We start from the raw sequence: 288,358 nt of genomic DNA, 5'->3' as shown, positions 1-288,358 counted from the left end.
GGAATGACATCAATAATACCAGACACGAAGAAGCAAAATGACACATTGTATTGGGGAAATCTGTGGCTCAAGACTTCTTTAGAGCGTTAAAGAGCAAAGATGCCATTTTGAGGACTAAGGTGTGTTTGACCTGAGTCATGGTATTTTCAATGACCTCGCGTGCGTGTGACAGTTGGACACTGAATATGGAAGACTGAAGAACGATCCATGCATTTGCAGGATGGTGCTGGTGAAGAAGGTTGAAAGCATCATGGATGGTCAACAGAACAAACACTTCCGTCTCAGAAGTACAGACAGAACCCTCCTTGGAATTGAGGATAGCAAGACTTTGTCTCGTATACGTTAGTCATGTTATCAGGGGAGACCATCCTTGGAGAAGGGCCTTATGCTTGGTAAACTGGAAGGGCAATGAAAAAGGAGATGGGTTGACACAGTGGCTGCAGCTGTGGGCTCAAACATGACGGCAGTTGTAAGCATAGCTCAGGACCAGGCAATGTTCTACTCTGGTGTCACCAGGGGCGATACGAGTCAGAACCCACTCAATAGCACCTAACAACAACGATAAGCACAACTAGAAGAAGATATGGGTGGAATCCTGTTTCACCTCGGGGTGAAACAAAAGACTTTCTCACTGTAACATCCAGATACAATAAGACCAAAGATCATCAAGCATGAATATATGTGTGTGTGTGTGTGTACACATATATATATAATGCTTGTATGTCAGGAAACACCAAAGACAGAAGAAAGAGAAAACCGACAGACTAATTGCAGAGTAACTTATATATGACCAAATCTTTTGATAATAACCACTATTAACTCTGCTCAATTTTATAAAAATATATAACAGAAGACAATATATAATTCAATATATAATTGAATGCCCCTAAAAGAAGGGGGCCCAAAGCAAGCGGGAACTGGCCGGAAGTCTACCCTTGATAGACGTGACCTGCCCTGGATGATTTTCCTTTTCATACAGTTTCACATCTAAGAGTGAACCCCAGTAGGCACCTCCCAGAGCAGTGAGAACGGAGACAGAAGCCTTCTTCATTATGGGCTTGGGAAATCAAAGGAGGAAGCTCAGTACCCTTGCTATTGGCTAAAACGTATGGAGAGAAATCACGGCGAGGAGAGGATCACAGAGGAAAAGCCCCATCGTTAGAACACAAACTCACAGATCTTGCTAACCCTGAAGGATTCACAGGAGGCGACCTCCAAGCAGCCTAGGCAGAAGGGAAATAGTTAGAAATTGCATCTCTTGCTCATCACTGGTTAAATAGATTTCAGAAGCTTGCATTCAACCGAGTGAGTGAATAGTTGGCTAAAAGAGAAGAGTTAAATCTCTTCAGAGCAACCCTAGCAGAATGCATAGGCTAGGCAACACATGGTTCCCAACATGTAGGTTACAGTCAAAACCACTAACTTCACAGAGAAACGGAATGGGACCCCTGAGCAAGGGAAGAGAAGATCCATGGACCGGCTCCGCCAGAGCGGTCTCGTTGGAATTCGCGGAGGAGGACTGTGAAAGCAGCCGGGAAAGCTGTGTTCAACGGTGTGCGAGAAAGCAGGCTCAGAAAATATTTTTTTTTAAAAGAAAGAAAACAGGGTCATAATGGAATTGGCAGATAGGAAATCACCACAGAGAGACAGGAACTACTTTATTTTTTAATAGGCGCCAACCTCAAAAATAGAGCATCTGAATTTTTTTTAAATCACCAGATAGGCTTCAATAGCATGTTTGTAATTTTTTTAAATCTGTAGATTTTAGGAAAGGAGTATCTGGCAAGAAGGGAACGCTCATTTCTTGGCACTGCCATGTTCCGACGGGCGAGACACAGTGTTGTTTCACTCATCCTGTAAGACCATCAAGAACACGCTGGACTCGAGAAACAGCACTTTTGACTTGATTTCCTCCTCCCTGTCCTTTGGGACGGAAGGGAAGGCGGAGGGGGAGAGGTGCGAAGCTGTCATCAGTGATTGTAAGAAGCACCTTGCTCACACATCACCTTCCCTGTTACAGAGGGAGCCTCCACCACCTTGGCCTGGTTTCGTTTCCTTATTTAGAAGTCCAAACTCCCAAGGATCCATCTCTCCTACCCAAACCCTGATGTGAGGTGCTTTGGCTTCACGGGACAGGAGCCGGGGTCTTGGGACATCTAAGTCAGCGTAAAGAAATGACAAAAAGTTGTCTTCTGGGGCACGTTCCACCCTCCAGCAGACACTCTGCTAGTTCTGCCACCGTGGATGACTTCATTTGGAAATCCCATGCCGGTGCGAGTGGGACAGCTTGCTCAGGGGCAGCAGCAGAGTGAGACCCGCAGCACACCTGGCCTCCTCGGCGACCCGCAGGGAAAAGACCACCATCCTACCTTCATTCTGCAGTGACATGATGCTGGCGGCAAAGGAAATGGCCTCCTGAGTGTGTGAGTGCGTGCATGTGTGCGTGTGCACACACATGCGGGTTCTCTTGTCCCCATAAATTCAGACAGTCTGCAGACACAAATGGTTACCAGATACAGACATTGGGAAGGGGAGGTTATCTGTTTCAAAGAACTGGAGCACAGGGCGTGGTGCCCCAACACACTTGACTGGAAAACACTCCTAAAGGCCACCAAACAGTCCTTGAACTAACTACAAGCTTTTCTTTCTTGTGTTTTGTTCTTTTTTTGTTGTTGTTGTCATTGGCTTGTTGGTGTTGTTCTGTTTTATATTGTTGCTTGATTTTGCTCTGTCTTGTTTTTGTGAATGTTATTATCTCTGCAGGTCTATCTAAATAAAATAGGCTGGATGAACAATCTGGAGGAGAAAACAACAGGACCGACAGTTCTGGGAGAGGGGAAGGTGGGGGGGGGAAGGTAGTGGTGGTAACAAACCCAGGGACAAGGGAACAAGTGATCCAAATCGGTGGTGAGGAGGGTGTAGGAGGCCTGGTAGGGTGTGATCAACGGTAATGTAACCAAGAGGAATTACTGAAACCCAAATGAAGACTGAGCATGATAGTGGGACAAGAGGGAAGTCAAAGGAAATAGAGGAAAGAGCTAGGAGGCAAAGGGCATTTATAGAGGTCTAAATAAAGACATGTACATATACAAATATATTTATATATGAGGATGTGGAAACAAATCTATGTGCATATATTTATAGGTTTAAGATTAAGGTAGCAGATGGACATTGGGCCTCCACTCAAGTACTCCCTCAACCCAAGAATACTTTGTTCTATTAAACTGGCATTCTATGATGTTCACCTTTCTGATACAATCGCTAAAGACAAAGCGGGTGAATAAGCAAATGTGGTGACGAAAGCTGATGGTGTCCAGCTATCAAAAGATATAGCATCTGGGGTCTTAAAGGCTTGAAGGTAAACAAGCAGCCATCTAGTTCAGAAGCAACAAAGCCCACATGGAAGAAGCACACCAGCCTGCGTGATTACGAGGTGTTAAAGGGATCAGGTATCAGGCATCATCAGAACAAAAAATCATATCATTGTGAATGAGGGTGGTGGTGTGGAGTCGGGACTCAAAACCCATTTGTAGGCCACTGGACATCCCCTTACAGAATGGTCTCAGGGAGGAGACGAGACAGAGTGCAGTGCAGCAATGATGAAACATACAACTTTTCTCTAGTTCATAAATGCTTCCTCTTCCACCCCCTCCACCCCCCACTATCATGATCCCAATTCTACCTTATAAATCTGGCTAGACCAGAGCATGTACACTGGTACAGAAAGGAAATGGAAACACAGGGAATCCAGGGTGGATGATCCCTTCAGGACCAGTGGTGAGAGTGGTGATACAGGGAGGGTAGAGGGATGGTGGGTTGGAAAGGGGGAACCAATTACAAGGATCTACATATATCCTCCTCCCTGCGGGACGGACAACAGAAAAGTGGGTAAAGGGAGACGTTGGACAGTGCAAGATATGACGAAATAATAATTTATAAATTATCACGGGTTCATCAGGAAAGGGGAGCGGGGAGGAAGGGGAAAAATGAGGAGCTGATGCCAGGCGCTTAGGTAGAGAGCAAATGTTTGAGAATGATGAGGGCAACGAATGTACAAATGTGCTTGCCACAATTGATGTATGTATGGATTGTGATAAGAGTTGTATGAGGCCCTAATAAAATGATTTTTTAAAAGAATTGGAGCATTCTTGGGTTCATCATGAGGAAAAGTCTCCAGAAACCTTTTTGAACCGACTTTGCCCAAGTGCAGGGACATGTCACTTAATGTCCATGGCGCAGTCTATGAAGCAGGACTCTGTGCTTGAGAGGCAGTGAGAACACCAATACAACTTTATGGGAGCCATTTCCAGCTGTCTTATTGTGGTGGCTGCTGGAGCTGGAGCTGCTAGCAGAGGCTGGAGGGATGGGCATTGGCCACAGTGACACCAGGAGGAAGGTGAGAGGAAGTGAATGAGCAGGGAGCCAGGCCACTGTCCCATCCTCCTGCCCCATTGGCAAAGTCCTGGGAGCCTGAACCCAGAGCCGAGCCTTCTGCCTCACCCGCACGTAGCCCACCTGTGGCCCAGTGCTGCAAAGAGTCTGCTTTGGGGTCTAAAATAATAAACAAGGGGGAGTTGCTTTCCCTTTTAAAAATAAAAGTAAAAACCTTCTGGACCATGGACCTATATGAAGGCAGACATCATCCAATAGACATTAAGTGACCTATACATGTAAGGATCTTTCTGAACTAAAGCAATCAAACACGAGCCAAACAAAACCAGGCAGATGGGCATAAAAGGTTGATAATAGTAGGAATTTTCTAGCACACAAGGGAGATAGAGGCATGCTTTGCCCATGTTTTCCCAGTACAAAGGCAGAGAGGACACATTTCCTTATCAACAGGAGGAGACAGAGGTAGTGAAAGAGTGCGTGTAGATAAGGACAGGTGGTTCCCAATACCCTCACAATGGTGTAAGTGACTCTTGTTTTCCCGGTCTAGGACAAGAACACACCATGAACTCTGGATTGCAGGAGTGTATATACCTGGAAAGGGGAAGCATGCTAGAGAAAGACACCCAGTAACAGAAGACCCTCCAGGGAGCCAGCCAATGGTGGGAGGTCCACCATTAGCTGGATTAAAAATCTGGCTCTTCACTCTTCAGATTAGCTGGGACCCTTTGGGGATGGACGCGCGCGCGCGCGCACACACACACACACACAAACTCACGTCAAGTCAATGCCAATCATAGTGACCCTACAGGACAGGGTGGAACTGCTCCCTGTGAGCTTCTGAGACACTAACTCTTTACGGGAGTAGAAAACCTCATCTTTTTCCATTGGAGCCGACTGGTGGTTTCAAACTGCAGACTTGGCAGTTAGCAGCCCAGTGTGTAAGCACTGTGCCCCCAGGGCTCCTCTGTTTCACACGGAAGTACCTCCTTAATAAGCTCACTCATGCCGTTCAAATCTCTTCTCTGACTTTCCTCTGAATGCTGCCCCGTGTCTAAAGTCTTTCTTTCAAGCCGGGCAGGGACTGAGTGAGACAGGAGAGGCTTGAAACCTTGAGCCGCCTGATAACAAAAGGATAAAATCCCGTTAAGCGTCAGCATGCTTCCCAGACGTGCAGACCCCACTTCCCTTCTCCTGGGGCAGTGAAGTCAGATCATAAGACAGCTGGCAATTCCTTTATGAATCCTATAAAACTGCAAACTTCTGGCTGATATGTTAGATTCATAAAAGAAATCAACTGCAGAAAGCATCCCCTTTGTACTAGGACCAGATAGAGCCCCACAAAAGAGTGGAGGGTGGCTTGTAAGACACCGTGTAAGACAGAATTTACAAGCCCTGTCAAGACACAAGCTGGCCTCCTTCATCATAAACACATGTGGACATAATTTACAGTCATTATTCCCATATTCTATCAAAGCCCACTGGAGTCAGACAGAGCCAGCAGCAAGCCTCCCTTCCTGTGGTCCACCCCAAGCCGCTCCTATGATGCCGCAGCCGGGGTCTCTGACATGTCTAGCATAATCACACAGCATTTGGTTCAAGGCTAGGCTCCTACCAAATGTGTCCCAAACACAGTGAAGCACAGGGGTGTCATCAAAGATAACCAGGAAGCCCAGCCCTGCCAAAGGGAGCCATGCTAGAGAAACAGGCAGCACAGAGAAGACCAGGGCCCGGAGAGACTAAGAAAAATAGCACCAAAGCCAGAGCCCTGATCAAGCCATGCCTGGAACCCATAGGCTAAGAATGCTTGCACAAATGGAAGACGGTAATCAATCTCCCTGGAATGCAGACGTAGAAACTTGGATTGGTAGATTTTTACTGTGTGTATTTCTAACAACAACCAAAAAAAAGTAAAAGACATTTTTTTTAATCTCATGGAACCGTGTTTCTCAGATCATGTTTGATGGTGTGCTGGACTAGGCCTAAAATGTAATAAATACAATGTAAAAGGAAAAAAACCTGTTCAAGGAGTAAATCTGAGACCAGCTGACATAGGAAGTCCTGGCTTTGAATGTGCCAGATTCAGGGGTGACGCAGGGCAAAACGGCCCACACTGACAGTAGATCATGCAGGGCAGGACATTTCTCAGCTCGCACGCACCATTTTCTACTTGCAAACTGCTTGCTTCTAAGAAATTTGAGTTATCTTACAATAAAGGACTTACAGTCAGGAATAATTAAAAGAAGAAGGAAACACCCAGGGGGTAAGACCGGTATATCAGAGAACATCAGGGCAACACAGTGGTTACACCAGTGCACTTGAGCGCCAACCGTCCAGGCAGCAAAGGAAAATGCTTTGTCGACTCATCACGGACTCACCGACAACCCTACAAGACAGGGTAGAAGTGCCCCCAGGGGGTTCCAAGACGGGAACTTTAGGGGAGTGGAAAGCCCAGTCTTTCTTCTGCCGCGTGGCTGGTGCTTTCCTACTGACCTTGCAGTTAGCAGCCCAGTGCGTAGCCACTGCACCTCCAGGGCCCCTCCTGGTTGTCGCTGTTGACTCTTAGCAACCGTGTAGGACAGGGAAGAGGTTGCCCGGGGTTGGGGGCGTGGTTGTAAACTGTAATCTTTACAGAGGCTGCCCGCCAGGTCTTTCTCCCATGGAGGGTGTGAGTGGCAAGCCTTTTCATTTTAGCAGACAAGGGTTTAAGCCACTGTGCCGCCAGGCCTCTTTACGAGATAAAAAAGAGCAGGCTGATTCCTACACAGATCTGGCCAAGGAAATCATCCGTTTTCCGGGAGAACTTTCTTAGCAGTAAGTTCTACAGTGGTTGCCACCAATTTGGAAAGATGAGGCCCCGGCATGATGGCACCAGCAGGACCCTCTCAGCGTATCTATATTTAAGGTCCCCAAAACATCCACGTTAAACCTAAACCCCAGTGATGTTAGAGTGCTACGGGATTCTGGCAGAGAAATGTTTCTATCATCGCCCACAAGGGAGCGCAGAGGATTGAGGCAAATGTCTGAAGTTAGTACAATATAACACCGGTCCCAGAGAGACTGAAGCCCACAGTATCGGGGCACACAGCAAGAGCATGGGCAGGTTCTCCCCAGCCAGAGGGTGGACAGGGCGGGCAGGAGGAGGCCATGTGGACAGGGAGTTCTCAATGGGCAGCAGGCTGCAAGACCCTGGGTATGCACGGATCAGGAAAGGGAATGTGGTCTGAAGGGCATGCTTGCTCAGGGAGTTGACAGTTCCCTGGAGAGACGTGGCATGGAAGCAGTACAGAGAAGATGTGGACTCCTGAAGGGCAAGACTAGGAAAATGTTGGTTTCCAAAGGTTGCTGTCACAATGACAAGGTGGCTACTGAGAACAAAACTGGACTGTCTACAATTCCGGAAGCTAGTCCGGATCCGGGGCGTAGAAAGCCAGGTCCTCTCTCAAGGCTCTAAGGCAGGACTGGGGAAGCATCAGAGCCAGCGAACACCACACACCTCCCCGAAGAGCAGTTCCAGCCATCCAATGAGGGGCGAGTTCATTATGCTTGACTGGAATGGCTGGTGAATGGTGCTATAAATGTCCAAAAGGCTCCCCAGCCCTGCTGGGGGGAGGTCCTTCGCCGCCTCTCTCAGCTTTCAGTACACCAGGCATGGCTGCGTGGAGGACTTCCTTCCAACTCTGTGGGTCTCTTCTCTTCTCTCGCTCGCTATCTTTTCTTTCTTGGATCTGCTATAGATAATTATTGTTTGTTTTAAACTAGCTTATGGGTCACAAAAGAATGCATGCCGGACCAGTGGTGAGAGTGATGATCCTGGGAGGGTGGGGCAGAAAGGGGGAAGCGATTACAGGGATCTACATATAACCTCCTCCCTGGGGGACAGACATCAGAAAAGTGGGTGAAGGCTGGGAGACGTCGGACAGTGTAAGATATGACAAAATAATAATTTATAAATTATCAAGGGCTCATGAGGAAGGGAGGAACGGGGAGGGAGGTAGAAAAAATGAGGAGCTGATGCCAGGGGCTTATGTGGAGAGCAAATGTTTTGAGAATGATGAGGGTGACGAATGTACAAATGTGCTTTATACAATTGGTGTATGTATGGATTGTGATAAGAGTAGATGCCCCAATAAAATGATTTTTTTAAAAAAATGTATGCCATGTACACTGGTACAGACATGAGCTCTCGACACATGGAATCCAGGACAGATAAACTCCTCAGGATCAATAATGAGAGTAGTGATACCAGGATGATAGGGGAAAGGTAGAGGGAGAAAGGGGAGATCTCAGTGATGGACATATAACCCACACCCTACAAAAAAAAAACCAGAAAGATGGGTGAGGGGAGAGAGTGGATGGTGTAAAATATGAAAATAAAAACAATTTATAAATTACCAAGGGTTCAATTTATAAATTACAAGGGTGGAGGGAAGGTAAAAAGAGGAACTGATACCAAGAGCTCAGGTAGAAAGAAAATGTTTTGGAAATGATAATGGCAACATTTGTGCAAATGTACGTGATATAATTGATATATGGATTATCATAAGAGCTGGAAGAGCTCCCAGTAAGATGATTTATTAGAATCTTTTAAAAGAATGTATACCAGTTTCAGTTGTACGTTTGCTCCTATTGTAAGCATCAGACCAGTGTCCACGCTGGTAGGTAAGGGGCCTGCAGGGTTTATAAGGCTGTGGCCCTTCTCTTCTTCCTCTCTCTTACATTATTTTGGTGTTTATTCATTTCTGTGTGTGTTCCCTTTTATGAGTGGAGTGTAACTCATACAAAGAAAAACAGGCTGGCATCCTGGCTATGGCCATGGCAGCTCCTATCCTTTCCACCCATGTCCGCCACCTGCTCACACTGCAGCCTTGGGCTACCACTCTGGCCTGTCCCAGCCCCTCAGCACCACCGTATTCCCCTCCGGGGTCTGGAGACCCAGGGCTCCACAGTTGGCCTCGAAGCTCATGCAGGCTCCTGGCTATGCCGCCAGTCCAGCAAGGCACCGCCATTGACCTGAGAAGGAATCGAAGACCGTGTTCTATATGTCTTGGAACTCCATGAGAAGATTGACTCCGAACAGCTTTCAGTAAATTCCCATGTTATGAAAGACCTGGCGTGGACAGTTTGGACCAAGTAGAGATTATTATAGCCAGGAAGGACGAGTTTGGGTTTGAAACGCCAGATATAGATGCGGAAAAGTTCACGTGTTCACAAGAAATTGTAGGTTCCATTGCAGATAAAAAGGAGGTATGTGAATAATGTATCAGACCACCTTTCCTCCCTGAGAGAAGATTCAGAGGATGCTGGCGAGTGCTCTAAAAGTGAGGTGGCCTATCAGCATCACTGCTGACTTTGACAGTCATCCTGTTAGACTTGTATTTAACTTGGCTACATGGTTTGCCCTTTGAAAATAAATCTATACAGCTTTTTTCCAAAAAGAAAATATAAACATGCTATACACACACTAAAAACATACCATACACATACTAAAAACATACTATCAGACAGCCCATCTCAGCAAAACAGAAACACCTCCTGTATGTGTTGTTCTTTTTTTCTTAAATTTGATCTATTTTTAAACATTTTATTAGGGGCTCATACAACTCTTATCACAATCCATACATATACATACATCAATTGTATAAAGCATATCCGTGCATTCATTGCCCTCATCATTTTCAAAGCATTTCCTCTCCACTTAAGCCCTTTGCATCAGGTCCTCTTTTTTCCCCTCCCTCCCCACCCCCCCATCCCTCACGAGCTCTCGATAATTTATAAATTATTATTTTGTCCTATCTTGCCCTGTCCGACATCTCCCTTCACCCACTTTCCTGTTGCCCATGCCCCAGAGAGGAAGTTATATGTAGATCCCCGAGATCAGTTCCCCCTTTCTACATCCCCTTCCCTCCCGGCATCACCACTCTCACCATTGGTCCTGAAGGGTTCATCTGTCCTGGATTCCCTACAGCACTTTCTGTACACATACGAGTGCCCTGGATTTGTTTCTCTAGCCCACCTGGACTCACACAGTAAAGATCAGTTGGGCTGCCTTGGATGAATCACGCACAAGCTTTTTTGACCTTGGCAATGCACACTGTACTAGGCGGTAGAACAAAAGCGCCGAGCACATTATTAGGACTATTGCCTGGGATGCCCCTTGAAACCCTGACCCTAACTCCCCACACCAAGAAACCAAGCCTCAGCAGCCACTCCTCCTTCCTTTTTTGTAAGGTAGTCACTCAGGTTTTATTAAGACCCACCTGACTCCTGTGGGACAACGCTCGACCAAGGAAGTACTGCTATTATCCCCAACCAATGAGGAAAGCATGGTTTAGTTATCTGCCCAAGAACTCACCATCAGTCAGAGAGAGGAGTTAGGGGTCTGGGCCCAGGAGGTCTGCCTTGAAAACCAGCTACTCATGCCTGGTGGCCTCTCCTTATGCCTTCCGCCCTCAGATGCAGATACAATTCCAAGCATCTCACAGGTTGCACTGTGGTGTTCTTGGTTCCCATAGAACTCACTCTATCAGCAGTCCAGAATGCAAGATTGTTAATAGCCTCAGGCAGCTTTCAACCCAGGGGTAATAAGAGTTCCAGGGGGAATGCTGCTGTCTCCTGGTCTGCAGCCCCATAGTCCCGAGTGTAGCTCAAAATCAAGTCCATGCAAGCCATGGAGGTAAACCTCCTGAGTACTCATGGTGCCTTGTCCTCCTTCCCTATCAGGGCCCACTCTGAGGGAACTACCTCCTCAACATATCACCTGCGGCAAAGACCTTTGTAAGCCAAGAAAAAGTCTCACGTGACATGGCTTTGTTGTCATCATTGGGTGCTGTTGGTTCCTACCTGTAGCTACCCTCCGGACAGGACAAAACACCACTGGGTCCCATGCCTGCGCCATCCTCCCCATCGCTGCTATGTTTGATCCTTCAGTTTCAGTCACAGTGTCAACCCCATCTTCTTGAGGGCTGAGCTAGTTAGCTTATGGTGCCAAGCTGGCCGATAAACACATGTGGGGTTAATTGAAGGGTGGAGGGATAAATGGCTCAATGATCCTCGCCTTTCTAGTTCTCAGGTCTCTTGCTTTCTGATGGTTCAACCAGGGTGCAGCTGCCTTAGCCAGTCCCCTGCTTCAGCTGTCAAGGTTCACTTCCTGCAAGGCATCCCTGAGGAGAAGCCACATGGACCTACCCCTAGGCAGCCCTGGGTGCTGAAGCAGCCGTGTGGAGACCCCTGCCATCGCTGAGATGTTTGCACATTCACTGACTCAGCTTTCCTCCTGCAGTAGGCATGCATCATTGCGTCTGTTTTGTGAGATGGAGGGGAATTATATAGATTGGTGTTGGACATATGTGTTAATGTTGGACTTGTGGGCTGGGCAGCACGGGGTTGGGATGTTTTCTTGATGTGCACTTAACCTTTATATAAAACTCTCTTATACATGAGTTTCTGTGGATTTGTTTCTCTAAAGTACCCAGATTACCACAAGGGCCTTCCTCTATTTCACTGTCCCTCTACTTTACCAGGCCTCATGTCCTTCTCCAGGGACTGACCCCTCTTGACAACGTATCCAAGGTTCTTGTAACGAAAGTCTCCCCCATCGTCCTTCCTCATGAGCATTCTGACTGTACTTCTTCCAAGACATGCTTGTTTGATCTTCTGACAGTGCGTGGTATAGTCATTATTCTTCACCAGCCCCATAATGCAAAGGCATCGACTCTTGGAGGCCTTCCCTATTTGGTGTCCAGCTCTTGCATGCATTTGAGGTAAGTGGAAACACCAAGGTTTGGGACAGACACATAGCTCAGTTCCCAAGGTGACACCTTTGCTTCTTAACATCTTGAAAGTTGTTTGTAGCAGATATGTCCAATGTTGTTTCATTTCTTTCTTTGGGGCGTTTGATTTCTTGACTGCTGCTTCCATGGGTGTTGATTATAGATCCAAGTAAAACAAAGTCCTTGGCAACTTTGACCATTTTCCAGGTAGCACATGACATTAGAGATCATAAAGGTCAGCTAGTCAAATGCTTTTTAACTTTTATTATTGAAAGTATGACCACTCACCTAACCTGGAGACAGAGCGTGAGAGACAAAACAAATTAAAGAAAGCAGACCCATTTGATCGCAGCTCATATCAGCTCGATGAACAGCGTGGAGCTGCTCTGCTGGTCCCACGGCTGCGATCTTGACTGAAGCACACTGCCACCGCTTGCTCCCATGAAGCTGCTGCTGGTCACCACTGATCCAAATCTGGGTTTGCGCCTAAGCCTTTAACCACTGCGCCACCACTCTGCAGTTGGGCCCGATGTCTCCGTGAGCACAGAGTTTACAGAAGAGGAACCAACAGTTTTTCTCAGAAACAGGAGGATGAGCTGGTCTCAGGGTTCAGCCCCAGGCAAAAGAGTTTGATGACCAAGTGTATCTGAATGAGCTACCTACTTCCTAAAGGGGGACTCATTCAATTCGGAGTGAGCCATGACTCTAAGCACCAGCCCATGAAGTTGTTGGACATCATGCAGATTTCTTAGAGAAACACATTTCTTTCTTTGTCTTGTTTTGTTTTTGAGGTTAAGAGCGGCTTTATTAGGGTAGGGAAAGGGCTTCCGGGAGGGAAGGGAGAGCAGAGAGAGGGACAGGAGCATCTGGAGCTCCAGGGCAGTTCCGAGACCCAAGGAGTTAGGTCAGGGAAATCACTGAGAAACACATTTCAAAGCACCTTTTCTTTCCAGAAGTTGTGTTCAGTGGATGAAAGGGTGAGCTGTGTGTTGCTGCCAACTGCAGTCTACATGGAGCACCTGGCCCTGATTTTATACAGAAAATAAGGCCCTGTTGACTATTTTTGCATCATCTAGTGCTACAGGCATCGATTTTTTAAAAAAACGAGCCTTTGATGCCTAGTTGGGGTGGTGGGGTGTGTGTCTGGCAGTAGGAGCTGACCTTCGAGCTCTCAAAGGTGCAATATTTTGATCCAGGCATGTGAGTCCACGCATGGCTGGAGAAAGAGACCTTGCATGACGGCATTGTTTGTACAACTGCATCCGGTGGTCACTGGAGATCCAGGAATTGGCCTGAGGGCAGCAAAAAGGTCTCCCACAGCTTGACAGATGTGGAGTTGCCCTGAGCCAGGAGATAGTCCAAGGAGAGTTTTATCATTTTTCTACCTCTCACGCTTAGCCCACGGATTCAACTTACGGTCCGAGACAGTAAGGCAGAAATAAAATGCTATTAAAGAAGGCACTTCATGAGGCTGTTCTGCAGCGCAGGAGGTGCGTTTCCTCCAACAGAAGCGGACAAGGGCTTCCACGGTGCTAGCATCTCCAGGAGCGGCAGAATGAAGTGGTCTGTGCCAGCGCTGGAAAAGCTGCAAAGGGTTCCACGTGCCCCGGGGAGAAGCTGCCCTTGGCAGGGGGAAAAGGCGTCATTGGTGTGATGCCCACAGGAAGCCCGAGCCCCTCCATCAACAGACCTGCAGTCGCCCTCTTGTTATTCTGGGGGTCACCACAAAATCCATTGCTGACTCATCTTGACCTCAGGTGACCGGGGTGAGCCACCCCATCGTGTTTCCTTGGCTGTCATCTGTCCAAGAGTAAGCGAGTCAGGACCACTGGGAGAGTGCCAACACCACCATTTCCATTGCCACCTGACTGCTTAAGCATGGCTCTTTAGGCTCCCCTTCTCTCCCCCTGTTGGCACGACCTCGCTGAGCACCAGCTGGAAAAGCAGAAACCAGGGTTTTGCAAAATGCCATTCCCAGCACCACTGCGTGGCGCATACACGGGTGTTTTTTCAGTAGGGGCGGGGGTGGGGGGGACTCAAGCAGTTTGCAATTGACTGCTAAGCTAAAAGTTAGAGGTTCAAACCCACTCAGCAGCTCTTCTCCAAAGAAAGGCCTGATGGACTGCCTCTATCAAGACAACAGCTAAGAGGAGCCAACGAAGCAAGTTCTGTTCTGCAACACGCGTGGTTGCCAGGACTCTGAGCCAATTCATCAAGGCAGGGTTTGTCTTTGTTTATTTGTGGCTGAGAAACAACAGCTTACTAACAGGCACAGCCCTGGACAAGTCTTTGGTTTTCAGAATATGAAAGATGGAGTTTCCAGATGCTCAGTGAGGATAAAAGAAACTGTGGCTTTTAGCAGTTTGGGTGTCGGGAAGGTGACGTCAGCTGAAGAACTGCACTGTGTGAAAGATTCAAAAATAAATAAACAGGCTTCGGAAAGCCATTGGGAGGGGGGGAAAGCAAAGGACACCGTGGAGAAAAAGAAGTGGAGTGTGAAGTACTCCCTCAATGCAAGAATACTTTGTTCTACTGAACAGGCATGCCATGATGCTCACCTTCCCAACACAATCACAGAAGGCAAAGCAGGATCATAAACAAATGTGGTGAAGAAAGCTGATGGTGGCCGGCTAACAAAAGATATAGTGTCTGGGGTCTTAAGGCTTCAAGATAAACAAGCGGCCATCTAGCTCAGAAGCAACAAAGCCCACATGGAAGAAGCACATCAGCCTGTGCAATCACGAGGTGTCCAGGGATCAGGTATCAGGCATCATCAGAACAAAAAATCTTACCATAGTGAATGAGGTGGGGAGTGAGGAGTGGAGACCCAAAGCCCATTTGTAGGCCACTGGACATCCCCTTACAGAAAAGTCTTGGAGAGGAGACTAGCCAGTTAGGGTGTGATGTAGCAATGATGAAACATACAACTTTCCTCTAGTTCCAAAATGCTTCCCCCACCCCCATCATGATCCCAGTTCTACCTTACAAGTCTGATCATAACAGAGGATGTACACTGGTACAGATAGGAACTGGAAACACAGGGAATCCAGGACAGATGATCCCTTCAGGATCAGTGGTGAGAGTGGGGATACCTGGAGGGTGGGGTAGAAAGGGGGAACCGGTTACAAGGATCTACATGTGACCTCTTCCCTGGGGCACGGACAACAGAAAAGTGGGTGAGGGGAGATGTTGGACAGGGCAAGATATGACAAAACAATCAGTTATAAATTATCAAGGATTCATGAGGAAGGGGGGAAGTGGGGAAGGAAGGGAAAAATGAGGAGCTGATGCCAGAGGCTTAGGTGGCGAGCAAATGTTTTGAGAATGATGAGGGCAACGAATGTACAAATGTGCTTTACACAATGGATGTATGTATGGATTGTGATAAGAGTTGTATGAGCCCCCAATAAAATTAGTTTTAAAAATAAATAAATAATATTTTTTAAATTGGAGTGTTTGTGGCATGTGAGAAACTGCATTGTGGGGCATTTTTGGTTGCTTCTGTTTGGAATGCAGTCAAGAAGGTTAAAAAGAGCAGCCACAGGAAAGTACCCACAGCGCTGCGAGAAGCAGACAAGGGAACAGCACGTCATTATTTTTGAGCCCACGTGATCCTTGCCAAGGTTCTACACTTACAGTCACCAGCTCCCCAGCGCAAAACAGACCCTTCAGATTGGCCAGGTGAAAACATGGGCAGCATGGGGCCCTGAACCTCTCTAAAGAATCCCACGCAGAAAATGCAGAACAACATTTAAAATTCTCTGAGATTCCAGACTTCCTAGAGGAAGAGAGGCTGGATGCACCTTTGAAACGATTGCCTGAACCCTAAATCAAAATAGCCTTTAAAAAAGAAAGAAAGCAAAAATCTCCCAAAGCCCCCCTGAACCCCAACAGCAGTTTATCTTAACCAATGACAACTGTCTGCTGTGGGTGCTACGGTCCTTTGAGAGCTGTATCTATGGGTGGAGTGGGGATGAGGCTTTCTGTTCACGGAAAGATTCACAGTCTTAGGGGCAGTTCTACTCTGTCCGATGGGGTCACCTTAAATCGGAATGAGTAAATATATATATATGTATGTGACAGCAACTTGGAAGGTTTGATCGCAAGTGTAGGAGGAAGGGCGTTTATGTCAACAGGGAAAACAAAGCGGGAAAGAGCTGAGCATGGCTGTTCGGCCATCAGAAAGCACAGGTAGAAATCGCTGGATTGGTGTCCATTTGGTTGTGCGCATCTTCAGCAGCAACAAAAGGGTAAACTTTGGGGGAAGTGTCTGTCAGGCGATGTGTGTATGAGGTCATGTAAAGGCGTAAGTTCTCACATAAAGGCTCTGAGACTTATTAATCCAAAAATCAGCAAATCCTAGGCCTCTTTGAAGAGCTTCGGTCATGGTGCATGTGTGAGAATGAGGACCTTTTTGAAGAGCTCACAGTTGCTCAGAGGAGGGCATGGGAGGGGTCCTCACCCCAGCTCCCCAGATCTCTTTTCAGAAGGCTTGGGGTGCTACAAGTCAGCAGAGAGGAGTGGGTACCAAGCAAGGCCTACTCCTATCAAATGATGATAGAGAAGGTTGCTGAATAGGAAATATGACAAAATTACGGAGTGAATGCTTAAGAATGCCCAGAGAGTAAATGCATTATGCATCTTCCAAAAAGTCCCCAGAGCACTGAATGCCTATGATTATAGTTTTGAACTCTTTCTGTTGTTTGTTCTTGTTGCATTTAACTTTGGCCACATGCTTCTGTGTTGTGTGGATGCTTTTCAAGTTCAAAGTGAAAATCATGCCTTTTATCTTTCTTATAAGGTTTTTTTCCCTAGTCTTCACCTGGCATTCATGGGCTTCTGGCCACAGAAGCTTCCATCTCCTGCTTCATTGAACCCGACGAAGTAAATCTCAATGCTTTGTGTGAGCTTTAACTAGCTTTGGGGGGCGGGGGGTGGAGGAAAGGGGAGGAAAGCAATTATAACGTGGTGATAGTCCTTTGAATAGTGCCTTTGAATGATAGTGTTGGCGAAGAATACTGAATATACCATGGGCTGCCAGAAGAACAAACAAATCTGTTTTCAAAGAAGAACAGCCAGAATGCTTTGTGGCATGGAGGATGCCATATAACTTGGACATATTCTCGGGAAAGAGCAGAGACAAGAGAAGGACATCATGCTCGGTAAAACAGAGGGTCAGAGAAAAAGAGGAAGATCCTCAATGACATGGGTGGGCACGGTTGCTGTAACAGCACACAAACACAACAAGCACTTGTCAGGTTGGTGCAGGACAGGGTGGTGGTTCATTCTAGTGTAGTACACAGGGTCCCCATGAGTCTCAGAGGACTAGATAACACCTAACACATACACACACTGTATTAGACAGGGTTCTCTAGAGAGATAAAACCAGATTGCTGATAATTTATATGTATATATATTTAAAGTTAGTTAGATATAGAACACAAGAAATGAACTGCTAAAGTATATACAGATAGATATATAATACAAGAAATGAACAGTTAAATTATAAAGCAGTACAAATGGCTCAGTGAAACTCACTCCCGTGAGAGAGTTGTGAGACACTAGCAGTCCTTCAAGTCTTGAGGTCTGCCAGGTCGTCCTCTGTAGAGAGAGCTAGGCTATCTCAGCACAGGCAGCAAACAGCAAGGCAGGTCACCAACCGTCAGCCAGGTCACCAACCATGAATCCCCAGCTCCAGAGATGTACATTTCAATAGTGTGGTCTTAAAAGGACCTAAACTTCCAACGACACAGTCCACAAGCTAGGCGTCCCACTGGTAGTGTAGCTTGCAAACTGAGGCACAGAACAAGCAAGGCACACTGGTCCGATGATCAAAGAGCGAGAGACAAGAAAGGTGAGGCTCACCGAGCCATTTATCTCTACGCCCTTCAATTAATCCCACTTGTGTTTATCACCCCTTGCCAACCTGGCACCTGTACACAATTTTTTAGCCATATATACTTACATAATTTCCAGACAGTGATAAGATCACACTTATACTTATCATCAATCATCTATCATACATATAAATGAAAACACACTGAGTCCAATTGTATCTGATATATCATACCTGAACAAAGTAAATATATGCAACAACACATAAAAAGAAAATACACTGACAATTACAAACCTTGCTTTTGCAATTGATCACATGGTCGCAAATGATAGGTAGAATTTCCTTCTATTACTGCCCATGCTGTATTACCTTTGCCCTCAGCTGGCTGTGGTTTTTTGCCTAGTGGGGTGACCCAGACCTTCATTCCTGAGGGGTCTGGGTCATTATAAGTCCTGTCAGGATTGGGTTGCTGTAATTTACCATTTACTTTAATAACAGGGCATGGTAGCACTAAGAGTCGGTCTATGGGATCTCCTGGATTCCAGACATATTCTTCTTTACCTCCATTATGTAACACCAGTCAAATTTCTCCTTGGTAATCAGGATACATCACACCACTTAGTACAATGACACCCTTCCTGACCTGTTGATCCAAAAGCGTGAGAAGCCCAAAGTGGCCAGGGGGCATTCTCAGCTGCCAGTTCAGTGGAATCCGTGCTGTGTTTCCAGGTGGGAGAGTTCCTTCCTTCGGGACCAGGACCTCCAGGCCTGAGGAACACAGGGTTGCTGGGACAGGAAGAAAAAATGCTGCAAGGGGATCACTAGGAGTAATAGTGAGTGGTGCCACTCCAGCTTCCAGCCCTTGGTTCCTGGACCCATGAATTCTGGCTATTGGAGATACAGCACCATATATTGGCCGCTGGTTTAGAGCGTATACAGCTTCCTGGAGAACATTGCCCCAGCCCCGAAAGTTGTTGCCACCTAGTTGGCACCGTAATTGTGTCTTTAGGAGCGCATTCCATCATTCTATCAAGCCGGCAGCTTCAGGATGATGAGGAACATGATACGAGCAGTGGATTCAATGGGACCAAACCCATTGCCGCACTGCATTTGCTGTAAAGTGAGTTCCTTGATCTGAAGCAATGCTATGTGAGATGCCATGCCGGTGGATGAGGCATTCTGGAAGTCCACGAATAGTAGTTTTGGCAGAAGCATCACGTGCAGGGAAGGCAAATCCATATCCAGAGTAGGTGTCTATTCCAGTTAGAACAAAACGCTGTCCCCTCCATGATGGAAGTGGTCCTATGTAATCAACCTGCCACCAAGTTGCTTGTTGATCTCCCCGAGGAATGGTCCCATATCTTGGACTTAATGTTGGTTTCTACTGCTGGCAATTGGGGCACTCAGCAGTGGCAGTGGTCAAGTCAGCCTTGGTGAGTGGAAGTCCATGTAGCTGTGCCCATGCATAACCTTTGTCCCTGCCACCATGCCCACTTTGTTCCTATGTCCATTGGGCGATAACAGGAGTGGCAGAGGAAAGAGGAGGGCCAGTCTCCACAGTGCGTGTCATCTTATCCACTTGATTATTAAAATCCTCTTCTTCAGAGGTAACTCTTTAGTGAGCGTTCACGTGAGATACAATTACCTTTACTTTCTTGGCCCATTCAGAGAGGTCTATCCACATACCTCTTCCCCACACCTCCTTGTCACCAATTTTCCAATCATGGTCCTTCCAATTCCCTGACCATCCAGCCAAGCCATTAGCCACAGCCCATGAATCAGTATACAGTCTCACATCTGACCATGTTTCCTTACATGCAAACTGAACGGCCAGGTGCACTGCTCGAAGCTCTGCCCATTGGGAGGATTTCCCTCCACCACTGTCTTTTAGGGAGATCCCAGAAAGGGGCTGTAGTGCTGCTGCTGTCCACTTATGAGTGGCACCTGCATATCGTGCAGAGCCATCCGTAAACCAAGCGTGACTTTTTTAGGTCTTCAGTTAAAGTATGATAAGGCACTCCACAGGAGGCCATAGGTGCAGAGTGGGAGAAAGAAGGTAATGTGACAGGAGTGGAGACTGTGGGCATTTGGGCCACTTCTTCATGCAGCTTACTTGTTCCTTCAGGTCCTTCTTTGGCCCGATCTCATATATACCACTTCCATTTAACAATGGAGTGTTGCTGCGCACGTCCAACTTTATGATTATGTGAGTCAGACAATACCCAGTTCATGATAGGTAGTTCAGGCCTCATGGTGACTTGGTAGCCAATGGTGAGGCGTTCAGTCTCCACCAAGGCCCAGGAACAGGCCAACAGCTGTTTTTCAAAGGGAGAGTAGTTGTCTGCAGAGGATGGCAGGACTATACTCCAAAATCCCAATGGTCTACGCTGTGATTCACCAATAGGGGGCTGCCAAAGACTCCACACTACATCTTTATCTACAACTGACACCTCTAGCACCATTGGATCAGCTGGATCATATGGTCCCAGGGCAAAGCAGCTTGCATGGCAGCCTGAACTTGTTGAAGAGCCTTTTCTTGTTCTGGGTCCCACTCAAAATCAGAGGCTTTTTGTGTCACTTGATAAATAGGTCGAAATAGAACACCCAAGTGAGGAATATGTTGCCTCCAAATCCGAAGAGGCCCACTAGGTGCTGTGCCTCTTTCTCTGAACACAGTATATTCATCTTTGAAAAACCCCTTCCATTTCAGCTGAATCTACAGCAATTATTCTAACAGTATTTTTAGCTCTTTGAACAATTTCAGGAATTGCGTAATTCACTCATACTATCTTGTGGGAATTTGGACGTAACACAAAGCTGAAACTAATGACAATGTGTCACCCTGTGGTCGTTTGGCACCTCTTCTTTTGATGCTCTGTTGTTTTTGTTGTTGTTGTTGTTGTTTTTACTGAAGTAACAAATGCAGGGGGAATAAAAATGTAGTACGTCATCAAAAATATAACAAATTTTATGAAATGAATAAATGGGTATTACAAGCATGGTTCCATCTAATTTTTTCTACCTGTGAAATGAAGGAACATTACTACAGGAGCTTAGACTACACTGTTGCTCAGTTGGACGATAAAAAACAGTCAGGAATATAAATTTGCGATTTCCACATTGGGCAGCTACCTACCTTAGAGAGAATCTTGATTCCAAGTGTCATTTTAACAACCGGTTCCCTGAACTCAACAAAACATTTAGTATTGGTTCTGCAAACCAAAAAAAAAAAAAAAGGTTCTGAATGCCACCACATTCTACCGTTTTATAGGGTCGCTATGAGTCGGCATCAGCTTAATGGCAGTGAGTTTAGTTTTAGGGGTTATTTTGTCTAGCTTTCCCTATAATCCTTCAACCTGTTTTATAGATGAGGAAACTGGCAAAGATACGGGTAAAGCACGTGCAGCCATCGTAGATCATGGCATTCCCTGATCAAGCTCACACACCAGGAAGTGGGAAGCAGGTCTGGGCCCAGTTCTTCCAGAGCTCAAGGGCTTATGCACCGCTTCCCAGGGGTTTCCTTCTCCGCTTCATCCTAGGTCAGAACATTCACTGCGACTCCACAGGAGCTGGGCCGTCCCACGGCAAAATCCTCCCAGCACCACGTCCCTCTGCTGCAGGGCTAACTGGACAAAAGACACACAGCCAACCCAGAACATGGCAATGACCTTTTGCAGTGGCCTGGCTGGGGAGATTCCTAACCCCTCAAACTAACAAACTCAGTGCCATCGAATCTATTTCAACCTATAGCCATTCCATGGGACAGGAGAATTACCCCTGTAGATTTCTAAGACCATAAAGCTTTATAGTAGGAAATCTCGCCTTTCCCCCATGGTGGTCTAAAACTGCTGACCTTGCAGTTAGCAGCCCAGTGGTGTGGCCCACTTTGTCGTCAGGGCTCCTGGCAGAGAAGATCAGCTGATCTCTGATCATACTGGCCCTCTGAGAGCTGGGGCTAGGTCACCTGACAGTAGTGGAAGCCACAACCTCATTGTGGTGGTTAGGTGAGTTTATGTCAACTTGAAGAAGTATAAAAAGCATAGGGGTGGAATCCAGCCTGTCAAACAGGTCACAGCCTGATGCTATCTCCTTGGGGGTGTGGCCTTCTTAAAAGGAGGACCCTGGAATCTGCTCTCTCCTTCTTGAGATAAAGCTCTTTGTTACACATATATGAATGTCACTGGGTTTTTTCATCTACCCAGCCTAACACACTCATAAAATGCAGAGTGGGGACCGTGAGCAGCCTGAGGTCCTGCCAGTACAGAAAGAGTGAGGCGGCAGCAGTGTGGGGCAGACTCCGGGCTCCGATGAGCCGAGTAGGGCTCCCAGAGGACGTGCCCTGAGGTCCCAGAGATCGCTTGTCTGCCCAAGTTCCCACCAGGAGGCTTTGTGGTTGTGGTCAAATGCCTCCTCTCCTCCCCACTCCACAGGCAGTCACCCTACTCCGGGATAACAGACTTCTCCCCTGTCCAGTGTGGCAAAGGACCCAACCAGCCTTACTTCTTGGTCAGCCTGGCATCCTGGAGCAGGGGGTCAATTAAAAGTGTTCCAGGCATAATAAGCCACATCAAAGCCCAGTGTCTTAATGCAGCAGCGACAGAATTCTCACCATTCTGTAAGAAGGCTCAAGGTGGTGTCTCCAGTGCTTTATATGGTGGTGGAGGTAGCTTGACTAGGACCAGGACATCCAAAATGGACATGCACACGGCTGACATCTCACCTGGGATAGCTGAGGCCGAGCTAGACCTCTCTTCACGTGATTGTCACTACACAGTAGTCTCGTCCAAGCTTCTTTATGGGTCAAAATAAATCACCAGCCCCTCATTTAAGGGGAAGAGAAATAAACTGCGCCTCTTGATGGGAAAAGTGACATGCATGCAGGAAGTGCTCACCTCCATCGAGGCAGCCAATCTACTTGTGGAACTTAGTAGGTATTTGCTATCAGATACCCTTCCCTCTATTCCTTCCTAGAATCTAGGTATGATGCCCAGAACTTCAGCAATCATCTTGTGCCCAGAGGCCACCTGGATGACGCAAGCTGTACCCTGAGCCTAGAAAAGCTGAACGAGAGAAGGGGCCTGGGTTCCTGGTGAGACAGAGAAGTCACATCAGTCAGTGCCTTCCAGAGTTTTCTACATGACAATAAAGTGTGGACTGTGGGAAGCAGAAGGATTTCTCCCAAGCTGTCTCCCCCAAATATATGCCAAACTTAGCTGCTTGCAAATGACTATACACTTGGAGGTCATCATCAGATCAGGGTTATTCTCCCTAAGGGTTATCAGCCATCTAGACCAAGCAGACACCACTGTTTATCCCACGACAAGTAGGACCCACTCCCTTCTGATAAGGATAGTGGTTCTCTGTTTCCTTGTAGGAGACCCCGGAGAGGTCAAGCCCGCCCAAAGGTGACCAAGGTTAGGCCACCATCATGAATCTCGGGTCTGCCCTTCTTGTCACGTATATACCTCTAGTTCCTCCCCTTCCTATCAAGTGTACAGCCCTAGCTCATCCCCTTCCTGTTACACCTATGGCCTTTGTACATCCCCTTCCTAAAATGTGTATGCCTATTGTACTTCCCCTTCCTATGACATGTGGTTACCTGCAATCACGCCCCCCGAAGTAGATATAACCCTTGGTTAGCAATAAACGGGGTCCTTGAGCATCCTGCCAGGTCCCTGCCCCACCTTACCTCAGCCCACGCTGTGCTCAGACCTGGCAGGTAAGATCATGGCCATCCAGGAGGTGAGCATGCTACTATGAAATAAGTCTGACTCCATTATTCCAATCTCTCTTCTATCTCTCATGCTCTCGATGACTTTAATATAATATTTGTATATCTCAACCGTACAATTGTGCTTACTGAACCCGTGATTAGTGGTGGGGGGCTGGCACCCTTTCTGTTTTGTTTCAGCCATGGCTATGTGTCTCACCCACTAAACAAAAACACAGTAGCATCAACATATCCCCCCATGCTACATTTCCTCCTTCAAAAAGATATAGCTAATAGTGCATACTCCAATTAAATGAGAAGCTCCTCTAGAGCCATGTAAAATATACCAAAGCAAAATTCAAGATAAAGGCTGGGTGGCTAGTACCCTGCCTCTAAAGTGACCGTGTGTGCAGCCAAGATGAGTAGGGTGATCCACAGACTGAAACGTTTACTGGACGACATCATCCGGCCTTTCTTCCGCTGGAGGGCTTGGTGGATTTGAATCACACATCGTTCAGTTAACAGCCAAGTGCTTAACCTCCGTGTCCCCAGGGCTCACTGCCTCTAAAGGACTATGAGTTCATTTCTGGGGGCTTCGGAGAAAATGGGGCTCTGTAATATGCCTTTATGAGGCTGTCTACTCCTGTAAAGATTCACAATCCCAGAAACCCACAGGGGCAGTTCTACTCAGTCCTACAGGGGCGCTATGAGCCAGCATCGACTGGATGGCAGTGAGTTTACACCGCTGCTCAAGAAGGACTCTTAATACCTTTTAGCCCATCGAAGTTTGAATTCCTGTTCTGAACTCCTCACCATTTAGGAAGAAATAGCACACCGGGGTTAGATAGGGGCCATGATATATGCCCCCACTTCGCCTCTGCCAACCACCCGCTCTGGGCAGCAAGGCTCTGCTGCGACTGATCACAGCTTTTCGTGATGGTGTCTGTCTTAAAGGGCAAGCTTCCCTTTCCTTCTGAAGTCGTTAAACACCACGAGGAACTGGCAAGTTTTAAAAACGCAAGATTTGGATGTTTGCTCACACATGTGTTGAGCAGGCCGCTAGGAACTGCAAGTTTGGGAGTGGGAAGGACAGTGAAGGCTGCAGGCCTGCCTGGGACACATGGCTGTTGTTTGCAAGGACAAACAGCCCTTGAGCGCTCCGTGCAAGGACAGGAGACAGTGGCATCAGCCACTTCTTTCGAAAAGTAACTAAACTTGACTATGCTATGACTGGGAGTTAGAGGCTCTCCTGTCCACCTAAGCAAAGGGGTGGTCTAGGTCTGTCAATTAGGTCATAGCCAATGGTGCCTCTATGGGCATGGCCTTCTCCTGAGGATTCTGGGAACTTCTGTTGACAAGTCACATGTAGCTAAGATGATGGAGCCAGAGGCCTGGAGCTGGAGGAGCAGCGTGGAGACCCCTGCAAGCACTGAGATGCTTCTACCACTAGTTGATCCACAAGACTTCCCACCCACTGGCCTTCCAACGTTCGGTGTCATTGCATACGTTGGTGAGTCTGAAGAGGAATTTATAGATTGGTATTGGACATATTGGCTAAATCGGACTTAAGGACTTGATCTGGGCTGGGATGCTTTCTTAATATACAGTTGCTTTTATATAAAGCTCTTTCTTATACACATATGAGTGTCTATGAATTTGTTTCTCTAGTCAAACAGGACTAACATGATTTCACCAATTTCCATATAGCTTTTGGCCAATGAATGTTCCATTTGACTTTTGCTTATATTTGAAATTACTGGAATAATCTCTCTTCCCTTCGGTCTTAAACGGGCAGCTCTTTAAACCATCAGACACGCTCCTGATCCGTATTTATAGTCTGAGAACTGCCCAGCGATTCTGGTGTGTGAGAGAGCTGTACCACGGTATAACTGAGGTGGAATAAATAAGCATTCGGCTGTTCGGCGGCAGCATAATCCTAAAATCTCACGATTTAACAGTGTTTTGCTGGAGATACCGCTTAGAATGACTGCTCCTGGGGGCTGGGGGATAGGGGTGGGCACAGGAAAAATACCACAGAGAACCTTGAAACTACCCCAGAAATCAAGAAAATGTCTGCATCTTATCATTGGACCATTTTGCAAAAGAAAACTTGTTGACCACACACTGCCCACTTTTCTACTCCAACATAATAACTTTAAAAGATGGATTCTTACCAATGACCTCCTCGGATCCCGACCGTGTGTCTTCAGAGCCAGCCCCGTGGCCCGTATCGACCCAGCCCGGCGCTCCGGTCGCCCCCAGCAGCCCAGCAAGCCCTGGGCCACGCAGCGGGCTGACTCCCAGCGGCTCCCGGTCCTGGCTTCGCGCATCGTTTCCTTTCATCTTTCTGTTCTCTGCTTTCCATTTCCAATCTCTCCAACTCACTGCTTCAGCACCTGACTCGCTCTTAAAACAGCCTTGAAGTGGAGGCAGGTCCTTTACCCGCGTGGCTTAGAAGGCACCTAAGCAGCGGCTAAGGCAAAACTCAGGTGCCGGGTCCCAGGCTCCCGCACCGGCTACGGAAGACGTGGTCGGGAGCGTCCTCTGGGAATTATTGATGCTCGGCTCTCCCCGAGTAGCCACGCCCCCGCCCCGCCCCTGCCGCACGCACCTTCTCATTAGAATGATTTATTTTTGGGGGCTAACCCTGAGAAGTCACTTTGGTGGCAGGTCCTTGCCACCGTCGCCTGACCCAGCCTTTGAAGGCTCCGCTGGTTTCTGGTCCCTCCCCTGGAGCAGGAGCGGGCTCGGCTCTCCGCGTCCTCCCTCCGAGCCCACCGACGGCTGGCAGCCCACACGACCCGACCCCCGCACCGCCATCCCTAGGGTCGCTGGACGCGGCTGACCTGGACCGGGCCCGAAGCCGGGCGTCCGCTCACCTGGATCACTCGGGGCCCCCGGCGCGGCCGCACCTGGGCTCGGCTCCTGCCCGCGCTGCGGCAGCCGCTCTCCGGGAGGCGTTGCGCTCGGGCAGCCCCGGTCCCAGGCGGAGCGGTCAGGGTCCCAGCCGAGTTGCCTTGTGCGCCTCGAAGAGCGGCCTGCCCGGCACGTGTCCGCTCGGTTTCACTGCGTCTTAGCGCTTTGACCGACCCGCTCCAGGTCGGTTTCTCCCCCAGCCCACGGACAGGAGGTCTCCTCTGCGCTTTTCCCTCCTTTCCGTTTGGTGTGGGAATTGGCGGAGCGGGGATGGATCGGAAATAGAAAACTACTTTTCCCCCTGCTGGTGATTAAGAAGAACTGCACGTAGTGGAACAAATCTACAAGGAATATTGCCTGCCTTCAGACAGTAGCTAAGGTTGAGTGTATGTATATATATATATATATATATATATATATATATATATATAAAGTAACTAATGTTTAGGCTTCAGACGACTGTAAAGGAAAAAGCAAGCCATCATAGTAACCATCTTATTGCTTCTTTTCTTTTACTATAGAAAATGTACAAATGTAAATGTAAACAGAGAAGCTAGTTCTCAGTAATGAGTGACTAATCTACCTTCAGATCACCCTTACAAAATAAAATCGTGGCAAAATATTTATAAAACATTATTTGCAGGCATGGAGGCTGGGCAAAAGGAGGTGGAGACTGGAGGAGCCCTCCCCATTGAAATCAAGTGGTGCTAGGGCATGATTTGAATTCCTAAAAAGATATGTTGATGTCCTAATGCCCAGTACGTGTGAATGCTACTTGTTTGGAATTATTGTTTGCAGATGTAATTAGTAATTATGATGTTGTACTGGTGTAGGGTTGGCCCTGACCCAATATAATCCCCAAAACAATGAAACCCACAGATATTGAGTTGATCCCAACTCATCGTGACCCTTTTGGACAGGGTAGAAGTTCCCTGTGAGTTTGTGAGGCAGTAACTTTTTAATGGGAGTAGAAAACCCCATCTGTCTCATGAGGAGGGCTGGTGACATCAAACTGCTGAGGCCCTACACATAACCACGGAGCAACCAAACCCAAACCAATGCATTGCCACCCAGTCAGCTCTGCCTCATAGTGACCCTATAAGACAGGGTAGAATAGCCTCTGTGAATTTCTGAGACAGTATCTCTTTACCTAAGTGGACAGCTGCATCTGTCTTGCCTGGAGTGGCTGGTGGTTTCTAATTGCTGATCTTGAGGATCACAATACGTAACCACTACACCAACAGGGCCCATCTTTGTAGGGATTTGAAGACTGTAAATCTTTATGGGATCAGCTATCCTCATCTCTCTCTGAGAGCAGCTGGTGGGTTTAAACTGATGGCGATTAACCAACAGCACCCCTAGATCTCTTTAACCCACTGGGTCTTTGATGCCTGATACCTGATCCTATACCTGCACCCACTTTGGAAAAACTCAACATTTTAAAGATGTCAGTTCTCTCCAAATTGATCTACAGGTTCCAATCAATCTTAATAGACTTCTTTTAGAAGTTGCTGCATTGTTGTAAAATTTATGTGGAATAATCTGTAATATCTAAATTAAACTTTAAAAGGTAGAAAAACAGTGGCTGAATTATACTATCTGATTTGTAGGCTACCCACAAATGTATAGTAATTAGGACAGTGTGGTTTGCACACTAGTGGTGTATGCTGACAGTCCATTTTCATCTCAGTCACCCATTGGACAGCTGCTCCTCAGGGTTTTCTACATTGTAATCTTTTCAGGAGCAGGCTGCTGGGTTTCTCTCCAACAGAATCACTGATGGATTGGAACCATCAAGTTTTTAATAGAAGGCAAGCATGAAACTTTTGTATAACCAGGACTCTTTGGTCTGTACATAAACATAAAGCCATAAAAATAGTCTAGTAGAACAGAAGCAAGAACTCAGAAATAGACTCACAATTAATTACTCAATTGATTTTTGACAAAACTGTTGCAGAAATTTAATGGAGAAAGGCAAGCATTTTCAACAAACAGTGCTAGAACCAATGATATTCTGCAAAACTTATTTTGAGATGGCTCATAGACCTCAACATAAAAATTTTAGTTATAGTATTTTAGAAGAAAGGATAAGAGGATATCTTATAATATGTAACTAGACAAGCAGTAACCAAAAAATTTTTAAATTCACAAATCAGATAGCATTTAAAAATATTAAGTAACTAGTTAAGCCATAGGCTTGTGCTATGAATATTTTATGAGTTACAACAAACACGGAGACCAATGGAATAGAATTGGAAGTCCATAAATAAGCCTATAGATCTATGGTCAGCTGACTTTGATGGGGTCTGTGTCCATTCTGTAGGAGCCCTGGTGGTGCAGTGGTTCTGAATTGGGCTGCTATCCAGAAGGTCAGCAGTTCAAAATTCCTAGCTACTCCTCGGGAGAAAAATAGTCTTTCTACTCCCATAAAGAGTTACAATCTCAGAAACCCAACTTAGAGGGGCAGGGTCACTATGAGTCAGAATCTACTCTATGGCAATGAGTTTGATTTTTGGAAGCCAGCTCAATGGGGAAAGAAGAGGTTGGTCAACAAATGGTGAGAGGAAAATTGGATTTCCACATGCAGAAAAATGAAACAGAGTCCTTGACTTAAATCATATATAAAAACAAATAAGTGCCCCCAACACAGGGAATCCAGGATAGATTAAACCCCTCAGGTCCAACAATGAGAATAGAGTTATCAGGGGGATAAGGGGAAGGTGGGGGGAGAAAGGGGGAATAGATTACACGGATCAATATATAACCCCCTCCCAGGGGGACGGACAACAGAAAAGTCAGCGAAGGGTGACAGAGGATGATGTAAGATATGAAAATAATAAGTTATAAATTATCAAGAGTTCCTAAGGGAGGGAGGAAAGGAAAAATGAGGAGCTGATATCAAGGGCTCATGTAGAAAGAAAATGCTTTGAAAATGATGATGACAACATATGCACAAATGTGCTTGATTGTGACAAGAGATGTAAGAGGCCCAATCAAAGTATTTAATTTTTAAAAAATCAAAATGGAGTAAGGACCTAAATATGCAAATTATAACAACAAAATTCCCAGGATGAGCAGACAAAACACAATCAAGCCAAGCTTTTAACAATGGATTACCTAGTATAAGAATAATAAAATACAATGACAAAAGATAACAAATAAATGGGGCATCAAAAATAAATAATTTTTTGTTCATCAAAAGACTACCAAAAGTAAAAGGACAAACTAAGTACTGGGAAAATATCTTCAGAAGCCATATAACCAAAAGAATCTGATAACCAAGATACATATAAACCTTTAACAACTTAGCAGGAAAAAGCCAAATAACCCATTCATAAACAGTCGAAGAACTTGAATAGACATTTCATCAAAAAGGACATTTAAATGGCCACCAAATGCATGAAAAGATGCCCAGTACCATTCATGATCAAAGAGATGCAAATCAAAACCACAATGATATCATTGCACTTCTATAAGGATGGTTTAGGAATTAAAAAGAAGGAAATGCCCCAAATGATTAAATATTGGTGAGGATGTGGGCAAATTACAACCCTTTTCTATTGCTAGTAGAGATTCAAAATAGCACAGCCATTATGGAAATCAGCATGGTAGTTCCTAAAAAAGAAAAGGGGAAAAAAAGACCTATTATCAGGTCAATGCAGTTGTGACTCAGGGACTCAGAGTACAACAGAATGAAACATTACCTGGTCCTGCACCATCCTCAGAATTGTAGCTATGTCAGAACCCATTTTTGCATGCACTGTTTTCCTTTTTTTTTAAATTTTTAAAATTTTATTTTGGCTTTTTTTTTTTGGCTCTTCCTCTTTTACACCGATCCTTCACTTTATTGAGCATGATATCCATGATATAGTTAAAGTTTATTGTGTCAACCTGGCCAATAAACACATGTGAGGTTAATTGAGGGATAAATGGTTCCGTGAACCTCACCTTTCTAGTTCTCAGGTCTCTTGTTTCTGATGGTCGGACCAGGATGCAGCTGCCTTAACCAGTTCCCTCCTTCAGCTGGCAAGGCTCACTTTCTGCAAGACATCTCTAAGGAGAAGCTGCATGGACCTACCCTGATGCAGCCCTGCGTGCTGGAGCAGCCATGTGGAGACCCCTGCCTGATTCAGCTTTCCTCGTGCAGTCGGTGTCATAGTGTGTATTTTTGTGAGATGGAGGAGGACTTTGTGGATTGGTGTTGGACATATGGATTAATGGGTTAATGCTGGACTTGTGGACTTGGAAAGCACTGGGTTGTGATGTTTTCTTGATGTGCACTTACCCTTTATATAAAACTCTCTCTTATACACGAGTTTCTGTGGATTTGTTTTTCTAAAGTACCCAGACTAACACATCCTTTTCCAGGAATTGATCTCTCCTAATAACATGCCCCCAAATGCATCAGATTAAATCTTGCCGTCCTGAATTATAAGGAGCAGTACAACTGTACTTCTTTCAAGACAGATTTGTTTGTCTATCTGGCAGTCCATGGTATTTTCAGTATTCTTCACCGAATTGTAATGTAGCAATTATTCTGTGGTCTTCCTTATTCGTTATCCAACTTTCCTACACATATGAGGCAAGTGGAAACACCAAGACTTGACTCAGACCATTCTCAAATGGTCAAAATGACATACTTGCTCGTCAGTACTTTAAAAAGGTTATGTGGAGTAGGTCACTTGATTTCTTGACTGCTGCCTCTATGAACATTGATTATGAATCTAAGCAGGAAGAAAGACAACCTCAATCTTTTCTCCCTTTACCATGATGTTGTCTGTTGGTCCCGTTTTAACGATTTGAGGTTTCTTTACATTGAGTTGCAATTCATACGGAAAGCTGCAGTCTTTGATTTTCACCACCCAGAAAGGGGTGATGCACCTAGGTAGGCAGTATACCTGGATTGGCCCCATCTAGGCCAGGTGAGTTTAATTCAGCCAGTGGGGTCAACCAGTATGGTTGGCCATGCCTCCCTGCAGAGGGCCTGACAAGCCAGAAACGTTGAGACCACCCTTGCTCCCAGAGGTTCCTAAGAGCTCAACGAGGCCAGGCTGCCATCCTGTGCAACTGTGGCACAGACTCCCTCTCTCTGGCTTGTGGTCAGTTTACGGCAATGCCTGAAACTGCTTCTATCCTTAACCAAATAAGCCACTTGGATCACAAACCAGGCTTCGGCATTAATTCTTTCTAGTGCAAAGCCAAGGACTGTGGTATTTCTCACATGAGCAGTATAGTACTGTGACTCGGATATATAAGGTTGAGGAAACATTGGCTTGGCTGGACTTTAAAACTGCATTGCACGCAATTTGGAAAGGTTGCCAGCCTGGACTGTTCCCAACACAGAAGCCACCCAGACATGCACAGGTGCACTATGCCAGAACTCTTACTTAACTGTATCATTTCCATGTGTTCTATGTGTGAGTACATTACTTGTGTGTGTGTGGGGGGGGGAGAATGCAACACTTAAAACAAGAATGACAATATTCATAGTTGACTTGGACAACACAGATTTGAACTACTATACAGCCTCTTTCTGTGTAGTTTTTTCTGTTGCTGCTGCAGTGTGCTCAAGGGTTTTGGGAATCCACTGAAAATGCCATGTGACACTAATCATTTCCACAGGAGCAGTTCATCTCTCCAGTTAGTGCTAGCCCCACACTCTTCCATCCTGCCTCTTGAGAGAAAACCCGCACACGGAAATGAGTAACATGGCAGGATGTTTTCAGGGGAGACTCTCAACACTTGAGCTCTCCACCACAGCAACAGGATGAAATCCATGTATCAGTGGGCCTTTAAATCTCAAGGGTCAACTATAAATGGTATACATAGTTCCTTTAAATACAAAACTAACCAAGGTTTCCCTGTGAATTTGCAATCCCCTCACTGTACCCGCACTCATCCTACCTCCTCCCTGAATTTCCTGCTTCATTCCTCCTTTCCTAACCCGATGACCTTTGTCCTTGGGTAAACGATGCCCTTGTGGTCTTGATTCCTTGATTATTCTAACCCGGAAATGAGTTGGCCTAGGGGTTATGAGCGGTTGGGCTGTGGTCCACCAGTTGGCAGTTCAAAAGCACCAGCCACTCTGGGGGAGAAAGACGGTGCTTTCTACTCCTATGAAGAGTTACAGTCTTGGACACACACAGGAACATTTCTACCGCCAGAATCACTGTGAGTTGGCCTTGATTCTCGATGGCAGTGAGGGAGGGGTTTTTTTGTTTGTTTGTTTGTTTTGAGTGGGAATAGGTTCAGTTACAGATCTGAAGGGTGACTAAGACCTTGGGTCCCAGTCTTTTCTTTTTTGAGAAAAGAGAACTTAAGTCTTAAAGGAGGCAAGGAAGGACAACTACTGAGATTTATCATCCAGAGGAGGGAGAGACCATCAGCACAAGGTCATACTAATTGTGCCCAAGGATTTGCTGCAATGCGTAGCTTTAAAAAGGACATGGAAGGTCAAAGGAAATTGTAACATAAACTTGGTCAGTGGCAAAGCAATTCAACAATAGCTACTGGTTACTGGTAGGACTTTGGCCTGGGATTGGGGCCATGATTGGTACATGTGCATGATGTGAAGCAGAGGAACTTATAATATTGGTCCAGGAGGTTCCCCAAAGCATGGCTATGTGGACTCCAGTATATATGCATATGTTCAACTGTACAGTAGGTCGCCACTCCTAAGCCACATGTTGTTCAAGGGTCAGATGTAGTTGTAAAAGTTTGGTGATGGGTGTATGAAAGTTCATCCTAAGTTCAAAAATGTCAATAAAGAACTTTTTAAAATAAAAAATAAAATATTTGTATTGAAGAAAAATTAAATATAATACAATTATATTTACAACTCATAGCCAATTTCATTCATTTCTATTCCTTTTCTATTTTCTTCCCTTTCAATGTTATTTTTCAGTAAGCTCCAGACTCCCTGTCATTTCGACTACAAATATTCAGTTTGTGTCTCAACAACATTAAAAGATAACTTTTAAAAATGTCACAATAACCCCCCTCCCAAAGTTAAGAATAATTATTTAGCATTGGACTGCTAACCTCAAGGTCAGTGGCTCAAACCCACCAGCCACTCTGCTGCAGAAAGATGAGACTGTCTGCTCCTATAAAGATTAACAAAGCCCCAGAAACCTTACAGGGGGTGATTATGAATTGGAATAAACTCGTCAACTCGATGGCAGTTAATTTTTTTATTGTTGTTGTTAAGTATCAAATCTCCAACTGTCCTCCTGTTGTTAAATATCAAATCTCCAAAGTTCCTCCTTAGAACTAAGGAAGAAAAAGATTCAATACTCAGGTGAAGAGATCAAAGGATTCTATGGGCACAATATTAGATGGCATGAGAAACATCAGAAGAAGATAGAAGGGACCCACAGGGTCACTACACCAAAGAGAAGTAGCTTCAACAATGGGTTCAAACACAGTCACAATTGTGCGGCCAGCCCAGGACTGAGCAATATTTTGTTCTGTTGTACATAGGGTCACTGTGCGACCCAACTCGGCGACTCCTAACAGCCACCACCTCCACGGATACATCAGCAACCTCAGAGTCCACTAGAAAATGGTTTGAGCTAGCAGAGGAAGTCTGCAACGCTGCAGGGCACCAGATTAAAAAAGAAGAAGAAAATAAGTTGGGTTTCTATAAGCCAGCTGTGAGAAATCTGAAAGGGACATTAGGGGACTAAGTCCACTGGCAATCGCATCTGAGAGGATAAAATACCTAGAAATAAGTCTAACCAAAGACGTGAAATACCTACACAAAGAGTCTTTACAAAGTTAGAAAAAATCCATGATCATCTCATTCCATCTTCCCAGAGAAGACTTAATTAAATGAAAAGATGTTCTGTGTTCGTGGATTAGAAAACTTGATATTGTTAAAATGCCAGTATGACTCAAAGTGATCTCTAGATTCAACACAATCCGAGTTAAAATACCAACAGCCTTCTTTACAGAAGTAGCAAAACCAATCTTAAGCAGGACATGGAATGCCAAGGGGCCCCAAGCAGCTAAAGCAATGTTGAGAGAAAAGGACGGAGGACGCACACTTGCTAATTTTAAAACACACTGTAAGTGTGGCAATCGAAACAGCTTGGTACCGGGATAAGATCAATGGAATGCAATTGAGAGTCTAGAAACAAACCCACACATCTAGGCTAAACGGATTTTTTACAAGGATGTTAAGTTTATTCTATGTGGAAAGTGGAGTCTTTTCAATAATGGTGCTGGGGAAAATTAGATTTCTACATGCAAAGAAGCAAAATATAAAATAAATACTTCAAACTAGACACAAAAACAAATTTCAAGTATAAACTAAAATGACAAAAGTGTGGGAAGAAGAAAAAACCCCAACAGGGATAATACTGAGAGGCCTGGCTTTTAACAACAGATTACTGTATATAACAACAAAGTCTTATCTGCACAAGATATGGTGCCTCATTAAAATGAAAAGATGTATTCATCCAAAGAGTATATTCTACATATCAGTTTGGTGAGTACTGACGGGGGCCTTAACAGCTTGTGAAAAATCGTCTAAGGAGAAACCCTGGTCTCCCCATCCCGAGAAAAGAAGAATGACAGAAGCGGAAAGACAGAACAATCGGTCCAATGGGGTGAATAGGGCGTCCATGGCCAGAGGAAGTTTCAACTCGACTGTGCCATCCGGTTGACTTTGACTCAGAGACCCTATAAAAGAGGGAAGAACGGCCCCTAGGACTTCCTGAGACGGTAACTGCACAGGAGGAGGCCCTGTCTGACTCCCGTGAGTGGCTGGTTTAAAGGGCTGATTTTACACCACCAGGGAGCCACAATGGAGTAATAGACCTTGCGGGGATCACTTCCCACAACCGTGAGCCCAGAAGCACTAGCTGATGCCAGGCTACCACTACTAACTACTCCAAAGAGGATCACATCAGAAGGTCCTGGATAGAATGGGAGAATGATGTAGGCCGGAATTCAAAATCCTGAGATCAGACTTAGTGGTGGGAAAAAGACAGGGGAGACCCCTTTCCCCTTTAGGATCTGGAACTGAACTCACCTCTGTGAGTTAGAATAATCTACCATTTAAGATCAAAAGGGCAGCATTTACCAAGGACAAAGTTCAAAGGGTTAGGAGAGAAGGAGGCAGGGAAACAGAGAGCACAGGGAGGAAGTGGGGTCAGTGATGTACATCGAGAGGATTGCAAGGGATGAGTTGAAACAAAATGTGGATGAATTGTTGAATGTGAACCTTTATCTAATTCACATGTTTAAAAATGAGAGATGTTACCAAAGAAATAAAATAAAATAGAGACAAGCTGCTGACTTGGAGAATATCTTCGGAATCTTTATAGCCAATAAGAATCTAATAACACAACTAATCTAATCTAGTAACACAATAGCAAAGCACAAATAACTCAATCCTAAAATGCATAAAGGATTTGAATAGACATTTAACCACAGGGAAGAGTCAGATGACCACCAGCCCTGAAGAGAAGATGGTCAGTAACGTTAAAGTAGACAGAGGCTGGCAAAGGGAGAGAGGTAGTGATGGCAGGCATCTGGCAGAAATTGTAGAGACAAGTTTTCTACACATACCTACCTCTCCAACACAAAGACTGGTGGTGGGCAGGTAAGACTCATTTCCTTATCTGTGGGGGAAAGACGGGCTCCCAACAAATCATCACTGGTCCAGTAGGCACTATTGTATGGTGATAATAAGTAAAGATTAGAGTGAGTCATAGAGAGCATGAGAGATAGAAGAGAGGTTGAAGTAATGGAGTCAGACACAATTCATGGTAGCATGCTCACCACAGCCCTGCTTGGTGATTCTCGTGGGGAGAGCCGAAAGCGAGAGCAGGAGAGCCCCACTTTATTGCTCACCAAGGGTTATAACTACTTAGGGGGGCGTGATTACAGGTAACCACATGTCACAGGAAGGGGAAGTAAAAGAGGCATACACATCATAGGAAGGGGATGTATGATAGGCATAAGTGTGACAGGAAGGGGATGAGCTATGGATGTACACATAGGAAGGGGAGGGACTAGAGGTATACATGTGACAAGATGAGCGGAATCATGATGGCAGCCTAAGCTTGGTCACCCTGGGGTGGGCTTGACCTCTCTGGGGTCTCCTACAAGGAAACAGACAACTACTATCCTTATCAGAAGGGAGTGGGCCCTACTTGTTGTGGAATGAACAGTGGTGACTGCTTGCTCTAGATGGCTGATAGCCCTTAGGGAGAATGACCCTGATCTACTTCTGTTGACTTCCAAGTGTATAGTCATTCGCCATGAGTGTAGGGAGTTTGGCATATATTTGGGGGAGACAACGGGAGAAATCTTTCTGTTTCCCACACTAATCAATGGAAGAGATAGTGGAAAGTTACAGGGAGAAAGACACGATATTCACACTACTATCCCCACAATAACCTAATAGACTCTTGGGTCTCAGAAAAAGGGTACAGAATGAAGTCTGGAGGGCTGGGATGCACATACCTGGAAAAAGGAGGTACACTACAGAGGACCAGCCAATAGCAGAAGACCTACCAGAAAGTCAGCCAATGGTAGGAGGTCTTCCATTAGGGATTATAAAGTTCTACTCTACATTCTAACGGGGCTTTTAAGACTAGCCTAAGGGCCCTTTGTACTTTCCCCCCAACGTGTCCCCGTCAATAAACTCACTCTTTCTGTCTAAATCTTTTCTCTGAGTCTGGTCTGAATTTTGTCCTTTACCTGAAATCTTTCTTGCAAGCTGGACAAAAACAAGGAGTGGAGAGGCTTGAAACTTTGAGTCTCCTTCTGGGAACAGCATCATCAGCCACCAGCGAGCTGCAGATCAAAACCACTCTAAAACTCAAACCCAAGAAGACAGTTCTGCCCTGTCCTGTCAGGTTGCTAAGAGATCAGTAAGGTGAACAATGGCAACTACACAATCTGACTGGGAAGAAGTGCAGCCAGAAAGCTCCTTAGAGTCAAGGAAAGGGAGAGTATGTTATCAGCAAGGATGAGTCTATGGGGGACACCATGCTTGATAAGGCCATTAAAAAGGGGAAGATCCTTAAGGATGGTTGACACAGTGGCTGCAACAATGGGATCAAACATAGCAACAATTCGGACCAGGCAGTGACACTGTAGCAATACTTTTTGACTTACCCTCATGTATTTTCAACAACAAAATAAATAAAAGTAAACAAACTTACACCATAAGCTAAATTAGCACATTGCTTCATCAAGAAAGTATCACTACCAAAAAAGAGGAAAGGAAAAACACCTCTCCCATGAACGAGCGTCCTTAGTCACAAAGCAAAAATTGTTAATTATGTGAAAGCTAATTTGTTCAATTTCAGACTCTTCTCTAGCAACTGATGATAACCATTGCTATTGCATGCTAAAGGGAGACGGCCAAAAGGGGAAAAGTTCTGTGGAGAATGTTTGTGCTACAGGACAAGCTCCTGATGTTTCTGCAAAGCATGACTTACTTTGTTCCCATTCTAAGGATTTTAAACAGGGTTGATTAAAAATGAAAATGTTTACAAGAATAACAATGAGTAATAAAACAAACAGATGGTTTAAAAAAAAAAAGAAAAACAAGGATTGAGGATCCTGAATATATACAGAACTTTTCAACTCCACAACAAAAAGCCTAGTAATCTGTATTATTTGTAAAGTGCTGATTTTTGGTTTCCAGTGATGAAAGAGAGATCACGTCGATTAGAGGAGGGATGCACAGCCCGTGAATATATTTGCTGCCACCTGTATGACGTTGGAGGGGCAAACTTTGCGTCACGGGTATACTTATAACACTGACAACCACAAAGAAGGGTAGCTGCCGAGGGTGCTTGTTCTCTTCCACCTTGCAGTCAGTCTGCTGCTTAGTTTGGGGTTTTTTACAAGCTTGTTGTTGTTGTTGTTGTGTGCTTCAGACCCACGGGCACCTTATGCACAACAGAATGAAATTCTGCCCACTCCCGCTCCCTCCTCACAATTGTTCTGGAGTCGATCTCCCTAAGGGCCTTCCTCTAGTTTACCCAGCATGACGCCCTTCTCCAGGGAACAAGTGTCCCCTGACAATATTTGAAAGTTTGCCAAAAATAATAATTTATAAATTGTCAAGGGGCCTTGAGGGGGCGTGAGGGAAGGAGGGTAAAAATGAGGAGCTGACACCAAGGGCTCCAGTAGAAAGCAAAGGTTTTAAGAATGATGATGGCAACAAATGTACAAATGTGCTTGACACATGGATGGATGGATGGATGGATTGCCATATGAGCTGTATGAGGCCCCAATAAAATGATTTAAAACAAACAAACAAAACCAAATGCTAAAATAAAAAGTTTACAAACAGCCATCCCTGGTATAACAATAGGTCTCTATTCACCTGGAACAATAGACGGTAAGGAGAGTCAGGAACACAAGAAGGAAATGCAATTGCCTCCTCACCTGGCTACCATTACGGAATATTTTGATACATGATTCTATAGAAGAATCCTGGGGGAGGAGGGAGATACAGAACAGAATTTCAAATTTTCATAGAGACCAGTCTTTCTGAACTCTTTAAACAAGTAATTACTCAAGTATAATCTTTGGACCTTAAACCCCAAACACCCTCTGAAGCCTTTTCCAATCAAACAATGGTTCGGTGTGACTACTAAAGAATGTGTTACATGCGGTTGGTTATATGAAACTGAGGATTGATGAACCTACAGGGACAGCAAGTAGAATAAGGGGCTGGGGGTAGAGGGTACAGTGTCGGAGGTGGGGCAAAAGGGAGACGACGTCAAGGAGTCAAAGAATGATTGGACACTGGTAGCAATTGTACAATTCTACTTGACGTGATTGAAATATGGAATGATATATGTATTAAATGCCACTAATTTTTTAAAAAAGAATGGGTGTCTTGAGCATTGTGTTCTTTTCAAATCCACCCCCCCCCCTTTTTTTTAAAGGAGAATAAGGCCCGTTGAACTGTAGGGGGCGGGGGTTCTAGAAAGCAGGGGTGGATTGGAGACTTCCAGAAGGCTCAGAGCAGAGACACGACAGCTCCAGAGCTCCGCCGCACGGCGCGCCCGAGACTCCCTGGGCTCCGCACCCAGCGGGAACAGGGGCCCTGAGGAGAGGACAAGGCGGACAGACGAGAGGACGGAACGGCGCGGCCAGAACTCTCCGCTCCTCACTTTGTCTCTCCTACCAGGTGGAGACCTCTCAGCCCAGGAGATGGTGCGGGTCCGAGGGCGACGGGGCGGGTCCGAGGGCGACGGGGCGGGTCCGAGGGCGTCGGGGCGGGTCCGAGGGCGAAGGGGCGTGTCCGAGGGCGAAGGGGCGGGTCCGAGGGCGAAGGGGCGTGTCCGAGGGCGATGGGCGTGTCCGAGGGCGAAGGGGCGGGTCCGAGGGCGAAGGGGCGTGTCCGAGGGCGAAGGGGCGGGTCCGAGGGCGAAGGGGCGGGTCCGAGGGCGAAGGGGCGGGTCCGAGGGCGACGGGGCGGGTCCGAGGGCGACGGGCGTGTCCGAGGGCGAAGGGGCGGGTCCGAGGGCGAAGGGGCGGGTCCGAGGGCGAAGGGGCGGGTCCGAGGGCGAAGGGGCGGGTCCGAGGGCGACGGGCGTGTCCGAGGGCGAAGGGGCGTGTCCGAGGGCGAAGGGGCGGGTCCGAGGGCGACGGGGCGGGTCCGAGGGCGAAGGGGCGGGTCCGAGCGCCGCCTCCTGGTTGGACCTGCCCGCGCGGGAAGCCGGCCCTTATTTTCACCGGAACCTCTCCGCCGGCGGCGGCTGTTTCCAACGAGAGCTTGGACCTTAAATTAAAGGCCCACTGAGAAACGTGCTTCCGGCGTGTCTTTCTCGCCGACCACGATGAGAGAGAAGCACTACCTGGAGGCCGCGGCGCGGAAACTACAAGCTAGCTGCCCGGGCCAAGCCCGCTACCTTCTGTAAGAGACGGGGGAGGGGGAAGGGGAAGCGGGAGGCCAGCGGGAAGAGGCGACGCTTTGCCGGCTCACGTCTCTCTCTCTCTCTCTCTCTCCAGCTGGGCCTACAGTTCGTCACACGGTAGGGAGAACCACCCCCCTGTTCGCGGCCCGCCTCCTCCAGTCTGGACAGCGATCGGAGTGATCCCAAAGAGAAATGCCATTGATACGATGCATTCATAAACCCATTCAGCGGCTTCTCAGCGATCCCCATCGCTTCTAAAATGCACCCCACATTTCCACTTGACACTACCTCTGTTGCCCGCTTTACAGGACTGCAAAGCCCTATATCAGAGATGTCCCTTAGCCCGCGCTAGTTCACAAGACCTTCCTGGTCTGCTTGAGGCCCTGTGCAGCTGCCCTGACTTCTGCCTGGGAATCTTATCACATTCTCTGCTTGGATTCCTTCTGATGTCGGTGCGAATGTGGAATCACACCTATTTAAAATCAAAGCTTCATCACCTTCCCCCGTTATGGTCTTTTCTTCCTAACTGATACCATTTAATATTACTTGTGTCCCTGAACTTTTGTAGTTAGTACGTTGCTTTATTTCCAGCATCGACAACATAACTTGGAGCCCCGATGGCACAGTGGTTATGCATTTGGCTGCGATCCTCAAGGCTGGCAGTTTGAAACTACTGGCCATTCTGCCAGAGAAAGATGGGTCTTTCCACTCCGGATGAAACCTCGGCAGTTTTATCCTGTCCTGTAGCGTTGCTGAGTTAGCATCAACTAGATGGCAGTTATTTGAGAACATAATGTTGGGTCCTCTGGGTTGAATCCTATCACACCCCTATGATAGCGAATTGCCCATTTGATTATCTTGACCAAAATCTGTGCATAGCTGCTGGCTGGAATAGCCACCCAATAAATGTGACTGGATTTCACACTCAGTAGAGTGACGTTGGAAGCCTGGGTATAGCCCCTCAGCGTTTGGCAGTGCTGTATCTAGCACTTAGCATAGTGCTGGTGCGAAAGCGCTAGACTGTTAAGGCAAGGTCTGAAGTTCAAGCTCACCTGCTGCTTGAAAGGAGAAATGTGAGGCTGTCTGCTCCTTTGAAGACTTACAGCCTTAAATTTTATACAGGCTCCATATCAATTGGAATTGACTAGATGAAGCTCATGGGTTAGTAGATGTTCAGAATTCACCTTGCTCTACAGCCACATCACCTTCAGACCCTCACCTGTCCCTGCATAGCCATGCTCTCTCTCCAGGGTATTTCTACCAGAAAGCCCTTTACCAATGTACCGTATTCATCTGGACCACTTCCCCTTCTAAGTGTTCTTGGCTAGTCCATGCATCGTTTTAAGTGTCCAAGGCATTTTTCCTTTACTCGATTTGAGTTAGCCCTTGCCACATTCATCTTCATGTGGTTGGGGTTTTCCCTAGATTGTGAGCTTTCAATGACAGGAACTCTTTAACATTCATGTGTGTCTCCACAGGCTGCTGTGGTGAATGGTGAGCGAGTGCTTTCTGGTGGCATGAAAGGCCTAGGGGAAATCTGTTGTCATGGCCTATATGCAGGCAGACCCCAGCCCACAAACCACAAGATTGTGCTCGTCCTTCAAAACAGTACAGTCTAATTTGTTCTGTTAATTCTGTGATGAATGTGTGGCTACACTGACAAGGGGGCTCTTGTTGGAAGGAGTGGAGGCAATGACAGTAGTCAAATCGTCACCAGTTCGTTTTGTGAATTTTATTGTGTTTGCTTAAGGAGAATGTTTCTCTGCTCATATTAACTGTTAATGTACACTTGTATTTCTCACACTTAAGTGTTGGTAAAGTTTGAGGTAACAATGTACTGATTTGTTGAATCTTGACTTTCATTTGTACAATTTCAGATGATAACACTTTTGAAGAAACCTGTCCATACTGTTTCCAGTTGCTGGTGTTGGATAACTCCCGAGTGCGCCTCAAGCCAAAGCCCAAACTGACACCCAAAATACAGAAACTTCTGAATCGAGAAGCAAAAAGTTACACTCTCAGTTTTAAAGAAGCAAAAATTTTGAAAAAGTACAAAGATGCCAAAAGTGTATTGGTAAGATTTTGGTTCCAGCACTGTGTATAAACTAGAGTATTAGTTAAGATTTCCCCTGAGGTAACTCAGAGACTTGCAGTAGTCTGAATTCCTACCCTATAATCTTTCTTTGTACTGATAACTCTTCATAATAAAGTTTCTTTTTCTTTTACATGAATACCTAAAACAAAACACCCTGAGCTCACAAAAATCTCACATCTCATGTTGAACACTTTCTTTACACAATCATTATCAAATTTGATAACATTATTTTCATAAATGTCTTAAGCTGACCAGTATGGCTTCACCTGAATTACTTTTTCACTTAGCGGCCCTTCCTTCCAAACAGTATCTTGGGTATGTATATACCAGTGTCATTGTTCATTCTTTTCCCCACCTTTGTCTGAGTGTATTTAAGTTTCTCCAACAAACATGACTGCTTCTGTGTTCTTTCACTAAGATCTGAGAGTTGCCATATGCCCAATAACTAAGGATTAAAAATAGAAAGTGGAATAAAACCAAAATCAAATTGCCTAGAGTCTTATTGTATGGCAGCCATGCTCAGATATGTTTTAAGTCCTGCCTAACATCTGCCAGCTGTCCATCAAATATATGTAAGTGCCTACTTAACTGCTGAGCGCTACACTGGCCATTAGACAGGATGGCAACTTAGGTTGGCCCCAGACTACCCTTACTTATAGCCTGGACTGAAAACCAGGATTACACAAGTCAGTGTATTTTAATTATTGTCATTAAAATGGACTTTAAAGGAGAAAAAATATTGAAGTGAGTAGAAGTTGGGTTTTTTTTTTTAAATCCATGGAGAACAGTATTTAAAAAAAAAAAAGAAAAATGATTCCCACAAATCTAGAGAATCTTTAAACTTTCAGTTATGAATCTTGTCGTGAAGTTCTGGCAATTGTTGGGCAATGCTGCTGCTGTGTTGTCTGTCTTTTACTGACACTTGGTAGGATCTGCCAAGCACGCTTTGCCTAGCTCTCTCCTGGCCGTGGTACAAGCAGAAGCCATTGAAAGAGCCTAAACTGCACTTGATACCTAGACTCTCTGATAGCCTAATGGTTTCTTTCATCCACGTGGCTGCCTCCTTCAAATACGGGAAGCTTCTTTACGTCTGACCTCCAGTAGGCACTTTTGTGCGTGGCGGGGAAGAGCACAAGGGATGTCCTACAGTGGTACATCTGATGGGTCACTGTAGGGAGCAAAGCTGAGCTCCACATTGTCCCCACCCTCATAAGGCAAACACCCGTTAATGTTTTTAAATCAGAGATCAACTAAAAAGGTGGTGGTGTTTGTTTTGTTGACTTATTTGCATCTACATCCAGCTTCTTTCCCCAAAGTATAAGGCAAGTTAGACCTCTGCTATACACAGATTTCCATTTGTGTTTAACCGTTAATTTTTTTCTAGCCATTAATTTTTGTTGAAGATTGTTACACCTTAAAAAATGTGTCTTATCTAATTCCTGTTAGATTCCAGGCCCCCCAAATGCTTGGTGTGTGTGTGTGTGTGTGTGTGTGTGTGTGTGTGTGTACACACACTAGATGGAAGCAAATATATATTTCACCTTTCTAGTGCGTGGGGTGGTCCTGTGTTCTGTAAGAATTCTATGAGCTTGTGTTTCAGTGTTTCATTGGATTAAGTTAGAAATTATAAGCTTGATATTTCTTCTTTTATGGTAGTTGGTTACTTGTAAGACATGCAACAGAACAGTTAAACATCAAGGTAAAAGTAGAAGCTTTCTCTCCTCCCTGAAGAGCAGTCTTGGCACTGCTACGGCTAACCCCGCTCTGAGGACGCCGAAGGGGAAGGCTCTGAGTTCTGCGAGCTGCAATCACGAGCGGTCCAGATCCAAGGACAAAAGCCCTGCCTGGATATTCAGGTACCTGAATTCTTTAATTGTGTTTGCATTTGAATGCTTGAGTGTTTCTTCTGTTTAATGTAAACTCTTTAAATATATCATGTAGTTCAGGGATTGGTCCTCCCAGTACAGAACACCCCATCCCTCCTTTTTAAAAAAAATCATTTAATCGGGGGCTCATACAGCTCTTATCACAACCCATACATCCATCCATTGTGTCAAGCACGTTTGTTGCCATCATCATTCTCAAAACATTTTTTCTACTTGAGCCCTTGGTATCAGCTCATTTTTCCCCTCCATCCCCCACTCTTCCTCCCTGATGAACCCTGGATAGTTTATAAATTATTATTTTTTTCATGTCTTACACTGACCTATGTCTTCCTTCACCAACTTTTCTGTTGTCCATTCCCCTGAGAGGGGGTTATAGGTAGGTCATTGTGATTGGTTCCCCTTTCTCCCCCCACCTTCCTCTTCCCCTCTGGTATGGCTACTCTCCATATTAGTCCTGAGCCCCTCCCGCCCCCCGCTTCCTTTTCATCCATACGCTTTTCTCTAATGTCCTAAACTCCAATTTCAACTTTTAATGCATATGACTTGCAGGTACATTCATTACTTCAAATATTGGGACTTATTCCCAACTGCCTGGTGAATATAATCACTTCAATCCCTTGTACCGCCCCCCCCAAATTTTACTCATCTTGTCCTCATTCAGATCGGCCTGCCCTTCCCTAAAAATCCTTATTTGGAAGAGGGATCAGACAGACAAATCCCAAATACAGGGCCAGGAGAGATGAAATGGAAATACAAATACACACCAGACGGGATCACTTATTCAGCAGGTGTTTATTGGGTACTTCTTTCTGAACTCTACAAGTTACAACTCGCAGTTAGTACAAAGCCTCTTTCCTTACTGGAGCTTACCTTCTACTGCGGAAGATAAAAAGGGACGGTACCTACATGTGTATGCAGGTTGAGATCCTTCACTTCTGAGAAGTGGTCCTGAACTGTGAAGAAAACACAATATTTTAAAAACCTTTGCTTAGGATTGCATGAATCTAGACATCAGATATAAAGAGAATTCAGACCTGATGACACTTCTCCAGCCTCCAGCCTGTCCTCTCAGGGTGCTAGAACCACCCAATACATGTACATGTTGCCGGAGGAGCCCGAGGATGGAATGATTGCTGAGGGAAACGCAGGACAGCCATTCCACCTCTGTGGCAGGGACGGCAATCCTTCTGGTAGCAGTGACCATGGCTGAGCAGGAACAACTCGGTTTCCCTTGTCACCTGTCAGTATAACTAAGAGTGGTTTTATATCTTTGCAGAACACCTACGTCTGCACAGTCAACACCCACTTTCTCTTCCTCAAGAAGTACGAGCAAAACAAAGAAACACTTTTCTCAACTAAAAATGTTGCTCAGTCAGCAAGAATCCCAAAAGAGCCCAAAGATGGACTTCAGAAATTTCTTGTCTTCTCTGTAAAGGATTTATTTGAAAATAAGAAATGTCTAATGTAATTTCTGAAATTAAAATTAATCAGGAAAAACAAGAACTTTTTGCTTACCCCCCCCCCCAAAAAAAAACGAGTATGATGGCATCCATCAATAATTATGGGGAAATACCTTACTGGACCGGCTACCTGAATCCTGCCTACTGCTGAAGGTGGTTGTATCACAAATCACAGGAAGGAGTCAAGAGATATGTGGACCTTAAAACGATTTCGTGATTATGCCGTTTTCTTTCTCAGGGCTAATTCAGAAAGAGAACCAAGCATCTGTGTCTTTGTGTGCCCACAATCACCTGAATAGCTTAATCTGTAAAATCTCAATGTTGTTGCTATTTTGAGAACAAAATAACTTGTTCTGGTGAAGACCTATTTCCAGGTCTGAAAATTACATCAGTGCCAGAAGAGTTACAGCTTCGTTATCTTAAATCTTTTCTGGAATAGATACACCTTTCAAAAACAAGATGAGGTAGGGATATAGTCAATGCACCTTTTTAGAAGCTCTTCAAATAAATGATTTAGATACACTTTGGATTATAATCTGTTTCCAAACCTGTATGCTTCTTCAAAGATTTTAACTGACTTTTTTTTTTTAATTTGGGTGTGGCAAATGGAAAGGTCAAGGTTAACTAGTTGGTTTTATGTTTGTGCCAGTGAAGTGGTGCCAGCACCTCAAGGGATGGTGAGGGTCCCCTGCTCAATCTGAGACTGAGCTACAGGCTGCCGGGGCTGGCCTTAACATAGCCACAGCAGCTTATTCAAGACCAGTGTCATGGACAGACGCTTTCTTTACCTTTTTGGCTAAATTCGCATACACACACGTTTCCCTCAAATACTGCTCTTCAGCTGGCTTACCTCCCTGTCTGATCACTAGCGGTCCGAACGATCCCAGCCCCCTCATATTCTCTTCAGTGTTGGGCCTTTGCACATGCTTTTCGCTTAGGCCTCAGTCTTACAGCTTGCAGTCTTCCCACTCTCACCCCGCCCAGAATGGTTACTCATTGTTTCCTGTTTCTCATTGACTCTCCAACTGCACGTGTCCCTCAGCACCTTGTTCGTGGTCCAGCACACAGCACAGGTTCTGCAAATAATTCCTAAACTATATTTGAGTTCCTTAGCCCACCTGTTCCACTGAGGTTTAACAATATGGCCCGCATTAGCCAGTGTCTGGAAAACAGAAAAGGCACAAGAACAGTATAAACTTTTAGATAGGAAGCTGCTCCTAGTCCCAGTAGTTGCCAAGGAGATACCATGATTCTTGACTGGTTCCACTCTGGCAGAGGATCTTTGGACATCTCTAAGTAAAAGTGTGAAACTCGGAAGGGAGCAGGAGTAAGTCGCCATCACTGTGGATTAGGCACTGATGTCTTAGATAATGACACATTACACATAAGCAATGAGATAGTCCCGGCCTCATCAAAAATGGGAAGTGCGTGCTTCAACAATCATCGTACAGAAGTGCAGACAATTCACAAAATGGGAGAAAATATTTGTAATGCAAATCAAACCCACAATGAAATAACACTTCATACCCACTAGGATTATTAACATAAAGATATATATGAAGTGTTGGTGAGCATGACAACTATCTATCTCACGAGGATCTAAGAACTCAACAAACCTAGAAGAGTGGATGGGCCACTGAAACTGCTTATGCAATCTGGTGTTACCATGAAACCTAAAATACCAACTCTGATGATAAACCACTAGATAACAGTCTTTTGAAAACATGCCACTGGCAACTTGGGTAAATTGTTTTGAGGTAGTTGAAATTTTTTATTGTAATTATTTCAATTCTTTACAGTATATCTTTAGCCCAGGTATTGAGTTCATGTTCAACTCAAGGCAGCTTGGTGTTCAAACAACTGATAGGCTTACTTTGTTGACTGTTTCCCCCCAAGATCCTTCCTTGAGATGATGCATAGGTACTGGGGGTTGATCTGACCTATGAATCCACTTCATAAAATGCAAAAACACCCAACGTCCAATGTTCTATACAAGTGGTGCTTCCAGGCTAGGTTTGGGTCTCCTGTAACAACTCAATGCAAGATTTATATGCAAAACTTCCTGGGAAAGAAATGTAGCCATCGGTTTGTAGTGCTGTGGTGGTTTGCAAAAAAAAAAAAAAAAAAGTCAAAAAAATGCAGCCATCTTTTACTTTTCACAAGGACAGAAATCTTACCACTTGTTTTCGAATTGACTTAAAAAAATAAACAGAATCCTAGAATATTAGTTATAAATCTTGGGGTGCGATGATCAATTGTCATCAAAGTTACCAGACAAAAGAGAATGCAATAGTACTTATACTCAATGCATCTTTCAGTGTTTTAAAACTTATCACAAGAGCTTAACATTTTATCTGTTCCAACCTATCCGCTCTTATAGAGAATATTTTTGCACTAACTCTAATAGCTACAGACACACATCTCAAGTAACACACCAAATATGTGTTTAAAATGATGGCAGTTAGAGCGTTTAAAAAATCCATTATCAAAAGATTAATTCATTAATGATACTCATTTCACATTGGTTATTTCACCACTTCATCCTGGGTTTAGGAAAGAATACTCAAAGCTCTTGGGAGGACTGAAGTCTGGTTTGGTTTGTGTGGTAGTTACATAATTTTATGTCAACTTCAAAAAGTGAAGGGGTGGGTGGCAATCAGGTCACAGCCTGATGATGCCTCCTGGTGGGTGTGGCCTTCTCATGAGGATCCTGGGAACGTCCTCTCTCCTTGGAGGCAGTTTACACACCCTCGCTGCTTCACTTTCTTGCTGTTGAGACACACTCAGAAAGCTGGAGGAGCATCACACCAGCACTGAGATGCTTCCACCTCCAATGGATCCACAAGACTTTTCACCCACCGGCCTGTGATATTCCTGTATCAGCATCATTGCATGTTCTTCATGAGTCTGAAGATGAATGGATGGACTAGTTTTGGAGATGTGGGCTAATATCATATTATGGACTTGATCTGGACTCAGCTGAGATGTTTTCTCAATAAACAATTGCTCTTTGATATAAAGCTCTTTCTTAAACATATATGAGGGTCCCTGGATTTGGTTCTCCAGTCAACCCGGACCCACACTGTTTGATTTTTGAGTTTTGGCCCCCATATTTTGGTGCTTTATTTAAGCACTCACTCTCACTGCCATCAAGTCAACGCTGACTCACAAGGATCCGCAGGGGGAAGTTTTAGTGACTGTTAAATGTTTCCTGAAGTAGTTGGAGCTGCTGGTTTTCAACTGCTGACCATGCAGATCGCAGTCCAACATGGAACCACTACCCCACCAGGGCTATTAGTTACTCTACTCTCAGGGAAACACCAGGGAGGATACCAATACTCATATTAAATGAAAAACTATATGATTAATAAAAAGAACATTTTTGGCTAAGTCTAAAGTTTTAACATTTTATGGGCAAATGCAGGCACATTTTGTTAAGAAGATAGTTTTTATCTCTTGAAGCAATTTTTATGTTGAACATCCTGGTTAGTAGCCTATGCATTCATTGGTTTATTATTAATCCAAAGTTCTAAAATTGTTTAAAAAAACAAATGTGTATTAAAAGCAGTGTTAACATTGCAAATTATCTAAAAGTTAGAACCATCTTAATAGGTCAGTATGATTCAACAATATTTTCTAATTTTTTAAGTAACTATTTTTGTCTATGTGCTGCTGAAGCAAGCACAAGTAACTAAAGCTACATGTTATTTAGAGTATACGAGGGGGTACCCCCCCAAAAAAAAATCCTGAAAAAAGCTCATTTGTTTTTTTGAATGAGGGGGATAGTGCATTTGGAGTGCATTACACCAAGTCAGACTATTAATCAAGCTTTCTATTTAGAGATTCTGAAAATATTGTGTAACTGTGTGACCAAAAAGGCTTATTTTGTGGCAGACGGGGGACTGGTTTTGCCACCATGACAATGCACCTGCTCACGCAGCCATCTCAGTGTGACTGACACTTTTTGGCAAAAAACAGCATGCCTCTCTTGCCCCCACGCACCTGACTCAACTGACCTCACTCCTTGTGACTCCTTTTTGCGAATGCAGAACATGAAAGTGGTTGAACAACTTAGAAGAGGTGAAGTAAAAACGGAGGTGCTGGCAGCCATCCAAACAGATGAGTAGAGAAATGTTTCCAAATGTATTAAATGTAATGGAGAGTACTTTGAAGGTGATAAGGTTATTTTGTCAAAAAATTATATAGCTTTGAAATTCCATTTTGGGAGGGTACCCCCTTGTAATTATAATGAAATTATAATTTCATTCACACAACATTTATGTTACCCCCAATAAGTTTCAGCTAATGAACCTTTAGAGCCCGAACGCCAAAGCACTGCATGGGTGAAACCAAGTCATGTATGCATTGACCATTGTGTTTGTGTAATTATTACACAGTCACCACAGAGCTCAAGAATCTTTAAAGAATGAAATTATACTTCTAAATATTATTAGGAAGCATTTGACTCTACCTAAAGATGCTTGCTTTCATTTTATCTACTAGGAATCGAAAGAAAACTTCTAATCTAACACAAGCTCAATCTACATTTTGGTGAATGCTTTGAAAAATTGCCTTTGAATGAAAAGCCTTTATTGTTTTTAAAATTATTTTACTCAGTTGTAGTAGGTAGCAAAAGCACACTGTACAGAGTTGAACATGTCCAAAAGGACTAGGCAAGCCCTTCCTCCTCCTGCAGCTGGCACCCATCTCGTCCCCTTTGTCCCAAGAAATGCAGTCGTTGGTCCCCTCCTTTTTGGCTCAGACACCAGTTTCTTCTTGGGAACGATACCAAATTCTTTGTCTTTCCCCAAAGGAATCGCTAAATATTCTGTTTTTATTTGAATTTGTAGTATTTGGTATGCTTAAACATTTTAGCCCTGTTAAATATTAAAGAGCAAGTATAAAATTCAATGGAAACCCTCCCAAAAAACATTAGTTAATACAATTGAACTGTTAGAAGCATTTTTAGTTTTTTTAATTAGCTGTTCATTTGGAAACCAATAAAGTTTATTAGAACTTTTAATCATACACAGGCATATTCATACTTTCTGACTAGAACTAACTTTCTATCTAATTCTCAAGATAATTTACTTTACTTCAATTAAGCATTTTCAAGCTACTTGAAAAGTACTTTTCCTAAAAGACAAACCAGTGGGAACCAGGGCACCCCCAGGATATCATTAAGAACATGCAACCATGGCCTGCCAGGATGCCAGCCTGAGAAAAGGATGGAGAGGCGCTTTTTCTCATTTGCTTCATTAAAAAAGAAAAAAAAAAAAGATTAACCATTGAATGAAGCACCATGTAAAATGTGGTACTATAATATTCAAATACGCATGCTGAATATGTTATTAAGAGAGGCCAGTCTCTGGAGAAGGACATTGTGCTTGGGTGAGTAGAGGGTTAGTGAAAAAGAGGAGGAGTGTCAACTAGATGAATCAGCACACAGTGGCTGCAACAATGGGCTTAAAGATAACAAAGGTGAGCATGGTGCAGGACTGGGAAGTGTTTTGTTCTATTGACATATAGGGTCCTTACGATTCAGAACAGACTTGACAGCACCTAACAACACTTTTTTAAAGTTAAAGCTGTCTAGAAGGTACTACTACTATGAACAGTATGGTGTTGTATATACACACAGAAGGTTTTACTTTTGTTTTTACTCATGTTTGAAATCTGACTTGGAAGCACTTCCATGGGGCATCTCTCGGCCTGCTTCACTGTTTTGGAAGGTTGTGGAGTGTTCGTATAATTACCCATCACTTAAAGAATCTGCGAGCTGCAGTTCTCGGATTGTGGGCTTGGTCTCCGGGGAAATCTGGGGAACCCTCAAAGAAACTTCAAGGCCTCAGCTATTCTCATAATAATACTAAGATTCCATTTGCATTTTTCATTGGGTTGGTAGCAAGCTCCTGGCATTTGAACATTAATCTAGGAAGGGGTGCCACTCTTGACTTTATGTTGTTCACTGCTTGCTCACACTCAAGAGGAAGAATGAAAAGTCAACAACAAAACGGTTTCTCTTAAAACAACTAAATATTACCTCAATTACAGTACAATATATGGGGAAAATGCCAGCCCCCCACAACTAATCGTGGGTTCGATAAGCGTAATTGTATGGATGAGAAACATATAAAGATTATAATAAAGTCATAGAGTGTTAGAGAAACAAATCCACAAACTCACGTATAAGAGTTTTATATAAAAGTTAAGTGTGCATCAAGAAAACATCCCAACCCAGTGCTGCCCAAACCCACAAGTCCAACATTAACCCGTATGTCCAACAACAATTCACAAAGTCCACCTCCATTTCACAAAACAGATGTAATGATGCCGACTGCAGGAGGAAAGCCGAGTCAGTGAACGTGTAAGCATCTCAGCATTAGCAAGGGTTTCTACACGGCTGCTCCAGCACCCAGGGCTGCATCGGGGTAGGTCCATGGGGCTTCTCCTCAGGGATGTCTTGCAGGAAGGGAGCCTTGTCAGCTGAAGCAGGGAACTGGCTAAGGCAGCTGCACCCTGGTTGGACCATCAGAAAGCAAGAGACCCGAGAACTAGGAAGGTGAGGTTCACGGAGCCATTTATCTCTCTGCCCTTCAATTAACCCCGTGTTTATCGGCCAGGTTGGCACAATAAACTAGCTACCTCAGAGAGCATGAGAGATAGAAGAGAAATTGAAATAATGGAGTCAGACACATTTCATGGTAGCATGCTCACCTCCTGGATAGCCATGATATTACCAGCCAGGTCAGCGCACAGTGTGGGCCTAGACGAGGTGGGGCGGAGACCCAGTAGGAGGCAAACACCTCGTTTATTGCTAACCAAGGGTTATATCTACTTTGGGGGGGGGCGTGATTACAGGCAGCCAAACGTCACAGGAAGGGGCAGTGCAATCGGATACAAGCAATAGGAAGGGGCTGTACAATGGGCATAGGTGTAATAGGAAGGGGATGAGCTAGGGGTGTGCACATAGCAAGGGGAGGAACTAGAGGCATACATGTGACAAGATGGGCGGACCCTAGATTCATGAAGGTAGCCTAACCTTGTTCACCCTTGGGTGGGCTTGACCTCTCTGGGGTCTCCTACAAGGAAATAGTCAACTACTATCTTTATCAGAAGGGAGTGGGCCCTACTTGTGGGATAAGCAGTGGTGACTGCTTGCTCTAAATGGCTGATAACCCAGCTTAGGGAGAATAACCCCTGACCTACTTCTGTTGACCTCCAAGTGTATAGACATCTGCCACGTGTAGCAAGCAGCTAAATTTGGCATGTATTTTGGGGAGACAACTTGGGAGAAATCTTTGTTTTCCACAACAATATATTCATATGAATTAAAAGTCTACATGTAAAACTCAAATAGCGCAGGTCCCTGTTTGGCAAGGGAAAAAGGATGAGGTTAAAAGGTGTACCACAAGCAAACACAGTAGCACTCGCCATTCCAGAGTCCATAAAACCAACTCCACCTTCGGCTGGCGCTTCATCACGCGTCCTGAGAATGGAGTATAAGGGAGCAGGGGAGTAGCAGCATGGCAATTCTGACTTGGGCCTCTGGGGTGGACTGGGCGGGCCGGGCCGCGCTGCGCATGTGTCCAGGGCGTCGCGACCTGGCTATGGCCCCTAGCATCCGAGAAGGAAGTAGCGCCATTCGTCTGGCACACTTGCTGCAGGTAGCGGCGGTGGGTCCGAGAAGGTGGCATCTGGCAGGACCTTGGAGCCAGGGTGCCCCCACGCCCTGGAGATCGCTGAGTGGCTGGAGCGGGTCAGCTGCCCTTCTGTCTAGCGAAGGATTTTCAGGATTTAGCACTCAGGACTCGGCGCGTGTTGCCACCACTTCCAGGAGTCATAACTTCGCGTCGCTGACAGAGGGCACACTGGATGCCAAGCATCCAGTCGAACCTTAGAACAGCCTTGTACATTTCTGGACCCACAAAGCGGCTGGAATTCCAACTTAGACTGAAGCCCCTCCAACAAGGTAGTGCCACCTTCTGAAGTCTTACCTGGCCGTCTAGGTCAGCCTCGTGGTTACTCTGCACGGTCCAAATGGAGCTTCCTATTTGCTAACACCTAACAGGGAGGACTGCGCAGGACAGGCATTCCTGACTTTGCGCAAGAGGAACTCCTGGCTGGCGGGCTGCAATGGCCCCCGCATGCATCTGGCCCGCGGGGGTCTCTGCTACTGTCTTGTTTCGACTCTGCCATTTGCTCTGCCTGGAGACAGCGGATGGAGCTGGGCCTGTTTTGTTACCATCTGGAGTAACTGCAGACCCAAACTCTTTCCGGTGCTGTGGGGTTTGTGGCTCAGCTGAATGTAGAGCGAGGGGTACAGAGATGTCCCCAGAGCATCAGGCAGCCATTCGACCTGGCACAGTGTAACTTCAACAAGATGCGGCTAGGAGAAATTCTCTTCCGTTTGCACCGGGTGCTTTCCAGCAAGAGGATATCCTGGTGATGATCAATGTCAGTCCCCTGGAGTGGAGTCATGTGCTGGGTGGCCCTGGTACTCGTCTGAGCCTATAGACTGCCTGAAGAGGGTCCCCAAGTGAGCCCCTGGCCTCTAGCGGCCATCTGCACCTGGCTCCAGGCCCTCCAAGCCCCCGACTTCCTTGATCATTCTAGCAGCTCAGGACCTGACTTGGAAGCCTTGGTAAGCAGGGTATGCCGAGCCAGTGGCTCCAACTGATTGACTATGAGACTGCACATTAACTTGTTTGTGACCCAGGGAGCCCCACCTGGGAAGACCACCTTCTCGGCCATCATGGGGGTCCAAGTCATTCTCTGGGCCCGGAAGTCCAGTTTTGGGATAAAGGAAAGCACGGATGTAAGTGTTGGCTCCGTGAGTAGGCGGGGCCCCTCCCTGTCAAAACATCCCAGGGCTTCACCAGTCTGACCCTTATCCAAGACTCTTCTGCCTCCACCCCAGGCAGAGGTGGTCCACATGGCCCTGGTGGCCCAGGAGGAGCAGTAATTATCCCCAAGGTTATTTATTCCCTCACTGATCTTAATCCTTTTCCATAGTCCTACCCATAAGGCCATGGGGCCTTGTGAGGACTGCTTACTCACATGTCTCAGATAAAGAACTGATACGTGGTCTTTAAAAGAGCAAAACCATGCTTGCTTCAGGGGCATATACACTAAATTGGAAGGATACAGAGAAGATCAGCATGGTCATTGCACAAAGAAGACATGCAAATTCGTGAAGCATTTCATATTTTTCAGTAAAACTATTTAATAAACCAGAGAGCAAAACCTTGAAATAAATTTAACAAATTGCCCATAAAAAAATTCTACATCCAACAGTGAAACAACAAGCCCACATGGAAGATGCACACCAGCTGGTGCAATCATGTGGTGTCATTGAGACTGGGCAATGGGTGTCAGAAGACTCACAACGAACAGTAAGCAAACAAAAATGCACTGGTGAGAATGGAGGGGTGTTGGAGTGGAGATCCAAAACCCATCTCTGGACAATGGAACATGCTCCCACAGAGGGGTTGCAGGGAGGGGTTGAGTCAAACAGGGTGCAGTAGAGCACTAATGGGTCAACCAATATACCTCTAATCCCTTGAGACCTCCTCACCCCCTGCTATCACGATCTCAGTGCCGCCTCCCAATCTAGACTAGAGGGAAGTATGCACATAGGTATAGCCAAGAGATAAAACTCACAACACATGGAACTCAGAAAGAGTAATGGAAACAGAGATACCAAAAGGGTAGGGGGAAGTGGGGAGGAGAGGTAGAGAGGGAGGGGTCACTGATCACAATGAATGGCACATAACCACACACCCCCATCCAGGGGGAAGAACAGAAACCAGAGGGGAAGGGAGACAGCGGTCAGTGTGAGATTTGAAAATAATTAATGATCTACAATCTATCAAGGGGCCACAAGGTGTGGGGGACAGGGGGGGAGGGAGGGAAAAAAAGAGGAGCCAATCCCAGGGGTTCAATGGAAAGTAAATGTCTAGAAAAGAAATATGGAATATATATACGGATATGTTGGATACAATTGATGTATGGATTGTAACAAGAGTTGTAAGAGCCCCCAATAAAATTATTTTTAAAAAATTCTGACCTGGACTTTTGGACTAACGGGTAGCATGTTAGAACAGTTCACCTACAACATCCCTGGCATACTAATTATATTTTTAACAATTCATCAATTTTCTAGCTACAGTAATTTATATGTGAAGTATGCAAATATTCTCCCTGGGCACTTCCTTGAAATCCACAGAACGTTCACACAAGGGAAGAAAGCACTCAGGATAGTCAGATTTCATTTTACCCAGGGGTGGGCGTGCCTTCTAACTGGAAGGCTGGCTCCTCAGAAGACAACCTTGGTGATCCATGTCTGAGAAGTCAGCCACTGAAAACTTCCTGATCGCATTCTTTCTTCGACACACAAGGGAGAGCCATGAGTCCTAGTCGGAAAGGCAACTCTTTCCTTCCTCTGATCTGTGATCGGGGGAGCTACGCACTCCAATTAAAGCAGGATGGCAGCACATTCCAGCTAGTCAGTCCTCAAGCCAACCCTTTCCCTGTAAGCAGAACCCTCATTCAGGCTTCCAGGAAAGAAAAAAGCTGGCGGAGGGATGCAGATGAGGTAGTTTTGACGGTTGCCTCAGAGACTATCCAGTCAGAAATGGCATTCCTCAAAGGATGTGGGTGGCCACAAGACTAGATCTAGTGGTTCTAGCCCCAAGGAGAGAGAGTTCCTGGTATGTGGCCCATGACTAACGTTAGGGCAGCTAAAGTTAAGACAAGTCTGAAGTTAAGACAGGCAGGGTAGTCAGCTCCACGGTCAATCCCACTCACAGTCAATGCCACTCACAGCGTCAAAATAGTGAAATAAACCAGACTGCATGTTACATTGCATTTCCTTCCGCTAGGGTCATTGTTTTACTGGCCCATACTCCTAACAAGATGGATTGACACAGAGCTTGCAGGGACGGGCTCAGACATAAGAACAATTGTGAGGATGGCACAGGACCGGGCATGTTTTTATACTGCTGTACACGCGGTCGCTGTGGGTCCGAACTGACTCAACGGCACCTAACAACAACTACTCTTAACTCTCACAAGAGATTTCAGGCCTTGCGTCAGGTTTTAATAAACTGCTCTGTCCGCCACAGCACTCTACTGTCTCAGCGTGGTTCTGTAATTTATTGCAGGGCCAGACAGAACTCACAGACAGTGCTCATGCTATGGAGTCTGTTACGGAAGTGGACAAGTTACAAGCCAGGTGAGAAATGCTCAGGATACATCTATTCGGTCAGGACAGGTTAGCTAATGAATGTCTGAAAAGCATGCCACTTGGCTGTACACCACAACCTGGAGGCATTCAGCACATCCAGGTCCCCGAATTAAATGTCCAGAGGCACCTCACTGCACTAGCCAGCCTCCTGGCCCAAAGCACCGGGCTGTACTTGCTCTGTGGGCCCGGAAGTCCACCACGCGATCTCCTGTCTGATTCCTGGTTCTGCTGCTGCTCCTGTCACACTTCTGAAGTCACAGCTATCTTCTGGATCAAAGAGTTTCCCAGCGCAGGACTGCACGAAGCCCCCTCCTGCTGCTGAGATTGCCCATTTTATACCCAGCAGGAGGCACTCACAATGAATCCCTTTAGCAAGCACTCACAAGAGAACCCTATCAGGACCTCCCCCACCTGTTTACCCAGACCCTACTAAAAGGTCATTGGGTGGGAATTACAGAGCCCAAGGCTAGCAGAGCCAGATTAAATAATTCAACGAAGTCTGCAGGAAACCACGATGTTCTAGCCACCACACATTTTCTACAGCATCAACAGAATAATAGGTTCTATTACTTAGCCACTAAGGGGGAAATAGCTTTTTAGTTTGTTTTTAAAGAAAGCCAGGGCATGCGCTGCACTGTGGCAAATACATTGCTCTTTGAAGTGTCCCCTTCTCACCTGCCAGGCCTTCTCTCAGCTCAGCCACATTGCTCAGCAGGAGCAAGAGTTCACGCCTTCAGACTTCAAACAGCCAAGAGCAGTAGAAGCTCTTATTCTGGTGCCTAATACTTACCAAAAAGTGTGTTTATATGTACGATCTCAGTTTAGTGCTCAGTCAACTCATCAGTGTTGCTGAATCAGAGGTAAAGAACGTAATGTTATCTATATACGGTTTTTGTTTGTTTGTTTTGGAACCCATGTTCGATGAACCTTCCTGGATGAGTTCAAATGTAATTCATCTTTTCTAAGAAACTCTCTGCAGTTATTCCCAGGGGCAGTGACCACTCTTTCCGCAGAGATCTGTGACATTTTAAAAGCCACTGTTATGGAACTCAGAACATTATAATGCTGTCAGGATCTGTCTCCCATATTACATCTGCGTTCTGTTACCTTTCCATTCTCTCCCGCCCTCAGATATATGCCCACCACATATAAAAGCTCAAAACAGCCACTGAACAACCTTTAAACTACATTTGCTGTAGCAAGTGGATATGAAGCATTTATTTGGATGCCAGGTGTCCCTACTAATTAGACTGCTGAAAGACTAGGTTCATGAAATCCTGAAAAGTTAAGGATGAGGTTTTGGATGGGATATTCTTGGGAAACTACCTGTAAACAATTATGGAATGCATTTTTAAATTGTATCCTGTAGAGAACTGAGCTGAAGCATTCCTAGAGGAATTAAAATACAAATTACAATTTCATTAAGTCTCACACAAACATCTCTATTTATTCTAAAACTAATTTAATAACCAAGATTTCTAGAACAGTACAAAGACGTTAATAATGTGTGCTTACAGAATGCTATCTGAATCCATGTGTGGCCGTTACATAATCTGTCAACTTGTGAAGGGGCGGAGTCTAGTCTGTCAATCAGGTTGCAGCTTGATGACCTCATTTTGGAGGCTGAAAGGAGGTAAATAGCTCACTGGAGGCTAGACACACTCTCTTCCTGCAAGACATTTCTATTGAAAAGCTACAAGGAGCCAAGCTGAAGGAGCCTGAGCCCTGGAGCTGGAGGAACCTCGTGGAGACTCACACCAGGGCTGAGCCGTTTCCACCACCACTGGATCAACAAGAGTTTCCACCTACTGGACCATAATATTCCTGCATTTGGCATCGTCGCATGACTGTGTGAGTCTGAAGAGGAATCTACATCTAGTATCGGATATATGGGCTAATATTGGACTTATAGACTTGGACTGGACTGGATGTTTTCTTAATATTCAATTACTTTTTTATATAAAGCTCTTTCATATGCATACATTAGTGTCTATGGATTTGTTTCTCTAGCCTACTTGAACTAACACACTATGTAATCTGATAACAAAGATAAAAACCAAAGTTCAAATATAAAATCAAAAGAGAAAAAATTTAACCAAATGACATTTAATAATGGCACAAGCATTTCGGAATAAAAGTTAACGATTTAGAATTCTAAAATGACAGAACCTCATTAGAATAGCTATTAGTAGCTGTCAAAGCTGTATCTTGTGATATTTTATCTAAAGTGTGACTATGATTAAATAACATCTGAAAATAAAATTACATACCTATTGCCCTGAGGTATCAGAACTAGCAACTGTTGCATTGTAAAACTCCAAGGATTAAAAGAAATTTTTTTTAAATTGTGGATTAGGTGAAGATTTTCAGAGCAGATTTTCAGTTTTATATTCAATTTGTATACATTTTGTTCCATCCCCCTTGTGTTACTCTGGGTAAACTAGAGAAATAAATCCATGGGCAGACATATGCATATAAGAAAGAGATTTATATACAAGAGTAATTGAACATTGAGAAAACATCCCAGCCCAGTCCAATCCAAGGCCATAAATCTGATATTAGCCCATATGCCCAATATCAATCAATAAAGTTCTCTTCAGACTCATAAAACACATGCAATGAAGCCAAATGCAGGAAGATCACAAGCCAGTGGGTAGAAAGTGTTTGGGTCCAGCGGCGCTGGAAGCATCCCAGTTCTGGCAGGATTCTCATCTCTCTGTGGCTTCTCGGCTTCTGAGGTTTGTTTGTGTCCATGTGGCTTGTCTTCTGCAATGTCTCCTAGGGAGTAGCAGAGAGAGAAAGGTGTCTTCTGCCTCCAAGAAGGAAGTACCAGATTTCCCAGAATTCTCAGGAGAAGGCAATGCCCACAAAGAAGTCTCATTGACTATCTGGAAAGATTGACAGCCTAGACTCCACTCCTACACCCTTAATCCTTAAATTGACACCAGATTAGTGACTACCATACCCCTCAATGTTTCCCTCACGTACCACCATGTATCCCTGTGCCTCCTGTCCCCATTCCTCCTCCTTTCTCCACCCTCTGAACTTTGTCCTTGGGTTAAATGCTGCCCTTTGATTTTAAATGGTTGAGTGTTCTTAGGGAGGTGAGTTCATTTCCAGGCAGAGAGAGGGATTAAGAATCAGAATCTTGGGGGTCCCACCAGTCACTACATACCAATAAGCCTAGTCTCCTATGATTTTGAGTTCTGTTACACATTTCCCCCTCATTCTCTCCAAGTCCTTCTCATCTGACCTCCTGAACAAAAACGACAAGGATTTTTATACAAATTTAAACAACATGGATAGAGGTTTGTTTTCCAACATTCATAGTAAAAGCACTTTATGCCTTTAAAAATGTTTTCTGCTTAACTATTATTTCAAAGCGGCATACTTTGGAAGAGAGACAAATCCTTTTAAAAAAACAAGACTTTTTTGTTTAAATACGACTTTTTAAACAAACTAAAAGGTATAAAACTGCTGGTTAAGAGAAAGTGGTATTTCAGTCCACTAATGAGCTCCATAGCTCAGCATTAGCTGTATGCTGTTTATGTAAAGTCTTACTGCGACCCTAACTGCTATCAATGGGTATGAGAGGAAGTTGCAGTTTCCTTCCTCAGTCCAGCACAGACCATGGAGGGCCGGTGATCCCAATGGTAGCATGAGCGTCAATGACATTTGTCTCTAAACAGGGTGCCCACAGAGCTCTGCTAGATCAAGCTACAAGGACCTGGACAGGAAGCTGGATGGCTCTGAAGAATTCAACCACTGGCTTGAAAGAATAGTAAAAAACAAGGCTTAATTTCCCTCAGTGAGGCAGACTGCAGCTCCAATGCGGTCGCTTGAATGTAAAACTACAACGAATGCATAATTGCCTAACTTATGGTCAGATAACTGAATTACACAGAGAGATCTGAAAAAGAATTAGCATCGTGGGCACTCAACTAATAAAAACACTTCAAGATTTAATATCAAGACCTGGGAAAAGGCGGTAACAGAGACTAATATTGGTAAACAGCCATATACTATTAATGCACAATTTGAATCTTTTAAAACCTCTCTTATTCAGCTTGGATTTTCATAAGCAGAGATAAATATTCTTTTTTTCCCAAAGTTAAATATTCTTAACTGAACAAAAAAAACTTTATGAAATGATAGAACAAAGTAAATAATGCCCAGGTAGTTGTATTTTTATAGATATAACAGAATAAGACAATGGCTCTGTATAATAATTTCATTTAAATGAATTAGCATTCTCAATTCAGTATCTTTTCTGTAAGGCAGCAATTCCAATGTCATGTCTGATCTGAAAATTCCCTGCACATTCTAGTTTCTCCAATTAGTCTATCAAAAAGACAGCAAAATCTAGATTTTATCTTTTATATCATAAAACAATTTGGGACAGCATTACATGAAATCTAGCAATTAAACTGGCTTAACCTCTGATGATATAATTATCACTTACTGCCGTTGGGTCAATTTTCACTCATATGGACCCTAAAGGTGTGATAGTTACAAAAGGGGTGGGGTTTATCCTGTCAATCAGGTGATAGCCAATGGGGCCTCTATGTCGGCAGGGCCTTCTCCTGAGGATTCTAGGAACTCTCAAGTATCCCTCATTGGAGGCAGGAGACACACTCTCTCTGCTCCCTCAGAGAGACTCTCTACTGACAAGTCACATGGTGCTACACTGATATAGCCCATGCCCTGGGAGCCAGAGAAGCAACGTGGAGACCCTTGCCAGCGCTGAGATGCTTACAATGCCACTGGATCCCACCCACTGGCCTGTGATCTTCCGGAATTCAGTGCCGTTGCATGTGCTTCCTAAGTCTGAAGAGGACATTTTATAGATTGGTATCGGACATATGGGCTAATATCACACTTATGGACTTGATCTGGACTGGGATGTTTTCTCAATACTCAATTGCTCTTGTATATAAAGTTCTTTCTTATATACCTGAGTGTATAAGATTTGTTTCTCTAGTCTACCCAGACTAACACAACAGGTTAGACCAGATAGACCTGTTGATGTGGGTTTCTAAGACTGTAACTCTTTCCCAGAGTGGAAAGCCTTGTTGTTTTCCTTCCGAGCAGTTGGTGGTTTCAAACTGCTGCTCTTGTGGTTTGCAGGCCAGTGCTTAACCTACTATGCCACCAGGGCTCTGCTAATTAAATACACCAACCTTTTCAGGTAACATAGGTGATGCTTCGACTGCATTTCCACCCATCTTCCATGCTATTTTCGGGAGAACTATGGTAGGTGCATTAGCAAAGAAATTAATTAAGAAAATATAGAGGTACTTCTCACGGTGAAGGGCAAGAGGTTTATATTAGTTGAAAATAAGGCAGATGGCATTTTTTGGCTTGCCAGAGAGGCACATTACAACTGCTTTGGTTTTCATTTCCTCTAGAGATTTCCCATACATGAGAAGACATCAACGGGAGGTAAAGTATGGGTGTCAAAAACAGACCTGAAACTTGCATGTATTACAGTCTGAATCCAGTCTATCCTCGTAGTTTCCTTATCGCAACAGTGTTGTAAATCCTATACCATTGACTTAATTCATGACACTCTATAGATTTACCATATGCCTCAGGGGGGTGGTTTAAAACATTATCATAAAATGATAATGATGTCTCTAGAGAGATATGTATAAGCCATACATATAGGAATGGATTTTGGGCTCACAATTCTAACCCCAATCTAAAAACAATGAGTTCTTATGGCAGGATCTTGCTCGATGCTCACCCCCATGAAGAGATCACTGAAGCTATGGGTGTTATATTAAAGTGTGGTGAAGAAACCAAATGGTGCCCAGCTTTCAGAAAGACTATCCTCTGAGGTCTTAAAGGTTTGTCTTAAAACAAGCACCCATTGAAGTAAGGTGTCACCTACATTCACACGGAAAAAGTACTAGCCTGTGGGATCCAAGGATTATAAATAAAATGCAAATCTGAAGGAGGGAAAAGTATCAGAGCTTAAATTCCAAACACCAGGTTGGCAGGAGGCTATGGATGACAGTGGAAGACCAAAACCCATTTGGCAGGGTCCCCACAAGGATTATGTGAATCCCCTGTAACCACAGTCCAGGAATGTGAATAGCCTTTTCATATGGACAGCATTGCATTGTAGTCAATTATGACAGATGCAGGTTAAATTGGAACACCTTATCACTTGTCTTCCTTTTGACCCATGTTAAAATTATTTGAGTTTTAAATATTTTCTGCTTTTTTTTGAGTGAGGCTTTTCTCTTTTGTCTAGTTGTTTTTTTGTTGTTTGCTTCTTATTTATGTTTTATATGAAATCCAAGATAGGTAAATCTACAGAGATAATAACTGGATTAAGAATGATCTAAGGATATGGCTGGAGAGGTTGGGGGGGGGGGAAGCAATGGGGAGCTGACAATGGGCATAATAAGAAAATTTTCTGAAATTGATCATGGTGATAACTTAATATAATTAAATGTGATTAAATTGTATGATGTGTGAAAAAGAAAAATATATATAATTCAGCAAAATTTCCCCCAAAGCTCTCATCCTTCAATAGTGCTCACTCAGCTAAGATGTGGCTTTTGAATGTCTGCATGCAGGTATTTTCCTGAAAGCTGGCATCGTGCGCCATGTGGCCTTGGTGAGAAGAGGCTTTGCACATTGCATTGATAAAAGTCGCAGCATCCACAAGCGGTTCCTGAGCACAAACTCAGGGGCCAATTGCCTAGGTTTGAGTCCCAGTCGGGCCATTTGACTTGTTCTGAGTTACGCACAGTACTCTTGGTCTCTGTTTCCCCACATGTAGATTTGAAATAATATGTGAACAGTTAGACCTGTCATGGGTGCACAGCAAACCCTATGCTACAGAAAACATTGCTGTAAAACCACGTAAGCTTTTACTAAACAAATATATCAAAATGCAAAGCTCATGTTTCTCAATGTATCTTCCTCACTCAAACTCAGTTCAGAGTCCATTCTGACTCATGACAGCTCAACTCCTAGACAATTGTCAGCACCGCTTCCATCTCTCTAATCCTTCCCTGAATAATTCTGTGCACTTTAAGTTACACCACTTCAAAGTGGCAACTTTGACATCTTCCAGGCACTCAAACTATAACCCTTTTCAATGCTGAGTCTGGGAAGCAAAAAGACACCTGAAGGAGTAAGATCAACGTTGGAAGGTCGATAGGGTAAGGTTTCCCAATGAAATCCTCCTTGCTCCTATCGAAGAACGAACATTTGAACTGTTATGATTTAAAAAACCATAATACAACCCTTGGCACAACTTTTCTGGCCATTTTCTCTTCAATATCGTTTTTGATGTTCTTAAAACTTCTTCCTAATAAGCCTCGAAGATTATTGTGTGTCCCTTGAGATGATCTATCAGGTAGGCCCCTTAAGCCCCCAGACAGTCACCCTAACCTTGAGCTGACCTCTCTGCATTGAATTCATTTGTGAGGTTGTCTCTGCTCCTTCCAACATTTGATCATGCCTCTGATGTAACCGCTTCAGCAGAAAAAGCATCTTTTTTTTTTAAGGTACTCTAGTGAGACTAAGATAATTTTATTATTGAGGAAAAAAATCACCTGCTGATCACAACAACATGCTTAGACATAGTCTGCTTGGAATGAATCCATGGACCTCTGTAGCAATGTGTTTTTAACCTCTTTCACATTAGCTATTAATATGTTACAAATTATAGATCACTACTGTATTATAGATTACAGATAATTTGCTTTGCATTTTACTTTGTTTTTTAAAGAGTAAGTCGTGAATTACTTAGAGCCAGACATCTGCATCACTTTTCTAAAACAGACTTCTGAGCCCATCCCAAATAACCTAAAACAGAATCTCTGGCTCCAGCACTCAGGAATCTGTTTAACAAAAATCCTTGATGATGCTAACTAACCCCGTGTTACAGCTGGTAGTGTGGAGAGAGTAAAGGTGGGCTGGGGATGGAACCACAAGACCAAATGACCAAACGCCACAAGGATTGGAGAAGGATGGGCAATGACCCAAGGGCTTTCCTAGAGGGTAAGAATCGCCTGGTGACTGAAAACTGACTCAACAGATGTGCTCCTTTTGCAAGCATGAGGCTTATCAAAGAAGCTAGGCAAACACTGCCCTAAAGGGTTCTGTGAAGTTCTAGCACCCCCCCTAATTCTGTTTTGAATTCAAGGTATGCTAAGAGGACTTCTCCTCCAGGAAAGAAATCGAAGGATAAAGGAAATCGAGTATTGAATATGCATTCCTGAGCAGCAAGCAGCTCTGGTGGCAGAGGGTCCCATGTGGAGCTGCTAACGGCAAGGTGAGCAGTACAAATGCACCTGCCGTCCTCATGGAGAAAGATGCGGCTTTCTCCTCCGGTAAAGAGCTAGTCTCCGAAAGCCACAGGGGCAGTTCCACCCTGTCCTACAGGGTCACTGTGAGTTGGAATCAGCTCCATAGCAGTGAGTTTGAGGTGTGTTGTTATATTTTACTGAGCAATGGGTCCAAAAGAAGACGTGGTCATGTTCTCTATCCATAAGAAACTGACTATATGAAGAACTATGAAATCCCTATTTAATTACCTTATTTCCTTAAATGTGTTTTATACTGTGAAGCAAATCATGGATGTCAAAATTAGTCTAGAGTAGTACTTGTCAAAACATGGCCCCTAAACCTGGTGGTATCAACTCGTTAGAAAGGTGTTAGCGCAGACCTACTGCATTTGTGTGTGTGTGTCCAGAAATCAGGATTTTAATAACACCAATGCTTGCACATGCTAGAGACACCAGCCCAGCAAAAGGAACCCCCTTCAGCAGTTTCTCTACTGATTTGCTCATTACTGCCAGTCTTCTGCTTCCTTCCCAGCCATTGATCTTTCCCCTCTCCACCCCGTGTCCAATCCATCAGATTCACAAAAATAACCTACACATTTCGAAAAAAACACAAAACTTTATTAAGAACATCGTATACTGTATCAGTACATTCAAAGAAAGGGGGTAACAGACAGGGCTGTTTCGTGTGCACTGCCACTGCAGAACACACGCAGCTGGGATTACCTCAGCTGAAAATGCTCTGCTGCATAAATATATCCCTAACACAATGTATCCTTTCTGTACAAAGAAGAACTAGTTTACACTTTAAAAAACTTTGATATAGTGCAAAGATGATGAAACAATACTGTATCTTTAGGAGCTGTTTCTTAATAGAATACACAAGAGTTCAGTGGTTTGACACTATTTCAGATAATGCTACATTCTGGGTGAAGGAAAATTCAGAAGGAACATTTTAACCTTTTCCATGAATTCAACTGTACCTCTGGGTAGTACTTTCTAGAGATTTCACAGAACCAGCTCACTGACCATCCTTTAACAAGGAAATGCTCCCCTACAGAGATATTGTTCTTTTAATTTCACACTATCAGTCTACCCATGCCAGTTTCCAGCTACTGCCAATTCTGAAGGATCTGTTACAGCTAGGCCTGGTTCAGAGTGAATGTGAGAAGCTGTACTGAAGCAGCTGCCTTGGGCTGGCTCTTCTCAGCCTCCCGCACTTCCGATTGTGCTTCTTCTACTGACTGTAGTGATGGGAGGAGCAGGGAGCACCTGGAGTCTGCTCAGACTGCACTCCACAAAGCTCTCGGCATGGTTGGTAGGGCGCAGCATGAGGGTACCTGTTCATACCACTTACCCTTGCTGTAAGTCTGGAGACAGGTAGGGCCAGGTCAAGCTGTATCCAGAGATGCATGATTTGCCTCAGGTGCACAGGAGAGAAAATGCTCATGATTTAATCCTGTTTCATAAGACGGCTTCATCTTCCTTTTAGAAATGACGACTATTTATCACTAAGGCTGACCATGTGAATGATCATAAGGCTAAGAACATGACTTTTAAACTAGACCACATTGTTTGTATCTATGGTTACTGAGGAAAGCCACAGTTGAGGGTCTATGGAAGGCTGACTGGGGGGTAGGGACATGAGGAGAATGAGGGTGGGTTTCAGGTTCTTGAGTACTGTCACTTATAAAACCCATCACACTTTTTTAAAAAATAATACATTTTTATCATAAATATTTCGAGCAGATAATGGCATTAAATTCAGTATCTATGTCAGAGGTCTGTTTTACACAGTGAAAATATTTCTACTCCTGATAGATTTCAAATCTCCCCAGAAGTATAAACCCTTAAGGAGTATACACTTTACAAACTAGTTTTTTTTTTGGGGGGGGGGGTATATTGATTGGATAAGTAATCCCTTTAGCAGATCATAAATAAGATGTTGAGATGCTGAAAATAAGTTGGCATATTAACCGACTTTGCTTACTTGGTATAACAGGTTACCAAGGGTTTGTAATTGTGCAAGTTACCCTCCCAGGCTCAATCCTTCCCTTCGGTTTCCTACACCTAGGGACAGAGGGGCCTTCTACAGGCAGAGCCAACTTGAGACACCCCAGAGCGTGAATCTGGCCATGGCACCCCTTTGCTTTGTTAGGGTGATGTCACAAATGCCCAGACCAAATCTACGGTAAGTAAATGTCAACCAACAATGCAAGTTAAGCACATTCCTGGTGATGTGGACTTGATCCTCTGTTGAGCTTCCGGTGTTAAGTGTCCCCAGGTCACCCATAAGCTGAACCTGTAAAATACTTGAGACTGGAGCCCACGTCTCTAGCTGGGGACTGCTTCTAGGTGACGCATTTGTGGGGAGAGGCCCAATTGGTAGCAGCAGTGTTGGCCTGTTTCCTCATATGTAAATTTGTTTACAAGGTAGCTTACATCCTCTAATACTGAGAAAGAAACAGAAGGAAGCCACTCAGACCAGTGAGACATCATTGGTTATGGGATTTTAAAATGAAACATTTTATTGACTATTCTAATTTGAATCTGCTTACAACACAAAGAAAAATGTCTAGTATGTGAAGCAATAACTGAAAAAATATTTATACTAAGTCATTATTGGATACAAATCCACCACTATGCGGGGTGTGCCTTAAAAAGAAAGCATGAGCATGCAACTATTCTGATACACAGGGTTAAAAATAAAAAGTGAAGTACATTTGTGTTGGTAATTCTGAATATACAAATATAGAATTTACCAGATTTACCCTGTAGTGTCGCATTGCTTCATTTCCAAATGTACAGGCATTCGAAAACCTCAAGGAAACATTAACCACGTCCCAGGCTACTGTAAGGAGCATCACGAAATATTGTGATCTTGAGCTATTATAGCTAAAAATTACAACTGTTTTTAAAGCTACATGGCTAAGGGAATAATGAAAGTATAGTTCTTTTATGCTTTTTAAAATCCCATAGATAGCTTTATGTTAAAGGGATCATTTATGTTCAAAGGAGGCTGAAGTGACAAACAGGCATCAGTTCCAGAATCAAAGGTGTCCTTTGGGTAGCATGTCAGAACGTTGCACATGTCCAAAGCATTTCCATATTACTCTACCCAAACAATTCTAAGTAGTTCAGTCAAGGACGTCTTTATGGCACACGCTTTTTCCTACTTTAGTAGCTGCAATGGAATCTCTATTGTAGAAAGAGGTTCTTGCTTGGATCTGACTCTCAAGTTGACATCCATGTTTAGTGGTACGTTACTGACCTCTGGGGAATAAGGAATCAAAGGCATTGAGAGGCACAAAACTGATATTTTGGTTGGGGAGAAGGGTGAAGATTAAGTTAGAACATTTAGTCCCTTCTGCAATCAAGTCCTGACTGTACCATAATAAAGTCTGAACTCATTCCTGATTATTCTTCTCCTTTAGAAATTACATAGTACACAGTGATTAGATACTGAAGAAACCAAAGGAAAAACATTCAAAAATACATGAAGAAATAGAAACAGAATTTCTCACAAGGCCCTGGATCAAAAAAATTTACAAAAATTCTTTGAAAATAATCACTATTTGGAGCTTATTAATACACAGATATCATCATGTTGTTTAAACTAAGTCATGTTAATTTACCAATAAAATAGTAAACAAACCAATATCTTAAACAATTGTATAAATTACGCATTCCTTTTGTTAGTGTCACCCTCTCAACAATATACAAAAATAACGCTACAGGACTATTCTTCTAACCTGTCTCCACTTCTTGCAAAGTCCCGATGCTCTGGGAAGGTGTGGCCATCAATCTTCGCTGTAGATATCTCCCGCAAAAGGAAGGCGCATGTGGCTTCCAGTGACATTCGGCAATCGAGATAAGTCTGGCAGGCTCTGGATCCGGGACCTGAGTTCTTTGCGCACCAGGGAAACTCTGGCTAACTTGCGCTTATATTCCTGCAACATTAAACCAGTTCCATTAGCATCCTGGGGGCTCACTGCAGAGGTACCTAGCAAATGTTCTGCATAAGGTCTGGTACTGAAATTGGTTATGTCAAACGAAGAAAAAGATCATTACAATATGCATTTTAGGGTCAAAAGAGGGCTTTAGAAATGTGTAATAGGTAACTTGATATATTTTTAAAACTACGATCTTTAGCAGTTGTTTTGCACCTATAGAAAGAGGGTAAGATAATATACTTAATATGCAAAGTGCATCATATTTTCAGGGATCACTGAGTTTGGATAAGAAAAATCACATTGATTTTCACAAACCTCAACTGAAAGTTCGCCCTGTTTTCCCCTGAGTGCTGGAAGGAAGCCATAGGAGCATGTGTTCCAAAAGAGACGTGCTGTTTTCATACTACATCATGGGTATGCTTTTAGCAATCCTAAAATACTATTTGCATTTATCACTACTTTGCAGTTCTCAGACGCATGTGCATGCTTTGGTAAAGAAATGCTTTAGTACGCGTTATTCTGATCATTGTACATCAACATAACTGTTTTTCTTTGCATATTAAGATGTTAATTTGAGAGAGTTTACAGCTTTATCACACTACTCAGGGACAATGGCACATGAAAAGGTTAAAAACCAAACTTCCCTGCAAGTAGGAGCCCAAGGAGTTGCGTTTGGGTCAGAAGAAAAACAGTCCATGTCTGTAGTGGGACAGGCTCCTTTTAACTGAGGACTCCGGACATGGGCAGAGGTACGGCAGCCTGGGTAGAAGACTGCTACATCCCACCCCACCACCTAGAGAAGGCGGATGGGATGAGGGAGGAAATCTAGAATATGGCTATTCTTCCTCTGGGACTAGATGAGTTTCCTCCCTACCAAGGCCAGGATTTACAAACTAGACAGAGCATGTGAGCAACACATTTTATATCCTATCTCCCAAAGAGCAAGCCCCTCTTAGTCAGTGCTTCTTCTTCTTCTTTTTTTTTTTTTGTCAGTGCTTCTAAACCATGTCTGTACATCACAATTATGTAAGTGGATACAAAGAGAATTTTCTGATCCCCTCTGGAAGTGGGCCCAGAGCATGTGAATTCTGCAAATACCACTGAGAAGCTGATAATAGAGTCAGAGATGGGAACCATTTCTCTCTTCCTTTCTGCCTAAAATGAAGTCAACAAATGAAGCGCACTTCTATTACTACCCTCCTTACAACCAGGGGGGTTTCGGGATGGGCTTGCTAGAATTAGCATTAATTGCTAGAAGCAAAATGCTCCCCCAAATAAGAGAAGCCTAGGAAAGAGCATGCTGGCAAAGTGGAAAGACAGTTCTAGGGACAGAAGACAGCCACTCTTGCCATGTCCGAGTGTCCCTGCATTTCCAATCTATCATCCAAGTGTAAACAAACAAAAACCAAATCCCTTGGAATGGAGTTGATGCTGACTCATAGTGACCCTATTCAACAGGGTAGAACTGCCCTGTGGGTTTCTGAGACTAACTAGGAGAGCAGAAGTCCCAAACTGCCGACCTTTGCAGTTAGCAGCCCAACTCCGAACCAATATGCTACTAGGATGGAGTAAAATTATAGCTTAATAGGGATCTCTACATAATCAAAAGCAGAATTCTCTTCTTCCTTTCCCTCCTTTATCAGTAACACAAGAACAAGTAGCTTTCGACATAGTAGGCTCAGAATAGCACACAGATGGTAGACACCAAGCTATTTCACATTCTGGATGTATACTTCTTAGCTAGGCACTCTTACGTCTCCTTTGAGCTGGCTTTGACTTTTGGTCCACATTTAGCATGCTATTTCTCAGAACAGGCAACTCCTATATTGGTCTGTATCATACCAGCAAGTCCTTGTTCTCAGTAGATTAAGATACTTTGGGGTCAGCAGATCTGTACAAACATGCTTGAAGACAATTTGCCTTCTGCCCCTCTTAGGGCTTTGTGCTTTGAGACATGTCTTAGTGGTCAGTACTGTCCATTTCAGTTTCCAGCATCACACAAACAAGTCCTTGTGCGGTGCTAGTGGTTTAGTGTTTGACTTCCAGCCACAAGGCTGGCAGGTTGGACCCACCCTGGCAATCTACTTTCAAAGGTCTTGAAAACTCTGCACTTAATGGGTCACAATGAGTTGAAATACAATGGTATTAGCAGTTACCTGGGGCAGGCTTATCTTAAACATGTGATTCAAAATGCATGTGGCAATTAAAAGCCTTCAACCAGGCATATACAACTGCAAATAGTAAACAAAGGTTGCCACCTGCTTAATGTCAATTATGTGTTATGCATTTTAACATTAACTCAATCTTCTCAATAGTCCTATGAGAACTGGGATGGTCCTCTATGAACATATGGATCTATAACCACCCCCAACTCACTGTTAAGTCAATGCTGACTCAGAGCGACCCACAGGTCAGAGTAGAATTGCCTCGGTAAGTTTCTGAGACTCTTTCTCCCTTGGAGCAGCGGGTCATTTTGTAGCCCAACGCAAAACCACCAGGGCTCCTGAACCCACTGCAGTGGAGTCTATTCCAACTCAGAGACCTTATAGGACAGAGAACTGTCACTAAAATATGAGGGGTAAGGCAAGTAATTGAAGTAACCTGGAATGGGATTAATTGTGGAATCATTACAGAAAGGTATCAGATTCATCCTGCAATAAGACTCACTGCAGGAATAAACTTCCTGTACTTCCTGGTTCTTATTTTGGGGTTGACCCTGACATCGTTATTTTAATTCCAGTTGCTTTAATCTTAATGATTAACCTATTTTTGAAAAATATATGGTCGCCCCCTTTCTTTCAAATGATAACAATTCGTATTTCTTCTCTCACGCATGACTAAAAAAATACAAAAACCCTTGGGATAGTGTCAATGGCTTTCACATGGGCTCTATGCTAGCCATTTAAAAGCTATGATCAAGAAATCATAAGCATCATGCTTTGATGACACTGGTTCAGCTCAGTGGCTGCCTAAGCACTTCCTGAGACAGCATCTGTGGCGGAAAGAGGGCTAGATGTGCTAGGGTTTCTTCCCCCCTTTGCAAAACCAGCAAGCCTAGTATGATGTTTAAAGAACCCCAATCATGCCTCCCTGTCCCCCTCCACAACAATGGAAATAGTGATGGTAAAACAGTATCTAAAATTCAATTGCTTCAGTTGTGGCTATTTCAAATTAACTTATTTTTATTCTTATCAGTCTTCGTAACAACTAGGTACTTCAAAATTAAAGTCAGTGGGATCTCGGGTCTTAGGAGCACAGTTATCGTTGAAGGTATCAAGTCATCACAATGTATTATAGAGCAGGCCATGGTAATCTTCACAACCCTGCTCCATCTCTTCTCCTTGTTCTTTCATGTGTGGCATTTCATTTTTCTTTAAGAAGAAGCTTCAGTCTTTCCTTTTCTCTCTGGTGCAGAAACCTGGGATCAAAACAAGTCTTTCTAACACTACTGCTTTAACTATTCTGAATGTATGGCTCTCATTTTTTAAACCCCCCAATTTACCTTGCCTTCATTTTGCTTTCCCTAGGAAAGGTGCTCTCTAGGTTAAATGGCAGCCCCAATGGTGTGGTCTTAGGTATCGGGCTAGAATCCTCAAGGTCAGTAGTTCACAGCTATCAGCGCTGCTTCACTGGAGAAATTTGGGGCTTTCTACCCTTGTAAAGAGTCTCAGTTCTTTCTACACTTTCCTATGGGGCCACTATAAGTCGGCATTGACTTGATGGTACCAAAAGATTATGTAAATTGGAAAAATTTGGTCAAAATTTAAAAGAAAAATTGAGGACATGCCATCATGTTAGGCTATTGTGATTTGTCATTTATCATCCTCAGGGGCCACAGCTCAGTGGCTTGCCCTAACTCACTTTCCAAAAATCAAATGCTCAATATTAGCTTTTGATCTAACTTTGAAATCAATAGCTTTTGGGCTTTAAAATAAAAAAATGCAGCAAAACCAAAATCCTTTTCAATCAAATGTTATCCTGCCCCATAATGGAAAGGTCTCGAGCAGGGTTTTCCATGAATCTTACAAGGCACACTGTTCTCCTTCCTGCAGCTTCGTTGGGGCTTTTATTGTTCACTCACAGGAGCCCTGGTGGTGCTGTTGGATAACCACAAGGTCAGCAGATCAAATCCACCAGACACTCCGGAGGAGAAAAATGAAGTCGTCTGCTGCCATAATCATTTACTCCTTGGATCCGTATCACAGTCACTAGGTTTCAGAATCGACTCAACGGCAGTGTTTCTTTGGGGGATTTATCTCAAATAAGCCAGTGTAAAATTAAAGCAGACTTAATTTTACTTCAAAAATACCCTTGCAGTTATTCCAAAGTATTAACAAGCTAGTTTTAAAATAGAATTACTGTAAAGTCTTTTAGATTGTTAACAAGCAAGTGGAAAATAAAATTAATGGATTTCTAAGAACTAGATGTCCTGCAAGGAAACCACTGTCTACCTGGCTCCTGACCAGTTTTGTAAAACTTGCAATGAGGGTCATGTGACCAATAGGCGTTACACACCCTAGCTATCAATCTACCTCACCCAACAGCTACACCTTTTGATGTTACTAAATGCAGAGCACTGTTGAAGGCTTTCAAGTTAATATTTACAGGTAAAGATTATGCCAAGCCTATGTAACAGATGAAGAAACTAAGGTACAATGAGCCAGTAGGGGATTTCCCTGAAAGTCAAATGGTGCACTGAGACGTCTGTGTGAGCTGGTGTCTTGGTGGCCAAACCAGTCCCCTGAATACCAGCAACCAGGCTTTTGTCACACAGTTACATAATCTTTGCAGACCTTCTAAAAGAAAGCTTGGTTAAGTCTGACCTGGTGGAACAAACTCCAAATGCATGGAGTTGACATTTCGTCCATTAGGCAAGTTGACATACATCCAGAATGTTTGTCATCAACATTTCGCCTTTTTAAAAATGAGAAAACCAACTCATACACTTGAGTTTTTCCCATAGAACTGTCCTTGTAAGCTGTGTTCAACATCACAACAGCTTTGGTGGCATTTTTCCTCAGCAGGAAATAAAATTTCACAGTGGCAAGCTGTTCTCTTAAATCGGCCTTCAAAAAAGTTTGAGAAACTGCTTTTACAAAAAAATTCACTGTGACCAGAGAAGCTTACCAGGTGACGCCTGTGGCTGCACTAACTTGGAGCAAGTTACTTGATGCTCACTTAGCAGGGAAAAAAAAATGTGTACTACGAAAGTTCTGCTTCACCCAATACAATTCTGGTTTTTTGGGGGTATTCCCTCGTATATAAGTAAAAAAATATCACTACTAAAAATTCAGCTTAACTATACATAGATTTTAAACTTGTTTAATGGACATCTTCCAAAATTAATGACTTTGTAACAAGTTTCCTGGAATGCTAGCCCATATAAATGAGTAATTTGTATGAAGTAACCTTATAAAGGTTAGAGAGACAAAGATAAATTCATGATAGAGAGGTTCATTCAAGAAGGTTGTGGTGACTCTTCTGGAACTCCAAAAGGGCCATCTTATACATTTTTCTTATAGGACAAAGGATTATCAAGAGGGCTTCTAAGGGAAAAAAAAAAAAAGGAAAACTGCACTGATGAGGAAAATGCCAGGAAAGTTGAGCTGAAGCATTTTTTCCCCATCATAATAATGTAACTTCCCAAAAGGAAGTAAGAGGAAAGAACTAGGAGGCAAAGGGCATTTATAGAGGTCTAAATACAAGCATGTACATATATTTATATGTTAAGTATATTAACATATGTGTTAAGTATATTAACATATGTGTTAAGTATATTAACACATATAACATTTACGTTAAGTATATTAACAGGCATGTGCATATATTTATATGTTAAGTATATTTATATGTTAAGTATTAAGGTAGCAGACAGACATTGGGCCTCTACCCAAGTACTCCCTCAACACAAGAATACTTGGTTCTAATAACCCAGCATTCCATGATGCCCACCTTCCCAACATGATCACTAAAGACAAAATGGGTACATAAGCAAGTGTGGTGAAGAAAGTTGATGGTGTCTGGCTATCAAAGGATAGTGCCTGGGGTCTTAAAGGCTTGAAGATAAATAAGTGGCCATCTAGCTGTCAAGCAACAAAGTCCACATGGAAGAAGCACACCAAGACTCTATGATCAGGAGGCATTGATGGGATCATCAAAGACCCAGAAAAAAAATCTCATCAATGTGAATGGGGGGTGAGGAGTGGAGACCCAAAGCCCATCTGTTGACAATCGGACATCCCTACAGAAGGGTCAGAGGAAAGAGACGAGCCAGTCAGGGTGCAGCAGGGCACCAACTTTCCTCTACTTCTTTAATGCTTCCTCTCCCACCCCACCATCATGACTCCAATTCTACCTTACAAATCCGGCTAGACTAGAACATGTACATGGGTACGGTTGAGAGCCGGAAACAAAGGGAATCCAGGACAGATAAACTCCTCAGGACCAATATTGAGAGTAGCAATACCAGGAGAGTAAGGGAAGGTGGGAGGAGAAAGGGGGACCCATTCACAATAAACTATATACAAACCCCTCCTAGGGGGACAGACAACAGAAAAGTGGGTGAAGGAAGACATTGGTCAATGTAAGACATGAAAAAATAATTTATAACTTATCGAAGGTTCATGAGGGAGGGAAGGGGGAAAAATGAGCTGATACCAAGGGCTGAAGTAGAAAGAAAAGGTTTTGAAAATGATGGCAACAAATGTACAAATGTGCTTGACACAATGGACTGATGTATGGATTATGTTGACCTGTATGAGGCCCCAATAAAATGATTTAAAGAAAATAATGTAGCTTCCTATGCTTTGGGGGCAAAGGCTGTCCTAGAAATATTTTCATGGGGAACTCTTTCCCTTACCCACCCTACAGCCCTGATCTTGTCCCTTCAGATTTCTATTTCACCCAAAAATTCAAAAGAACACTTCAGACTACGGGAATTCCTCAATGATGCCAAAACTGTTACTTTGATGTGGTATAACAGACAATTCTTTGGGGAAGGGTTAGAGATAGAAACATTAAATTTAGAAGTGTACACACCTAGAAGGAAGGGGAGGGAGCTTCATATTTTAATGAATATTTTATGACTTTATGGCCATATTTTAAAAAGTATCGGTGTATTATTTTCAAGAATGAATATTGTCAAGAATGATTAAGAATCACAGTATTTCAGGGCCACAATACACTTAGTGCATTCAATCTGACGTTTCTCATATAGAGGGTCCTATGCAACATTGTTCCAGAAGGTTCTAATAGATAAGCCAGAAAGCAGGATCTGGGCTTTTTGGAACAAAATGTTTGTTTTGTTCCTCAGATGCTCAGCATTCTGGTGTCAGGTTTGCCCCATTACTGAAAAGTATTGAAACACATTTTTGCTGACAGCTAGTACTATTTCCCAGAGCTACTTTATTTATAGAATAGGCCCCATATTTTCCTCATCACATTCCTCTTACACAACCGCTTCTAGAACATCTCCAGTAACAAAAACTCAACTCCTGTTCACTTCTAGATGGATGGTTGCTTCTTTAAAATAGTTCACTATACTCTACTTGCCTTTAAGGTTCTATTCATAGTTATACATTTTATCTTTGTCCATCTGTAGCATAGGAACTCAAATTTATTTTGTCTACCACCTACTTTTCAGAAAAAAAAAACTACTCAGGACCCCCTTGGTAATTAAAAGAATTGTGCTACCATCCATAATCCAGGATAAAGTACAGGCATCTGATTTTACAATTTCAATGTGTCATTCAAGTGCCCCTCTCTAGGGGCAGTATTGCCCACTTGGGGGAAACGACAGGAATGGTGGCCCCACTCCCCCAAATTCTTTCAAGATTTTCTGTCTTTGGCTTTCTGGAACAAAGAAAGACATGCTTTAAGTGAGGTTACCCCCACCCCTGCCAGCTTTATTCTGCCTGGTATTCACTGATCATCCTGGACCTGTGGCTTGATATTAATCATTTAGAAGAATCCTCTATGATCACTGCAATGTTTCATGGTGCTTTTGGGATTCCAATTACATAAGGGAGCTTCAAAAAGTTCATGGAAAAATTCTCATAATTCTACTTTTTCAACAAACTTTTTGAAGCTTCCTTGTACACTGTACCTTCTGAGATTGTGTCAGTTCTTGGACATTTTCCTTTGTCATCCTTTCTTGGCACTGTTCAGTCACCTGAGTAGCCCAACAAAGGCCTTCTTCATTGGTGATCATGTTTAGACCTCCGGTGACTCTTGATTCTTCCTTAGTATTTCCATCTGACAACTCATTTGACTCATTCTTGCAGGTTACCTAATTTCCATAAGGCTTTGTCTTGCTAACCATTTATTTTTGGTGCCATAAAGCCACTCAAGAACTACATGTAACAAAACAGAACACTGCCCAGTCTTGACCCAGGCCCACAATCATTACCTTTGAGACTACTTTTAAAGCCCAATGTCAACCTGTCTCATTGAGGACCACCCTTTTCCTCCAACTTTTTACCAAGCATGGTATCTTCTCAAGGAACTGGTCCTTCCTGATAACGTCTAAAATAGAAGGAATTTCATTTTCTTTGCTTCAAAGGAACATTCTAGCTGTACTTCTAATAGAAATTTGTTCAATCTTTTGGTATTCCATAGTACATTTTGCCAATACCGTAACTCAAAGACATCAATTTCTTTTCTGGCCTTCCATATTCATGGGCTAGCTTTTGCATGCACCTGAAACAAATAAAAAATATAATGGCTTTGAGCAGGTAAAACTTAGTCCTCATAATGACATCTTTGTTAAACATTTTAAAGAGGTCTTTTGTAGATTTGCCTAACAAAATTAATTTGATTTCTCGACTGCTGCGTGCATGGGAGGTGATCACAGATCTAAGTAAAATGAATTCCTGAGAATCTCAACCTGTTGTCTTTAATGATGCTGAGTCAGTTGTACGGATTTCTGTATTATGCTGGGGGTAATGCAAGATGAAGGCTGCACACAGTTCCCCATCTTCAACAGTGCTTACAGGCGTCTTTGCTTTCGTCAGTTGCATCATCTGTACACAGCAAATTGTTGAGTCCTGCTTGATTCCTGATGCCACGTTTCCTTTCAAAGAGTTAAGTTTGTCAGATTTGTTCAACATACTGATTAAATAAACATGGTGAAAGGATACGACCCTGATTCACACCTTTCCTTATTTTAACTCATTCAGCAGCCCCTTGTTCTCTTTAAACTTCAGCTTCCGAGTCTACAGGTTCCCGAAAATGCAATTGTTCTGGAACTCCTATTCTTTCCAAGTCTCCATAATTTGTTATGACCCACAAACATCTTGTTAGGTACCATCAAGTCCGTCCCAACCCACAGAGACCCTATGCGTAACAGAACAACACACTGCTCCTGTTGCAGCCACTGTTAATGCATCATGTTGATGGTCTTCCCCTCTTAAATTGTCCCTCTATTTTACCAACAGTGATGCCCGTCCCCACGACTGATAATATAAACCAAGTATGTAGGATGAAGGCTCAACATCCTTGTCTCCTAGGAGCACTCTGGCCGTACTCCTTCCCAGAGACATCAGTTTGTCCTTTTAGCAGTAAATGGTACTTTGAATATTCTTTTCAAGCACAATTCAAATGTTTAATTTCTTCTTCAAATTTTCCTTATTCAAGGTCTAATTTTCACATTCACATAAGGCAATTAAAAATACTATGGCAAAAAAAAAATACTATGGCTTGGATCAGGCTCACTTAAATCCTCAGCATTCTAAAGAGGGCTTGTGCCGATTTACAAATGTAATTTTTCATTTGATCTTTTGGCCGCTGGTTCCAGGAGCAATGATTGTGGATCCAAGTAACACAAAATCCTTGCTTCAATTTTTTTCTCCATTTATCATGATGTTACCTATTGGTCCCATTGTGAAGATTTTAGGACTCATCTATACTGACGGCTACAATCCTCGATCTTGATCAGAAAATGTCTCAAGTCCTCCTCACTTTCAGCAAGATTGCATAATCTGCATACCACAGATTGTTAATAAACCTCTAATCTCGATGCCATATTCTTCATATAATTCAGCTTCCTCAATTATTTGCTCAGCATATAGATTGAATTAAGTATGGTCAGAAGATATCTTTGTTGCACACTTTTCTTGATGTTGATGGAACCAGGCAGTATTCCTATTCTGCTCACACAACTTAATCCATGTACGAGTTCCTTGTGAGTACAAAGCAGTGTTTTGGAATTCTCAGGTTTCTCAAGCCTACCCATAGTTTGTTGTGATCCATGTAGTTAAATGCTTTTTCTATAGTCAATAAAACATAAGTAAACATCTTTCTGGAATTGTCTGCTTTCAGCCAAGATCCATCGGGCATGAACAATATCCTTTGTTCCACTTCTGAATCCGTCCTGAGCTCCTGGCAGCTCCATCATTGTACTGCTGTTAACTATTGATGTATAATCTTCGACAAAATATTAATTCCATGTGACATCAAGATTTTCTACAACTAAATCATTCTGTTGGGTCACCTTTCTTGGAATGGGTACACATAGAGATCTCCAGTCGGTCGGTCGAACTTTCTTGGCATAGCTGAGTAAGGGCTTCCAGTGCTTCATCAATCTCTTGGAACATTTTTTGGCTGATGATTTCAGTGCAGACTGAACTGCTTTCTTCAGCACTATTGGTTCTTGTTCATACGCTACCTCCTGAAATGCATGGATGTGAAATAGGTCTTTTTGGTAGTGATTCAATGCATTCGATCTTCTTTTGATGCTGCCTGCATCATCTAGTATTTTGTCCACTGTTGTTGCTGTTAGATGCCACTGATTCAGTTGTGACCCAGGGACACCCCATCCTCACAACTGTTCCTATGCCTGTGCCCATTGTTACAGCCATGGTGTCAATCCATCTAATTGAGGGTCTTACTCTTTTTTGCTGCCCCTCCACTTTACCAAGCATGATGTCCGTCTTCTGGGACTGATCTCCGATAATATGTTCAAAGTATTGAAGACAAAGTCTAGCCATCTTTGCCTCTAAGAACATTCGCACGGTACTTCCAAAACCAGATTGGTTTGGCCTTTCACGAGTGCATGGCACTTTCAATATTCTTCACACCCGCCACAATTCAAGTGTATTAATCCTTCCATAGTCCTTATGTGTCCAATTGTCACATGCACGCAACAATTCAAAGTAACATGACTTGGATAAGTTGTACCTACGTTCTCAAAGGAACATCCTTGCTCTTCAATAGTCTACAGAGGTTTGTGCAGATTTGCCTAATATATAATCTCTTGACTGCTGCTTCCATAAGCACGGATTGTAGAATCAAGCAAGATAAAGATCCTTGACATTTCAGTCTTTCCTCCATTTATCATGTTATCTCTTGGCCAAATTGATTATTGCTCAAAGGAACAGCCTTGCTTTTCACTTCTATAAAGAGGTCTTGTGCAGCATTGTATCCCTGCTTAACAGCTAACAAAGACAGTGCTAAGGGAAAAACTCAAGTGTACGATTTTCTCATTTCAAAATAGGTAAAATGTCAATTGATGACAAACCTTTTTCCAGATGTCCATTAACTACCTGAATGGATGAAAAGACCAACAAAATTCGTGTACCTATGCTCAAAGACGGACACTGACCATTGAAGAGATGGGGAAGTTATCTGTACTCTCTTGGAACTTGGCTCAGTGAATTTTCATGGATTTGGGAGAAGAGTCACTGTGAAATATGTGCCTTGGGTTCTGACTGACCATGAAAAATAATCAAGTGGAAACATGCCATGCTTTGAAAGAACAGCTCCTGAGACCCAAACTTTTCCAAGTTCATTACTAGTGACAAGACATGGTGCTATTTTTATGACCCTCACAGCAAACATCAAGTCAGTGGAAGAAGCCATCGCCCAAAATTGAATGGTCTAGTGAATTCAGAGATCAAGACGATTGCTTTTTTTTTTTTTTAATGTGAAGGGGATGATGCATTTGGAACTCATTCCACCAGGTCAGATTGTTAACCAAGTTTTCTATTTTAAGGTTCTGAAAAGATTGGGTTAACAGTATATGACCAAAAAAAAGGCCTGATTTGTGGTAGATGGGAGACTGATTTTGCCAGCATGGCAATGCACCTGCTCAAGCAGCCATCTCAGTGCACCTGTTTGGGGCAAAAAACAGCATGCCTCTCTTGCTCCACGCTCCTTATTCACCTGACCTCACTCCATGTGAACTTTTTTTTTGTTTCTGGGAATCCAGAGGGACATGAATGGACAGTGACTTGACAACACAGAAGTGAAGGGAAAAATGAGGGACGGTCAGTCATTCAAACAGATAAGCTTTCAAAATGTTTCCAAAAACAGAACCACGGATTTGACAAATGTGTTAAGTGTAATGGAGAGAGTACTTTGAAGGTGATAAGGTTGTTTTATAAAAAATTTAAACAGCTTTGAAAAAAGTCCGGGATTTTGGGATACCACCTGCAATTCAAATGCATCATGTCTTCGGTCTTTATTCAGTGTCCAACTTTCACCTGCATAGGTTGCAATGAAAATTGCCATGGCTTGGATCAGGCACACCTTAGTTCTCAAAGTAACACCCTGGCTTCTCAGGCCTCTAAAGGAGTTCTGGAGGTTCCATTCTGAAGGTAACACACTGTTTGCAATGATACACACAGTTGGATATCTTGGGAACAGTCAATAGAACACAAACATATTTCTGGTATTCTCTGCTTTCAGCTAAAATCCATCTGACACCAGTAATGATATCATTTGTTCCATGTCCTCTTCTGAATCAGGCCTGAACCTCTGGCTGCTCTCTGTCAATGTACTGCTGCTATAGCTGTTGTTAGATGATCTTCAGGAAAACTTTACTTGCATGTGGTATTGTTCCATAGTCTAAGCATTGTTTGGGCACTTTCATTTGGAATTGGTACAAATATGAATTTCTCCCAATTAGTTGGGCAACTAGATATCTTCCAAATTTCCTTCAATTGATCAGTAGATGCCTCCAGTGCCTTGTCAGTTTGTTGAAACATTTCAACTGGCATTCCATCAATTCTTTTTGGCTAATGCATTCAATGCCGCGTGAACTCCTTCCTTTAGCATCAGTGGCTCTTGCTCATCTGCTCCCTCCTGAAATGATTGAACATTGACTAGTTCTTTTTGGTACAGTGCTTCTGCATATTTTCTCCATCTTTTCATGGTTCCGTCCTGTATCGTTCAATATTTTGCCCACAGGATCTTTGAGTAGTACAACTTGAGGCTTGAATTTTTTCTTGAGTGCTTTTGGTTTCAGATTTACTGAGCATGTTCTTCCCTGTAAAGTTAGTCTCAGACACCCACAGGGGCGATTCTACTCTGATCTATAGGCTTGCTTCAAGTTGGAATCAACCCCATGGCAGTGAGTGTTTTGTATGTATCAGGTATAAACAGAGAGGGCTACTACCATCCGTAAAATTTTAAAACCCCTGAATCTATAAAGGCAAAGGCAGATTTTACTTCCTTGTACTAACATAAAAGTTACAAGTAAATAGAAAAATGGTCTAAAGCAGTGGTTCTCAACCTGTGGGTCACACCCCTTTGGGGTCGAACGACCCTTTCAAAGGGGTTGCCAAAGTCTTCACAGTAGCAAAAGTACAGTGATGAAGTAGCAACAAAAATAATGCTGTGGTTGGGGGGGGGGGGGCACCACAACATGAGAAACTGTATGAAAGGTTCACAGCATTAGGAAGGTTAAGAACCACAGGTCTAAAGGATATGAACAGGGAATCTGCAATAAAAATAAGTTAATAACTGAAAAGACGGTAAGTAAAAAAAAATTTAAAAATCTGAGTGAACAAAACATTTTACACTATTGATATAAACCATTTTAAAAGATTGCTGACATACAGTGAGTTAAAGTAGTATTCAATGGACTTGGAAGTAATCTATCCAAATATCCATTCTTTTGACTAGCTATTTCAGAGAATCAATACTGTAGACACACTTAACAACTGTGCAAACGTGTATCACCTGAAAGATCTGTAGCAATTCCTATAATGTACACCCGTCAGCAACTTGACACCATCAGAAAGTGGACAGACTTCGGTACCTTTCTTAAATGAAAATGACCAGAGTTTAAAACGCAACTTCCTTATACCAAATGTATCAAGAAAAAAATTCTCAATTCCATTATCTTACTGAATATGGAAGTAATACTGGAGCATATTTTTGCTGCCGTCACGTCACTCTGCCTCAAGGACATCTTACATAAACACTGCGCTTTCCCGCACTGTCCTCACAATTGTGCTCCTGTAACTGAGTCCAGTGTCACAGCCATCCTGCCAATTCATCTCTTTTGACTTCTACAGGGGAGCTGGGAAAATCTCATTTTCTTTTCTTTATTTCACAAACTTTCTGAGGCCCACTTGTAGACTGCTCCTTCTCCCAAAGTATCAAAATCAAAATGTCAAGTCAGTTCCCCCTTTTCATGTACGCCTTCTATAATAAAAAGTTGTATGAGTGAGAGTTTACACAGTAATTTCCTCAACCTCTTGGGAAATGCATCTGCAACCTATGACACTGATTTTATGAATGTAAATTAATTTGTAACCTGTTTTATCATTTAGCCTCTTAGTATCCAATTAAGATTAGGCACTCATTTCAAAAACAATGAAACAGTGACTTCCAAGACTTTTTCAGAACCTCTCATATCTTCATTCATTGCAAATGTTTTAACAGTGGCCTTGAGAAGTGTGAAATATTTAATTCCTGAACTGAGAGTTTAAATGTGCCCCGACACTAAAGAGCAACTAATGATACATCAACACTTGGTCAATCCTCATGGATGTTCAAGGATACCTAACTGAAAATGATTTGATGCCATCGTGGCTGATGTGGAAAATATATGTAAATCAAGACCTCTCGGTTTCTACTTCAAAGTGACACCACCTGGTAGGTATAAAAAATGTCCAATTATCTCACGTAATTTTCATATCTAACAATAGAATCACTTAATTCTAAAGGAAAATTTACAGAGTTCTGTGGAATAACTTTCAAGTTTATGTAGAATCAAAATATGCCTTTACTTATAAAAATGTTTAACAACTTAGGTGGTTTTGTCGTGGCATGACAAAGTCCAGTCATGCTGCACAACACCATCACCAGTGCATTATTTTAAGACAGTGATTACTCCGAGGAGGGAGGGAGGGAGCAGAAAAAGTTGGAGAGGGTGTTAGCTTTTCCTATAAAAAAGCTAAGTAAAAACTGGCTGCGATGTCTTTTGGATTCAGGGTACAGACCCGACTCTGGAAGCAGATTCCCAGGGTTCCAAACAATTCATGAGCACTTTGTGAGCTTAGGCAAGTTATTTAACGTCCTCATCCCTCTGCTTTCTTAGCTCTCAATAGGAACAACATTTCCGGAGTTATGGGACTGGTGTTAAGATGAACCGAGCATCCTATGTGAGGTTGTCAGAACAGTCTCTGGCACTTACTTGGTAAATGCCAAGGATCAGAATAATCAGTCTCACCATCTAGGGCCAGCAGCAATTACAGAACCTGGCTGAAGGCATTAGGGAAGGGGGAGGTGAGGTTGGGGGTATCTGCTCCACTTATATTCTGTATTTGTATACACTGATAAATGACCAAAGTCACAAGTGAGGAAGCACTACATTTTAGAGAAATAAAATTTCAGTCTTCTCTTCAACTTTCAAAAACATGAGACCATACAAGCTTTGGAGTTTGATGTTTATTTTTAGCAGGAAGAAATATGCTAATGGGTGGTGACATCCATTAGAGGATACGCCCATGTCCAATACCTGCAACAGAAGCTCGACAGAAGTTAAAGACACCATACCAAAAGATTAAAGACAGACATTGAGTATGACATTACTTACCCTTAATTCTGGTAACAATAAACCAAGTGATATTAAGATTAAAGTTCCATCACAAGTTCAAAATTGGAAAACTAACAATCAAATTTGTCTTTCAAACAAAACTTCCATCCTTCCCATCCTATCTTATACGTGAGCAGAGGAGAAGCACACTGAGAAGGGGTAGAACTAAACAAAGAGCTAAAAGCTCGGGGAGGAAGACCTTTACTCAAATAGCAATCAACAGCAACCCAATCTAAGGATCATGTTTAGCTCAATTGAGAATTGTTGATCCAAGAACAAATCACTAATGAATAAAAATGTAATAGAGGCACTATCATAGCACATCTACTGTGAACTTTGTCTAAATAAAGAGATAGAAGCAAATCAGATATTTCCCTATACTGCTCCAGTGGTAATCCATTTAAACAAGAACCTCTGATAATGGCTACTGTGCTAAAAGGAGATAGACATGTTTCTCTCTTTTTTTAACGCACTGCATTCACCAAGAGCATCAAATGATTACTCACATGACAAAGCATCCATGACTCGCCACCTGAGTGAGGGTGGTTACCCAGCAGACTCTGGGGTGGAACAGGAGTGTATTCTGAAAACTATTCTCCAAAGCAAAATCAATGAATAGCTAAAGGGACATGGATACCAGGGACTAGGTGTTCAGAACATTCAATGCCCATAACATGTCTGTGGAAAAAAATTCTATTATCTTTTCATTCCATTTTCCCCCACAAACTTTTAAAAAACCTTTTCTTATTCCTAAAAGACTGTGTGTACTTAGAATAAAATGAATAAATCCACCCAACCCACCATTTATTATAGTTAAATCACATTTTATACCAACTGCTATTTTCCCAGTCATTTTTCTTGATACAGGTTTAAATTGATTAAAATAAGTTATCACTTGAGATTTCATACTGAACAACTAAAAAAATATAAAAAACACATAACTCTGCCAATCCAAATTTCTACGTGTAATAAAGCAGGTCAATTTAGTTCAAATAGAAGGAAATTCATTAATGCAGGGAGCAGCTTACCTGGGCCACTGCCTAAAAGGGTCTATGAAAAGAAAAAGGCAAAATATGTAGATATATTAAGATCTCTTGAAATTCTGACTGAAAAATAAAGTGATAAGCACTGAAAAAGGAAAAGGTTACGCACTTCCAGTTTATGCTCTTTCTCTGCAAGGGCTTCCTTTTGACAGCGAAGGAAATCAGTTAACATTCGAGTGAGTTGCTTCCTATCATCTATTTCTGCAGCCAATCTGCCATTGTAATCTGCCAGCAACATACAAGCATCCTCTACCATTTTAGAAAGTCTTTCTCCAGATTCTTTATCTAATGAAAGCACAAAACAATAAAACTGTTACACAATAAAAACAATGCCATATGCTGTTCCCTCATCCCCACACCCAAATAGTCCTGATCACACGTTTTTTTTTTTACCTGTTATTTTATCTAGTAGGGAGACTTCTTGGACTTCCACAGGCAAAGAAGCTATCCTCTGATGAACAGCTGCATCACCGGTAGCGGCATTTTCCAGATCTTGTAGTGCTCTAACGAGATCTAGAGTCTAAAAAGTCACACACTTTCAAAACTAAAATAAGCTTAAAATATTAAACTAAAAAAACCAGAATGTCTCCAGATTAGTTAATCCTTATGGACTATTTACTTCAGAAAGAAACTGTTAAGAGTCCATTTATTGTTTATATTAAGAAACAGAAACGACACGATACTAGGCATTGGAAATCTACATGAATCAAGTTCCCAAGTCTTCAGGGTACCACTTGGCCTCCCCAGACCTCTATGTTTCCCAAAGAAGGGGCACTCTACTGGGGGGTGGGTGGGGGGTGGAGCTGTGGAGGTTGCAAAGGTAGTTTACCTATACTTTATCCTGGATTAAGGGCAAAGATTTTTTGTTTGTAGTTGGGGGAGGGGTAGAAAAGACACACTGAGTAATTTTTTTTTTTGTCTGAAAAGGGGATGGTAGGCCACATACGTTTGGAGACTTAGAATCTACACTATGAGAAACAATCATAGTAAAAGTTCCAGTTATTGGCCATAGTAGCTTAATCCAATGAGTAGCTTGGTTTGGGTATTGGCTGAAAATACATAAGATAAAGCCAAAATACTAGGTAGTAATTGGTTGTATTTTCCCTTCAAGTTCCTTTCATGGGGAAGATTGCTCCACTGCCTTTGGTTCTTTATAATGTTTGGGTCCAGTGCTCTAACTCCTATAGAGAACTTTGAATTCTTGTTATCCTACAGCACAGAAATTCTGACCCTTCACATAGGCTTCTATACCTGAACTCAGAAGAAGTCAGATTCTGGCCAGGAATACCTACTTGGTGTTTCAATGTCATTTCAGCCCACAGAGATATTTGTCTTGTTGCAGAATTATGCCTTCACTTTTCCTTTAAAATTTTAATTGTTCCCCTACATATTTGAAATGAAGACAGTTAAAGACTTAATGTCTACCTAAATGAAAAGTTCAGCATGTCTTTCTGGAATTCATTAGATGGTTAAATAATACTATACTCTATAAACATAGGAGGACATGGGGATTACAATCACGATTCAAAGCTATCTTTGTCCCTAAAACTGCATGGTTCTACATAGTCCTAGGGAACTATATGAATATATTCTTGTTACTCTAAAACGCATTCCAAAGCTCTCCCCATATTTCAAAACAAAAATACTTAGAGGAACAATATTTAAATCTAAAAGTGAAAACGTGAATATATTTAAATCATATAAAAAGTCATTATAAAAATGTTTAACAGAAAACATTATACGGACCAAATCATACTTAGAGATTAGATATGCTCTTTCAATGTAAAATATGATTACATAATCAAAGCATACTACATTAAACATGAGCACAAGATATGATTCAGGCATCTTTCTAATAACCCCAAATAAAATTAATTTACCAAAAATAACGACTTTACCAAATCAATAACCAAAAATAAAAATCACTCTATCACGAGAGCACAAGAGCACCATTCTGAACCGAGTCAGACAGGAGGAGCGGGTAGGAAGAGCACACAGGTTACCCGGACACCGAGGGCAGGGCAGCAAATGTCACAGAACAAAATCTGTACACACTGCTGAATGGCAAACTAAACCGCCATAAAAAATAAAATGTTAAAATCCATAAAGCTCAGAGACGGTATGAAGTTACAAGAACAAAGGAAATCTCTTAATAATGAAAAACACTACCTGTGGGGGCTCACTGGGGGAGCCCAAGGAGGAGCAGTTTTCATTTTCATCCACCTTTATCTGTTCATAAGTTCGCTTCCTGGGTTTCTTATCCCCATCTAAAATACAACCACAGGGAAGTTTTAAATAAAGAAAACATTTTCTTGATGAGATCATGATAAAAATTTTACATACTTACACAAAGCTTGCTTAAGTTGATCCAACACATCATTTTCATAAACACATCTTTCTTCCCAAATAGATAAAACTCTTCCCAGGTGTTTCTTACAACTTTCATCAGTTTCACTAAAAATAAATTAAAATGATACATATCTATTTGTATAGTAACAGGAAAAGAAAATACACCGTGCTACTGAAAATGTGATGACTTTCACATACTGAAAAATGGTGACTTTCAAATATCAGGGGACTTCAAAGAGTTCATGGAAAATGGTATTGAGACAATACTATTTCCCCAGAAACTTTCTGAAGCACTCATGTATAATCAATCAGACATTTATTCTCTTAAAAGAAACTGCCCAAATATTTACTGAGCACCACTAAGTGGTCAGCAGTATAGGTATGTGATGATCAAGAAGGACTTACTCTTGACTTTCCTAAAAGAGCCTACAATACAGAGAAAATTACAATAGCCACAAAAGTGTTAGTACAATCTCCTTGGCATTTACAAAGAAGAGGTATCTAACTTAATAGGGGCTGAACACGAGGCAAGGGAGGCTTTCTAATAGGTGAAGTCTTAACTTACTCAACAAATATTTATGGATCAAAGCACTACCACAGACACTGAAGGTACCAACGGAGCTTTATTTCAGCTGTTATTTAAAAAGGCTACAAAACAGGACAGGTGCTAGAGGACGGTCATAAGAGAGCGCCCTGACTCTGTATAAAAGAGATCACAGTGTATCTGAGGAAGGAACACTTAACCTGAGAACTGACGATTGGATATATGGGAAACTGAGAAACAAGGGCTATTCTCAATGCCCCCTTCCCCTCCATAGTACACTAAGCTGCCAGTATATCCTGCCTGGATTATTCCAATAGTCTTCTCATCGGTCTCCCAGTCTCTACTCTTTCATCTTAGTAATGTTCAGCACATCTTGCTCAAGACCTATCTTACCAAGAATAAACTCCCAAATCCACACTCTCAGGAAGAAGACTGAGATAAGTCGACCTCCTGATACTTTCAGTCCATGCACCCTAACATCTTCTCCAAGAGAAATCGCCTGGCTGACTGCACCCTTGCCTCAACCAGTACACAGCTATCTCACTGTCTCTTCAGAGATTCTAACTGTAACCTCCTTTCTTTAATCTGTTCAAACGGAGTATTCATTCTTTACTGCTCTACATAGCTGAGCATCTTGTATTCTCTAGTTATCTCCTTGCTTTAAATATCATCTTAACACTTGCTATCTGACATTTTAAGTGCACTTGTCTAACTAGTTGAGGAGCCTGGTGGTGTAGTGGTTATGAGCTAGCCACCTCTAAGGTTAGCGGTTCAAAACCACCAGCCACTCCTTTGGGTGAAAGCCAATGCCTTTTACTCTTGGAAAGACAGTCTCAGAAACCCACAAGGGGCAATTCTGCTCTGTCCTACAGAGTGACTATGCGTTGGCCATGACTGGATCGATGGCAGTGAGGAGTTTGGTTGGGTTTTTTGATCCGTCTAGTCATTACATTTGCCATTCACTGAATGCTTGCTCAGTACTAAATCCTCAGGGCCAAGAAAACGAGAAGGTACTCAGTAATTTTTTTCTTTAAACTTTATTTAGAATATACAGCGCAAAATATACACTATTTCAGCAGTATCTGCATGTACGATTTAATAACAGTGATAATGTTTTTGAATTCTGAAAAATTAAGTTTATGGACTTGGGGTGAGAGGTAATACTTATAAAAGCCCAAAGGCAGGAAGCGCTAATAGATGTTCAGGGTGTGAAAAAAAATGTGACATAGGACTCTAGAAAGGCAAACAGGGCCATAAAAGAACACTTGCTTTCTAGAGCAAAAAAGAGTCACTCAAAGGTATTTGATCAGCAATTTAACTCTGACTAGTTTGGATTAAATGCTGCATGCAGAAAGACCAGAAAAGATGCTACAGTTATTGGACTAGAAAGAAATGCAAAGAGCAAAGATAGCATGTCATATATGAGTTACGGAGTAAAAGAGATAGCAGAGTTAAATAACATCTCATTTCTTACATGGGCATCAGGATATACGGTGTTGGCATTTACAGAACAAAACCTAGAAGAGTAAGCCTAACAGGAAAAAGGGACATAATGTGTTCAGCATTAGACAGATTGAGTTTGAGCTGTTTGAGAAACAATCAATTAGAAATGGCAATAGGCAAATAGCCCATTTTAATCTATTTACTCTTAGTCACCTACCAAATATTTGCATTTAACTTTTGGAAATATGCACTTACAAAGACCATTAGCCAACATATAGAGGTTTCTAATCCTCAGAATTTTCTGTGGCCAAGAATGTTAACAGCTTCATGATCATTTAAAGATATATATGTATTTGTCAAAATATATAGAATCTGGGGTCCCATAGGCTGGAAGATGAACAAGAGGCCATCTAACTGAGAAACAACAAAGTCCACATGGAAAATGCACACCAGTCTGTGAGATGACAAGGCGTCGAAAGGATCAGGTACCAGGCATCAAAGACCAAAAAAAAAACCCAAAAATCATAGCATTGTGAATGAGAGGGGGTGCAGAGTGGGGACCCAGGGCCCATCTGGGGAAATTGGACATCCCCTTGCAGAAGGGCTACGGGGAGGTGACGAACCAGTCAGAGTGCAGTGTAGCAACAATAAAACATACAATTTTCCTCTAGTTCTAACATACAATTTTCCTCTAGTTCCCCACTATCATGACCCCAATTCTACCTTACATATCTGGCTGGATCGGAGGATGTACACCGGCACAGATAGGAACTGGAAATACAGGGAATCCAGGGCGGATGATCCCTTCAGGATCAGTGGTGAGAGCGGAGATGTCGAGAGGGTGGAGGGAGGGTGAGGGAGAAAGGGAGAACAGATGACAAGGTCTACATATGACCTCCTCCCTGGAGGACGGACAGCAGAGAACTGGGTGAGGAAGACATCAGATGGTGTAAGATATGATAAAATAATAATTATGTATAAATTATCAAGGGGGACGAGGGAGCGGGAGGGGAGGGGGGAATGGGGAGGGAGGGGGAAAATGAGGAGCTGATACCAAGGGCTCAAGTAGAAAGCAGGAGTTTTGAGAATGATGATGGCAACATATGTACGAATGTGCTATATACAAACGATGTATGCACGGATTGTGAAGAGTTGTATGAACCCCTAATAAAATGATTTTTTATAAATTAAAAATGGATAAAATGGACAAGACATAAGTAGAAAACACACTGGAGAATAAACACAAATAGAATAAACACAAGAAAATATTTAATAGTTTAAGGAAAATACAAACTAAAAACAACATACCATTTTTCGAAGACACAAAATATAACACGTTTGCTAACTTCAAGATAAACCGAGCTGTGTCGCTATAAAAGGCATGGCGCATGGCCATCAAGTTGATTCTGACTCCTAGCCACCCTACATCAAGTTTCTAGAGCTATAAATCTTCACCGGAGCGGATAATAGCCTCATCTTTCTCCCATGGAGTAACTGGTGAATTTGAACTGCCAACCTTGCAGTTAGAAGTCTAACACTTACCTGTAGCACCACCAGGGCTCCTATAAAATGGCATAGTCATGTTTTAATATGCAAAACATATAAAAATGTGTATTTATAAAATACCTATATATTAGAAAAACAATCAGTAAAAGCATTGTAGGGGAGGGGTACTGTTTATTCAGAAATAGTGGCTGGAAGGCAGTTAATTTTTAAAAGCAGAAATTTTCAACACAATGCCTTTATTCGTAATGAAGTTTATTCCAATAAGACTTCTTAAAGGAAAGTTATAATTTCTTCCTTTAGCACATCTACAAATGTGGTTAATTTCAAACAGGTCTTTTCAAACAAAAACTTCAAAGAAATATATTATCTATTTTTTAATGGCATAAAGTAAATTTTATCAAAATGGCCTATTATGCATTTAAAACAGACTAGCTAGTAGTCAAACAATTATCATACCTTGAAACATGCTTAAAAGCCTCCACTATAACTGGTGCAAAATCCTTTGTAAACTCCGGTCCCTTCCTTTTGCTGTTTTGAATGACATCATTGGCTAGGTATAGAAAAGTAAGCTTCCTGTTTGGTTTGGCTGGGGAAAAAACAAACAAAAAATTAATCTACTAAAAAATATTCTCACTTAGACAAACTGAAATAAACAGGATGAGCAGCATCATATATCATTTTCAATACAGGTTCCCATGTTGCCACCCACTTCCTTAAGCTGCCGCAGTAGCACACTCCAGGATCACTACTCTTTGTGGCCCAACCGTGTGGGAAAGAACACACATCAAAGAGGCAAGAGTAGGTCAGCCGGTGATAGATCTTTCAGTCCCCTTGGTAGTTTTACCAAATCAACCATAGTACGTAACTTCCTGGATCCCTAATCTATCACCATTCCCAAATATATATTGGAACCACTTATGCTTGTAAACATGCACTTCTATCATGCTACAGCATAGGTTCCCAAACTGATGTGGGCTACTCACCCCTTTCAGTAAAAAACAAAAAACAGAACTACCTAGTACACTGCTGGCAATTGAAAATGTTTGTATAGAGCATTAGTCAGGATATAAAGTATAGGTATCTGCTTTTGCAGTCGCCCTGGTTCATCCCAGCATCTTCCAGGGAACAATATAGCCCATGTTGGACAACACAGCTCTACATGGACTAAATTTATTTAAGTCATTATAAAGTATATGAAATATTGTCACTTAAAATTAAATGTTGACTGTCCACACTATTAAAAGATAGTGCCCTAAATTCCAAACTAAGTTTTGGATTTACTTTGATATCTATGATAATTAAGTTACTGTGAAAAAACAAGAGGGCAAAAGATATATTTTTATAAGAGAAAAACATCTAAACATTTCCCATTTTTTGTCCATAAGTAACCTTCATTGCACAATAAGGATTTATTGAATAAGCAAAAACATTTTTAAAGTGGTACTTTAATCCATGTGTTACTATTAATCTCTCAAAAATAATTCAAAATTGTTATTGAATGAAGAGTTGGTATTCGGAAATTTAAATATAAATTATATTTGTATAATATAGGGGGGCTCTAATGGCAAAGAGGTTCCTCATTGAGCTACCAACCCCAAGGTTAGCGTGTTCAAAGCTAACGGCTGCTCTGGGGGGAGAAAGGTGAGGCTTTCTCTGCATAGGTGCAGTTCTCCCATTTCCTATGGGATCACTGTGAATGGGAATTGACAGCAATGAGTTTGAGCTTTATATAGCGCAAACTACATTTCTATAAATATCATTCAAAATAGCTTCTAAAACACAATACAGTAAAAACTTGTAAGATTTCAAAATATGTTTCCTAATACATGTCAAAGGATAAACCGTGTACCAGAAAGGGGTCTACCTATCGAGCTTCTCTAGGTTAACTATAAGGAGTCCTAATGGCGCTGTGAGTTGTGTGCTGGGCAGCTCACGGCAAGGTCGGTGGGTCAAACACACCAAGCAGCACTCTGCAGGAGAAAGATGTGGCTGTGTGCCAGCAAACACGTGTGTTGCAGTTCTACTCCCAGTGTGGCTATGGGTTGGGATTTACATGAAGGCATGGGCTGGAGCTCTAGCACCTTATCATGGGACATTGAACAGAAGCAGGTTTACATTCACACGTACAATCTGGCTGGTTAATATGTGAGAATAGAGCATTACTGAAAAGCAAAGTAAGGAAATGGAATTTGTCACGCAAGGAATAATTACAGAATCTCACAAACATTCCAATTACCAGGCTTCAAAAAGAAATCAGGAATCAGTTATTGGACAAACAAATGAAACAAACAGCCATACAGCTTCACAATTTACAGTCTAATTGCACTGGGTCACAATCAGAAGTAGGAGGAGCATTACGATTTCATAATGTAATGAGAGATTATCATCTACTCAACTGAGTGAGCTACAAAGTAATCAAAATCTTAATTAACTGCTCGTGTTTTTATTAAGATTGGTATTTAAAATTACCATGAACAATGGTGATAAATGCAATAAAACCAAAATATCATGCCATTTACAGACATAAAAGCCATGTCCTCCCAAAGGAGATCTTCTACATGGAAAGCAACAGCAAGAAGTTGAACATATAAATATGTCTACACCTAATACACACATGTACATACCCATCAATGCCAGGAATGACCAAGACTGCAGCTCTTACAAGACATAATACAATCGATGTATGGAACGTTATAAGAGCTGTAAGAACCCCCCAAAAAAAAAATTTTTTTTAAACGAGATAGTTTTTGCAGTAGCTACATATAAGTCCTCAGCTTGCAAGCATAATTTAATTGGCTGGAAATATAAATGCATTTAACCAAAGGGTAATTATAAATGACTGTTAGGATTTTGTGCCATCTAATCATTCAACAGATAATTAAAAGTTTAATCATTTTATTGGGGGCTTGTACAACTCTTATCGCAATCCATCCATCCATCCATCCATCCATCCACCCATCTATCCATTATGTCAAGCACATTTGTATATTTGTTGCCACCATCATTCTCAAAACATTTGCTTTCTACTTGAGCCCTTGGTATCAGCTCATTTTTTGCCCCTCTCTGCTCCTCCCGTCCTTATGAACCCTCGATAATTTATAAATTATTATTATTTTGTCTTATCTTACACTGTCCGATGTCTCCCTTCACCCACTTTTCTGCTGTCCACGACCTCAGGAAGGAAGGTATATGTAGATCCATGTAATCTGTTCCCCCTTCTCACCCCACCCTCCCTCTACCGTCCAGATATCGCCACTCTCACCACTGGTCCTGAAGTGATCATCTGTCCTGGATTCCCTGTGCTTCCAGTTCCAATCTGTACCAGTGTACATCCTCTGGTCTAGCCAGATTTATAAGGTAGAGTTGGAATCATGATGGGGGGTGAAGAGAAAGCATTTAGGAACTAGAGTAAAGTGCTATGTTTTATTGTTGCTACACTGCACCCTGACTGGCCCGTGACCCTTCTGTAAGGGGATGTCCAGTTGCCAACAGATGGGTCTTGGGTCCCCAATCTGCATCCCCCCCTTATTCACAATAATTTCATTTTTTTGTTCTTTGATGCCTCATACCTGATCCCTTAAATTCCATTATCTTTTTGCTCATTTTTTCACAAATTATTTGAAGTCCCCTACAGACTGCATTAAGGAATAAAACATAACTCACAGTCAAGCTGATAAAAGCCCTTTTAAACCATAAGTGTAAATATCCAATGAACTATCCATGCAAAGATCATTCCAGGCAGAAGCTCCAGTACATGAAGTACACTGCTGGTTATGTGTCAGCAAGTAATGGAGTATGAAACTAGAAAGAGGGAGGTCCTGAAATACCAAGTTAACACTGTGAAGTTTCATTTAATAAATAAAAAGTACTGAGATTTTCAGAGGCAAAGGAAGGACATCTTCAGGTGAATAAGGAACACTAAAAATAGGAAAAATTTTGCCTTCCTTGCCCACATCTAGTTAACCCTTGGGAGAAAGATGAGGCTTTATACTCCTAGAAAGAGTGACGGTCTCAGAAACCTGCCAGGGCAGTTCTACCCTGTCCTAGAGGGTCACTATGAGTTGGCATGGACTCGATGGCAGTGAGTTTTGACCTTTTGGAGTCACCCCTAACATCATGATAAAGGGAGAAAAGACTGAAGTTGTTAAGGATTTCATTTTACTTAGACCTACAACCTTCATGGAGGCTGCAGTTAAGAAATCAAACAATTGAAAAAAAAGAAAAAATTCAAACAAAACTGCACTGGGCAGATCTATTGCAAAAGACCTCTTTGAAGTTCACTGAGCAAAGACTGAGGTGCCTCTGATCTTTGCCTTACTGCCAATGGTCTCGTTTGCATGTGAAAGCTGGACAATAAATAAGGCAGATCTAAGAGGAAATGGTGAATTTGAATGAAGATGCTGGCAAAGCATACTAAGAGTACCATGGACTGCTAAAAGGACAAACAAATCTGTCTTAGAAGAACAGCTAGAAGGCGCCTTAGAAATGGAGTGTGGCAAGAGCGGTCTGATGTACCTTGGACATGCTATCAGGAGCTACTCAAGCTCACTGCCACTAATTGCCCTGTGACTTTCTGAGACCGGACTTTTTTACAGGAGTAGAAAGCCTGTCTTTCTCCTGAGAAGCAGATGGTAGTTTCAAACTACTGATCTTTTGGGTCCCAGCCTAACGTGCAACCACCATGCCATCAGGGTTTGTGCTCTAATAGGAAGCAAAAAAAAAAAAAAAAAAATTAATGTAGCTTCCTTCTACAGTTACATATACACAGTATATCACTTATATACTATATAGTTATCTAGTCCTGGAAACTTTCTGTCATTGAGAATGAATCTGAGTCAATGTTTGAAGTCAGGAGAAAAACAAAAAAAAATTATTGCTACAAGGCTGGGTGATATTAAATAACTGAAAGTTTTCTACATAATCCTCAATATACCAGAATAGTTCATTAAAAAGAACTCAATGAGAGCTTCCTGGATTATCTCGCAAGTTTTCCCAAGTATCACCTATACTACCTTCATTTGAAGAAAACTTAAATGATAATAGTGAATGTTTCCCATAATAATTCCTTATAAATCACATAGCATTTTTTTTCCGAAGAAAAGCTCTGGTGTTTCTTTTACTTTCTAGACACATATGTCCACATTTTGTGGTTTCGACAAGCTTTCTGAAATTCCTCTACACCAATCACAGCTTGACTGTGAATCACCACAGTGGCACAGTACACAGAGGTTATCCATTAAGCTGCGTTAGATCAGCAGTTTGAAACCACCAGCTACTCCATGTGAGAAAGATAAGACTTTCTACTCCTGTAAGGATTTCTAGTCCCCAAACCCAGGGGTCAGAGCTACTCTGTCTTATAGGGTCACTATGAGTCAGAATCAATCACCCTCCATAGGACCTCTACTTCCAACTTAAAAGGTTTTCTCCCCCCCCCAAAAAAAACAACAACACCCTTATCCTCTTAGGTCAGAAATGCATGGAGGTGGAGGCAGGTAGGATATAAAAAGACTTCCCCAGCTTTGTCTCCCCCAAAGATATTCCAAATATTAGAAGCTATTTGCCAGAACATGGTGGGAGGTCAGATGCATTCAGCCTTCAAACTACTGTCGGGTCCCACCACAGGTGGAGCCCACTCCTGTTGTTAAGGACCATGGATTACTTCTCCCTGAAGCTATTCAGTCATCAGTCTAGTCCACTGTAGGTGAGGTTCACACCTACTGATAATAGTTTCAATGGAGAGCAAGAGAACAGGGCAAGCCTGCTCTGTGACACCCAAAGTTAGGCTGTCATTCTGAATCTAGGATCTGCCCATCTTGTCATATGTGTGGCCCAATCCCTCCCCTTCCAATCACCCCCTCGCATTACTGCATTACCTATAGTACAACCCCTTCCTGTGATGTATGTCTTTACCTGTAATTAGTGGGCTTGCACGCCCCCCAAAGATATATAAGCCTTGGTTAGCAATAAAGCTTGCCCTCTCCTGCCCATAATGTACCACCAAGAGGAGCTGAGGTGAGCATGCTACCATGAAATGTGTCTCACTCCATTATTTCAATCTCGTCTACCTCTCCTTATTATCTATGACTTTACTATAATCTTTACTTATTATCGGTGTAAAATTGTGCCTACCGGACCCGTGATGATTTGTTAAGGGCTGGCTCATCTGACAGAGGGGGGTCCGATTCAGCTCCTTAACCATACAAGATCATTTTATGCCTATGAATCTGACAACAAAATAAAGCACAAGCAATTGAAATGTAAAACATTTTGGGGAATCATCTTCCAAGACCCAAAAGAATGTTCCATATTATGAAAAAGTGCACGTCCCCTGAAAGTGTGTTTCCCCCAAATGGTTGGTTTCCAAAGCTGATGGAATCCAGCAGCCTCATGAATTTTCCTTCTGCCCGTGGCACTGTGGGGAAGAAGAGACAAATTCAAGTGGGTGGGCAGGTAGTTGTAAGGCACAAACTGCTGTGATGTACTAATCTTTTTTTTGGCTAGAGAAAGCATACAATCAACAGCTGATTTTTTAAATGGATTTCAATCTGTCAGTTCAGTCCATACCACTAGCTGCTTCTCAGTAACTGAGACATGGGCGAACATGGACAGAGCAGCTGCATTTCTCTATCATGCGCACGATGCCTCAGACTTTCGACAGCCTTCTCTTTGGAAGAATTCAAGAACTTCCCCGTAAGACTTCCGAGCTGTTACTAACTGACGATCTTCAGGTGAGCAGACGAGCAGACTGTTACCTGGGCTCTTTATCACCGACACTAGGGACTGTTGATATTTATTTATTTTTGCCAACTTTCTAGAGTAAAATGTTTTTATGTGCAATTTCTTTCATACTAATGAGGTTGATTCCTACACACTCATATAGTTTCATCTGTGAACTGCCTGTCCATATCTGGCCGTCCATTTTTCTAGTGAATTCTTTGTATTTTCCTTTCAAGTTCACAAAATCACTTTACATATTATACATTAGCTTTTTCTGTACTAGATGTTGCAAATCTCATCTTCATGTATGTTATTCAGAACTGAAATGTGATGTTAATCTGTACTCACAATTTGTAATACAATGTTTCCAAATCTATTTTCTAAATGAATTGATGTATATCTTATGTAAAAACTCCTTTCATAATCCAGGATTAGAAATAATTAAAAATACATTCCTGTATGCATATTATATTGACTTTTTCCCAATGTTTACATTTTAATTCAATTCACTTTATAAATTGTTCTGCCTAAGAACCTAACAATCACAGATTAAAAGCGCAGAGTGCTTGATTTATATATTCCCATAAAAATGGATCTTTCTAAATCTCTATTCTGTTTCATTTACATGTATTCCTTTTCTTGCGTCAATGTCCTACTTTCATAATCATAATCCTTTTACAGTATATGCCTGGAAACCAAAAAGGCGCACACACTATCTCCGATATTGTTCCTTTTAAAATCATCTTAGCTTTTTCCTCTTTGGATTTCTCTGAAGATACAGATTAATTTGGGAACAACTGACTTCTGCACCAGATTTTCACCTTCCAATTTTATACACAATTATACTGTTGAAATAATACTGCAACATGCCAAGACCAGGACAATATTGGTTGGAAACACTAGTCTAAGATTTCCCAAACAATGTGTCCTGATTCCAAAATAAAAATCCATTTGTAGAGGACTTATGCTTCTGGGAACATGAAACAAACACGCTTTTCTCTAGTCCTCTGCTATGTAAGCTACAATCCTTTGACATCATATAAAACAAACACAAGAATAGAAGGAGCACAGACCTACTGAAGACCTTACAATCCCAACAGCACCAATGGGATGAGTTAATTGGATCTTTTAATTCGTCATAGGAGGGGTTCAAAGAGTCCCAGAAGGTGGAGGGTAAGGAAGGTTTGGGCAGAGAAAGCTTGCTTTTCTAACGAAAAGACCAAGGAAGGAGTAGCCTGAAGCACGCCAGAGCGCTTTCAGACAATGACCACTCTGCTCTAGAAGAGGACATGGCCTCATCTCACTGCACACCTCATCTCAACCCACACATATTTTTAAAAAGATAATATACTCTACAAAGAAAGTTAGTAACCTAAACAAAATTACTTCCTCAAACAAAGCGAAAAACCCACAAACTACAACTCGCCTACTATGTACATCATTTGAATAGGCCTTTAATAACCATGGGAATTTAATTTGCAATTTTAATATTCCCCAAAAAGAAATCTGCAAGTCTAGTTGGTTTTACTGAAGAATTCTACCAGATGTTTAAAGAATTAACATCTTCTATAGTAATATCCAGAAAATAGGCGAGGAAGCATTTTCTGATTCATTTTATAAAGATAGTATTATTGTGATATCAAAATCAAACCAGACAGTATCCAAAAAAAAAGGTGAGAAACCAACAACAGTCACCATGAAGAGATACAAGAATTTTAACAAAGCACGAGTAAAGGAGATTCAGCCATATATAACAATAATACACCATAGACAAGTGAGATTTCAGGAATGTAAAGCCAGTTCAAGATTCAAAGCCAATCACTGTAATCCACCTTAAGTCTGGCTAAAGAAGAAAAACTACATGATTAATTGATAAAGATAATGAAAGCATCCAATCCCTCATGATGAAACTTCTCAGAAACCAAGGATATTAAGGAACTTCCTCAATCTGAGAAGTATCCAACAATGATGAAAAGTTATCAAAGAAAATTTCAATGAAAGAGGGAAGTACTATGTTCATGGATTGGAAAACTCAATGCAGTAAGGACAAAAATTTTCTTTAAGTCACTATACAGGTTTAAAATGATTCCAATCAAAATCCCAGATAATTTGGATACAGAAAAAAAATATCATTCGAAAAGTTGTAAGGAAAAGCAAAGAAACTAGAATAATTAAAACACAGTTGAATAAGGAAAATAAAAATATGAAAAAAGCCTACTTGAAAAAAAATGTCTACCTGATCTCAAGACTTATTATATAGGCACAATAATCAAAAGTACAAGGCACGGGTGAGGCTATAGTTGTATGAATAAAACAGAGAACCCAGAAATAGGCCCACATAAATCTGCCCAAAAAACTCTGGACAAAGGTACAAAAGCAATGCTAAGAAGGAAGGATAGCCTTCTCAACAAATAAGGCCAGAGCAACTCAACATCCATCAGTGGGGAAAAACTTACACAAACATGACCTCAATATGGATCACGTACTTAAAACTATAAACCTTTTAGAACAAAACTCAGGAGAACATCTTTAAAATCTATTATTAGGCAGTCCTAGATTTAGCACCAAAAGTATAATCCATAAAAGAAAAAATTGACAAACTGCTATTAAGAAGGATGTAGAGTAGGAGAAAAGAGAATGTGGTTATAAAAGGGGAAGAGTAGGAAGTGTTCTGCACCTCAATTGTAATTACAAGACTATTCTGGCTGTGATGGAAGAAAATACATAAAGAGTACATGGACTTTTCTTAAAATTTTAACTTAAAAAAATTCTTTCTTTTAAAAAAATCATTTTATTGGGGCTCATACAGCTCTCATCACAATCCATACATACATCCATGTGTCAAGCACAAAAAAGTGTTTTTCGTTAAAAACTTTCACATGAAGACTTCTGCTTTCCCCCTACCCTCAAGGTAAAGCTACTCTCATTATTGGTCCTGAGAGTGTATCTGTCCTGGATTCTGTGTGTCCAGAGTTCTTATTTGTATCAGTGTACATGCTCTAGTCTAGCCAGATTTGTTTAGAACTGGGGTCATGATAGTGGGGGGAAGGAAGCATTAAAGAACTAGAGTAGCGGTTTTGAACCTCTTTGGGGGGTTGCCCGATTCATAACAGTAGCAAAATGACAGTGATGAAGTAGCAACAAAAATCATTTTATGACTGGGAGGTCACCACAAAATGAGGAACTGCATTAAAGGGTTGCAGCACTGAGAACCACAACTAGAGGAATGTTGTGTGTTTCAATGGTGCTGTACTGCACCCAGGCTGGCTCCTCCCTTTCCTATGAGCCTTCCTTCTGTGAGGGGATGTCCAATTTTCTACAGATGGGCTTTGGGTCTCCATTCCTCACCCTTCGTTTGCATTGAAATGGTTGTTTTGGGTCTTCTGATGCCTAATACCTGATCCTGTCAATACCTAATGATCACACTGATTGGTGTGCTTCTTCCATGTGGGCTATGCTCCTTCGCTGCTAGATGGCCATTTATTTAACTTCAAGTCCTTAAAACCCCAGACGCTATATCTTGTAATATCTGGGTACCATCAGCTTTCTTAACCCATTAGCTTATCCACCCATTTTGTCTTCAGCAATGTGTTCGAAAGGTGAGCACCACAGAATTCCAGGTTATTAGAACAAAGTGTTCTTGCGATGAGGGAGGGCTTGAGTAGAGGCCCAATGTCCACTTGCTACCTCAACACTTAACCTATAAACATATGCACATAGCCTATATCCCTATCATTATATATTCATATATTTATAGATATATATGCCTGTCTTTATACCTCTATAAATGTCTTTTGCCTCCTGGTTCTTTCCTCTATTTCCTTTTACTTTCCTCCTGCCCCATTATCATGTTCAACCTTCATTCAGCTTTCAGTAATTTCTCTCAGCTGTACTTCACTTTATCAAACCCCACCAGGCATTCTATTCCCTTCTCACCATCGATCACTTGTTGTTCCCTTGTCCCTGGGTTTGTTGGCTCCGAAAGGGAGGTACATTAATGACAATGAAAATGTTGATATATTGAGACATTGAAACATATAACCAATGTCACTCAATAATATGTACACAAATTGTTAATGGTAAACCTAGGATGCTGAGCACACTTTCACTAAAAACACAGTAGAAGCTATCATGTTCCTGGAGGCACATACAAGTTCTCCAAAATTCTAATTTTTGCTTGGAAACTCGAATTTTATCATGGGTGACAAATACTGGCAATTGTTTTCCTTGAAGTGTCAGGCTCACTCTATTAACTTCTAAGAAACACCTTTCCAAACACTCATACCCATCATCTGTTTGTTGTTCTTTTGAATAAAAAGGGTGTCACATGACAAAGGCTCACAACTCACTCCATCATACAGGTGTTGTTAATCCAGGATGTTCAGCATACAGAAGTGTTTTACGTATCTTTTCATTTTGCCATAGGGATTACCAAAAACCCTGCAAAGAGCCAAGGTGTCCTAATACGAGTAATTTATCCTACTTTACTGACAACATCAAGGGAATCAGGCACATTTCTCTACAATGTGTATGTGGTATAGAAAACAGAGCCAGTCAGGCTCTGCCTGCCTTAATGTTAGTACAGTTTGTACTCCCCTCTACTTCTGCACCATCGGAGGGAGGTGTCTTAATAGCATTGTAAAAATCATGTTGACCTTGTAGATCCCTAAATGTCTCATCACCCACAAGGGTTCCTTAAACACACTTTTTAAAAAGAAGTCAAACAAAACTAGATGAAAAGGGCAGACATTCTGCCCCCCCAACCAGATTGTTCTGAGACCAGGATGTTTACACTCAGGAGTTCATTATTTGACTTAAGATGGCAGCGGTTTCCTAAATCACACACTTTCTTTAAAAGAAAGCTAAAACACCGTACCTCATACAGCTCTAAAAGTCTCAGTTTCAATATACTTTCCAAAATTCATTCAATAATTTACTTACTGTATATACTCAAGAATAAGCCGAGTTTTTTTCAGCACAATGTGCTGAAAAACTGGGGTTCGGCTTATACACGGGTCAGTGGTACCCCAGCGAGGTGAAACATCTCGCTAGCCCCCCCCCCCCCCCCAGGTAACAGGATGAGCGCCCGTTATCTCGCAGGTGATTGCTGTTTCTCCGCTGTTCATTCAAAGCCCCGCTGACACTGCAGGGCTTTGAATGTTTGTTTACTCACATCTAACCAATCAGGGCCATCCTATGACGTGTATCTTTGAATAAGCCTTTTAAACACTGTGTGCGAAGGATATGGCATGAATGGATGTCATCTGGTCAAACCCGACTAACAAAAGGAGGAAATCTCATGAAGCCTGACGTAGAGTTAATAGCAAAGTGAGTTCGAGATGCATTGGAAGACATTCCAGAAGACACAGTGCAACGTGCCTTCCAGAAATGTAGCATTAGTAATGCTATGGATGGCAGTGAAGACTGTGCTTTGTATGAAAATGACAGCAGTGATGGTGATGACGGCGATCTCAGTGAGGACAGCGTCTATGATGACCTCACACCAGCTGAAGTCTGCATTGGGATACGGATGATGATGAGGAATCCAGTTTTGAAGGATTTTAACTCTTTACATTTTAGCTTGGTTGCTGATTGAACTCAAGGAATAGTACTCTTATTGTTTCTGTTGAACCTATTTTCCACGGACTGTTCTGGTTTACTAATGTTAAATGACTTGTCCTTTTATTTATGTTTTTTTATTTAAAATAAATATTTAAATACATTACCCCACTGAGCTTCAATTTTTAGTAATATTTTCATTCGTTTTGATTACTGAAATTCACCAATAGCTTCTGCATTTTCCACCCTAGGCTTATACTCGAGTCAATCAGTTTTTCTGGTTTCCCAGGTAATAATTAGGTACTTCGGCTTGTACTCTGGTCGGCTTATATTCGAGTATATACGGTAAGATATTTACTGTCTATTGTGTGCCTAAGGAATGAAAGAATGGGTGCAGATCTTCAGAACCATGAAACGCAGATGATACACACTTACAGTGACTCTAGGGCAGGTAGAACTGCCCCTCTGGGTTCAGAGACTTTCAGTCTTTCCAGAAGTAGACAGTCTCAATCTTCCCCTCTGACCTTGGCCTGGAAGGTGGTTAGAAACTCAGTGAGCACACCACTACACGCATACCAAACAAAACACAAGACACTCACTGCTATCCAACAGATTCCAACTCATAGTGACCCTAACAGCACTTGTGGGGTTCTGAGATGGTAACTCCTCGCATCTCTCTCTCTCTCAGAAAGTCTCAACTTTCTCTCTGAGGAGCAGCTGGTAGTTTTGAACTACTGACCTTGTGGTTAGAAGCCCAATGTATAGCCACTATACTGCCAGGGCTCTGTAATGGCATGTTAAAAGTACTTAGAAAAGTGGGAGGAGAAAGGAGAAATGGGGAACCAACTACAATGACTGACATATAATTCTCCCAAGGGGGCGAGCAACAGTAACATGGGCGAAGGGAGACTGTGGGTGGTGTAAGATATGGAAATATCAATAATTTATAATTATCACGGGTCTATGAAGGTAGAAGGTGGGGCGGGAAGCTGATACCAAGGGCTCAAACAGAAGGAAAATATTTTGAAAATGATGATGGCATATATTGTTATAAGAGTTGTAAAAGCCCCCAATAAAATGATTTATTGGGGGGAAAACATACTTGGGAGGTAAGACTAAGACTGGAAAAAGACCAAGTAAGGAAGCCCAACAGTCCTTCTATTAAAGCAACCAGATGGCCAAAAATAACAGAATCTACTCTGAAAAAAAAAAAAAAAACCAACTCTGAAATCTACACAAAAAATGTACAGCAGCCATGGCAAGCTCATTGAAAAGAGAAATGGCTAAATTTCAGTGAGAAAGTCTGTGGTCTTTCTACTTGCCCATATGTTGCCCTAGCTCCCACGAGGGCAAAGGCCCACATTCATAAGGCTTACTCGTGCCAGAGGGCTCAATGTAAACAATTATCTGCAAATACTGTAATTGTGCACTTTAGCCTCAGTCACACCCCTTTAGGCTAAAGTAGCTTCTCAGGCAGCATTTAAAGGCATAGGAGAAGCCTTCAAATTATTTGTGGGAAAATTTTCATTATCTTTTCATTTCATTTGCTTACAAACTTTCTGAAGCTGGCTCATAAAATAACCACAGCTGCCTGGGACAATGGGCAATGGACAGGCAATCAGCAGGAAGACCGGAAAGAGAGGAAGATGACTTGAGGGAGTAAAGCTTTAAAGGACTTACAAGAGGGATCTGGAGTGCCAGACACTGGCCTGGAAGACCTGGCAGAAACCTAGACTTTTCTCTCTGGCTGTTCTTTGGGCTTCACACAAACTAGTGGTAAAAAGTAAGATAGAGCTGAAGGCAGTCTGACTAAGAATTGAAGTTGTCCCAATAGACAATAGATGGGGGTAAAAAAATGATTTTTTTTAAACAAAGCTTGATCCACCAATGTCTACCAGTTCAATCAAGGCCTATTCAATTGCCAGCGGAAAAGATAACTAGAATATTTAAGTCACATAAATTAGTAGTTGCAAATTGTAAAACCAAAAAAAGATACATTCTGAACATAATATATCACTAAAGGAAAGGTTACATATTTAAAAACTATAAATATGGATACAGCAAGTCCTTTTTAAAAATGAGGCAGCACCTTTAGTACATGTTATTAACAACATGCAAGGTGTATTAAAAAGAAAAAGCACAGAAAAATTTATAAGGACTTCAAAAAATCCTAGAATAAATTGAAAAATGATATTTTCGCCATTAATCCTTTAAAAACCACTGTTATTGTTGTTAGGTGCTGTCAAATCTATTCTCACTCACAGAGGCCCATCCAAGGGTGGAGAATTGCTCCACAGGGTTTGCCTCTTCTCCCTCCTGAAGAAACTCTGGTGGGGTTTAAACTGCAGAGCACTAGTTAAGCCCACTGATCTATCAGGGCTCCTTCTACAACCATTCCCAAACCACACTCACTGGTTTTGGAGACTGTGACTGATTATGGGAAAAGAGAGTTTCTCCTTAAAAAACAAAACAAAAACTTCCAAGGGTGGAAGTATATGTAGTAGGAAGTTGCCCAAATGCTAAGCGATGTACACTTGCATCTTATTTCGGAGGAGTACATAAAATTTAACAGATGTGACAATGGACAGGAAAATTGGTAGGGAACTGGAGTGGGAGGGAATCTTACGCCTCTTTTTCGACCCCCTCCTAACATTTTTAAATTTAAAATTATGAGCACAACCCATTATTACACACATTACATGTGTATGGAAGCATATGTCTGTCTGTTTGCCTCTCTCTCACTAACAGCAAGTTGATTCCAACTCATAGTGACCTTACAAAACAAGGTAAAACTGCCTCTAAGGGCTTCCAAAGTTATGAATCTTTACAAGAGTGAAAAGCCTCACTTTTCCCCCTGAAAAGAAGCTGGTGGCTTGGGGCTGCTGATGTTTCAGTTAGCAGCCCAACTCTTAACCCACTGTGCCATCAGACTCATAGGGAAAATAAATGCATATATATATATATTAATTAATCTTTTTATACGGATTTTTTTTGTTTGAAAATTTTAAGCATTTAACATAAACATGGTAACTTAAATAAAAGTTCTGTTACAGACTGAAGGGATTGGGGCAATCCTAAAAAAATGAAAGGCAAGAAGGAAAGGCAAAATTAATAGGCACAAAATATCTATCAAGATAGACGGAGAAGATCCTCCCAGACAAGGAAAAACTCAAAGAATACGTTAGAAGAAACCCAGTCCTACAAAAGATCCTTGCTGACCCAGTGTGGGCAGAAGAACACTCACCAAGCACAAATAGGAGACCTCCACATAGAACAACCTAACCCAGAGGGCAACAAAGAGAAAACAGACCAGACCCCAAGATAGCATTGGCTTAAGGATGGATGGAAAGAAGTCCAGGTCCACTGAGGTAAGCTTTAAAAAAAAAAAATGCAAATGGGGCATAGGGAAAAAGCCACTGTATATAAACATTCCTTGGGTGAGGACCCCAGGAATATGGCAGGGACCAGACCAAATACAGGGATACACATGGTAGACAACTCAAAAAGAGGTGGGGAAAGGAAAATAATTATTATTAATAATAATAATAAAGAAATGGGTAGCGGGGACAGAGGGCACTAACCCACCCAAGGGGAGGGTATTGTTTATATCTCCACAGGGAAAAAGGACCAGACTTCATTCAGCCCAGTGCTCCAATATGTGAATGCAACAGGCCAGCCGGTGTGGAATAGGGAACCAGTGGAGAGATGTGGGGGGCTGGCCCCATCCCCAACCACTAAGTAAACACCTGCCCCTCCCCCCAGAAGAATTTATTTCTAAGGACGGCATTGAATCTGAGCACATGGAAGCAGATGAAGGGGGAGGAGGAGAGAGTGGAGCACATCCTGGCCCACCAGGCGTAAGGAGGATGTTCCCAATTAGAGCAGCCAATCCACAGAGAGGACCACATGGCTGGCCCCACTAGGAGACATAACGTCCCTTACTGACCCATAGCCCTACAGGCGACAACACCAGAGACACAGTGTGGGAACTGCACCGGATCTGATCCTACCACACTGAGGCAAAACATGAAGGGGGTGCAACAGAACTGCAAGGGAATGGAGTGGCGAGGTCCCCAGTGAATGCTGAAAGTGGACTTTGGGGCTAGGGCGTGGTGCCCCAACAGATTGACCTAGAAAACACTCCTAGAGGCCAACAAACAATCCTTGAACTACAAGCTTTTCTTTCTTGTTGTGTTTTGTTTTGTGGTCATTGGTTAGTTGTTGTTTTGTTGCATATTATTCCTTGGTTTTGCTCTGTCTTGTTTTTGTGCGTGTCATCTCTGCAGATCTAAGTAAGATAGGCTAGATGAACAAGCTGGAGGAAAAAACGATGGGACCGACAGTTCCAGGGGGACCTGGGAGAGGGGAAAAGGGTAAAGGTAGTGGTGTTAACAAACCCAGGGACAAGGGAACAACAAGTGATCCAAATCGGTGGTGAGGAGGGTTTGGGAGGCCTGGTAGGGCATGATCAAGGATAATGTAACCAAGAGGAATTGTTGAAACCCTAGTAGGGACTGAGCATGATAGTGGGCCATGAGGAAAGTCAAATAGAGAAAAGAGCTGGGAGGCAAAGGGCATTTATAGAGGTCTAGAGACAGACATGTACATATGCAAATATATTTATATATGAGGATGGGGAAGCAAATCTATGTGCCTATATTTATAGGGTTAGTATTAAGGTAGCAGAAGGACATTGGGTCTCAATGCAAGAATACTTTCTTTTTCTTTTTTTTTTTAAGAAGAGGGAAGTTTTATTTTAAAAGGGCATACTCCTTTCAGGAATAAACACCTTGCCCTGGCACATTCCCAGTTGACTTAAAAAAAAATTGGGCTAGGGTCTCAAGAATCAACCCAAGCAACAAGTATTTCTTTTGTTCATTTTGTTTCGCCGTCTGAAGTTTTTAATATCAATGTCATTTCAAAGTTTCTTTCTCTTCCTTGCCTTCAAAAGAGTTGTGCCTTAGATAGGGTCTTGATCAGTGGACATTCACAGGATGGCCATAAACTCAGCGATTTCAATATTATAGAAGGTGGGCGCATCATATCATAATTCTGACTTTACACTGCCTCTCCTTTTCTCGCGCTTTTAAAAAAAACCGTTTTTAGTTTTAGATACTTATACTCAGCTACCCTTTTATAATAGGAGGTACAAATTATTGTTTAACACTGCCTAACTTTCACCTATGGTGTCAGGTCTCATGTTACCCACGATCACCTATGAGGTGACTACCATACTGGATTCAAAGATGGGGGAACCAGAAGCTCAGAGAGGCAGCGCAACGGCTCCCTGTTAATTAGCATCAGAGGCTGGATGCAAACTCAGTCCAACGTCTGAAACACTAGCGAACACTTGGCAAGCTTTCCGAAGTGCCACTATCGAAGGGATTGGCCAGGTGGCCCCACCTTCCTCGACACAGTCACAGAAATGAGCATTTTCCTGGGCGCCCATGGTGTGGCAGAGGTGAAGGCAGAGCTGGAGGGTGGGCGAGGCTGGAGGGTCTTGGGCACAGGGGCTCCGACGGCGTGGGGGGAAGAAGAGCCTCCCGTGCGCAGCGGCCGCTTTCTCAGCGCCTCCTGGTCATAAACAGTATTGCATCTCCCTGGGGACACCCCACCCCCACCCCCCCACCCCCGCCGCCTCCGCGGGGGGGATGGGGGTGAGGCCTGTCTCTGTCCTCCGTGGCCCGGGATGCCTCGGCAGGCGCCCGCCTGGGGCGCTGACTGCCAAGACCGGCCGAGGAGCGCGCACACTTCCTGCGTCCCGGCGCGCTGGGCGATGAGGGGCAGGCTCGCAAGAATACTTTCTTCTATTAAATTGGCATTCTATGATGCTCACCTTCCCGACACAACCGCTGAAGACAAAGCGGGTAAACAAGCAAATGTGGTGAAGAAAGCTGATGGTGCCCAGCTATCAAAAGATATAGCATCTGGGGTCTTAGAAAGGATTGAAGGTAAACAAGGGGCCAACCAGCTCAGAAGCAACAAAGCCCACATGGAAGAAGCAAACCAGCCTGTGTGATCACAAGGTGCCGAAGGGATCAGTTATCAGGCATCAAAGAACAAAAAATCATATCACTGTGTGCTCACCTCCATGATATGATCGCTGAAGACAAATGGGTGCATAAGCAAACAAATGTGGTGAAGAAAGCTGATGGTGCCCGGCTATCAAAAAATATAGTGTCGAGTTCTTAAAGGCTTGAAGATAAACAGCCATCTAGCTCAGAAGCAACAAAGCCCACAAGGAAGAAGTATACCAATCTGTATGACCACGAGGTATCAAAGGGATCAGGTATCAGGCATCATCAGATCAAAAAAATCTTCCCATAATGAATGGGTGGGGGGGAGTACGAAGTGGAGACCCAAAGCCCATTTGTAGGTCACTGGACACCCCCTTAAGAAGGGTCTCGGAAGGAGACGAGTTAGTCAGGGTGCGATGTAGCAATAATAAAAAATACAACTTTCCTCTAGCTCCTAAATGCTTCCCCCCCACCCCCGCCACTATCATGATCCCAATCCTACCTTGCAAGACCAGAGGACGTACACTGGTACAGATAGGAACTAGAAACACAGGGAATCCAGGGCGGATGATCCCTTCAGGACCAGTGGTGTGAGTGGCGATACTGGGAGGATAGAGGGAAGTGGGTTGGAAAGGGGGAACTGATTACAAGGATCTACATGTGACCTCCTCCCTGGAGGACAGACAACAGAAAAGTGGGTGAAGGGAGAGGTTGGACAGGGCAAGATATGACAAAATAATAATTTATAAATTATCAAGGGTTCATGAGGGAGGGGGTAATGGGGAGGGGAAAAAATGAGAACCTGATGTCAGGGGCTTCATTGGAGGGCAAATGTTTTGAGAATGACGAGGGCAATGAATGTACAAATGTGCTTTACACAACTGATGTATGTATGGAATAAAATGATTAAAAAAAGATTAATAGGCACTTGATAGCAGTGAAGATTTTTGCTAGAGAATATAATCCAACACACATACACACACACACAGCCCTCCAAAACTAGATGACAGCAAGGTGACTAATCATTCTCCTCTTGAACCCTAATCCTAACCCGAACTCCTAACTCCAACCCCAACTCTAACTCCAACCGTAAGCCTAACCCTAGGCCTAACCCTAACCTGAACCCTAAGCCTAAACCTTAATATAACCCTAACCCTAGGCCTAACCCTAACAACAAATAATAATAATCATTCTCCTCTTAAACATATTTTAAAACACGAAAGGTTAAAGGATATCTATTGTCATTATCCTGTTTAGCAGCCAAAAGGACTAATGAGCTAAAATTCTGTTTAAATATCAAATAAAGTGGTTTTACCTAACACTATATTCAACAATTACAATAAGAATTATGTTTATATTCATGTCAAACAATAAAAGTCCATTGTCATCAAGTCAATCACGATGTCCCTACAGGACAGAGTAGAACTGGCCCTTTTGGTTTCTGGGATTGTAAATCTTTCTGGAAGCAGAAAGCCCATCATTCTCCCACAGAGCACCTGGTAGATTTGAACTGCTCACCTTGCAGTTCACAGGCCAACTTGTAACCACTACTCCACCAGTACCTGTTGATTTCTACCAATATTTAAAATTCAAATCAAAGAAGTCTTCCAGTTCCCTAAACTGCATAGGTTGGTTTTTATTTCTCCTTTGTATCACTGCATAGCTACTAGTTTAGCAAAAATACATTTCTCTGGTTTATATGGAAACACCATGAAGTCAGCTTTTTATCTGCGGAACCATCCATTACCTACTAACACAAAAGCTCAATAATATTTGCTGAGTAAGTAACATATTCTACTTAAACACTTCAAATGAAAATTTAAGATTACTTAAAAATTACATAATATTATAGACTGTCAAAAGGAAGCAAAATTTTATTAGAAAATTAAAGTCAACTGCAAGACCACCACCAAATTATCATTTTTTTTCAAAAAGCAAATGTGAAGAGAATGGTAACTCTTTTAAAAATCACATTATATGCCAAAGGGAAATTGTTATAAATTTGGGTAAAGTTTTCAGAAGATTTGACAATCTGTTAACTCAAAACCATGTATCCTATCTTCTCACACTACTCTTCAAGTTATAAAAACTGGCCTAGTGCTCAGCACATGGTCCATCATCCCTGGGAGATCAAACTACGTCCATCCAGTCAATTCCAACTCATAGTGACCCTACAGAACAGAGTAGATCTGCTCCTGGGACCTCTGAGACTAAGTCTTTACAGAAAGACGCCATCCCATCTTCAAAGATGAAGTAAAACCATGCTTCCACTCATAAAAGTTATGCAGTTGGACGAGAACTGTTTTAAACATAAGCTCTTAAAAAGTATAAGCTCTTACAAAGTATTCTTAATTGTTCAAATTTAACACTAAGAAAGAAGCAAGTGACAGGACAGGCACAAAAAAAGGCCAATGACCTGTCAGTTCTGAATATAATTTTCTTCATTTTAAGATGAACAATTTTAGATGTTTTTAAAGCAATCAAAATTTCACCTTTCTATTTTCTTAAAACCAAGTAAGTTGGAAGAAAATGCCTGATTTATTTCAAGACCTCGCACAAATTCTAAAGCCATATTGGGAACGTAAATGTTAATTCAAGATCTACTTAAGCACCATCATCAAAGGCAGTATGTTAAAGCCATGGAACAACAGTTGAAAATGGAAACGGGCAGACAATAATCTCAAGGAGCCCAAGGAGCTACTTCATAACCAAAAGATACTTCCCCAAAGCCATAATGCAGTGAGAAGTGGTTACCTGGTTTCCCCGAAAATAAGACAATGTCTTACACTAATTTTTGCTCCCAAAGATGCACTAGGTCTTATTTACAGGGGATGTCTTATTTTTCCATGAAGAAGAATACGGTACACATCTATTGTTTGTTTTATTAAAAGAGACCCCGCACTTCCTGTCTGCTCTGGCTGAGCTGCGGTGCCCTCTGCTATGGTCCAGAGTGACGGTACCTTCAGTGGGCCTTATTTTCAGGGAGGTCTTATTTTCGGGGGGATGCCTTATATTTCAGCAAGAGGCAAAACTGCTACGTAGGTCTTATTTTCAGGGGATATCTTACTTTCCAGGAAACAGGGTAGTTCCCTGAAAGCAGTGGTTCTCAACCTTGCTAATGCCACCACCCTTTAATGCAGTTCCTCATGTTGTGGTGATCCCAACCATAAAATTATTTTCGTTGCTACTTCATAACAATAATTTTGCTAGTGTTTGAATCAGACGACCCCTGCAAAAGGGTCATTCGACCCCCAAAGGGGTTGCACACGACCCACAGGTTGAGAACCGCTACCTTAAAGACATCTGATGGAGTATACTCAGTACAAAATGCTGATTCCCCACCCCCAACAGTTTTTTGGCATATAATTCACGTATCATACAATAGTTCAATTACATCAAGAAGAGTCGGCCAATCATAATCACAATCTGTTTTAGAAAATTTTCTTCATTGTTAGCTCCCCATTTCCCCTCGACCTCCCCTGCTCTATCCCCAAGGAACCATTAATCCAGTTACTGTCTGTATAGATTCTGGGTTTCATGCACAGCAAAACACCGGGGGGGGGGGGGGGGGACGACGACGACAAATAAATAAACCTAACAATAACGAAGCAAAACAGATAAAGACCTCAATTGGAAAAAAAAAGCAGAAAATATTAAAAACTACAACAAATGTAAATGGATCATAAGATGACAGGGTGCTAAATTTTAAACAAACTGCATATGCAACAATCACTTTCCAATGCATTCTTCATCCTGGTCCATAGTCAGAAAGATCTGCCAGGGGTTTAATCCACATATTACCCCTTCATTCTTTCTTTTTTAATAACTGTAACTGCTTTAAAGTAGCTGAAAAGGAAAACCTGCTTATTTTAATGAATGATTACAAACAAGAGAAAGCTGGACTTTAAGCAATCTAATATTTTAGCTGTTACCAATACTGGAAAAGCCAGTACCTGGCATCCCAGGGGGGCCACAATACTTCTCTAGTCAGTGTCTTCACATATTACCACTACCTCCACAGAGTCTTATATTGCATGGCTCCTACTCAGAGATGAATTAGATGGCCAACAGTTTTCCTTTGTCAATAGTCTAACACAAAACATCTACAGTTTTGTATTTCTTGTCTGCCTTCCCCACGAGACAATAAATCTTATCAAGATACCAACTCTTGTTGTAGTTATCATTGGACTACCCAATGTCCAACAAAACACAAACAGTAAGTAAGTGGTTGTGGTAGTTACATCATCTGGTGTCAATTTGGGACTTGAGAGGATTAAGAGTGAAGGGGTGGTGTATAGTCTGTCAATTGGGTCATACATAGCCTATGAAGCCTCTGTGTGGGCGTGGCCTTCTGAGAATTCTGAGAACTCCTTTATTTTTTTTCTTCTTGGAGGCAGAAGAAAGACTCTCTCTCAAGACTCACTTCCGGCAAGAAATCCCTGAGAAGTCACATGGACCTACCCTGATGCAGCCCTAGGAACTGGAGGAGACCCCTGCGAGTGATGAGCTGCTTCTACTGCCAGTGACTTCCCACCCACTGGCCTGTGATCTTCCTGCATTCAGTGTCATTGTGTGTATTTCATGATTCTAAAGAGAACTCTGAAGATTAGTATCGGGCATATGGGCTAATATCGGACTTATGGGCTTAGACTGGGCTGGGTTGGGATGCTTTCTTATTGTACCTTTTATATAAAGCTCTCTTATACACATGTGTCCATGAATTTGTTTCTGTAGTCTACCCAGACTAACACAGTGGTGGATTAAGATATTCCGGTGGCATAGTGATTATGCATTGGGCTGCTAATTGCTAGGTCAGCAGTTTGAAACCACTAGACGCCGTGGGAGAAGGATGAGAGTCCCTACCCCCTTATAGAGTCATAATCTTGGGAACCCACCGGTTGCTCTGAGTTGGAATCGACTCGATGGCAGTGAGTCTGGGTTTTAACAGTTTCTAAAGGGTGAGATGATGGTTAAGTGGTTGTCAGCTAACCAACAAGTGGGTGGTCAGACCCACTCTGCAGCTCCACACAAGGTCTAGCAATCTGCTCCCATATAGATTCTAAAAAACCAAGCTGGTGGCTTCAAACTGCCAACCTTGCAGATTGCAACCCAACACATAACCGCTACGCCATCAGGCCTCCTTGGAAACCTGATGTGACAGTTACACTCTGTCACTTGTCACACGAGGTTGCTGTGGCATAATGGGTTATGTGCTGAGTTGCTAATAACCAATAACATCAGCAGGTCGAAACCATCAACTGAGCTGCCTGAGAAAGAGGAAACTTTCTACACCTGTCGAGAGTTAGTTACAATCTCAGAAACTCACAAGGAGTCTCTATGAGTTGAATTAACTCAATAGTAGTGATTTTGAGTTTATAAAAACTAGTTTGAGGTACTTGGTTTTGCTGAGACACAAAAAGCAGACTAGCGAAGGGCAAGGATTCTAAACGGGATGATTACCACTCTGAGTAGACTAGAGTAGAATTCTGCACAGGGTTCGCAAGGCTGTAATCTTTAGGGACGTACACTGCCTCCGCTTACATAGAGGGGATGGAGGTTTGAAGCAATGACTTTTTGGGTACCAGGGGTGCTTTATTAACCAGTGCACTACCAAGGCTCCTGCAAACACTCTACCCACTCTCCATGAATCCATTCTGATTTATAGCGATGCTAAAAAGGCTTTCCGGGTGGTAAGCCTTCATGGAAGCAGAGAGCCTCCGCTTTCTCCCAGGGAGCAGCTGTTGCATTTGAACTCCTGACCTGTGGCTCACAGTGAAACCTTATGGAACAGGGCTCCCAACAGAGCAACAGGGCTCTTTGCAATGACTCTTGGCATCAACTCTATGGCAGTTGAGTTTGATTTGGTTTGGCTCAACCTAGTAATATTCTACAACTCTTGCAAAAAAGATTTCTTGGTAGTGATTATGTGTGTAAAAGATCTTAAATGTTACTGTTGGTATTGTAAATTCATGAACATTTACAGTCAATATTTCTATAGCAATGAACTAAATATAGGACTTACATAAATATTTTCCATTCATTTTCTGGATTGAACTGTGGCACCCAAAAGTATGTGTTGTAAACCCAAATTTCTACATAAATGTAGATAACCCCATTTGGAAGTGGGGCTTTAATATGTTAGTGAGACTAACTGTACGGGGTGTGTCTTAACCAACCACTTCAGATACAGAAAGCAGGTGGAGCAACAGGCAATGGCAAATGAAGGAGGAGAGATCCCACAAGTACACTGCCAACGAATCCAGCAACAGGAGCTAAGACAAGGCTCTTCCACTGAGGCTAACTGAGAGCCAGCTCCCTGAATTAGGGCTTAGAAATTAGAGAGTAATTTTTGTTCATCAAAGCTACCTACTTGTGCTATTTCTGGTCTGGTAGTCAAGACAGTGCAGTACTAGATAACTAAGACAGCCTAGTACTGACACAGAACCACTGAGGAGTCTGAAACAGTCACCTTCAAAAGACCTTTAAGAAAAAGTCCACAGAATAGCAGAAAAACATTGTGAATCACAGATCTGATATAGAATACGTAAAGAATGTCAGCTAGTCCACCCCAGGGATCAACTTGCAGGCACCCCACTGGCAGAGGTAGATTCCAAATGCTAGTGACACTATCAATGTAAGGTTTCTGTGACTGGAAATCTTTATAGCAGCAGACAGCCTCATCTCCTTTTGGAAATCTGCTCGTGGGTTTGAAGCACTGGCCTTATGGCTAGCCGCTACGAGCACTACCAGACTCCATACCAAAAAATAAATAAATAAATGAAAGCACCTATCAAACCAAATCCCACTGCATCCAGTCACTTCAGACTCATAGCAACCCTATTTGGGTTCCCAAAGCTTTATAAATCTTTATACAAGCAGATTATCTCATTTTTTTCTCCCAGGGAGTAGTTTGTTGGATTTGAAGTACAATTAGGAGTCCAATGCTCAACCAACCACCAGGGCTCCTTAAGAAAGAAAAAAGACAACTAATATTAGGAGAAAAAAAATGACAAATCATGGATCTGCAAGGGGCTTGTATCTGGAACACTTAAGAGGATTCTTGCTGCTCCGTTCCCAGGGGCCAGCATCCATGGAGTAGTCAGTCAGGCCGGGAATATACAATGCTTATAAAGAGCCTGCTCCAGATAACTATCAACCACAAACCCACTGCTGTCAATTCCAACCCATAATGACCTGCAGGACCTAGCAGAACTGCTCTGTGGGGGTCCCAAAGTTGTCCATCTTTCACAGACCTTGCCGACAGCAGCCCAGTTTGTTATGCACTATACCACCAGGGCTCCAAAAGGCCAGCACTTGCCCCGAACCAAGCTCTGAAGCCAGGAAGGGGCAGGAAAGAAGGATAAATGGCTAAGGGGGGTGCAGAGAGGTGGTGGGTGGAGTGCCATTACACTGAAGCCTTTGCACTGTTAGGCAAACACGTACGTAAAACTATTAATGAATGGGAAGCTTACTTGCTCTGGAAACGTCCACCTACACAATTCAGAAAGAAAATCTTTTTATTGTTGCTAGCTGCCCTTGAGTAAGCTCCTAACTCATCCTGACTCCTTATACAACAACTGGGCCATTTCCATAACTGGAATGGACCTTTGCGATCTATAAGGTTTTATTAACTGGCTAATTTTCCAAATGAGACTGCAATAAGACAAATAACCAAATGACCTGAACAGACATTTCTTCAAAGGGAACTTAAAAAAATGCTTACCACAGAATTGCAAATCCAAGCAACACTAATCCCCCTTCTGGGGCCTGCCCTAACGAATCTAAAATACTTTATGGATTTAAACACAATACTGTTCTTTACTAAACCAACCCAAAACTACTACCATGGAGTCAATTCCAACTCAGAGCAGCCCTATAGGGCTGGAAGAACTGCCTCTGTTGGGTTTCTGAGGCTATAACGCTTTATGTGAGCAGAAGCCTCATCTTTCTCTCAGAGATCAGTCAGTGTGTTCAAACTGTTGCCCTTGTGGTTAGAACTCAATACGTCATCTACTATGCCACCAAAGCTCCCTTACTGTTCATTCCAGTATTAAAGCGAGAATCCATCTCATACCCATTAAGAGCCGAAATCAAAGACAGGTAATCAAAAGCAAACGTTTCTAAGGAGGTAGAGAAACTGGAACTCTAATGTCCTGCTGGTGGAAATATAAACGGGTGCAGTCATTGAAAAGGTCTGGCAGTTCTTCCAAGGTCAAGCAGAGTTCTCATGCCAGTTTAAAACAAAAAAAAAACCAGCCATTCACCTCTGACTCATGGCAACCGCTTATAGGTCCGAACCCAACTTTGTTCCATAGGGTTTTTCAATAGCTGGTTTGGGGCTGGAGGAGGGGAAGGAAATCACCAGGCCTTTCTACTGAGGCACATCTGGGTAGAGTCGAATCCGTTATCTTTCAGTTACCAGCAAAATACTGTAGCCATCTGCACTACCCAGGGACTCCAAAGACATCTATTTTTAGCTTCCATAAGGGTGAGAGGACATAAAATGAAATTTTTAAAAATCATGCATGAATTATTAGTCTTTCCAGCTTCCACTCATGTGGAAGGCCTGTCAACAGCACTGTCGTTTTTCTCTATGGGGTTGCTTGTCTCATTGATTCGTGGGAGTTCTAAGACAGAAGGGGTGAGTATAAACATGTTGCTGATTTTGAATTCTAAGGTCCAGAAGCAAAGAGAGTTCCTGGGTTCTCACAATTATGGATACTCCCCACCTTATGTTTCAAAGTTCTGCAAACCTTTTTGGCTGCTCCCCCCAAATTAAGTTCTCACTGAGAACCAATACCTGTATACTTATTTATAAACTGAAAAATAGAGTTCTAACTCAATGTCTTCTGGGGAGTGATGTCTCTTCCTAATCACATGAAAATACACATGTGTATTTTGTGTGAAAAGGGCAACTAAGCCCAGGCCACATTTTCACATATCAACACATGATTCGGTAAAGAAGTACCTATTTTGATTAATAATTGTTAAAACTGTTAATACTTAATAAATAACTCAGATTCATCAAGATACCTGAACCAACTGAGTTCCTAGTTTACCCAGTGGATTAATATAAAAACTGATTTTTTTCAGCCACATTGACACGCAACCAATTGTTTACAGATATGGCAGCTGGGCAGACTCAGCACCCACCTTCAGTGGCAGGTAGCTGCTCAAAAAAGTTGACTTCATTTACAAGAGCACTATCAAACGTGAGTCGCAGAAGCATACCCGCGGGACCTTAGCACGCTTAATCGCAGCCCTTGGTCTTTCAGGTACGGTGCCTGCCATCCCACAAGTTAAGAAACTTTCTCTATCTTGAGCCTCTAAACCCCACAAATCCAGGGTCCTCCTCGCGCGCGGCATGATGCATTTACAGATTGCCCAGTTCTAAAACGCAGGTCCCTCTCTCCATTTTACAGGATCAGGTATACATACGTGTTACAGAACTGGAAGTAGCCCCCCACCCCCACCCCTTACCTCTGCCCTTCCCCGCCCACCAGTCCGATCCACCAGCAGCTCGAGCACCAACCAGCCTGCTGGGAATGTCTTGGCCCTAACTGCACGCGGCGTCCGAACACCTGGCTACAGCTCCGGCGCTCAGTCAATCCAGATTTAAATTTAGGCTCCGTTCGGCACGACGCGTCGGCTCGGACCCCGCGGACAGCCGCGCCGGCGCCCAGCCCGCTCTCGGACGCCGGGGAGCCGCGGGCGCCGGGGGAGCGAGGCGAGCGTGCTCACCTTTGCGCAGCTCCCGCTCCCACACGGTGACGATGGGCCGCGAGTGCTTGCGGTGGTGGATGAGCCACAGAGACAGGGTCTGCACGCTCTGCTGCGAGTTGCTCAGCTCCGACAGCTTCTTCTCCAGCGCCGCCTCGGAGAAGGCGGACATGCCTCCGACACCGCGCTCACGCCGTCCCACGCGCCGGGGCCGCGGGGAGGAGAGTTTCGCCGCCCTCGTCGCGGCCTCGCCCCCTCACCCCACCCTTCCCCACGCCCTCAGGACCGCCGGCGCCACAGCCTGCCGGGCCGCAGACCAGCAAGATGGCGGCCGGCCGGCAGTGACGTCAGAGGCCTGCCCAGGCCCCGCTCCCCAGCTACAAGCTCGGAAGGGGCGTGGCCGCGGCCGCGAGGCGGAAGGGGCGGGGCCTGAGCGCCGCAGGTGTGAGGATGGCGGGCGGGCTGCCCGGGATTGGCCGGGAGCCCGCGCAGGTTTTGCTGGGCCTGCAACTTTGCACGAGGAAAATGGTCATTGCCAAGGACAGGGTGATCCAAGCTCCCGGAACAGCCTGGTGGTATAGTGGACTATGCACTGAGGTACGGTTCGAACCCACCACCCGCTGCTCGGGAGCGGAGGAGGCTGCCTGCTCCAGCCAAGCGTTGCTGTCTATAACGAGCACTTCTACACTGTCACCTGCAGGGTCGCTGTGAGTCAGAATCGACTTGATGGCAATGAGTTTGGTTTGGTTTGGGTTTATTAGAGGCGTGTAAATTGGAAGAGCCTATGTATGACTATTTGGCATGATCAATGAAATTTCCAAATACACCTTTGCTGGAATCTGCAGTACACTATTGATGTTAGAGAAATCAACGGCATATCCTCTACATGTTCCCGAAGTGACAGTAAGAAGTTAGGACATTCTCAGCAGGTGAAGAACTGAATTTGTAATGATACATCCATACTAGGAAATCTATGTGATCGGTTCAGAAATCGATAAAGCCAGTCATTTGAGTGTGTGTTTGTTTTCAATTGCCCAATGAAAAATGTAGTATAACATTGGGTTTTTTAAAAGTTAGTATTCTATAGGAATTCGTGAATGTGAAAAAGCACAGCCCAAGGTCTAGAAGAATGCATGCCACAGTCGGAGGCTTGCCAAGAGAAAAATATTGCACCTATGGCAAGTGCTGAAATTGTGCCCCTGGGGTCCAAGTTCTGACACCCATGTCTTAGATAACGTTTGCCATGATATTAGCTCAAAAATACAAGTCAAATTCTCTTACCTTTTTACTCAACACCCATGACACTGCATGAAAATAACAATCGTGCCTTCCTTGTTTTCCCTGATGAAAATTGTTCTATGATATGCACAGTTTCCCCCACTTTTTTCTCTCTCTATACTCAGCCGCTCCACTGGAGAGAGATAAGACTTTGTACTCCCGTAAAGAGTGACAGCCCCATAAGCCCACAGGGGCAGGTCTACCTATGAGTTGGAATGACTCATTGATAAGTGAGAGGACTCAGCAGAGCAAGACTGCAGTCAGCCTTGACCCACAGAGGCTCACCGCGATGGTCTATGAAGACTGCTCAGTGACACCCCCTCCCAAGTGGTGCTCAGGGCACTTGCCATTCCTGCCATACCTTAGGTTTGCCTGTGACCACAGCCCTATCTTGCCGGACTCATAATGACCTTATATAAGCTTTCTGAGGTTCTGTAATTTGTTGTGAGAACAGGTAGCCTCATCTTTCTACCCCGCGATTAGTGGTTCAGTGCCTACCCAACAACCACCACAGATTGCTGAGACCACCACAGAAGTCGTTTTCTCTGGGAAAGCTAAGGATGATGAGGCCTTCTATTCCTGTCACAAGCTACAGTCTTGGAAACCCTCGGGGGCAGTTGGGCCCTGCCTGTAGGCTCGCTCTGAGAATCAGCTTGAGGGCACTGAGTGGGTTTGGGTTTAGGAGGCAGATCTAGGGAGTCCTGGTGGGTTACGTGTTAGGCTGCTAACCACAAGATCATTTTGGACTCGTCAGTCATCCTGCTGGAGAAAGAGAAGGCTTTCTGCTTCCATGAAGATTTACAGGCTCGGAAGCCCAGAGGCTATTCTCCTCCATCCTAGAGCCACTATGAGTGGAAATCAGCTCCATGTCAGTGAGTTTTAGTAAGGCAGATGTATATTGTTTCCGATTTTAAAAGGAGAAAATGGTAATGCATTTACATAATTCAAAATGAATGCCAGAAATCTCATATTTATGCCGTTAGATTTTGACAGTACTTTTCTTAACTATGATAATTCACACATGCGCACAAAATGGATAATGCCATGTTCTGAATATGAGAAACTTCCAGAGAGATGCACAAAAGACCACAGGAATTCCTAAGTCCCTTTTGAAAAACAATGTTCATGTACTTTGACCATTGTCGTTAGGTGCCGACGAGTCGGACCCTTTGTACAACAGAATGACACACTGCCTGGCCCTGCACTATCCTCACAGTGGTTTTGTATGAGTCAATTTCTGCAGCCACCGTGTCAGTCCATCTCCTGAAGTTCTTCCTCTTCACTGCCCTTCTACTTTGCCAGGAGCCCTGGTGGTGCAGTGGTTATGTATTGGGCCGCAATCCAAATGGCTGGTAGTTTGAATCCCACAGCTCTGCAGGAGAAAGACTGGGATTTCTATTCCCATAAACAGTTACAGCTTTAAAAAGCCCTGGGGGTGGGGGGATCACTATGAGCCAACATTGACTTGATGGCAGTGAGTTTGGTTGGTTTGTTTTTGGTTCTACTTTACCCAGTGTGATGTTCTTTTTTCAAGGACTGATCATTCCTGATAACATGCCCAAAGTAAGAGAAACAAAGTCTCACCGTCCTTGCCACTAAGGAAAGTTCTGGCTGTACTTTTTCCGAGACAGATTTGTTTGTTCTTTTAGCAGTCCATGATACTTTCAAGATTCTTCACCAGTACCAAAATTCAATTCTGTAGTCAATTGCTGTGATAGGTTTATTGTGCCAACCTGGCCAATAAGAACATGTGGGATTAATAAGGTTACAGTGTGATTGGAGGGCAAAGAAATAAATTACTTGGTGAGCCCCACCTCTCTCTCTCTCTTGCTCTCTGGTGATGGGACCAGTGTGAGGCTGCCTTACTTACTTCTCTGCCTCAACTTGCGACCTACACTACTTGTGGAACCCCCAACCCATGGACCCTGTGGCTAGACCTTGAGGTTCCTTCGAGACCTACTTTGCCACACGGCTGGTGTATATACATCGCTTGAGCTGGGGACTCTTGGATCCTGTCATCTGGCTTGACTGTTGGTGACCCACTCTTCTGTTTTCTGCCTGTGGCCAAACTGCCTGTATTGCTCTGTGGAAGACTCAGCTGTCTGCCTCCTTGACCTTGGATGTGAGTTGAAGGACTTCCAGTATATTAACTGTTTCACTCAAGTGAGTTGAACTGAGTCCTCTGTACTGCTGTGTGGACTAATTAGCTGCTATATTCCTTTGTACTACATATATCTATCCATATATTTATTTATAAAATCATTATTGTCCTAGTTTTATTTCTCTAGGGAATCCTAACACAATGGCTCTTCGGTCTACCTTATTTCGCCTCCAACTTTCACATGAATATAATGTGATTGAAAATACCATGGCTTGAGTAAGGTCACATTAGTCCTCAAGGTTATATCATTGCTTGTCAGCACTTTAGAGAGATCTTGTGCCTCAGATTTATCCAATGCAATATGGCCTTTGATTTCTTGACTGCTGTTCCGTGGACATCGATTATGGATCGAAGCAGAATGAAATCCTTGGCAACGTCAGTCTTTGCTCCATTTATCATGATGCCACCCTGCTGCTCTGAGTCAGTATTGAACTCGAAGACAGTGAGATCATGATGTTCCCTATTGCTCCAGGTGTACAGATTTTGGTTTTCTTAATATAGAAGTGCAATCCAAACTGAAGGCTGCAATCCTCGAGCTTCATCAGCAAGCGCCTCAAGTCCTCCTCACTTTCAGCAAACAAGGCTGCATTATCTGCATAAGGCAGGTTAATAAGTCTTCCTCAAATTGCACATTATAAGCACCTGTATTAGGGTTCCCCTGCCTTCTAAGGTAAGTAAAAAGTTGCTATAAAATCATAAGACAACTGAGAGCAATGAATGTACAAAAGTGCTTTACACAATTGATGTATGTATGGATTGTGATGAGAGTTGTATGAGCCCCTCATGAAACAATTAAAAAAATCATAAGGCACCTTTCTTAAACAAAAACTTCAAAATATGATACTGTTGATTCTCAGCATATCCTCCACCTTGGTCGATAGAATTTTGAAGAATCTGTAAACCTTCCCAGAATTCTGTGCTCTTTGATTCATACCATATCAAAGGGAAGTTTTGGCATCCTCAAGGCAATTGGCATCGCGTGTTCCTTTCAAATGGCCTTTCAGTTTTGGGGGGAACAGTCTGAAGGGGCTGAGTTATAGTCAATTAATATGATCCTTCTACCCGTAACTGTGGGCTCTATACACCTGTGGGTGTAGCGGAGTGCATTCTGTACTAGAGAGTAAGATATGCTGGACTATACATTTATGAATACACCTTCTGTACTACACAATAGTCTTACTACCCCTAAGGGCAGGCGTGATCTATGTCCTCCGAACCACCAGATTCCTGCACAGTGAACACCCTTGATCCAGGAACACAACTTTGACACCAGCTGATTGGCAGAGGAACAGCAGCAGCAGAGCCAGGAACTGGAGCTTAAGACAGAATGATCTTTCCAGCCTCCGTGCTTACAATGTGCAATTGGAGGAAGACTTTTTTTTTTAACAACCTGCAATATGCAGATGAACAAGTACAGCTGAGTGGTTTGGGGCAGGAGGCTGGCTCTGGACTTGCCTCAGAGTGTTGTTTGGGGAGCTAGGTTTGCTGACCCACAGAAGTGAAGCTGAGTGCCTTTGGGTTGAGGCTTGCAGTGGAGTTGCATGCCCTGTGGGCATTTATTAGCAGCGCTTAATGACTTTGTAACATGTCCTGATGGAACAACTGTATCCTGAGCATTTCTCACCTGAAGTGCAACCTGTTAGCTTTCATAATAAATGCCTATTTGTGAACATTGTCTGTGAGTTCTGTGTGGTCACTGCACAGAGAACTTGGCTGAAAAATAGAGTGCTCTGGGAGACACAACTGTCTCCAAGAAGATTTTGCTCTCCAAGAAGATTTTGCTCTCCATGAGCCAGCCAGCAGAAGTGATAACTCCTTGTCTTTCTGGGTTCTCAGACTGACTTGGCTGTTCCTACTCTGGTTCTTTGGAGCCCAGGTAGCCCCATGGTCAAATGCTTACCTAACCAAAAGGTCAGAGGTTCAAACCCACAGCCAGTCCCTGGGAGAACGATGTGATGATCACCTCCAGTAAAGCTCTCGCTGCCCGTGGAAACTCTGAGCGTCCTTCTCTGTCTCTGGAGTGACTGCGTCAGTCAGTGACAGTGGGCGGGGCTCTGTGTAAAGTGCACCAGGGCTTTCCAAACCAGGCCATTGGACTGATACTTATTTACATTGTTTTCAAGTTATTTCCTTCAACTATGTATTGCCCTTAGGTATATATGACTTATGTTCATAACTTTTCTGAAAACATTTTTCTTTTAAGTTTTATTGGCACATAATCCACATTTCATACAATCCAATAGTTCAAGCATATCAAGAGGAGTTGTACAATCATTACCACAATCTTAATAACACTTAAAATTTTTGTCTTCCCCATGAAAAAATAATAATTTATAAATTATCAAGGGTTTGGGAGGGAGGGTGGGAGAGGAAGGGGAAAAAAACGAGTAGCTGATACCAAGGGCTCAAGTAGAAAGAAAATGTTTTAACAACGATGAAGGCAACAAATGTACAAATGTGCTTCACACGATGGATGTGTGGATTGTGATGAGATGAGCCCCCAATAAAATGATTTGTAAAAATCTTTTTATCTTCTCAAATTTGGAATAATTCATTTTTTACATAAATTATCTTTGCGTTTCATGGGATGGTCAATAAGTACTGAAAAGAAAGGCTCTTTCAGTTTCTAAAACAAAGGCAATAATAAAAAGAAAAAAGATCAACCAATAATGGATACAAAAATCTTCAACAAAAGACTAGAAAAATTAACCTAGCAGCTTATTAGGAGAACTTTTTATTGCTTTCGCTAATCAGATTAATGGAGCCAAACTGGGATAGATTAGTGTTATTAGGTGCTGATGAGTCAGTTCCATCTCTTAATGACTCTATTTTAAACACACTGAAACACTGCCTCACTCCTTTGCCATCCTCACAATTGTTATGCAACCACGGCGTCAACCCAGTTGTTGAGGGGCTTCCTCCTTTTCGCTGGCCCTCCCTTTACCATGCTCTCCATCCTTCTTCAGAGATGGTCCCCTCGATATGTCCAACGTATGAGATGAAGCTCGCCATCTGCGCTTCTAAGAGGCATTCTGACTTTAGGTCTTCCAAGACAGATTTATTCATTCTTCAGGCTCAAGTGTTTGCCATATAGTATAGGTCCCCAAACTTTTGGCCTACCTGCCCCCTTTTCAGAAAAAATTACTCCAGAGCCCCTCTGGCATCAAAAACTGGTGTGCTGCAGCCCATAATCCAGGCCCCTGGATCATTCTAGAGCCCCCAGTGGATGACGTTGCTCACTTTGGGAAAGTTTAGTTTCCCAGACTGGGATCCAGCAAGCACTAGCATCCCCAGATATGAGTCAAGAGAAGTCGGACTGGATGTGAAGCAAGGTTTGGAACCAGTTCATTCAGGCTAGACGCTCTGCTGAGAATTTGCTTTTCCATTCTACTAACAGGATCCCAAGGTGATTCTTGTATATAACAATCACTTGACAATCTTATTCATCTGTGGATTTGGACTAGCTAGGGCAGAAATGCAAATTCCCTATATGGGTCAAACTGGAATAAACTGGTTTGAACCCTGATGAGAAGAGTAAACAAGGCACTCCTATCAAACTGAAACATTAAATGATGATGGAGGTCACGTTGGGAAAAGTTGTAGAATGCAAGAGATTTGAGATTCGAGTAGAGCGTAGGAAAAAGCTCTAGAACAGAGCCTCCAGAAGCTGCAACATTTAGACTTGGCGGGAGGGTGAAGGAGGCTAGTGGTGCAGTTAAGTGCTCAGCTGCTAGTCAAAAGGTTGACAGTTTGAAACCCGTCAACTCCTCTTGGCTTCCATTAAGATTTACAGCCTTGGAAATTCTGAGGCCGTTCCACGCTGAGCTATACAGGGGCTGAGTAGGAATCAACTGGGAGGCAATGGGTTTGGTTTGATTTGGGGGAAAGGGCCTTGCAAATGTGATATTCTAGAAGCCACAGCAAGAACGTGTTTCCAAGAGGACGGAGTGAATGACTAGATCAGATGCCGCTGCTGAGACCACAAGGAAGTTGACACTGGAAACCCATCTGTTAGATGAAGTCCTCAGAGGATGATGGTGGTCTTGGCAGTGTTGTGGTGAGGGTCTAGGCCTGCTTCCCTTTGGGGAGAGAGAAGTAGGCAGCTAGCTGTGTATGCAGTGTTTACATTTAACACAGGCCCATCCGAGAGCTACATGCAGAAACCTTCAAATGCCACCACTTGTTTACAATGACATGAAAAGAGCAAACCATACGCAACAATAGTTCAGTGGCATAATCTATAAATTGGTCACCATTAAAATGTGCAGAATTTGAAGTTTCATTAAAATTCCACAAGGCGGCAGACTGGTTCCATTACATGGGACCTATTGTGCGCCATCTATTCCGACTCAGAATAGTTTGCTGGCAATGGATTTTGTTTGTGGGGCTTTGTTTTAATAGGACGGAGTAGAACTGCCCCATAGTTTCCTAAACCGTAATCTTTACTGAACAGAGCCCTGGTGGCACAATGGTTAAGCACTTGGTTGGTGGTTCAAACCTACCAGGGACTTCATAGGAGAAAGCTGGGTACACTGAGTTGGGTAGAAATCTAACGAGACATACACAGGATCTGTGTGCTGACCATTGTTACAGCGATGAGAGAAAAATTGTACAGACTTAAATAAATAGATATACCATGTCCATCAATTAGAAGAACCAATATTAAGCTTCTCAATGTTATCTACACATTTAACCTAATCACAAAAATTAGGCAATTTTTAGAAAGATTGACATTTAAAATATACATGGGAAAGCAACAATCTAAAGTAGCCTAAACAATTTTGAAGGAAGTGAATGAAGTTTGAGAGATTATGGTACCAGACTTCAAGAGTTAATTTAAAGTTATAGCCATCAAGACAGACTAGCAACTATAGTAATAGACCCACACAAATATGGTCAATTGATTTTGTCAACCAACTTTGATAAATGATAATTCCATGCAGTTAGACATAATAAACCAACATCTAGCCTTATTCTTCACGTATCACCTTACAAATGGATTGCTGACGATAAAGCTCCAAAGTAAAACCTATCTTCAAATGTTAAGAAGGGAAACAACTAGGGGAAATTTCTGCATCACTTAAATCCCAAATATGTAAAGATCTCTAAAATCCAATAGTTAGAAAACAGCAACAAAATGGATAAGCTACTAGATATCTTATCAAAGACGCTAATAGGTGGCATGATAAATTGTTAGTTGGCTTGTCATATGGCCCAGTCTCTTGGAAAGGTATAGCCTTTTCAGATCAAGTTAAACATAAAGGGATTGCATAGCCCAAGACCACATTACCCAAGAAAAATGAAACCACGGTCACTCATCAATCTGTACATGAATGTCAATATAACTTTATTCATCAACACCAAACACTGGATGCGCACATGACTTTCAATTGATAAAATAAAATATGAAATACAGATATTTACAACATGAATCTAAAACTAAGCACAAGACTACATAGTATTCAAAAAGCTACATAGTATAATAACCATCATAGAGAGCACTACCTCTAGACACAATACTAGTGATCCAACATCAGTTCAAACCCTTTAGTTGCTCCATGTGCGAAGGATGAGGCTGTCTGCACCGGTGAGGATTTAAATCTCAAAATCCAAAGGGCAGCCCTACGTTCATGCCACTATGAGAACTACTGTCAGTGAGTTTTTAAAAAGTTCCTGGAAAATACAACACCACAAAGACGAGAAGTCTGTCAGTTGCTGCCCTGGGCATGCAGCTGTTAAACGCTTAGCATTGTGTGCTAAACAGTGAATCTTACTGTATGTAAATTAAAAACTAACCCAAAATTCACTAAAGCATAAATCACAGTGCTTGTAGTGACAGCAATTTGCTGTCGCATTCTTTTAACTTTTTGTACTTTCTATGTAAGCAGCAAGTTGGGAGTGTGAAACTGCCCTATTTTAGAAATCTGTCTGGCCTGGCACTGCCCCGCCCCCTCCACCTATAGTCCCTCCCTCCCAGCATCACCACCTCTGCTCTCCCTTTCTCGCTTGTCAGGAAACCCTTGACTGCGTCACAGTGAAGTATCCAAGTCAGTTTGTGATAAACTTCCTGGATTCTAGAAACAGTATTTTCTTCTATCTATATTGTTTTGTACTATGATACTAACGAACTAGTTGGCTAGTTACCGTTTCACGGGTGTGGGCAGAAAAGAGCCTCCTGATCAGACACATGACTTTGCTGCTCACAGCACTGCAAGCAGCAAAGCATGACTTACAAGGCCCCTTGGTACCAGCTCCCACCTGGACAATGACAGAGCAGGCAGATGAGGCCACAGGCAGTGTGACTGAGCAGCAGCCCAGGAGCACTGACTGACCTTAGGGACTCTACTCCTCCATACACGGCCGACCTGGCTCAAGGTTGAGAACCATACGGTTCCTTATAGTCAGGGCTTTTTTCTTGATATATCCAGCAAAAAGTGTGTAGGGGGTCTCAGGGGCCAGTGCAGATGGGCTCTTCCAACAAGGATTTGGTATCGAGGTTACTCAACTGTATTGAACATATTGAGCAGTTTTTTTCCCCATCCCAGAAACTATTTGGACAAATTAAGACTTATGTGGTTCTTTGAAGATTTGGTAAAATTCACTATAAACTGGACTTTGTGCCTTAGGGAAAGAAGGGATTTTAATGGGATTAACTTTAAAAAGTTGGTTTTTTTTAATGTGGACCCTTGCATTTTTAGAAATTAATCCAAATTAAATTCTCCATTACATCATTTGCCTTCATGGTTGCTTGACTGTACCGTACCCATCTTTTGCATTCAAGATACTGACAGATCTTCCTGTTTTTAAAAGTTTTATATTTTTGCCTTCCCAAATAGCAGCGTTGGGCCCACATACTGTGTCTTATGCATTTCCCTCTGGCGGCCTTGCTGCATGTTTGTTTTCCCGGGAGTCGTGGGAACTAACCTCAGTTTTCTTCCACATTCTCACTAAGGGTTTGAACTGCACTGGGAACCATGGTTCCTACTTATCCTGTTTTTCCAGCTGCTACAGCACACTTCCCGCCTTCAGAATTTCGGAAAAGGATTAGGCACAGGTCTCTGTGATGGTCAGATTCCTGGAAGAACATGTGTAGGTGTGCCAAGAAGTTCCTCAGCTTGCACTCATCTAGAGCTTACTGGGTCTCTGAAAGCAGAGCATTCATCAGCCAGGGAAGAAATGCCCCTCAGTCTTGCAGACATCCCCAGCTCAAGGAAGCCTCGTGCTCCCTCCTTATGTCCCTTCACTTGATTTGGGGAGCAGAAATGCTGGTTCCGTCGTCTCGTAGGCTGAACACTCGTAAGAAGGTAGGGTGACGTCTAAAGTATTTGTTTCCGTCTCTTTAGAATGTAGTGTACTATTGTTTTCTTCTCCAGCATTAGGCTGTGCTTATAGAAAGTTAGAATCAGTGGGAGCAGTTTGTTAACTGTCTCATCTGATGAGTTTAAAAACTGAGGAAGGTCTCTCAATAGAGTAACACATAAGAATTGACAAGTATATCACAATCTGGTATGTTTACATCAGAAAATCACCCATTTGGCATCAATCTTGACACGGAGGGTGGGGTAGGTGGAGTTACTTATTAGAAAAACGACATCTAGAGACCACAGATATCCCTAGTCTGTCTACAGTATCATGAAATGACAACACAAAAGCTCTGAAAGACACCGAAGTACTTTTTGAATCCAAGAAATCAAATTACACTCACTATTGCTTTGCATGTCCTTGAATAGCCAAAAATTCAAATGCTCTGGAACTGACAAGCCAGAACCACCAATTAATCATATTGCCCAAGTTGTCTAGCGATACAAGGATTTCTTCTTACTGTACTTCTTTGGCTTAGTTAATGTTATGGCCGCACCTCACCTAATGTAGGCCTCGCTCTTTCGCAGTGACATGACAACTCACACATAAAGGGTTCACTGTGTCTCTAGAGGGACAGTAACCCCGACAAAGATGTGAATGCACTCGATACTGGATTAATTTGCCTTTATCCATTTAAATCCAAAGGTTTTCCTCCTTTTAGCATATAGCCAGTCTTGCAATTTTTAAGAAAAATCTATGCTTCTTCAATTCTATCAGTATGGTTCTTCCCCCTTTCTCCTTATTTTCTAGCTTAAATTCAGTAGAAGTTTCTTCGGTATCTTAGGCTTCGGGCAGTCTTACTCTTAAACACCAGTTTTTCAGAGATTTAACGTCCAGCATGGGAATTACTGTGTTAAATTAGTTCAAGGGGAATAAAAAACATTAACGACAATTACCCCTGAACTATACAAGACACACCACGCCAAATCTCTTATTTATACAGTAAACTGGTAATATCGGTGAATTGCACATATAGCTTAATATTCCCCAAATAACTTAAATATTAAAACGTACCTTTGTTACCACCGTAATTGACCTTATAAGCATATCAAATGACACTATTCAACACAAAATCAACACAAGCACACTAAGCTCCAGTGCTGCATGTGACAGCATACAAACCGTGACCTCCCCATGACCTGTTCCAACTACAGATGGCAAGGCTGTGGAAAGCTATGCTACCATTTATACTGTGACTAGAAGTTGATCCGAAACACAATTTTATGCTCAAATACGGAAATAAGCAACATAATCCCAAAACCTAACAGTATGCCAGCATTCTGTAAAAAGAAATATCCCCATCGGCTACATCCATGGTCGCTTGCGTCATTATGCAGCATCTCAGGTACCTAGGAGAAGAAAACACAGAACACTCAAGTTTCCAGAAATGCAGATTTGCAGGAGAACGTATTAGTGCTTAATGTGGAACTAGGTTTGTCATAGTTCAGTTCTTTCAAACATGACCACAATCAGGCTGACTCTAGCTAGTACAGCGACAGTGTCCCCAGAGTGTGCTCACAGAGATTATTAATGGTGGGCTGCACATGTCAAATTTTATACACTGGGCCCAGTTTATTACTACTCGTGTAGCTGAAGACATGAGGCTCATTTGCGGTTCAGTGATACACAACACCTTACACCATGTAAAATACAGTTTGTGATCATAGATTTGGGATTAATGTGTGCACTTTGCTGTGATTCTCTTGTCTATTAATAAGGATTCTCTAGATATTTTAAGTATACATAGCATGTAAATATACGTAGTTACACAGCTTCTAAGTATATACAGCTGTAAGCACACAGCACGCTGGCCATATGTGGTTTGGGGCAGGTTTCCCTGAATTCTCTGGGACTTTATTCTCAGAAGACAAAGGAGAAACAGGCAGATATTTCTGTGTATCTGCTGCTAACACAGCTAGTGAACAGCTGTACTTGTGAACAACTCAAAAAGATACACACTATGTAATCTGTACACTACATTCAACATGAGTGTAGATAAGGAAAAAATACTTCCCATTAATACCATACTTAGTCTACAATATTTAAAGAAAAGGGATTTTACCAAGCATTTTCCCTATTTTGTGGTTAGTGAGGAATACAATTTGACTTTTTAAAACTTACCATATCCACAAGAGCAACATACATGAATAAGCCAGCAGTAAGTGCAAATATCCACATGGAAACATTTTCAGCATAGTGACCGATGAAAATTCCTGTTGCCATTCCAAGATAAGCCAGCATGGCAGACAAAGCATTATAAAGCACAGCCTGCTTCACAGTCATGCCAGCCTTGAGTAAAACAGCAAAGTCACCTTAAGAGAAAAAAGGGGAAGACGGGGGGAGAAAATAAAGTAACTGAAAATAACTTTTAAGACACATACCCCAAGAAACTTCCCAAATTTAAAAAAATTCTCCAGTTTCTTTTCTTTTTTTAATGTGTGTTGGGGGTGAGGTGGGGGAAGAATTACCCAGGTTCCCAACATGATCGCTGAAGAAAAAGCAGGTGAATAAGCAAATGTGGTGAAGAAAGCTGATGGTGCCCGGCTATGAAAAGATAGAGCATCTGGGGTCTTAAAGGCTTGAAGATAAATGGCCATCTAGCTGAGAAGCAACAAAGCCCACATGGAAGTACACCAGCCTGTGTGATCACCAGGTGTCAAAGCGATTAGGTATCAAACATCAAAGAACAAAAAATCTCTCTCATTGTGAATGAGGGGGAGTGCAGAGTGGAGACCCATAGCCCATCTGTAGGCAACTGAACACCGCTTTACAGAAGGGCTGAAGGGAGGAGGCGAGCCAGTCAGGGTAAGATATAACAACAATGAAACATAAAACTTTCCTCTAGGTCTTTAATGCTTCCTCCCCCCAACTATCATGATCCCAATTCTACCTTACATATCCAGCTAGACCAGAGCATGTACATTGGTACACATAAGAGCTGGAAACACAGGGAAGCTAGAGGACAGATAAACTCCTCAGGACCAATGACAGTAGTGATACCAGGAGGCTAAGGGGAAGGTGGGGTAGAAAGTAGGAAACAATCACAAGGATCTACATACAACCCCCTCCCTGGGGTAAGGACCAGAAACATGGGTGAAGGGAGACATCGGACAGTGTAAGACATGACAATAATTTATAAATTATCAGGGGTAAATGAGGGAGGGGGGGAATGAGGAGTTGATATTAAGGGCTCAAGTAAAAGGAAAGTGTTTTGAGAATGATGATGGCAACAGGTGTACAAATGTGCTTGACACAGTGGATGGATGTATGAATTGTAATAAGAGTTGTATGAGCCCCCAATAAAATTATTTTAAATAGCATTACCCAGGTTAAAGCAGTGATTAATTCTCCTCTAACAGCTTGATGAGCTAATGTATCATATACCTAGTTTTCATAAGGCTTCAACTTTGTCAACGAGTGTCAAATATCAAGAACCTAATACTGTGTCCTGCACTGTCTGCAAAGGGGAGAAGGGAGTAGACACACATGAACTTATCACCAAATGATAAAGATAACTTATCATTAAAATGAAGGTGGTAATCATGAAGGAAGTCTTCATGGGGCATGAAGACTGAGAATGTGGAGCACACACCAGAGGTCAAAGGCAGCTAATGGTAAAGCACAGGTTGAGGAACACCAGTAAGAATAGTGTCAGGGTGAGGGAGGGGGGAAAGGGGAGGGAGGGGAAAGAGAAAAAAAAAAAGAAAAGAAAAAAAAAAAGAGGACCTGATGCAAGGGGCTTAAGTGGAGAGCAAATGCTTTGAGAATGATTGGGGCAGGGAATGTATGGATGTGCTTTATACAATTGATGTATGTATATGTATGGATGGTGATAAGAGTTGTATGGGTCCCTAATAAAATATAAAAAAAGAAAAGAGGAGAAAAAAATGATTAGGGCAGGGACTGTACAGATGTGCTTTATACAATTGATGTATGTATATGTATGAACTGTGATAAGAATTGTATGAGCCCCTAATAAATTGTTAAAATTAAAAAAAAAAAAAGAAAGAAAAAAGCAAAAAAAAAAAAAAGATATTCCCCACTTATATAATGCAGGCCCTTTCAGAGCAGACCGAACACATTGTTACTGGCAAAGAGAAGGCAACTATTGAAAGGACTAAAACTGAAGGTCGCTTTGCCTTTCTCATTTTCGAAGACTTCAGAGAAGCAGAGAAAAAAAAAATCTAGGCAGTATTCTTCCGTGTTCTGGATGTGGAAATTAAGTCAGAAAGACACTGCTTTCACCTGTCATTCATATGAATGCATCGTTCTAGGAAGCATATTAATACCATTATAGCTTCTCTTTATTTACTGCAATTATTAATACAGACATTGTCCACTTTGTAGTTTGTCGTGAGTGACTTACAAAAGCAGAGCTCAGTAAACTACAATCTGTGGGTGACTTTAGCCCTCTGCCTGGTGTGTATTCATAGCAAAGAAGGGATTTTTCTATTTTGTGCCGAAAAATAAGTAAATAAAGAAGATTCAAATAAGAAAAAAAGAATAGTGTCAGGGGTATGTGACAAGTGGAACAAGACATGAACAGGGATCCAGAAGCACTCTGGGGAACTGTGAGCGATCAGGCTGAATTGGTAGGGTAAAGGCTACCCAGGGTTTAAGCCCTGGCCATTGGAAGAACTAATCACAGCACAACTCATGAACTTCCCTGTGTTCCTGGAAAATATTCTTTTACAGCCTGCAATCTTATTGTTGGTGTGCGTATGAAGACAGCAGCCGGCAATACCACCAGTATGCTAGTGTAGAAAGCCATCTGGCAGGGGATGAGGAAGGGGCTCTAGATTTCCATGTGGGCAACTGTTTGCTTGTACTCACAGGGAGGAGTTTGACGGGACACAGATCTGTGTTCAGTACACAGTGAATCACGGTAGGACAGTGAGGAGACGACATGGAGTCTGCTGGACCCTGGCACCATCATTGGCAGAAGCCAATGGCACTAAGAGAGACAACCCTGGCAGGCTTGGTTTGTATGGAACTCTTACCTAGTTCATGAGGCAACTCATGACAAAACACAGCAACAGAGGTGCTTAACCCACTCGACAAGCCTTCAGTAAAAGCAGCACCTGAGGAAAAATCAAACAGAGAATTTGGCCCTGTTGGTGTTTTGCCGGTCTGTTTTGTTTCATCTTACCAGCATACAAAATATGGCAAATGAGCTATATCCTTACTGAGAAGAAACAGAACTTCCAGCTCAAACTGTTACCTTTGTTATCAGTATTTGAAAATGGCACTTAATGAGGCTTAGCTTTTCCAAAGGAGCACAGTCATGTATGGTGGCGAAGGGAAGCTTCAGCTAGGCCTTAGAATGCTTAGGCCATCTGCTACAAACCTCCCGTCCAACATTTCAGAGACGAACAGGTTCAAAGTGTCTACACACGCTCGACAGTCAGGAGTGTGACGATGATTCGTGTAATTAGACTCGTGGCTGCTGGACCTTTCACGAACTCAAAAGGGAAGTCTAGACAGCTAGCCCTCGCTCTTCAAAAGGCTCATCAATAGAAAGCCTGACTGTGCATTTGCACATCTGCACTTTATCTTACACCGTTCATGGTACAGCCGGGGGGAAAGCCCAGACTGGGCTCCTCTCAGGCTGACTTCGCAACAGCACTGCGTGCTGGGTAAGCGGCGCCCACCTTTCCGGGCTGCAGTTGCCTCACTGTCACGATTTCCTCGGAGCAGCAAGTGACTAGCCTTTGTAAAGCCTTCTACGGTATCTCCCTAGGATATGACAATTCAATAGCGAAAGCTTTCCAAATCTTCTATGAATCCAAGTCCATACTGAACTCATCCAATCTGAAGGGGCTTCACACTGTTCATGGAAAAATTCCATTGTCTTTCACTTCTATTTTCCACAAACTTTTTGAGGCCCACACATATATGAAAGTCTCTTTAGCATAAAAATAGAATGGAAATAATTCCTTTACCTGGATAGATAGAATTTATATAATAGATATTAGAACTTCAATGCATAGGGGGAAAAATTCACATCCTTCGAGTTAAAGTCTCATCTTAAGACTTGAAAATTATGACACAGTTTTGAAAGTTCAAATATAGCCAGGGTCCCTAAGCCATAATCATTATCTACCTAATTTATTGAATATCAGCAAAGTAGTCCAAGGAAATATTTCTGCCAGTCTTGCAAGTCAATACGAGTCTTATCTGAACCAACTTATTCTTTATTAAAATGTGTTTGGCATTTTAATGTGGCATTTCCAAAGCTAACCAACAAGGAACAGATAGGAGATGAATACCAATTGCTAGGCCATCGCTGAAATTGTGCAGGCCGTCACCCATTATCACCATCCAGGCCAGTGTGGCGATGCCGGCATCTTTCAGTTCCTCCCGAGAGTAACGCTGACTGTGGCTATGTGGGTGGTGGTTTTGGTGGTGGTGATGATGGAGAATATGATGGTAGTCGTGATGGTGGTGAATGAGATCGTCTGATTGGCCGAGTGTGTCGTGAAAATGTGAATGGCACTTATTCTTGCAGCCTCTGGGTACATATTCATTGTAGGCTTCTTGAGGATGAGCATGAGCTATCATGACCTCTTCCTCTTCCAAGCCTGCTTGCTGCTGAGAATCAAAGTGTGAGGACTCTTGAGTGTCTGCTGGTAGATAGCCTTCAGGTCCTAGGAATAAACAGAGAGAACACTGGGACAAAGTTCAGAAGGCATTCAATGTCCTGAGAGACATTTCAAACATTCTTACTGACAAAGTCAAAGAAGTTTCTCTCCTAAATGTGCCCTCAGAACACAACATCACTGCTGATGGAAACATCAGCAAGTTTCAATAAATGTTAGGAATTAAGTGGTCTAACCTATTAACATTAGAAATGGGTTTTTAATTAGTTCAAAGGACTAAGGAACCTGACCCTCCACAATCCTGAAACCAGGAAGCTAGATGGTTCCCTGCCTACTTACTGACTGCTATGAAAGGGACCACAATGGAGTGGGAAGAAAACGTGGAACAAAGCTCAGAATCTTAAGAGAGTAGGCTTATTGGTCTGAGGAGAATAGTGGAACACCTGAGACTGTGGGCCTTCAAGCCTCAACTTTCAGCCAAACGACAGATAGGACTGTATGGGACACAATTCCGCCAGACTCTTAGACAAACCAACCATAAGAGATCAAAGAGATCAAGTGGCAGAATGTGCCCAGGCATGAAGTTTTGAAGGCAGGAAATGATAGATATGGAAAGGGAGTGGAAGCGGGAAACGGGAAGAATGTTGTTACATTGTGGGAATTGCAATCAATATCATGATTCAAATTGTGCATGAACTGCTGAGTGGAAAACCAATTTGCTCTCTAAATTTTTGCCCAAATCACATGAAGTAAAAAATAATTAATTAACCTTCAATAACTCTGCTTCAGATTCTCCCTTTATCTCTTCTGTCCCCAAAATTAAAAAAACAAGCCCCGTTTCTAAAACAAAATGCCTGTGTATTTTAAAAAGTGGAAATAAAAATAAACATGCATAATCCCATATGATGTGCTCTGTTTTGCAGCGCAAAATTCAAGGAAAAACAAAAGAATCTAAAAGGTCATCATCAAGCAGCATTTGCTGTATATACATCTGTACAAAGAAAAGTCGGTTACAATCAATTCTTTGTAATGCTATTTTTGTTGAAAGTATACAAAGCACACTGATGACATCATTACAGTCAAGTTCTACAACCATTCTCACACCCTGTTCCTCTCTCAGCTAGGCTTCCTCCTAACCGTCCCTGAGTTTGTGTGTCAGCCTGATCCCTTAACAACAAGGCAAACCTTGCTCGCGAGTCACACTACTGTTTGGCTCTCCAGTCTGCAGGGGGATGTTTGGCTTAAGGTCCAAAGACTATTTTAGGGCAACTGTTTCAGATTCATCCAGGCTTCCATGGTTCAAGACTGGACTCCATGAGAAACGGATTCTGTTCTGCATTTCCTCCCATATCCCACAAGGTGTTACTGGGTTATGGCTAAGTCGTCTGAGCAGCCACTCTTGCAACAACAAGGTTTTGTCTTTTTCCTGTACGTTGGCACTACATTTTGTGGAAGTATTCATGACATTGTGGTTCAATTCTAGCAGCTATTTCCTCATCATTACACATTTCACTGGAGTCCATTAAACACAGAAGCAAGAATAGATGTAGAAGAAGAGCCAAGTACTACTTGCTCTTTACAGAGCCATGTTGGAAAACATTAAGGTGGACAGGCCTTACAAGCAGGCAGCTGAAACAATATAAGGAGCTTCAACAAAAAATTCCATGGAAAAATTCCATTACCATTTAATTCCATTCCCCACAAACTTTTTGAAGCCTCTTTTTTTTTTTTTTAACTTCATTTATTTATTTATTTATTTATTTATTTTGAAGCCTCTTCATATAGTTTTTCCCTCCTCTCAGTCAGCAACTGTTTACTGAGCAGCTACTTTGTACTGTGACCTTCAAGGTCCTCCTCTGCCCTGTCTCCTCATGGTTCTCTGGGCCCCAGCCACACTGACCTCTTTTGAACCTACAGCCACCAAGTTTGCCTCAGGGCTTTTACGCTCACTGCTGTTAAAACACTTCTCCCAGATCTTCACACAAATTGCTCTGTAATCAGATCCTAACTCATGTCTCTTCCTCAAGAGGCCATCCCTGATCCATCAGTCACCATCCAGGACAACAACTCTCCTTGTCACATTACTTCAGATCTATTTACAGGAAAAAAATAAAAAGAGTAGTTGTCAAGTAGCTGTTTTTGTACAAACAAATACTTCATGAGATTTGGGTCACTGTTTTGGAGGTCTAGGGTCATGGTCCTGGTCATTCTAGTTAATTGGCCTAATAACCTCCCTAGCTTGTTACATAGTGCCTGGGGTCTTGAAAGCTTGCAAATGGCCAAGGGAGGTACAACTGGTTTCTATGCAGCAGAGCAAGAGAAAGAGGGTAAGAAACAGAAGGAAATGAAACAGGTAGCTAATGGCTTCAAGATCAACTGCCTCCTTGGCCATGAAACCAGAACAGCTGGGTGGTGCCAAGCTACCACTCCTGAACATTTTGGCTGAAACTTCTTCAGATCAAACAGGGAAGACTGAAGACTCGAACTTCAAATGCTCAGAATCCAGTCTTTCTAGAGCCATGGAGGCTGAACAAACCCCTGAACCTATGAGGAAGTAAGCTTTAAATACAAAGCCAAGGAGATGTCTGTAAGTCTTTTCAAAAGCAAAAAGCTGTTTAGCTGATAAAGTGTCTGTCTTGAGCATCACACTCTTTGAAGACCTATCTATCTGGATCAAACTGGTAATGCCCAGTGGAAAGATTAGACTGGAACCCGAGTGGGCAGGGAGTGGGTGTTCATGGGAGAGACTAACCCCCCCAACGGTGAGAATGGTTTCAAACCATAAAGAACGTACTCAATGTGACTGTAATGGACATGGTAGACAGTGCTGCATTGGTTATGCTTTGCTTTGTTCAGTCTGGCAATGATTTTCTTACAAAGGACACAGTGTATCTATTTTTACCAGATAGTCCACATTGCCAACAAACCACACAGCAATTGTAAAGCTTTCTCCAACCCTCACATGGTCTGATCAAGACTTACGGTCCTCTGGGTCTACTTTCTCCTCATTTGCTGAAAGTTGAGACTCATACTTGGCCAGCTGCTTCTTAATCTCCATGTCATCATCATTTTCTGGTTTTTTCTGATTCTAGCAGCAAGAGAAAGTTGCGCTTTAAAATAGCTGATTAGCTTACGTGTACAGTTTGAAGTAAATCATTAAGCAAAAGACACAAATAATAAAAGATCTTTGAATAAGTCCATCTAAAGATGGGATTTGTCCCTTTATTTTTGCACCATCTAGGATTTAGGCATAGGAATTTTTCAGAAAGTTAAAAGAATTTATGTCTCTATAAATGGAAATAAATATAAACATATACATTAACGTTCTAGAATGCTCTCTAGGTTCTGAACTCAGAGTGGTCTACACACTGCAACACAATCTTAACCACATCCAGTCCTAAAGAGCTGGCAATGAAAAGATCCACAGGTGTTTCCTATGGACCTCAACACTGAGAGGCATCATCTCAGGTTAACAATCTTGGACTAGAGTCATTTCCTTTAGTCGTTCACTGATTTTATGAATCAATTGTTTGGTTTCCTCTATAATTCTTTTTGTACATCAAAACCCCATTCTTCTGTACTTTTAAAAGCCTGATACTATACTGTAATACTCGTTTTTTTAAATCAAATCTTTTCCTGTAGTAAAACATAAACAAGCGTCTTCTTTTTAAACAAGTTTCGATTAGCCTTGACTTTTATCAAGCAGGCTTTTTACCCATCTCAAATACCAATGTCTGAGGGATAGTCCCAGAGTCCAAACGGTACCTCTGTCTTATCTATTTATGTTGAAGACCACAATCAAGATGATGAAAACCATCACACAAATCACAAGATTTCTCACCCGTGGACCTCTGCGTATGACTTAAGTAGTCACGACCATATCTGAGATTTTATCCAGGCTCCAACAACGTTATCCAAGAGCTGTATACAACTAGTTTATGAGAAGTTTTCAAAGCAAACACACACATTCTTCCTTCTACTATAATTTCTGAGCCAAAGGAAGTACTTAAATAAAAAGGGGCTTCCAAAAAGATTATAGAAAATGAAATGACAAACAAATGCAATTTTCCCATGGCTTCTTGTAGTTCCCAGGTATTTGTGAACATAGGAGTTCTGGGTAGGGTTCTATCACTCTTGTTGGACGATGGCCTCCACATTTAGGTGGCTGTTTTAAGCTACTGTGGAGTCACCCTTTAGCGCCCTTAAGTCTAATAGAATCCAACATTCCCCGGTTCTGTGTCCTCACAAATCCCCAGCATGTGTGTGCCTAATATTCTGGCCATTGTGTTAAAACCATCTCATTCTAAGTCCGTCTCCTTCCTCCAGTGATTGATATCCCAGGTCACATGTCCACAGCCAATGAATCAGCCTAGGTACTCTTGTGGCCATGCCAATTGTCAGAGACCACCATGGAGAACCTGCTGGCATTGAACACACTGCTTGGGGGAGCTTCCAGCATCACAGCAACAAGTCGACCACCACAGTACAACAAACTAATTGGTGGGTGGGGGTAGCCCATTCTTTTGTTCTGCGTGTACTAATGAAAGGTCCGTAATGTCCTTGATGTGAAGTATTGATGACAGTTGCAGTCTCTGTTCTTAGGAAGCTTATTTTCCACAGGGAGGAAGTTTTATGCATATAATGATATAATTATTTGATTGCAATTGTTAAGTTTTACAAAATGTTGCATGAGAGTGGGTAACAGCTGTAAACCTCAAGACAGGCTTCCTTGTCTTGAGGAAGTCAATGATGCCAAGCTCTAAAGACAAGGAGGACTTGGCTGGGAAGCACATGGAAGAGCCTTGAAACAGGAGGAGCCAGCCCCACCCTGCAAGTTTAAAAAGTGCCAGGATGTTGGGACCTAGTAGATCAGAGAAAGTGGCTAGAGATGGGAGGGGTGGCGGGGTTGGCCAGAGCAGAGCAGAGGAGAGACAACAGCGATTCACGTTAAGGGCTGGGGACTTTGTCTTTAAAAGCGACAGAAAGTCATTGCAAGAGGGTTTTAAGTGCTCGAGTGCAGCATCATCAGGTTTTTGCTTTTTGAAAACAAACTCACCTGCTCTGTGAAAACTAGAAAAGGGAAAAAGACCTACTTAGGAGCCAGCTGCTGTCACCCAGGTGGGAAGACAACCACAGTTTGAACCAGAATGACAGCAAGGGGAAGGAGAGGAGCGAACACGGGCTGTAGATAAGGTTTGTCACAGATCACTCTCACTCACTAGTAGAAAGTCAGTTTGAGATTCAACTAGTAGAAAGGCCTCATTATGCAGGAGATGACACCCTAATTCCAATACATAGATTTCAGGTGTATGTGTGGCAAGCGACCTAAAGCCATGCTACGGAGAATCTCCCCGGTGTACAGGGTGGGTCTTGTAAGGAAATGATGCGTGAGATGCTCTGATGTGCACCAGGAGGACTCTCAGTACTCATAAATGGAAGGCTTCTTTTCTTCTTTTTGGGCAAACAAAAGATTACAAACAGCTAGCAAGGTATACTCTTATCTTATGCCCTTGGAATAAGACAATCTTAATCTATTTCTGGAGAGACTATGGGAAGTGTGCCTAGAAATTATGTTAATTTGCGGTGTACTGTTTGTCACACATTCTTATTTACCAATCAGCTTTGTGCCAAACACTACTCTAGGAATTGTAGATAAAGCAGTAAATAAGAGAATTCCTGCCTCTTAAAATGTTTCTATTCTAATAAATGTTACTGCTATAGCAAAGATTATAAAACTTTTTTTTTTACAATAATCCACAATATACTCTGGTTTCTCCTCAGATTGTGTAAATCTTTCGCCTTTTACAATAATCCACAGTAATACATATATTTTGTATTTTACTCCTCCCACATAGTTTGGTATAAATAATCCAATCTAGTTTTATAAAATACCCCAATAAAATAAAGAAAAATTGGAAGAAAAAAAACCAAAAACGATGCCTTTACAACCATATGCGCTATCATTGAAGAACATTGGTCCTAACACAAATTGCTCCTGTTTCTGCTGTGGGTTGGGAAGCAGCGACCTTGCAGGACAGACTAGAACTGTCTCCTAATCTTTATGGACACAGAGCTCTAGGTCTGTCCGCCTACAGACAGTGGGTTGGAACCATATTGAGTGCGTGTCCACTGCACCACCAGGACTGAAGAGAGTAGAAGGGCTCCCTCAGAGGCTTTCAAGGCTGTCATTTCTGTTAGCAGAATGTCACACCTCCCTCAGCAGAGCAGCTGGTGGGTTCAGACAGCTGACAGAGCAGCGAGCCGGCAAGCACTTAACCACAGTGCCACCACTTTACAACCCACGAACAGAATGCTGTGTAGAATCTGAAAAAACTGCTCTACAATAGAGAGGGGCCTATTTCTTAAAATGTCAGCTTCATGCAAAGCTATGTGTTAGTAAAATTTGAACACAAATTGCACAGAGAATGTTAGACATTTGAACCAGAAAATAGAGTTAAAAAAATAAAAACAATCATTCTTTGTAAAAGAATCATTCCAGAAGATCTAAAACACTAGGCTGTATCCTCTCAAACTAGCCGAAGTGAAACAACTTGGGCAACTGGAACATGGAAGATGACTTCCTAGATTCAGAATACAAAACAGAAACACAAACAGCCAAACCCAATGCCACTGAGTGGATCCTGAATCATAACAACCCTGTATCAGGTTTCTGAGACTACAGATCTTTCCAGGAGGAGAGCCTCATCCCCCCCAGAGGAGCTGATGGTTTGAACTCCTGATCTTGTGGTTAGCAACCCAATGCCTAACCCACACCACCACTCAGGGCTCCTTTAGATTAAGAATGGATGGCCGCATTTCACCTCTTACTCTGTAGGGGCCCACTAAAGAGAGGGTCCCAATTTTTCAACTTACAATTCTGGAGCTGTGGTGGCAGCAGTTAGTACGAGATGCTCTGAGGGAGAGAGACTTGGCTTTCTACTCCCGTAAAGTTACACTGTTGGAAACACACAGGGGCAGTTCTCTGCCCTATAGGTCGCTATGAGTCAGAACTGACTTGATGACAGTGAGAGGGATAAAACCTTTTAAGGAAATGTCCACAGAGTAGACATACTTCTGCTCACCACGGATCAGCTATGTGGTCTCATTCGTTTTCATGCCAGTCATACTTGTTACGTATCGCTCAAACTATGAAACGATGTCAGCAACTACTTCTGTGAAATGAAGCTTTTAACAGACTCAAGGACAAGATGCTAAAATATGGCTACAAATTATGTGGGCAACCATTGTATACAATGTTTTTCATTTCCAAAATGTAGTCCCTACCATCACAAACAACTTTATAGTGTAACCTCTTGATTTTAGAGAAGCTGAAATGGAAAACTGTAGACAAACCGCCATGGTTGTTAGGGAGAAGCAAACTCCGACTCCATGAACATTCTGGTCTCCATTGAAAATCACTAGGACTTGAGTGTATTAATAGGCTTCTAAGTTCAGGGTAAAGGTCCAAGTTATACAGTTATTTGTATGGATCTCCGCTGATAGGCTATTTTGATGGAAATTTTTGAGAACATCAGGTAAGCAGATAACCACAGGCAGCTTGATACTTTCTTTTTCTTTGCTTGATCCTTTCTTTCAATTCAGAAATAAAGAGCCTACTTACTTAGATTTGTACTATTTTGTGGTGGTGATTGGCAAATGATAAGTTTATGTAAGACACATAATCTCTGAAATAAAACAGAATACTGAGCTACTTGAATAATTTAAATTGATCACAACAGTGAATCCGAACCACCAACCAATAAGTTCATGAAGCTTCTATTTTCCAGACCCTGCCCGCACCTTGTTAGACTTACGTAGACTTTTAGCCCGGCCTTTCTTAGTCTCCCTCCCTTGAGTTAGAAGGGAGTACTAAAGGCACAAAGCCCCATGGTTACCAAGCTACCGACCTGCTCTCCACTAATGCTTCTGGGAGCAGAAAGTACCTCGGGGGTGCTGTGCACACACTCAAAATGGAACCACAGTGTTCTGGGCAAGCTGTTCTAACTATCACGTTACAGTCCTGCTCTGAGCAAATATCCGAAGACCAGCGAGGACTCGGCATGCTTGTCCTTACCTTTTTCTTCTTGTCTTTAAACTGCTTGATCAATGTGAGCACGTGCTCAACGAGAAACATGAAATACAAGCCGCCGAGGGCTGTCAGCCCCTTCCAGGTGGAATCAAAATAGGCAGTTTCTTCTATGTTTTGAGAAGACAGATGACTGAACAGTGGTCCTCTCTTCATTTCCACTGGTGATTCCTCATGGCTGTGACTGTGGTGGTGACTGGCATGAGACTACAGAGAAAATGTACATTTTATAAATTAATTTGTTTCAAACGGTAGGTCAAAAGAAACAGTCCAGATGCTATCTGAAGCCATTCCCATATCACTGGTATGCTTACAAGCAGCCTCGTCTGTGTGTAGTGAACGGCCCTGGCAGGTACCCGAGATGACCCAGGATACATTGCTCTGGCAGCCTGCTGCTGAGTGCAAAAGCAGTGGGTGCTGTCGCATGGTGGGGACTCAGAGGTGGAAGCTGTGGGGGGCGGGAGGGGTGACTCAGGGTCCCCCCCCCCCCCAGGCACAGACAGCAGATACTCAGAAATATCTGGTGAAAGAGTTTGTCCCACCAAGACATTTTCTTTCACCACTGAACTGAGTGTGAAGGGATGTGTAGTGCTCTGGGAAATCAGCCATGTCCTTTTCCCACTACCTGCACAAAACTCTACAAGAAATTTTCAAAAAGGGAGCCAAACATGGTGTTTTTCCTGAGCACCTCATACTGTTTAATGACAAAATCAATTCATGTTGCCAAGCCGTTTAAAACTTCACCTGTTTTATTCTGTGGCATTTAAAGTAACAGATATGTAGATAATGCACAATGTTAGTCTGTTACAAAATTAACATCCAAGGAGAACTTGTCTCCTTTTATTTACAATGTTCCGAAAAGTTAAACTAGTTTGTATTTAAGAAGTTCCTTTGAAAAGAAAAACAAATATGAACACCCACCAAGATCTAATCCTAAACATGCAACTTTCTGTTACCAAATATATTGTAAACCAACTTCTTTAAACCAAATTTTGAACCATTTGTATGTATCCACACAAAGAATTACAATACAAATTTTAAAATCCACTTGAATTTCATTATCAAACGCACCGAGTGAGCAACCTACTGTACTCACGTGTGGCAGAAGGTGTAGAAAAGCATCACCACTCAACGTCCCAACGGCCAGTGCCACCAGGAAACTCAGGAGAAACTTGAAAAACACCCGGTTCATCAGAGGCACCAAGATGACACCCAGCAAGGACAAGAAACTGATGATGGAGATGGCTATAAAGCCACCAACCCAGGCTGGCAGACAGGACAGAGGAAAAGCACATCAGTCAATTCTAAGAGACACTTTCCAAGAATGGCAAAGAACAATTTGTAAAAAGCAGGAAAGCTGAAGAATTACAAATTTCGTGTGAGCAGGACTGTGCTTAGCGAAGCAGTACCAGCTGGCTCACACTAACAGCCTCTCTGGTACTTGTACACCCTCTATGGAAACGGAAGAGACCCCATGAGCAAATTCCCCAGTCAATAATGGGAGGGCAGGAGGGAAAGTGTCCATCAAAAATGAATCCGAGTTCAATCAGCAAGCACGCTTTCACACTCCTATATAGCTCAGTTATGAAAGAGATACAAATTAAAAATGAAAAAGAAAACATGGGGGGGGGGAAGAGTTCCATTCTGGCAGGAACAAAGCAATTCCTTGTCTTATATTTTTTGAGCAAGATGACTCCACCAATGACAAACATTCAGTGCAAGGGCAGTGAATTCCTTAATGTGGTCCTTCTAGCCAGAGTTTCTAACTCTCACCAAATGACCTTATCCTGCATGGGTCTGTAAGAAGAGGCGGGAAGCTACTGATAGGATTTGCCTGTGAGTAATTATGAATAGAATTCCCCGAAATCCCATCCTGTGTATAAAATGAGCCCCAAGTAGCAGGGGAGGTCAAATTTTTTTCTCTCGTTTTCGTTTTTTATTTTAAATTATTCCTTCCATCCATCCATCCATCCAATGTGTCAAGCACATTTGAGCCAGGAATGGAGTATGTCCTATGGACCCGAGATCTTTGCAGAGAAAAGCTCCTGGATCCAGAAGGCAGCTAGTTATACCATCCGAGGAGCAGCAGCCAGAGTATGGGACTGAGTGACGGATTTTCCAGCCCACAGAGCAAGGACAGCTCAGTGTTTCTATGCAGGCAGCTGGCGTGTTGCCTCTGGGCACTTAATTCAAGGAGCTGGGTTTGCTGCCCCCCAGTTTAAACTGAATGTCTTCTGGGTGAAACCTACAGCTGAATGGCATGCCTCTCTTTGTGCATTTACTAGTAGACCTGAAACTATGTAACATGTCCTGGTAAGCAACTACCCTGAGCATTCTTCACTGGCATTACAATTTGTTCACTTCATTAATAAACACTTCAATCAAGAATTTCGCCTGTGGGTTTCAGTGTAGCCATTGCAAGGGACATCAGAACCCATTGAGGTCAAATAGAGAATATAACTTCAGGCAATACAGTAAGAACATACGAGATCTCAAACCCTAGCCCCTAGCCCCCAACAGTGTCACCTCACATAAAAAAGCCCAAATGTCAAAAGATCCTGACACTTCCTATGAGATGACCTCAGATAAGTCACTCTCTTGAGTTTTATTTTAATGTTTTAAAGGAAGAGGGGACGTTACCATGCTTGCTTTCCTCACATCATGAGGGGGGACCAGTGACGATGATGTATTTGGAGTGACGCTGAAAAACCAAAGAGGAGGTTGACGTCCAAGAGGACAAGGGCAGCACAAACAACTCTACTGGGAGCTAGGCTTACATGAAAAAAAGGCAACCATACCGATTTGCAAAGAATAGGCCTTTGGAGGGATTTCGGCTTTCTTCTCACTTGTGGTGTGAATCAGACAAGATCGAGCATCAATTTGATTGATGATGGCTGGACAGAGATAGTAGAATTCGGTTGTGTTCAGCAGAACCTGGATACCCATGCCATGAGACGTGAGCAGCTTTGATGCGTTGAAACACTGAAGGGAACAAAGCAGTGAGGCTAGCTAGCATCAGTCCCCTCGGGGCATTCCCGTTGGAGAACCCCACAAACACGTTTGCTCACACACCCCTTCTCTCATCCAAGCTGCTTCTGTGTCTTTTTACGCGGATGCAAGTTAAAATCAACTTCCGTGTGGAGGACTTGGCTCAAGCTACAGGAGAAACTGTCACAAGGTAGTATGGCCACCGCGCCTGGGAAGCAGTTACTTCACCAGGCACTGAGGGGAAATGCCTCCAGCTGAACCCGCCCGGGGATGGATGGACATTCACAAGCCTGTTAACCCATTGTATACGCCTATAAAGGAAATGAGCGTTAATTCCAGATGGAGTTTCCCACAGACTGAGAAATTGGTTGACTGAGTACTAACAGGCCCAGGGCATGTTGCTCGTCCACCACTGGCCCTCCGTGCAAAAATTCAGCTCAGTTCTGACTACATACATACTTGGCAAAGTAATGACCTGCGAGGGAACATGATACTATACATAGTACTCTTGCAGAGAGCAATGCTAGGTAGTAAACCTGTTCTGGCAAGTGGTAATTATTTCAACAATTTAACTGGATGGCAAGCTTAGTTGAAGTGAATCTCTTCTATCCAAGCTACCCTCTAGCAACACCCTTCCCCCTCTGCCCCTTTTAAAAAAAAGGCTGCCAAGGCTTGTTTCTCATCTTCTCTAAAGACATTTTGAACGCTCTCAGTTTTCAGCCAATAATCCACACAAGAAACGGCATCACTGGTGTTTGTTGCTGGCAAAACTGCTCCAAATTAGGGCAGTTGGAGATGGCTTTGAGTGAATATTTAGTTTTGTTTACGAAGGTAGAACTTTGATATTTGCTTTTCATACACATTTTCCGTTTCCAAACGCACTGCTACTGAGTCAACTCCAGCTCACAGAGACCTACAGGACAGAACAGAGCGCCTCGGTGGGTTTTTCAAGACAGGAGGAACAGAAAGCCTCATTTTCCTCCCATAGAAAAGCTGGTTTCAAACTGCTGACTTTGTGATTAGCAGCCCAGTGTGTAACCCACACCACCACCAGGACTCTATTCTTTTATTTTTTTTCTTAATCTTACACAGCACACTATTACACTTAACAAAGAACGATTTCCCCAATTCTGTATCAAGGTCTTATGCATAGTAGATGCATTACACACTGTGCTATTGCCTTTCTGAGGAGCTAGGATTTCCTGTTTCAATAAGCTTACTGTTTTACAATTATTTTCGGCTTATAACTGCAGAGAGAGGTGGCAAGGGGAGGGCAGACGGGACAGTTACCAACAGCACCCAGCTTACCTCCTGAGGGTTTCCAGTGGTGCTTTTGGAATGCATAAAGTCTTTCCTGAGCTCGCTCACAGATTCGTTGGTTTGGCTACTCACACGCCGGCTCACACGGCTCTTCTCCGTGACGCTGGGTGGAGTGGAACCACTGGCCTCTTTAAGGAGGGCTCTCCCAGGCTTTGGAGTCTCTATGGTCTCTAGAAAGTGAGCGCCTTCAGAGACGGCGTCATACGCAGTGGACGTCACTTCACCAGCACCCATGCCATCCTTGGTGAAAACGTTTCTTCTAACACTAGCGTTTTCGGGTCGGCGGGCTCCTTTCCCCTGGCTGTTTCGAGCATCTTTGCCTGGACCGTCAGACTCGTGCTCAGGGCACAGACCTTTCCGGGTATTTTTACCAGAAGCGGCTCGGCTGTGGTGAGAGTGATGGTCGTGGTCAGAGTGGTGATGGTCGTGGTTTACATGGATTCTCTTCATCTTATCAATGCCTATGTTCTGCAGCAGCTTCTTGAATCCTTCGACTGACAAGGAGTTGTTTTCGCCATAGCGGTGGAAGAGTTGCTGGAGATGGTGCCGCTGGGTAGTCAACGCCAAGTCAACACTGATGCCCGATTCCCGACTTGGAATAATCTCCTCAGTAGTCTGCGGGAATGCAGCTGAGGGACTCGTGACACAGGCCAGTAAAGTGAAGGTCAGGATCAAGATCACAGATAAACCACTCGCCATGTCACCTTCCTAGAGAAGACAAGAAACAAAATGGTTGTTTTCACTTGAATTAAGAAACCTCATGCTAGACGTGGTTTCTAATAGAATTACCAAAACGTACCCAAACCAAACCGGCAACCATCAAGTCAATGCTGACCCATAGGGAGCTCCCCTACAGGAGAGGGTACAACTGCCCTCTATGTTTCCAAGGCTGGAAGATTGTAAAATCAAATGCTACTTCCGGAGTATCATTTACTGTGCCTCACTTAGGACCAGGTACGGTGAGGATAGAGAACCGGAGGCCACGGCTCCATCCCTTGGGATCCTAGGGATTCTAGAAACAAAGGCTGCTCCTACCTAGAGAACAGCTACGTGCTCTAGCTAGCACTGTAACCAAAGCGAGCCAAACTCACTGCCAGCAGGTGGATTCCCTCTCATAGTGACCCCGCAGGACAGGGCAGAATTGTCCCCGTGGTTTTTAGAATCATAACTTTTTACAGTAGAAAGCCTCAGCTTTCTCCCAAGGATTGGCTGGTCATTTCGACAAGCTGACCTTGCAGTTAGCAGCCCAAATCCTAATCCACTAGGCTACCAGGCCGCCTTAAAGCTGCAGCAGTAATTCTGCAATAGGTGGGTTCCACGGGGCCATAGCCATATTGGCAACTTTTTCAAACCCAACGCAACCCACCTACCTACCTCGATTTTATAAAGGAACCTTTTCTTTCACCAAAAGCAAAAGGGTCAATCTCAGAATCTACATTGCATTCATTCCCTTTGAACACAGCCCTCTAGCAAACCAACCCATTTCAGGCCCTTTCTGCTGAAAGGAGCCTTCGGGGCCGCTCTTGGTAAGCGTGGGACTGCCAACACGGCTGCTAACCAGCTGATCCTCTGGAGAAAGCAGGCCATTCGCTCTTGTGAAGATCTACCGCAGGATGCTAATAGTTGGAATCAACTCAATGGCAGTGGGTGTGAGTTTTGCTCAATTCCCACCCATCAAAATACCCAGTCTTGCCAGTTTCTTACACATTCCCCAGGACTTTTTTTCCCCAATGCACGCTCAAGTATATGTGTACTTTAAAGTTTAAACACGTAAAATAAATAGTTTCTCCCCCACAAAACAATTAATCAGACACATTGCCATGTGAACACATACAGACCGATCCCATTCTTTGGAAGGACTGCATAATTAAGAGGCTAGTTCTCTAAGCTAATAAACATCAAGAAAAACGCCAGCTATTGTTCTTACTGTGCTATGGATCAGTGAGTTTTACTGTAGTCGATCACTGGTGCACACACAGAGGAGTTAGGAATTGAGCGGGGCGTGACAAGCAGAGGGGAGAAAACCAGGGCTTTCCCCACTCCTGCTAACAGTAAGCAGCTACAGTCTGGGAAACCCACAGCGGGTAAAATGAGTCATCACTGGCTCTATGACAGTGAGTTGTGGTTTGAGTTTTTGAAGCGCAGACAGGAAGGAAGGTGTAGCCAATTAAATGGAACGAACGGTGGGGGGAGGGGCAGCCGTGGATGGTGATGGTGGCAGGACCATCTGGCCATGAGCAAAGGATGCAGAGGCGGAGCTCGGGAGTCAGGGCAAGAGCCCGTGACCACCTCCCTCTGCCACTTTCAGCCATTTTTGAACTGGCCTCTCACAAGTATCACCTGATTGGAAAAATCCCTAAATACCCATTTTGTAGAATGAATGAGAAAGCCGCAGACACTATTACAATTTGGGTGCTCTGTAAATCACCATGAACTGTTAACTGCTGCTTGTCCTACTGGGAGCAATGGAAAAATGAAGGTCCCCGCCCTCCCCCCCCCCCAAATCTTCGGAGATACGGGAATTTATTTAATGAACAAAAGAAAGCCACTGAGAAATCCCGCACGGGCGAGGCAGGGAGTAGGATGGGTGGGAACAAGGGCCGCAGGATGGCTTTCGGGGACCGCTCCCAGCCTCTCTGCAGCGAGGATGCTCAAGTCTGCGCCGACCCGCGGGCGGATCTCCTTCCCAGCAACTCGGCGCCGGTGAGAAAAGAAAGGAGGGCCGAGCTGCAGAAAGGCGCGTGGCAAAAACGGAAGCGAGAGCACAAAACTTGGCTCCGATGGGCTTATTTTTTAAGCATCAGTACCCTTTCCGAATAGGGGCTGAAAAGTGCACCCCGTATCGTCTCAAAGTCCTCTGTGGACTCCCTGAACCCATCTTTCCATCCCAGACCAGGACACCCAGTCCTTCCAGGCGAGTGGCGGGCGACCGCCGCCGGCTCCGGCCAGCCTCCCCGCCCGCCGGGCCCCCCGGCCCCCCTCGCCACCGCCCGCCCCTCCGAGCTCCCCGCCTCGGCCTGTAGGGCGCACCTCTCCCGGGCCTCGCGGCGCGGCGCGGCGCGTCGGCCCAGCTCCCACGTAGCGGTCCCGAGGGCGCGGCGCCGGCCGCGGGCTTGTCCCTCCGAAGAAGCCTCTGCAGGGCGTGGGGAGGCGGCGGACAAACGGATGGAGGCGCCACCTGGCCCGCAGGTGCCGCCGCGGAGCCGCCGGGAAGCCGTGCCCCGCGCGCCCTCGCCTCCCCGGAGCACGAGGACAATCGCTAATTACCGCCGCGCGCTGCGCGCGGCCGGGGGTCACCGCCTCCGCCAGCCGGGATTGCGGGGCATGCGCAGTGCCGCCCCCGAGCCCGTTCCCGGCGGAGATCCACTGCTCCGCGTGTTCGCGGGCGCCGCGCTTCCCGCAGGAATGGGCTGCGGGGGGTGGGGGGGTATCGCCGCGCCTCGCGCTGACAGGACGTGGGACCTGTTGGGGCAGTCCCTTCCCGGGCCCCTGACAGCGGCCGTGAGGGGCGAGGGGGGTGTCTGACGCGGCCCTGCACCCAAGGCCTTGGGTCGCCCTGAGCGAGCCCTGAGCCCCTCGCAGTTGCGCGTCTCAGCGCCGGGAGCGCAAGCCCCGCTGGCTAGACAGCTTCGAAAGACGGGACCGAGCAGCCGCCGCCCCGCGCGGGATCCAGTCGGGTGGTAGCGGGGAGGGGGGCGGGGCCGAGGGGCGGGACCTTTTCATCCAGGTCTTCCCCCACCCCACCCCCCACACACACCCCGCCCCTCAGAAAACGGGTCCCGGTGACGCACGCGTGGGCGGTGGCCTGCCGAGGATATCCGGTCGGAAGGCGGAAGTGCGCTCCCCGGTCTGGCTGCCGTCCAGCTTGCAACATGGTGGCTCCCGTGCTCGAGACGTCTCACGTGTTTTGCTGCCCGAACCGGGTGCGGGGAGCGCTGAACTGGAGCCCTGGGCCCCGAGGACTATTGGCCTTCGGGACCTCCTGCTCCGTGGTGCTCTACGACCCCCAGGTAAGAGGATACTGCTTTGGGGGACCAGCCTGGCGGGGCGGAGCTGCTGGCCGCCGCGTCCAGTGCACAGGCAGAAGAATTTATCTGAAGACACCTTTCTTGGAGGCTGTGGTGCTGTGAAAGAATCAGTTTTGGTTGTTTTTTTAAAAATCAATTTATTACATCAGTTGTGTAAAGCACATTTGTACATTCATTGCCCTCATCATTCTCAAAACATTTGCTCTCCACCTAAGCCCCGGGCATCAGCTCCTCATTTTCCCCTCCCTCCCCGCAGCCCCTCCCTGATAACCCTTGATAATTTGTTATTATTTTGTCATATCTTGCACTCAGTTTTGGTTTATAAAGACTTGAAATCTAGGTTTGAATTAAACCGCTCTTCCGTAGAGGTGATCTCATTTCTATAACTTCTTGTTAAACACACTGCCATCTAATCCGTCAGGGACTCAACCGTAGTCTTCGAGGCTGTAAGGCTTTACTGGAGCAGACGGCCTCATTTTCCCCAGCTCCTAGTGACCAATATACAACGGAATGAAAAACAGCCGGGTTTTACGCCGTTTCAATCCCGCATCAGGTGGAGCCAGTGGTGCAGCCACTGTGGCAACGTTTTCACTGACCCTCTCTCCTTTAGCAAGCATGATGCCCCTCTGCAGGAACTGGTCTCTCCTGATTAACAGGTCCAAAGGTCAGAGACAGATCTCACCATCCTCCCCCCTCAGGAGCATTCTGGCCATGCTTCCCCAACACAGAGGTATACGTGTTTACTAAACATCAGTTGTAACTTTTAAAGGAAAGGACATCTTAAAGACAGTGCCATTTGAAAGAAGGCCACAGGAAGATGCGGCTCAGCTTTACCCACTTTTTGTATCCCTACCCACTTTTTGTATCTCTTCACTTGATACTTTGCTTCCCCTTTCTCTGGCAAACTTCTCAAGTGAGACATTTGCAGGTTCTCTAGGATTTTTATTATCATGCCATTCGCCTGAGGCTAATGTTGGAGGTCAGTTAATGTTGCTATGGAAAACAAGGCTTGGTATAAAAAAAGAAAATGCTGAAAATTAAAACAATGCAGGAGATGACTAAATGTGTTGCTTACTGCCCAGATTCATTAATTTGAGGAACAGTTACACTGTTTGAAAACATCTGCAGATCACTTATCTTGAAACGACTTTAAAGGAGCCCCAATGGGGCTGGCTTGTAAGCTTTTGGCTGCTAACCAGTCAGTGGTTCAAATTCACCAGCTGCCCTGCAGGAAAAAGATGAGGGCCTTTACTATGATAAAAATCTACAGTCTTGGAAAGTCCATATAGGGTCACTAGGAGTCCAAATTTATTTGTTCGCTCTGGGTTTGAATTTGCTTGCCTATTTTGAGTTATTGCTACTTATTTTTGCCATGCTTTTAAAAATACTTTATTGGTTTTATCATACACTTGTTTGTACATACTTGTTACTTCTCAAAATGAAAATTGCCACTCACTCATTTGACCTCCCTTTGTTCTAACTTTTAATATTTTTTGCTTCCTTTTCAGTTGAGGGTTTTTATCTGGTTTACTTTGTTATTCCTTTTAGCTTCGGTTACTTGTGTGTGTAAATGTGTTTAAACGTTTTTCTGGGTATGAAATCCAGGAAAGGCAAATCTGTAGACACAGTAGCAAATGTTCTGTGGAGTATGGCAGAGGAGGTTGGTGGGGAATGGGGAGCTAATAATGAGTACAAGAATGGAGTAATCGTTCTAAAACTGATTGTGGTAATGGTTTTAAAACTCTTCTTGATGTGACTGAACTATTGAATTATATGACATGTGAATTTTATGCGAATGAAACTGTTGGGATGGGGGTGGGAAAGAAAATTTCCCCCATAACAATTGTAAGACGTGTCTCATACAAGCCCTGGGTTTGTTTAAAGTCTTTACACTGTTCACGCCCTTGTAACAGTATTCTTCCGCCTTTAGTATTATAGGCTTTATAATAATAGTGGTATATTTTTATATATCTGTATTATACATGACAGTGGTTTCCTCCCCACCCCCGCATATTGGCAAACGTTTACACTCCTGATACCAATTATGTAGGCAGGGTTCTCTAGAGAAACAAAACCAGGACACTTATGATTTTATAGATAGTTACTTTTATTTATTTTTGTTTTGTTTTTTTGTGTTTTTGTTTTTTTGTGTGTGTTATTGTTTGAAGTGAACTTGTTTGTCACAAGACTCCAAGACCACATCAGTTTCACTTTCCTCCTTTTTTTTTTAAGCCCCTCAGACCACTGTTTAGGTTTGAGGGCTAAGGAATCTGGAGGGGATTTTATAGATATTTATATAGATATATACAACATAAGAAATAAACAGCTAAATAGTCTGTAGAGCAGTACAAATGGCTCAGTGCTACTCACTTCCGTGAGACAGCTGATAAGCAGGCAGTCCTTTAAGCCTTGAGGGCCGCCGGGTTCAAGTCAAGGAAGCAGACAGCTGAGTCCTCTATAGAGCAATTCAGGCAATCTGGCCAGAGGCAGCAAACAGCAAGGCAGGTCACCAACTGTCAGCCAGATGACAGGGTCTGACAGTCCCCAGTTCAAGCGATGTATAGCGTGGCATGGCGAAGCAGGTCTTGAACCTCAAACTACAGCAACACAGTTCACAGGTTAGATGTCCCACAGGTAGTGTAGCTCGCAAGTTGAGACAGAGAACCAACTAAGGCAGCCGCACATTGGTCCCATCACCAGAGAGCAAGAGACAAGAAAGGTGAGGCTTGCTGAGCCATTTATCTCTCAGCCCTTCAGTCAATCTCACATGTGTTCATTGCCCAGGTTGGCACAATAAATCTATCACATTTACACAGCAGTAGTTAGTTCCATGGTTTCTATGTAAGTTAAGTTATACAGTGACATCAGTGACATTGTTTCACTGTGTGTGACATTCTCAAAACTTCCGGTTGCTTTGTTCCCTGTAATCTAGTTTTTCCTGCCCCCTTTGTTTAATTCTCATCTTTGTTTAAAAGTAATTGTTGACTCTTTGGTCTCTTAGATTATTTATTTTTTAAAGGACCGCTGTACTCACTGTGATAATCCTTTCTTCGGAGTCACTTTTTTTGGCTGCAAGGAGATTTCCGGGCTAGTTTCTGTTCAAGGTTTGAACAGGGCAGTAGTTACCTCAGCGCATTCATCTCAACAGCACCAGGAAGTGTTTATTTTTCAAGACCGGTTGAGGAGAGGAATCCCAGGTTCTGTTGTACATTTTTGTCCCATTTTTTCATGAGTTCTCCATTGTGACCCTGATCAGAATGATTCGTAGTGGTGGCCAGGCACTGTCTAGTTTTTCTGGACTTGAAAGATGAGGTCATGATTAATGTCCTTCTTGGATTTGTCCTGTAAACTAGTCTTTTTTTTGTTGTTGTTGCTCCAGATGTATTGAGGTCAGTATTGTATTTTAAATGGCCATTTGCAAAATTATCATGGTCCAAACACCACTCACTAAACTCGACTGTAATAATGATTTTTTTAAAGTGATATGATCATGTATTTTCTTTCTTGCTGCTTTTGTCCCTGGTGTTAGTTTTTGGATACAGTTGTCCCTCTTTATCTGTAAGGGGTTGATTTCAGAAGCTTTTCCTCTCAATATAAAAATCCGTAGATGCTCAATCCCTTCTTTAACACAGCATAGTATTTGCATATAACCTGCACACAACTCCCATACACTTTACGTCATCTTCAGATTTTAATTGGTGGAGGAGCAGCAAAAAAGGTGGAAAACCCTTGAAAAGATGAATTGATTGACACATGGCTGCAACAGTGAACTCATGAGAATGGAGCCGGACCAGGCAGGATTTTTCTCCTTCTGTTGTATACAGGGTCACATTGACTAGACAACTCACATACCTAACAACAATAGATTGTCATACTTAAGACAATATAAATGCTATGTGAATGGCACTCTGTACTTCAGCCCTTGGGATTGGTCTGACCGCTTCATTGCTTTATAGGAGCTATGTTTTCAGAGAAGCAAAGCGTGCACACTACATAAGCAGAAACAAGCAAGGCATGTTAGGTATGCAAGGCAAGCTATAAAACAGCAACAACAACAACTCACTGCTATTAATCAAAGCTGAGGTCATTGTGACTCCCTGTGGATTTCCAAGACTGTAACTGTTGGTAGGACTGGAGAGCCCAGTCTTCCACGGAGCTGCTGGTGGTTTAGAACTGACAACCATGCAGATTGCAGCCCAACACATAACCACTACACCACCACGGCTTCCAGCGCTAGAGAGATACCAAGGATCTGTGACATGGCAGGAGGTGACAGCAGGTGTGCCTGCACATCCCTCATTCCAGTGGATTCAGAAGAGTGCTTGGCACAGAGCAGATTCAAGTTTTACTTCGCGGAATTCCCCTTTCCTCTGGCTCCCGTGTATTTTGATCCTGAGTTGGTTGAATTCACAGATGTAGAACCCACAGCTACAGAGGAACAACTGTTTTTCAAATGTTATTATAAGCTATTGGAAAAAAGAATGCTGCTCTTCCCAAGTGTAGAACTTATGCATTTATTATGAGGGTGATTTCTTTCAACCTAGCTGTCCCTGATTTGGAGTTTCCCTTAGGGTTTATTAATACCTTAAGTTAGTGCACACTTTTGTTAAGTGGCTTTGAATTCTGAATTCACCGTACATGAACTCAGTTGCCCTAGGGCCTAGAGTACACTTTCCAGAGACCACCAGCTGAGGCCAGATACCGCTGTTGAAACCCCACCTTCCTGCAGAGGGTTCAATGGATTTGTGCCTCCACATTCTGTCACATTTTAAAAATTTTAATAACTTGATGACCATTTTAGGGGATTTAGCATACCACAAAGGTATAATAAGCCACAGAACACATTCTTTGCTAAATATTTGCTAGCAGGGCATTTTGTTAAGCTGAAAAATAAGTTCATGTCTAATATTGAAATAAAGTCTTGGGGATGTCATCCATTTGGCATGTTTTTGAGGCCCCTGTGTGGGCTAGTGCCAGGCTGGGTGGTGATGGGTATTCATGACTCTCACCCAGGGATGAATTTTTACTCCCATGGAAGAGGCAATGTGATGCAGTGCACCGCTGACCAGTCTCAGATAATCCACACGAGAAATGGGGTAGGCAAGGCATCTTTGCTGCGGAGTACCTTTCCCTTGGCCTTTCGCAGATATGGCCTCCAAAATGGGGCCTATGCATCGGGAAGCATAGTGGTCAGGGAGCTAAACTGAAATAAAGGGAGCCCAAGTGTGGAGTGGTGTTGGGAAGAGTGGCAGGCTGAGGGTCTCTTGGCAGTAGGCCCGACGGCAGTCTGATATGTGAGGCCTTCAGTAGTTAGAACCTCATAACCAGATGTCACCAGGGTAGAAGGACCCATCACCAGCCATGCATACAAAATGGGTTAAATTACTGTTACCTTGAGCAAGTATCCATTAATCATGAGCTTGGAAGGGCTTCTTGGTTTGAAAAGTCTCCAGTTGGTGCAAGCATGGGGGAAGTAGGTGCTGGGAACTGGGGGGCACAGGTAAGAGACCTCCTCTGTCTTGGTGATCCACAGCCCCAACCAGAGGGATGTGGACGGAGAGGGTGAGCAGGAGCGAGGCAGGTGAAGAACTGAGCCTTTTGGGTGAAAGTGCTCTGCTGGCGCGTGCCGAGAAAGGCAGGACTGCAGTGAACTATGGTGAACGAGTGGCCGAAGACACGGTTAAAAAGTTGGGAATTAAGGAAGGAACTGAGTGGCTCTGATCTCAGACCTGAGACCATCCCAGCCGATCCGGGCCACTTGAAGCAGTCGCCTTCCTTATGCTGATGGAATAAAGTCACTTCATGAAATAAGATCTCCGTGTTTTGCATCTTTGAAGATCAGAACTTCCGATTAAAAACATGGGGGTCTTATTTTATTGATGTATTGATTCCCGGTAGGATGTGTTCCACTTCACTAATTGCTGTTTTTTTCTCTAAAGAAAAGGACGGTGGTTACCAACCTGAATGGCCACACGGCCCGAGTCAATTGCGTGCAGTGGATTTGTAAGCGGGACTGTTGTAAGTATTAACTGATGCAGCTGATTGCCCAGGTTTCTGAGAAGGGTGGGTCGCTTGTAACCAACAGCTTGCATTGAGTTCCTGGCGGCATACTGGTGAGCTATTGGGCTACTACTCACCACTAGCAGCTCCATGCGGGAGAAGATGAGGGTTTCTGCACCCGCAAAGAGTTGCCGTCTTAGAAACAACCCACACGGTCGGTTCGAACCTGTCCTGTAGGGTCGCTGTGAGTTAAAATCAGCTAAATGCCAGTCAAATGGTATTTTAAGGTTCTCAATTAGATTTCTACTATGGTTGATATTATATAAATGAAAACAAGCACCCTGCCATCTAACTGATTCTGACTCTTAGCAACTGCGTAAGGTTTTTGCGGTGATGAATCTTTGCTGGAGCTGATAGCCTCATCTTTTCCCTGTGGGCTCACTAGAGGGTTTGAACTGCCAGCCTTGAGGTTAGCAGTGCCGGGCTTACCTGACAGTGCCAGCAGAGCTCCTTGCAGAAGCTTGTTGATATCCTCTAAAAGGTTTTGTGTAGTGAAACCCGAGACAGGTTTAGACAATGTACGTTTGTGCCATTTTTTGATTGATGATTTTGTAAAAAAAATAGTTCTCTGACTTGACAGCATTGTTTTGTTGTTTTAAATTTAAATGTGTAGCTAGGAGCTTTGGTGGCACAGTGGTTAAAGCCTGCCCTTTAACAGAAAGGCCCACGCTGCAAGCCCATCATCTGCTCAGTGGGGGGAGATGAGGTGGTTTCTGTCCTTAAAGATTTTCAGCCTTGGACCCCTGGGGAAGTTGTGTCTGTTCTGTAGTCACTGTTGAGTCAGGATCGACTGAACAGCAAGCAGTGCCTCGGGTTTAGTTGTGGTTAGGCGGTTGTCAACCTAAGTTAAATTTATTTCTTATGCAGAACATGTTTATTGAGTCTTTCTTTCTTTTAGGCACAAACTCAGTTTTCTGAATTAGTGAATGAAATTATGCATAGATTTTATCTGTGATGTTAAAATAAAATATTACAAAGGATGGCTGTTGGCATGGCTATTAAAACAGTTGGAATTATATTGGTTGCCAACAAGTGACATCAAAGATCATTTGAATATCAGTATAGGGATCCATTATCAGATATCAATCGGGGTGTATATATTTTTCCCTTTAAATAGTTAGTCTACATAAAATGAATTGATTGATATCACTGTCACCTGTAGCAGTTATTAATTTTTTCTGAAATAGGATTCAACCACTATGCAATTCTAAAATACTCCTTTTCACCCATATGATTATGACATTAAAATTTTTACTACCACCATTTCATATTTTTAACACATCTTATTTTTAACCAATTTCGAGTAGCTAATCATAATTCTCTAACTCATGTAGTTAGATAAGTGGCTTAATATCTGTGGAAGGAGGAAATTATCGGCTGTGATCACAATTAGCAGGCACAGGATTGAGACTTAAACCTGGGACTGTGAGAGTATATTTAATGTTCTTTACACCCTAGCTTTTGTTTCTGTGTCTCCCATGTAAACCAGAGAAAGCAGATAAGTGGAAAATCCAAACCAAAATTGTGTTACCCTTTTCCTCATTTATTTAGTTTCTTATTTCTCATTCTATTATCAATAAGTTAAATGTTCAAAAGAATGGTTTTGAAGTGGTGCATCTGATACTTGGGAGCAGCACTTTTAAGTCTTAATGAGACACATCCCTTCTATCTCATACATGGGCTTTAGAAATTTCGTTGAAAGATTCCATTGTTTTTTTATTCCATGTTTTGTGAACTTTTGAAACGTCTTCATAGATATGATTCTAGGGAAATGTATTGAGATAGAATCTAATCTTGAGCAAACAGACAAATTTTCAGATAGAGGGGCATTCTGCAAACACCTTACCTAGACTCTAATAGTCACCACAAAGAATGAGAAAATTGGGAAACTGTAGATTCCAATCAAGCAAAAAAGAAAAAACCCTTACTGCCCGTAAGTCAGTTTTAACTCATAGCAACATTGGCACAGAATGTAGACTGTAAATCATTGCAGGAGTAGAAAATCTCGTTTCTCTTGTGGATCAGCTGCTGGATTCTAACTGCTAGCCTTGTAGTTCATGCCACCAGGGCTCCTAGATTAAAGGAGATAAAACATATACAATGTATAATCCTTCACTAGATTCTGGATGTAAAAAAAAAGAGACAAAAGATATTAGGACAAGGCAGGGGAATTGCAATATGGACTATAGTTTCATAATATTGTGCCAAAGCTAAAATTCTCTAATATGTTTGTTGTACCAGTAATGGCAGGAGGAGGTAGCCATGGTGGTGTAGTGGGTTAAGTGTTGGGCTCACAACTCCAAGGTTTGCAATTCAGTCAAGCCCACCAGCTGCTCTGAAGGAAAAGGGGGGGAAAGTGGTCTGCTCCGGGAGAGATTTGCAGTCTTAAAAGTCATACGTAGCAGTTCTGCCCTATCGTGTAAGATCACTGAGTTAGAAAGGACTTGAGAAAAGGCGGTGGAGGGGGTGTTGTGAATCCTTGGAAATAGACAGTAAAGGATTTTAGAATCCGAGACCATGATGTCTGGAACTTACTCTCAAATGGTTTGGATGAACTGTGTGTGTAGTGAGCAAGATATTAAGTACATAATCTGTATGACAAAATATTAAAAAGTTGCTGAATTTAGATAAAGGGTTTATAGGTATTCTCACAACTTTTTATATCTTTGAAATTTTCCATAGTGGCTGGGGGAAATGAAAAACACTTACCAAAATATTTTTTCCAGCTCCTCCTACTGAATTGGTTTCTGGAGGATCCGATAATCAAGTGATTCACTGGGAACTAGAGAATAACCAGGTTGGTGGTGAGTTTATGACTCTAGAAATGAATGTTTTATCTATACTTATTTTTATTTGCACGTTATTTATTTATTTTGCCGTTTTCTTCCTTTGTAAAGCTTCGTCGATCTCAGTATCAGTAAGCCACATTCGGAATCTCTTGGACCTCACAAGCCCTAACTTGTTCTCTTAGCCTGGCGTCATGATGCCGGTCCTTTCTGGGAATTTTCAGTCATCTTGGGGTTAATTTCTCACACGGGGATTGCTCTTTCTGTTCTCAGCCATACTAAGTATTAATACTGCTATGAGGGTAAGGTGGCTGTGGCCTTGTGAATGGCTTGTCAAGTGCTACTGCATTGACTTTGACTCATGACCCTTTTCAACAGGCGGAAACTCCGCCCCATGCTCACTGTTGTGGCTGGCCCCTGGGTCAGTTCATCTCCCTCAGGGTCTTCCTCCCTTCATTGACCTTCCGCTTCACCAAGCATGCTGTCTCTTTCCAGGGCCTGCTCTCTCCCGATAATGTGTCCAAAGTAAGTGAGATGGCGTCTTGACATCCGCACTTCTAACGGGAATTCTGGCTGTATAGATTTCTTTGTTTTTCTGATGGCCCACAGAACCTTCGATGGTCTTCACCAGCATAGATCCTCCTTCGGTCTCCTTTGTTTATGTTCAACTTTCAAGAGCAGATGAGGCCACTGAAAAGGCCGTGGTCTGGGTTGAGGCATGCCTGAGTGACTAGATTGCGAGAGGAGATTTATATAATTCTGAGTAACGTTATAGCATTGACAGTATAGATCGTTCTCTTTCGCTGGATGTGGAGGTCATTTCTGTTTGTAAGCCAAGTTAATGCAGCAGATACTTGAACACTTGCCGGAAAGAAGACGCCAATGAGACAGAATCCTGCCGTGCATGAGTCATGCATCAGAGAGGAGCTACTTCACAAGAGTCTCTTGGCTGTCGTCTTTGTGGAAGCCGAGCACCAGGCTTTCCTTTCCCGGCACCGCTGGGTGGGTTCCTGTGGCCACACTTTGGATTAGCCGCCAGGTGCAGACTCTCTCTGCCTTGCAGAGGCCGCGGGCACCTGGCTCCATGGCTAGCCTCTAGGTTGCCATGCCATAGCAGTGGCTGAGACTCCGAAAAGAGCTAAAGGTGACTGGGTTGGGATGGGGTCTGGGAGTTCAGGTAGGAGAAACAGTCAGACTGACGTGAAAGAGGAGGACAGGAATGATGAGTACCCAGGTCAGCTGGAGCATTACGTCTGCAGGACAGGACTGCCCAAGGTTTGTTCTGAGGATTGTTTGTCGCAAGAAGTTCATGATAAAAGAAATAGAGGGCCGATTAGGTGTGGGAAGCACTAAGTGTCTTTAGAAAATTACAGTGCACAGAGCATGACTGACGACCTTGGGAAGTTTCGATATGAAGGAACCTTATTGCTTTTGTTTAACGAGCATTTCTCAGTTTTTATGTCGGAAACAATAAGTTTTCCTGTAAAATGAGTATTCCTTGGATCTCTGAGGGACACGTGGGAAATGTTCCTAGCCGAGACCTTGGGATAGATACAGACTAGGAGAAGCTATGTAGCGCTTCAAATCTGACCTTTAAGAGTGTGTTCCTTAGCCTTACCCTTTGATCTTCCTGTTGACTCATTTTAAATTTGTTCTGGATTTTAAGGTGTTCTGCTTTCTGTTCAATGAGAGTTTTTCTCCTTTTTTTTTTTTTATCATCGTTCTTGGTCTTTTGTGTGTTTCCTGTATGTGAAATCCAGGAAAGGTAAATGGGGACTTCTATGTTTTCAGAAATGCACCGCGGCAGTTCTGCTCTGTCCCGCAGGGTTGCTAGGAATTGGCATGGACTCAATGGCAGGGAGGTTTTCTTTTGAGGCATATGGCAGGGTCGGGGGAGTTGGGGAAGAAATAGGGAGCTCACAACAATGAATGCACGAAAGAAGAAAATTCACAAGTTGATTGTCTTGGTAACCGCATGACACTCCCTAATATGACTGAAATAATGAATTGTATGACATGTGAATTTTGTGTCAATAAAACCAATTTTTAAGAAGAATACTCAAAGCAGCATGGTTTCCAGTAGTAGAAATCAAAAGAGAAATTATATGTCAATTAAATGACCCATCAATAAAGAGAGAAAAAGTGTGTTCTTTAAAGGCATTTGAAAGCAGGTGAGGATCAGAGGGTGGTTTCTGACCAGATTAGAATAAGACAAAAATATGAAGGTCTAGACCTTGACTAGATAGTTATCAAAGGGGTGAGAGGCTGGCCGACTGGGGACTGAGCAAAGGTGGTGAGATGCTGCCCTAGGGCCCTGGGAGGAAGGTTCTTCTGTAAATAGAATAGGATGAGTTAGGGGAAAGAGGTGACATCGAGTTGTCCACCTGTCATTCGACTTGCTTGCCAGACACCCACCACTCCTCAGAGCAGCGAGGCCTAGAAGTAGGGGTTTGGGAGCCGCCAGGCTTGATTGAGACACCAGAGGGGAATGTGGAAAGTTCAGTTCCTGTTTGGACTGATCTTTGCCGAGAAATCCCAGGGGAGAAGAGATTGAACACATGTTTTTGGAGCCTTTGTGAGTCTGGGGAGCTTCTTCTTCCCTCAGTGCTGCCCCAAGCAGCCTCTTCAGTTAAGAAGCCTGGCAGCTAAACAAACCGCCGATGGGCAGACAGATAGCAGACCCAGGGAGCGGCCGAGCAGGAACAGGGAGAAAAGGGGGTTGAAAGGCATAAGGTAAAGATGATGGGAATAAGATTTGGGGGGAAAAGTTAAATGCTTTCAGGTCCCTTCCAGAATTCACCTTTCTGTGCACACAGGTGCTCCCTACAGCTTGACTTCTGGTCAAAGGAAATGAGTCTAAGCTCGTACGATGAGAAGTTTGGGCCTTTGAACAATGATCATTTTCAAAAGCTAGTGAATTTCAGAAATTTCTTTTGATGTGTGTGTGTGTGTTTGTGTTTAAATTCTCTGATGATGGGAAAGTAACCTGACTTGAAGATGTGAACTGAGTGTTTTAATCAATAGGTTGTTTAAGGGGAAACAAATTTGTATAAAAGCAAAGTACAGAGAAAAGTATAAAGAAGAAAGTGTTACAAAATTTCAACATTCTGACGAGCTTTGTTCCAAATCTAGTTGTATATAATTATACATTAAAGAGATTATACAGTGCAATAGCTTTTTAAAATATTTCTTAGAAGTCACAGCTTAATGATCAACAGATGTTAGTATCAAACCAAACCCAATGATACCAAGTTGATTCTGACTTATCCTTTGAGGACAGAGTAGAACTGTAAGATAGGGTCGCTAAGACTAACAGGCAGCAGCACTTTGTCAAAGATTCCTCTCAGGGTAAGGCGGAGACCCTCCATTGTGGTAGAAACGATGCCACAAGAATAATCTTGTGTTGACAAGTAAATGGGATATCTGGTTTCTGTTTGCCATATTTCTAAGACAAAAATGGCCATTTATCATTTGCGGTCATAATACTTGGTGATGCAGGCAGTTATGAGGAGTGGGTGCTTAAGGCATACAGAATATTTACATAATCTCTCGCACCTTGCTACCAAGAAGATCTTTAACTTCACAGGGAAGAAACCTGTCACACCCTGAGAGAGCAAGGCTAGTTTCACTGAAAGGGGACAGATGGGCATCATGTACCTCACAGACTTAAGTAAAATGCCTATGAAAATGTATGTTCTGAACCAGTTCCTGAGGAAAGATCAGACCTTCCCAAAGAAGGGACATCCTTCAGAACTGGTCTACATTCTTCTAACATGTTGGTGTCATAAAAGGCAAGGAAAGTTGAGATTAGAGGAGACGAGAAAGAAGTCCAGTGGGTACTTCTATTTTATTCTTCCAGCTGATTAAGACTCGTTGCTTCCATTATTCAGTGTGTTGTTCAGATTGTGCCGGTGTTGTAGGTAGGTGGTGTTTCTTTTTACATTTCTCCTCTATTTGAGAGGACCTCACAGCTGTTTGCAGGCGTTTAGCTAAAACAGAGTCCTGGGACCTTGGATATAACCATTGAGCAGAACATAGCAGGAGGGGACTTTGAAAATAAAACTGTACGATACATGGCTTTTGGCCCTTTTAAAAAAAATACATATTTAGCAAGGTTCTAGACTTTTTCCCATGGAAATAATCAGACATTTATAATATCCTTTTTTAAAACAATGTTTATATGTCTAATTTATTTAGTCAATTTCCCAGTAATGAAAGTTAATGTGGCTTTTGAGTACTTTCAGAAGTATGTGATACATATCTTTGTATCTTTTATTATTCTTTGCACATGTGCTAGTATTGTTTGTGCGGTCGATTCTGAGATGTGAAAAGATTCTCCTGAAGGGTGCTTTGGGTATTGATGATGTAGTTAGACCATTTTCTTGTATGGAATTACACATTTCCCCTCCGTTGAGAGGTCCTCCTTCTGTGGCGGGAATTTTTAACAGGGCCTTTCACAGGATTACGATGATTCTTATTAAGTAAGGCGAAACCGATCATTTCTTTTGTAATGACAGTATTTTTGCCGTTCCTTCTGGTTCAGCTTTTGAAAGCCGTCCGTCTCCCAGGCCACGGGGGACCTGTTTACTCCGTGCGTGCCATTCACCAGAGGACGGCAGCCGATGGCACCCAGCCCCCGCGCACACTGATGGTTTCTGCGGCTTCGGATTCGACTGTTCGAGTCTGGTCTAAAAAGGGTTCAGAAGGTAAGTTTGGGGTCAGGTCATAAACCAGACAAACAGGACAGTGACCGTCAAATAAACAGCACCTAGAAGAGCATACCTGTAGTTTCCGAACTTTCAGCCAGCTCTATAGCTATTATAATGCTGGTTCATGTATCTATGTACATAGAATTAGTTTTACAGCAGAACATGCACCAGTTCAACCATTTCTGTATGTCCAGTTGAGTGACAAGGATTACATTCTTTTTACAATGATTACATTCTTTGGGCTTTGTGCAGTGCCTTCTTTAATGTTCTCTTTTTCTTCTAGTTCTAATACCCATTGCAATGGCTACACAGAAATTCACAGACAAAAATTCATGATTAAAGAGTTTATTAAGGGGGAAAAAGAGAGTTTATTAAGGAAGTTAACAAGTTTTAATGCCGGTGAGACATGCCTGAGGTAGTTGTTTACCAAAGTTCTGTAAAGTGTGCTAAATACCCAACCATTCTTGCTATAAGCCTCAACCTGACGGCATTCAACTAAGCATCACTGATCAGCAATCTCCTTTCCGGCTCCGGCTCCCTGAAGTTAGTGCACAGAGGCACCGAAGGCATTCACTAGTGGGTCAGCAAGCCCACCTTCCTGAGTTAAGTGCCCAGAGGCACCCCACCCACTCCAGTATAAGCCTTAGTCCAAAGGCACTCACCTCCACTTCCACTGTTCAGCAAATGCATCTTCCCCAAGGAAGTGTCCAGTGGTCCACAAGTCAGCCTCCTGCACCCAAACACTCACCTTTGCTAGCTCTGTGCATTGGGAAGTCCACCACTCTGTTCCAGGCTGTAGCTCCTGGTTCTGCTGCTGTGATGTAACTGTCAGCTGGATTCAGGAGGTTCACTGCACCTGGATCTTGGGTCCAGAGGGCTTGCTTCAATCCAGCTGCTGTTGGTAATGAGATCCCACCTCCTGCTTCTCAAAGGGATCATTTTTTAGACAGCAGGATGGCACTCCAAGGTGTCGTTTCCCAATTACAAGTGAATCATAACAGTATCTTCCCCCACCTTCCTATACCTATGTAAGGAAAGATCATTTGGTGGGGTTAGAGACTTTGGCTATTAAAGAGTCACACTAAACGATTCACTGCCCCTGCACGTTGCAGTGGTTATGGTCTTCCATTTCCTAACTCTTCTTCCCCGTTACCAAACACTCACTGCCCTAAGGTTCCTACCTGATTTTTGAGTTGCTCTTATTCTTTTGAGCTGTGTACATCGATCTATGCTCAAAATAGGCATAAGCAAACCTATAATTTGATTTTAAGATGGCTTCAGGAAGTACTTTTGGTTTAAGGTTTAAAATGTGGTAGTCTTTTCTTAAATATTTGCCGTTTCCTTTGTACACCTCAACATTTTTCTATACAAAATTGCCAATACAAACTTCTTCTGAGCTTTTTCATATGTCATTTTGATCACTGTAACCCCATTAAGAGTTGATCATTTTAGTTCACTTAGTTAATAGGACTTAAGTCTTCCCTTGGACTTTTCATCCTGTCTGTTACTGACTCGTCTTGCTTCTGGCAGCAGCCTGTAATGATGCCACCCAGGCCCTAGGTGGGTAGGCTGAGCCGCTCATTGTTCACACTGTTGTGTATTACTTCGTAGTGGCCTACCTTCAGACCCTGGACTTTGGAAGTGGATTTGCTCTGGCTCTCTCCTTGTCTTTTTTGCCTGACACTGAAGGTGAGTGTTATGCCAACTGGAAAAGGGGCAGCAGATTCATCTATTTAGAAGCTCTATATTGGTCTCGGTGTCATTTGACTGTTTTCATGAAACAAGCCGAGGTAGCTAACTTTTGACTCAGTGATGACATTATCTGCGAATTGAAAATGGTTCAGGAAAGTTATGGAAATGTGGCCACTGTTGAAAATATAGGTGACTGCATGTGTGGGCTCAGGGTGGATGTTGTTTGCGGGCTACATTGTGAGTGGGTGAGCATCTAATTTGCCAGGAGGGCGGGTGTTACTTTCTTAGAGTGTGGCGATATGGGGTGAATTCAAAGGGAAAGGATGTGAGCGCTTCTATCAAGATCACAGCCCCTTCCCATCCTGCATAGTGACCATTTCCCTAAGACTACTTAAAATATCGGTTCCTGAATTTATTTGGCCTGCCTACTCCTTTTCCAGAAAAACAACGAAATCTCACTACTACCCTGAAAGAGAAAACCTTTTACAGTAGCCCATGATCCAGAATAAAGTGTAGGAATCTGCATTTGCAGCCCAGCCTCCCTGGATTGTTCCAGTGTCTCCTAGTGGGGCACATTCACCCACTTGGGCAAACACTGACTTAAAAATCTCCAGACAGGAAAATGTACCCTTTGCTATGAAACCTCTTTGTACCTGTTTCTTACTCACCCCACAAAAATGGTGGCCAGTATGAGTTGGTCACTTTGGTGTCTCGTTATTTACACAGAGGACCAGGCTTGGTGGAGTGGTCACCTGGCAGTGGGAGACTGCACACCTTCTGGTTCTGTTATGGGACAGTTTGTTTCCTTCTACCTGGGGCCTTGGGTCTCCTCCTTTTCGGTTGACTTAGAGCAGGGGTCCTCAAACTATGACCTGCAGACCACATGCGGCCTGCCGAGGACATTTATCCATCCCACTGGGTGTTTTTGCCACCACCGCCTGTCCTGCTTAGCAGTCGACCCGTCCAGTGTGCATAGGAATTTGTTCATAGTTTTTTTATAGTCCGGCCCTCCAACGGTCAGAGGGACTGAACTGACCCCATTAAAAAAGTTTGAGGACCCCTGGCCTACAGTGTATGTAGAAAGGATATACTTTTTCATTTTTTTCATATCTGACACCATCTGCTGTATTCCCTTCACCCACGTTTCTGTTATTCTCCCCCCTGCCCCCCTTTGTGGGGGTAGTATACATCCATCACTGCTATCTGTTTCTTCTTGGTCCTTCCTTTCCCCCCACCCTCATGGTAACACTACTCCCATTGCTGTTTCTGAGGGGTTTAGCTGCCCTGGATTCCATGTGTTGAAAGCTCTTATCTGTACCAATGTACATATTTCAGTCTAGTAGGATTTGTGGGGTATAACTGGGATCATGATATAGTCCGGAGAGGAAGCATTAAAGAACCAGAGGAATGTTGTGTGTTTTGTCGGTGTTATAAATTGCCCCTTCCATGTGTCCCTTCTGTGAAGGAATGTCTAATTACAACAGATGGGCCCTGAGTCTCTACTCTGACCCCTCTCCTTCACATCAGTATAATTGCTTGTTTTTGATCTTCTGATACCTGATCCCATCACACCCTGTAATTACAAAGACTGGTGTGCTTCCATGTTGCTTCCCTGCTCTATGGCTGCTTGTTTAACTTAAAGACCCCAGACACTATATTTTGTAATAGCCGGGCACCATCAGCTTTCTTCACCACATTTGCTTATGCACTCATTTTGTCGTTAGCAATCATGTTGGGAAGGTGAGTATCACACAGTGCCAGGTTATTAGAACAAAGTGTTCTTGTATTGAGGGAAGATTTAAGTAGAGTCCCAAAGCCCACCTGCTACCTTAATTACTTAACATATAAATATATTTACATAGGTTCATGCCTATATTTATACCTCTATATTTAGCTTATGCCTCCTAGTTCTTTCCTCTATTTCCTTTTACTTTCTTCCTGTCCCACTAACATGTTTGACCTTCACCCACTGCTCAGTAATTCCTCTTGGCTACATTACACTTGATCAGACACTACCAGGCACTCTATATCCTCCTTGCTGTTGGTTGTAGATCCCTTGTTCCCCTGTCCCGGAGTTTGTTGGCTCCCGCTCCCTGTTCCCTGCCTCCTCTCCCAGGCTCTTCCTGGAGCTGTCAGTCCCATCGCTTTCCCCTCAGGCTTATTTATCCTATCTTATATACGTACACAGATATATCTACTAAAACAGCGGTTCTCAGCCTGTGGGGCGAGACCCCTTTGAGGGTCGAATGACCCTTTCACAGGGGTCACCTGATTAATAATAGTAGCAAAATTACAGTAATGAAGTAGCAATGAAAATAATGTTATGGTTGGGAGGTCACCACAACACGAGGACCTGTATTAAAGGGTCGCAGCATTAGGAAGGTTGAGAACCACTGTGTTAAAATGTATACATAAATAACATTTAAAAGCTTATCAATAGTTCCTGGTCTGTCTATCTGCTGACTTTTATGAATGTCTTCCAGCCAGGTCTGATGGGTACCAGTATTACCCCCCAAGTCAGAAGTCTGTTTTTGGCATTCCTTGAGTACTTCATGACTTCGCTCCCCTTGTTGCTCTGTCCTCTCCTCCATCCGTCCCCCCTCCTTAGTTTGCTCCCATGTGGACAGGACAGACCTTGCGCTCCCTCCAGCCTTTATCTTCAGTGCTGCCTTCTGTAGCACATTCTTCCAGCTTGAGCTGGGGCTGACCTAGGTGGAAAGGATAGACTCGGTGACAATCCTTTTACTTAGGAAGCAAATCCCCTTTTTCTCTGTGCCCCAGAATCCTTTAGGCTCTTTGCTTGGTGAGTTACTTTTTTTGTTTTTCTGTAACAGTTTTATTGACACATGTCATCCACATGTCATACAATTGTGAGTTCATATGTCATCCACATGTCCTACAGTTGTGAATTCATATCAAGGGTGAATTACTTTTCTATCACAGCAGTGAAAACCACTTTTACAGTTGTACCTTTTTGGGCTTTCTAATCATATATTTAATGATAGACTTTTAATTTTCTTCTCTAATTGTCTATGACTATGCCTTTGTTTCTATATAGAATTCTCAAAGAAAATACAAGGTCTTCAGATTAGCAAACATCTCATGATACTCTCTAATTTGGGCAGAAGCCTTGATGCTGGGCTCCTAGTAGCTGTTTTGCTTCATCAGATTAGCAAACATCTCATGATACTCTCTGCTTTGGGCAGTAGCCTTGATGCTGGGCTCCTAGTAGCTGTTTTGCTTCATTATTCATTTGAACTAACACCCTGTCCTCTAGGTCTCCTGGCCTCCGCAGGGAAAGTGCTCCTTCTAGCATAAACAGCAAAGACTCTGGGAAGGGACTTGCAGTCCTTCTCTCCCTTTTCTTTGCCAACTGCTTAGTATAACAGTTTATGAGGTGTTTTATGCTGATAGGCCTTTGTTCGGTGTGATGACTTTATCTGTTCAATGATGTGGGACATGGATGGCAGAATCCGTGGCTTACCCTCGGATTTCAGCCTAGGCAATAGGTATTGTAATGGAACACTCACAGGGAACCCCCTTGTCTCCCCTAGTACCAATATTGGCCTGTGGTGATGACGACTGCAAGATTCACTTGTTTGTTCAGCAGAATGATGAGGTAATTTCAACTGGGTGTCATAGACTAAAAGTAGGTGCTTGTTAGTTCCATACATAACTCAGACTGTTTCTTGATGATAAAATAGTAGGGCTTTTCTCATCTAAAGATAGTTTAAAACACCTTTCATGGCAGGCCTCTGAGAGGTGGTTTCCTACTCCCTGTTTGAACACCATGTACCTACCACTAAGCCCAGAATATTTGGGGGGCAAAAAGTTATGTATGGGAAGGAGAATCCATAGCTCTTGATCATTCCCAGTTGTGGGTTTTTTTTATTGAAACACAGCATGCTGAAGGATACATATTGGTGCACTGGTTAGCGCACTTGACTGCTACAAAGGCCAGTGATTCGAGCCTACTCACTGCTCTCACTCCATGGAAGAAAGCTATGCAGTCTGCTTAGAATTACACCTTAGGGACTATGGAGCAGTCTGCCAGGTCCTGTAGGGTTGGTCAAGGCAGAATCAACTCAATGACAATGAATTTGTTTCTTTTTACGTATTGGATTTTTAAACTAGAACGCAGCAGAATACCCACTCTGAGGGTATTTTTTTCTGTGGAGGGAAGATGAGGCTTTGTAGGTTGTTTTGTTGTTTTTCAATTTAAAGAATTTTTAGTTACCATATTTATTTTAAATTATTTTATTGGGGGTTCTCATAACAATCTATATAGCCATTGTATCCAGCACATTTGTACATAGGTTGCCATCATCCTTTTCAAGACATGTTCTTTCTACGTGAGCCCTAGGTCTCAGCTCCCTTTGTCCTCCCTCCCGACACTTTCTGTTCCCCTCAAGAGACACAGTCTTGGGGACCCGCTGGCACAGTTCTATCCTATATGCTGGGTGTGGTGGAAAGTGACTGGTGGCAATGGGTTTGGAGATTCAGGTTCACTATAGAAATCAATGCAATAGAGCTGGCCGAGACAAGTCACTAGTGTGAGTGAAGTTGTGCAATATTCATGAAAATGTTAAATTCCTATATGTGACCTGGTGGTTTTGTCATCTTACTAGTTTCAGAAAGTGCTGCTTCTCCGTGGACATGAGGACTGGATTAGAGGCGTGGAATGGGCACTCTTTGGTCAGTATGAAATGTTGTAAGACCCCACAGGACAAGTATGGGGAACTCCAAGAAAACTCCCTCTTACATTTTCATTATTAATTGGACTGGCAGAGATGGAACCAATTAATGTTGATAGATAACACGAAACAAAAAGTATGCACATGCTGGCTATGAAGTGGACTGTTGGACATAAGGCCAGCACTTGAAACCATCACCCAGTCCCTGGAGGAAAGATGAGGTTTTCTGTTCCCATACGATAAACAGCCTCAGAAACTTTTAGAGGCACCGTCTCTGTTTTGCTTGTTGAAACTCTTCAAGTTCTTTATCAGACTTAGTAGACTGTATCTAAGAGTACCATATAATACAAACATTTATTATTTTGTGTGTATACTTGGTAATGTTATTAAAAGTTAACATAGGTCAGATGTATGAAGGGTAAGGAAACAACAGCTAATTTGAGGGTAACAAGTTATCAAAATGTGCAAATTGTTGGGGGAAAAAAGGCCTTCTACATAAATTGAAGAATATAGTGTTTTCTAATAACATTTGTTTCTACATTTAGGTAGAGATCTTTTCCTAGCCAGCTGTTCACAAGATTGCCTGATAAGAATATGGAAGCTGTATGTAAAGTCAACGTCCTTAGAAACTGAAGAGGACGATGATGACCTAAGACTAAAGGAAAACACTTTTGCAGTTGAAAGTGAAAGTGAGTCACAGTGAAAGTAACTTGATGTAGCAATTCCCAGACCTCGGAGCTGCTTCACGTAGTCTCTCTTATCACACACGGATGGGAGAGTGGGTGTTCCAGAAATGTCAGATCCCAGCCTCAAACTCTTGCCTTTTCGCATTTGTGTGTGTGTGTGTGTGTGTGTGTGTGTGTGTGTGTGTGTGTGCCTATGTGGGGATGCAGTCATTTTTCACCTAAGAAGCTTATTTAAAAGTCTTTTTTTTTAATTGCTGAAAATAATGTTTAATGCTCTCTCAGTTACTTTTTTCGGTGTTAACAAATTTTCAATTTAAGCATGGGGACACTTCATTCTCTTTCACTTTTAATTTTTAAAAATCCCATTATTCTTCAGTAAATAATAAAGGTATAATGTGAACCATCCTCAGCCGTGTTAGCGCACAGTCACAGAGACAAGCTGCAGTCCTGCATCCGGGGAGCGCGTAGCACTTTGTGTTCTTACTGCCTGGCATCACAACAACATTCCTGTGTGGTGGGTCTCGGTAGGAGGTTGTATTCAGAAGAGAGGTGTTGGCTGTGTGTCTAAATTATGAAGTTGGTCCTCAGTGAGCAATGTTCCCTCGGGCATACTGTTCTGTTTTTTACCATAATCCAGTCCTACATCCTTCGTGTCAAGCACATTTGTACACATGTTGCCATCATCATTTTCTTTCTACTTGAGCCCTTGTTATTAGCTCCTCAAGGCATACTGTTCTTTCTTACTCTTCTGGGTTATAAAGAATCTCCAATATGCATGAGATTCTGGTAGCATAGTTCTAAAAGGGAGAACCAAGTGTTCCCTTACGGGTGATTATATCTAAAGAGGACATTTTTCATTGGTTATTTTGTTTGAAGGTCAAACATTGGCTTGGTTTCCATTACTTGTGCATTTATCTCGAGCTTTTTAATGGTAATGAGTAAGGATAGTAGTGACTGGCACGCCTGTTTTGTATGTTAATTTTGAGTATTCCAGAAGATTGAAAAATAGAGCATATTCCTTAATATTTGTTCATGACTGATACAGAAAAATGGACCTATCGGTTTTTCTCTCCTGTACTTTTGAATAAAGGTTGAAGTTAATTTTTCAAATGTAATACTGCTTGCACAACTCAGTTGGTTCTAAGCTGTTCTTCGGTGCAGAAGGGCCCTGAGGAAAGCATACGGCCACTGCTTGTGTTACAGGCAGCACCCTCGCATTTGCCGTGGCTCTGGAGACTGTGCTGGCTGGGCATGAGAACTGGGTGAATGCTGTCCATTGGCAGCCTGCACTGTACAGAGGTAAGGCGACCAGCATTTCAGTTCAACTTCTTTCGTACACAGTTTGGGGCTGACCATGTGACGTGGAGACTTAAAGTCCCAAGTATATAGCATTTGTAATTTCACAAGCCTTACACTGTATGCTCCTCTGTTACACACTTAGTTCAGCTGACATTGCACTCCCGAGTGTGATCCCCGTCGAGAACTTGAAAGGACCTCACCCCTATGAGCAGTTTCTCTTAGTTTTCTCCTGATCTCTAGGGGATTCAAGAGAAGTAGAAACCAAATTCATAACAGCCTTCACGCTTGATGATACTGCATTACGATATTTCTGAAGAACAAGATTCTCTTTTTCTCTTCTTTGGTCTGGTTTTGAAGCGAGGGTTCTCTGCAGGCATGACTCGGTGCTGGGTTACAGAGAGGAGCAAGGCCCACCCAGCCTTCCATTCTTCTCCCCAGGACACAAACAGTGAAGAGCAACAGTGAACAGTCAGGTGACCACTCTGCCATATTTGCTACCAAAGAGGAAAACCAAATCACTTCCAAGCCAGTGCTGACTCATATCAACCCCTCATGTGTTTTTGAGACTATAACTGGTTACATGGGTAGAAAGCCCAGTCTTTCTCCCAAGGAGCTGCTGGCGATTTTGAAATGCCGACGATGCGATTCGCAGTCCAACATGCAACCACTACACCACCAGGGATCCTATATTTGCCTACAGAGTTTTTAAAAAATAAATTAGGTAACAGATTTTGAGAACTCCTGTGTGTCCCTCCCTAACCCCGTTTCCCTCCATCCTTCTCTAGAGGTAAGTTCAGTGCATATTCTTCCTAAGTCTTGCTTTGTGCTTCTAATGTAGGTTTATGTAACCTTAAATCTGATTTTATAGCTACTAACATTTAACATAAATTATCAGTGTTTGTTTTGTTTTACAACTTGCTTTTGTAAGCATCCACGTTGACAGCTGTAATTCTAGGCCATTTACTTTTATTGCAGTGTAATTCTGTTGCCTGCTTAAGCCCTGGCCTTTAGCTCTTCTCCTAATGGTAGGCAGTGGAGTTGTTCCCCAGATTTTTCTGTGGTACACAGTGTGCAGGGAACCAGTCTTACAGTGCTGTCAGTGGTGGTGGTTTGTGAGGGCTTTCTGGCATATATTAAAATGATGCTCGTTAATTGCTAGAAGGCATTCGTTTTTATTCCTCAGATGGTGTTCTGCAGCAACCAATGAGATTGCTGTCTGCCTCAATGGATAAAACCATGATTCTCTGGGCTCCAGATGAAGAATCAGGGGTTTGGCTCGAACAGGTAAAAATGGAGATGTTTGTTCAAGACACAGAAAATTGGGTTTTAAACCTGGAATATTTAAATCTCCAGTCTGTCTGCCTTTGGCTGCACATTTTCGCCCAGTGTTTGTGTTAAATGACTAAGAACTTAAACATTTCTGGGATCAAATAGCCTTTACTGAGAACAGTTGGACTATTGATGAAGCATTGTCTTCTCTTTCTGTACAGGTGCGAGTGGGAGAAGTTGGTGGGAATACTCTGGGGTTCTACGATTGCCAGTTCAATGACGATGGCTCCATGATCATCGCACACGGTTTTCACGGAGCACTGCACCTCTGGAAGCAGAATGCCGACAACCCAGTAAGACAGGCTTGAAGGAAGCCCCTGGTCATTGCTGTGAGCCTAAATGAACCCAGCTAAGCACAGTGTTTCACTGGCAGCAGTCTCCAGAAGCATTAGATTCAACTTGCGTTATCCTTTAGTTCTGCTAGCTGGGAAATTCCTGTGTTCCTAACAAGAAATTTACTTGTTTCTACAACATGATTGGAATATTAAAATTTGTACATTTTAATACTTAATTTGTATCCCCCAAATAGCTGAACCTAGGAAAATTTGCTACTTAAGTGAAATAATATTCTTTTGATTCCTGGCCACTATACCTTGTACCAACCAGCACCCATCTGTCGTCAGTGGAAGTTTGTGTATTGCTGTAATGCTGAACATGCTTCACGGCAGCTTCCAAACAACTGTGGGCTAGGAAGGAAGGCCTGGCCATCCACGAAAATAGCGGAAACCCTGTGGATCACAGTGGTTCAATACACAAGTGATCTGCAGGCCTGGGTGGCATATGGCTCTCATGTGCTTGGGGGTAGTCGTGACTTAGGAGGCTCCTAGGGAGCAGCCAAAGACAACCATCCCTTAACTCTACACTGTACACATTCCTGTGTGACATACAGAAGACAACACAGTTTCTTGTTGGACCCCTGCATGCTCTGTTATTGTTGTGCCAGATGCCATTGAGATGGTTCGGACTCAGTGACCCCTGTGTACAACAGATTCTGTGCCAGCCTATCTTAACAGTTGTTGTATTTGTACTCGTTATTGCAGCTACGGTGTCAGTCCATCTTGTTGAGAGCCCTCCTCTTGTTTGCTGTCCTTCTACTTTACTGGAAGCCCTTTCCCAGAGACTGGCTTCTCCCGAGTACCATGTCTCAGCATCGTTGCTTGTAGGAGCATTCTGTCTGTTTTTCTTCCAAGACAGACTTGTTAGTTTCCTGGGCGGTCCATGGCGCTCTCCACTGGTCTTCACCAGCACCATAATTCATGTATTACCAATCCTTCCATTTTTCTTATTCACCGTCCAACACGTACATGCACATGACATGTACATAGCGTGACGTGGAATCGGCACCGTGCATGCTTTGTAAATAGTTATTAAATGAAGTCATTTAAGGGTGTTAGCATAATCTGTCATTGTGTGGTAGAACATGTTGATACTCTCATGGGCTGTTGATAGGTTTCATTCTAAAAGACCCACCAAATGTGGAGGTTTTCAGATCTTAAAATATTTTGTCTCAAATATGTAGTCTGTCTTTTTCTGGTGGACATGCCACTGCCCCTTCCAGTAGTCCTTGCTTTCTAGTTTATCTCTGGTCATTTTCTTTGAGTGTAGGGAAATCGGACAGCAGGAATATAGTGCCCAAGTTTGGAATGGATCCGTGGGCCAGGTAGTCAGGATTCCTGATTCTGGGCCCACCCCCTGCTAGCCGTTTCCTGTTCCTCTGATCCTAAAATCAAGGCCAATTGTAGCACCGGTCCGTCACAGGGTCTGTATGATGATTTAATAAACAAGTTAATGTTTGTAAAGTATGTAAAATAGGCCCTGACGCATCTTGAACTCTGTGGAAGTGCACTTTAAATGGAACAAGGAAAGAGCAATGTTGTGTGAAATAGGAATTAGCCAATTCTGAATGTGCATCTGTGCTTTCTTCATAAAGAAGAAACATCAGGGAGCCCTGTGTGTGGGCTTTGTTAACAGTGTGTTTGCATTTGAGGGGCTTTATTGTTGGTTCTATCTTTCCCTCTGCCTTTGAGTTTTGCTCTGAACACATGAAGAAATGTTCTCTTTATTTTCATTGTTAAATGTGCCGATGGATCCTCAACCGTGACACTTGTGAAATAAGATTATTTTCCCACTTAAATTCCATGCTCACCTTGGAGCTCCTCCGAGACGAGCCTGTCAGATGAGCAAGCAGGCAGGATTGCACTGTGCTTGTGCTTATAATGATTTTTGTTGTGTGCGTATATATGGATTTTTGCCATTTCATCATTTTATGTGTGCCCATCATTGTCATTAGTTATTTTTTTGTTTGTTTTATTAGGGGCTCATACAACTCTTACCACAATCCATACATACACCAGTTGTGTAAAGCACATTTGTACATTCATTGCCCTCATCATTCTCAAAACATTTGCTCTCCACTTAAGCCCTTTGCATCACGTCCTCTTTTTTTCCCCTCCCTCCCCGCTCCCCCTTCGCTCATGAACCCTTGATAATTTATAAATTATTATTTTGTCATATCTTGACTTGACCAACGTCTCCCTTCACCCACTTTTCTGTTGTCCGTTCCCCCTTTCCAACCCATCCTCCCTCTACCCTCTCAGTATCGCCACTGACACCACTGGTCCTGAAGGGATCATCCGTCCTGGATTCCCTGTGTTTCCAGTTCCTATCTGCACCAGTGTACATCCCCTGGTCTAGCCGGATTTGTAAGGTATAATTGGGATCATGATAGTGGGTGAGGAGGAAGCATTTAGGAACTAGAGGAAAGTTGTATTTTTCATCATAGCTACATCGCACCCTGACTTGCTTGTCTCCGCCCCGAGACCCTTCTGTAAGGGGATATTCAGTGGGCTACAAATGGGCTTTGGGTCTCCACTCCACACCCTCTCCCCCCACCTCATTCACTTGATGATGCCTATTACCTGATCCCTTTAACACTTATTGATTGCACAGACTGGTGTGCTTCTTCCATGTGGGCTTTGTTACTTCTGAGCTAGATAGCCGCTTGTTTACCTTCAAGCCTTTAGGGCCCCAGACGCTATGTCTTTTGATAGCCGGGCACCATCAGCTTTCTTCACCACATTTGCTTATTCACCCGTTTTGTCTTCAGCAGTTGTGTTGGGAAGGTCAGCATCATAGAACGCCAATATAATAGATCAAAGTGTTCTTGCATTGAGGGAGTACTTGAGTGGAGGCCCAATGTCCTGCTACCTTAATACTAAACCTATAAATATATGCACATAGATCTATTTCCCCATCCTCATATATAAATATATTTGTATATGTATATATCTTTAACTAGACCTCTATAAATGCCCCTTGAGCCCCAGCTTTTTCCTCTATTTCCTTTGACTTTCCTCCTGTCCCACTATCATGCTCAGTCCCCTCCAGGGTTTCAGCAATTCCTCTTGGTTACATTACCCTTGATCATGCCCTACCAGGCCTCCCACATCCTCCTCACCGCCGATTGGGATCACTTGTTGTTCCCTTGTCCCTGGGTTTGTTAACACTACTACATTTCCCCCCTCTTCCCCCTCCCATGTCCCCCCAGAACTGTTGATCCTGTTATTTACTCCTCCAGATTGTTCATCCAGCCTATCTTATTTAGGCAGACCTACGGAGATAATAACATGCACAAAAAACAAGACAGAGCAAAAACAAGCAACAATATAAAACACAACACAAGAAAGAAAAGCTTGTAGTTAGTTCAAGGATTGTGTGTTGGCCTTTAGGAGTGTTTTTCCAGTCCAGTCTGTTAGGGCACCACGCTCTGACCCCAAAGCCCACCTTTAGCATTCCCTGGGGACCTGGCTGCTCCATTCCCTTGCTGTTCTGTATTTTGCCTTGGTGTGGCGGGATCAGATCGGGTGCAATTCCCACACTGTGTCTCCGGTGTTCTCCCCTGTAGAGCTATGGGTCAGTGAGGGGCGTCATGTCTCCATGTGGTCCTCTCTGTGGACTGGCTGCTCTAATTGGGGTCATTGTTCTCACGGCCTGGTGAACCAAGATGTGCTCCACTTTCTCCTCCTCCTCCATCTGCTCCTGTGTGCTCTGATCGACATGTCCCTGTCCCGGAGCTGCAGATTCAATACCGTCCTTTGAAATAAATTCTTCTGGGGGAGGGGCAGGTGTCCACTTAGTAGTTGGGATTCGGGCCGGCCCCCAGCATTGTCATTAGTTATATCATGTTGTGTAGCCCTTACCACTTCGTTTTGTGTCTATAATTTGATTTCATATATGTGGCACTGCTAATCAAGTATTTGAGGGTGATTTTAAAAATCAGATATAGTAGATCGAGATGTGCAAATACATGCTTTCATATTGTTATTTTGGAAAGCTGTAATTTTAGTCTAAAACTATTGAATATTAGTTAAAAAATTTTAGAACTCCTATTAGATCTGACTTTTAGAATAAGTATTTTTTTTTCCACAGAGGAAGTTAATAGCATGGTTTTGTCATGGCTTTTTTTGGCCAGGAAATAATAGAACTGAGCTAGTCAGTGCCTGTATCCATCAGCCTTGGCTTTGAATGATCTTTTGACTATTTATACAAATTTAATTATTCTCCAAAGATCAAATTTTTCCACCCCTTGAAGTTATTCAGTAGACTGCTTTGTGAACCCGGCACATGACATTTTCTGTATCTTTGTTTACACGGTCACTGCAGTGTCCTCAGTAGGCTTAGCCATCTCTCTGTGCTCTACTTGTACAACTGCTTTCCATGACTACATCTGGCACACTCCGAATGCGTACATCGTTCTGAGAGATGATTTTGTCTTCCACAATGCTCTGTTATTTAGTTCCGTGTGTACTTTTAGTACCTGGTTGTCCTACGTGCTTCACAAAGACAAACACATGACTCTTCATAATAAGCCTATGACGTGGGTGATGTTGTGATTTCTCTTTTACAAACATGTCATTGAGGCACAAAGAGGTTGTGGAATGTCTAGCTCTAGGACACATTTAATAATGTCGAAAGAGGAAAATTTCCTAGGGCTAAATATCATAAGTGCCCAAGTTCTAGTGTCTCGATTGGACATTGGATCCTATTATTTCAAAATCCCAATATTTTCTATCTCATACTTAGTTTTTCATCTTGGTAGGGGGTTCCACCTTTCCCGTTTTAAACATGAATGCTTTAAGTAGTGCTGGTCTTAGAATGACGTGTGAAAACATCCATTGCAGAAAGAGTGGACTCCGGAGGTTGTCATTTCAGGACACTTTGATGGTGTCCAAGACATGATGTGGGATCCAGAAGGAGAATTTATCATCTCTGTTGGTACTGACCAGACGACACGACTCTTTGCTCCGTGGAAAAGAAAAGGCGCGTCGCAGGTAAAATGGCTTCCCCTCGACTGGTGCGCATAGAAGCAGCCGTGCCCCATTGTTAGCCTTTCAACCTGGGCCACTGAGTGGATTCTAACTCTTAGCGAACCGAAGGGCAGAGCAGGGCTTCCAAGGCTGTCACGGTTTTCGAAGGCTACTGCCGCTCTTTCCTTTCTCCCCGGGAGCTGTGGGGGTGTTGTGCTGATCCCTCACCTGTAGCCACTAGACCTCCTTTGTTAGTTATTGGGAAATTCAAAATAAAGTTCACATTAAATACCTCCACACCCTCTCTCGATTGGCTAAAGTAGTAGTATTACACTACCCAATGCTGAAAGGGTGCAGAGTGACCGTACTATTTAGACATTGCTAGTGGGAATAGAAAGGGGTACACCTGCTGTGTTAGGCGACATTGACTAGAGAAACAAATGCAGAGACACTCACGTGTGTAAGAGAGAGCGTCAGATAAAAGAGCAGTTCATTGTATATCCCAGTCCAGATCAAGTCCCCAAGTCTGATAGTAGCACAGAGATCCGATCCTAGCCCATGATTGCCTCTTCAGACTCACACAGCACATGCAGTGATGCCAAATGCAGGAAGACCACAGGCCGGTGGGTGGAAAGTCCTGTGCATCTAACGCCGGCAGAGGCATCTCAGTGCTGGCTCCTCCAGCTCTCTGAGCGTCTCTCCTCCACAGGACAGTGAAGCAGAGGGAGCGTGGCCCACCTCCAGGCAGAAAGAGAGCAAGTTGCCAGAATCCTCATGAAAAGGCCACACCCACAAAGGCATCATCAGGCTGTGACCTGACTGACAGGCTAGACTGCACCCCTTCATTCTTAATGTCTTGCTGAGACGAGATTATGTAACTACCACACCTGCTATGGGAAAATGGTTTAATTAACTGGCTTAGCATTTTAAAAGCTTAAGTACACCTACTGTATAGTCTGACAATCCTGTCCAGGGTATTTGCCCTTGAGAAGTAAGCACTTAGGCTCACTCAACCCATTGTTGTAGATGCTTATAGCCGCTCATTTTACAATCACCAGAATCACTAGAAACAACCGAGATGTCCTTTGAGATTGTGATCGAATAAACACATTGGTGTATCTCCATAAATGGAGTACTTCCCAGCAATAATAAATGCATGAACCTCAGAGACATAATGAGCGAGGTAAGTCAGTCCGCCTATGTAATTTTTTCAAAAAGGCAAAATTATATGGAGAAAGAAACAGACCACTTGTTATCAAAGGTCAGGTGTGGAGGGAAAATAAGACTCGGGACACTGAGGGAGATTTTTAAGGATGACAGAATTGTTTGGATTCTATGAATGTATATGTGTTAAAATTGTCGATTATACTGTATAATGTTTTTATTTATCACAGTAATTGTTTGAAACCATGTTCAGAGTTCAGCAGAGTGGTTATATTGACAGTGGGAGCTGCTGACGGAGACCAGGAATATGGGGGTTTCTGGGGGTGATAACGTTTATTTCTTGTGCTGGATACTTGGTATTTTTAACTTGTCAAAATTCATCCAGCTGTATACTTCTTCATTAAGCACATTTGAAAATAGATGTTATAACTCAGGGAAAAGTTAATTTTTCCAAAAATTCTACCGGAAGGTTTTATAATCATTTTCTAAGCATTTTCTTTCTGTGTGAGCCCTTGGCATCAGCTTCTTTTTCTCCTCCCTCCTCCACCCTCCCACCCTCATGGGCCCTTCATAACTGACTGCTGTCTCCCTTCACCCATGTGTCCGTTGCCCTTCCCCTCTCCCCCACACCTTCCCCTTTCCTCTTGGTATTGCTACTCCCCTTTCTGTTTCTGAGGGGTTTATCTGTTCTGAATTCTGTGTGTCCAGAGATCTTTTCTGTACCAGTGTACATGCTCCGGTCTAGCCAAGTTTCTAAGAAAGAGCTGGGGTCACGATATTGGGGGTGAGGAAGCCTCAAAGAACATAGGAAAATTGTGTGTTTCATCAGTGCTATTCTGCACCCTGGCTGAATTGTCCCTTCCTTGTCACCCTCCTGTGAGAGGATGTCCAGTTGTCTACAGATGCATTTTGGGTCTCCACTCCAACTCCGAGGGTAACTCTTTCCGGGAATAAAAACTCCATCTCTTCCCACTGAGGCTGTGGTTTCGCCCCGCTGACCGTGCAGTCAGCAGTCCCCACGGGGGCTTCTTAACTTTACATGTCGCTTGCATATCTACCGTATCATCTAGCCATTCCCCTTATAGGTGTTTATCCAAGAGCAATAGCATCATTTGGCTTTGGCTTTATTGAAAAGCCAAAAGTAGAAACCCAAATGCCCATCTGTAGGTGAACAGATGAACAAATAAGGCGTAGTTGTATGGGGAGTGAGTACTGAGTAATAAAAAGGAATCATCGTTAACAGAACATAGATTAAATGGTCCCACGGTCAGATTTCCATAGCAGAGTAAATAATTATGAGCCTAATATTTTACTTGTTGAAAATAACTAGGTTTTTAAAACAGCTTCTCTCTCTCTCTCTCTCTCTCTCCCTCTCTCTCTCCCTCCCTCCCTCCCTCTCTCCTTCCTTCCCTCTCCCTCTCCCTCTCCCTCTCATTTTTACCCTGTTTCAATACCCAGGTGACTTGGCATGAAATCGCAAGGCCTCAGATCCATGGCTATGACATGAAATGTTTAGCCATGATAAGCCGGTTCCAGTTTGTATCTGGAGCAGATGAAAAGGTTCTTCGAGTTTTTTCTGCACCACGGAATTTTGTGGAAAATTTTTGTGCCATTACAGACCAATCACTGAATCACATACTTTGTAATGTGAGTATTCCTCTGCTGTATACAATCTAGTTTCTTTGTTGCATTTTTAAAAACTTGACTTTGGGTTGTAAATAGAATGAATGGGTATAAAGAAAGTCCAATAGTTAACCACTGGCTTAACAAACTTTTTTTTAAATCATTTTATTGGGGGCTCATATAACTCTTATCAAATCCATACATACATCCATTGTGTCAAACACTTTTGTACATTTGTTTACCTCATCATTCTCAAACATTTGCTTTCTACTTGAGCCCTTGATATCAGCTCATTTTCCCCTCCTCCGCTCCCCCCTTCCCCATTAACCTTTGATAATTTATAAATTATTATTTTGTAATATCTTACACCGTCCAACGTCTCCCTTTACCTACTTCTCCATTGTCCATCCCCAGGGTGGGGATTATATGTAGATCCTTGTAATCAGTTCCTCCTTTCTCCCCCACCTTCCCTCCACCCTCCCTGTATCGCTACTCTCACCACTGGTCCTGAGGGGTTCATCTGTGCTGGAGTCCCTATGTTTCCTGTTCCTATCTGTACCAGGGTTCAGCCTCCGGTCCAGCCAGATTTGTAAGGTAGAATTGGGATCATGATAGTGTGGGGGATGGGGTGGCCAAGAACTAGAGAAAAATTGTATGTCTCATCATTGCTACCCTGCACCCTGACTGGCTCTTCTCCCCGCAGCCCTTCTGCAAGGGGATGTCCAATTTCCCACAGATGGGCCCTGGGTCCCCACTCCGCACTCCCCCTCATTCACAGTGCTATGATATTTTTTGTCTTTGGTGCCTGATATCCGATCTCTTGGATGCCTCGTGATCTCACAATCTGCTGTGCTTCTGGGTGGGCTTTGTTGCTTCTCAGGGCTTCACAAACTGTGTGTGTGCTGTGGCATGTGGTGACCAACATTTTAAAACCAGAGACGTGTACAGCAAACTAGGCCAAGGCGCGGGAACCCAAACAAACCCAGTGCCATTCCAACTCATAGTGGTCCTGTAGCTCAGAGTATAAGGTGCTCTTTTATGTTTCTAAGACTGCAGATCTGTGGGATCAGGCAGCCTCATGCGTCCCCTGAGGAGCGGCCGATGGAGAGTACATGGATGCCGGAAGCTAGGGAGAGCAGCAGCCGTCTGGGTGAAACTGGAGAGAAAATAGTGGTTTGGAAGTAATGTCAAATGAAAGGAACTTAAATTCTGGGGTATCTCCCAAGCCCTTGACTCCACATAGGCTGTTCTAGGCTGTATGTGGATCGCCTGGTCTTCCTCCCATGGAGCAGCTGGCTGGGTTCCAAGCCATGAAGCTGTCAGGCTAGCAGCCAGAGCTTTCCCAGTGACCTCACCAGGGCTCCCTGCTTACACATGGAGACAGAGCTAAGCATGGGGGGCAAGATGCTGTTAGTTTTAGGATCTCTCTGTTCTAGAGATTGAAATACTATAATAGGATCAAAAGGAGGCTTTGTCCCAGGTATACCTCCATCTGTTTCTTAAAATCAAGGCATCCTACAGGCTGGGAAGCTGCTTGTGTATTTTAGGTTTGACTTCTGTCCTGAAGGATAGGCGTGTAGGAATACTGCTGCTTGCTGTTCTTGATGGTCGCTGATTCTCTTAGCTCATATACCTGTCCATGTGTTCAATAAAGCCATGTTGCAAGGAACACTCAGTGGATGGGCATAATCAATATTACTACTCCAGATGAAATTTGTAATGGAAATTATTTAAATGCATTTCATGAAAGTTGTATTCTGGAACGTGTGGTGTTGGTGTGAGGGTCGGCAGGGATGGGCCAGTGAGGCCATTGGGCCCACTGCCTACTGTGAGCCCAGTTCAGCCCTTTTAGACCCAGCCATCTGGGGCTGATGAGAGGGGGCCTGACTTCAAAGGTTGGTGGGATTTAGGGATTATATGAGCTTGGTCTACTGAAGAATGCTGGTTTAGGAAGTGAAAGCAGAGCCAGGCATCAGTACAGAGTGATCTTTAAGCTTTCTCAGTTAAGAACACAAAGTGTGTAGTGCCTGACAGAGCAGTAGTACATTTTAGCTCTTAAAATATATATGTCAGTCCCCGGCTAGTGGCTAGACAGTGTTAGAGTGGGTAAAGGGCAAGGCAGAATGCACTAAGAGGGCGGGCAGGGGAAAGTGATGGAGGCGAGGGGGGGGATACTGAGCATTGCGATCTTGTATCGGTGGTTATGAGTTGATGCTTGGGTAGATGCAGATGTGGGAGACTGGGAGTATACCTTCGCATATATTGGGTCTGACAGGATATTTGTATGTGTACTTGCTCTCCCTGAAAATATATCCATGCATGTGGCGGAGCATATAAGGGTAGAGTTTTGAAAGCTTCTCAGATGTAACCAAAAAGCAGGAAGGAATGAGTTGCTGGGTTTCTTGGGGAGACCAGGTCAGTTGGCAGTTCATAAAGACTATTCAGCGTCCTGCACTGGGCTCGTCAAACCCTGTGAACTAGCCATCTCCTCACCCAGAGGAGAGAGATGAAAATTGAAAACCACGTGGAAACCGCCCACCAAACAGCATCTCTACAACCCTGAGGCCAGAGGAACTAGTTCTTGCCCAGCTACCACTACTACATTCCCTGAAAAGGATCACATTAGAAGGTTCTGGATAGAGTGGGAGACAAATGTGGATTAGAACCCCCAATTATAAAAGAGATCAGGCTTACTGGTCATGTACAGACTGGCGGAACCAGTCAAGACTGACCCTTAATGACTCTTTAGGTCTTTAATTGACCTCACTCACCCTCTGTTAGAAAAATCAACCATTTAAAATTAGAAGGACAGCATTTCTCCAAGGACACAGTTCAGAGGCTTAAGAAAGGCACGGAAACGGAGAAACTGGAAGAAGCCATGGTACAGTGAGGGGGTTGTAGTGGATGAGGTAATGCAAAGTATGTATGAATTGTTCATTGTAAAATGGATGGTTTGCTCTGTAAACTTCAACCCGATTCTCACACACAAAACGTTCTACAAACTTATACATATATCGTACTTTTATTCCAGCAAGACAGTGATCTTCCAGAAGGTGCGACTGTCCCTGCCTTGGGCTTATCAAATAAGGCGATCTTTCAGGGTAAGGCATTAATTAATCTCCAAAATTACTGAAACTACAGTGGGATTGAAAAACTGGTTACTTCTAAAGTCTGTTGCAGTTTATGGTAGGCTATAGTGAGGCCCCAGTGTCCACCTTTGCCCTCAGACAAGCCTACGTTCCTAAGAAGGGTCAAACAAACAGAATGGAAGTAATGGGAATGCTGACACACTGTGGGTAAAAAGTGTTAAGTGGGAACCGAATTTGCTGTGTAAGCTTTCACCTAAACCTCAAGAAAGCGTTTAAAAACAATCTTAAGTTCACGCACATATAACTAATAAGAGGGTAAGTTAGAAAGTGTTGCTATAAAACCCAAGTAAACCTTTACTAAACAATATTAAAATGTAAAGCAACTGTTTCCGAGTATATCATCCATATAGGCCTAGAATGTTTGGAAGGCAGAATTTCTATCTTTAACTCTTGTCCAAAGAACTGCTCTTCTCATCAAAACACGGCAATTTTCGCATCCTGAAGGAACTCAGAAAATGTCCCTTTTAGACGTGGACGGGTAGGATCAGAGCATGGCGGGCGAGAGGAGTAGACTCTCCCAACACAATCCTCATAGGACAGCCCTTCAAAGAAGTAGCGTGTCCCCTGCCATAGAAAAAAAATCCTCTGGCCACTTTCCTGAAAAGTATGCTCCACAGTTTTGAAAGATTAGGGAATGTTAGGTCAGAGGAGCACATTGGAAAAAACTAGAGTGGTGGGATTAGCCTTGCCTTTGGAATCATGTGGATTTCCCTCCAAACTCCAGACCCATTCCTTTCTAGTTGGTGACTTTAATCTTGGGAAAAGTATAGGGGACTGAAAATACAGGGACTAGATTTATGGTGTTGTATTTCTTTAAATTAGGGGATATAACTCCTCGGCCTGATGAAGAGGAACCGTCAACTCAGGCTGGTTTTGAGTATCACCAGATGGCCTTTCAGCCTTCCGTACTTACTGGTAAGAAATGGCATGGAGATGGTTTAATACTTTGTCAGTAGATTCCCGCTATGCTGCGGGCTGAACCCGATCTGGTTTCCAAAATTTTCTGTGTTTTTGGCTTGGGTTATTTTGACCCATTTTTGTTTGTTCACATTAGAATGTATCTCAAAAAAAAAAAAAAAAAGACTATCTCAGAGGTGTTATGTCAATGGAGGTCACCCTCTTTAAGCTGTGTTGTATGCATTTCCATGTTTTGGTATATGAAACCCAGGATTGATGGGCCTATAATGACAGGAAGTAGAATAAGGGATTTGGGAGGAGGAGGGTACAGTGGTAGAGTGAACAAAGGGAGTCTATATAGAAAAAGAATGTTTGGAAACTGATTGTGGTAGCAATTGTACATTCTGCTTGATGTGATTTAAATTTGAAATGATATATGTATTTAATCTCAACTAATAAAAGAATTTATAAACATTCTTTTTTTAAAAGATGGTTTAATAAAATTACTAGTAGATATAGTGCCATATCTGTTGCTGCTGCCCTAAATACATTGTGTTAGGGTTCTCTAGAGAAAACCAGGACACTTAATGATTTTATATACATGCAGATAGATATATAGAGTACGAAGGACTGCAATAGCTAATTAGTCCACACAGCATTACAGAGGTCTCAGTTCAACTCACTTCCGTGGAGCAGTTAATATACTGGAAGTCCTTCAACTCATGAGGGCTGCTGGGTCCAGCGTCAAGGAAGCAGACAGCTGAGTCTTCCCTAGGGCAAAGCAGACAGTCTGGCCACTGGTAGCAAACAGCAGGATGTGTCACCAACAGTCAGTAGCTCAGGAGCTTAGCGAAGCAGGCTTGGATGGGATATTGGACTGAAGCAATGCAAGACGACAAGATCCACCAGCCTCAAGCTCAAGCGATGTATACACCAGCAGCGTGGTAAAGCACATCTTGAAGGAACCTCAAGCTCTGGCAGGCACGATTCACAAGTTGGCTGTCTCACAGGTAGTGTAGCTCACAAGTTGAGGCAGAGAATTAACTAAAGCAGCTGTACACTGGTCCAATAACCAGAGAGCAAGAAAGAGGGGCAGGCCTTGCTGAACCATTTATCTCTTGTCCCTCCCATCAAACTGTGACCTTATTAATCCTCCCACATGTTCCAATTGGCTGAGTTGGCACAGTAAACTTACCTATCACATGTTTCAGAGTTCACTTTTTAATTTACATGTAAATATTAAAAAATAATTTTAATGTTACACATTTGTTATAGAACCTCCCACCGAGGATCATCTTTTGCAGAACACATTGTGGCCTGAAGTTCAAAAACTGTAAGTTAAACTGCCCTTATCTCTTCAGTATGACTCTGCTATAATTGACGATAAAACATTTTTTTCTCCTCACAGCTTGATGTTACCCTTTGCCCTTTTGCTTCATGCCCCCCACCCCCACCCCAGTTATTTAAGTATCTATTTTATTACTCAAGGAAATAAGCAAAACTTTGTTGTCCTTAATTTTTGAAGTAGAGCAGCATTTTATTATATTTACTCTTGTAAAGCGCTTTTTGTCTTCGCCTGCACCTCCGTCCTTGTCTGGGAGTGCGCATCTGACTTGTGCGCTGACCAATTCTTTGGGTGGTTTCTATCACTCTTAGGAGGCTGGCAGGGTTCGCGAGTCTTCCTTTCTCTCTCTGAATATTCACCCAGATGAAAATTCTTTGAAGGAATTCTGTGGACTCTCGGGAATTCCAAAGGAGACAATGTTAGTTTTTTCCCTTTGAAAATTTTTGATAATAGTTACCTATACTAACAAGATCATATGTTTTCTCTTTTGAATTGTAGATATGGACATGGTTCTGAAATATATTGCCTTGCTTGTAGCAATTCAAAGAGTCTGCTTGCTTCAGCATGCAAGGTAGGCAGTTTCCCTTTTTATTCCACTGTTGATGTGGGTGGAGACTATGGGAAAGGGCCCCAGTGCCTGCTTTTTCTGAATCTTGCTCCCTCGCTCTCTTTCCCTTTCTCTGCTTCCCTCCCCCCTCCCACCCTCCACCCCCGGGCCCCCTTAAATACTTGGCTTGAACTTACTGTGTCCCTTGATGTTACCCTTTGCCCTTTTGCTTCATGCCCCCCACCCCCTGGGTACAGAAGCAGCTCACTGGTGGAGCCTGGCTTTGGGATGGGGTTCTCGGGTTTGCTTCCTGAGGAAGGGCCGGGCGGGTTTTCAGAGCAGCTGTACAGTTGCGTTCTCCACATCCTTGACTTGTTTTTAACTTTTCTGGTATTGTAGTGAATGAATGAGGGGACAGTGGTAGCGCATAGTGGTTTTGATTTGCTTTTTATCGCCCTAAGGAAAGAGCCCTGGTAGCGTAGCAGGTCAGCGCTCTCCTGCTAACCGAAAGGTTGCCGGTTTGAATCCCCCCGTTAGCCCTGAGAGACAGATGTGGTCACGGCGCTGTCAATGTGTACAGCTTTGGAAGCCCTATGGGGCCTTTCTGCTCCATCCTATAGGGTCGCATGAATCACCACTGATTTGATGGCAGTAGGTTTGTTTTTTTGTTTTTGCTGTAATAAAGTTGCATATCCTCTAGTATGCTTCCTGGCTATTTGCATATTCTCTTTGGTTAACTATCTGCCCAAGTCTCTTGCCCATTTTTGGATTTGGATTGTTTGTCTTTTTCCTGCTTAGTGGTAAGGAGTTATTTATGTATTCTAGATACTAAAACCTGTTTGGATATGTGAATCTCTACAATGTTTTCCAAGTCTGTCAACTATCATCTCTCTTTTTTAAAGATAATTTTATTGGGGTTCTTAACAACTCTTATAACAATCCATATATGAATTGTAGAAAACATATTTGTACATGTTGCCATCATTCTTTTCTAGACATTTACTTTCTATTGAGCCCTTGGTATCAGGTGTCTCTTTACGGTGGTGATAAAGTCCTTGCATGCATAAGAGCTCATCTCTGTTTTGTCTTCTGCTGCTTGTGCTTTGGCTGTCGTGTGCTGCCTTTTCATCACATAATTACTAATATACAGATGCTTCTTATAAAAACAATCAGAATATAATTGTAACATAGTTCCTATTTTCTGATCCCAGTCTTCCATAGCTCTCCCCAGAGAATCGCACCTGGGGGTTCGAGGTGTGCCCTCAAGACTGTTTACATTTACACAGTTGCAAACACAGACACCAGGGAAATGGTATACATAGACTGAATGCATTCTTGTCACTTGATTTTTTCGCTTCCAACTGCTTCATGACTTCTTCTCTGTCTTGCAGGCATCTAAGAGGGAGCACGCTGCTATCATTCTCTGGAACACTACATCTTGGAAGCAAGTCCAGAATTTAATCTTCCACACGTTGACTGTCACACAGATGGCCTTCTCACCCAACGACAAGTTCTTACTGGCTGTTTCCAGAGACCGGACCTGGTCACTGTGGAAAAGGCAGGACACCGCTTCATCGGAACTAGGTAAAACAGCTCTGTTGGGCCACAAGGCTATGTGTGGAACAAGTGTGCCCGTTTCATGCACTCTGAGCAGCTGCAGGACACGAGAAGGGCAAGAGCATCACACCTTGAAGCCTGTCAAGGCCCTGTGATAACTCAGCAAAGGGGGACTCCCTACACACGTGCGCGACCTCTGGGTTGACATGCTGGTGTCCCTGTGGTTACGATGGCCTGTGTTCAGAGAGCTCCGTTGGAGGAAGAAAAATTCTGTTTCTGGAAAATGTCTATTTGCAAATGTTTTCACAGAAGCCAATTGGCACCACAGAACCATATGGATGGCATATTCTGAGCTAGAAATCTGTGAGTCAGGACTCATGAAGGTTCACTTGGGGAAACTTGAGGATGGTAATTTTTTCCCATCTTTTAAAAATTATTTTACAAATGTAGAAATGTTTTAAAATTTGAAACCTAAAGGGGACAGGAGGCCCCTTAGTCTTTTCCTCCTCAGACCTGTTACTTTCAGAGATTAGGAAGATGGTCCTAGGCTGGAGAGCATGATCCCTGGGCCTTAGATTAACCCAGTTAAGCCTGCATTCTGCACCTGATAATTAAAACCTGAAAAATGTGTCGCATTTTAGAGTACCAGCTCCAACATATTAGACTATTTCATTCCACTCCAGTAGTGATTTCTTAACATAAAACATTTATTGTTTCAACCATTACGGTGATGACATTTTTACAGTGTTGTGTCTCTGGGTCATGGATTATTGGATGGCTTGTCCTTCCCTCCTTGAAAGAAGTTAGAAGTTGGGCCATGTGATGGCTGAGCGTCATCTTACATTTACATCATATGAAGAAAAAGGGTTTGGTTTGGTTTTATGTTATTTAGCTGGTGCATTAATTTTTTTGATAGACAACATGCCAATCGGGCTTATTCCTATGTAGTAAGACTTCTTCAGTAGGCATCCATTGATCTTCTAGTTGAGGATCTGGGTGCTCGTCACCCATCCCTGGAGAGTGGACTAAATATTGTGCCCACAATCTTCTGGTGAGGGAGGGGTCAGTCGCCTGGATTTGTTCTCTGGTTAAAGTCGGGGTTTATCAATTATTGACTCCGCCACACAGTGAACATGGCATTTACACACTCTTTTTAAATGGTATAAAAGGTTTTTTAAGAAAACAACTCTGCTTCTTGGTGTGTGACTGGGGTCCGTGTTTCTTTCAGAGCCGGTTTTCAATCTCTTTGCCTTCACGAACAAAGTCACCGCAGTGCACAGCAGAATTATCTGGTCTTGCGATTGGAGTCCCGACGGCAAGTACTTCTTCACAGGGAGTCGGGACAGAAAGGTATTTCCCAGCGAATAACCCCCCGTTTTCAAATGTAAAAGGTACTTACTACAGGGATATTCAAAGAAAGCATGTTCATAGTCCTATCTCTGCCCTGCCTCTTAATCGGCTTATTACTTCCTGTAACTCACATGGATTCATTTTGAAAACATTTCTTTAAAAATTTTAAGTCCATTTCTCTGAAATATCAAAGAGAAGACCTTTCAGATGGCCCCAGTGGATGAAACTTTCTTTTTTTTTTTTTTTTTTAGCGCTTTAACTTTTATTATTTTAAACTTAATTTATTCCCGAGCCATGAGTTTTTGCTTCTTCAGTTTCTTCTGGGAAATCTTTTTCTTCTGTGCAACCTCCTCTTCTGGTTTGGGAACGATCTGTTCCTTCTCAGTCAGGATCATCTCAATGTGGCAGGGGGAGCTCATGTATGGGTTGATCCGACCATGGGCTCTGTAAGTCCGGCGGCGCATCTTGGGGGCTTTGTTCACCTGGATGTGCTCAATGACCAGAGAATCCACATCTAAACCCTTAAGTTCAGCATTACTCTCTGCATTTTTAAGCATGTGAAGCAAAAATTCAGCACTCTTTTTGGGCCACCGACCCTGGGTCCAACCCCATTGCTTGGCCTGGGCACACCTGCCAACACCACCATTGTACCGTCGGAAAGGCACACATTGCTTCTGCAGAGTGACGTCTTTCAAGTATTTGGTGGCTTTCCGGATGTGCATGCCTTTGATGGCCTGGGCAGTTTCACGGGTGTTCTTGAAGTGGACCCGGAGGTTCGACCCTCTTGATTTGCAGGATTTTGTAGGGTTTTCTGGGTCGAGTGAGTAGCGAACCATCTTGGCAGGTCACCTCAGGCCGCTACAGTTAGAGAGCGAAACTTTCTTATATTGAGCGGTTGCTGCCTTTTTAATCAGTGGTGGAGGGGTGCACCCAAGCTTTTTTTAGGAAATCAAATAAGGTCGCTAGTCTCATGTGCTTGAACATAAGCCTGGCCTTGTTCTCTGGGAAAATGTTTGCCTTCCTGTCTTTGCATCCTCTTTGCCATGTCCTTTCCTCTGGACCAGAGACTGGGAAGCAGTTAGGCGTTTCCTTTCCATCCCCTGCCCTCTCCAGCCAAACAAGGTACAAACTGCAGAAGTGCCAGTTGCAGGGTGGCGCTCGGGCTGGTCTCACTCAGGGCAAACCCTTAGGTGACATCTTGGTGTCACACTGTCGTGCTGTTGTCTGCCTCTTGCTTTCCTCCCCTGAGTGTCTTTACCTGCTCTGTGCAAGGTGCCGACGGAGCAGCACTGCCTCTGCCCTCCAGAGCCGCCCCGCGGCAGCCATCGCACCAACCCCGGGCCGTGAGTTGGGGTTGCAGTGGATAGAGCAGCACTCTGTCCAGTCAGAGAAAGGCACTGCAGCCTGCTTGGACAAAAATGACGGCTCACAATCTTGCTCTGGGCTTGCCCTGGCCTGTCGTCTGTTTTCCTGCTTTCTCCATTTCTCTGTGATCCACCACCCCCATGGGGCATCCTCTGAATAACGACCGGACAATTCAGCCGGGGGCTTGACTGGGGCCCACGCATGCTGTGGCAGCTTCTTGGGCAGTCCTCCGTGAGGACGCCACCCATGACATGGGTTTCCCGATGGCTTGCCAAGGCCAGTCCAGTCGTGCCTTCACAGCTAGTTGGGCTCCCTGATGCAGGTGTTCCATAGTGTGGCCTTGCTGAGACGCTCGCAATACTCGGGGGCCCCTGGACATGTTCTAAAAATCCCCTAAGAGCCATGCTGCATTGTGCAGGCCCCCTCTAGTGTATTGCTAGAATCCCTCCCTGAGGAAGCTTTACCGAGCGTGGCCTTTCTGTTCAGGTGGTTGCTTGGGGCACGTGTGACTCCAGCGGAGGCTCCACAGATCCCAGCATTGGCCCCTGCTCCTCCGTCCTGGATGTGGGCGGCTCCGTGACAGCCGTCAGCGCCTGCCCGGTGCTCAGCCTTTCCCAGCGGTGAGTCTCTGGGCCAGCGGCCTTGGTTATGCGCTTTATTTAAGAGAATCCCTCGGTGTCTCATTCTTTAGACACTTCTTAGCTTCTGACACTTTTTTTGTAATGTGTATGCTTCTCAGAATTTTAAATAGAACTGCATGATTGAGAGTAGTGATGGAGTGGGAGTGGGACTAAGCGTTTTGTAGTAACCAAGTGCGCAGTTGTAGAGTTGCCTCGGCCGTGTCTGGGAGAATTAGCTGCAGAAAGCCTGCTGGTGGGGAGCTGGGCAGGGCCTGCGTGCCCCCGTAGAGCAGACTGGGCCGGCACCGGAGCCTGTGCTGGCCGGTAAGCCCTCCAGTTCTTGTGAGGCAGGGCAGCTGGAACCACTTAAAGGGTTGATGGAGACAACAGAAATTTCAGGCTGAATTAGTTGCTCTCTGCTTTCTCCCCTATGAAAGCAGATACATTATTGCCGTGGGATTAGAGCGTGGGAAGATATGTTTGTACAGCTGGAAGAAGACTTTTCCGGAAATCAACGACTGGACCTTCTGTGTAGAAACAAGTCGAAGGTACTGCCTTTCTGTTTTCCCTCCGTCAGAGTGGATTGAATTTGTTGTCTCTCGCGTCACTTTCATGGCTCCAGTTTCTGTTCTGTGGCTGCCTCTCTAGAAAGGGGTGTGTAACTCGAGCGTTCCACACTTGGCCCGCTGTCTGTGTGCGGAACATTGCCTTTGGAACGGAAGGGATTTTCAGAGAGGCGGGGGTTTCTGTTTCATTTTCATTGTGGTGGAAATACACACAACATCCTCCCACCAATTAGTTGGCTTCCACAAGTGCGGTGCAGCGACAAGGGGGACACCGCATCTGTGACGTTGGCGGCCTCGCAGTGGCACGGATGCCAGTCACATTGCAGCCTTTCCCGGCGTCCATATAGGCGTGCTCTAACCCCACCTGCCCAGGCTTTGTCAGCCGAAGCTTTAGAATGTGGTCGGTTCTTTGTACCTCCTTGAATCGACTCTCGTCACATCAGCTCAGATGCCCGAAGGAGCAAACTGGTGGCCTGAGGAAACTCCCTCCACCCACGTTTCTCTTATCCGTCCCCCTCCTCTGGGGTGCGGGTTGGAGTAGGGGTACGGGTATTATAAGTCAATCATTACCGTCGGTTCCCAGACCCATTGTGTTTTTACACAACCTTTGCAGTCTCCTGCTTTCTTGGAGAACAATGTTTGATTTGCCACATTATGTTGTTTGGAATGCTAATGTTCCGCTTACCAAATTTTAAGTGTATAATTTTCATTTTAATTGTGTTTAGATCAAGCACATTCGTTTTCCATTTCCACAGTTTTTATACATTGTTGTTTTGTAACATCAGTTGCGGTGTTTTGATTGTTAACATATTCTTCCTGCTCCCTCCCTGGACTCTGCCCACAACCCTCTGTCTTTCTTTCTGGCTCCTCCCCACCTCCCGAGCTTGCTTTTGGGGCTAGATGCGGCCGTAATGCTGGTTATCATTCATTAATTGTTGGAGCATTTGGCTCACCAGTGTTGCTGTTGACCTCACGGGCCTGTCTGTTGTCAAATATGTTTCAAACTAAAATTGGTTTTTGTGGTGGTTTTACTAATAGATAAAAAGGAATATAAACAAATACTGGCTTGTAGATTGATTCCTCAGATTCCTATATTCTAAATAGGATATGTTACCCGAAACAAAACCAAATGCATTAGAAACGTCCCTTGGGGTAACTCTGGGAGACAGTCGACTATTTATATTTGTTGCAGGATGGCACCGCTCAGAGTATTCCTTTTTGAAATAAGACAATTTTTACTATTGCTCACTAAATACTTTTGAAACTTTAGGAATTATACTTAAAACTAGATTACTTATTATTACTATAAGATAATATGTGAAATACTGTTTTATCAAAGATTGACAAAAGAACATCAGTCTTACAGTTATTTTAGGTTTATCCTGGATTCGTGTCTTCCTGCCTTAAAATGCATCGGGTGATTCTTAGCATCTGAAAATAAAACGTGTGTGCCCTGGTGGTGGTGTTTTCAGTGTTTGCTGGCTAAAAACCCACTGCAGTTCTTCACTGTATTCCTATTTTTTTTTGGCAGGAGGAGGGGTTTTTTGCTAATTTGCAAGATATGTATAAAGGCTGGATTGTCACGGGGATTATTAATTTATTTACTTCTGTGTGGTAGCATTGTCGACCGCTCTTTGGGTGTGTTCGGAGTAGGGTAGTACTATGAGTGTCTTGCTCAAGGCCATGCAGTTAAAGGTCACCTTAGAAACCAGGCTGCTTTCACCATGTGCCCCTGGGCATTTCATTAAACCTTTCACTTCTTTACCCAACAAGAAAAGCATAAGTTGCAACCCATGCACTCCTTTTTGATTTCTCACTGCCATGGAGTTGATGCTAAGGGAGGGCAACCCTGTGGAGCAAATCAGCACTGCCCCTGCCCCTGTGGGCTTCTGGGACGCACTGCAGTGGAAGCCCTGTCTCTTTCCACTGCCCTTGTGATTAAGGGCCCATGCGTGACCCACTATCCCACCAGAGCTGCTTGTAGCCCTCACAGAGAAGGCAGAAGAACCAAATGGTAGCAAACAGGCTGTGAAGCTGTATTCTTTAAAGTACACTTATTTAGTCTTACCTGAAAGACCACTAATAACAATTTGAGCATTGATTATATTTGATTATTATTATTATATTTGATTATATTATTTGATTATATTATTATTATATTTGATTATTATTGATTAATAATATGAGCATTGATTATTAAAATAAAAGTTGACAGATTCTTTGCTCTTTTTTGTATTATCATTAGCCGATATATAAGTTACGTAATTGGACAGATCAAGTATAAAACAAGGCATTTTCAAGGTTAAACTACAATTTCTCAAACACGAATGAGGTATTTAAATCCTGGAGCCCTGTACGTTGGTATTTGCAGATTTGGCTTCCATGCGGTTGACACCTAGTGAAACGCTTGATAGTCTCCGTGGGCAGCCACTTCATGCTTCTTTCCCTTCCTTTCAGCCAAGGTCATACACTCGCTGTCACTAAACTCTGCTGGAAGAATTGCAGTGGGAAACCCGAGCAGGATGAGGATGAAGCCGACAGCGCCCAATGGCTAGACTTTGCAAGTTGCAGTGACGATCACACCGTGAAGATACATAGAGTCAACAGATGCGCCCTGTAACGGGCTTACTCACTACAAGTCTTTTCAGGAAACCAACCAGAGGAGTCTCTAAATAACCTATGGTGTAAATATGTAACCTGTCTTTACTTTAATCATTTGAGGTTTGGTCGTCATAGGTCCTTTGAAACCTGCTGATGGCGGGGGCCCTTTCCGCAGGATTGTGCTATGTACTCACCCCTACTTTCAGGGCTCATGGACCTGCACAGCTGCCTCTGAGTCCCGGCGTAGGAGCCCCTGAGTTTCCTGTATCCATTACTGAACTTTGTGATGATGTCATTTTGGGTCTTCTTTCATGCACCCCTTTCTGGGACGTGGCATTATTTATTACCCTCCTCAGGGGAAGAGCGTAGACAATAAAACAAGAGGAAATCTGGAGTGGTTGGTTTTTACGGTGACACCTTTTGTCAATAAATTCCTTTCAGAGTGTGTGAGGCTTGACTTCTTCCCAGGGCACACCAGCACTACCAGGAATTTGGCAGAAAATTGTGTTTGTGAACGTCAGCAAGTCCTTTGCTTTACTGTTATTATTATTTAATACCAATTTATCGGCGCTCTTACAACTCTTATAACAATTCCTGCATCACTTGTATCAAGCATATTGTACATCATCATTTTCTAAACATTTACTTTTTATTTGAAGCCCTTGGTATCAGCTCCTCTTTTTTCCCCCCTCCCACGCTCATGACCCCTTGATAAATTATAAATTATTTTTGTTTTCATGTCTTAGACCAACCGCTGTGTCTCTTCACCCACATTTCTGTTGTTCGTTCCCCTGTGTGTGTGGCGGGTGGGGGGAAGGTAAAGGTGGTGTTGGCATCAATCATTGCAATTGATTGCCCCTTCCTCCCCTCCTCTCCCCCCGTCTCTACCCTCCTGTTGTCATTATTCCCACTTAGGTACCTGAGGTTTATCTGACCTGGATTCCATGTGTCTTGAGCTCTTTATCCGTACCCGTGTACATGCTGAGGTCTATCCAGAAGTGAGTGACAGGACTGTGGTCATGATAGCGAGGGGTGGGGGGATATAGGAAGTCTCAAAGAACTAGAGGAATATTGTGTGTTGCATTGGTGCCATATTGCCTACTGGTTGACTCATCCCTTCCTTGTGACCCTTCTGTGAGGGCATGTCCTATTGTCTACAGAGGGATTTTGGGTCTCTGCCCCAACCCCTTTTTTCTCAACAATTTTTTTTTAAATTTGGGTCTTCTGATGCCTGTTACCTGATCACATAGGCTGCCGTGCTTCTTCCATGTGGGCTTGTTGCTTCTCTGCTAGATGGCTGCCTATTAAACTTCAAGCCTTTAAGACCACAGACACTATATTTTCATGAGCAAGTGTATTTACTTATGTACACATCGATGCTTATACCTCTATCCATAGCGTTGCTTCCTAGATCTTTCCTGTTTCCTTTTACCTTCCTTCATTTCCACCATCACGCTCTCCCTCCTTCTGTCTCTTGGTAATTTCCTCTCAGCTAGATGACTGTTGCTCCAACAGCACTGGGATCTGTAAGTCATCCTCGATGTTGCTTTCAATTCCCTAGTTGTTCCCCCGCCTGCTCCCTTCCCCTGTTCCCCCACCCCACACCTTTCTCCTTAGGCTTGCTCCCCATGGCTATCTTATAGGTAGGCAAAACAATAATAAGACAAAACAGAAAGAAAACAAAGGATCCAAGAAAAAGATACCCAAAAAATGCATCCATAGTTCCAGGTCTGCCTGCTGACTTTTATGACTATCTGCCCAGTGGTCCGGGGGGTTCAGGGAACTGCCCCTCCTAGCCTAAAGTCTATTTTGGAGGCTCCTCGGGGGCTTCGTGGGTTGGATTTGCTCCCATTGATGATCTGTAACCTTCCCTTCTTGGTTTGCCCCACTGTGGAGGGGTTCAGACTGGACTCACTCCCTGCGTGGGTCCCCAGTATTGTCATCTGCCTCATTGTGCTCCAGCAAAGGAGCTGTTGTTGACCCTACAGTCCTCTCTGTGCCTTAGCAGCTCCATGCAGGAACGTCATCTTCAGGGCTTGGTGTGTTGCTATTCTTTTAATTTGAGTACATCTTACCAAAAAAAAAGGAACCAGGCACTTGGATAAGACAGGGAAATATAAGTGAAAGCTATCCACTTGTTTCTAACTTGACATTTCAGATCATTTCCTAGGTTGTCATGTGCTCATACAGGTAATACCGGAAATAACAGGATCAAGTTGCTAGGATCTGTCCAACCCCAGATAGATGACACATTCTTTTGTGTCAGCAAAATCCGCAGCAGCCACAGTTCAGACAGCACAGTTCTCTCCTTCCTGTCACGGCCTCTGTGCCACGTCATCTGAAAGCACTTCTCCCCGCAGCCTGGGATCCCGCCCTGCCTTCAATTTCAAGTTGACGGGACAGGTTGGGGTTGGGAAGGGATGCTGGCTGAGCTTCCAGCGCTCATGCCCTTGATTCCCCAGCGACACCCTGGTTGGACATTTTAATAATCGAGACACTGAAATGGTGCATAAAATTTTTTTACCGTACATAGACTCTTCTCTCAGGGCTTGTTAATAGAGAACATTGAAATAAAAACCCAAAGTCCATGCCATGGAGTCGATGCCCCCTCATAGCAACGTGTAGGACAGGATAGAATTGCCCCTGTGAGTTTCGCAGTAGAAAGCCCACCTTTCTTCTGGCATAAGTAGGCGCCAACAAAATGGAGTTCTGAGTCATCTGACATGAAGTGATAGTCTGGGGAGTGAACAGTGAATGGGTAGTGGGCAGGGAGGAGACGGAGGGGCTGTAACAGTGTTGGGGTTAGGCAGTTTGAGAATCAGGTGGCGAATGCTTAAGGTGAGCGAGAAGGGAATGAGAGTCAGTGCTGATTCCCCAGCCTGTTGGAACGTGGGGACGTCTAGTAAGTTGGCACTGGATTGCACACTACAGAATAAAGACTCTGCACGACGGGGGTGGAGATCCTCCTGGTGGGAGTTGATGCTTTTCTCTAACATGGAATGTTGCTTTCCAAAGAGTTAAGTAATGTTGGCATTGCCTTAAGTGTTGGGTTCTAGACGAACCCCTAACCAGTATTTCTAGTTTAGTAGACATACAATATGAACTTGGCATAGGCAATGTTAAAGTATCTTAATGGCCACATAACAAAAGTCAAAGAAACTGGTGAAATTTCTCTCAACATGTCCTTTAACACATATCCAAAAATGTTAATGATCATTGTAGTGGACAGCATGAAAAATATTGAGATGTTTATATACATATTTTCTTAATTGTTTCATTAGGGGCTCATACAGCTCATAATAATCCATATATACATCAGTTGTGTAAAGCACATTTGTACATTTGTTGCCCTCATCATTCTCAAAACATTTGCTCTCCACTTAAGCCCCAGGCATCAGGTCCTCATTTTATCCCCTCCCTCCCCGCTCCCCCCTCCTTCATGAACCCTTGATAATTTATAAATTTTTATTTTGTCATATCTTTCCCTGTCCATGGCGTCTCCCTTCACCCACTTTTCTGTTGTCCATCCCGCAGGGATTCTTGTAATCGGTTCTCCCTTTCCAACCCACCCTTCCTCTACCTTCCCAGTATCATCACACACCACTGGTCGTGAAGGGATCATCCGCCCTGGATTCCGTGTTGCCAGTTCCTATCTGTACCAGTGTACATCCTCTGGTCTAGCCAGACTTGCAAGGTAGAATTGGGATCATGATAGTGGGGCGGGGGTGTTCGGGAGAGGAAGCATTTAGGAACCAGAGGAAATTTGTATTTTTCATTGTTGCTACATTGCACCCTGACTGGCTCGTCTCCTCCCCAAGACCCTTCTGTAAGGGGGTCTCCAGTGGCCGACAAATGGGCTTTGCGTCTCCGCACTCCCCCCTCATTCACTATGGTAAGATTTTTTGTTCTGATGATGCCTGATACCTGATCCCTTTGACACCTCATGATCGCACCAGCTGGTGTATTCTTCCATGTGGGCTTTGTTGCTTCTGAGCTAGATGGCTGCTTGTTTACCTTCAAGCCTTTTAAGACCCCAGATGCTATATCTTTTGATAGCCAGGCACTATCAACTTTCTTGGCCACATTTGCTTATGCATACATTTTTCTTCAGCATCGTATCATGGAGGAGAGCATACAATATGATTTTTTTATTCTTTGATAATTGATCCCTTCGGCATCTCATGATCACACAGGCTGCTGTGCTTCTTCCATGTGGCTATGTTGATGTTCATATTTTGTATCATACAAAGTCTTGGTAAAATATCAACTATCTTCCATGTACACATCATTTCAGTTGTGCTCAGTAGCTGTGAGAAAAGTGGCCGCCCACATTTGGACACTGCAGTGCTTCATTGTTGATGTGGTAAATGGACTTCGTCCCCTCAGCCAGGTGTGTGTGTGTGTGTGTGTGTGTGTGTGTGTGTGTGTGTGTGTGTGTGTGAGTGACAGGGTTTGTACACATTAAGACAGTGAGCCTCCCATGCTCAGAGACCGAGGTGTCCTGAAGTACATTCTTGCTGGGCAGTGGGAGTGTGGGTCTTCATCTCCAGGGGCATGCTGGGATTCGTTCTGATTCTGTGCAGGAAGGACTCGGTGGCCTGGATTTCTAATGGCTTTGCTCCAGGAGACGGACTGTCCCAGCGCAGGTGCACTGGATGCAGTCCCCGAGATCCCTTTCCAGCACAGAACGCTTCCCGCTAAGGCTACCTGAAAGCACACCTAAGGCTGACTTCGGTGTCAAGTCTTAGTGTTCTCTATTTCACTTCTGTGGGTGCTAATAGCTACTGTAATCAGTACAAAGCACTCACAAAAAAATTCATGATTAAAGAGTTTATTAAGGAAGTTAACAAGCTGTAATGCCAGAAATGCTCACTGTAGTGTTTTTAGGACATGTTCATTCAAGTTAGCCAGTAATGCATGTCCAACGAAGCCCCAAGTGAAGGCATTACGTTTTAAGTCCCATGGGTCAGCAACTCCACCTTCCCCCAATTAAGTGCCCGGAGACACCCCACTCCCCAAGCCAGCCAGCTGCACAGAAGCACTCAACTTTCTCCGTGAGGTGGCAAGTCCCTCACTCTGTTCCATGCTCTGGCTCCCGGTCCTGCTGCTGCTCCTCTGGTGGTAGAGCTGCCTTCTGGATCCCGGTGGTTCACTGTGTAGGGATCTTGGGTCCAGAAGAGGCCCTCTGCTCCTGGGTCTTGCCGGTAATGAGATCCCTCCTGCGTCTCAAAGGCTCACTTCGATTGAGGGGTGGTTTCCCTGCAGCTGTCTGGACAGTGCACAGGAGCATCCAAGTGCTTCCCGACTGGTGACAGCTCGGTGATTTATCTATTCTAACTTTCCCATTCACGAGGGCAACCGCATTCAGGTAGAACCCCGTGAATTGGTGATTTGTGACTGCTGCTGAATGAGGGGTGCCCCCCAAAAAACCGGAATTAAAAATTTCCCCCCAAAATTTTGTATTTAACTTTTCTTCTTTTTTTTTTTTTAACAAAACAACCATATCACCTTCAAAGTACTCTCCATTACACATATTTGTCAAATCTGCAATTCCATTCTTGGAAACATTTTTCAAACTCATCTGTTTGGACGGCTGACAGCACCTCCCCTCGTTTTTCCCTTCACCTCTTCTGTGTTGTCAAATCGCTGTCCTTTCATGTCCCACTGCGTTTGCAAAAACAAAAAGGAGTTGCAGGTGAGAGATCAGGTGAGTACGGTGTGGGGGACAAGAGGCAATGCTGTTTTTTTGCCCAAAACTGGCACACTGAGATGACAGCAGGTGCATTGTCATGGTGGCAAAACCAGTCCCTGGCCTGCCACAAATCAGGCCTTTTGTCCCACATTGTTATGCAATCTTTTCAGAACCTCTAAATAGAAAGCTTGATTAACAGTCTGACCTGGTTAATGAACTCCAAATGCACTATGAGCCTACAGTTTCATCCCATCGGGAAGTTTTACATACATCCAGAATGAGGTTTGTCAATTCACCTTTTTGAAACAAGAAAACCACTTGGTACGCTTGAGTTTTTTCCATAGCACTCTTTGTAAGTTATGTTCAACATCACTACGGCAGTTTTTGCAATATTTTTTCCTGATCAGGAAACAAAATTTCACAACTGCACGCTATTCTCTTAAATTGGCCATCACAAAAAACGAGGTTCTGGAGAAACTGCATTTACAAAAGAGAACCTTCCCAAGTGACTCCACTGGATGCACTAAGAGCGAGTGCTTGCCCAGTAGGAAAAATACATCCTACAAAAGGTCCACCCAGCAGAGCTTTCTCTCTTACTGTTTTCTACAGCACCTTGCATACCTTGATGGGGAAGTTACCTCCTACATTCCCAGGAATGGCCTAGACACCCCTCAGAGTGCGCAGCATGGACTGAGGTCTCAGTAGCAGCTGGGTTTTTTAGAAATACAGAATTTCAGGCCCCTCCCACAGGAAATGAACCAGATTTTACATTTTAATTGGTTCCTGGGGAGTTTTATCAGGAGGCTTAAAACTCAGCTACAATCCTTGGGCTATGAGGTCAGTGTTTCCAAACCAGCAGCCGCTCTGTGGGAGAGCGAGAAGGCGATCTGTTTCTGCGGAGATTTGCAGCCTCAGAAATCCTATAGCTACAGTAGAGTTGCTATTGTCAGAATCAAAGAATAGGTTCTCCATGGGCACACAGGACATTTTAAGAAGGCGTGAGAATCACCCACACTGATTGCTGGAAGGACCACCCCCACCCTCCCAATTTGGAGACTTGGAAATAAAGGCCCCAAGCACCCCAGGGCTTGCCCTGGAGCTTACTTCACTCCCTGGGGCTCTGGAGACTGATGCTCCAGGTGCTAAATCTAGTTCTGACATTTGAGTCTCTGCATCCCCTTGGGGAGAGCCACCTGTTTAATGATTGGTACAGGTCGTGCGCCCAGGCCAGCCAGGCACAGGGTGCTCTTGTGGTCACCCAAAGTCCCATCTACCGGAGGGTGTGCAGTGGAAAGGGGTTTGCATCCCCAAAGTTACCAATGGCAGTATGGTCAAAAGGTGTGTCGTTCTGGGTGGACGGTGGTGCGAATGAGCAAATGCCAACATTCAGCCCATCGGCTCATAGCCCACAAGTATACTGCAGGCCAAGTAAGGTCTTGGGATTCCGCGGTCTGTGGGTACAGGGCGTGGGACATGGGGCTATCCCAGGTATTGGCTCTCAGTCTGTGGCTCTCGGGAAGGCGTGTCTCAGGTCTGGGGTGGGAGGAGCAAGGCTGCACTAGGTAGGTGCTTCGAAACTCCTGTACTACAGGCCAAAGGAGCCCAGGGGCGCCCTAAAATAGGGCCGGGAGCAGGTATCTACATCCTCAACACCCCAAGGTGTCCACAGTTCACACCTCCACACGGTGGGCGACTGCCCTAAGCGTCTGTCCCACCCCGTCTCACTGCTGTCGGCTCCGAGGGCCAGCGCCCTGCCTAGGTCCCCACGTTGGGTCCCCCACGTGGCCTGCAGCTGAGCCCAGTCACCTGGGGCCCTAGCACAATCGCCGTCCCCCCACCCTAAACGCCCCTCTCCCGATTGTAACTGGGCCCATCCCCAGCCTGCGCCCACCCTGCACCGCGCCCCTCGGTGTCTCCGTGCGTCAGTCACCCCAGTGCGGACCCGAAGAGTGGCAGCGCCAGTCCCGCTGTGCGACACCGGGTGCGCGGGCGCGGCCGCTAAGGGCGAATTGCACAATGTCCTGGTTCCCGTCCTCTTCCTCCTCGGCTCTGCGCCCAGCTGGCTCCCCGAAACCGCCGGTCCCCGCCGCGGCCAGGGGTCCCGGGCTCCGCGGGGCCAGTCGGCGTGGAGAACCGCCGCCTTCCCGGAGGCCTAGCAGGAGGAAGCAAGTGGCCGCTCCTCGCCAGTCCCTGTCCCGGGGCGAGGGGCGTCGCCGCGGGCTCCGCCGCAAAGTCGCAGGACCAGAAAGTGGAGCAACGTCTTGAGTCAGCGCGCCGCTCGGTCGCGGGGTAGGCGCGGTTAGCCGGGAGGCGCGGTCACCAGGGAGGCGCGGTTAGCCGGGAGGCGCGGTCGCCGGGGAGGCGCGGTTAGCCGGGAGGCGCGGTCACCGGGGAGGTTCGGTCAGCGGGGAGGCGCGGTCACCGGGGGAGGCGCGGTCGCTGGGGAGGCGCGGTCAACGGGGAGGTTCGGTCAGCGGGGAGGCGCGGTCACCGGGGAGGTGCGGTCATTGAGAGGAGTCCCCGGAGGGACCGGCCTCGAGCACTTCCCGTGGCCCCTGCGACAGGGACAGCGCGGCGGGCGGGAGTGCCTGGACCATGGCCAGCGGGACGGCGCCGGCGGGGGCCGAGCTGCTGGCCTTCGAGTCGTTCCGGGACTCGAGCTCGCCGCGCCTCGCCTACGGGTACGGGGACGACGGACCGCTCAGCCTGCGCGAGCTGCGGGAGCGCGAATTCAGCCGGCTGGCAGGTGAGCGGGCGCCTGGGCGGCGGGCACCTGCGCTGGGGCCACCAGGGCGCTGCGCTTTCTGGAACCGACGTGGAAGGAGCCTGGTGCCCAGGCGTGAGCAGCACCACCTCGCCAGGAGTACAGTTGGGGGTCGAAGGTCGGGGGGGACGCCTCGTGAACCCTGCTCCCCGAGATCCCGCCGGCAACCCCAAGACTCCTTGCTAGCCCTTTGACATTTCAGTAGCGCAGCGCCTGCCCAGACCTCGTCCCTTCCCTGCCTTTCGGGAACTGGGCTCTCTCCTCCCGGGAAGCAGTGCCAGCCTCGGGAACTGGCCGGGACAGGTCTGCCCTGTCCTACCGTCACTGTGAGTCGACGTGGACTCGATGGCACTTTGGTTTGGTTTGGTTTCGTGAGCAGAGTTGGGGGTCCCCTTTGCCGTCACTTGCCCGGAGATCCCTAAGTCTAAAGTCCAGCCGGAGCTTTGGCTGCAAAATGCGGAGTGCCCACCGGCCGGGACCGCAGGACGCCGGCCCGAGCGTTCCCGGCAGAGTCCCGGATGTTCCCCGGAGGGCCCGCCAGAGGCGCTGGTCCTCGGAACAATGCTGCCGAGCCCTGACAATTTGTTCCTTGCGCAACTTGAGCTTTCGTTCAGGGATAGTACACTGGGACTGGAGGAGGATGGAGGTTTCCGGTGGAAGGGCCGCGAGGAGGAGGAGATTGGTGAAATGGAGATCCAGTGTGATAGGGCCCTGTGGCTAGTCCCAGCCCCCTGCAACTGGGCCGAGGGCTTCGGGGCTGGGGCTCTTGAGTCAAGTGGGGGTACAGGCTACGTGGGCAGGTCGTGGTGCCCGGAACAGGGATGCGGACTCTTATTCTGTCGTGATGAACCATTCATTGGTAGCTGCTATCCTTTCGAAGGGGCTCTGGTTGCGCTGTGGGTAAAGCTCTCTTCTCGAAGCTAACTTCCAGGGCTTGTGTTCAAACCCACCAGCCACTCTGCGGGAGTAAGGCGTGGCAGTCAGCTTCCTGAAGAGCGCAGCTTTGGAAACCCTGCGGGGCAGCTCTGCTGTGGCTTGCAGGCTGCTGTCAGTCGGATTGACTCCGCCTCCGCACTTTCATCCCGTTTATGGCTGGGGACGGAGTGGTCATGTATTGGGCTGCTAATCACATGGACAGCAGTTCGAACCCACCAGCCACCCCACTGAAAGACAAGGCTTTCTACTCCCGTAAGGAGTTACAGTGTCTGAGGCCCACAGGGCAGTTCTACACGGTTCTATAGCGTCACTGCTACGAGTCAGTATCGATTCGATGGCAGAGGTCTTTTTAGTTTTATGGCAGAACCGTGACCATGATTTACAAGTCATTGTCCCCCCTCTGAGGGTTGTAGCCCCTTTTTCCTGTGTAAGGTGGAAGGTTGGGGAGGCTGAGGGCCTTTAGGCATCCCATCCAGACTTCCTTTCTCTACTGTGGACGCGTTCCCCTGCTGGAGGTGGCCACTGGTTCCTCAGTGTACACTCAATGGGAGCCTTTTGCTTTGGAAATCTACTCTGCCCGAGGATGGAAAGGCTGGTGCAATCGACACCTGCACCTGTGGTGGGAGGAACCCCCTTCTTTCTTTTTAAATAAATCCTTGAACTTGTATCATTGCCTCCGCAATTATTTCAGCACCACGCCTATTAAATCCCTCAGACTCGGATCCCTCACGCCCTGCCCTGGCACCCTGGGAAAGTAGAGGCAGGTCTGAGTCCTCCTGGCTTCAGTCCTGTGTCTCGAGGGAACTTTCTGCCCCCTCCACTGCACATGGCGCTGTGCCAGGATCGCAGAAGGCCTTCGGAGGGAGGGCCCTAACTGAATGGAGGTTCTGCCCTATGGTTTTAGTGCAAGTCCTCACCATTTTGTCTACATTTTGGGCAAAATAAATTTCTGTGAGCTAAACTGTTACCACTAGGAGTCTTGGAGCACAGAATTCAATGTCTCCTAAAAATAAATAAACTGGGGGAAAAGACAGCAAATAAACACAACGGAAAGAATCAAACCATTACCACTCCTCCCTCTCACTGTCCTCCTGCACAGGAGTAATTTGGGGGGCAGGCGGAGGGTCCTTTGTTTGCTTTTTAATAAATCTATGGCTTTAGTAAGACAAAAACCAACAGGGTAATATGAAGGTTACATTTAATGAAGAGTTTTCAGAGACTTAACACATGTGTAAAAAGATTTTTTAAATGCAGCACTAGATGCAGTTTATTTTTCTACAACATGATAAAAGCCTTTTACTAAACAAAAGTATCAAAATATGAAACTATTGTCTCTTTTTAAAAAAGATAATTATATTAGGGTCTCTCACGGCTCTTGTAACAATCCAGACATCATTTGTATAAAGCACATTTGTATATATGTTGCCATCATCATTTTCAAAACATTTTCTTTCTACATGAGCCCTTGGTATTGGTTCCTCTTTTTTTCCCCTTCCTCCCCGACCCTCTCACCTTCATCAGGGTGACCTGATCCTGTTGACTCCTCGTGATCACACAGGTTGTGTGCTTCTTCCATGTGAGCTTTGTTGCTTCCCAGTTAGATGGCTCCTTATTTATCTTCAAGGCTTTAAGACCCCAGACACTATATCTTGTAACAGCCGGGCACCATCAGCTTTCTTCACCACCTTTGCTTATGCACCCATTTTGTCTTCAGCAATTGTGTCGGGAAGGTGAGTATCACAGAATACCAGGTTATAGAAAAAAAGCGTTCTTGTGTTGATGGAGTACTTTGTGTAGAGACCCAATGTCCATCTGCTGTCTTAATACTTAATATATAAATATATGTACAAAGGCCTATATCCCCATCGTCATACAGAAATATATTTACATATGTGCATGCCTGTCTTTATACCTCTATAAATGTCCTTTTCCCCCTGGTTCTTTCCTCTGTTTCCTTTGGCTTTCCCAAGAGCAGTTCTGCTCTGTCCTGTAGGGTCACTGTGAGTTGAAATGGTCTCCATAGCAGGGAGGGGTTTTTGTTGTTGTCGTTTTCGTTTTAAGATAAAATAATCTACCTGTGTATACTTTCTAATAGAAAGATGTATTCTCTTCAAGAAGTTTCCATCTCAAAAATGACAGGTTTGGGAACGTCTTTGCAAGTGACAGCATGAACGTCAGACAGAAATACACTGGATGATACTGTTGGCGGCACCGTCCTCCGTTACGCTGCTACTGGTTTTTTTTTTTCCATCTTAAAGCCTAACTGTAATTTAGTTTAACTAGTATAAAAGGTTGACCTTGAGCAGTAGGCTTTTTAAAAAATCATTTTTATTAGGGGCTCATACAACTCTATTTGCAATCCATATATACATCAATTGTGTAAAGCACATTTGTACATTCATTTCCCTCATCATTCTCATGTCCAGTGGCCTACAAATGGGCTTTGGGTTTCCACTCTGCACTACCCCTCTCATTCACTATGATAAGATATTTTGTTTTGATGATGCCCGATACCTGATCCCTTCGACACCTCATGATCGCACAGGCTGGTGTGCTTCTTCCATGTGGGCTTTGTTGCTTCTGAGCTAGATGGCTGCTTGTTCACCTTCAAGCCTTTAAGACCCCAGACATTATATCTTTTGATAGTTGGGCACCATTAGCTTTCTTCGCCACATTTGCTTATGTACCCGTTTGTCTTCAGCAATCGTATCAGGGAGGTGAACACACAATGATATGTGTTTTTTTGTTGTTGTTGTTATTTGATGCCTGATAACTAATCCCTTCAGAACCACGTGATCACACAGGCTGGTGTGTTCTTCCATGTGGGCTTTGTTGCTTCTGAGCTGGATGGCTGCTTATTTACATTCAAGCCTTTAAGACCCAAGATGCTACATCTTTTTATAGCCAGGCACCATAAACTTTCTTCACCACATTTGCTTGTTTACCCGCTTTGTCTTCAGCGGTTGTGTCGGGAAGGTGAGCATCATAGAGTACCAATTTAATAGAAGAAAGTATTCTTGCATTGAGGTAATACTTGAGTGGAGGCTAATGTCCTTCTGCTACCTCAATACTAAACCTTTAAATATATGCACATAGATCTATTTCCCCATCCTCATATATAAATATATTTATGTATGTACATGCCTTTATTTAGACCTCTATAAATGCTCTTTGCTTCCTGGCTCTTTCTTCTATTTCCTTTGACTTTCCTCTTATCCCACTATCATGCTCAATCTTCCTTTGGGTTTCAGTAACTCCTCTTGGTTACATTACCCTTGATCATGCCCTACCAGGACCTCCCACACCCTCCTCACCACCGATTTGGATCACTTGTTGTTCCCTTGTCCCTGGGTTTGTTAACACCACTACCTTTCCCCCCCCCTCCCCCTCTCCCATGTCCTCCTGGAACTGTTGGTCCCGTTGTTTTCTCCTCCAGACTGTTCATCCAGCCTATCTTATTTACACAGACCTGCAGAGATAATAACACGCACAAAAACAAGACAGAGCAAAACCAAGCAACAATATACAACAAAACAATGACAAAAAAATCAAAATAAAACACAAGAAAGAAAAGCTTGTAGTTAGTTCAAGGATTGTTTGTTGGCCTTTAGGAATGTTTTCCAGTCCAGTCTGTTGAGGCACCTAGCCCTGGCCCCAAAGACTACCTTTGGCATTCACTGGGGACCTTGCCACTCTGTTCCCTTGCTGTTCTGTTGCACCCCCTTAGTGTTTTGCCTCGGTGTGGTGGGATCAGATCGGGCGCAGTTCCCACACCGTGTTTCCCGTGTTGTCCCCTGTAGGGCTATGGGTTAGTGAGGGATGTCGTGTCTCATAGTGGGGCTGGCCATGTAGTCCTCTCTGTCGACTGACTGCTCTGAGTGGGAACATTGTCCTCACGGTGGCCTGGTGGGCCAGGATGTGCTCCACTCTCTCCTCCTCCCCCTTCATCTGTTCCCGTGCGCTCTGATCAGATATGTCCCTCTCCCGGAGCTGCATGTTCAGTGTTGTTCTCTGAAATAAATTCTTCTTGGGAGAGGGGCAGGTGTCCATGTAGTTGGGATTGGGGCTGGCTCCTCAGACCTCTCCACTGGTTCCCTACTCCATGTCGGCATGTTGCATTCACATCTTGGAGCACTGGGTTGAAGTCTGGTCCCTCTTGCTAGTGACTTTTTAAAAGAGAGAGAAATATTCTGGACATAGAACCAAATCAGCAACTGCTAGTTCTTTTCATTGCTTTACCATTTCCCCAACCAGCCTCCAAATTTTAACAAAAATGACCCTACCCATCTCCCTTCTTTCCCATTATCCCCAAATAATATACCCATAATAGTCATCTACAGTAGCCCTGGTGGTGTACTGCTTACACCTTCTTCTGCGGCCCGCATGGTTGAATGTTCAAAACCACCTGCAGCTCCGAGGGAGAAGACTGGGCTTTCTACTCCCATAAATCGCAAGCATCTTGGAAGCCCACAGGGGGTCGCTATGAGTCAGCATTGACTTGATGACAGTGAGCTTGGTTTGGAAGAGTCACCTATACACATAATATCCAGTAAAAATGCAGAGTTAACACCATTAAGGAGGGTGTGCAGGTTGGAGGTCTGCAGTATCTCTTTGCTCTCCCACAGGCCCACTCTGCAAGTTGTGTCTGTCAGACGGACAAAGGGCCTCGCAGTCCCTCGCTTTCCTGCAGGCTTGAGGGCTGCTGGTTTCGTGTTGTCAGATGCCATGGAGTTGTTCTGACTTGTAGCGACCCCATATACAACAGAAGGACACACCGCCCCGGCATGCGCTGTCCTTATAAGTGTGATGCCCGAGTCCATCATTGCGGCCCCTCAGCGGGGAGTTACCTCTTTCACACTGCCTCTCCATTTCGCAAACATCCTGTCCTTTCCTGGAACTAGTCTGTCCTGATAACATGTCCAAAGTGCACGAGAGAGGTCCTGCCATCTTTGCCTCTCAGGAGCATTTGGGATGTACTCCTTCCAAGGCAGATCATTTGTTCTTTTGGCTGTCCATGGTACTTTTAATAAAAATACTAAGGGGGCAGCTCTGGATAAATAACTTTTAAGTGCTGAAATGTTCTGTCTGGTCATTGGGGGAGTTGTGGGAGGATATAGTGACTAAGAGCAGGATGCGTGGTGGGCAGGGTAGGGTGCTCTCTGCCGCTTCTTAGGTCTCTCACAAGCGTCTGACACAATTTATATCCATTTAGTTCTTGTCTTCCTCCGCCATTGTCACGTCACTTCCTACTTTGTTCAGTTTGTCTTTAATACTTATAATACAGTAAGTGCTCAATTATTTTTGATTATGAAAAGCACACAATAGACTAGGATACATAATCAACCTGATGAAGACCATGAACAAAAAATTCACAACTAATATCATACTTCAATGAACCCGGTGGCGCTCTTGGATAAGTGTTGGACTAGTAACCATGAGATCAGCAGTTCCAACCCATCAGCTGCTCTGAGGGGGAAACGATGGGTCTATCTGAGGCCTCCAGAGAGATTTACAGCCCAGCAGGGAGAGAGGGAGAAAAGAAGAGATGATACCAAGGGCTCAAATAGCACGTAAATGTTTAGAAAATGCTGATGGCAACATATGTACAAATATGCTTGATACAATTGATGTATGGAATGTTATAAGAAATGTAAGAACCCCCAATAAAATGATTTTTTTAAAAAGACTTATAGCCTTGACTGGATAGGGTTACCATGAGTCGGCATTGACTTGATGGCAGTGTATTTACTTTATTGCTGTTGAAACATCATAATGCTAAAAGACTGAAAGGTGTCTCCTAAAGGACAGGAGCAACCCAAGGATGTTTCCTCTTGCCGCTCCTATTCAACACTGATTGGAGGTCTAATTAGACAAGAAAATTAAATTAAAGGCTCCTGAATTAGAAAGAAAGGAGTAAAACTAATCCTATTTGCAGATGCCACAGTTTCATATTTAGAAAGTCGTAAAGAATACACACACCCCCACACACACTCAGAAGTAAAACTAATAGTTTAGCAAGGCTGTAGAATTCAAGGTCAACTTTGAGATATCAATTCATTTTCTGTATACAACAAAGAAAAATATGAAAATGAAATTAAGAATATTTTTCCAATAGCATTAAAAAGAAGATACCTGGAAATAAATTTTCTAAAAGAAGGACAAGACACGTACACCGAAAACTACAAATACCATGAAGGAAATTAAAAACTTAAATAAACAGAAAGACATCCTGTGGTCTTGTATCGAAAGACTTAACATTAAAAAAAAGACTTAACATTGTTAAAATGGCAAAACTTGCTAAATTGTTCTGCAGAATCACAATTGTATCAAAATCCCAGCTGCCTTTTTACAGCAATGACAAACTGATCCTAAAATTCATGTAAAAATTCAAAGGACCCCAAACAACCAAAATAATCTTTAAAAAAGAATGAAGTTAGAGAATCGCTCTTTTTAATTTAAAAACTTAAAAAAATAATTTTATTGGGGGCTCATACAATTTTTACTCCATACATACATCCATTGTGTCAAGCAAAAACTTTTAACAAAGTTTCAGTATTCAAGGCAGTGTGATAGTGACTCAAAGAGAGAATATCGATCAACGAATGGTATAGGATTGGGAATCCAGGAATAAACACTTGCGTTCATGGTCAGCTGATTTTTGACAAGGGGTGAAGCCAATTCCATGGGCAAAGTATAGCCTTGAATGAATCCTGCTGCCGTGAGAGAAGTACAGTCAGAATGCTGCTGAGCGGCAAGAAGAGCCAGACTCCGTCTCATGTATGTTGGACATGACACAGGAGGCCAGCCCCGGAGAAAGACATTCTGCTTGCTGAAGTAGAGGGTCAGTGAAGCCCCTCCCCAGGATGGACGGACACAGTGGCGGCAACACCGGGCTCATAGGACTACTGTGAGGATGGCGCAGGACCAGGCTGTTTCCGTCCTGTGCCTTACAGAGTGGCGATGAGTTGGAACTGATGTAATGACATCTACAACAAGATAACTATATTAAAAAAGGAAAGCACTAGCAAGTGTTGGCAGGGATGTAGAGACATTGGGGCCCTCGTGCCTTGCTTGCAGGCTTCCAAAATTGTGCAACCACTGTGGAAAACAGAACTGTTTGGGAGTTTCTCGAAATAGCTAACTACGTGGCCTCCCAACTTTTCTCCTAGGTTTTTACCCAAGAGATTTGAAAAACATACATGTCCACATAAAAACCTGCACATGACAATTCATAGCAATACACACCCTAAAAATGATTTTTAAATGATTTTTTTAAAAGGAGATGAGGTTCGGACTGTCCCATAAATGTACTCTGTTACTGAGAAGCGCAGAACAGTGTTCTGTGCTAGGTTCTTGGCGTTCAGAGACTAGCACATATTCCTTTCTCAGAATTCATCTTAAGACAATCTGTTCCCACAGTGTCATATCTCAGAATTTTTTCCCATGTGAATACTGATAAAGTACGAGATGGGGCTAGTACAATCATTCTTTATTTTAAATACTTTTAATAGACATTTAGCTCATTTCTAGCCTCTTGCTATTGTTGACAACACTGTCTAGAGATCCTCATTTGTTTCTTTTTCACATGGGTATTTGTAAGATATATTCTGAAAAGAGGAATTACTAGGTCAAAAGGCATTTGCATTTAAAAATAGAATTTTTTTTTTGGTTGTTGTTTTTAAACTCATTTTATTGGGGGCTCATACAATTCTTATCACAATCTATATATACATCCATTGTGTAAAGCACATTTGTACATTTGTTACCCCTCATCATTCTCAAAACATTTGCTCTCCACTTAAGCCCCTGGCATCAGCTCCTCATTTTCCCCCTCCCTCTCCATGCTCCCCTCCCTCATAACCCTTGATAATTAAAAAAATTATTATTTTGTCATATCTTACACTGTCCGATGTCTCCCTTCAACTTTTCTGTTGTCCGTCCCCCAGGGAGGAGGTTATATGTAGCTCCCTGTAATCGGTTTCCCCTTTCTAGCCCACCCTCCCTCCACCCTCCCAGTAGAAATGTAATTGTGATGGTTAGGTGTCAGTGAGTTGGCTTTGACTCCGGCAACAGAGCAGATCAGCCCGGCCCTGGGCCGTTCTCACAGCTCTTACGTTTGAGCCCCTTGCTGCAGCCACTGTGTCCATCCAGCTGGTTGAGGGTCTGTCACTGTTTTGCTGACCATCGACTTTCTGAAACGTGATGTCCTTTTCCAGGAACTGGTCTCTCTGATAACACGTCCAAAGTACGTCAGATGAAGTCTTGCCCTTGTATCTGAGGGACATTCTGGCTGCACTTCCTCCACGACACACTTGTTTCTTCTGCTGGCGATCCTTGGTACTCTCTGTCTTCTTTGTTGACACCACCATGCAGATGCACCTCTGCTTCTGTGCTCTTCCTTGTCCACGATCCAGGTGATTGACAGGACTGGAGCTTAGCTCAGGTCCAGGGCCCTTTAGTGCACAAAGTGACCTCTTTTCTCTATCACACTTTAAAGAGGCGTTGTGCAGCAGACTCACCCGGTGCAGCACGTCAATTGATTTCTGGACACGAGTTCTGAATCGGAGAAAAATGAAATCTTTGACAACTTCACTCTGTTCTCAGCAAACCAAGGTGTTGTCTCTTGGTCCATTTGGGGAGACTTTTGTTTCCCTTACACTGAGGGGTAATCCGTTTCGAAGGCCGTGTTCCGTAGACTTGGTTTGTAAGTGCATAACCCTGGTTAGTAAGTGCCTAAATTCCTCTTTGCACAACCCTGACGCCCACCGTTCTGGATTTTTTTTTTAACAATTTATTGGGGCTGATACAATTCTTTTCACAGTTCATACATATATATACATCAATTGTATAAAGCACATCTGTACAGTCTTTGCCCTAATCATTTTTTTCTCTTTTCTTCTTTTACATTTTATTAGGGACTCAAACAACTCTTACCACAATCCATACATATACATACATCAATTGTATAAAGCACATCCATACATTCCCTGCCCCAATCATTCTCAAGGCATTTGCTCTCCACCGTTCTGGATTTTAAGTCATGCGCTCTCCACCTGTTTTGTTCCTGGAAGCAGCAGCATGCAGAGGTTCTGCAGGAGCCCAGGGAAGTGTTGTTCTTTGCAGTGTTATCCATAGTGGTCATGATGCACACAGTCAAATCCATTTGAATGCTTAATAAAGCCCGGATAACATTGTTCTGATATTCTCCGCTTCCATCCAAGATCCATCTGACATCAGCCGTGGATGCTCCTTCATTACCTGTCCTCTTTGAATCTACTTTGATGTTTTGGCTGTACCTCTACAACCATTTAAAAATATTTATAAATCATTTTATTGGGGGCTTGTACAGGTCTTATAACAATCCACACATAAATTGTGCCAAGCACATTTGTACATATGTTGCCATCATTTTCCAAACATTTTCTTTCTACTTGAGACCTTGTTATCAGCAACTCTTTCTTACCTCCCTCCCCCACTCTCGTGACCCCTTGGTAAATTATAAACTATTTTCATATCTTATACTAATCTGTCTCCCTTAACCCATATTTCTGTTGTTTGCCCCCTGGGGAGGGTATATACATCAATCATTGTGCTTGTTTCCCCTTTCTCCCCTTTCTCTTCCCACCTTCCCCCTACCCTCATGGTATCACTATTCCCAGTATTGTTCTTGAAGGGTCTATCTGTCCTAGATTCCATGTGTTAAGAGCTCTTATCGGTACCAGTGTGCATGCTCCAGTCTAGCTGTATTTGTAAGGTAAAAACTGGGGTCATGATAGGGAAGAAGCATTAAAAAACTTGAGGAATGTTGTGTGTTTTGTTGGTGCTATACTGCACCCTGGCTGGCTTCCCTTCCTGTGATGCTTCTGTAAGGGGATGTCCAATTGTCTACAGATGGGCTTTGGATCTCCACTCCAACCCCCCTTGTTCACATCGATATGATTGTTTGTTTGGGGCCTTCTGGTGTCTGGTACCTAATCCCATCGACCCTTCATGATCACACAGGCTGGCGTGCCTCTTCCATGTGGGTTTTATTGCTTCCCAGCTGGACAGCCACTTATTTAACTTCAAGCCTTTAAGACCCCAGGTGCTATATCTTGTAATAGCTGGGTACCATAGCTTTCTTTACCACATTTGCTTATGCACCTACTTTGAATTCAGTGATTGTGTCAGGAAGGTGAGCATCACAGAATGCCAGGTTACTAGAACATAGTGTTCTTGTGTTGAGGGAGTACTTGCGTAGAGACCCAATGTCCTTCTGCCACCTTGATACTTAAGATATAAATATATGTACATAGACCTATATCCTTATTGTTTTATATTAATGTATTTATATCTATACATGCCTATCTTTATACCTCTATAAGTGTCTTTTGCCTCCTAGTTCTTTCCTCTACTTCCTTTTACTTTCCTCTTGTCCCACTATCATGTTCGACCTTCATTCAGCTCTCAGTAACTCCTCTCGGCTACTTTGCACTTGATTAAACCCCACCAGGTGTTCTACACCCTCCTTGCCATTGATTTTAGATCTCTTGTTGTTCCTTTGTCCCTGGGCTTGTTCTACAACCATTTTCAAATTGTCTTTAGCAAAATATACTCATAGGTCATATGAATGGTATTGCTCAATAATTCCTGCATTCTATTGGGTCACTTCCCCCCCCCCACCAAATGGGCATAATTATGGATCTCATTTAGTAAGTTGTGTTTCAAAATTTTTGTCATAGTCTAGAGAGTGCTTCTGGTGCCATATCAGCTTGTTGAAAACATTTAAATTCCTGGAGTCTCGCTTTGCCTTATGCCTTCAGTGTAGCTTGGACTATGTGATCATATGTTACCGTTTACAGTAGTTGAATGTTAATCACTGGTTTGGGCACATTAATTGTTTTCCTTCCATATTTCCCCCCATAGGTACATGTTTCATTTACTGGGACTTAGTGCATCCATTTAAAATCTTATTATAATTATTTTAGTTTTTAGTTTTTGTTGTTCCATCATTTTATTAGGGGCTTTTACAGCTCTTCTAACAATCCATACATCAATTGTATCAAGCATAGTGGACATATGTTGCCATGTTTCCTGCATCATATTTGGCTATTAGAATCCTTCAATATTTTCAACCTGAGGCTTACATTTTTACTCTGTCCCTACAGCTTAAGGTAGACTGAATGTGGCCTTCCCTTTTGTTTTATAACTCCAGGCCATTACAACGCTTGACTTTGTCTTCTCAAATTGTCATTTGAAATTTTCTGTTCAGCTCCTTTACATGATTACTTCTTCTATTTGCTCTCGCTACGGTATGTCAAGACAAGTTTCAGCGTTGCTTCTGACATCCGTATTGATCTTTTCTTTCTTTCCTGTCTTTTTAATGAATCTTTTATTTCTTCATTGATGAAAGCAAATTTCATTCTTGATGTCCTCATTTCAAGGCTCACCTGGTCTCCTGTCATCAGTGTTCAGTGCATCGCATCTGTTCTTGAGAGTGTCTCTAAACTCAGGCAGGATATATTTGGTTCTCATGGATGGGTTGCAATGTTTTTCAGCTTGAAGTTGAACCTCTGTATGAGCAGCCAGTGGTCTGTTCCACTGTTGGTTCCTGGCTTTGCTTTGGCGATGATATTGAACATCTCTGTTGTCTATTCCTGCAGAAGAAATCAATTTCATTCCTGTATATTCCTTCTGGTGAGGTCCACATGTATAGTCACCATTTATGTTCTTGAAAAATATTTGCTATGAAAAGGTCATTGGTCTTGCAAAACTCTATCCATGAAATCTCAATCTTTGTTTTTATTCCCAAAGTCCTATTTTCCAACTACTGATGCTTCCTCTTTGTCTTTAACTGTCCCATTTTAATCACCAGTAATTAGCAATGCATCTTGATTGCATGTTTGACCAACTTCAGACTGAAGAAATTAGTAGAGTTCTTCAATTCATTGGTTTGAGTGGTTGGTGCAACAATTTCAATAATAGTATTAACTGATCTTTTGTCACAGATAGAACTTTATGTTAAGATAGATCTTGAAGTGTTCTTTTTGATGATAATATGACACCTTCTTCTTGGATTGGTTACTCCTGGCATAGTAAACCATATGATTGTCTGATTTAAAATGGCCAACACCAGTCTATTTCTGTTGATCAATTCAATTTAGTCAGCCTGAAATACTGATCTTTATGTATTTCATTTTTTATAACTTCCAATTTTTCCTACTTTCATACTTTCTACATAACATGTTCTGATTATGAATGAGTGTTTGGTGCTATTTCTTTTCATTTTGAGCTGTGTCCTCTCAGCAAAAAATTCACCACCATCGAGTCCATTCTGACTCATAACGATGCTAAAGTCAGACTAGAACTGTCCTGCTGGCCTTCCAAGACTGTCACCGTCGATGAGTATAGAAAGCCCCATTCTCTCTCACAGAGCAGCCAGTGGTTTCAAACTGCCGACCTTGTGGTTTGCAGCATAATGCATAACATACCACACCCCTAGGGCTCGTCCCTTCGGAAAGGAAACTTTATGCGTGTTCCTTACATGATATCGTGGTAGACTCTGCCTTGAGGAGGCAGCTCTTTCCTAGTCATATTTTACGTGCCTTCCAACCTGAGGGGCTCATCTGCCAGCCAGCAGGGTGTGATACCCAGAATGTTTTCCGTGGATACATTTTCAGAAATGGACTGCCTCTTCCTTACATTGATCTGTTCTGGGGCTGGACGCTCCGCTGAAACGTGAACCTGCTGGCATTCGACATCATTGCCAGTGTCCCAGCAACCCGCAAGCCGCCCCGTCTGGTAAACTGACGAATGAGTGGGGTAGAATGTGGCGTTGTCACCAAATTAAGTCCCATAAAGAAGTGGTAGTAATTTACCTTCGTACCAGCTACATGACAGAGGCTGATGTCCCCACACCCTCACTCAAACAGAGCGTTGTCCGACTTTCTGAACTCTGCCAATCTGGCTGGTCAACATGCCATCTCAGCCTCATCTGAATGTGCATTTCTGAAGTCTGAGAACAGCTGGAATGCGATCCCTGTCGCCTCTGATGAGGGCTGATTGCAGAGCTCATGTGCTCAGGGAGAAGCAGAGCTTACCCACCAGGGGGTGTGGGGGGCTGCTGGGAGCAACCTGCAGCGCAGGGGGTTGGGCATGGATGGTGAACCATGATATGAACTATCTCCACCATCCTCCATCACACCCGTCTGCCAGCTTCCCAGAGAACTGGTTAATCAGAAAGGCTCTCCAAGGGCTTTGAAGGTCCTTTAAGTTCAGTTCTCTCTAGTGTTCGTGCCCACACCGGGATCAAGTGGCCCACAGGGCTAGGGGATCAATTACTAACTCTGCACACCCACTGAGGTGTCTTGGAAGGAAGGTCCAGCGGTCCGGTTCAGGAAGACCACAGCCCCAGAACCACAGAGGGCAGTTCTGCTCTGCACAGGCGGACTCAATGGCAACTGATTTTATTTTTCATGATCCGAGAAATTCAGATACATCGATGGCTTGGTGCCTTATGTCTAAATCCAACCAATGGGTCCACGTCTGGCTCACTCAATCTGGATTGAGGTCAAATGCCTGGGTGCTTCTGCAAAATAACACTGTGCCTCTTCTTGGTTGCTTTCAGGGACCGTTTACCTGGACCATGCTGGAGCCACGCTGTTCGCCCAGAGCCAGCTCACAAGCTTCACAGACGACCTTCTGAAAAACATCTACGGTACAGAACACCACACCGGCACTAACCTTGGCATGGAACACTGTTGCTAGGCGCCATCGAGTGGGTTACAAGTCACAGTGACCCTCAGCACAATGGGACGCAACACCAGCCAGTCCGGTGCCAGCCTCACAGTGTCCGGTGTTGGAGCACCTTGTTGTAGCCACCGTGTCCTTCCAGCTTGTGGAAGGCCTTTCCCTTTTGTGAGGCTTTGCTGCTTGTCCCAGCCTGATGTCCTTTTCCAAGGACGAGTTTCTCTCGATAACCTGCCCAAAGTACTCGAGACAGAGTCTTGACATCCTCGCTTCTAAGGAGCATCCTGGCTGTACTTCTTCCAAGCCAGATCTGTGTGTTCTTTTGGAAATCCATGGATCTTCCCGTATTCTTTGCCAACATCATAACTCTAACCACATTTATCAGATAAGTTGGTTAAACTGCATTAACAGCCATGTCAGAGGGGGAACAGATGGACACCCAAAGGTCACTCACCCCAACACAGGAAGGATTGCCATGGGGACACACAGGTTACTGCCAGAAGAGGTCGCAATGAGGAGGGGCACAGAAGGGCAAAGGGGGTTGGCAGGGAAGCATCTGGGAGCAGAGTGGGTGCTGAATGCAGTGGGCCATCGTTCTCACTCCTCAGTAAGGTCCCTTGGCCCCATTTACAGCCCTCCCCCCACAACCCCAATCCAAATCCCCAGAACCTGATTTGTTCTTGCCTCGAGTTAATTGCCTCTGCTAATCATTTCTTATCATTGCAATCACAGTAGGTGGTCTCTTATTCCTCAACCCCCTCCACAACTTTTTATTGGGAAATGGGTGAAGGTTTACAGAGCAGATCAGTTTTCAGTCAGCAATACTGACCCATTTGTTTCATGTCATTGATTGTATTTCCCACAATGAAATGTAATTCCCACAATGTTAGCCATGACATAGCATAAGAGGGGGTACCCCCTCATTTGTTTTTTGTTTATTTGTTTGTTTTGATGTGAAGGGGATAGTGCATTTAGAGTTTATTCCACCAGGTCAGGCTGTTAATCAAGCTTTCTATATAGAAGTTCTGAAAAGATTGCGTAACAGTGTTTGACCAAAAAAAAAAAAAAAAAGGCCTGGTTTGTGGCAGATGGGGGACTGGTTTTGCCACCACGACAATGCACTTGCTCACACAGCCATCTAAGTGCACCAATTTTAGGCAAAAACTGTACAACTTTCTTGTCCCACACACCTTATTCACCTGATCTTGCTCCATGCAACTTCTTTTTGTTTTTGCAAATTAAGAGGGACATGAAAGGGCAATGAGTTGATGAAATAGCAGAGGTGAAGGGAAAAGAGGGTGCGGGGGGAGAGATGCTATCAGCCATCCAAACAGACAAGTTTGAAAAATGTTTCCAAGAGTGGAATGGCAGATTTGACAAATGTATTAAGTGTAATAGAGTGTACTTTGGAGGTAATAGGTTGTTTTGTAGACAAATTTAAATACATAGCTTAGAAAAAACATTCCTCTTTTTTTTTTTTTTTGGTGGGGATACCACCTCCTATGTCAGAGGTTTGTTCCTGTTTATTGTTGGATAATATTCTATTTTAAGATTCTACCTTATTTTTCTGTTTACTTATTAATGTGCATTTATGTTATCTCCAGAGTTTAGCTGGCATGAATAATGCCCTTTTGGATGTCTCTACATTAAGTCTCGTTATGGATGGATGGATGTTTTCATTTCTTTAGGGGTCAAATTTCTGGGCCATATGCTAGATTGTTTAGCTCTATAAAACTTGTGATTCACCTTTTGAGAAACATAGGAAGCAGATGGTGACAGAGCACAAACGTATAGACCCTAAGTGGTGACCGGACGTCTTTGTCTTTGTTACCTGCTAGGTAACCCTCACAGTCAGAACCTGAGCAGCAAGCTCACCTACAGCACCGTGGAACAGGTGCGCTACAGGTGAGTGCCAGGGTGGCCAGCCACAGCAGGGGCTTCTCTATGGATGGACTTCCCTTCCATCACCGGCATGCATTGCACGAATATTCTGAGCTGGTTTCAGGGAAATCAAGTTCGGTGAAATGGCATCTTGCACATGAGGATCAACATCAGGCTCAGAGGCCAGGACAGAGCATGCCAGTGCAGAGCAGGCAGAGGTGAGGGGGAGCAGTGCAAAGCAGGACAGACAGGAGGCAGCTCTGAGGGGTGCACAGCTCCTCTGGCTGTTTCCGGGTTGATGCCAGAGTTTCTGGGTCCAGAAACCCAGTTTCTGGGTGACAGAGTAGCCCAGGTCCGCAGTCTCACTTGCTGAAAGAAGAAAAGCCTCACTTTCGCCCTCTCTCTTTCTGAAGATGTTGCATTAGGCATTCTGTCTGTTTGCACCAGCCTTTCCCCCTTCCTCTACCATGAGAAGGAAAGGCGCGCCGGTAGTATAGTGGTTACATGTTGGGTTGCTAACTGTAAGGCCAGCAGTTCGAGACTAACAGCTTCTCCGTGTGAGAAAAATGGAGCTTTCTACTCCCATGAAGAGTTACAGTCTGAGAGGTACTTCTGCCCTGTCATCTAGGGCTGTTATGAGTCGGAATCGGCTCGGTACAGTGACTGTGGTTTGGTTTGAGTAGTATGTGAGGACTAACAGCTCACTGTGAACTACAGTTCCACAAATCACTACCATTTCAAGTGGTTCCAGTTTGAAAGGGACCCTGATGGTGAGGAGCCCTAGTGGCTTGGTGGATTACTTTTGCTAGTTGCTAACTACAAGGTTGTCTGTTTGAAACCACCTACTGCTCTGCTGGAGAAATAGCAGGCTTTCAACTGCCATAGAGCTACAGTCTTGGAAACACACGGGAGCAGTTCTGTCCTGTCCTGTAAGGTCGCTTTGAGTCCGAATCCACTTGATGGCAGAGAGTTTTTCTGGTATGATAGAGCTGGAAGCACTGTCGCAGATGGACTGCAAGATTGTTGGTTCAAACCCCCCAGCTGCTTTAAGGGAGAAAGACGAGGTTATCTGCTCCCAGACAGATTTACAGCCTCAAGTTGGAACCCTGGTGGCATAGTCGTTAGTTGCTGGGCTGCTGACTGCGAGGTCAGCAGTTTGAAACCAGCAGCTGCTCCCTGGGAGGAGAGCTGAGGCTTTCTGTAAAGCCTGTGGGGTGGGGGGTGTATGTGTGTGATGTGACTCGGAACTAACTAGACGGCAGTAGATTATGATAGTGCTGGAAGTGTGTTCAGCGAAGATGATGGAAGTTATTCATTTTTGCCATTAGCAATGCAGGTGGGGATTGGGGTGGCCAGGCCATCTTCCCAAAGTGGACTCATTAGACATTTCCCTTTGCACCACTTACCTGCTCCAGCTCCAGCACGATAGCGAAGCCTAGCCGATGTTTGATTTTCAATTAGCTGCTAAGGTAGAGAAGGATCCTTGGGGCACTAACAGTTGGTGGTTAGAACTCACGCAGCTGTGCTGTGGAAGAAAGGCCTGGCGATTGGCTTATAATGATTACAGTTAAGAAGACAGGAGGGGGCAGCAGTCCTGCTCTGTAAGAGCCAGAGTTGACCGGCCCGGGGGTTACGACAGAGTCGTGGCTAATGGCAATCCCACTGTGGCGCTTCCTGCAGGGTCCTGGCGCACTTCCACACCTCCCCAGATGAGTACAGCGTGGTGTTCACTTCTGGGACCACGGCTGCGCTGAAGCTCGTGGCAGAGGCCTTCCCGTGGGAGCCCCAGGGCCCCAAGGGCGGCGGGAGCCGGTTCTGCTACCTCACGGACAGCCACACCTCCGTGGTGGGCATGCGGGAGGTCGCCTCGTCCAAGAACGTCACTGTCCAGCCCATCCGGCCAGAAGACATGCCGTTGGCAGAGACGCGGGCTGCCGCCGCCCGGGAGCCTGACGGCCACCCTGCGCATCTCTTCTGCTACCCGGCGCAGAGCAACTTCTCAGGAACCAGGTACCCGCTTTCCTGGATCGAAGGGATCCAGTCCGGGCGGATGCGCCCCACAGATGCGCCCGGGAAATGGTTTGTGCTGCTGGACGCGGCCTCCTACGTGAGCACCTCGCCCTTGGACCTGTCGGTGCACCAGGCCGCCTTTGTCCCCATCTCCTTTTATAAGATCTTCGGATTCCCCACCGGCTTGGGGGCTCTGCTGGTGAACCAGCGCGTGGCCCCGCTGCTGAGGAAAACCTACTTCGGAGGCGGCACGGCCGCGGCGTACCTAGCGGGAGAAGACTACTATGTGCCAAGACAGTCGGTGGATGAAAGGTAACCCCACCAGGGTTGGGCAAGCCGGCACTGGCAGGTGCCATCTGTGGGATTGTGCAAGGGATGGGTTTGGGCCCAGGGGTGTCAGGGGTCAGGATAGAGGCTGACAGGCTCCTCAGATCTGAGAGTCCAGGAGAATCAGGGCCTGTCAGCCAAACTCCCAAACCCAACTCACTGCCATGGAGTCTAAGCTGACTCACAGTGACCCTATAGATCAGGTAGAACTGCCCCTGTGAGTTTTACCTTTTTTATAAATATAATTTTATTAGCTGCTAGTACAACTCTTATCATAATCCATCCATCCATCCATCCATCCATCCATCCATCCATCCATCCATCCATCCATCCTGTCAAGCACATTTTCACATATATTGCTATCATCATTTTCACAACATTTTTTTTCTACTTTAGCCCTTGGTATCAGCTCCTGTTTTCTCCTCCCTCCCCCACCCTCCCTCATCAACTCTTGACACTTTATAAATTGTTATTATTTTTCATGTCTCCCTTCACCCACTTTTCTGTTGTCCCTCTCCCTGGGAGGAGGTTATATGTAGATCATTGTGATCAGTTCCCCCTCTCTCGCCCCGACCTTCCCCTTATCCTCCTGGTATCGCTACTCTCATTATTGGTCCTGAGGGGTTCATCTGTCCTGGATTCCCTGTGTTTCCAGCTCTTATCTGTACCCATGTACATGCTCTGGTCTAGCCAGATTTGTAAGGTAGAATTGGGATCATGATAGTAGAGGGGAGGGAGCATTAAAGAACTAGAGGAAATTTGTATGGTACATCGGTGCTGTACTGCACCCTGACTGGCTTGTCCCTTCCTTGTGACCCTTCTGTAGGGATGTCCAATTGTCTACAGATGGGCTTTGGATCCCCACTCCGCACTCCCCCTCATTCACATTGATATAATTTTTTGTTCTGGCTTGATCAAATTCTTAACCTTTTGTGCTTTAGAATTCAATAAGAGCTATAACTCTTGAATGGAACAAGAAAACCCTCTCCTCATTCTAAGGGTCTATCAATGAATTATTGCTGAATCAATCATTATTTATTAATGATCAATTAATAACTTTTTTCAATTGATAAGTAACTATGAAGTGATGGCATTTTGCACATTAATTCTCAAGTCATTGATTATTCAATATATAATTGTGTTTGTTTCTTGCTTCTGCATATCGAATGAACTTGATAGCATTTGTAGCTGTCATGGTTTACGTTCTTTCTGACACGCGAACACTATATCCTCCTGGAACCTTCAGCTAGCAGAAGGCTGTGGTGTCTTTGTGCCTCCTTCATTGGCCGATTTGCTGCAGCCCCCTTGTCTCCCCGCTTCCCCTCACCCTCTGCCCCGAGCAGCTGGGGCATTCTTCAACAGCACCCACCCTGTCCGCCCTCTGCCCAGAGGACTCTGACCACGCCTCCTTTCAGTCAGGGAAGAAGCCAAAGTGCGTTTTTTAAATGTTACTTTTAAGCTTCTTATTGAGAATTACACGAAAGTCTACAGACAAAGCGTCACTTTTGCATCCCACCATGCACATGTTGTAGCCCACGGCATCCATCGAATCTCTACGTCCTGTCTCTGATCACATTTCCTCTCTCGGTGCCCTGTCTCCGTCCTTCCATCTTTACCAGTCCTTCTGAACTGTGTCCTGAGCAGATGCTTCCCTTTTGACTCAGGTGGCTGACGATTCTCAGGTGTGGCCACTTCATTGAGGGATTGTAATCCTATCACTCCCTCCTTTCTCTCCACGGCGACCCTAGAGGACTGGGGGTGGGTGGGGGTGGGGGGGACATGGCCCCTGTGGGTTTACAGGATGAGGTCTACATCCCCTTCTCATGGCGGGGAGGAGCCCCACTCCTGACCCCTACCCCACCAGGATCCTACTTTCCTTACCTACCAGTTGGTTGGGTAGCTGAATATTGAGCCAGGCGGACGAGTTTGGTACCAGGCTTGAAGGGTTACTAGGGGCCATAGTCTTGAGGTTACTGCCAGTCTCTCCGACCAGTAAGTCTGACTTCGAGTTTTGTTCCGCATTCTCTCTCTCAGTCTAGGATCTTTTAATGTGTTCCTTTTCAAGCACGTTTATAGTAATGGGAGGCATGCACCATCTAGTTCGGGCCTCAGGGCCGTGGGGATTGATGTTTGCATGGCCCAGTTAATCCACCCGGTAATTATTTCAGTTTCTTTCCATTTTCAGCGCTCTTCTTTCCTCCTGGCAAGGAGAGACCGACATTTGTACCTCAGGTGACCGCTCACGAGCTTTTAAGACCGCACTCCCTACCCAGCCAAGGGGAACATTGTTGTGCCCGTTGGCCTTTGTGTCCCCCAGCCCATGGTCCTGATCTTCCAGGCCCGGCGACTCATTCTCTCAAGGTGCTTGGTTCTGTCTCAGACTATACCCTGCAGACCCCGCCTCCTGTCCCTCCCTGCCCCGTCGCTGCTCTACAGTGGCCAGCGCTCCTGCTCAGGGCCTCTGCGGAGACGGCTTCCCTTCCACACCCACCTGTTCTCCTCCTTGCTTCCACTGGCCTTCTGCTCAGAGGATCTTCCTCAAAGAGGACTCACCTGAGCATCATATGCATGTGACATGGCTGCCACTCCTGCCTGCTTCATGCTCATGCCTTCTCACCACCTGACATGCTGTAGGCTCCCCTTTCTCATCCAGGATTTGTTGGCTTCTGCTTCTCCTTTGGGCTCGACCCCTGCTGAGAATTTGCATCGCTGCCACCACAGATAAATGGATCAGAATCTGCATGTAAGTCAGGGCCCGGAGTGAGTGACTCTTATTATGCATGTGTACACATCCCTACAGTCACCTGGGGTCTAGTTAAATCGCAGATTTCCAGTCAGGGCACAGGTAGGCCCCAGGTAACAAACAAGATTCTTTCATGAGTGTGTTTTTAAGTTGGATCAGTAGGTGAGTCAGAGGAGGAGTGTGGCACTCTCATTTAGCCTTACTAAGGAGCCCTGGCGGCACAGTGGTTACAGCTGAGCTGCTCATTGGAAAGTTAGGAGTTCAAAACCTGCAGCCACTCCTTGAGCTTTCTAGCCCCCGTGAAGAGTTATAATTTTGGAAACTCACAGAGGCAGTTCTACTCTGTCCTATAGGGTTATTGCAAATTGGCATTGACTTGATAGCAGTGAATGTGGTTTTGTTTTGTTTGTGCCAGAACATGCTTGAAGGCTTTGCTGCGAGTTCACAGCAAATGAAGGCGACTGTGAGGAAGAATTTGGACAAGTAGGTCTTGGAGCAGTCGTTTCAAAGCGATGTCACATTACACGTCATTGAAGGGTGGGGAGGTATCTTAAATTGTCCCTGGAAGGTTTCACTCTGGCCTGCGATTCGAAAGGTCAGACGTTTGAAACTACCAGCAGCTCCGTGGGAGAAAGGCGGGGCTTTCTACTCCGTAAACAGCTTCAGTCTCAGAAACCCACAATGGTCACTGGGAGTCAGCATTGACTCGAAGGCAGGGACTTTGGCTTTGACTTTGCCTAGCACACAGTGTATGGCCCATAAAGATGAGATGAGTATTTTAACTACATGAATAACTCTAACATGCAAAAGTAACGAACACTTTGATAGTATGTTCATGAGAGCTGTGTCATTTTTACCAAAGCGCACAGTTCTGGAGACCTTGGCCTCTCTGGTTCCTGACCACAGTTGCATGCTTTGGGCGCTCCCTGAATGGATGCCTGGGCCGTGGTGCCCTCTTGTGGCCAAACAGCAGCACTTCATGATCTCAAGATTGTGTCCCGTGGATGGCAGCTGCAACAAGGGGTTTATCAGGATAACAGCGATTATAAGGCTGACACCGGACTGGACGGTGATCTGCTCCGTGTACATAGCCTGGTTATGAGTCGGAACCAACGTTCAAGTACCCAACAGCTAAAGTCTTCTGAGGGCAGCAAAGAGTTTCTTAGCTCTTGTTCACATTTCAAAGAAAATATGGCTAGATTACGTTCTTGCTAAAAGTCTAACTTTTGCTACTATTCAAAATGCCCGTGCAGATGTTGGCCACAGCTTGACCTCTTTGTCTTCACCATTTTCTAGGTTTGAAGATGGCACCATCTCCTTCCTTGACGTGATAGCGCTGAAACATGGGTTTGACTCTCTCGAGCGTCTCACAGGTCAGTGACACGCTTACCGGTGTGGGATTTGCTCCTGCGGAGGCCAGAGTTCTTGAAGGAGCCTCAGCGCGGTCGGTGATTCACATGAGGCAGATGGATCTGGGGAAGTGACTGGATATCCTTGAATTGGACGCTAAATACTTTCCTACTGACTAGCAATAGCAAAGGGGAGTCCTGGCAATGTCGTGGTTACGCCTTGGGCTGCTAACCACTAAGTCAGCAGTTCGAAACCACCAGCTGCTCCTTGGGAGAAAAAGGAGATGTTTTTACTCCTGTAAAAGGATATATCCTCAGAAAACCACAGTTGGAATCGACTTGATGACAGTGAGCTTTTAAAAGATTTTTCTACCAGTGAGGTGTTTATTGAGGTTTGTGGTTCATTAAAAAAAATCATTTTATTGGGGGCTCATACAACTCTTATCACAATCCATACAGACATCCATTGTATGTCAAGCACATTTGTACATTTGTTGCCCTCATCATTCTTAAAACATTTTCTTTCTACTTAAATCCTTGGTATCAGCTCCTCATTTTCCCCCTCCCTTCCTGTTCCCCACTCCCTCATGAACCCTTGCTAATTTATAAATTATTATTGTTTTGTCATGTCTTATACTGTCCAACATCTCCCTCCCTTCACCCACTTTTATGTTGTCCATTCCCCAAGGAGGGGGGTTATATGTAGATCCTTATAATCAGTTCCCACTTTCTACCCAACCTTCCCTTCACCCTCCCGGTATCACCACTCTCACCACTGGTCCTGAAGGGATCCTCTGTCCTAGATTCCTTATGTTTCCATTTCCTATCTGTACCAGTGTACATCCTCTGGTCTAGCTGGAATTGTAAGGTAGAATTGGGATCGTGATAGTGGGGGCTGGGGGCAGGAAATTTTTAGGAACTAGAGGAAAGTTGTATCATTCATCATTGCTACACTGTACCCTGACTGGCTCCTCTCCTCCCTGCGATCCTTCTGTAAGGGGATGTCCTTTTACCTACAGATGGGCTTTGGGTCCCCAATCTGCACTTCTACTCATTTACAATGATATGAGTTTTTGTTCTTTGATGCCTGATACTGATCCCTTTGACACCTCGTGGTCACACAGACTGGTGTGCTTCTTCCATGTGGGTTTTGTTGCTTCTGAGCTAGATGGTCTTCAAGCCTTTAAGATGCCAGATGCTATATCTTTTGATAGCTGGACAACATAAACTTTTTCACCACATTTGCTTGTGCACACATTCTTCAGCGATTATGTAAGGAAGGTGAGCATCATGGAATGTCAATTTAATAGAACGAAGTATTCTTGCATTGAGGAAGTACTTGAGTGGAGGCCCAATGTCCATCTACTACCTTAATACTAAACCTATAAATATATGCATGTATATCTATTTCCCCATCTTCATATATAAATATATTTACATATGTACATGCCTGTATCGAGATCTCTATAAATGCCCTTTACCTCCTTGTTCTTTCCTCTATTTCCATTTACTTTCCTCTTGTCCCACTATCATGCTCAGCCTTCATTTGGGTTTCAGTAATTTCTCTCAGTTACATTGCCCTTGATCAAGCCCTATCAAGCCTCTGACACCTTCCTTGCCACTAATTTTGGATCACTTGTTGTTCCCTTGTCCCTGGGTTGGTCAGCACCACCTCCTTTCTCCCACTTCCCCCTCTCCCATGTCCCCCTGGAACCATTGGTCCCATTGTTTCTCCTCCAGACTGTTCATTCAGGCTGTCTTATCTAGATAGACTTGCAGAGATAATAATATACACACACAAAAACAAGATGTAGCAAGACAAAGAGACAACAGAAAACACAATGATGACAACAAAAAGAAAACCAATGACCCCAAAATAAAAAAGAAAAACCTGTAAATAGCTCAAGGTCTGTTTGTTGACCTCTAGGAGTGTCCATTGGGGTGCCAGTGGAGTCCATTGGGGTGCCACACCCTGGCCCCAAAGTCTATCCTTTGCACTCCCTCGGGACCTCCCTGCTCTGCTCCCCCCGCTGCTCTGCCCCAAGCCCTTACTATTTTGCCTCAGTGTGGTGGGGTCAGACTGGGCCAATCCTGACACTGTATCTCCAGTGTTGTCCCCCGTAGGGCCATGGGTCAGCAAGGGATCAGCTGTATGGCCCACTCTGTGCATTGGCTGTTCTGAGCGGGGATATCGTCCTCAGGGCTTGGTGGGCCAGGATGTGCTCCACTCTCTCTTCCTCCCGCTTCATTTGCTCCTGTGTGCTCTGATCAGACACATCCCTCTTCCCGAGCTGCAGCTTCAGTGCTGTCCTCTGAAGTAAATTCTTTTGGGGGAGGGGCGGTTGTCCACACAGTTGGGATTAGGTTCAGCCCCTCAGACCCCTCCACTGGCTCCATGTTGACATGCTACATTCACATCCCGGAACACTGGGTTGAAGTCTGGTCCCTCTTCCCCTGTGGAGATATAAACAATACCCTCCCCTTGGGTGGGTCAGTGCCCTGTTCCCATGCTACACATTTCTATCCCCCCCACCTTTTAAGTTGGCTACCATATGTACCCCTGGATTTGGTCTGGCCCCCGCCATGCTACCTGGACCTCACCCCAGAAATGTTTATATACAGTAGCTTTTTCCCTGTGCCCCTTTTGCATTTTTAAAAAAAGTTTACCTCAGCGGACTCACGTTGTACTTGTCCTTTTAGTGAGCTTGCTCTTTAATGAGAGCAAGGACTAAGAGTGATCCTACAGGACATCATAGAACTGCCTCTGCAGGCTTCAAGACGGAAACTCTTTCGGGAGTAGAAAGCCCAGTCGTTCTCCCATAGAGTGGCTGCTGGCTTCGAACTGCTGACTTTGTAGTTAGCAGCCCAACGTGTGTAACCACTACACTACCAGGGCTCCTAAGAAGAGCCTACAGGGCAGAATTCTACCATGTAACACAGATGGCTGTCATGAGATGGGATCAACCTGCTGTCAATGTTTTTAAAAATTTACCGGAAGGTCTGTATTATCCGAATGTTTAGGTAGCATTACACACAAAAGAAGATGGCAAGAATTTGTACAGAGCAATTCCACCAAAATCGCAAGGCTAACCTGTTCTTCAGTGCCAAGACCGAAGCCATTACCATGTGGGCAAAAAAACAAAACAAACCCACTGCCATAGAGTGGATCCCAACTCATGGCACCCCCTAAGGACAAGGACAGAGTGGAACTGGCCCCTGGGGGCTTCCAGGGCTGCGAGTCTCCATGGGAGGAGGAGGCCTCATTATTCTCCCTCGGAGCAGCTGGTGGTTTTGAACTGCAGACCTTGAGGTCAGCAGGCCAACACGTAACCACTACACCACAGGGCTCCAGCTGTGTGGGCTGTGAGGCCCAAGGAGGTCAAGTTTGCCGGTGATATGGTCTCATTTCTTTTTCTTTTAAAAATCATTTTATTGGAGGCTTACACAACTCTTCACAATCCATCCATCCGTCCATTCATTGAGTTAAGCACATCTGTACATTTGTTGCCATCATCATTCTCAAAACCTTTTCTTTCTACTTGAGCCTTTGATATCAGCTCTTCATTTCCCCCCTTCCTCCCTACTCTCCTTCCCTCCCATGTCTCACCTCACCCACTTTTCTGTTGTCTATCCCCCTGGGAGGGGGTCATATGTAGATCCTTGTGATCAGTTCCTGCTTTCTACCCTACCGTCCCCTTCCCCTTCTGGTATCGCTGTTCTCATTATTGGTCCTGAGGAGTTTATCTATCCTGGTTTCCCTGTGTTTCCAGCTTTGATCTGTACCAGTGTGCATCCTCTGGTCTAGCCGGATTTTTAAGGTAGAATTGGGATCATGATAGTGGGTGGGAGGAAGCATTAAAGAACTAGAGGAAAGTTGTATGGTTCATCGGTGCTACACTGCACCCTGACTGACTGGTCTACTCCCCGGGACCCTTTAGTAAGGGGATGTCCAGTTGTCTACAGATGGGCTTTGGGTCTCCACTCCACACTCCCCCTCATTCTCAATGATATGTTATTTGATGCCTGATACCTAATCCCATCAATGGTTTCATTTCTTTTATATGTGAAGTTCACGCCTGTGTTTAACAGCCGGAATTGGTTCTAGGTGGGATGGAGAAGGTAAGGCAGCACACCTTCACCCTGGCGAAGTACACCTACACGGCTCTGTCAGCCCTCCGGTACCCCAATGGGGCTCCCGTGGTGCGGATCTACAGCGATTCTGAGTTCAGCAGCCCTGATGTCCAGGGCCCCATCATCAATTTCAACGTGCTGGATGACCAGGGGAGCGTCATTGGCTACTCCCAGGTGGGCTTCTTTTCATCTCGCTGAGCTGCCCACAACGGAATTGCTCTTACCCTGATCCCCAAAGCTTAATCCACCCCTGGAATTTGCAGTCTGTCCCTGGACCCTTGAGACACCCGAGAGGGAGCGCTGTTGCAGGGGCGGGGCCCTGGTGACAGTGCTATGGGGGGGGGGTGTGTGTTAGAGAGGGTTCCTTAGAGTGGAGACCTGACACTAGGCATGCGGGCTGCAAGTCTCACCTGAGGGCCAGGGAACTGCATTTCCTCCGGAGGTCTCTCTGCCCCCGAGCAGGGTGACTTTACGGTTGGGGCCGTGTGCAGCTGGGAAGGTGTGCTTGTTTCTCTGAACATGCTTAGGTGTCTCTTCACCTTAGGATCTCAGCTTCTTACAGAAATGGAGTCCTGAACCCACAGCCCAAGAAGCTGAGCAAAGGCACCCCGGGCCAGAGCGGTCTTTGAGCTTTGAGTGAATGCACAATGCCTTCTAATGCTTCCGGAGGGCAAGAAAGAGCCCGGAAACTTCTGGCTTGACCACCCCAAACAAAAGCCGCCAAATTCACTGCCATCCAGTCAAAGCTGACCTGTCAGTGTTGACCCATCCATCAATGCTGACCTGTAGAGACCTTCTAGGGCAAGGTTGAGTACTCTTTATGGAGTAGAAAGCCAAGGAGCAGCTGGTGGTTTCAAACCACTGACCTTGTGGTTAGCAGCCCAACACATAGTCACTACCCCGTCAGGGCTCCTCCTGATGTGCCCAGCAGTTTGTAAGTCAATGCCGAGTTGGAGGAATTCTGGATACGCATACTCATGTAGCGCATACTCATGTAGCGCATACCCCTGCCAACACCATGAGTGTATTTACAATGTCAAGGGGCCACGGGACGGAAAGTTAGTGGATTCCCCCATGAACTCCTTGAAGCTCCTTGTGTTCCTGCCCAGCTGAGTACCAAGGTGGTGGTACTCTCTGCCCAGCAAACCTTGTGCCCGTGGGCTCCGTAGAGTGGCCTAAGGTCCCAAGCCACTGACGGCTGTTCTTGTCATATGTGACCTCTGAGAAGAAGGCTTAACCCTCGATCTGCCCATCAGGAAGCAAAGCAAAACCAGGCATTGACATGGAAGTCATCAACACGTGAAAGAACACAGGCATGGAAACCATCTCACCTACATGTTACTCACACGATATGAGCTATGTACACGTGTGCATAGTAACACCAGCAACACCTTATCGGAATCTTTTTGAGGAAGGTGATAGCACAGTTTAGAAAAAGCCTTTCTTGATGGAGAATTGCGTTCACACGGAAGCAGCTGTTGCGTTTATGTACCGAGTGGTCATTGGGTCCTTTGTTGGGTAGAAGTCTTGGGTAATCCATCCGGAGGGGAACCCTTAGCTCAGCCCTGTGCAGGCTGTGGTTTCATGGCCGATGGAAGCCCTGGGGCACAGGATGAGGCTATGTTTCCGAGTCAGGCTGTGTTGGCGTCAGTGCACGGGGCAGGGCTGGGCACCCTGGCAGCATTTCCACGTGTGGCTCCAGTGTCGCTGCCGGTGACTCGTCTTGCCCCGAGGGATGCACCAAGGCAAAAGGATTTGCAAAATGCACCTCCTGAAACCTCTGCTGGACCCGTGCATTTGCGAGCACAATTCAGGTTCCTATTTTCATGTAATTTCAGGAAACAAAGGTCCCAAAGCCGGTCTAGCAGAATTTGGGGCACTTGGAGTTGAAAGAGAAATTTCTAACCCGGGTTCCGTGTCGTCTTCAACTTGCAGGTGGATAAGATGGCCAGTCTGTACAACATCCACGTGCGGACCGGCTGCTTCTGTAACACGGGGGCCTGCCAGAGGCATTTGGAGATAAGCAACGAGAGGATCAAGAAGCACCTGCAGGTCAGTTCTGCACCTGGGGTCAAAGCCAGCGGCGGCCCTCTCCAAGCGCACTTGTCCCGGTGGCAGGCCTGGGTGCTGTGGCTTACTTCTCTCAGCTTCCTGCATTTGTGCAAAGGGAAGGCAAGCGTTGTGCCATCCCTGGGGGTGCCTTCCAGGGCTGCCGTGTGTGAGGGGGATTCCTGTAGGAATGTGCCAAGACCAAGGTGTGGGCAGGGCTGTGCTCCCCTCCGCAGCTCAAGGAGAGAAGCCTCTATTCCAGTGGTTCTAATCTGTGGGTAGCGACCCTTTTGGGGGTTGAATGATCCTTTCACAGGGGTCACCTGATTCATAACCGTAGCAAAATGACAGTTATGAAGTAGCCACGAAAATAATTTTATGGCGGGGGGAGGTCACTACAACACGAGGAACTGTATGAAAGGGTCGCGGCTTTAGGAAGGTTGAGAACCACTGCTCTACCGTTTCTAGTGGCTCCTGGACTTGGGCTGCACAGCTTCAGTCTCTGCCTCTGTCTTCACATGGCCTTCTCTTCCTCGTGTCTGTGTGTCATCTTCTCTCTCTTGTAAGGATGCTTGGCATCGAGTTTGGCATCTTGGTGCTGTCGTGGTCACATACTAGGCTGTGAACCGCAAGGCCGGCAGCTCAAAAGCGCCAGCCTTTCCACAGGAGAAAGACAAGGCTTTCTACTCCTGTCAAGAGGGACAGTCTCAGAACCCCCCAGGGGCAATCCTGCCCTGTCCTATAGGGTCACCTTGAGTCACACTCAATGCCATAGCTGCGAGTTTCGGTGAACCCAGGATAATCTCATTTCAAGAACCTTGACTGAATTCTTTATCTGGAAAAAAATTTCCCTTTTCCAAGTGAGGTCAGAGTCACAGATTTGGTGGTGGACTTTTGGGGGGACTACATAAAACCCACTACAAGGGAGTCAGCAAAAATAGAAAACTCTACAAAATATTATCTGTATACATTATCTGTCTGGTAATTACTTTTCTTTCAGAGCAAAGATTTAAATATGGGGGGGACTTTTAAAGGGAGCATGTGACTGCGCTAGTGCATGCAGAGGGGGCTTAACTACTTTAGCCCGATCAAGGAGGCCTGGTGGCATCGTGGCTTACCCATTGAGCCTCTAATCACAAAGTGGGTGGTTCAAACCCACCAGTCACTTCCCAGGAGAGAGAGGAGGCTGCCTGCTCCCGTCAAGATTTAGTCTTAGAAACCTTGGTGGAGAGCATTCTGCTCTGGGTCTCTATGAGTTGGAATTGACTTGATGGTGTTGGGTTAGGGTAGAATCTTCAAGCTCAAGTTAGCATCCCACTGGGTGGGCTAGTGTGCCATGAAGCCCCTCCCCTCCCCTCTCCCCTCTCCCCTGGCCCGAGGCTTTCCACCACAGCACACAGCCTCCTTTGAGGGATTTCACAAGGATAGCTTGAGGAGCAAGAGACCCTCATTTTCTTTGAATCCTTTTAATTTATTTTTAAAAATCATTTTATTGGGGGCTCATACAATTCTTATCACAATCCATCCATCCATCCATTGTGTCAAGCACATTTGTACATTTGTTGCCATCATCATTCTCAAAACATTTTCTTTCTACTTGAGCCCTTAATATCAGCTCCTCATTTTCCCCCTCCCTCGGGCTCCCTGAATCATTTTTAACCTGAGTTTCTTAGGTTGCTGCTAAGTATTGTATATGCTGGATCCCCAAATAGAATATTTTTTAAAAGCAAGTTTACTTTTTAAGAATAAAGCAAGTGAGCATCAATCAGTGCACAGGGAAGTTCAGTTCCAGATGGAACACTTGACCCTGTGGGTAACTGGCTGGGACACACAGCAGGGGAAATGGTGCCCGGGCAGCCTCGCCCACTGCGCAGACCACTGCAGGCACCAGGCCGCACAGCCTCCTGCCTCCTTCTCCCCACTTCCGGCAGGGCACGCATGCCGCCTTTGGCCCTTTGGAGTGTCTTCGGCTGGAGGCTCCCAAGGGCAGTGTCTCTGCCTTGTCCTGCTCTGGAAGACCAGCCCTCACAGGTGAGGGGCTCCTTTCTTCTCTCCTGAGAGAGGAGTGGCCAGCAGCCTGGGGAGTTGCTCTCAGAGAAACGCTATTAATAAGTGGGTCTAAAGGGCAGGAATGTAAATATTCCTCATCCAAAGGAGGTTGGCAGTCCAAATTCAGGGCATGTTCTCGGAAGGCTCTCCCCTTGCGTCCACTCTGGGGGATCTCCTGTTCGTAGCTTCTCTGACTCTGGTATGCTTTGCTCCTTGGACGTCTCCACGTGGCACCTGCCCTCCTCTCCCTTTCCTTGCGTCTCTGTGTGTCCGACTGCTCTTTTACCTCCAACCAGTCACGAGGTTTAGAACACACGCTGCAGTGGGGTGGCCTCACACACAGAGCGAGACCCTATTCCCAAGTGGAGATGGGAATCCACAGAGATGAGGGGGTAGGATTCTCACGCCTGTTTTTCTGGGGCACCACCCAATGCAGAGCTGTAGCCAGTGCAGCTGACCCCTCCGGGCATCTGCAACTGGACCTTTTCGGTTGGCCTCCCTGTGGCCTCCGTACCGCGCTCTCACCCTGAGGTCTACCGAGCAGGCCTCACCCTCTGAGCTGCTTGCTCCCCTTTTGATCCCAGGCTGGCCATGTCTGCGGAGACAACCTTGATCTCATAGATGGGCACCCGACCGGGTCGGTGAGGATTTCGTTTGGATACATGTCTACGGTGGAGGATGCCCAGGCTTTCCTCAGTTTCCTCATAGCCATCCGCTGCTGCTCGTCCGATGGCCGGCCCCTCCCTCAGGCCCTCCATGGACAGGCTGCGTCCCCTTCAGCAGAGGCCGAGGCTCCGAACTCACTTGGCTCACCTCAGGAAGACACGCTCACCCCCTCCAGAGTTTGGGAAGGTTTTCCCACCAACGTGAACGTGGAGGATCTGTGTCCACCTGTGGCCGAGGCCAACAGAAGCCAGGAGAACCCCCTGGAGAAAGCAGAGGGAGCCCTGGCGGGGGGCCGTGGAGCACACATTGTCACCAACCTCTACCTGTACCCTGTCAAATCCTGCGCTGCGTTTGAGGTAAGGCTTCCCACTGCAGGACGGAAATGTCTTCTGTTTGCTTGACTCCAGACCAGTGCTTCTCAAACTTCCTCACACCGCCACCCTTTCACACAGTGCCTCATGCGGTGGTGACCCCCAACCATAACATGATTTTTGGTGCTGCTTCATCGCTGTCATTTTGCTACTGTGATCAATCAGGCGTCCTGTGAAAGGGTTGTTTGACCCCCAAAGGGGTCGAAACCCACAGGTTGAGAACCACTGCTCTAGATTTTTTGGTAAAGAAAGAAAAATGTGTGTGTGTGGGGGAAGGTCAAGAAAAACATGCAAGAAATGAAAACCCCATGCGGTGGTACTGTGATTGAAGAAGACCCGTTCTCACTCTTATGTTCTTGGCATAGACCGACTTCGAACACCACCAAAGGGACACGCCTGAGAGGACCCCGTGTGGGGCTGGGGAACCCTTTGTCATGGCTGACTGATCAGATAGGCAACCTTCACGGGATTCGTGTCGTGGCTCTGTGCAGAGCATTTTACGTGCTTTGTGTCATTTGATGCTCAGAGCAGTCAGAGGAAGGGGAGAATAAAATTATCCCCTTATTAGCAATACGGAGGCTGGAGTTATGATATTAAATGCACCGCCCAGCGCCTGCTAATAAATGACGAAGACTCGCAGCCAGGTCTGCTGGTTCCCTGGTTTCCTGTTCTGACGTCACTGTCCCAGCTCAGGTCTCTCAGCAGCATAATTCAAATGCATGGATTCTTCTCCAGTCTTCCTTATTCAGTGTCCAACTTTCACATGCACACGAGGGATTGAAAATGCCATGGCTTGGTTAACGTGCACCCTCCCTCGTTCTCAAAGTCACGTCCAAGTGTTGCACCTGTGTACACATCTCTTACCACCCAGCTTCCCCTCCGCCCATTTTACTACCATACCATTTCCCATCCTCTGCCTACTGGGGCCTTCTTTCAATTCTGCCCATGAACCAGGCTCTCTGTTACCTCATGTGAATAGATTATAGGACATTTTGTATTTCCACTGCCTAAGTCCTGGATTGGGCCATTTTACCAAGGAAACTCATTTGTTTCACTAGGGAGTGATGCTTAGAAACAAATTTATTTTTCTAGGTCTAATGACCGCGTCTGGATTCTCGTTGCTTCTATATCCTCTCAGCGGGCGTCTTTGGGTGGGCTGTGTGATTCTGAATACCATGTACCTGTTCTCAGACTTTTGGAATACCCCTCCCCGAGCACAAACTCACGCACATCTGTGTCTCTCTTTCTCCCTATCTATTTAATCTCTCTGTCCATCCACTCATCCCCCCATCCACCCGTCTATCCATCCACAGTCATGATTTTAAGTGAATACTCCCAATTTCTATTTAACATACAGGGTTGCTTTAACTATCCCCCTTTCTATATTTGCAATTCCTGTGAGAAAACTGCTCTCATTATTTTCAATGAATCCTTATATGAGGAGGCTTTCAACATTTTCCGTGAACTTTTTGAAGCTTCCTTGTATATTCAATTTCTGCTTTGTGACCCGGATTCCAACTCTATCGGCTCAAAGGTTGGCCCCACACATGCCAGATTCCCCTTCCACCCAACGCAGGCCTGCCTTCTTAAGGCTTAGCCCAACGAGGAAGGAGGTTAATGATGAGATAACAGAAGGTTAAATGATGAGATAACAAATGGAAGCATGAAAGCCGGCAAGCTAGCCTGTCACAGTGTCCAGGAGGCTGGCAGAAGACATGAGACTCCTGGGTTAGAGACCAAGGACTGTTACGGCCCAGCAGCCGAAGAAACTTCTCTCTGTGTGTGTTGGTTCTCTTTTTCTCCCAAAAGTCCAGGGATGAGCCAGAGGAGCCCAGATGCAGTGTGCACAGCGACTTTGTGTCAAATGTAAGGAACCGGATTCTTTCATAATGGGGTGGGAGCAAACCTCGTTGGCCTCTGGCCATTGCCCACAAGCAAACCTGACCTATATTCCAGAGACCTGGGATACATTCACTGTACATTAAAAAAAAAAAGACTGGTGCCTCTGCAGATAAGATATGCAGAAATGTAAGTGATCTGTAGAGATTTGTCTCCAAATAATTGATCATGGTCTGAAAACCATGCAGTGGAAAACATGGTTTCCTAATGAAATTATCACTTAGCAGTGCTCTCTACACTTACCTACAGTGAGCCATGATAAGTTTCTGGGCTCACCACAATAGAGAATCGTATTACTGAACTTGAGAGCTGTAAGAACAGAAGCAATGTTGTCCCAGGTGGAGCGGTTATTTGTTCCACACGAAAACAAGAGTGAGGTGACATGGGATCAGCATCTGTCTTGGTTCCCTCGTGCTTGCAGTCACCCTTTTATCACTGATCAGTGTGCAGCCACACAAAGACCACAATGGGTGCCTTTAAAGGACAGGGTGTATTTTTTCCCCAATCCTGGAGTTTAGTCCAAAGCAGGATCTTAGCCATGTTAATGCCTCCCTTGTTAGCCTCATATTTCTTCCAGGAGTGGCTGGTGAGTTTGAACTGCCCACCTTGAGGTTAGCAGCCCAATGCACTGTGCCACCAGGCCACCTTATACAAGTGTGTAGGGGTTAGATTTACAACTCATATGTATTTGGGAGGCATAATCCAATCTATAACAACCACCATCTGTGCTAAAAGAATGTCTATAGTGTAAGGATATGTCTATACAGGCACCATTATCGTGAAGGTCATCTGTGGGAGGCCACCTGGGGAACAGGTGGGTAGAGATGTCCTTGTATTTCTACTCTGTGTAGTTGCTGAGTGCTGCACCATGCACATGTAACCACTGCCCATTTAAGATGCCAAAAACTCAGTGGCCTTTAGTGAATGCTAAGGTTGGGGAAAGGGTTAAAGGGAGTCAGCAGGGTGAATGTACCTTCTCTCTCCCATTTCCTTCTTTCTTTTTTAAAAATCACTTTATTGGGGGCTCATAGAACTCTTATCACAATCCACATATCCATCCATTGTGTCAAGCACATTTGTACATTTGTTGCCCTCATCATTCTCAAAGCATTTTCTTTCTAATTGAGCCCTTGGTATCAGCTCCTCATCGCCGCCCCCCCCCCATGAACCCTTGATAATTTATAAATTATCATTATTTTGTCTTATCTGTCTTGTCTTACACTGTCGGATGCCTCCCTTCACCCACTTTTCTGTTGTCCTTCCCCAGGGAGGGGGTTAGATGTAGATCATTGTGATCAGTCCCCCTTTTTTACCCCACCTTCCCTCCACCCTCTCAGTATTGCCACTCTCACCACTGGTCCTGAAGGATCATCCATCCTGGATTCCCTGTGTTTCCAGTTCCTATCTATACCCGTGAACACCCTCTGGTCTAGCCGGAATTGTAAGGTAGAATTGGGATCATGATAATGGGTGGGGGAGGAAGCATTTAAGAACTAGAGGAATGTTGTATGTTTCATCTGCACCCTGACTGACTCATCTCCTTCCTGAGGCCCTTTTGTAAGGGGATGCCCATTTCCTGCTAGACTTCCTTTCTTCTCACATCCTCTCCTCCTTCATCAAGAGCAAGCGCGTCATTCATCAGCCCGCCCGCACGGGGGCAGTGTGTGCGTCATCATGAGATCATCGTGATTATTGGGCCCTGGCCTAAAACACGCCCTCCTTTACCTTTAGGTGACCAGGTGGCCCGTGGGAAATCAAGGGCTGCTGTACGACCGGAGCTGGATGGTTGCGAATCACAACGGGATTTGCCTGAGTCAGAAGCAGGAGCCCCGACTCTGCTTGATCCAGCCCTCCATTGACTTGCGGCAGAAGATCCTGGTGCTCAAGGCCAAAGGTGTGAAAGCCAAGTTCATAGTTACAGAGCCTCTGTCGGGAGTGGCTGATGCCGGGGTAATGGTTCCCGCAGGCCTTTAGGGAGCATCCTTAATTGCACACAGAAAGCACAACAATGGTTCTCCCTCTGCCTGTTATGAATATCGTCCTAAAGAAGGAGAGGGTGTCTGGTCTAGGTGGAAAACGGATTCCCTTGTATTTCAGAAAATCCCTGGGGAATAAGGAGCGCCCCATCGGTCCAGTGGGGAAGTAAAGAGGCGTCATTTGTGAAATGAAATGCTGTCCTTCCATTAACAACCCCCTTCTGTCCTCCGCTCACCACGATGTGTGGTGCAGCGTCACCTCTTCCTGGGTGACTTTCATTATGAAAGAGCCAACATAGGAAAGTGCTTTGTCCAATAGAACTTCCTGTCACGATGGATCGATTCTATGCCTGCCCTAATTTATAGCCACTGAGCATTTTAAAATCTTGATTGTAAATAAGTCATATATTAGTTTTAGGAGAATTTCAATGACTTGATAGTAAGCCTTTATAAGTATTCTCTCTGTCATGCCAACTATAATGATTCCAAAATTAATATTTTCCAGGAAAGTTTTGGTAATTAATATTTTTTTATTTGAGTCTTATGTATAGGATCTTTTTTTTCCTCATTAAAATGTTTCAGTTGGTCATCAATGCTTATAGAAACACTACTGGCTTTTCATCTATTACTGTCTTAACCAGTAAGATCTTTTGAAGTCCTATTAGCCTTATTAGTTGGTCAGAAGATTTTCGTGCTTGCTTTAAGAAAATGAACATCTTGTCTTCATAGAGATAATTTTATATCTGTCTCTACAGTTTTAATTTGTTTTTGTTTTTTATATCTTACTGCATGGCTAGACCTTCTTGACCAGAGTTGACTGGCAGCAAAAAAGGCAGGCATTCTTCTTTATCACTGACTAATGGACTGCTAAGGAGCCCTCGTGGCATAGTGGGCGATGCATGGTCCTGCTAACCGTAAGGCTGGTGGTTCAAATACACCAGTCACTCCACAGGAGATACTCCTGTAACAACTTAAAGGAACCCAAAGCGACAATTTTATTTTGTCTTATAGGATCACTGTGAGTCAGAATTGGTTGAGTTTCGACACTAAGAATAATGTGTATTATAGGTTTTTGATAAATTTGCTTTACCATGCTAAAATAGATCTTTCCTATTCTTATTTTGTCAACATTCTTATTGTGATCAATATTTATTGCTAAATGCTTTTAATGTATCTGCTGATGATCAGGTTTTCCCTTGCTCTAATCTATGAATGAAGGGGCCCTGCTCACGTCGTGGTTGCAAGTTGTACTGCTGATCATTCCTGCTGGGAACCATCTAGGACAGGCTTCCTACTGCCGGAGTGACAGTCCCAGAAACCCACAGGGACAGTTCTGCCCTGTCCTATAGGGTGCTGGCAGTGGGACTCAGTTTGCTGGCAGGGAGTTTGGTTGAGTTTTGGTTAATGTAGCAATGTGGTACATTGCATTCGTAGATTGTCTGATACTGAACTAACCTTGCACGGTTAAGGAACAAGCTATTTTCTGTGTGTGCTGGATTTGGTTTGCCTTTTATTGTTGTCGCTTCTGCGGGGTGGGGAGGGATCTCCTTTCATAGTGAGACTGCTATGTGACCTTTTTATTGCACTGTACTCTTCTTTGTCCAAGGCCCACTATGCAGGATATTAACATATTCACAGAAGTGAGTGGGTTAAACCCTTTTCTAGTCTCTGAAACATGTACCATGACCAACCTTCTCCAAACTTCTCGAGCATGCTGGGCAGGGAAGCTCCTCCTCTGGCCTTCGGCACCCGGGACAGGAGAAAGGGGCTGGCTGTGCGTGAGCAGGGCTCAGGGCTCATGAACTAGCTGTCGTACCAACTGGTGTTTCCCAGAGTCCCCGGAGATGAAAGGCCTGCTGTGCTGGGCATGGGGCCGGGCAGCTGGAGGGCTCTGGAGCTCAAGGGCGGGGGTGGATGTAGCTTGCAGGGCTGTGCTGTGTGTGATGGGGCAGCACTAGACCAGCACGGCTCATGCAGCCATGGCATAGGCTTCCTTGAGTGGTGGGCTGGGTTGTGCTAGCCATCGGCGTGGCTGGAGGCCTCAGCGCGCTGCACCACGGTGCCTTGCTTCCAGTTACTCGGAGTTGTTGGGCCCTCCGCTCAGTCTGCGCAGATGTCTCTGATTCGTGTCTTCTCATGTATTTTAATGACTCAGGGAGAGTGAGTAGGATGCTGGGTGATTGAAGTTGAAGCAGGTCCAGCTTTTACCCAAGATTTTTTTCAATCCTTTAGTGTCTTCTGCATATCAAAGAATGAACATGACTTTAGCTTGGTAGTGTTTATGTAAATGCTAATTTTATTATTATTTCTAAACACACAGGCCAAGGATAACTGTCCATGCTCATTGATACAGAGTTTAAAAAAATTTTAATCAATAATGATGTTTGATGAAGGAATCCAGTTTGATGCTGACTAATAGGGGCTTCTGGAAATTGATACTCTGTGCTGAGAACTTAATCTCATGAGCCACCAGGCTTGCTTGTCTGTTTCTGAAGGACTTAAGGTGTTATTATTGGGTGCCATTGAGTCGGTGGGTCAACCCACAGCGACCCTAGGCGCAGCAGAATGAAACACGGAATGACCCTGCACCGTCCGCACAATTGTCCCATGCCTGTGCCCACTGATGCAACCACTGGGTCACTCCATCTCATTGGTGGCCTCCCTCGTTTTCACTGCTCCTCCTCTTTACCAAACATGATGTCCTTCTCCAAGGACTGGTCTCTCCTGACCATATGTCCAAAGTATGTGAGACGAAGTCTTTGCATTCTTGCCTCTAAGGAGCGCTCTGAATGCACTTCTCGCAAGATGGATTTGTCCTCTTAGCCGGGCACAGCACTTTTGATATTCTTCTCCAGCCCCACAATTCAAATGCGTCGATGTGTCTTTGGTCTTCCCTATCCAATGTTCAACTTTCACGTGCCTATGCGGCAATGGAGAATACCATGGCTTGGGTCAGGCACGCCTTCATCCTCAGAGTAACATCCTTGCTTTTTAATATTCTAAAGAGGTCTTGTGCAGAAGATTTGCCTAATGCAACATGTCTTTGGATCTCTTGACAGCTGCTTCTGTGAGCACTGATTGTGGATCCAAGGAAAATAAATCCGAGACTTCAGCCCTTTCTCCATTTAGCTTATGTTACGTATTGGCCCAGTCGTGAGAATGTGGTCTTGTTTACTTTGAGTCGTAATCCATACTGAGGCTGCAATTCTTTTTTTTTAAACATTTTATTAGGGACTCATACAACTCTTACCACAATCCATACATATACATATATCAATTGTATAAAGCACATCTGTCCATTCTTTGCCCTAATCATTTTCAAAGCATTTGCTCTCCACTTAAGCCCTTTGCATCAGGTCCTCTTTTCCCCCTCCCTCCCCACACCCCCTTCCCTCATGAGCCCTTGATAATTTATATATTATTATTTTGTCATATTGTGCCCTATCCAGTGTCTCCCTGCACCCCCTTTTCTGTTGTCCGTCCCCCAGGGAGGAGGTCACATGTAGATCCTTGTAATCGGTTCCCTCTTTCCAACCCACCCACCCTCTACCCTCCCAGTATCACCCCTGGGCTGCAATTCTTGAGCTTCATTGGCAAACGCTTCAAGTCCTCCTCTCTTTCAGCAAGAAAGGGAGTGTCATCTGCCTAACACAGTTGTTAATAAGCCTTCCTCCAATCTTGATGTCACATCCTCCTTATGATCTAGCTTCTTTGATGATTTGTTCAGCCTATAGATTGAATAAGTATGATGAGGGGATGCAACCCTTTGTACATCTTTCCTGGTTTCAAACCATGAAGTGTTCCCATGTGCTATTCTCACGACTGCCTCTTGATCCACGTACAAGTTCTGCAGGAGCACAATGAAGTGCTCTGGAATTCCCTTTCTTCTCAAGTTTATCCATAGTTTATCGTGGTTCTCACAGTCGCATGTCTTTGCAAAGGCAAAGGATTTAAGAAAGCTTATCGCAGAATGACCAGGAGCCCTGCTGGCATAGTGGCTACAGGTTGGGCTGTTAATTACATGGTCAGCAGTTCAAAACCACCAGCTGCTCTAAGGGAGAAAGACAAGGCTTTCTACTCCTGTAAAGAGATAGTCTTGGAAACTCACAGGGGGCAGTTCTACCCTGACCTGTAATGTCACTGTGACTCAGAATCCACTTGGGGCCAGCGAGTTTACTTTTGATCCCTGGTGAATGTCACTGTGACTCAGAATCCACTTGGGGGCAGCGAGTTTACTTTTGATCCCTGGTGGCGTAGTGGTGATGCATTGGGCTGCACATGTAGCCAAATAGCAGTGCTTTTGCCACTCTGAGGGGAAAAGACAGGACTTTCTACTCCTGCAAAGAGTTACTGTCTCAGGAATTCACAGGGGGCAGCTCTGACCCGTCCTAGAGTTGGCGTCAACTCGATGGCTGTGAGTTGAGTGAGTGAGGGATTACATGGAGTGTGACTTCCATAGACCGTATGTGGAGCACTCAGAAGTAGAGACATCTTTCAAGAGGCTGTTGGAAGCATCCCAGGGTCCGTGTACGTGACTGTGGCAGGGCAGGCCCTCTAGGACAGAGCTAGCTGTGGGTGCACATGCTCGTGACGGGGCTGGGAAGGATGAAGAGAAGCTGTGTGTGATGGAAAGGTTGCCAAGCTTCCGCCATGTCCGTGATTCAGCTCCGTTCCAGTGCCGTGGACAGCTGGTCCAAACCACGGTGATGGGTGTGTCGCTACGCAGCTCTCTTTTGTGTGAAGGTCGATTCATCTCTAACTTGTGTTCATTAGGAATGGAGCCTATAGAGCTGCCTCTGGAGGACAACCACGGCTGGGCTCAGATTTGCCAGAGCAAGGTCTGTGCAGACAGGTAAGGGTTGGCAACAGGTGTAAGTCTCAGCTCCCTCGGCACGGGGAGAGGCGGCCGTGCCTTCGATGGGCTTCCCCGACATCCCGTCTCCTGCCGCTTTCCCGCTTGCTCACTTGGACCCTCGCCAGCCTGGTTCTTTGGTGTTTTTCCAACCAAGCACATTCCCGTCTCTGGTCTTTGCCCTTGCTCTTCCCTCTGCCAGGACGGCTCTTCCTCCACTACAACTCTACCTGCTCACTCGCTCACTCTTCAGGCCTCTGCTCCAACCCCCTTCAGAGGCACTACCCGACCCCCTGCAGAAATCAGCTCCTCTCTCTGTGCACCCACTGAATTCTCCTTCTTGTTGATTATATCCTGGCAGGCTGCTATCTGCGTGTGCATTTGCATCCCCTCCCCTGGGAATGCTGACTCGGGGGAGGCTGGGCCGTGCCTTCCTTGCTCACCGGCATGTCCGGCCCACAGTTGGGTGCAGAGTATGATGCGAGAGGATGGAGGAAGCCAGGAAAAGTGTGGGCAAAGGCCCAGTGGAGGCACATCGGGGGCTGGGATGAGGTAGTGGAGATCAAGGTGGTGAGGGAAGAGACCTGATGCGCACTTTGAAAGACTGCCTGGTGGGTCTAGAGTAGTTGAAAAGGGCACTCGTGGACAGGCCGCCTGAGCACCTGTGTTTGGAACTCAGGTGGGACATGCTGGAGGCCGGACCAGGGTCAGAGAGAGAATTAGGCAGGGTGGGAGACAGAGGCCTTCAAGAAAGTTTGTGGAAAAGTGGAATTAGAAGAAAGTGGGATTTTCCTATGAGCTCTTTGAAGGCCCCTCGATTATTTTCTGGAAGTGAAATCACTGGATTCACTGGTGGATTGGATGCAGAGGCTGTGGACAATGAGGGAACCTAGATGTCCCTCAGGCCCCTGAACGATAACTTCCAGGTGATAACTCAGGACTTGCCTTCCACCTAGTGGTGAATTATTACCTATTTTGTGTTTCTGATGCCAAGTCATTTGCTAAATTTCAGAAGATGTCGAAAGTGCGATGGTCGAAACGGGTGACAGCTGGAATCTATGTAAGGCAGAAACCTGTCAGAGAAGGAAAATGCAAATGTTTTCCACTGAAACGAAAGTCAGAGACATGCTAGCCCCTGGACCCCCAATCCAAGGGGGGAACCTGTGAGAGCTGGAAAAATGAGGCAGAGCCCCTTATATCCTGGCTCTCCCAGGCTCCGCTGTAACCGTGTGTCTGCTTTCGTGCTTCATGGCAAATGCTCATCTCTCCTAGATCCTTCATGGAACGAACCAAACACCCACCTCTCTGCTCATCGAGACCCATCTGTACCGCAAACGTGTACAGTAGTGAGTTTTCCAGGGTCTAACTTTCCAGTTGGTTACTGGTTCAGTTCCCGACCAATCCTCTTACAGGCTACAAAATCAGTTCACTGTGTAATAGTGTGCTGAGAATGTATAGATCCTAGAAATGTTTTAAATGCTAATGGCTTCATTAGTTTTCCTGTACACTAATTAATTAGTTTACCCACTAGACTAATTAGTACGTAGGCTCAGAAAATGGTCATCCTGTACAACAGCAAATCGGATGACAGTGCCTTCTGGACTGCCACAATATATACTATCATACACGTCATGAAAGGATATGTTAAATTCTTAAATTATGTGTCAATTGGACTTAAGTTGTGAGTGCCCCCAGATTTTGGGGGCTGGGAGGCAACTGTGAACGGGGACACTGTAAGGGAAGGGGCAACAATGATTGTCCCCAGCCAGCTACAGACTCCCCCTGACGGCCCAGGGGCTGAGCACCACCTCGCCTCTCGCCAGGGCCTGTGCCGAGGAAGCGTTTGTCCTGCACACGTTCAGTGACAATGGTGAGTGTGTGGTAACAGTGCCGCGCAGTGCCCTAGCATAGCTCCCTGTCAGAGAGTGACGGCCACCGAGAGAGACCTGAAAGCTCACGGCATTTTGCTCGGCTGTCTCGGCGTGGGTCCCGCTCTCTGTCTAACCAGGCTGGCCGGATGGGTAGAGCAGTTTATTTGTGGGGCCACTGAGGTCTCCACAGAATGAAAGTAGACTTTGGCGTGGCCTCTGGGAGCCTAGGAGAGAGGGTGCTACAACGGACAGCCCTGCCCCACCCCAAACATTAAGGCCATGATTTTTTTAATAGTAAAAATTAAGAAAAGGTAGGTTTTCATAAGTCCCTATGTTGCTATCCTATGGTTGAGTGTTAGTGAGTTTGTCAGATCAGGTGTTGGGTGTGTGATAGGGGCCTCTAGGAGTCAGAATGGACTCGGTGCAGTGAGCTGGGTGCATTACAAAACGTCCAGAAGATCGCAGACTTAAAATCCAACACCTGGAGCCAAATCACTCAACGTGTGGGTATCGATCATGTAAGGCACGGTGTTCTTTGCGCAAACCAGAAACGTTAGCCCAGAGGCTTAAAGGAGAGAGAGTCAGTATTACAACGGGGCTCAGAGAGAAGAGGCAGGGCCCCCATCCGTGTTCCCAGGCTCCTGAAAGCTAACCTGGCTGCGGCAGGTCCCACATTCCAAGCCAGATAGGACAAACTTGTAAGGTGTGTTGCTGTTACAAGTGCTGCAGTGTGATCGTCAACTCAACAGCCCTCGTGACAGCGTAAAATACATCCAGAAGCAGGGGTTCTCCACCTTCCTAAGGCCGCTACCCTTCCATACAGTGCCTCATGTGGTGGTGCCCCCCCCCCAAGCATACAATTAATTTCATTGCTGCTTCATCAGTGTCATTTTGCTACTGTGATGAATCGGGCGACCCCTGTGAAAGGGTCATTCGACCCCCAGGGTGAAAACCGCTGCTCCGGATCACCTGCTCTTTCTGCCAGGAAGCAGCCAGTGGGCGGGTTCAAGCCCCCGGCTGCTGAATGCCTCACTAACAGCCGCTCTACCAGCACCCCTGCTACAGCTTTTGGTCGGCTCTCAAAGTTTCATGGACGCCCCAGCCCGTGTGTGTTCCGATGGCGTGGCAATCTCTCCAGGTCTTCCCAGCCACACCCGTCACCTCTCCTGAGGGGCTAGCACCGTGCAGTTTTTGTTTCTTTTATAAATACAATTTTTAAAAGTATTTAAAGAAATACCTAATACTCGCTCTTTGCTCACCCCCTCACACACACTTTTTCTTTCTTGGTACCAGGGTAAACACGTACGACTGTGGAGAAGACGTTTCTAGATGGCTGTCGAGGCTTTTGGGCCGTCAGTGCCATTTGATCAAACAAAGTTCAAACTTCCAGAGACACGCGAAGAAGCAGCATGGAAAAGGTACCCCATTTTCGGGTTCTTTGGGGCAGGACCCTGGGTTAATCTTGCATACCAGCAAAAACAGTTGGAGCCCTGGACTCACAGAGAGCCGAAGGTGTATGCTTACGGAGCAGGCCTGGCAGCCGGCCCTTGGCAGGGAGCTGCTGGAGCGGCTGCAAGGCACGCAGGATGCAGGGCTGCCATGGCCGCTCTCAGGGGACTGGGAGCCCCCTGCCTGGCTTCCCTCAAGCGTCAGCATCAATTCATTTTCAGAAGCACAGCTCATTTTGATCAAATGAGAATGTTGATAGGCTTCTGCGTCCTCAGATCCCACCTGGGAGCAAGCAAACCTGGGTTTCTAGAGCTGGCTCCAGGATTGGCTCGTTGTCAGACCTTGGCAAGTCGCACCTCCTGGTGCCACAACTTTAGAACTCAGCCGGTTTCTGTCGCCCTCCCGCAGGTAGACTTCTGTACGCTTTGACAATCATCCCTGACCCATTGCCAAGATGCAGTCACACGGTAGACAGGGAAGGACTTTGAAAGCTAAGAGTGACATGTGTACGGGAAAGGTGGCGTGGGGCTGGCTGCTCAGTTGTCACGGGCTTGGCTCTGCAGCCCCAGCTCCTTCTCTGGATTATTCCCCTCCGTGACATGCTTCACATCCCACAGACTTTTGCCTTGCTCTTTGGTTCCTCCTCCTGGAAAGTCAGCCCCACGAGATCTGTTTGTTTTGCTCAACGCTGTGTCCTCAGTGCTTAGATCAGCTCCGGTCACGGTGGCTGCTCAGTAAACGCTAGAGGCGTGAGCAAACAGATGACCGCACCGTTGCTGCCTGTGTTGGAGTGGGGTGGCCTGGCCTAGTGGCCAGCTCCCAGAAAGCCTGACCTGTCAACCCGAACAGCACCCGACCACATGCAGACCGTTGCTCGTAGTGCGGCGTGCGGATTCGGCTCATGGCGACTCCGCACGACAGAGTGGAGCTTCCCGGAGGGGTTTCCTTCTTGGCTTTTTCTCTCACAGAACCACTGGGTGGGCTCAGCCCACAAGCTCTCTGGTAGCAGTGTTAACCACTGTGCCACCGACGGTAAGGACCTGCCGAAGTTACCCTAGGCATCCTAAAAATGCATACCTATAGAGGACAGCTAAAAGATCTGGATTGTGTAGACTTTTAAAACGGGACCGTTTCCTGCCTTAAATTGTTAAAGAATTTGTTGGCGAAGGGGAGTGTGTGATGGCCACTGTGTTGGGGAGGTGAGCGGTGCTGTCAGGCCAGAGTATGACCAGGGACAGGAGCAGAAGGGAGAGCACATTGGCCATCCTCCCGGGACTGGGATTCCCAGATCCAATGGCGTCTGGATGAATTATCTGGAAAGGGAGTGGCTGTGAACGCTGATGCTCTAGTCGTTCAATCGAGTGTCTCCTGTTTACATAGGAGAAAGCCTGTCAGATAAGCATTGGTCTGCCGGCCGAAAGGCAGGCAGGTCAAACCCACCAGCAGCTCCCCAGGAGAAAGGAGAGGCTCTCTGTTGCTGTAAAGGTTTGCAGCCTCAGAAACCCTTTCTAAGGTTTTTGTGAGTCGGAATCGACTTGATGGCCATGGGGTGAGTATCTAACTAGAGCGTGGCTGACTTGATTAAGCCATGGTCATCCCAGTTCTTCAGGATCTCAGTTTAGGCAGAATCAGGGCTTGATATGTCCTGGATTTAGAGACGAGTTTAGGAGGGGCAGGGGCAGGGGAGAGATGGGAGGATGCACATGTGAGCCTCTGTGGAGTGAGATTCTGATGACGCTTCAGTTGCCAGGGACTCCTGGAAGAAGGCTAAGCCGCGAGTCCTCCGAGGTCACTTGTGTTAGAAAGACACTCAGCATGGTGTGGAGAGAGTTTGACGGGGGAAGCAAAGGGCTGGGCAGGGGAGGGCAGTGGCAGCCTTTGTGGGTCAGGAACCACAGTGATACTCACAGAGACAAGAATAACATCTGTTGCTGAGGACTAGTTATACCCCAAGGGTGCTGCCTAGGGCAGAAAGCTGAGATTGTAGGACTTCAAGCATTTTGCCTTAGTACCGCTTAGAAAAAACTCAAAGCTATAGTATGATCTCAATTAAAATAGCTATTTACCATATATCTTTGAATATAAGCCGACCCACGTATAAGCCGAGGTACCTAATTATTACCTGGGAAACCAGAAAAACTTACTGATTCAAGTATTAGCCTAGGGTGGGAAATGCAGGATGTGAATTAACACAGAGACCAGAGGGGAGAGACGGAGCGCAGCCACAGACACATCCTTACCAGTTCAGCTGCCGGCCAAAGTGAATCACTACAGTGCTTCTGTGAATTGGAGCCGTCCATGTCATAGGACAGTTCTGATTGGTTAGATGTGAGTAAACAAACATTCAAAGTCCTGCAGTGTCAGCGGGGCTTTGAATGAACAGCGGAGGAATATCAATCACCCACGAGATGTTTACACCTCTCTGGGGTACCACTGACCCGTGTATAAGCCGAACCCCAGTTTTTCAGCACATTTTCTGTGCTGAAAAACTCGGCTTATACATGAGTATATACGGTATATTTCCACTCTACTTCCTAGTGAGGTCTTATCTTCGTATTATATATTTCATTCATGCAATTTTCTGATCACCCTATCATGTTTCTCAGAACCTAAAATGTATCTATAAATTGTGAAGCATATGAACATTTACCCTGAGTAGAAGGGTCTAAGTGTTAGGGAATTTCTTCTGGATACCTGTGATAGTTTTTAGACGTAGTTGATCAAAGCAACACAGTTTACTATCAAATTTGAAAGATTATCACTCCACAGGAAGAGAAAACTTATTGAAATTAGTCTCTTAATAAAATGGGCCGAGCCCTGGCGGCAGAGTGGATACTCGTTAGGATATAATCCACAAGATCAGTAGTTCAAAACCACCAGCTGCTCGATTGGAGAAGTACAAGCTTTCTACTCCACAAAGAGGTGCAGTCTTGGAAACCCACGGGCTGGTTCTACCGGGTCCGCTAAGGCGGCTGTGTGTCAGAATGGACTCCATGGCCCTGAGTTTTGTTTGTTTTTTTAATGAGATGGGTGGCTGCCCGTTGGGTCCCATCTCCATGAATGACTGTCGCCTGCCGTCAGATGTGGGTCAGCACTGGTTCTCTGTGGAGAAGCCTTCTGTGCGGCACTAGCGATTAGGAGTGGGTGCAGTCGCAGGGGTGCAGGAGTTTGGCTAACCCAAGGTCACTGTTACACTGGATTCCTTCCGAATCACAGGACCTGAAGCCCAGGGATCTACGTGGCATGACTTTAATCACTTGTCACTTGATGGCGCCAAAGAACTGGCCTCTCCCTGACCCACAGGGGGAATGGCCACTCAAGCTTCAGACACTTTATTATCTCTGCCTAGACTCCTGGGTGTGAATGGGGCATTGGCTTTCTACCCCAGAAGGGCTTAACCCCCAGAATGGGCAAAGGACCTTTTATGGACGTAACGGAACTGGGGTCCCACCTCCATTCTCTGGCAGAGTCATTTTAGCAAGAAGGACTTTTGCAAGTGGAACATCTGGAGAGTGATCCTCCTCCTCCTCCCTCTCCCTCAATCTCTTTTGGAGGAGTGGACTTGCACTTCATCTATTCATTCATTTATTTATTTATTTACTTATTCATTCATTCATTCATCTATTTATTTATTTATTTATTTATATGACTCATCTTGCATCTCTATCCCCCCCCAACAGTTTCATTGAGAAGTGATTTCCATATCATATAATTCAGTAGTTCAGTCCTATCAAGGAGAATTGTGCTATCAACCCCCCCATAGTTAAATCTCCTTTAAGAGGAGGTATGCAATCATGATCCATTCCAGTGCCCCCTCCCCCTCCCATCCTCAACATTTACTCCCCCAATCCCCATCCCCTCCCTGTCATCCACCCCCCACCCCTGTGCATCCACTCCTCCATGCTTCACAGCTGGGAGACCTAACAGAAAACAATAAAAAACAAAATCGTGCTAAGGTGGTAAGGATGAACACATAAATGTATACGGACAAAAATACAAATAAGAGCCAGGGAAGAAATGGCTGTCATGGAACCAGTAAGAGAGACTTGCACCTGGAGCAAATTCAGCTAGAGTCTATAGGGTGATAAACTGGCCAAGTGTCACGTTCAATGCAGCATAACCAAGATTGCAATGGTCTCTGAGTGACAGTAAGGCGATTTGAGACTCTTGCCTGTGGCTAGAGCGATCTGCCAGCGGCTCCGTCTGACCGGACACTCTGCAGAGGGGCTGGGGCTCTCACCGACCTCCATAGCCGTCTACAAATTGGGTGTCCATAATTCTGATGCTTTCTCCTCACCATATTCATATTCTGTGACTGTCGTCTTTGGGTCACAAAAGCTGATGTGCTTCATCTGTGTGGACTTAGTTGACTCCCTGCTTAGATGGCTGTTTGCTTGATTACAAGCCTTTAAGACCCCAGACACTATTCTGATGGATAGCCAGGCACCATATGCTTTCTTTACCACATTTTGCTGTAGCACCCTTATCTTCAGCGATCATTTCATGAAGGTGAGTATTGAGCAGGGCCGTGATATAAGAACTGATTTTTCTTACGTTGGAGCTAGGGTTTAGTGTGATTCCCCAAACCCATTCCTGAATCTATGCCTTTAAAAAAAACAATTGCTGTCACTTGGGAGCCAATACATATGACATATCATTCCATAGTTCAATCATGTCAACCATGATTGTACAATTTCTTCTATAAACATACATGTTTTTCACAATATACTTTTCCTTCCTGGACTTCCTGACATCATTTCCCACTTACCTCCCCTTCCCCTCTTTGCCTCCTTCCCCCCAAATCCTTGTTATATTTTCTTTCCCTGTTGGCTCAACTTCCCTGTGTTTCATTTATTTAAAAATAAAAAAATAAATAACACAGCTTCACGAGTGTGAACCCCAGTGGAGAGTGACTCTCTGATAACTTTCTATTCTTATGTCCAGTAGGGGCTATAAAGTGGGCTCAGGAGGCCCTGACCCATCCACCCTCTTTATTTGTCTTGCATAAACACGGGCACCCCAGGGGTACAGAGGCTAACGGGTCAACACAGTGAGGGGTGCTACCAGCCAGGAGAGGGAAGCCAGAGACAGGCTGTCCACGGTTCTAACTGGCTCTGGGTATTTTCTTTCAGTAGTTTTGTTTGCTTGTTTCAGTAACTGTCATATTTATTTCTAAGGTTGATTGCTTGTTACTTGCCTAAAAATGAAGAGCTTATACTGGTTTCCTTCATAAGGTCTGTCCACGCCCTGGAGAAGGGCCCCCCCACTCCACTCAGTCACCCCCATCTGAGTGTCACATCCAAGTCTTTTTTGCTGGCATGCTTATCGATTGATCCATTGATTGATTGATTCAGAGGGTATTAAACAGCGTATTCTAGGAACTCATTTTCCTTTCCATGTACAAGAGGATGAGCCAGGCTCAGAGCATTTTTGTTATTGCCGGGGCCATTTCTTCTCTTATAGAATTAGTCTTTCCTTTAAAAAATGAAAGTCAACGGAAGCCAGCTTTCCAGGAACACATCTCTTTAAAATGCTCCTTTGTTTTTAGATCAATCTCCTGGTATGACAGCCAGCCTTTCATTAGTAAACGAAGCCCAGTATCTGCTGCTAAACAGAGCAAGTGTTTTGGAACTTCAGCAACAATTAAGTGCTAGGTAAGATCTCCTACGTCTGGGCAGAGCCTGCTGTTTATATGGTCACCTGGTGTCTGAGGCTGGGCTTCCTAGAGAAGCAAAATGAGTGACAGGTGTGTGTGTGTGTGTGTGTGTGTATGTGTAGAACTATGAATATGAATATAGATATCCATAGGAAGGCTTATATAAAGAAAACGGCTTCTACAGTTGGAGAAGGGAACAAGCCCAAGTCAGGGCAGGTTTTAAGTCTGTGGGTCAGATGTTAGGCTGGAGGCTTCCCTTGACTGTGGTAGCTGCTGGAGCGGATGAATTCAAGATTGGCAAGAGGATAACAGGCTGGTACCCCCGAGGGAGATTAGTCCAAGTTCAGAAGGTGAGCTCACAGGCTGCTGATGGGTACAGGACCAGCCCACCAGAAGGCAGGCTGTTGACTCAATTCCAAAGAACCGGAGGCCATATGCAAAATTCAGATCTAGCTAAAAGTAAGCCAGCTCTTTTACTTATATAATAAGCAGGCCATATCACTGAGAAAATACACTTTTAATTGATTCTGTCAGGGCTGATATCTGATTGAGGATGTTGTCAATCACCCTAATCTTCTTACAACTGGTTGGCTGTTGCTAGCATATCCTATTATGGAGGTGACTGTGTTAGGTAGGTCAGGTCAGGGGGATTACTCAGTCTTAACTGCCAAACCACTGAGAATCCTGGCGCAGCCAAGTTGACACAAAATGTAACTATCACACCTGCTTTCCAAAGTCCTTCATCACTTTAGATAAATGGACTCACCCTTGGCACTGCCTCTTGCGGTCCAGGCCCTGGAGAGGGCACCATACCCCACGGGTTGGCGCCTGATAAGTCATAGCAATTGATGGCTTGGCCTCACATTTGTGGTAAAAGCTTGTCCCAATCATTCAGGCCACAGGGCAAAGTGGAATTGATAAAGGAAGGCAGGCAGAACCATTACAACAGAGCAATGATCTCCTCCCTCCTCTTTTCAATTCTAGCTGTGTCTTCAATAGTGATGAGAACGGAAAGGAGGAACTATTCCCACTGAGTGATCTCATCTTGCGTTTCCGGGCCAATATTGTGATCAATGGGACAAGGGCTTTTGAAGAAGAGAAATGGGATGGGATGTCAGTTGGTTCCCTGAATTTCCAGGTAAGCCCCAAGACTCATCAATGAAGACTGACCCGAATGCCAGGCCCTGGGTCACTCTCAGCAACTTCCCAGGAGAAAAAATGCCTGCACCTCCTCAGGGTCCCTGGGGACATCACCAGAAGAGGATCCTTTTAGGGACCTTTCTGAGATGACTTCTTAGTATGGTTTGCTTTCTTTAGGTCTCTGTTCTTAGGAAAAAACAATTAATAGACATTACAATATACATGTCCTTGAACTCCATGATTTCACTTGGAGAAATCTATTCTATGAAAGTACTCATACAAGCATGTAAGACATAGTACAAGATTGTTTGCAGTAGAATTTCTGTAATTGTGAAAAATTAGGGACACCCTCTTAGGGCACACCCTCAGAGTGCATAATAGGGTGGTTGGTTAAGTAAACGATGCTATGCTCATGGATTAGGTGCCCTGGTGGTGCTGTTGGGTAAACACTTAACTGCTAACCACAAGGTTGGAAGTTCAAACCACAGCAATTTCTTGGGAGAAAGATGAGATTATCTGCTCTTCTGAGGATTTATAGTCTCAGAAACCCTAAGGAGGGCCATTTTTTTTTAACAATTTATTGGGGCTCATACAATTCTTTTCACAGTTCATACATATACATACATCAATTGTATAAAGCACATCTGTACAGTCTTTTCCCTAATCATTTTTTTCTCTTTTCTTCTTTTACATTTTATTAGGGACTCCAACAACTCTTACCATAATCCATACATATACATACATCAATTGTATAAAGCACATCCATACATTCCCTGCCCCAATCATTCTCAAGGCATTTGCTCTCCACTTAAGCCCCTTGCATCAGGTCCTCTTTTTTTCCCCCCCTCCCTCCCCCTTCCCCCCTCCCTCATATGCCCTTGGTAATTTATACATCGTTATTTTGTCATATCTTGCCCTATCCGGAGTCTCCCTTCCCCCCTTCTCTGCTGTCCCTCTCCCAAGGAAGAGGTCACATGTAGATCCTTGTAATCAGTTCCCCCTTTCCAACCCACTCACCCTCCACTCTCCCAGCATCGTCCCTCACACCCTTGGTCCTGAAGGTATCATTCACCCTGGATTCCCTGTACCTCTAACCCTCATATGCACCAGTGTACAGCCTCTGTCCTATCCAGCCCTGCAAGGTAGAATTCGGATCATGGTAGTTGGGGGGAGGAAGCATCCAGGATCTGGGGGAAAGCTGTGTTCTTCATCGATACTGCCTCACACCCTAATTAACCCATCTCCTCTCCTAAACCCCTCTATGAGGGGATCTCCATTGGTCGACACTTGGGCCTTGGGTCTCCACTCTGCACTTCCCCCTTCATTTAATATGATATATATACATATATACACATACATATATACATATACACATATATACACATACATACACACACTTATATCTTTTTTTTTTTTTGCATGATGCCTTATACCTGGTCCCTTGGGCACCTCGTAATCGCACTGGCCGGTGTGCTTCTTCCATGTGGGCTTATTTGCTTCTGAGCTAGATGGCCGCTTGTTCACCTTCAAGCCTTTAAGACCCCAGACGCTATCTCTTTTGATAGCCGGGCACCATCAGCTTTCTTCACCACATTTGCTTATGCACCCATTTGTCTTCAGCGATCCTATCATGGAGGTGTGCAGTCAATGATATGATTTTTTGTTCTTTGATGCCTGGTAACTGATCCCTTTGGGACCACTCGATCACACAGGCTGGTGTGTTCTTCCATGTGGACTTTGTTGCTTCTGAGCTAGATGGCCGCTTGTTTATCTTCAAGCCTTTAAGACCCCAGTCACTATCTCTTTTGATAGCCGGGCACCATCAGCTTTCTTCACCACATTTACTTGTTCACCCACTTTGAATCCAGCCGTTGTGTCGGGAGAGTGAGCATCATGGAGTTCCAATTTAATAAAAGAAGGTATTCATGCATTGAGGGAGTGTTTGAGTAGAGGCCCAAGGTACTTCCGCCACCTTAATACTTGACCTAAAAATATAGACACATAGATCTATTTCCCCATCCTCCTATATATATTTGCATGTACATGTCTTTGTCTAGACCTCCATGAATGCCCTTTGACTCCTAGCTCTTTCCTCCATCTCCCTTGACTTTCCTCCTGCCCTACTACCATGCTTCATCGCCACCTGGGCTAGCGTATACCTCTTCTCTAAGCACCCTTACCTTGATCATTTCCCACCAGGCCAGCCACTCCCCCTTCTCTACCATTTGGGGTCCCATGTTTTTCCCTTGTCCCTGGGTTTGTTAACACCACTTCCTTACCCCCCCTACCCCCCCCACCCCAAGTCCCCCCAAAACTGTCGGTCCCGTTGTTTTTCCTCCAGATAGTTCATCCAGCCTGTCCTATTCAGACAGACCTGTGGAGTCACTAACATGCACGAAAACTAGACAGAGGAAAACAAAGCAACAGTATACAACCAGACAACAAAACAACAAAAACAAACCACTGACAAAGAACAGAACAAAACAGTTCACAAGAGAAAAGCTTGTAGTTAGTTCAGGGATCGTTTGCTGGCCCTTAGGAGCGTTTTCCAGTCCAGTCTGTTAGGGCACCACGCCCTGGCCCCAAAGTCCACTTTCAGCATTCCCTGGGGACCTTGCCACTCCATTCCCTTGCTGTTCCGCTGCACTCCCCCAGTGATTTGCCTCGGTGTGGTGGGATCAGGTCAGGTGCAATTCCCACACTGTGTCTCCGGTGCTGTCCCCTGTATCGCCCTTAGTCACTGAGGGGCATCATGTCTCATAGTGGGGCCAGCCATGTTGTTCTCTCTGTGGACTGGCTGCTCTACTCAGGAACATCATCATCACGGCCTGGTGGGCCAGGCTATGCTCCACTCTCTCCTCCTGCCCCTTCATCTGCTCCCGTGTGCTCTGATTAAATATGTCCATCTCCCAGAGCTGCAGAGTCAATGTCGTCCTTTGGAACAAATTCTTTTCGGGGGAGGGGCAGGAATCCACTTAATTTATGGTGCTGGGGCCAGCCTCCCAGACCTCTCCACCGGTTCCAAGGAGGGCCATTTTGAGATAGAATCAGCTCCAGGGCAGTGGGCTTGGTTTGGGGTTGCCATGTTCATGTAACGCAATCCTCTGCGGGCACTGAAATGGATAAGATGTAGTTCCCACTGTGCCTTTGAAAGAGTAAATGTTTAGAAGATATTTGTTGGTGATAATGCCCACGTTGAAGCAGTTGCAGCCAAATGAGTCCACTTTTTTAAAAATGTCATTTTATTGGGAGTTAAGACAGATATCAGATGATTCCCTAGTTCGGTCACATCAAGCAGTATTGTGCAATTGCTACCACGAGCCATTGCAAGACATTCTTTCCTTCCTGAACTCCTTGCCATCAGCTCCCTTTCTCTCCCCCACCTGAAACCCTTATTCTACTTCCTGCCCTAGAGCTTCATCCACGTACTTTTATCTATCTATCTATCTATCTATCTATCTATCTATCTATCTATATATTTATTTTTTAATTACTTTTCTTTTGAAAGGCTCGTTTCTCCTAATGTCATCCAGTCACAAAGTTTTTTCTCCCCACGGGATTTAGAGCTTCCTGGGGAGGCTGATCTTAAGAAGGGAATTATGTAAATGAAGACACTGACCCCGGTGGCAAAGTGACTGACAGTAGAGAGCAGTGGAAACCCGTGAAGAGGTGGTGCAATGGCTGAGCACTGGGCTACTAGCCAAAGGTGGTGGAGGTGTGAACTTACTAGCCACTCTGCTGTGGGCGGAAGGCCTGGCCACCTGCTCCCATCAAGAGGACAGTCTAGGAAACTCTATGGGGCAGTTCTACTCTGGTCACCTGGGGAGGGGGCTCCAGATGCGTTGGACTCAGGACCCAACAACCAAACCCAAACCCAACTTGCTGCTATGGAGACGGCGCTGCCTTACCGCGACCCTGTAGGACAGGGTAGAACTGCACCTGAGAGTTTCCAAGACAAACTCTTGGCAGGAGCCGAAAGCCCCGTCCTTCGCCTGAGGAATGGCTGGTGGTTTAGGACCGCTGACCTTGCTCTATCTAGCCATGTGGCGAGTAACCGCTATGTCACCAACATCCCTTTCCCCGGGTTAAGTTCCTAGAAACGCAATAGCTGGGCCAAAGCCCAGGAACATAAGGACATCCCTTTCTGTCTGTTTTTGGGGTGGGTGTCCCCATTGATTGTGATAAAACAGATCCACCATGAAGTCTGCCCCCTCAGCCATCACAGTGGACAGTGGGTGCATGCGAGGCCCTCCCTGCGGCTCTCTCATGGCGGTGCATCTTTGGCTGTTTACCATCTCCCAACCTGCTTTCTGCCCCAGATCCCTAATGCTCCCTGAGACTTAGCTGAGATTAACGGCCTCTCTTTCTTCTTTAGCCACCTCCCCGCCCCCAGCAGCCTTTCTGCTGACACAGAGTGCAGCCGCAACCCAGCAGGTGCCGGGGCCAGAGGCCACTTTCTGGCTCGGCAGAGTTGAGTTCTGGATTGCGCATTTTTGTGCTGGTTGGACTCGGCTGGGGATGGCCCCCACGTCCACTCTCTCCCAGGCCCCGATTATCTCTGCAAAACTCAAGGGTCTGCTTGCTCTTCTGGTAGCACTGTCTCCTTTCTTCTCACTTCCCAGGTCTTGGGACCTTGTCACAGGTGCCAGATGATTTGCATCGATCAGAAAACTGGGCAACGAAACCAAGATGTTTTCCAGAGGCTTTCTCAGAGTCGAAAGAGCAAGGTGAGCGTGATTCCAAACCACGGTCCCATCTTAAGGTTTCAGAGTGTTCCTCACACCACAGTCTCACCGCCATCAAGTCAAGCCTGCCGCATCGTGCCCCATGGGGGCAGAGTAGAACTGCCCCTGTGGGTTTCCAGGACTGTAGCTCTTCCAAGGAGTAGAAATCTCCGTCTCTGTCCTGAGGGGCGGCTGGTGGTTTCGAACTGCTTCCCTCGAATTGAGCAGCACAACTTGCAACCCACTGCAGCTCCTATCTATGCCACGATAATGCTGAGCAACTTTCAGAATTTGGGAAAGTTGCACATTCCAAAGCTAGAAGACTGCCACGGAGACCAACATCCTCACAATCAGACCAATAGGACACGTCACGGCCGTTGGAGAAGGGGTTGAAGTTGTCAAGGATTTTGTCTTGCTTGAATCCACAATCAATACTAATGGAAGCCACTGTCAAGAGAGCAAGCGATGGGCTGCATTAGGCAAATCTGCCACACAAGACCTCTTTAGAATATGGAAGAGCAAGGTTGTCACTTGGAAGACTAAGGTGCACCTGACCCAAGCCAGGATAGGCTCTATTGCGTCATACCCACATGGAAGTCGGACATGGAATAAAGAAAGGATGCATTTGAACTGGGGCGATGGAAGAATATCAAGAGTACCACGGACTGCTAAACAGACAGACAAACCTGTTTGGGAAGAAGTGCAGCCAGAGAGTTCCTGAAAGGGAAGGTTGGCGAAGCTTCCTCTTACTGCTTTGGACAGGTTGTCAGGAGAGGCCAGTCTCTGGGGAAGGACGTCGTGTTTGGTAAAGGGGAGGGGCGGCGAAAAAGAGGAAGGCCTTTGAGGAGATGGATGGGCGCAGTGACTGCATCAGTGGACTCAGGCACGGGAACCATCATGAGGAGGGCGCAGGACCGGGCAGTGTTTCGCTCTGCTGTGCACAGGGTCGCTGTGGGCCGGAGCCGACTTGATGGCACCCAAGAACAACCGCCACAGTCTTACCCATGGCTTTCCATTCCCTTCCTCGCTTTCCTGTTTGCCCGTTGTAGCATGCGCTCTCTTTTTAGGAAAAGAATGATCGTAAGGAAATACGTATCCGAAAAATTGGCATTCAAACCATTTTGCGAGCACACATTTCTGTGACATTAATGACATTCAGCATGTTGTGTCACCATCCCCACCATTTCCCAAAGCAGGTCGTCACCCCCAACTGTGTGATGTATCGCACACTCTCACATCTTTTTGAAGAGATAGGAACATGAATAATAATCAAATGAGCCAAACAATTCCAGGTTGCAGTCACTGATGATGACGACGATGAGCAAGAGGATGAAAATTCCATCGAGGATGAAATGTCAAAGTGTGACTGAATACCTTCAGAGAGAGACTGCATACGCGTCCTTCCGCTTGGCCACGTGCCTCCTCTTGGGGCTCAGATGCCCAGTGTTGTTTTGGATTCCCAATGACAACCTGAACTTTTAACCCGGTGACTCTCTAGGAAGAATTTTGTTGTTGTTGTTGAGATGCACACTTTCTGCTGGGGCTTCTTATTCACAAAGAATTCCAGGAAGCCAAATGGCTTAGCTGGCAGCGCTGCGGGAACAACACCACCAATCCACCAGCAGGTGGCTTAAAAGAATGGCCATTTATTTTCTCAAGCCAGGGTCTCCTGGTGGGGATGGCTTCTCCGAGCACCGCACCGACCCAGCACGGTCATCCCAGCACAGCAGGGAGGCGGAAAACAGATCCTGAGCAGGGAGGGGAAAACAGATCCTGAGCAGAGGGGCGCACGAGAGCGACTCCGAGCTCTTCTTATTGACACATGTGTGGGATGGAGGACGTGGCTGCAGAAGACCTTAGGAAGGGAAAGGGGCCGTGGGGGCTGTGGTGTCACCGCAGCTAACCCACAGAGCAGACAGGCAATGTGGGCAGAACCTAACGTTGCCTTTGATCTGTGAGTCAGAGTCCTGGGGCGGTGCAGACAGGTAAGCGCTCAGCCCATAACCAAAAGGTTGGTCATTGGTATGCACCCAGAGGCACCTTGGGAGAAAAGCCGGCTATTTGCTTCCAGAAAGTCCACGCTGCCCTGATGGCATTATTGCAAAGCACGGACCGATTGAGATGCTTCAACAGGCAGATGCAATGCTGGCGGTAGACGTTTTCCTATGCCAAGGAATTTGGAATACATTTATGGGGCCAACCAGATGAAAGAGATCCGATTTGTGCCCGCCTCAGAGAGAGGCGATCCAAAAGAATATGTAAATCCTCAAGCAATATAAGTAAGATCACACACAGTGAGATGGTGCTGCAACTAATTCTTAAATGGTGGAGGCAGTGCATTCACCAGGCTTTGCCTGAAATTCAAGCCAGTTTCAGAAGAGGACATGGAATGAAAGATACTGTTATTAATATTAGATGGAGCTTGGCTAAAAGCAGAAAATACCAGAAAGATGTTTACCTGTGTGTTGCCCATTCTTCATAAGGAATCTATAATCAATGCCTATGATAGCAGCCACCAAGAAATCAAGCAACATATTGCATTGGGCAAATAGGCTGCACAAGACCTCGTTGAGGTTGTAAGAAAGCCAAGCTGTCACTTTGAGGACTAAGATGCTCTTGACCCAAGCTATTATATTTTCAGTGGTTTCATGTGCATACAAAAACTGAACACTTAATAAGGAAGGCTGAAGAAGAAGTGATACTCCTGAAGAAGCATGTGTTGGGCAAAGAATATTGAGTATATCCTGGACTGCCTGAAGAATGAATGATTCTGTTTCGGAGGAAGCATAGCTAGAAAGCCCCTTAAAAAAGAGGATGGGAGGCTTCATCTCAGCTACTTTGGACATGTCACTAAAGAGTGCCAGTCCCTGGAAAGGTCACCTTGCTTGGTAAAGTACAAAACCAGCAAAAATGAGAGGCAGCCCCTTCAGGAGGTGGGCTGACACGGTCACTGTAGCAATGGGCTTTAATGTAGCGATGATAGTGTGGATGGCAGAGGACCGGACACCGGTTCACTGGGTTGCCAGGAGTCAGAAAGGACTAGAAGGGACCTAAGAACAACAGCAGCCGCCGAAGACCATAATCGAGAAGAAGGCCATTCTGTGGGAGGGAGGTAAAGAACTGAGTGCGGAAATAAAGAGGTGCAGCGTAACCGTCACGAAAATACCCCTGCAAATGTGAATCTTTTTACATTTAATTTTTAAAACATATTTAAAGGTTCAACTAAAACTTGATCGAACATTATTTTTTACAAACATCTTTGAGCCGCTAAGGTAACCCAGGTCTCTGTTGCCGTTGTTTTGTTCGCAGGTGACCTTCGGAGTATACCTGATGCACAGGTCTTTGGATTTGTCTTCTCCGTGTTTCCTGTCTGTAGGTTCGCAGGTGCTCCCTGTGTTGAAAGAGGACGCAGAATGCCACCATATACCTGCTTCTGACAATCACCAGGACATTGTCTCCTGAAAATGTTTTGTGCCCGTACGGACGCTTCTCTCTCACGGTCGCATCTGTGACCATGAAGATCTGTGATTTGGTTCAGTAAGACACGCTCTGCTGAACAAGCATCCTCCTCTCATGTCTTTTGTAGGTAGAGAACAGCTCTCACCTGTTGCCTTCATCCTCCCATTCAGTGTTTCCCAAAGTGGGCGCTCCTGCCTCCTGGTAGAGAGGGGGTGCTGGAACAATCCAATCACTGTTGTAGAGGAGACGCCGACTCACAGCCACCTTATAGGGGGCTGCAAGAACAGATCAAACAAAAACCCACTGCCACCTGACTCCAACTCCTGTCGACCCTATCAAACTGCCCCTGCGGGCTTTTGAGACTGTAACTATCTGGGAGAAGAAAGCCTCATCTTTCTTCTTCGGAGCGGCTGGTAGTTTCAAACTGCCAGCCTTGTGGCTAACAGCCCAGTGCATCACTCACTACACTAGCTGGTCCCTGACCTGTACTTTAGCCAGGTTTACGGGCTATGTGGTAGTTAGGCACCACCGACTCGGTTCTGACTCATAACAACCCTACTTTGGACAGAACAACATATCTCCCTGTCCGGTACCACCCCCACATTTGCTATTTTAGAGCCCATGGTTGCAGCCACTGTTCCGGTCCATCTTGTCTAGGGTCTTCCTCTGTTTTGCTGCCCCTCTATTTAACCCAGCGTGGTGCTCTTTTCCACGGACTACTCTCTCCTGACAATATGTCCAAAGTACGTGCGATGAAGTCCCAGCCTCCTCCCTCCCTCCCTCCTAAGGAGCATTCTGGCCCCACTTCTTTCAAGCCAAATCCATTTGTTCATTTGGCAGTCTGGGACTTTTAATATTCTTCTCCTGCACCACAATTCAAATGCAATGATTCTTCTTCGGTCTTCCTTATTCCACGGACAACTTTCGCAGGCATATAATTGTGGGGAACCAGCCTCCACAAGCCAAGGGGCGGTTGTGTAACTGAGGGGTGAAATTAAAGAAACGTCAGACAAGATAAAGCATGTGAGTGCTCCCCTCCGGGACCACCATGGCTTCAGGAGCCAGGTCCGCGCAGAGAGAGAATAGATTTCCAGCCAAGGCTTATCTACACTTAGGGGGCATGCAAGCCTCCCCTAATTACAGGTAACCACATATGTAACAAAGTAGGCTGTACCATAACCCTAAAGGTCCCTGAGTATATTGGAGGAGTAACCTAACACCAGTTCCCCGGGCAGGTAAAGGAGGGAGGGGCTAGAGCAGTGGTTCTCCACCTTCCTCATGCCATGACCCTTTAATCCAGTCCTCATGGTGTGGTGACCCCCAACCATACAATTATTTTCATTGCTACTTCATTGCTACTGTCATTTTGCTACTGTTATGAATCATTATGTAAGGATCTGATATGCAGGATGTATTTTCATTATTATAAATTGAACATAATTAAAGCATACTGATTAATCACAAAACATATAATATATATTGGGAAATATTTATTCTAATGACAAATAAATGAAATTTTGTCTTGAAGCATGGTGTAGCATGGGTACCAATCTTCATGGCAGGTTCATGTATGTGGGCGTATCTGTGTGTGTATTTTCTGATCGTCTTAGGCGACTTCTGTGGGGGGTCATGACCCACAGGTTGAGAACCGCTGGGCTAGAGCGCGGTAACACAGTCTGCTCCTATTGACAAAGCTGCCGGCTCCACAGCACTCAGCCCTGTGCTTGGAAGAGGTAACTGTAAGGTCGCCCTATGATGGGAGGATCTAGTGGGGAACAATATTAATGATGAGAATGTGATTGGGACTCACCTCCATCTCACAAGGGTGAAGGCCTCCCTTCACCCCAGAGGCCCAGCCTGCCAGGCTCTTTAATAGATGAGATTAAAGGATTCATCTGTAGACACGCTCTTCCCGGTCTCTGCTCCCCACATATAATGTGATTGAAAATACCATGGCTTGGGTCAGTGGCACCTTAGTCCTCAAGGTCACAGTCTTGCTTTTCAGCACTTCAGAGAGGCCTTGGGCAGCAGGTTTACCCATTGATTGTGGAGCCACGAAGATGAAATCCTTGGCAACGTCGGTGTTTTTTCTGGTAATCACGACATCACCTATGGGTCCGTTGTGAGGATATGTGTCTTCTTTACATTCAGTTGCCCGTGATCTTCCTGGATCGTCACGAGCAAGCGCTTCAAGTCCTAACCTTCAGCAAGCAAGGCGGTGCCTGCACATCAGAGGTTGCGAATCAGCCTTCCTCGGATCCTGGTGCTGAGTTCTTTGTCCTGTAACCCAGCTTCTCCGATGAGTGGGCCACTGTACAAAAGTCTCTCATGGCCAGGGGGTGCTGGGTCATTGTTCTTTGTTCTCTTCCTCAGACAAGGGGGCGTAGGCCACATACATTTGGCCGCCTCTGCTCTAAGTCTTCACTCTCCACATCTGCACAGGTGAGCTCTGTGCTTTCCACAAGCGGACTCACACCCCGCAAGACCCCCGCGTGCATCGGAAGTGTGGTTGGTTTAGTCAAGGGACATTTCCCGGTGACAGCCACTACCCTTTGGAACTTGTGATGGTTCCTATGGGATCTTTTCCCCACATTGACTTTTTTCCTTTATAAAGACTTGGAAGGCTCTCTTCAACCCCTTTCTACTGAGGAAGGTATTCTGGAGGGTATGAGAATGTGGCAGCAACCCCCGCTCCCCCCCCACATACCACCCCCATGTATATAGTGAAGGTGGGGTGCACACAGGGGCCCAGAGGGTTAGTTGTGGCCACATTCCTTGAGGGCAAGTTTGCCTGGGGCTAGCTACATTTCCTGCAAAGGCAAGGCCAGCACCCCCAGTCCTGAGTTCCCAGCACGGGCTCCTCTGAGTGGACTCCATGGGGACTGCTCACAAGTCTGAGTTCCACTCAGCGAGGGCGGTACATGAGTGACCAACTGCCCTTCTCCCCAGTCCCCCATGGGATGGTGTTGGTCTGTCCACCTGAGAGACCTGCGGAGGGGTAGGAATCCCATCTGCACCACCCTGGGCCTGTGCTCCTGCACCCGCTGGTTGAATGTGTCTAGCAAAAGGAACCTCACTTTCTCATGAAGTTATCCATTCCATTGAGCTGTTGTGAGCAAGTTGTCTGTGTTGAGCTTATTTCTAGCTCTCTTCCTGTGAGGTCTAGCTATGAGTCCTAGCCCTGCCCTCTGAAGCATCATAGAGCAAGTCCAGTCCTGCGTCCAGGTTGCCTGTGTTCTAAAGCAGTGGTTCCCAACCTATGGGTCGTGACCCCTTTGGGGGTCGAACGACTCTTTCACAGGGGTCGTCCAATTCATAACAGCAAAATGACAGTGATGAAGTAGCAACGACGATAATGTTATGGTTGGGAGAGTTACCACAACATGAGGAACTGTCTGGAAGGGTCGTGGCGTGAGGAAGGTTGAGAACCACTGCTCTAAGGCATGGTGTCCACATAAGAACCCCATGTCTTTGGCCAGGCTGTCTGTACCTTCACCTGGATTGCTGCATCGTCCTGTCACTTCTCTGCCCAAAGGCTCCTGCCCACCCCGGCCTCCATTAGTTTCCTACACCATTGTCACCACGGCTCTCTGTTGCTCAGCTGTTCAGTGCTGTAGGCTCACGCTTTCCTGGTGAGCTCTTCGAAGCCCGTGGGATCAGGAGCCAGTGTGTTCCATTAGCTCGCTCGTGGCCTTGGTGTTTCCCCAGAAATTTGTGGGCTTTGAAAGACGAGGCACGGCAGAGTGGTTGAGCTGCAGAGTGGTTGAGCTGGAGCCTTGTGCAGCGTGTCTAGGGAGTGTTCCAAGTGCACCCTGCAAAGCTAGGACAACGTCTTTTTGTCGTTGTCGAATATTTTTATTGACCTATCTTACTCATTCCAATATATCCTTTCCCTTCCCATACAGTTCTGCTATTCAGTCCCATCAGTCATCAATGCTATCAATTCTCCTCTATCCCCTTTCCTCCCCACCCCACCTTCACGTCCCATACCCTCAGGGAACCCCTGCTCCTGTCATTGACCCCTCTGAGGGGCCATCTAGCTTGGCTACCATGTAGCAAGCTATCTTAAATGTGCAAATGAACATACACAAATCCAACACGATCAATGAGATATATTGTATACGGACATAATAGTAAGGGGAGGAAATCTTAAAGAACCCGAGGATCGTAATGTGGTCATCAGTGGATTTGTCTTCCATTCTGTCGGGCCCTGCTGAGAGAGGCTGTCCAATTGTCTTGCTGGTGGACTTTGGGTCTCCCCTACATCTAGCCCCCTTCCTATTAAGTTGGATGTGTGGTTTTTGAACTTGTGATACCTCTTCCCGTTGACACCTCATGATCACACAGCCTGGTGTGCTTCTTCCATGTGGGCTTTGTAGGACAACTTCTTAACCACAACCCCACACCTCAAGGGAAGGCGTCACTGTGCCTGGGGCTCAGGACCATCAGGGGGACGTAGGGATCAATTGGCAGCACATAGTCCACACAAATAATGTTCCACATCCTACTCTGGAGCAAAACCGAGTATCTTAGAGCTTATGGGCCCCATCTAAGGGCAACGCTTGGTTTCTCCTTCTCTGAAGCAAAGAGCAAAGAAAAGCAAAGATGCATGGAAGCAATTAGTCCAAAGACCTAAAGGGGCCCGTGGACCCAGCTTCCACCACCAGTAAACCAGAAGGACTAGATGGTGCCCGGCTCTGAAAGGAATCACAATAGATGGTTCTGGATAGAGTTGGAGAAAACTAAGGGAACAAAACTCAAAATTATTAAAAAAAAAAAAAGACTAGGCTTCCCACTCTGATACAGACTGGTGGCGCTTCTGGGACGCTGGTCCTGAGCTATAGCCTGAAACGGAACGTGCCACTGTGAGTTTACCCCGACAATAGAAAGGCCTACAAGGTGACCAGCAACTGGTGTGTTGTGTGTGTGTGTGTGTGTGTGTGTGTGTGAAGAAGGGGAATGGCACACCTCCTAGGTAGAACCATCCACCATCTGCGATCAAAAGGGATGAAGCTCAGAAGACAGGAAGGGACGGGGGAGAAGGACGAATGGGAGTGGCAAGCACAGGGAGGGATTGGGAAGAATGTTCACCATGATGACTGCCTTCCGTGCCAGGAAACAAAATGTGTACAAGTGGTTGCATGGAAAACCAGTTTGTCCTGTAAGCTTTCTCCCGGATCACAATAAAAAAGTAAAAAGCAAACAACCCCCAAACGGCCTCTGCCTCTGTGATTCTCTAGTTCAGTAGCAGTGGAGGTAAACGAGGTTAAATAGGGGTTTTGTGTTTCATTACTCTGAGCTTTTCCTTAAAAAAATCCAACTTTTGTTTGAGACTCCGCACTACTGCATGCAGGTGCCCAGGCCTGTCTTCATCAGCTAACTGGTAGCAGAGCTACGCTCGGCAGTGATGGGTTACTTGTTCAAGCCAGTTTCGTGCAGGAGAAATCTGCTTCCAGATTGCATGCTGGTGCGCTTCCCAAGAACTTCGGTGGGAGCCAAGTGTGAAGTCACCTGTGTCCTCAATATACTTCCAGGTGCAAAAGACAATTCATTTTGTTCTTATGCATACCCCTGTCATGGGTGGCACAAAGTAGGCACTTTTAGGACTAATCCCTGGCGCCTTAACTCTTTCCCTTACAGCACAGCACTGGCAGAGACTGCTGCACTTGAAATGATTGGTTTCACATCGACCTGCCTCCATGGGACTGTCAGCTCTATGAGGACAGGGCTTGTGCCTGTTCCCTTCAGCAGGACATCCCCAGTGTTGGCAGAGCACAGTGGCTCAGTTCTATTCACTGTCTGACTGCCTTTGTTCAAGCCGGTCCTGTGTTAGTAAGTAATCCATTATGAATGTGTTCTGTATTGTAGGGTCTACCTTCAGCATGTCTGCCTGAGATGTTAACAAAAAATGTATTTCATGCGCCGTGAAGCGGCTTCATAGTCTAAGTTCTTGAGCATTTAGGATCCCGGGACCCTTCCTTGGTTCCCATTTCCTAGTGTTGGGCCATACATGCTCCTGAAAGGATATGAAAATCAAGCCTCACGTTGCATTCCTAGGGTTTATTTGTAATGCCTCGGAGTCTCTGAGGGTCAGGGAAAGTCAAAATGCACTTTGTACAGGTCATGAGTGCAGACAAGTCTTTCAGGGAAGTTCCCTTCAAGGGCCTTAGAGGACAGGGGATACATTTTCTTTTCTTTAAAAAAAATCATTTTATTAGGGGCTCATACAACTCTTATCACAATCCATAATATATCAATTGTGTAAAGCACATTTGTACATTCATTGCCTTCATCAATCTCAAAACATTTCCTCTCCACTTAAGCCCCTGACATCAGCTCCTCATTTTCCCCTCCCTCCCTGCTCCCCCTTCCCTCATGAACCCTTGATATCTTATAGATTATTATTTTGTCATATCTTACACTGTCCGACGTCTCCCTTCACCCACTTTTCTGTTGTCCACCCCCCAGGTAGGAGGTTATATGTAGATTCTTGTAATCGGTTTCCCCTTGCCACCTTTCCCTCCCTCCACTCTCCTGGTATCGCCACTCTCACCACTGGTCCTGAAGGGATCATCTGTGCTGGAGTCCCTGTGTTTCCAGTTCCTATCTGTACCAGTGTACAACCTCTGGTCTAGCCAGATTTGTAAGGTAGAATTGGGATCATGATAGTGACGGGGGTGGGGGGGGAGCATTTAGGAACTAGAGGAAAGTTGAATGTTTCACCATTGCTACACTGCACCTTGACTGGCTCGTGGGAGAGAATTTCTTTCACTTACTTTAGAGTAAGGCCTAAGACTCCTTTAGGAGGCTGGTGGTGCTGATGGCCTTCCCATTGAGACGTAACCTCATCCCTTCCTCCACGTTGCTGAAAGATGCTCAGCACATGGCAAGCAGGTTCTCAAATGGAAACAAACAAATAAAAACCAAAAAACAAGCTTCTTGCCATCGAGTCGATTCTGACTCACAGTGATCCCATAAGACAGAGTAGAACTGCTCCTGTGGGTTTCCAAAACTACAACTCTTACCTGGAGTAGAAAGCCTTATTTTTCTCCCAAGGGGCAGCTGGTGGTTTCAAACTGATGAACTTGTGGTCAGCAGCCCAAAGCATAACCGCTATGCCACTGGGTTTTAGGGCTGAGCAGGTTACAGAAATGAAAGAGCCCACATTCAACGAGCTCATCATCTTAACCCCCTAGTGGGGAAGACAAAACAGTAAAACTCGGGTACATGAAACTTTCAGAAGGCACACCACACTCCTATTAGCGGGCGTGTTGTTTGGGGGCTTGTTTGAAGAGCTTAGGAGCTCCCAGGGGAGTCACAGGTGACGGTTCCCAGACATCAATCCCCGTCGTAGGGACCTTCAGGCTGCACTCCAGGTCACTCAGCCTCACGCTCATTGAGTATGTGGCTCTTCACACACACGCCATACGCGTCTTCTGTTTGTGGGAATCGACTCTACAGCTGTCATTCTATGGCTCAGTTGCATCAGGCAGTAGTTGAAAATTGCTACCACAACCCATTCTCTTCCTTCTTGAACTCCTTGACATCACCCCTGCTTTCAGGGCCAAAGATCAATGGGAGAAAGTTACCCCTAAGCAGTTTCTCTGGGTTCGATTTCAACTCATGCTGACCCTGGGCATGTCAGAGGAGAACTGCGCCCCACAGTGGTTTCGGAAGCCACTGGCCTTTCTTAAAAGTCAAGATGTTCTGCTGACACCTGCGGACCACACAGCATACACGAGGTCCGTGGGTGGGAGTCACACCTGGTCTTTCACATGGAAGGTGAAAATTCTCTCTTGGGACCACCCATGCCCTCCTGGAAGGTAAATAACACAAACTAGAGGTCTCAATGGCTTCATGATGTAAGTCATGGTGACGTGGGCATTGTGGGCAGTCTGTGGGGCCGGGCTGGCAGAGTTCAGTGGTGTCTACCTGGGAGGAAGGAGCCCTGGTGGCGTTCCGGGCTATGCACTCAGGTGCAAACCACAAGGTCCTTGATACTAGCCCTCCACTCATTTCCTCGGGAGGAAGCCAAGACTTTCTATTCCTGTAAAGGGGTTGAGTCTTGGAAGGCCACAGGGGCAGTTCTGCTCTGCCAGGTGAGTTAGAATTGACTTGATGGCAGCAATATCTACTTCGGAGGAGTTATGTAGGCTCCGAGGGAGTCTTCCATCCTGCTAGAGATCTGTGAATACTCAATAGCTTTTAAAAATTAATCTTTCTAAAGCAGGTGCATAAGCAAATGCAGTGAAGAAAGCTGATGGTGCCCGGCTCTCAAAAGATATAGAATCTGGGGTCCTATAGGCTGGACGATAAATAAGGGCCATCTACTGAGAAGCAACAAAGCCCACATGGAAGAAGCACACCAGCCTGTGAGATCACAAGGCATCAAAGGGATCAGGTATCAGGCATCAAAGACCAAAAAAATCATAGCACTGTGAATGAGGGGGAGTGCAGAGTGGGGACCCAGGGCCCATCTGTGAGAAATTGGACATCCCCTTGCAGAAGGGCTGTGGGGAGGAGATGAGCCAGTCAGGGTGCAGTGTAGCAATGATGAAATATATTCCTCTACTTCTTGAATGCTTCCTTCCCCACACTATCATGAACCCAATTCTAAATTTACAAATTCGGCTGGACTTGAGGATGTACACTGGCACAGATAGGAACTGGAAACACAGGGAATCCAGGGAGGATCAACTCCTCAGGACCAGTGGTGAGAGTGGTGATACCAAGAGGGTGGAGGGAAGAAGAGGGAGAAAGGGGGAACAGATTACAAGGATCTACATATAACCTCCTCCCTGGGGGACGGACAGTGGAGAAGTGGGTGAAGGGAGATGTCGGATGGTGCAAGATATGGCAAAATAATAATTTATAAATTATCAAGGGTTTGTGGTGGAGAGAGGAGTGGGGAGGGAGGGAGAAATGAGGAGCTGATACCAAGGGCTCAAGTAGAGAGAAAAAGTTTTGAGAATGATGATGGCAACATATGGACAAATGTGCTTGACACAATGGATGGATGGATGGATTGTGCTAAGAGTTGTACGAGCCCCCAATAAAATGACTAAAAAATTTTTTTTCATTATGTTTTCAGTGGAGGTTTACACAGCAGTTTAGGTTCCTTGTAAACAAATTCTACAAAACTTGTTTAATGATGTTCAAATTCTTTATGATGTGTGAACATTCTCATTACTTCTGTTCTGGTTCTGTTTCCAGGCATGTAGCCCACTGTCTTTCCATGCGTTAATATTCTACTGAATCGTGCTTGAGTGAGTTACTATTTTTTCAACTAAGAATCTCCATTATTAGAACACTTGGTACCTGAAGTTATCACTATTGTGAATTGCCGTTGGATGACCTCGACTCCTGGCAACATATAGTGGGCAGAACAAGCATTGCCTAAGTCCCGGGCCAGCCTCAGGATTGTTGGCATACTCGAGGACGTTCTGTGGGGCCATGTGTCGGCCCAGGTGGTTGAGAATTCCCCTCCTTTCCACTGGCCAAACATGGTGTCCTTGTCTGGCAATTGGTCTTTCCAGGTGACATGTCCAAAGTAAGTGACCCAAATGAAGCCTTGCCACCTTGCTTCTCAGGAACATTCTGGCTGCTTCTTTGAAGCAGGATTCATTTGTTCTGGCAGGGCATGACAGAGTTGATATTCCTTGCCAACACCACAGTTCAGATGTCAGTTCTTCTTTGTTGTCCTTTTTCATTGCCCACATTTTTAGAACTCCACTAAACGACCCCAAACTACCACTGGCTAAAATGGAGGAAGTGGGTTGTGATAGTAAAGAGCCATTAAAAAATAAAATAAAAAAGAGCCATTAATTTCAAATTGGGAAGGCCAATGATTGCCTGCTGTCTTTGGGAACATTGATCACATGCAAAACACATGTCACACTTTAGAGTTCATAGGGGGAAAAAAATCACAACATTCTGTCGCTTTCAGTAAAGATTTATGTGAGAGAAGTCAACGTGCCAGAAGAGATCCAAATCAAGGACATGGTCATCCCACAGTTTGTCAAGGCAAGCAACGGAGGTGGGCGGGGGAGCTCCTGGAAGCATGCCCTCCCATCTCCTAATTTATGTCAAGAGTTGTTCTGTGCTGTTTGACATACAACATTGACCAAAATGAAAATTCTCACATGTTGGAGAGCTCTGTACTCATAACGGGAGCTCTGGTGATGTAGTGGTGATGCATTGGGCTGCAAGCTACAAGGTCAGCAGTTCAAAGCCACCAGACATTCTGCTGCAGAAAGATAGGCTTTCTACTCCCATAAGCGGTTTCAATCTCAGAAACTCATAGGGAAGTTTTACACTGTCCTATAGGGTTGTTATGAGTTGGCAATGACTCTATAGCAGTGAAGCTTTATATATATATATATATCTTTATATATAAACCACACACACATATACTGGTATATACTGCTTTATATATATACTGGTAAAAGGGCCACTAGCTTGGATGAAAAGTTACTGAACTGGTTCAAGATATATAAATTCTAAGCCCCCAACTTTCTTTTTTTTTAAACAATCATTTTATTGGGGGCTTATATAGCTCCCAACTTTTTATGGGAAAATAATAGGATGAGAAAGTTACTAAGACAATTTCAGAAGTAGCCAAGGGGGGTTATGGGAAAGAAAAGACTTTGGTAGTGCTTAGATCCCTGAATCACAGAGGGCAATGGACTGAGAAGAAACACAAGCTTGCCGTGGCAACAGCAAATAAAGAAGAACAAAAGGAGAGAAGAACCTCTTACCCCGCCACCTTCCCAGAGATACACTCAATCTTAATGCTTTGGTACACACGAGGGCTGATACACTTAATCTTGATGCTTTGGTACATACGAGGGGTGCCCCCCAAACCTGCAATTTTTGGAAAGAAATGGCTTTAAATTTTTGTACAAAACAACTTTAGCACCTTCAAAGTACTCTCCATTACACTTAATAGAGTCGTTAAATCTGCAATTCCATTCTTGGAAACAGTTTTCAAACTCATCTGCTTGGACGGCTGACAGCACCTCCCTCATTTTTTTCTTCACCTCTTCTATGTTGTCAAATCGCTGTCCTTCGTGTCCCGCTGCATGCTGGGAAACTAAAAGAAGTCACACGGAGAGAGGCCAGATAAGTCAGGTGCATGGGGCAAGAGAGGCACGCTCTTTTTGCCTAAACCTGGCGCACTGAGATGGCTGCGTGAGCAGCTGCATTGTCGTGGTGTGCCAAACCAGCCCCATCTGCCATAACCAGGCCTTTTTTGTTGCACTCTGTTACACAATCATTTCAGAACCCTTACATGGAAAGCTTGTTTCACAGTCTGACCTGGTGGAACACACTCAAAATGCACTAGCAGTTGACATTTCCATTTGTTTGGGAAGTTGACCGACATCCAGAATGTTATTAATTGACATTTCACCTGTTTTGAAATGAGAAAACCACTCATAAACTTGAGTTTTCCTCATAGTGCTGTTCTTGTAAGCTGTGTTTAACATCACACTAGTTTCGGTGGCATTTTTCCTGAGCAGGAAACAAAATTTCACAGCTTCATGACATTCTCTTAAATCAGCCATCACGCTTCCTCCCCCCAACTACCATGATCCGAATTCTGCCTTGCAGGGCTGGATAGGGCAGAGGCTGTACACTGGTACATATGGGAGCTGGAGGCACAGGGAACCCAGGGTGGATGATACCTTCAGGACCAAAGGTGTGAGGGGCGATGCTGGGAGAGTGGAGGGTGAGTGGGTTGGAAAGGGGGAGCTGATTACAGGGATCCACATGTGACCTCCTTCCTGGGAGAGGGACGGCAGAGAAGGGGGGGAAGGGAGACTCCAGATAGAGCAAGATATGACAAAATAACGATGTATAAATTACAAAGGGCACATGAGGGAGGGGGGAGCGGGGAGGGAGGGGAAAAAAAAGAGGACCTGATGCAAAGGGCTTAAGTGAAGAGCAAATGCTTTAAGAATGATTGGGGCGGGGAATGTATGGATGTGCTTTATACAATTAATGTATGTATATGTATGGATTGTGATAAGAGTTGTATGAGTCCCTAATAAAATGTAAAAAAAGAAAAGGGAAAAAGAAAAAATGATTAAGGCAAAGAATGTACAGATGTGCTTTATACAATTGATGTATGTATATGTATGGACTGTGATAAGAGTTGTATGAGCCCCTAATAAAACGTTTAAAAAAATCAGCCATCACAAACAAACAAACAAAACAAAACAAAAAGCGAGGTGTGAGCAAAACTGCTTTGACAAAAAATTCCCTGGGACCAGAGCGAACCTTCCCAGATGATGCCACCGGGTGCACTAACTCAGAGCAAGTTGCTCAATGCGCGCCTAGCGGAGAAGAATTCATACAGCTCCACCCAGAGCAATTCTGGTATTGGGGGGTTACGCCCTTGTAGGCTTCCAGATTTGTCCCTGTGTCTCAAAGGACACTGTGCCCTTCCCGTGGTTTGTTTTAGAACTCCTGGGACTCTGCTCTTTGCATTGATGGAGAAACCAGGATTTATTTATTTATTTATTTATTAAAGTAAATTCTGGTCCCTTACTTTTTAAAACATCCCAGAGAGTTGATTATTCTAGGAGGTACATGCCTTTCTGAGAGCTATTGTTCCCCTTATAGACCTGCAGACTTTCCATCTGCAATTTGAGCCCTTGGGGAATAAGAGTGAGTTCAGGCCCACATCTAAATGGCAATTGTTTTGGGGGTTCCACCAGTTTCTAGTCAACCATTAAGTGTGGTCCCTTTTTAATTTTGAGTTTTGTTCCAAAATTCTCCCACTCTGCCCAGGATCTTCTGGTCTAATGCTTTCATTCATTGCTGTTGGTAGTAGTATCCAGGCAGCATCTGGATCATCTGGGATAAAGGTGGTGGATACTGATGTTGGAGTGGTCCCTGAGTCCATTGGACTAATATTTTTTTAATCTTTAAAATTTCTTTTCTCCTAGCCCTAGGACTAATATTTTAATATGTTTTTAATTTCCAGTACTCTTCTTCCCTTTTGATAGGTGCAGGTGTAATGAATTTAGAAGTCCTTAACTTCTACCAAACGACCTTTTCCTGCATGGGTCTGGTAAGAAGGTTGGGGAAGACCCAGGTGGGATTCACCTGTAAGTAATTGCAAACAGGAATGCCTGGAGTGCCGTTCCATTGTGTATAACAGAGGCCTTCTGAGAAGTAGGAGGAGGGATCTCATTACCAGCAAGAGCCAATAGTGGAGTGAGTCCTCTGGACCCTGTCTTTCTCCCATGAAGCGGCTGGTAGTTTTGAACTGCTGACCTAGTGGGTCGCAGTTCAACGTATAACCATTACACCACCAAGTAAAACAGCACATTAATAAAGACTTCGCAAAAGGGAGAGACCATATTGCACCTTAGATGGCCACTCATGGACTTCCCCCCACTCCCACCCCAAAGTTTATATTGTGAATTAGGTGGGGGTTTACATGTCAGGTCATCGTTTTGGATTCAGCCATTTACACAATTTATCAAGCCTCCCAATGACTGGTCCTGTCCCTGCCTCTTTTCTCCCATCTGCTGCTTGCAGTCTATTATGTTACCTTCCCCTTCACCCAAGTTATTTCACCTGTCTACCTTCTGAACCTTTCCCTTGCCTCTCGTCCTCTCCTGCCCCTGGTATTGATCAAAGTCTGTTGCTTTTGGTAGGAAAACGTCCGTCCTGATTTTAAAACAACACTGAGAGCTCTTTAATATCTCGTATGAGGATCGCGCCTGTCTTACGTTCAGTCCTGGGATTTCCTCGAAGCTCACACTCCTGCCTTTCCTTGTAGACCTTGGCTGGATGCTCCCCTGGGCTCCGCAGCTCCTGGCCCTCTGCTCACCACGTTTTAATACATAACTCATTCCGGGCCAGACACTGTGCTCGGTCCTGGACACACAAAGACCTGTTTTACATAAAGATAAAGATATTTGTCCTCAACTCACGGACAGAAGGCTAGGAACCATGCAAATCATCTAGTCATTGATTACAGTATTGTTCCCCGTGGTCGGTGGGGGGAGGTGGAGAATCACCTTTTCTACAACGTGCTGTATAATTCTTTGTCTTGCTTTGCAACTTAGATCTTCGTCTGAAGCATTAAAAAATGATCTTCTGCTACAGTTTGGTTTCTAATTTAAGAAAAAGAAAGTCAAACGCAAACCAACCTTATAAAATCTGTTGAAATGTGGCTTAGACTAAGCAATCCCAGTGGAATTAAAATGTTTACTTTGAGCTAGTAATTTTGGGACCCTTCTTAAACATGTTTTCCTCATGGCTTCAAATTAGTCTTTAAAAAACATCAAGTTGTTTAATCATGCTGAGTCCTTCATTTACCCAGAGATGATTAATTCTTAACTGCTGCGGCAGGAGGAAGAAAATAGCTCACGTCGTGAGTTCCCGGCAGAGCAGAATGATAGTCATAGAATTCTGAGCGCAGTAACCGAGTTGGACAGCGGGGCTGTTAGGGTCAGGCTATTTGTATGTTAAAAATGCGCTTATTTTTAAAATAAACATAACTGATACTTGTTGACTGGGTTGTATGAATGAGGCACTGCGCTAAATACTTTGCATAAATTATTTTACTTAAATCTCACAATAATCCTGTGGAATAAGGGCTAATAGCTTTGTTTTATAAGCCTAGAACTGGGGAAACTGGGGCTTAGCCACGTAAAATGACCTATTTCAGAGTCGAGCGCTAGTTTACTGGAGAGAGGGTTAGGATTTATCACTTCACCGCTGTGATAAACTACTACGTAATAGTCGTTATGGGCAGAGTCCTAAGCACATCATATGCGTTAAGCCATGTCACCCTCATCACTAACTTTATGAAGAACCTATTATTATCAGTGTTCCATTTTAGAGATGGGAGCTGGCGATGCCCAAAGGGTAAGCCACTTGTCCAGGTCCCACAGCGGGCAAGTCAGTGGTAAAGTCGGGATTTGAACCCAGTCCTCCAAATTCAGGAATCCATGCTCTCTCCACCTCCATCGGAGAAAGGTGCTTGTCTGGAGGACTTACTTTGTAAATTAAAGGAAGGAAGGCTCGGAGTTTCCATGCATACATTCTTCTACCTTGTTTCCCAGTAGTCGAGGCACGGCATGCAAGCAAGGCCTGAGGACCCTCATTGGTACTGGGGAACCGGAATGAATAATTTCAAGGTTCGTTTCAGCATGAGGAGTCCAAATCTTTATACTTCAGATGTTCACACCCTTTAACAAGTGGTCCTGAGGCGGAGACTTGATCACCTGTGAGCTTGGAAGCGGAGCTCCGCAGTAAGGGTCCAGGTTGTGGTGGCTATCAGTAGGACCTCAGCAGGCTTCTCAGTTTTCAGACAGAGAGCCAGAGAGACCCTTGACTGCGTTCATCTAAAACACATGAGCAGAAACCCGCAGATGCATGTACTATCTGGGCTGTCGTATTTAACTCTATTTGGGATGCTTTAAGAAGTACACCCGAATGCTCCTTGGAAGCAAGCATGGTAGAGTTTCATCTCATGTCCTGCACACATGTGATCAGGAGACATCAATCCCTGGAGAAGGATGTTATGCTCGGTGATGCAGAGGGTTAGTCAACAGAGAGGGAAGGACAGGGAGGCTGCTACAGTGGGTTCAAACACAGCAACAACCATGGAGATAGTGTGAGAATGGGCAGTGTGTCGTGCTGCTGGGCACAGGGCTGCTGTGAGTCGAAACCTGCTCTACAACAAAGGCATTACTATAGGACATATTGATGCTTGGATATTTGAATAAGTCTCAATTACCCCTCTCCCACTCAAATAAAAAACCAAAGCCATACCCACTACCATTGAGTCGGCTCCATCCCATAGCAACTCTAGATGCTATTTCCAAGACTGTATCTCTTCACTGGAGTAGAAAGCCCCTTCGTTCTTTCCTCTGTGAGTGTCTGATGGGTTGAGCCATGGGCATGGTGCATTTGTGTCCCTGTTTGCTACATAGTTTCAAAACCCAACCAAACTCACTGTCATCAAGTCCATGCTGACTCTGAGTGACACTATAGGACAACGAAGAACTGCCCTTGTGGGTTTCTGAGACTGCAATTCTTTTCGGGAGTAGAAAGCCCCTTCTTTCTCCCACATAGTGGCTGGTGGTTTCAATCTCCTGACCTGGTGGTTAGCAGATCAATGCATAACCGCTACACCACCAGGGCTCTTACATAGTCTCCAGATCTGGTTAATTCATTAAAAATTATAGAGAAGAACCCAAACAAAACAGACCTGCTAATTCCATTGAGTTGGATCCTTGGAATAATTGCCCTGAGCTATCCTTCAAATTTTAAAGTGAAATTAACCCCTGAGGTCACCACGTGTCCAAATACTTAAATGGATGACAAAATAATGAATATCATCTGTAAGTACTGAGACCAACTCATTGACTTAAAATAAAGAAAAGAAGGTCAGGGAAACTAGATGTATGGAAACAGAACAACCAGAATTAAAGCAATGAGAATGTTCTTGTACTGTGAGAATGTAACCAACATCACCAAACGACTTAGGTAGCAATTGTTGAATGGGGACCTAACCCGGTGTATAAACCTTTACCCCAAACACCACAAAAGATTATTTAAAAAAATTATGGGAGTTGTTTAGTGACATGTTTATAATTTTCTAACTTATAGTAATTTGATTAATGTTACATGCCATTATCACAAAGAATGGGTACACAGCCCAGGTTAGGTAAGTGAGTTCAAAGCTTCACAAACTTTTATTGCTTTCATATATGGGAATGATTTTCTAATGATTTAGAGTTAACGGATAGAGAGTGTCTTAGAAATATACATATTTCAAATTTTAAGTTCAGAAGGTCTCTGCCACGAGTTTAAAAGCATGATAAAACAGCTGCATAAATGGATACCACGGGCTCAATAGAAAGTAAATGTCCAGAAATGAATCAAGGCGGCATATGTACAAACATGCCTGATGCGTCAATGTGTGGATTGTAACAAGAGTTGTAAGAGTCCCCAGTGACATGTTAAAAAAACAAAGCAAAACAAAAAGCAGCTGCCTAGGAAGCATTGCGGTGTAAACACAACAATGACGCGACTGGAACGCTCACAGGGGCACATAGAACGGCATTATTGTTCATTTTAAAGTTGCTTTGATTTAAAAAAATGAAATCTAAGTTACTTTTAAATCACTTTATTGGGCGCTCTTACAGATATCATAACATTCCACAGTTCAATCATATCAAGCAGTATTGTACAATTGCTACCACAATCAGTTTCCAAACACGTTCTTTCTTCTTGAACTCCGTGATATCAGCTCTCCTTTATCCCCTCCCTCCCCACCCCTCAGGAGCCCTCCTTGTTCATTCATTTAGTTTTGCCATATCTTTCACCATTCACTATGGCTATTCACACCCAGTTCTGCTCACCCCCCTGGAGTGGGGTCATCGATGCTGTGAGCCCTCCCTCCCCGCACTTCCCATACGCTCACGGCTAGAATTCTGACATTTGGAGTTGGAAGGGGATGCCAGGGCAGGCAGCTTGACCGTCTTGTTGCCATTCGCTGAGGAGGTCCGGGAAACCGACTTGGCTCAGGATCCACGGCCGGGGAAGGCATGGGCTCTGCTCCAGTACTCGGCCTGCTCCAGATCTCCAGCAAGCACATTCTCATGGTTTTCTGATCTTCAGTTCCACACCACCCTCCATCTTGTGTCTGTGAGCACTGAACTTCACCTCCATAAGTTCATATTTTGATAGAAACGGACACTTCTTGCTACAGAATGCCTGTGGAGAGATCACCCAGGCTGGGGAGGCACTGGGTGAAGGAGCACCCTGGGTGGTGACAGCCATGGCTGCACCCTAATTGATTTTTTTATCTGTTGCTAGTGCTTTTGTGCTTAAATCAGAGTCCATGACAAGTCCAAGCCCATGATGATTTACTCCATGGTTGTCTTTCAAGTGTTTTTTTAAACATCATTTTCAGCTCTTCTAGGAGGGCGATAGATTTATTTTGAGTTAATTTTCACATATAGTGTGAGGTAGGGGTTCCAGCTTTTCTTTATCGCCTGTGAATATCCAATTGCCCCTCCACCGTTTGTTGAAGGACTGTTTTGCGTGTGACGCAAGTAGAAGCATGGCCAGTGATGCTGGCGCGGGTCGCCTCCTTTGACACTGGATGGTGATCACAAGACATGAAGTCCAGCTGTGTGGTCCACGAACTTTAGTAGCTCACAAGCCCATGGTGCTCTGGGTCAGAGCTGTAGGGTAGGTGTGGGGGTGGGGGTGTATCCAAAAGGACAAGGTCTGCCTGTGGTGAGAGGGGATGAGAAGGCTCACAGCCATGGTCAGAGCCATGTCCTCCCCTTTGTGCTCACACCCTTCTCAACAGAAAGCTCTCCAAGATGAAGCTACGTTTGTGTTCCCACCCACACCTATTTCTGGCCTCCAGGGCCTATAGCAGGGAAGGAACTAACAGCCGTTTAGAACATGCCCTCAATCCCCAGCTGGGCTGAGAGGAACTGGGCACTGGATGGTGGCTCCCTTAGTGACACTTCTCTTGCGAGGACCCTACCCAGATCAGAAGTCATTGCAACCAACTGTGATCTTCCTTAGCTTTCCTTCCTCCACCAGGGAGATGGGGAGCTGTTGGGGGAGAGCACAGAGGTGGTGATCCAATGGATCCAGAGGTCCAGTGCTGGAACTGCATGCGGACTAGCCCGTAGGTAGGCGCTGGTATCAATGCAAAGCATGGGCCAGCAGTGTTCTGAGCACTCGATCTCTGCGGACTGTGAGGTGATTCTCACCAGGAAGGGAGTCCAGGTCATCCCAGACGCAGGTCAGGAAGAATAGGATCCACCTGCAAGATGCTCTCAACCTATCTTTTCCCAACTCCCCTATTTTGTGCAGATAGAATTAGCTGCTTACACATCTCACCTTGTAACTCCCAAATTCACATTGTGGTAAACATCATCCTTTGTGAGTAAAGCTACTGAACACCTTTAAACCTGGTCTGAAAAGTGAAGGAAATGACAGTACCCACATTTTAAAGTTGTTTAAGCGTTAAAGAGGCAACTGGAAACACAGGGAATCCAGGACAGATAACCCCTCAGGACCAATAATGAGAGTGGTGATACCAGGAGGGGAAGGGGAAGGTGGGGTAGAAAGGGGGAATCACTCACAAGGATCTATATATAACCTCTTCCCTGGGGACAGACAACAGAAAAGTGGGAAGGGAGATGTCGGACAGTGTAAGACATGACAAAATAATAATAACTTATAAATTATCAAGGGTTCATGGGGGAGGAGGAGAAAAATGAGGAGCTAATACCAAGGGCTCAAGTAGAAAGATTTGGAGAATGATGATGGCAACAAATGTACAAATGTGCTTGACACATGGATGGATGTATGGATTGTGACTTTTTAAAATGTTTTATTAGGGGCTCATACAACTCTTATCACAATCCATCCATCCATCCATTGTGTAAACACACCTGTGCATTCCTTGCCCTCATCATTTTCAAAGCATTTGCTCTCCACCCAATGAAATGATTTTTAAAAAGAAAAAAAAGAGAACCAATTGGGATACAAAAAAAAAAAAGAGTTGAAGAGGCATTTTTCACTTAGTGCTGTGCCTAAGAATGAGCATGCCCGAGTGGAAGCGAGGCGATGGGCCTGGCCCATGTACTTTGCACACGTCATCAGGAGAGACTGGTTGTTGACCAGGGCATCATGCAGGAAGAAAGAAGAGCCCCTCAGAGAGATGGATGGACAGGGCGACTGCAGGTGCTAGAGCAGTGGTTCTCAGCCTTCTTCATGCTGCGACCCTTTCCTCATGTGGGGGTGACCCCAACCATACATTATTTTTGTTGCTACTTCATCACTGTCATTTTGCTACTGTTATGAGTCGGGCAACCCCTGTCAAAGGGTTGTTCGACCCCCAAAGGGGGTCGCGACCCCCAGGTTGAACACCGCTGGGTTAAGAGCAGTACTAGTAAGAACTTTTTAAAGAGAAAGCAAACGATCCCAGACAGATAACCTAAAGATACTCACAGAAAAGGCCATTTTGCTCCCTGACTTCATCTCTAGCAAATGCTCCCAAATTTATTTGGCCCGCCACCCCCTTTTCAGACCAAAGTCAAAGCTCCCCTGACAATGACACATTTTTGTACCGTAGCTCACAATCCAGGATAAAGGAGAGGCACTGGCTTTTGCAGCCCACCGGAAGCATTCCAGTGTCCCCCAGGGGGAAGGATTGCCCACTTTGGAAACACTGGTTTATAGCAAGAAGCCTGGTGGCAATGTTGGGTAAGTGCTGGACTGTCAACGGCAAGGTCAGAGGCTCAAACCCACCAGTCACCCTGCAATGATTTACGAAACCCTATACACAGGATCCCTGTGAGTTGGAATTGATTCTGGCAATGGTTGTTGTTGGTTGGTCTATTGGGAAGCCCCCCAGACAGGTGTGTTTATTGTACCCTAGAGCTTTCACTGTGGGCACAGTGGCTCTGTGCAGCATCTCTCTGAGTCAGAATTGACTGTGGGTCAGTGAGTCTGCGACATGGGAGATAAAAGACAATTAGTTCTCATACAGACTTTAATCTAGGAAACGAAAGAAAGAAAAGGAAAAAGAGAGGCAAATATGAATTCTAGGACAAGCACTGTGCTCATATAGAACCTGTACTTGGACCAAGAAGTTCAAATAGAACAAGGGAATGATACTGTGTGGTTTGAAATCGAGAAAGGTAGGTGTCAGGGTTGTATCCTTCCCTCCTACTCATTTATTCTCTATGCTGAGCAAATAATCCGAGAAGCTGGACTATATGAAGAAGAATGTGACATCAGGATGGGAGGAAGGACTATTAACTTGTGCAGACGGCACAGCCTTGCGTGCTGAAAGTGAGGAGGACTTGACGCACTTGCTGATGAAGATCGAGGACCGCAGCCTTCAGTATGGACTGTCATTCAATGCAAAGAAGAGCCATAGCCTCCCAAGTGGACCAAGAGCTAACAACATGTTTTCATGGAGAAAATTACTTAATCAATGAGTTAATCTTGTTTGGATCCACAAGCAAGCAGCAGTCAAGAATCCACAAGCACATGGAAGCAGCAGTCAAGAAACTGATCAATATCATCTATATATAACCTCCTCCCTGGGGTTTGGACAACAGAAAAGTGGGTGAAGGGAGACATCAGACAGTGTAAGATATGACAAAAATAATTTATAAATTATCAAGGGTTCCTGAGGGAGGAGGGAGAGGGGAGTGGGGAGGGAGGGGGAAAATGAGGAGCTGATGCCAGGGGCTTATGTGGAGAGCAAATGTT

The 288,358-nt window shown here is 44.6% G+C and overlaps 5 protein-coding genes, 1 non-coding gene and 1 pseudogene across 14 annotated transcripts; 5 read left to right on the top strand and 2 right to left on the bottom strand.

Annotated features, from left to right (window-relative positions):
- Positions 1–40,359: 40,359 nt before the first annotated feature.
- Positions 40,360–46,494, top strand: RMP24 (ribonuclease MRP subunit p24). 3 transcript variants are annotated; one of them, XM_075532858.1, is made up of 5 exons: positions 40,367–40,517; positions 40,613–40,635; positions 42,396–42,592; positions 44,270–44,469; positions 45,776–46,494. In XM_075532858.1, the coding sequence occupies exons 1-5, from the start codon at positions 40,441–40,443 to the stop codon at positions 45,930–45,932; spliced, it is 654 nt and encodes a 217-aa protein (XP_075388973.1). In that variant the 5' UTR covers positions 40,367–40,440; the 3' UTR covers positions 45,933–46,494. The 3 variants fall into 3 exon arrangements, with proteins under 3 accessions (XP_075388975.1, XP_075388973.1, XP_075388974.1); XM_075532860.1 differs by lacking the exon at positions 44,270–44,469 and having other exon boundaries at positions 40,360–40,517; XM_075532859.1 differs by lacking the exons at positions 40,367–40,517; positions 40,613–40,635 and adding an exon at positions 40,994–42,126.
- A 6,991-nt stretch (positions 46,495–53,485) lies between these two features.
- LOC142428117 (GDP-D-glucose phosphorylase 1-like) lies at positions 53,486–54,924 on the top strand (annotated as a pseudogene).
- Positions 54,925–55,066: 142 nt separating this feature from the next.
- On the top strand, positions 55,067–55,172 carry LOC142428355 (U6 spliceosomal RNA). The gene has a single exon (XR_012780275.1). It is a non-coding gene; the product is annotated as a U6 spliceosomal RNA (small nuclear RNA).
- Positions 55,173–66,112: 10,940 nt separating this feature from the next.
- RPRD1A (regulation of nuclear pre-mRNA domain containing 1A) lies at positions 66,113–120,482 on the bottom strand. Of its 4 annotated transcripts, none has more exons than XM_075532509.1 (8): positions 120,209–120,473; positions 92,631–92,760; positions 88,680–88,786; positions 88,502–88,599; positions 86,726–86,852; positions 86,442–86,617; positions 69,266–69,463; positions 66,113–68,786 (listed from the first exon to the last, which is right to left on the bottom strand). In XM_075532509.1, exons 1-7 carry the CDS (start codon positions 120,357–120,359, stop codon positions 69,314–69,316), a joined length of 939 nt encoding a protein of 312 aa, XP_075388624.1. In that variant the 5' UTR covers positions 120,360–120,473; the 3' UTR covers positions 66,113–68,786; positions 69,266–69,313. The 4 variants fall into 4 exon arrangements, with proteins under 4 accessions (XP_075388624.1, XP_075388623.1, XP_075388625.1 ...); XM_075532510.1 differs by lacking the exon at positions 66,113–68,786 and adding an exon at positions 86,318–86,339 and having other exon boundaries at positions 69,320–69,463; positions 120,209–120,478; XM_075532508.1 differs by having other exon boundaries at positions 66,113–69,463; positions 120,209–120,471.
- An 8,466-nt stretch (positions 120,483–128,948) lies between these two features.
- Positions 128,949–153,542, bottom strand: SLC39A6 (solute carrier family 39 member 6). The gene is made up of 10 exons (XM_075533261.1): positions 153,012–153,542; positions 149,970–150,689; positions 148,472–148,655; positions 146,770–146,939; positions 145,662–145,880; positions 140,570–140,675; positions 137,258–137,635; positions 135,989–136,069; positions 133,110–133,300; positions 128,949–132,337 (listed from the first exon to the last, which is right to left on the bottom strand). Exons 2-10 carry the CDS (start codon positions 150,678–150,680, stop codon positions 132,185–132,187), a joined length of 2,193 nt encoding a protein of 730 aa, XP_075389376.1. The 5' UTR covers positions 150,681–150,689; positions 153,012–153,542; the 3' UTR covers positions 128,949–132,184.
- Positions 153,543–153,778: 236 nt separating this feature from the next.
- Positions 153,779–200,099, top strand: ELP2 (elongator acetyltransferase complex subunit 2). Of its 4 annotated transcripts, none has more exons than XM_075533256.1 (22): positions 153,779–153,991; positions 159,949–160,027; positions 162,796–162,866; positions 167,399–167,561; positions 169,176–169,253; positions 172,811–172,875; positions 173,885–173,951; positions 174,496–174,639; positions 175,840–175,935; positions 177,098–177,219; positions 177,426–177,557; positions 182,445–182,594; positions 185,193–185,381; positions 188,389–188,458; positions 189,329–189,421; positions 190,679–190,736; positions 191,247–191,319; positions 192,687–192,879; positions 194,081–194,202; positions 196,054–196,187; positions 196,625–196,735; positions 199,211–200,099. In XM_075533256.1, the coding sequence occupies exons 1-22, from the start codon at positions 153,854–153,856 to the stop codon at positions 199,371–199,373; spliced, it is 2,511 nt and encodes an 836-aa protein (XP_075389371.1). In that variant the 5' UTR covers positions 153,779–153,853; the 3' UTR covers positions 199,374–200,099. The 4 variants fall into 4 exon arrangements, with proteins under 4 accessions (XP_075389371.1, XP_075389373.1, XP_075389374.1 ...); XM_075533258.1 differs by having other exon boundaries at positions 153,781–153,991; positions 196,628–196,735; XM_075533259.1 differs by having other exon boundaries at positions 153,782–153,991; positions 177,119–177,219.
- Positions 200,100–207,508: 7,409 nt separating this feature from the next.
- Positions 207,509–272,248, top strand: MOCOS (molybdenum cofactor sulfurase). Its single transcript, XM_075532572.1, has 15 exons — positions 207,509–207,792; positions 222,353–222,442; positions 224,313–224,379; positions 226,036–226,677; positions 230,732–230,808; positions 234,890–235,089; positions 236,851–236,967; positions 239,598–240,035; positions 243,681–243,843; positions 248,699–248,777; positions 251,942–252,066; positions 257,646–257,751; positions 258,738–258,891; positions 263,516–263,620; positions 266,927–272,248. The coding sequence occupies exons 1-15, from the start codon at positions 207,642–207,644 to the stop codon at positions 267,077–267,079; spliced, it is 2,667 nt and encodes an 888-aa protein (XP_075388687.1). The 5' UTR covers positions 207,509–207,641; the 3' UTR covers positions 267,080–272,248.
- The last annotated feature ends 16,110 nt before the right edge of the window (positions 272,249–288,358 follow it).

Source organism: Tenrec ecaudatus, chromosome 15, assembly GCF_050624435.1.
Source record: "Tenrec ecaudatus isolate mTenEca1 chromosome 15, mTenEca1.hap1, whole genome shotgun sequence".
NCBI classification, from domain to species: Eukaryota; Metazoa; Chordata; class Mammalia; order Afrosoricida; family Tenrecidae; genus Tenrec; species Tenrec ecaudatus.
Note: the sequence above shows the minus strand (reverse complement) of the source record. Positions and strands in the feature narration are given on the sequence as shown.

Coding starts and splice junctions, on each gene's coding strand:
- RMP24 (XM_075532858.1), top strand. CDS start 40,441: ATGAGAGAGAAGCACTACCTGGAGGCCGCGGCGCGGAAACTACAAGCT. Junction 40,636..42,395: donor GGCCTACAGTTCGTCACACG/GTAGGGAGAACC, acceptor GTACAATTTCAG/ATGATAACACTTTTGAAGAA. Junction 44,470..45,775: donor AGCCCTGCCTGGATATTCAG/GTACCTGAATTC, acceptor ATATCTTTGCAG/AACACCTACGTCTGCACAGT.
- RPRD1A (XM_075532509.1), bottom strand. CDS start 120,359: ATGTCCGCCTTCTCCGAGGCGGCGCTGGAGAAGAAGCTGTCGGAGCTG. Junction 88,600..88,679: donor TCAACTTAAGCAAGCTTTGT/GTAAGTATGTAA, acceptor GTTGTATTTTAG/ATGGGGATAAGAAACCCAGG. Junction 86,853..88,501: donor CCCCCAGTGAGCCCCCACAG/GTAGTGTTTTTC, acceptor GTGACTTTTTAG/ACTCTAGATCTCGTTAGAGC.
- MOCOS (XM_075532572.1), top strand. CDS start 207,642: ATGGCCAGCGGGACGGCGCCGGCGGGGGCCGAGCTGCTGGCCTTCGAG. Junction 226,678..230,731: donor AGACAGTCGGTGGATGAAAG/GTAACCCCACCA, acceptor ACCATTTTCTAG/GTTTGAAGATGGCACCATCT. Junction 252,067..257,645: donor GAAGAAGCAGCATGGAAAAG/GTACCCCATTTT, acceptor CTTTGTTTTTAG/ATCAATCTCCTGGTATGACA.
- SLC39A6 (XM_075533261.1), bottom strand. CDS start 150,680: ATGGCGAGTGGTTTATCTGTGATCTTGATCCTGACCTTCACTTTACTG. Junction 140,676..145,661: donor TTAAAGACAAGAAGAAAAAG/GTAAGGACAAGC, acceptor TCTTGCTGCTAG/AATCAGAAAAAACCAGAAAA. Junction 136,070..137,257: donor CAGCGATGGCCTAGCAATTG/GTATTCATCTCC, acceptor ATTTTTCCTCAG/GTGCTGCTTTTACTGAAGGC.
- ELP2 (XM_075533256.1), top strand. CDS start 153,854: ATGGTGGCTCCCGTGCTCGAGACGTCTCACGTGTTTTGCTGCCCGAAC. Junction 177,220..177,425: donor CAGGGGTTTGGCTCGAACAG/GTAAAAATGGAG, acceptor CTTTCTGTACAG/GTGCGAGTGGGAGAAGTTGG. Junction 185,382..188,388: donor TGAATCACATACTTTGTAAT/GTGAGTATTCCT, acceptor CTTTTATTCCAG/CAAGACAGTGATCTTCCAGA.